The 223236-nt window shown below is 43.6% G+C and overlaps 4 protein-coding genes across 10 annotated transcripts; 2 read left to right on the forward strand and 2 right to left on the reverse strand.

Moving 5' to 3' along the window:
• Positions 1–12653: 12653 nt before the first annotated feature.
• LOC142579383 (uncharacterized) lies at positions 12654–74140 on the reverse strand. 2 transcript variants are annotated; one of them, XM_075689505.1, is made up of 23 exons: positions 73793–74140; positions 65986–66236; positions 64515–64728; positions 62294–62436; positions 61647–61983; positions 59768–59898; positions 58634–59023; positions 57623–57758; positions 56693–56895; positions 49774–49875; positions 48130–48309; positions 47414–47596; positions 44163–44414; positions 42297–42515; positions 38070–38251; positions 35818–36028; positions 34164–34343; positions 32914–33093; positions 27679–27898; positions 27308–27462; positions 26666–26911; positions 24015–24297; positions 12654–13146 (listed from the first exon to the last, which is right to left on the reverse strand). In XM_075689505.1, the coding sequence occupies exons 1-23, from the start codon at positions 73866–73868 to the stop codon at positions 13037–13039; spliced, it is 4584 nt and encodes a 1527-aa protein (XP_075545620.1). In that variant the 5' UTR covers positions 73869–74140; the 3' UTR covers positions 12654–13036. The 2 variants fall into 2 exon arrangements, with proteins under 2 accessions (XP_075545620.1, XP_075545619.1); XM_075689504.1 differs by having other exon boundaries at positions 59768–59949.
• A 2125-nt stretch (positions 74141–76265) lies between these two features.
• Pask (PAS domain containing serine/threonine kinase) lies at positions 76266–166731 on the forward strand. Of its 3 annotated transcripts, XM_075689506.1 has the most exons (19): positions 76266–76405; positions 100154–100373; positions 112606–112754; positions 114391–114634; positions 115069–115233; positions 115713–115856; positions 116960–117094; positions 118296–118601; positions 121744–121898; positions 125046–125373; positions 128298–128499; positions 134538–134810; positions 141971–142161; positions 142918–143079; positions 148675–148938; positions 151031–151213; positions 155262–155412; positions 159444–159581; positions 163279–166731. In XM_075689506.1, exons 1-19 carry the CDS (start codon positions 76380–76382, stop codon positions 163596–163598), a joined length of 3756 nt encoding a protein of 1251 aa, XP_075545621.1. In that variant the 5' UTR covers positions 76266–76379; the 3' UTR covers positions 163599–166731. The 3 variants fall into 3 exon arrangements, with proteins under 3 accessions (XP_075545621.1, XP_075545622.1, XP_075545623.1); XM_075689507.1 differs by lacking the exons at positions 76266–76405; positions 100154–100373 and adding an exon at positions 104683–105084 and having other exon boundaries at positions 112603–112754; XM_075689508.1 differs by lacking the exons at positions 76266–76405; positions 100154–100373 and adding an exon at positions 104683–105084.
• Positions 166732–171894: 5163 nt separating this feature from the next.
• Positions 171895–183098, reverse strand: trus (programmed cell death 2 like trus). Of its 3 annotated transcripts, XM_075689510.1 has the most exons (7): positions 182798–183098; positions 181934–182106; positions 180351–180694; positions 180173–180272; positions 178959–179075; positions 177362–177519; positions 171895–172058 (listed from the first exon to the last, which is right to left on the reverse strand). In XM_075689510.1, the coding sequence occupies exons 1-7, from the start codon at positions 182897–182899 to the stop codon at positions 171922–171924; spliced, it is 1131 nt and encodes a 376-aa protein (XP_075545625.1). In that variant the 5' UTR covers positions 182900–183098; the 3' UTR covers positions 171895–171921. The 3 variants fall into 3 exon arrangements, with proteins under 3 accessions (XP_075545625.1, XP_075545626.1, XP_075545624.1); XM_075689511.1 differs by having other exon boundaries at positions 177369–177519; positions 180173–180694; positions 182798–183097; XM_075689509.1 differs by having other exon boundaries at positions 180173–180694; positions 182798–183097.
• Positions 183099–183284: 186 nt separating this feature from the next.
• LOC142579386 (uncharacterized) lies at positions 183285–218185 on the forward strand. Of its 2 annotated transcripts, none has more exons than XM_075689514.1 (12): positions 183285–183503; positions 183679–183768; positions 184292–184397; positions 184564–184717; positions 186078–186125; positions 188921–189013; positions 192572–192701; positions 199773–200011; positions 202269–202314; positions 204467–204562; positions 213633–213722; positions 217019–218185. In XM_075689514.1, the coding sequence occupies exons 2-12, from the start codon at positions 183681–183683 to the stop codon at positions 217096–217098; spliced, it is 1170 nt and encodes a 389-aa protein (XP_075545629.1). In that variant the 5' UTR covers positions 183285–183503; positions 183679–183680; the 3' UTR covers positions 217099–218185. The 2 variants fall into 2 exon arrangements, with proteins under 2 accessions (XP_075545629.1, XP_075545627.1); XM_075689512.1 differs by having other exon boundaries at positions 183286–183498.
• The last annotated feature ends 5051 nt before the right edge of the window (positions 218186–223236 follow it).

The following is a 223236-nucleotide window of genomic DNA, read 5'->3' on the forward strand; positions in this document are numbered from 1 at the left end:
CTATTTAGTTTCTTCAAAATGCAAAAGAATATTATAAAGCACTTTAGAGGGGTAAAAATCCAGGCACATTAAAAACCTTCACAAAAGCAAATTAAACTGCAAAAAGAGGGCATTTCAACTAATTTTTCTAAATTTCCTGAAATATTACCTTGTACTTTGGCAACTACTGCTTGGAAATATTCCAATTTCAAGCAGGTATCAGCACTGCACGTATCTTCAAGAATATATATGCCAAATTTTGTTAGTATGATACAATTATAAATGTACAAGGTTATTTTCATGTGATTGTGGAAAAAAATTAGTTGAAGTGCCCCAATTTTTTTTCATAGTTGCAGTAATTGTAGATACTGTTTGAATAGATGTCTGCACTTGGTGGTCTACAAAGAGCTAAATGCGCTACAGCACAAAGCTTTTTATGAAAATTTATTACACTATAAGGTGCCCACAAAATCACTCTATTTTGCCATTGTGTAGGACATAACTCGGGTACTGTAGTGGCTACACAAACTTATGACATTTGAAATCTGCTTGTAATGCTCCACAAGTGGGTGGATTTTCAAATCTCCAGCACAAATATTTCAGAACTGCTGAGCATGGGATGAAGGCTCCAGTTGCCACAGCCACATTCTGATGGAAGCAAACGATAAAAATGCTTGTTTACCATGTTTTGGATGCGTACTACAGTACTCCAGGGGGCTCACAATCAATCCTTAGCCCCTCCTACAGCCCCTCATAGACCGCGAGTTGCTTTGGGATATTAAACCCTGTACTAATTCCTGTGACATCTTAATGTTTGTCCCTCAATGTTCACAAGAGATGGCATGTTCAGAACACTGGTGGAGCCTTTGTTGTCCATTTACAGTCGAACATTTTGTTATTGTGAGGTTGCATAAAACATGAAAAGGCCTTCGTTATATCTGGTATTCATTATAAGCATATATTGTTAGTGCCGATATCAGTGAAAAACAATTTAGATTTACTTTTGTCATATCTGGTAATTTGTTATAACCTTCCGAGACCTCGTATATAATGTACATTGGCTTCATTTCTTTTCAAAGTTAATTTTGAAATGATTACATAAAATATTTATACCATATACGAAGCCAGATGTCTGCAGAAGTGTATGAAAGTAATTTAGTTATATTTTTGCCACCAGCTTTTGAGAAAATATACAATTTGACATAAGCCGTTTCCATTATCACAAAAGACAAAAAGCAACCATGATCCACATTTTGAATGCCTCAGAATGACGAAGATCCAGGATGCAGTGCAGACATGGCAACCTACCACAAGATTTTGCATATCCATCTTTCTGTTAATGCAAATGTTTTTATCATGTCAAACATGAGATCGTCACTTTGTCCACATATACAGTACATGAAAGTCCTGCTTCTGGCATTAACAGGAATACAGTAAAACCTCATTAATACATGCATGCATACATATACATATGTACATACATAATGTCGTCCACTATGACAACGTGGAAGTGGGTGATAGCCCTTCAGTCTCCGATTGATGCGGTGAGTGCGTTAACAGTCTGGGTGTTCGCGAAGACTGAGATGGAGAAACTGGCTCGTGGCCTTGCCGAGTTAGAAGATGCCGTCATCGCTGCAAGTGAAAAGCAGATTTTTTTTTGCTGCTTGCTTGCAAGTCAGATTTGTTGTGTGTGTTTTAGTGAGGATTATGACATAGTTCTTTTCTGGCTGGTAAATCTATAGCCTCTCATCTACCATTGTCAGTTAATTAGTACATCCCTTAGTGCATACCTGATCCAGATTCCCCGCCAAGTAGTGTTAACAAGGTTTTGCTGCACTTAAAACGTTTTTTTCATGTTTGTAACGCACCTGTCAGGAATAAGAAACAATTTGCAAAGCAGTCATACCATTGCCTTCGGGTATCAAGGTTTCACTGTATTAAGCTTTTGGCATAGTAATGTTGCAAGCCATGCAGTTGCAACTCTAATACCATAGTTCCTTCCTTTTCAATGATAATGGTAAGCTTCCAGTCAGGAGCTGACAATGTCTGCCATATGCGATCCAACCCATTTTTATTCTTTGAATTTCCTTCTCATGATCAGGGTTTCCTGTGATTAATTGGCCTGTGTAAACGTACTCCTTCACAGACTCTAGAGGCTGACTGGCAATCCTGAACTCGTGTTCCTTTGCCAGGCTATTCATCATTATCTTTGTCTTCTGCATATCAATCTTCAACCCCACTATTACACTCTCTCTGGTGAGGTACTTAATCGTTTGTTGTAACTCGTCTGCATTGTCGCTGAATAGAACAATGTCATCGGCAAACCGAAGGTTGCCGAGATATTGGCCGTCAATCCTTACTTCCAAGCGTTCCCAGTTTAATAGCTTGAATACTTATCCCAAGCACACAGTGAATAGCATTGGAGAGATTGTGTCCTCCTTGTCTGACTCCTTTCTTTATAGGAATCTTCCTGCTTTTCTTGTGTAGAATTAACGTAGCTGTAGAACCTCTGTAGATATTTTCCAAGGTATTTATGCAAGCGTTCTGTACTCCTTGATTACATAATGCCTCTATGACTGCTGGTATCTCTACTGAATCAGATGCCTTTTCATAATCTATGAAAGCCATATAGAGAGGCTTATTGTACTATGCGAATTTCTCGATAACCTGATTAATGACATGGATGTGATTTATTGTAGAGTATCCCTTCCTGAAGCCAGCCTGTTCCCTTGGTTGACTAAAGTACAGTGTTGCCTTTATTCTATTGGAGATTATTTTGGTAAATATTTTATATAGTACTGGGAGTAAGCTAATGGGCCTATAATGTTCCAATTATTTAACGTCTCTCTTTTTGTGGATTAGTATGATGTTTCCATTCTTCCAGTTTTCTGGGACCCTTGCAATCGATAGACACTTCATATAAAGAGCCGCCAGTTTTCCAAGCATTATGTCTCCTCCATCTTTGATCAAATCAACTTGTATTCCATCTTCTCCTGCCACTCTTCCTCGTTTCATGTCTTGCTAGGCCCTTCTGACCTCATCGCTAGTTATAGGAGGAGTTTCTGTATCCTGTTCATTACTGTTTCTAATGGAAGTATCCTGACTCCTCTAGGTATTGTACAGGTCAGTATAGAATTCTTCCGCTTCTTTTACTATATCCTCGAGATTGCTGATGATATTACCCTGCTTATCTTTCAGTGCAAAAAACTTGGTTTCTCTTATGCCAAGTTTCTTTCTCACTGATTTCAGGCTGCATCCATTTTTTACGGCTTCTTCAGTCTTTCTCACGTTATAGTTTCGAATATCTCTTATTTTCGCCTTGTTGATCAGTTTTGACAGTTCTGCTAATTTTATCTTATCTCTTCAGATGGACACTTTCATTCTTTGTCATTTCTTTATTAGGTCCTTTGTTACTTGCGAGAGCTTGCCTACTGGTTGCCTTGGTGCCTTGCCTCCCACTTCAATTGCTGCCTCTGAAGCGAGCCTAGTTACGGTTTCCTTCATTAGCTCTATGTCATCATCAACTCTGTTCCAAGGCTGCATATTTGTTAGCAAGTACCAGCCTGAATTTGTTTGCTCTTACCCTTACTGCCTTTAGGTTGACCTGTTTCTTCTTGACCAATTTTTCTCTCATCCAATTTGAGGTGAATTCTAGCCCTCACTAGCCTATGATCACTGCACTTTACCCCACCTATCACTTCTACATCCTGCACTATGCTGGGATCAGCAGAAAGTATGAAGTCACTTTCATTTCTTGTTTTCACCATTGCAGCTTTTCCAGGTCCACTTTCTGTTGCGACGCTTCCTGAAAAAGGTGTTCATTATTCAAAGCTTATTCCTTCCTGCGAATTCAATCAGTATGTCTCCTCTAGCGTTCCTAGAATTGATGCCGTATTTGCCAATTGCTTGTTCACCAGCCAGCTTTTTCCCCACTTATGCATTGAAATCGCCCATTACTACTGTATACTGAGTTTACACTTTTCTCATCGCTAATTCAACATCTTCATAAAACCGATCTACTTCCTCATCATCGTGACTGGATGTTGGGGCATACACTTGTACTACCTTTTATCTATACCTCTTATTAAGTTTGATTACGACTACTGCTACCCTCTCATATCTGCTGTAGAATTCGTCAATGTTGCCCGCTTTGTCCTTATGGATTAGGAATCCCACCCCGTATTGCTTCTTATCTGGGAGACCTCTATAGCAGAGGACATGGCCGTTAGTCAGCACTGCATAAGCCTCACCAGTTCTAATCTCGCGAAGGCCAATGATATCCCAAACAATATCTGATAGTTCCTCAAAGAGTCCTGCTAAGCTAGCCTCACTCGACAGAGTTCGGCTGTTAAAGGTTGCCAGGGTCAGTTTCTATTGACGGCCTGTCCGGGTCCAGAGTTTCTTAGCACCTTCTGCTGCATTGCAGGTCTGACCACCACCTTGGTCAGATGCTGGGGACTGAGGGCCATGGGTTAATTGTAGGAATCGTAAGGGAGGGGGTGGACGAATACTGAACCAGGAAGGTCAATTCCTGTTCTAGTGAGGGAGTGTCTATGTTGAAGCTTAGTGGGCCTTCCTAATTTGGTTGTACCTGGATTAGTATAGCCCCACTCACTCTCGGCATCTTTCGCCAGTGTCGGGCATCACTCCAAGCCTGCAGATGTAGTGCACTGGAGGAGGTGAATTTCAAGCTCACCATCGTCAAATTAAAAAAAAAAGAAACTTATAGAAGGATTCGCACTTCAGACTTATGGCAACCCAGCATTCCACATAGCTCAGTCAGATAATCCCATAGGCGGCGAGGCTACCTTATCACCGACAAGCACGGCCCAGAGGGCCCTACGTGCCTAAAAACTTAGTGATGTATCCGCGATAGATGTGTTTTCCTGATCGCAATGGGTAACTCAACATAGAAAGATTTCTAAACAGCTCTGGTCTCATTGTTCCGGAATCGCACGTGCACAGACGGCTGTGAACTCGGCTAGCCAAAACCTACAGGCATACTGACGACCATTCCCAGTTGCAAATACATGCTCGGGATCTATCTTTAGCGCTGAAATTCTTTTTTTTTTTTGGGGGGGGGGGGGTTCTTATTAGAAAGTCGGCGTGAGGCATGTTGGTAGAGTCAGATTAAGTCCATTTAGTATATCTCAAATGCATGAAAACATGCCTGAATGGTTTTGATGATCATGGCGGGTGGCACGGCATGGTTCTAACATTGTTCTAACTCAATGGTTCTAACATTGTGGTTTCGGAGTCTGCCATACACAAGCAGCCATGAACGTGGCTAGATACACTATATATATTCGGTGGAATTGAACAGCACTAAAAAGTATTGTGGAAAAAAAAAGAAAATTGGAAAATGAAAAAGCTTTCAGCGCTTACCGCGAATTCACTAGTCGCGTATGGAGGGAGGTACACCAAACAGTTCACGATCTCGGCTGCCTGTCTCATGCATCGAAGAAGCCTTTCTGAACGAGACGTAACTGGTACTGATGCACCGCGCAAGGCTGAGGCGTCGGATGTGAGGAGAGTGCATTGACAGAGATTTTCGCTCAAAAGCAAATTGTCAGTGGCGAGACGGGCCGCCAAACAATAGTTCTGAGCCAAGCATAAAATAGGCGACCTTGGAAGCGGCCTTGCTTCAGGGTTGGAAAGCACTTATACAACGCCTCCTTTAAGTTACAGTGTAAGCTTCTGCCTGCGATCAGTTAGACTTTGTTTGTACACTTCGTGCGGGAAACCTATTGACGTTCCGTTTATCGCTGAATTTGCAATGCGTGCAGTTTAGCAGTTGCAGATACATGCTCGTAATCTACAGGAGTGCAAACGGAAACCCGCAAAAACGAATATGACATCCCGTTTGCCGCTGAACTTGTAATACATGCAATTTAGCAGTTGCGGATACATGCTCGTGATCTACAGGAGTACAAATGGAAACCTGCAAAAACGTATATATACGCGGAAACTTTTGCTCCCGAACGAATCGGAAGACTTCACCACAGGGTTCTCTGCGACACAGAGCTTAAGAATAGTAATGCAGAATAAAATGGATCAGAAGGACAGGGCAGGCAACAATTCATTTTATTGCAAGAAACCTACACCAAAGTAAACTTCTTTTCTGTAGGGGGGGGGGGGGTGAAAGCACTTATGTCAGTGTCCGAACTTTACTTAATTCAGTGTAGGTTTCTAGCAATAAAATCAATTTGTGCCTGCCCTGTCCTTGTCTATCTGATTTTGTACTATATATAATATATAAGAAAAAACTGTTATGTGTTGCAAACAAGGTTAAGCAAGTCCTAAATTTTGATTATCAATTAACTAAGTTCCAGTGTGCTAGCTACCATTAACAAATGTAAGTGCTTAGGAGTAACAATATCTGAAGACCTCAACTGGACTCGACATATCACTAATATTTGCTCTACCGCTGAAAGAAGTTATGGTTCTTACGTCGCAAGTTAAAACTCGCTCTAGCTGCCATAAAGTTAACAGCGCATTTAACAATAGTAAGGCCTACATTGGAATATGTAAGCATCATATGGGAACCTTACCAAAAAGGATTAATTCAAAACATTTAGTGGGTGCAAAGAAGGGTGGCTAGATTTATTCTTTCAAGGTACTCTCGTACTGATTCTGTAACAGAGATAGTCAGACCTACATTGGAATATGTAAGCATCATATGGGACCCTTACCAAAAAGGATTAATTCAAAACATTTAGTGGGTGCAAAGAAGGGTGGCTAGATTTATTCTTTCAAGGTAGTCTTGTACTGATTCTGTAACAGAGATGCTACAAGAACTAAATTTACCCCCTCTCTCGGAATGCCGTCGCATAGCCAGACTAAAATTCTTGTTTTTGCTTTCTCAAAATTTATTTAACTTTGATGCAGCGCAGTACCTAATTTCGCGAGAATTCCAGAGCCTGCGAAGTGACCACTGCAAAAACTTTCTAGTCTCTCAATCCCGTGTGAACTAATACGCATACTCTTTTTTCCCTGGAACCATAAAAGACTGGAATGATTTACCGGATGCTATATATGATTTTCAAACTGTAGAACATTTTGAAACCAAGGTTACAAAATATTTTCTAAGTGAATCCTCATGATCTAACATATCTCGAGTAAGTTGTAGAATGTAGTATTGTTCTTTTTAACCGCTATCGACGCCTCGATTCCCCGACAGAATTGCTACGCAGCGCAGGTTTGCCCTCACTCCAAAGTCGTGCTAAAATCCACCGCCTGAAGTTCTTATATATGCTACTGCACAACTATTTTAAGATAGACCACACAACATACGTTGAAACTAAACAAACAAGGCAACTATGTCACACACATGATCTCACACTACAAGAATATGCGTGCAACAACAATACATTCTATTACTCCTTTCTCCCCAGATCCATTCGGGAATGGAATACTATTGACCGACTTATAGTCGAACAGCAAAGAATTGATGATTTCCTTGAGATGTTACATAACTCGCTTAATACGTACTCATCAACCTGATGTCATTTATTTGTACTCTCTATAAGATTAGTTTTTTTTTTTTTCTATTAGCATGCTTGTCAATACTCGCATTCATACCTACTGTTGTATGTTTATTTTTTTTCATTCTTATTTGTGCTTGTTTAGCATACCTACCCTGACAATTACTATTATTACTGTTCTTTCTGTACCCCACTCCTGTAATAACCCTGTCAAAGGGTTGACAGTATGTTGAAATAAAATGTATAATATTATGATGTATGTGACGTAACGTGTATCATGTAAGTTGTAGAATGTAGTATCGCGATTCATTTTTCGGATATACGTTGCTGCTTTATGTTTAACATGACGGTTATGTCAGATTTTGTATTATAGTTATGTATAATAGCACACCGTGATTTGTAATCCTATGTATTAGCTATACATTGTTGCTTTATGTAAGCAATGATGGATTTTGTGCCATATTTGTACCCCATCCCTCTAACGGCCCAATCGGCCAACAGTACCCGCAAATAAATAAATAAATAAACTCTACTACTATACCTGTAGTATATATCCATAGTGATATACCATAGCGCGTGTGTGTGTGTGTGTGTGTGTGCACGCGCGCGTGCGTGCGTGCTACTCGCTAGCAAGAAGAAAATGATAACTAAAGCTTGTAGGATTCGTCGCTGGCTGCTGGGAGAATTGCTACCCATGTTGCAGGATGGCCTTAGCTCCAGCGCGCACGCTTAGAATTCCCAGTTGTCTGAGCTGGCCTGGCCAGGAGAACCTTAATCCTTGGCTATTTGTCATCTAGGTTCCTTTCTTTAGGGCCACCACAATGTCCGAGAACCCACATCCCCGAAAGCTAGAAGAGAAAATAACCATTCCAACTAAAGAAAGCTAGCAAAACGTTTTCATAAATAACCATTGTGTCACATGGAAGGAGGAATAGATAGCATAAGGGAAAATGAGACGGGTGAATGTCTCATTTTCCCTTTAATTACTTTCCTCCACCTTGTCAGTTTCCGCAGAAGTATTACATCAAATAGATAACATGTAACAACATATGTTTACAATGTATGAAGAAATTTGACAAGTGGGAGCAATAGCATGTTACATCAATTCAGAATTTCAAGCCCAAGAAACAATTTACGCTGCATGTTGCAGCATATAAAGCTTGTGCGGTGCTTTAATTGAAGTGTAGAAGATTTTATGCTTCTTTTTTCTTCGTGCTCATATTTTACTGCAGAAGCACAGGGTTAAAATATTAATTTTGAATACTGCCTGGCCATTTTCATTATGCGATTGCATTATACATTTTGCAAGTGCAATAGTCCAGCTGTAGGCATTGCGGCTTCAACACTGCCTCTGGGATAGATCTGGAGGAAAAATGCATAAAGACACATTTAATTTGGTACAAATTGTATTTACAAAAGCTTTGGCAGATTTGTTATGTACAGTTGCTCAAGCTCAAAGCCCATTGCAACCTCTAGAAATTGAATGTAGTCTGTGCTATACACTGTAAATATGTATTTAAACATGAGATGAACACATGCACTCCTATGAAGAATTGGCAGCTTGCTATTTGTAATAGCTGAAATCGTTCCCTAAGACACAACTGCATTTCATTCAATAAACAATGCACGCCAATGTTTTCCATCAAATGTAAGTTAAACATCTGTTTTGCAAAGTACATGGAGCACCCATTAACTTGAAGATGCATATATACAGATATACAAACAGCTCACATGTATGGAAATAGTACACTTCTGTAGAAAATCGTGTGCTGTCATATGATCACACTGTCACAAGGATTTCATCTTGGGGACAAGTCCAACAGTGCACTTTAGACGTTTGCATGGTCGCACAAAAGCAGGTTAAATCACATGTGAAATGTTGCACATTGATCACAAACAATAGTGCACAACACATATTTGTACACTTGATACGAGGAATGATGGTAATGAAAACAGGTCTTAAGCTGGCAGCGTGCTTATGAATTCATTAAGCTGATCACGAGCCGAGACTTTGGCTGTGGCTATAAAGAAGCACCCAGCTCACGTCGAGGTCAATGAACACTGCTCTATAAAGTGAAAGCTACAATACACTGTTAACATGCACATTGACATGGTTTCGGGAAGATGTAGATATTCGAGGACGAACGCAGGTTTTTTGTAAATATGCACAGTAGAAAATAGCAAAAACATGGAAAAGTACTGCATGCGATGAGCAGGAAGCTGCACCAGTTTGGGATGCATGGTAAAGTATTCTCTGTGCTCTAGAAGTTGCAAAAGCAAAGTCATCAAAGTCATTACATCAGACTTCCAGAGTGCTTACTTGTTTCCCCACTACACTGGCCTTTACTTAGCCAGCCTGTCCTGCTGTCTGTGATAGTAAAGGCTTTGTGTATTCACAGTAGCTAAAAGGAAACACACCATAATTACCAAATGCTGCTTTCCATCTGTAACAGTGAATGAACTGACACAAGCTCTCTGTCAGTTTCACAGTGTGTGCATTAATTCACACCTTTATGCTATAAATACCATACCATATATTCATGCCACAAATTCACCTGCTTTTCTAAAGTTAGCCATCATGCGATTGAAAGACTTTTTAGCAAGATTAGTGCACAAACTTGGCTGCATCACAGACTGTCTGTCATGAGAACTAGTGTCTCTGCTTTACTAAATATCAGAATTACCATTATTGTGTTACCATATGCATTTGATCATATACAGTAAAACCTCATTATAACAAAAGCACTTTATACAAGGTTTTTCATAGTCTTCCTTTGCTATTACTCTCCTTTAACTCATCCGCCTTTAAAAAAGTTAGTTTCCTGTACCAATGACTTCATTACAACAAAGGTTTACTGTACATGCATTTTGTTTGATAGGCAAACATATAGTGTCGCCATTTGGTTGAAGGAATAGCATGGGCCTTTAATTTTGAAAATAAACACTAGCACGTGCCTTTGCCGCAAAGTGCCTGCGTCATCAGCTTCGCTTTGTCACATCTTCTGTACTGCTTGCGTAATGTTGAACTCAAACCTAATAAGCCAAATCTCTATAATGGTAGGCCAAGTAGTTAAATTCTACATTTGTTTGTCATTGAAAACTGTAGCCGCATCTGCCTTTACAAAGAGAGACCTCTTCAGAGTTAATGCTAGGGAAGGCAACATCCTGGCAACTGTGATGCGAGATTATGGCATTTTTAATTAATGTTCATATGCAAATGTAGATCGGTGTAGAACATGGCAGCGCAAGCCAACATTATCCTTGCATCTAAACGGAGATTTTTCATTAACCATGGATTTTTCGGATACTTTTCATCTCCCAACTCATTGCAGGAATTTTTCATTATGCAGACTTATGGCAAACCAGGCCATCCAATAATACTGACCACAAAAACTCTTGGGTACTTTAGAATCACAACTGGCAAGAAGGCTCGTGGTACCTTATCCCGTTTGGTGCTCAACAGCAGATGGTAAATCCTATGGCTGAGATTGTGTCTCACTTTTATATATATATTCTACTGTGCAATTCTGAATTACCTGAGCAAAGCTTTTGTTTCTGTAAACCAGAACTCCTACCTAGCTTTTGTGACTTGGCGTTCATTGACATGACTGAATTGGAAGTGAGTAGATAAGGCTAAAATGCAGATGCAAGTTCGAGGTGAATCGGCTACAAGTTCTTTCACAATGAAATCACTGTACATGTGCGATGCAAGAGGCAGGTGCTTAATGTGCCCTGTATATACAATAATGGACGGCAAATGGACTGTACCTGTATGCTGCAGTGGTTATAAACCAGTTGCAAATCTCTCTAATAATCTGGAGAGGCTTGAATGTAGACAGCAGCATCTTTTTTCTCTAGCCTTAAGCTAATGGGAGCTTCAGTCCTTGCAGGTTTATACATGAGCGCTGTAAGCAAATGCCAAGCACACCCCTGAATTGTCTACAGGTGGCACTACTATAGATGCAAAACAAGCTGACGATATGATCGCACACACTTCATTCCTCACTCTTTGGGAAGGGAGATCCACACCATAAACACCATTCTGTTGTTTTCCTATTGCGTGGTGTTTTAAGAGGGCGACGGGAAACCGAAACGAAATCTAGTTGGTGGGCGACGCCGGATGCTGCCGAAGCAAAACACAATGCCCACACCGCACCGCCTGTAGCAGGGAACGGCAGCGCATTTGGATTATCGCCTACTAAAAGCGCGCAGTACAGATCGGCAACGTTTTCTTACTAGCACGTTCAAAAAGTTTTTCAGGGCCCCTTTAACACGTTGTTTCATAAAAATGGTTCACGACAGTCTTCAGGACAATGTTAAGAGGCACCAATTTCTGTTATGCACTGGCATTAGTGATGTATCACGAAGAAATAGATTCATTCTTACTGCACTCTCCTTGGAAATCTTTGACAGCCATTATGGAAATGCCCTGTCATAATATATACAAAGGGTGGTTTCCTTTAGCTGTACTAAACTTTTAAAATTAAGGGAATATAAATTAGTGGCCTCACACTTACCATTTTAGTGTCAATATTTGTTGTTTCTGGTTATATATTTGCACAGTTATGTATGTAATGAACAGTTAGTTTTTAGTCTTACATGGCTTATGCATTTGAGCCATTGAAAGGCTCACCCTCGACATTGTTTTGCCAGATGATGCAATCTAAAATTGAAGAGTTTTGTGCAAGCTGTGTGAACAATTATTTCACCTTTGCAGGCTCGGTGACACACAAATTTTGTGACTGAGAATAAAGTATGCATCACATTAAATCTTGTCACCCGGGGGAGCTGCCTATTGTCATGCCGCCACAGTCACCATTGGCACGATCCTGTGAGCCAATGCCTTGCAGTCTGCTTTTGTCACTTTTCTACTTTCTGTGGCAACATAACATCTCAATGTTGGTGAGGTGCCAAATCTACCTCATTGTTTCGTTGTGCACCGCTTTTGTGCCCGAGCACATTTTTCGGCTGTCAGCATTCACTACCACTGGAAAACAATGGACTGCTTGCGGCCAGAAAAAGTGAGAAATGCCTGCTACAACGCACCAGCTTCCTACAGTGGCATGTCACAGGTGATGGCTGCAGAGTGACATAAGGTCTAGGTAGCGAGACCAATGTCATACAAACTCTTTTTCCCCATCAGTTTCAATTTCAGCGAACCCGTAAAGGTGCAACAATGGTTCCCATAGCTCCTGCAAGAACTCCTTTATTCAAAATTTGACACAGCTAAAGAAGAAACACCCTGTATATAATACTATGCCATTCGACCTTATCACAAACAACGTAGCCAATTAAAAGTAATTGATCCAGGCACTAAGCAACATTTGTGCCAGTGGCACCTGTCAATCGGCGTCACATTGTTTACCCACTAATGACTGTACACATGCCTTAGAAAGTGTGAAATATCCACTTGTGGCTAATCACAGGTTGGAAAGCAGCATGCAATCATGTCTGTGTGGCCACACAAGTCTGCCATGACTTGCATCACAACATTGCACTTTACGCACAGGCCTCAGTTCAATGGCATTGTTACACAACTTTGCGCCTACGCTGGTCACTGATCTCATCTTGGATCAGTCATCCTGGGTGTCACTGGTAGTGAGAACGTAAAGCAGAAGGTCAGTAGAACCACCTTGCTGTTCCTCTTGTTGCAATATGGTACCATCATCGAGAACAATGGTGCCTGTAAGAAAAATAAAAGAAGACTCTACTAGTACATATGATGCTTTAAGCCAGTTAGCTGCATTGTAGATACAATGACAGATTCGCTTTTGTTTTACTCATGCTCCTGCATGCATCCTATATGCAATTGACATGAACAATGCATTTATTAGATGAATGTTTCATTAACGAAGATGTACTCTCTGGTCTTACTGCAGGAATATAGAATTTGGAAAATAACACTTTATTTTAGAGTAGTACTCTGAATTTTCAAGGCGGACCTTAAACATGAAGCCATGGTGCCATTATTACATTGCATAGCAATTGCCATATAACTGTAAGTCATACATGACAGAAAAATCATGGCAGTGGCACAAAGTTTCTTGTAACTAGAGGGAAAAAATGGTGCTGCGGTGCTACTTCATGTATGGGAATGCTAGAAAGCAGTGGCTTCAGATCTACATCTTTTCTCGGATAGCCAGGAAATCTTGACAACATGCTTCGCAATGAAATGTTTCGCTTGTCATGGTAGCTTAATTCTGACTGAAACAGTGTGTATGATGCTTCTTTTCAGTGTCGAAATAAGAAGTCGTGCTGGGACATGCAGTTACATCAAACGTCCACAGTAACACTTCCAAATCAAACAAGTAAAACGAAAGAGAAAGACATGCTCACTGCATTTCAGTTTCAATCGCATGTTTCAATTCTTGTTTACTAGTTATAAATGGGCAAGCATAAATGTAAGAAGTATAACAGGAAAGCAAAGGTATCTTATGAAAGCTTAATTCCATGCTTCATTTGCAGAGCCATGGCCATGTTTTAAGTCCAGCCACATTCAAAACAAACTCAGTCTTCTGTGTACCGGCACTTTCATGGTGTCACAGCACCCTTTAAAAAGCTTGCATAGATTGTGGTGCCAGATTTTCCTCTAGGTAATGCGACAAGAAACTTTCATGAAATACAACATTCATTTAAAGTCATATAGTCAAACCACAAGCACTATCAAATACACACATTACATTCCGGGCATTCATGTACCAAAATCACAATCTGATCATGAGGCACGCTGTAGTGGGGCACTCCTAATTAGACCACCTGGGGTTACTTAGCACGCACCCCATGCACGGCACACAGGCATATTTGTATTTCACCCCCGTTAAAATGCGGCAGCCACGGCTGGGATTTGATCCCGCAGGAGTCCCACTCCTGCGGGTATTGTGCTATTTTGATACAAATGCAAACTCCTGCACCAATACACGGAAAATTGACCAAAACTGCACCACACTGCGGCAGAACGGCTTTACCGTGTGTGCTCTGGCAGTGGCCGCGAACAGCGAGCGGATTTGTTTTCTGGAAAAAAAGTGCAGCCATTCACATTCCACACACCGCACGATGACGCCTCCTGCACATATTTCTCGTAATTTTCGCGCTTACAACACTGGACTTTTCAGTGCTTCTGGCAAGTGGCTGGGGCGTGCACAGCCACACCCAACTGTTGTCACTGCTGTCAGAACAGCCAGGGCGGCTGTATTTAGAGTCTACTATAAACTGGCTGAGTGGGCCAAGCGACGTGGCGCTCCCTAGCCAACGTGCAAAACAATGAAAACTATATTCTAGGTCACAAGTGACTTGCAGCACTTCCAAAGGTGTACACAGGCAATATCTTTGTGCAGCAGACTATAGTACTGCGCTTCCCTGTCTGATTACTGGCGGGATTAGACAATGTTATTTTCTCCTTGACACATGATATGTTGCAGCGATATGTAAGATGGCAGGGCCTTATCAGGACTACTGTGGCAGTTACCACCGGTAACATTAATAGACACCCTAAACATGATCACACGGCAACATGGCAGTGCCCCAAGCAGCCCAGACTGCCTGCTTCAGTCCCAATTCACGCTTGCTACTCATTCTCTGGCCTGGCAGCAACAAATAAATGGTAAAATCCATCATCGCTTACGCTCATCTCAAGCTGAGGACAAAGCATTAGGTATGTTTTGTCGTTATTATTGAGGTCAGCTGTTTTTTTTTTGACACTGCTAGCACTACAGAGGCAGCACTGAGCAGTAATAGTTGAAGAAATAAAACGAAGGACACCGACCAACATCGAAGTGCTAAAAAATGAAAAAAAAAATCTAAAAGACGTTTCGGCTTCGCTACGGAAGCCTTGTTCACAATGGTATGACGGAAGGTTCATGGAAGCTTATGTATGCTTTAGAACGTGACGTAAGCAGCGCGTGTATGACGGGGGGAGGGTTCCCTCATTTCGATTAAGCGTGTGACGTGTTTTTTGTATCTCCAGTGATTCCAGATACAGACGCGATTTTTGGTTTCTTTCTTGGCCGATAATTCTCGAGCGATCCCAGTCGATATTGTGGCCCGTTGCATCCGTGTGCTCGGCAAGGGCATTCGACACTGTACGCTTCTTTTCGACATCTTTCTGATGCTGCCTCAGTCTCTGTTTGAAGTTGCCCGATTCACCGATGTATGCGTAGTCGCAATCTGCGCAGGGTATCTTATAGACCACGCCGGGAAACGATTCTCTCGGAAGCCTGTCCTTACCGCCGACGAGCGCTTGCCTCAGCTTACATACGGGCACGTGCGCCACCTCAACGTCATAACTGCGTAGAACGTGAGACAAGGTTTCGCTTATCCCTGGAACGTAAGGTATGGCAGCACGCTTTCTTGGTCGGGGATTGGTCGGACGAGCAGGATTGGACAGACGGCGCTCCACAGCAGTCAAAAAGGATGTGGGGTAGCCGCTTGCCGAGAGATCACCTCACACGTGGTCCAAGTCAGTGGAATGGCTTTCTGCTGTGGTGCAAATGCGGTTCGTACGGTTGAGCAGTGAGGCAGCAACCGACCTTTTGTGAGCGTCTGGATGAACGGATTGAAAGTTCAGGTAGCGGCCAGTGTGTGTGTCCTTACGGTACACGCTGAACGAGAGCCTTCCATCGCGTCTGGTGACAAGTACATCTAAAAAAAGGAGTCTGCTGTCGACCTCTGTCTCAACTGTGAATTCGATGGCCTTTTCTTGACTGTTTAGGTGCGCAGTGAACGAATCCAAAGCGCTGCACCGAATCAGACAGAAACAGTCGTCCACATAGCGCAGAAAAACTTTTGGCCTAGGGCTGAAGGACGCGAGAGCACGCCTTTCCAAACATTCCATCGTAAGATTGGCAGCGGTAACAGAGACGGATGCACCCATTGCCGTACCGTGGACTTTCCTGTAGAAGATGTTGTCGAAACAGAAGTACGTGTTTCCAAGGCAAAAACAGAGGAGCCTCTTGAGGTCGGGAACGTCAATGGGCGACCTGTCTGGCAAGGTCCTGTCAGATTCCATAGCAGAGGTGCATGCTTCCACAGCCAAGTCAGTCGGAATTGAGGTAAACAGCGATACCACGTCGAACGAAACCATCACCTCGTCGTCGTCTAGAGACACGTCACGAACTTTTTCAGTAAAGTCACAGGAGTTGCTCACGTGCGTGGAGCTCTTCCCGACGAGTGGAGCCAGAAGCTGGTGCAGGTATGCGGACAATTTGTAGAGAGGGGAGCGAGTGTCGTCGACGATTGGACGTAGGGGGACGTTAGGCTTATGAACCTTTGGTAGGCCATAAAGTGCAGGTGCAGCACCGTTATGACAGAGAAGCTTGAAATACAAAGACTTGCGCTCGGGAGCTACGAAGCGGAACACGTCAGCCAGGAGAGTCTGGAAGTCCCTCTGAACCTTCAAGGTCGGGTCCCGAGTGAGCCGGACGTAAGTGTCCTGGTCATTAAGCAGAGCCAACATCTTGTTTTTGTAGACAGCCGTGTCAATTAGCACTGTTGCATTCCTCTTGTCGGCGGGAAGGATCACGATTGCAGTGTTCGCCTGAAGACGCTTGACAGCTTTTCGTCTTTTCGTTCCTCAGCGGAAAGAGGGGAAACAAACTTCCTCCGGTGCAGACCAGAAAGGACACCAATGGCGCGGGTGCGAGCCTCGTCACGGCGGGACGGGTCAACTCGGTTAACCGCGCACTCAGTGTGCGGTGGAGTGCGCGGTTAAAACTTCCTCCGGTGCAGACCAGAAAGGACACCAATGGCGCGGGTGCGAGCCTCGTCACGGCGGGACGGGTCAACTTGGTTAACCGCGCACTCCACCGCACACTGAGTGCGCGGTTAACCGAGTTGACCTGTCCCGCCGTGACGAGGCTCGCACCCGCGCCATTGGTGTCCTTTCTGGTCTGCACCGGAGGAAGTTTGTTTCCCCTCTTTCCGCTGAGGAACGAAAAGCTGTCAAGCGTCTTCAGGCGAACACTGCAATCGTGATCCTTCCCGCCGACAAGGGGAATGCAACAGTGCTAATTGACACGGCTGTCTACAAAAACAAGATGTTGGCTCTGCTTAATGACCAGGACACTTACGTCCGGCTCACTCGGGACCCGACCTTGAAGGTTCAGAGGGACTTCCAGACTCTCCTGGCTGACGTGTTCCGCTTCGTAGCTCCCGAGCGCAAGTCTTTGTATTTCAAGCTTCTCTGTCATAACGGTGCTGCACCTGCACTTTATGGCCTACCAAAGGTTCATAAGCCTAACGTCCCCCTACGTCCAATCGTCGACTACACTCACTCCCCTCTCTACAAATTGTCCGCATACCTGCACCAGCTTCTGGCTCCACTCGTCGGGAAGAGCTCCACGCACGTGAGCAACTCCTGTGACTTTATTGAAAAAGTTCGTGACGTGTCTCTAGACGACGACGAGGTGATGGTTTCGTTCGACGTGGTATCGCTGTTTACCTCAATTCCGACTGACTTGGCTGTGGAAGCATGCACCTCTGCTCTGGAATCTGACAGGACCTTGCCAGACAGGTCGCCCAGTGACGTTCCCGACCTCAAGAGGCTCCTCTGTTTTTGCCTTGGAAACACGTACTTCTGTTTCGACAACATCTTCTACAGGCAAGTCCACGGTACGGCAATGGGTGCATCCGTCTCTGTTACCGCTGCCAATCTTACGATGGAATGTTTGGAAAGGCGTGCTCTCGCGTCCTTCAGCCCTAGGCCAAAAGTTTTTCTGCGCTATGTGGACGACTGTTTCTGTCTGATTCGGCGCAGCGCTTTGGATTCGTTCACTGCGCACCTAAACAGTCAAGAAAAGGCCATCCAATTCACAGTTGAGACAGAGGTCGACAGCAGACTCCCTTTTTTAGATGTACTTGTCACCAGACGCGATGGACGGCTCTCGTTCAGCGTGTACCGTAAGGACACACACACTGGCCGCTACCTGAACTTTCAATCCGTTCATCCAGACGCTCACAAAAGGTCGGTTGCTGCCTCACTGCTCAACCGTACGAACCGCATTTGCACCACAGCAGAAAGCCGTTCCACTGACTTGGACCACGTGCGAGGTGATCTCTCGGCAAGCGGCTACCCCACATCCTTTTTGACTGCTGTGGAGCGCCGTCTGTCCAATCCTGCTCGTCCGACCAATCCCCGACCAAGAAAGCGTGCTGCCATACCTTACGTTCCAGGGATAAGCGAAACCTTGTCTCGCGTTCTACGCAGTTATGACGTTGAGGTGGCGCACGTGCCCGTATGTAAGCTGAGGCAAGCGCACGTCGGCGGTAAGGACAGGCTTCCGAGAGAATCGTTTCCCGGCGTGGTCTATAAGATACCCTGCGCAGATTGCGACTACGCATACATCGGTGAATCGGGCAACTTCAAACAGAGACTGAGGCAGCATCAGAAAGATGTCGAAAAGAAGCGTACAGTGTCGAATGCCCTTGCCGAGCACACGGATGCAACGGGCCACAATATCGACTGGGATCGCTCGAGAATTATCGGCCAAGAAAGAAACCAAAAATCGCGTCTGTATCTGGAATCACTGAAGATACAAAAAACACGTCACACGCTTAATCGAAATGAGGGAACCCTCCCCCCGTCATACACGCGCTGCTTACGTCACGTTCTAAAGCATACATAAGCTTCCATGAACCTTCCGTCATCCCATTGTGAACAAGGCTTCCGTAGCAAAGCCGAAATGTCTTTTAGATGTTTTTTTTTTTTTTTCATTTTTTAGCACTTCTATGTTGGTCGGTGTCCTTCGTTTTATTTCTTCAATGCTTCATCCCGACCAGACGGGCTTCCGTCGAACCCTCGATTTCAGCAGTAATAGTGGTTTGACTTCCATTTAGCAGATGGTCGCACAGCATTAGCACTGGTGATGCACTTACGATGCGAAACGCTATGAATGCCTAATTGCTCACTGCATAATTAATTTACTACTCCGCTTTAGTCATAGAGTTTCCTACAATAATTACTAGAGGGAACTCTGGCGGTGCAATCATTCAGCCACCAAGGGAATGATAGGGAGCACATGAATATCTCCGATCTTTGTACTTATGCATTCAGGTGTTCTTGTGGCTTTGTTTACTATGCTTTATATGCTTGCATTGTCGTAAATTTCAGAGCAATCTATACTTTTCCAAGTGCAGAAGATGCTGCAAACATGCACAATTGCTGCTAATTGCAACGATTCAGCTTGTCAAGATGGCCAAATTGAAATTCGCCAAGTGTCTCAACGCAATGGCTTGCCCGCGACAAATTCATAAGGACGTTTTATGTTGCTTGTAGATGCATGCATCCGTGGCATAATGGTTTCAATACCAGGCTTCTGTGCTAGCGGCCCTGTGATCGAAACCTGCTATCAGGCAATTATAATAATGCTTATTTAATTATTTATTACACAGTACTTTGTTGAAAATGATGAGTTCATAAATTCACGAAGTTGTCTGAAGCCAGAACAAAGTTTGGGCAAGCCAAATGTACTTCCCATAATTCCCATGCTGGCTGAATCGCTCCCATTGCAGCTCCTTTAGACACTAGCACTACAGTTCCCTCTAGTAATTATTGCATGAAACATTATGGCTTTAGTATGATACATGATGATGGTGGCAAGCAAATGTAAATAGACACCGAGCAGAGGGTGCAGCGCGTGTGTACATTTATCAGGGCATTTGCTCTTACTAAAACTGGCTAAAGAGGCTTCATTAAACTGCTCAGAAAGCATATCGCAGAAGCGAAGCCCCGCTGTGGCATTAATGGAAACGCAGTCTATAGTTACAGCACAAAACATTTGTTGCATCACTTCCCCAATAGTGGAGGATGTTGCGAAAGGATGGCAAATAGACGCTGAGCAGACAACGTGGAGCTGATGAACACATCTTGAGAGGCATTCAGCTTTTCTATTGGCTAAGGAGCCCTGCAGCTTCCCCAGTGCTGTAAGGAACTAGCGAGATGGAGTATAAGCTGAGGGTGCTGCGAGCGAACTCAATATTAGGGAAGCATATGCTTCAGCGGGCTCAGCGGGCGGGGGTCTCTGTTACCAGGACCAGTATAACGAAGAACTATTCTTATCTGTTTTCATGCCCATGCTGGCCAGGCCTGAGTCATTTTGATCAATCACGCAGGGCTAATGGCAGATTTCGAATAAAATGTCGCAGTTTCACCCAAAAAGTCATCTTGGGTGTCACTGGTAGTGAGAACATAAAGCAGAAGGTCAGTAGAACCACCCTGCTGTTCCTCTTGTTGCAGTATGGTACCATCATCTCATTTCTTATTTACTCATTTCTAGGGGGAACTCTGGTGCTGCGATCGCTCAGCCACCATGGGAAGGATGGGAAGTACATGGATTTGTCTGAAGTTCATGCTTGTGGATTGATACGTTCTCGTGTTTGCTGCTTTATCAACTGCGATAGAAAATTAGCAGACAGCTATATGAAGTAAGAATAGTAGTCTTATCGGCCGTATAAGCTTACAAACATTCGCTTACTAAATAAATTTAACAAGCATGGTGTCATCTGCACAAGCAAATGTGAGCACATCTTACTCGATGAGCGTGGAAACTCACTGTCAGAACGCTGGAGTGAGGGAGTGCGGCAGCAGCAGCAAGTGAATTGGCCTTCGTGCTGCCTCTCGCTACAATGCAAACAAAGTGGCAAAAACACAACACACATGAAGTGTGGGGATGCGCAACTCACGCGCGTCCCCAGATATCTTGTTTTCCCCCATCTCCTGCAATCCCGCTTCGCCGCGTGGCCTGCGTGACGCCCGTGGCGGTCGATGTGGTTGAAGCGCAGCCCGAGAGATGGCGCGAGTGTTGCGCTGCTACCGGCGGGGTTACTTGGGTGTGGGAGCGGAAGGCGCTCTCTCTTGGGTTCGAGATCAGCAAGCGGTACGGACGTGCCGTGCCGCGCGTGTGCCGACCCATGCTTCTGCGAGACCGTCTCGCGTGGCCGTCTTGGATTGCGCCGCCGTTCGCATGACAGGACGCGCGAACGACCAGGCGTTGGGATCCAGCATGGGGCAAACATATTCGCTCGCTATGCGGTCGCGGTGAGTCGGACTTCTAGATTTGTCGCGCGCCCATCGGCATGTTTTGTGGATAGCAACTCGGCTAGCAGGCATTGATCTATGAAAGGTGCAATAAATGCCCTTGTGATTGTTTGCACTACTGTGTTGTCGTTCCTTTGTCCCAAGAGCACGGAGGAGAACTCCACAGAAGCTATCAGTTCTCGCGCTCTGTCACCATCACAGAACGCTTTCAAGATAGGGCCCGCACGGCTGTGCCATGCACAGCAGCCGCCGGACTAAACCCCCCTTGCACCCCCCCTTCTCCTTGGGCCTTGTGCATTACAAAAGACGGTGCGCTTCCTCCCCACTTTTTTCCCTTGCATGGGCGAGATTGAGCCGCCATGGTCGGTGGCAGAAATGCACCTGGAGTGTCCATACAACTGCTATCGCAATAAAAACAGATTGCAATAGTTTTACAATATACCAGCCCACGATTGATTACGGCTCTCTCGGTCTGCGGACCGCGTGTTGGACTCCCACTAAAAGTCGGGGTTTCGAGTGCCTTAAAGGGACACTAAAGGCAAATATTAAGTCAAGCCAAAGTGGTAGATTAGTGCTCGAGAATCTCTAAGGCGTCAGTATTGTCGTGAACAGGGCCTTAATAACCGAGAAATTGAAATAAATGCAAAACACAATTAGAGACTCCCCTGGGACCTAGGACATTCAAGTACTTGCCCTATGACAAAAGCACTCCTCAGTTAAATTCTGTGACTAGTAGTCAACGACTCATTAAAAAAAGAACATCCTTGTATTGTATTATAAGACGAAATAAAATGCTACTTGTCCAGTTCTACTTCATTAAAAAAAAGACATTGAAATTACCCTTGACAACGGCTGGGCAAGCAAAAGGTTTCGTTTTCGCTCAACTCTGCCCATGCTTTCGCGTTTCAGTAGTTTCGTTATTGTGTATTGCTGCGCTGGTTTTGCTGGCTCACGAAACACCCACAAACTGCAAGTAGCAGAGAATTCTGATCCATGTGATGTCGTGAGATGCCCGAACGGTCCATATCACTTGAGCAAAAAGCAGCTGCCGTGGCGAACCCTGTCTTGGCTCGGTACTGCCGTCTGTCGGGCGCTGTTTTACTCACTGATGGAAGCAAAGGGTGGTGATGGTGTATGAATGGTCACCACTCTCCCGGTTCGGTGGTGGGAGATTTGAATTTCGAAAAAGTTATTCGGAGCCTTCAGATGAAATTTTCTCGTAAACTAAGTCGTTACTTGGCATGAAACAAGTGTTGTGAGGTTTCTGGAATGGTACTGAAACAGTCTACATCGAATCGACTTAGTATGTGCCTTTAGTGTCCCTTTAGCTATGTCTTAGAAACTGGGCCTAATTAACACCAATGAACGCGGCTTCGACTCCCACCGATGGTCGTGGGTTCGGGTGCCTTAACTCTATTTTAATTGACTGTGCCTTAATTAACTTTGCCTAATTCACTCTGCCTTAATCCACTCTGCCTTAACTGGTGTCGTCAACTGCCTTGGTTGGCTCACTTCGGCTCCCTTTACTTTTTGGACCATCGTGTGGTCGCACTAATGCTGCCTCATGAGTCATAAAATGAGTTCATAATAATTAATTAGTACTAATCAGTAAGAGCTGATTACAGATACTAATCAACTATTTACAGCTACTCATCAGCAACAGCTGATTAGTAGAGCACAGTGGACGGGCGGGGCTGCTGCGACCCTGGACTGAGGACTGCACAGCACACTCCAGGGGAGCGCAGCAGCATTTTCACAGCTATGTAATGTTTTCAAGTCAATCTGCTAAACGCGAGACTATAAAAACAAAAAAATGCATTGGTGAAAACATTTGCTGCATTCGTAAGTTGAGAAGTCGGAGGACCCAAGCACCTTCGCCAATGCAGAGCTGCACCCCTGTAGAACTACATGTGGTGCTTCCGCCCTGTGGCGGCAAATTAAGACACGGGGTCGCCCGCAATATACGACGCCTATGGAGAGTTAAACAACTGAACCTAGTGTAGTAACATTGGCTTCACCCTTCCAAGTGCCCTCTGCGTTTGCGCTTGGAGGCCGTTCCGATCTCTGAGGCTTGTTGTTCTGCCGGTCCACCGCCGTAATTTTGCGATGAAAAGTGCAAACACTACATGTTAACCGATATGTACACAGTAGGCTGTTACGGTTTATGCGGATACAAAACAGATTATATTCAATGGCCGCTGAGTCGGGGATTTGACTTTACTACTTTTAAAACGAAACTACTGTTAAGCAGGTACGGTTTAATGAGGTTTTACTGTATTGCACTTTTGCAAGTGTTCTTTGCATTCAAGCAACTCCTTCGTGTGACCTTCACAGTCCTCTATGTCTGCTTCTATAATGATTATTGATCGCAATGAATTTTAACAATACATGCATTTAAACAAGTTGCTCAAAAAACAATGTTCACTTTGGCCTCTTCTTGCTTTAAAATTACTATTTGCTCATTGATGTAAGCTCATTTAAAGAGTATGGTAAAAAAACTATGGTATCCATTCCCTCCCTACCTTGGGGTATGGCTGCTTGTTCTTGGAGCTGGCCAGTTTCGTAGACAACATGATCACCATCAGCAACTTCTTGCTCAGTGACCACAAACTGAGGCTCCTCATAGGAGAGGTCAGCTGGCAGATCAGAAGATGCAGTCACTCCAGGTGTTGCTACTGCCACTCCACCATCTGCAGCCTCGAGTGCCACTGTCTGCTGATCATCTGGTGCTGCTGCTTCTGTCTCATATGTAGGCAGGGTTACATAGCGCGGCTCTGAACTTGTGTCAGCTGCTTCCTGCACCACCTTTAAAAGATTAAAACAGATGCAACACTTTTATTAGAAAAAATTGATTGATTGATTGATTGATTGATTGATTGATTGATTGATTGATTGATTGATTGATTGATTGATTGATTGATTGATTGATTGATTGATTGATTGATTGATTGATTGATCAATCGATCGATCAATCAATCCCTTTCACAACAGAAGGATGAAACTCAATTCTTAGTTGGATAGAGGGACTAGGAAACAGGAACCACACACACACTTACATACATTTCACATACAGCACTTCATTCCATTTGAACATACGAAAGATCCCACAAGCAAAGGATCTGACATTCACTCAGACTTTAATCTACAAAGGAGACTCACACAGCAGCCCATGTGGCTTTGTGTTTCCTTTGTACCTTCAGGCTAGTTTTTGTTCGTTTCAGACTCTCCCTTCCATGGTTGAATCTGTCTGTGCAGCAACAGTCAGTTTGTTAATACATATTAGCTATCGGTTTTGCTAATGTGTGGTAACATTATTAGCAAAACTAAACATTAAACTAAACTTCATATTCTTAAAGAAAAGAAAAGGGAAGTTAGAGTTAAAGATGAAACAACATCTATTCTGGTGGGATCCGAACACACATATGTACTCCACATGACATGTGATGCCCTACGAATTAAGCTACGGCTATGTTTATTCTGTTGTTCACTTTCTTAGGTATTAGCATGCATGTATTCATAACCTAGCCTGGCCGACCAATAGCAAGTTGCCTTTTCTTATACTTTCATTTTCCTTTTCCATAACTAGGAATATAAAATGTATTGCAAATTAAATTCTCGTCCATAATTTAATTCTACACTTCACAAAGAAAAAAATTGTCTTAGTTTACTGCATGCTTTCCTTGGCTTCGCCGTCTGTTGGCTTCATGTGATTGTTTCTTCGTATTGTGGATTTCCACGAAACTAACTCATTTACTAAGATAAACATGTGAAAGTGCATAATGGTATTTACTTATAGTGTTTTCTGCAGGTCAATCTAAAGTGGCTGCAAAAATCCTTGAGCGAGCGCTTGGATTTAAGCAATCTGAACCTGGCAGCAGAGAGCAAAAATGCCTATGTGATGGATCATACCGAAACTTGTTGTGCCTGCATCGCACAAACCGGTTCCAAAAACAGTGCCTAATTTTCACTCTGTACATTTTCATGGCAATCCAAAGTTGCCATCCCTCAGTGGGCCAAATGTAGGATGAAAGTGAGATAAGTTATTTGTACCTTAATATGCAGTGGTAAGGCAAGTGAGAGTGACCCGGTGCAGAGGGATCTTTCATGACCAGTGGAAAGAATGAACCCGCTCCAGATCGATCACTGAAAACCAGATTCACCACCACAGAGCAAAAAATCCTGCTTTGGATCGACCAGTCGAAAGCAGCATTATACATTGTGCTCATTGAACAGCGATGGCTGACATAATTCACTGTTGCTACAAACATGCTATCCATGACAAGCAATTAGATTATAAGAATACACAAACTCCTTCAGTACAAATTCCAATGTTTCTTTCCTCCTGTTATACAAAGTAGCATACATTAAGCATTTTTATACAATTAAGCAGAACAAATATGACTTCCACAGTCTTTAATAAACAGACATAGACAGGTGAACTGATTGACTGATTGATGAAAGCGGCAGAATTGGAAAAACTGCAGCCAGATGAAACCAATGATCGTCAAGTACACAAAGCAGCATTTAGTAGGTTTCTCTGTTCAACGGAAGTAGCCCATTCAATTTCTCGGCATAAATGCCATCATAATCAACTGCACTCATTCCACACTACATCTTAGGGAGTTACTCCAACCCCACAGGGTTGATTAAACAAGAAAAAAATGATTACATACTCAGATGCTGTGTAAAGCAGAGCCTTTAACAAGAGTAAAACTTCTATTCCAGTCCAAATGTAGATAATAATTATAGTACACCCACTAGATCTGCAGTGGCCACCGCTAGCTGGTGACCGAGGAAGAAAAATAAGTGAGTTAGCGTAGAACACAGAAGGGGAAAAGTGTCCCAGGAAGATGTATAACACAGTTTTCGTCGTTATTATTCTCTATTATTAATTTCTCATTGGAAATTCTAAATGTAAAAGATTTCACATTGAATGCATTATATTTTGAATACATAAAACCTCAAGAGAACCTATTTAAGAATTTCAAAGAGAAGCTAGAAACTGCCTCTCTGAAGGCAGTTTCCAAAGGTGTTTCGCCTGCTTGCCTCAGCAGAAAATTATACACTAGTTTCAGCCAACAGCTTTCATTACGCTTCCATGGCTGGCTGAGGTTACCAACCTGCGCATACAACATCTTTTCATGCCAGGGAACAGCACAAAAGGTAAAGCTACCATGTTTTGCATTTGTGAAGATGAATCATCCTGCAGAGATTGGATGGCAGCATGGTCCTCTGCCACGGTTCCAGTAGCAACCACTGTTTCAGTCAGTTCAGACACACCAGTGGAGACAACATACTGGCTGGACGCTGCTTGATTCAGCACAGACTCTTCCTCAAGTACATTCTCCATGATTACAGATGTCTCATCCTTGACCACCACTTGGTCCGTAGGGTCCACCAGGTTAGCCATGTATGTCACCTACACAATGTGTAAAACAAAACATTATGAAATCAGGGACAAGAAGAAACTTAAAATTGACATTTCATATGCAAAGCATGGGTTGAAATCTGAGCTGGTTCTTGTCAGTGAACTTTCAGAACTATCACAATTATCAGAAGCCCCTTCAATTCGTGCATGTATGCTCTGACCAAATGAATGAATGATTAAAAAAACCTACATCATCGCTTGCAACTGTCTCAAGTCCCTGTAGCTGCGAAACATGTTCAAAATCTTTGTGACCTGGTACGTGAGAATATTTATGCTGATGAAGAGCATCCAGTAAGTCTCTTTCCGCAAATAAGCAGGTGCTTTGCAACTATTCACAAACTTGAGAAACACGGCCACAGACCGCCCCTCGGAGAACCTATAACCTACCTGCCCGCCAGCTTCATCTGTCACATCAAAAGGCATAGAGATCTCAATAGTGTCTGGCGTGGGCCCCTGCTTTATCTGGGCCCGACCACTGGCAATTGCCTCACGAAGTTCCTCGCTGCTAAGGCCTTCAACTGCCAAGAGAACCTCTGAGCTGCCTGAAAAACAAAAAAAAAAGGATAGTGCAATTAAGCCCTATATGTACACATTGCAAAGGCAAGGCTACAGCTAACGTTCATGACATCATGCTCTGTAGCCTGTTCATAGCATATTCTATAAATCAAATCCACAGACATCTCACACAGAGCTGAAACAAAAGCTTTCTCAGTAGTGAAAGCAGAAAGAAATGACTTGAGCACACTAATGTCACCCACCATGTTCACCCATTACATTGGCCACAAGGGATTCCGTAGTGTCCTGCACAATGTTGGTGCCAACACCAGACATGGCAGCAGTAATGTTTGTGCCTTCGAAAGCCACTTCAAAGCTGGTCACTGTTGGATTGGTAGCTGTCTCTGCAGCATGCTGAAGACTCTCGACAGTGGCGTCCGCGTCCAGGCCCATGTCTGATTCGAGCCCTGTGTTCCCGAGAGCCTGAAGATGAAGGAGGAAGAGGGATTGTTGCAAGCTGCACAGAAACTAGCCTTGGAAATAAAGAAACAAGAAATAATCCAGATTTTATGCACTGTAGGAATTTGTCTAGGCAAAGCTTTTGTGAGCCAGCAAGACAAAATGATGTAACATGATAAGGACACAGCGCACTCTGTCGTCACACCTTGTGCAATGAATTTCAGTGAGAAATGTATCCCTCGTCCTTGGTTTTGGTGGCAGACTTCCCAGATGCTTGCAGAAAAACTAGACTTAATGCCACCACTCGCCAAGACATCTAAACTTTCGAATGCCACAAAGAAAGCTCAACACAGCCTACCAACCACAGGTCATTTTATCTTACTGAAGCTACAGGATGGTGGTTCAGCAAATGTGGTTCAACCCTTTCGTTCACTTTCATTGTAAAACAGGCATTTCTGCTCCTCGTGTGGGAGCGGAAACGTCTTGTTTTGTTTTCTTTTTACATTTTTGGTCAGCATCCATTTTACCTTTGACTTTCAGCAAATTGTGGTTCTTTCAGGTACAAAACTTGTATACTTCATTGCCAGCTAGCACAGTGCTGACTAGCTAGTGGAGTGCTGCTTATAGTGGTGATTCGTGTTTGAAGGGTAGTGCAAGAACCTACACAGGATGTAAGAAAGATACAGAATGACCAGACAAGGTGTTGTGTTGTTCTTTTCATGATAGAGTGCATAAGCGCGACTGAATGAGGACATAGAAACAGATACACAGAGACAGCACTGTCTCTGTGTATCTGTTTCTTTCCACGTCCTCATTCAGTAGCGCTTATACATTCTATCATGGATTCTAACCACCTAGCCTGCCAGCTTGTTTTAACAAAGTGTTTTTTTTTTGTTCTACGTAGGTTTTCACACACCCCTTAAGACATGAATCGGAACCAACTAGCCTAATCTACAATTATCCTCAATACAGTGACAAAAAAAGTCCATCAAGTGAGAAATCGAGCACCTGGAAGCAGCCACGCCAAACCTTAGGGAGGTGGGTAAACAAAGCTTCATTTTAAAAACGTGCCTCAATAGATCATCATGCCAAAAAGCTTAAGTACAGTACACCCTACAGAGGACAGAAGAACGACACAGACACATATACTGCATTGCTCTTGTGTCCCATTTTGGGTGTACGCAACGTACTAGGTTCCACATGACATACCAATAAGCTCAATGTGCAGCTGTAGTCAACAGAACGATCTCACAGCAAGTTACATGCACTACACCACCACTGCCACATATGATTCAAGTAACAAAAGACCTTAGTAGACTGAATGCCCACTACAGCTGAAAGTGCACGGTTTTACAGCATTTATTTTTCTCTTTTTCTTCCAGTGAGAGGGCAAGGAGGTTAGTATAACGTAGCAGCAGGGCTAAGGAGACATAGTTGCACTAAAGTACCTCCTGCCGAAAAAAGAAGACGCAAATGCTAATACACCCACGATTTGAAATCCAGATTTTCATAAGCCTAAGTGCAATCGAGAATCAGCAGAAACTACCGGCACCATGACATTGGTCAGACAGGTGAGCAGGAACATAGCCTGGCAAAATCAATTTCTTGTGCCGCCCGAGTGCTGCTTTTCAAATGTGTCAGATGCTGAAAGGCCGACAAATATGTAAAGGGTACGTATGTCATAGCTACATCATTACCTAAGCTTTTATGCGGGACAGATGGATAGGTAAGAACAACAGAAAGGATGGGATTGTATATAACATGGTAGCTTAAAGCTTTAATTTGTGTTCCCTTCGTGAGATTAATGTAAACACAACCACTTGCTGCAGGCCACAACAGAATAGTATACTGAAGCGCAATTGCAAACCTATTAATGAGATTTTTTATACATAGTATTGGTTCCTGGCTTGTGCAATCCTAGAGTAATCCAAAACACTGTGGCATCTTATGATAGAAGCAGAAATTCCATGTGTGTTTAAGTACTATTATCGTATTCTTATTTGTGTAATATGTCAACTGCTGGTACTTCTAAGTGTAAGAATTTTTCTTGCTAAGTATATATACACTTTTTTCCTGTTTAATAGTATTGTGATTCTTTGTAACATATTATAAGAGGTCTCCCTACAGTGTTTCACTATAGGTCCCCTTTCTGCATGATAGATGTACCCTCTTATGTACATGCACTAAAATTTAATAAGTACTATTCAACTTCCAAGCCCTGCTTCTGTAGATAAGTAAATCTCAGTTGCGGAATCGTTGGGCAACACAGTGATCCCTAAAAACTACATGCATTCACGTAAGTAAAAAGCTTTACTCTCAGGGCTTCACTCTCTTCTGCTCACCTGCTTAACAAAGCATACTGATATGACATTCTTGGCTTATCATTCTTTTTTCTGTTAAATGAAGGGCCAAGCCTTATATACACTAGAAAAGATATCGGCAAGCATCAGAGCACCACAAATAATTTAATGTAATAGATGTTTCTACTAAAATGTTTCAGTTTCGCTACCGAAGAGGTGTAAACGTCGTGATGTCACGATGCATTGGCTTGCTCTATTTTTGCTATCGCTGCGACAGTCACATATGAGCACAGCCATAAAAAATGCATGTAGCAACATAATCGCAGTAAGCCCTATAGCTAAAGGACGTAAGCAAAGTCTACTTAGTCATGTTGTCAAGACGATGCAAACAGCAGCAGCTCCGCATCTAGAGATCAGCTTTAGTACCATATTAAAATACATTATAAATGCTTGTCAATCTTCGTGCTTGCTAAATTTCAGCCTTTAACGCGCGAGAAGTGTGTGGTGTGGTAGAGTTTCCACAACCTCAAAAATATGTGACAGTCCTCCTTTAACCCTTACAGTGCCATGGCTGAGCCTCACTCATCCAGGCATTTTTCCATATATATACAGTAGAGCCTCATTGATATAATCCCCCCCATTTTGTGCAATTTCCCGGAGCCAACATTTGCGATCGTAAATGCAAAAAAAAATGACGCAATACAGTCACGCTTCTTTTTTACTGGTTAATATGTTTCCGGAAAACATGATATTTTGGCATCAGCATTCAGTATATCACCATATTGCAATCATGTGATACGTTTTCTAGCCCTAGATCCTATGTACACAAGAAAAGGCATGAGGCATGTACAACTGAGAGCAGTAGGCGCCTGCAATGACAGCTTCCATGCAGTACTCATCCACCAGTATGGCAGCATGAAAATGCTGCCACACGCTTGGTATCCTATACCGGTACCAGTAAATCTTGTGGGTTGTCACACGTCGCCATTCACAGCTGTCGCCGCCACCCCGTTGCAGTAAGCACCTTCCCCTATCTGTTCCACAGCACACATGGCATAGTGCAGTTGGAAGCTTACTGCATGCTTTTAATAGGCGATAGCCCAACGTGCTGCTATCCCCTGGTGCAGGTGGTGTGAAGTGACCATCATGTTTCGATCTGGCGGCATTGTGGCATCATATTCCAACATTTCCTACCAGCCTGGTTTTGTTTCGGTTTCGTACAGCAGTCTTAAATCAACAGCGCACGTCTCGTGCCACGATTTTCGCAAGGTGGGCACATCAAAGCTTTCCGCCAGAATTCTCCTCCTGGAAAAGCTGCTAATCTAGGTTGAATTTGAGGAGCGCGAACATACGCTCGCCAAGGCCGCATAAACAACAATGTACGTCTCGGGCTGCTTGGGTGCCACCAGATCGGCACACATCGATGTGTCATGCTGCAATGATTCACGCAATGCTTCGCCTTACATAGATGTCAACTACAGTTGAGTCTGCTGAAATTTTTAGTGACTTCGGATGGTACATTTGCCTGATTAGTATGTTTTGTCTAGTGTTTCTTTTTTCGACAAAACACATAAGCAAGCTTCTACTGTATATGCCAATGACGAGTATTACTCATCCAGGGATTTACTCTTGACCACTAGATACGACGGGCATGGGGCAGTCATTTTATCATTTTGGTGTGAATGCTACACTACTAGATGGCACAAGCTTCTCAGAAAACTGATTTATTGTGGCCATGGCTTAGGGCGAGGGGGGGAGGGGCGGCAAAATGCAATGGAAGTCTGGCTCCCATGGGTTTTAAAGATAGCGATGTTAACTTAAAGGCCAATTGGAACAAAGTTTCACTTTTTCTAAATAGTTATAATTTGGTAGCACATGAAGCAAACTTCGCAAAGCTGCAGGGCTGATAATTAGTACCTAATTTTCTTAGTAACATCCCCTAAATAGCATCTAAGCAGACAATATGCACACCTGGAAGTTGGCGGATGTGACTAAGTCCCAGCAGATCACCTCCGAGATTTCTCAGTGCACCACATGTAGCCGTGGGCTGCGTCTAATCTTGAAGCCGTGCCGAGAAGCCGGGCATTATAAGTCATGCATCACTGGTTGGCTTTTTATGTGGCCCAAAATTTTGCTGCAGTGATGGCTGCTGTGAGGGCGACCGCACTTTTCAATGCCAGAAATGTGGTGCTTTGTGACTTAAGTAAGGAAGCAGACATGAAAAAATTTCACGTTCACATTTTTTGGCACCAAAAAAATATATTGAGTCATGTGTGGAGCTTCAACTTAGTGCTGATGATTGCGAGGAAGAGTCTGACCCTCTGGCAGCCTCTCTTATGTGCATGTGGCTGAACGGAAACACTTTATCACCTGCACCTCTATGATTTGCTTTCCTCGCAGTGCTAGGAACGGAGTGACGCATGAAGGACAACAAAGGCACGCCAGACTTCTGTTCCAAAATATGTTCTATACATTCCTCATATAGACTTCTGTTATTTATGCCTGTATGCAAATACAAAAACATGAAGAAACTGACAGTGACGGACAAGAGAAAATAACTAATGAACTGGTGATATGGAAATAAGGAAAGCTGTTCACAGTGAATCAGCCATAAGATAACTTGTAAAACTTTGATGGTTCTCTAAATAAAAATTGGCATGAAAAGGGTTAAATATACATGCCACTCATGAATTCCTAAGAGTGTGCAATCACTCCAAAATGGACTACAATCTGTTTTACCTTAGAGACGAGCATGGCACTAAGCGCATCGGGGTTGGACCACTGGGTCTCCTCCTCGGGGTGCTTCTTGCGCAGGTGCCGCTTCAGAGAGTGGCGCAGCTTGAGGCTGAGGCCACAGTAGCAACATGTGTACACCTGGTTTGAGTGGAACATGCGGTGGTGGCTACGCAGCTGGTGCTCCTAGAAGGCAAACACAATAGGCATGAGATGATAAAAAAATTTTAAATACAACTCTGCCATCATGTTTAGAAGCGTTGAGAACTTAGCAAGGAAGTTATTAATTTCAGCAAGTTTTTAGTTATCTTAACACCAACATTGCCTTTTTGTGTCGAAGTGTCTTTAAGAAAGTTTGCTGGTGGGCTAGTTGGTATGTGATGCTAAGAGCAAGAACAGCGTAAGAAACGGCACAGGGAAGAAACTTCCTTAGTTTCTTTATCGTGATGTAAATTGCCAGCATGTTGCCCTGGTAAAAACCATCAGAGCAATGGGCACTGATCACAGCAGCAATTCTTACTGCACCGAAGTTCCATGCAATTCTTGCAGAACCTGATAAACAAACAAAAATATGCCGTGTAGGATTTTCAGGCATGTTCACACATAGGGAATGTTCAGCCACATTCTTGCATTCTGTGATAACTTCTGCAAATATATGTGCAATACCCTAGACTCAGTTATAAAAGTGGCCTGCACACTGCACTTTGGCACAAGGTGTTATTTTGTGACTAAATGCTAGTTTTCCTTTTTAAATGATGTGTTTGGAGCATGCTTTGAAAGAGTGGGCAGCAGTGAGGTCATACATGCTACAGGAGTAAATGTGGAAGACATGACTTGATAAAATCAAACGCTCGTACTTGCTGCCAGGGCTCTGAATGGGCTCCAGCATCTAGATTTTGAGATTATGGCTCAAGAGCTTTCGCATAGTTTGCATGATGTTCCAAGTTCGCTATCATATGATTGCTTTTGATTTGTAATATCATGTCTGGATTAGAGCTCAAGTAAAAAGGAGAGAAAGGTAGGAAGGAAACACCAGAAAGAAGGAAAGGAATTTATAAATATAGATCAAAAAGAAGGAAGAAAATGTAAGACAAGAAGGAAATAAAGAAAAAGAGACAAAAGTCAATGATAATGACCTGCAATATGGTTGTCTCATCTTGGAGATGTTGAACATATGCCACTCATTCTCGCTTATAAACTGATCTCTGATATATACAGAAAGTACAAGACAAGTAGACTCAATGTACAGCCAATACCTTAACAAAGGCTCGCCCGCAGACACCACAGGTGAAGATCTTGCCTCGGGAGTGTTCCAGCATGTGGCGAGCCAGTGACTCTCGCGTAGTAAACACCTTCTGGCAAACAGTGCAGCGGTGCCGCCTCTCACTCAGGTGCGTATCCTCGTGCTTCTGGAGGTTGCCCTTTTGGAAGAACTCCTGCTCCCCATTAACAACACACACATTCATGAACGCCAATTCTACAGTGCTTATAGTGAGGGTTGGAGAGAGTTGACTTCTTTTTACTCTAAGTACTGCATACATTGAGCGCTACATACTAGTGAGAAAAAAATAAAATAAGAAAGTGCTTGCAAGAGCACCAGTAACTTGTCACTGGGCTCTGGAACATCGGCCTGCCTTCGGCATGACCTGCCCCTTCTGCCCTCGCCCAACTGCCCTCGCAGATTTACCACACCTCTTGTGAAGTGATTCAGAACTGCACTCATAAAGACACCACTACCTGTCAAAAGTGGGGCTACACCCACGCTGCCCACTAGACTACCATCTGCAGATCTATGGTCTACACCATAGAAACCTGTTGGACCTCATCAAACATAACAAAATACACACGTACATATAATGTGCATGCTTCACATGTTTTACGCCGCAAGACAAACAATAAAATTGAAAAAGTGCACGTACAGTCGAAACTCAATAATGATCACAGATATAACAAATTATCAAATGTAGCAAATTAACTCCGAATTTTATGACCAATATTGGCATGCAATGAATATATGCTTTTATGGAATACTGGATATAACAAAGGTACTTTTGTACCATATGCATATTCGTTATAATGAGTTTCAACAGTTAGTAAGCCTCATTCTTTATGATGTTGCACAAATTAAAAATTACAAGTGCACCTATATTAGCTTTCCTTCTTTTTGCTATGAAATTCAATAGTTGCAGGTCTGCAATTACACAGTGCAGCTCTTTAAAGGCAAAAGTAAGTTGATTACCATAAAATGTTTTTGCTGAGAATGGGGCATGTAACCAAAGTGAACATGTCCTAATTATAAGATCATGTGCAAAGATAATGTACCTTACGTTGTTTACCATGATCTTACACATGCTTTATTTTCCTCAATGAGGTTATCTTAAAACCAATTGGTATGCCTAAAAAAATATTCATGAAAGTTAATGAATTCATTAACTGGCCTGAGTTGCCATTGCAGGACACCCAGTTTTTCTTTTGTGAAACTTCCTTCATCTTGCATATTTCCACACAGCTCATTTGCTTATAACACCAAAAATTTGTTATGATGGCAAATAAGTTCAAAAGGGCAATGAAAAGCGCTAGCTGGTGCCTGTTCATACTTTCTTCTTGCGCTATCTACAAACTTAAATGATGAAAGGACAGGTACAGGAACCCTGGACAAACGAATGATGATGCACAAACTTATGTGACATTCGGGATGTGATACTAATAAACCAGCTGTAAGTGTACACACTATTCGTTTTTCCATGTTTTCTGCACTCGTCCTTTTGTCTTTTGGTTTGTACATAGCACAAGAAGAAAGCATGGGCAAATAAGTGTTGGGTCATCCAAAAATCTACATAAATGACATCAGCCTGATTACCATTTCAGTCATATTTGTTACGAGGTACTAGAGCACCAAATTATACTTGCCTTGCCACAGACACCACACTTGAACCTCTTGACACCACTGTGGATCATCATGTGCACATCCAGGGACTTCTTAGTCTTGAAAAGCTTTTGGCACGTTGGACATGGGTACGTAGGATCACCATGAACTGCATGGTGCTCCAACAAGAGATCTTTACGATGGAAGCGTTTGCCACAAACATCGCACTGGAACCGCTTCTCTCCATGAAGGGTCCTGAATGGAGAGAGAACTACCATTTCTGGGGCACTCATACAGAAGCGGATACAAAATTTTAACTTGAAGCATGCAAATTTCAAAACAATCTTATTACTGTATCAGTGCCCATCTTGTCTATATTGCACTTTGAGTCGATGTCATTCGTACTGTTAGTAAATATGTCACAGTGCAATCCTCTCACAATGATACTACATAAAATGAGGCATCGCTTACAACAATCGGCAACCATTAGCATTAACTTTCACATCGGCTTAACTTAAAAACAAACTGCATTCAATTGTGTGATTATCTCTGTGATAGTGGATACAACAATGCATGCCCAGCATTTGAAGACATAATTTGCTGCAGAAGAACACAGTAAAATTCTGCCCAGGGTAACAATCCTAATGTTGAATGAAGTTTCAAAGGAATGCTCCAGTTCATCCTTACATGTGGTCCAGAATTTGAAGCACTGCATGAGATCTACCTTCAGCATGCACTAATTCAATGCAATAGAGAAAGTGCAATCACCAAGCGCCACTTTCAGCAGAGCCGAGCACAAGCAAATTCTAAAGTAACAATTTTAATTTTCACAGCCCTAATTTATACAACACAGTTTCTTCAACAATGCAAGTACAGTTAAACCTCAATATAATGAACTCCAATATAACAGGATTCTCCAAATAATGAAGCATTTAACTTTTTATAACTTTTTGTCCACAGAACACCGTGTGTTTTGAACCTCAATATAATGAAGTGTGTTTATACACAATTGTTTGTGCTTTGGAAATCTTTCAGTAGATGGCAGCACAAGTTTAATTCAAGATCAGGAAGGCTATGGGCCTTGTTCTGGGTGCATAATCTTATTCGCCAGTTTTCGTGCAACAGCCTAAAAAAATATAAGAACCACTATATGCCAAATTTTGCATGCTGTTCAATAGGGGGTTATACCTTAATACAACAACGTCAGTAAAATCAGCAATTTGCTTCGTTATACCGAAATTTCTTTGTACGGAAATTTGACATTCTACGCAGATAAGTACAGTTGCTGATAGATTTTTCTTAAAAGGAAGGGGGCCGCAAAATTTTCTTAATTATCGGGAAAGCGAAAAAACACAAATATGAAAGGAAAAGAAATTCATTTTGTTCAGTTTAAGAGGCGGCGATGAAAGATCATGCCGTGTCGACGATAGTTTCATATCGGCGGAACAAACTAAGCGAACCCAGCCACGCTTTTGCGTCTACTCCACCCTCGCAGTTGATAGCGTAGCCCGCGGTGAGGTGACACTATCATGAAGTGCACCAACAACGGGGAGCGAATGCTTCGTTTGCCTCCCGCTTCAACGGGTCTCCGAAACTCAAGCTTATGCAACCCCTTGTACTAAACACGCAAGAAGACAGTGTACATGACGCCATGCCATCTCGGCGCACCCACTCTTTGCACACGCAGCGGATTACATCTAAAACAGGGCGTGCAGGCAGCATATTCGCTCTGCTGCGCTGACAGCCATGCAAAGCCACGGCCGTGCTATAAAAAAAGATGTGCTGGAACCTGCACACTCCCTTCATGCGCACTTCATCGCGTTACTGTGAGCTCGCTCTCCTCCCCCCTTTCCCTTTGCTCAAGCAGGAAGACGGCGCTCATCAAGCCACCATCCTTCTCAGCTCACACTCACATGCTTTCACTGGCACCCAAAGCATACTGTATGTGGGGCACGATGGGATCTTACTGCACTTGGACTTTATTATAGAGAATGTGACACTGCTCCGCTTCAGCAATGAGAAGTCCACATCTGCTGGATTATCTGTGAACTCACACTCCATTTGCATAAAGTAGCCTAGTTTAGGTTGCAAAATCGAACAAAATTACGTTATGAGATTTAATGCCCCACAGCAACACATGCTAAGTCTATAGTATTGCACAACACGCAGCCAGCATAATCCTCCTGCCAGTATAATTATCTCTATTGCCATAAAAGGCAATTCAATGCCATAAAAGGCAGTTGGTACACAGGGTACATAGTCATGGAAGCACTACCACTGTGATTAAAAGCCTCACTTGTGAACGTTGAGGCTGCTCGTTGAAGAGAAGGTTGACCCACAGATCTCGCACACCAGTGGGGTTAGGTTAGTGTCCCGCTTGCGTGATCCTGACTCAGTACTAGTGGCATCGAGTATGTTGACACATGGGTGCTCGGACAGTGTCTCCTGCTTGAAGAAGCCCTTGCCACAAGTCTCACACTGGGTTGGAGAACAACAAAGAAACAAAACAAAACATTGGTCAAGTTTTACAAGATTCACTCACTGAAAATTTTTCAGTGCATAACACCCAGTTCCAGATGCCATACCCCACACAAGTGTCAATCAACACTTTATATACTGAAAAAAAACAAAGAGTGGAATTGTACAAAATCGCACTGGCCATTTTCATGTGCTGCTCTTAACAATGCCAGAAAAATGCAACAGAAAGCCAACATTAAAAGTTATGGCAGCTGTCACCACATTATAAAGCATATGTAAATAACCGAACTAAAAACAATGTGACACATCTGGCTTTAAGGTACATCACCATCTTTGAAAATGCATTTTTTTAAGAAAAAAAAAGTAGTTTTTCCATTTTTCATATTTCTGAAAATATCTTGACAGTAAGTAAAAAGCATGCTGACCACATAAAAAAATGAAAGAAAGACATTTCAGCTCCTCTGACGGGAGCCTTGTTCAGAAAGCCTGTGAACAATATTTTGTGAACAAGGCTTCCATTAGATGAGCCGAAGTGTCTTTCTTTCATTTTCCTGGGTGGTCAGTATCCTTTTTACTTATTGTCATGATCTTTCTGACCAGACGGGCTGCTGTCAAAACCTTGATTTCTTTAATAATATCTGCCTTTAAAAATTATTTAACAAGAACAATTATGTTCCCACCTTAACGCATTCAAAAGTTACAGCCATTTTCCAACCCTTCTGTATGCATTCAAAACTGAAACCAAAAGCATTGCATCCCAGAAAGTGCACCATTTCATCCAAAATACAACTAACCACAAATATTGTTTATTGAATAGGGTTTAGACGGTACAGTTGACTTCTGTTAATTAGATTTCGGTTAATTAGACTTTTTGGTTCATTCAATCCTGACCAAAAGTCCCAGCCAGTGCCCATGCATTTCTATGAGCCCAAACTTTGATTAATTTGATCCTAAAACTGACCTTTACCAGATAATTCGAATTTGACAAGCCACCATGCACCCACCTGACCCTTATGATGACCATAATATTGGCCCCTTTAGGGGTAGTGTCCATCTCGGCGGAGCTTAGGGGACAGTGTATGCATGGAACAAACGTCATCTCTGGTCAAAAACGCCCATTTTTGGCCCGCCCAGGAAGATTTTCAACATTATTTCTGGTCAAAAATGCCTATTTTTGGACTTCCCAGGAAGATTTTAAAGCAATCACCATAGCTCATATCTGGTTACGGTATTAACCCGATTATAATGCACTTTTTTTTCATAAACATTGGGTCAACAATTACCTGTGCGATGCAATCAAATACAAAGCCCAAACTACATTTGCGATGTTTGTATGCTTTACCGCATGACACACATGTTCTGTGGCGAAGTTGACTTTAAGAAACCCAGCCACCATTGCATTATTAGCATCAAATGAAATGCGAACAGCGGAGCGTGTGGCCCAATCACAAGTGAAGGTATAGTGCGCACCATCTAGTCATCACCATTTACAGGCGCGCACATCTGGTTTGGCCTCACTGCGCAAGTTTGCCGACCGAAAGAATGAATTTGGCAGACAAGCGGCAAACTGCATGAGCGAATCAATCTCTAACTATGATGGTGCAAACTGCACCACGCTCACCGCTGATCGCGTTTCATTTGACGGCGATAGCACTTACAGTTTCGGTGAATTGTGTGACAATACTTGCCATAAACTGCAATATTTTCTCTTCTGTTTTCTTTTATTTTCTCTCTTCCAAACATAAGAACCAGAACAGTAGCGAAAATATCTCACTATAGGGGGATCACGCAGTGCAACCAAACAGGATGTGCGTGGTTGTCAATGCTGATGACTGAACGGCGCGCACTATACCTTCAGTTATGCTTGGGTCACTTGCTCCGCTGTTCAAGTTTCATTTGACGTTTATAGTATAACACATATAAGACACTAGCACATTTTTCTTGCTAAATATTCGGATGTGCGTTAGATCTGTACTTTGTCTGGGAGTTTTTATGTCATTTATACATCGAGTTTTCTACTTTGGACACATGAATGAATCATTAGATCAAATCAAATCAAATTTGAGTGCACAATGAATCAGCGGTGTGCTATAGAATTTTTTCTGCATCTTGTATAATTTGACCCACCGGATAATTAGATCAATTTCGTTCATCACATCAGACGCAAATTAATGGAGCTCGATTGCATAAGATGCTTATATGGCATCATTTGTATTTTTTGAATTAGTTATAATTTTCCTCAAGCACTGCATAACACCTGCTTTTCTTGTCCACAGAAGGGCATGTATTTTGAACCTCAATATAATGAAGTGAGTTTATAAACAATTTCAATATAACGAAATTTCTCTGCTGCCACAAAGAAATACCGAGACAATAAGTGGAGGCTTCCTCGAATGCAGATGGTCAAATGGTTGAATTACATGCGGCTGCTTGCTAACGAACATCTTAATTAAATTGCGAAGTTGAGAGCCACTACTGAAGAGGAGTAGCATCATGTTCCATATAAAGTCCAAGTGTAGTGAGATCTCATCCCCCCCTACCCGCTGTCTGCTTCAGGTGTGAGTGAAAGAGTGGGAACATGAGCCAAGAAGGATGAGCACAGTCTTCCTGCGAAAGCAAGGGGAAAGGGGAGGAGGTGAGAGCTCACTGTAAGGTAGGAGAGAAGGAGTGTGTGTGGCGGGGGGGGGGGGGGGAGGGGCAGGTTGGCATGCATCTTCTTTTATCGTGCAGTCATGGCTTTGCATGGCTATTAGCATAGCTGAGCGCATATGCAGCCTTTGCACCTTGATTTAGATCTAGCATGCTGCATGTGCAAAAACTGGTCGAGCTGAGTTGGTGCAGCACTGTTCTCCCATGCGTTTAGTCCTGGCAGTTGTGTAATCTCGAGTTTTGGAGATTCGTTGAAGCAAGAGGCAGACAAAGCATTTGATCCCCAATGCTGCCACTTTTCATGATAGCGTCTTTCCACTGCGGGTGACACCATCAGCCAAGGGGGACGAGTTAATGCGAAAGGAAGGCTGGTTTTACTTCATGCTGCCCATGTGAAGATATCGTCGACAAGGCATGAAATCGTATCTTTCATTGCTGACTTTCAAATTCAACCAAATGATTTTTTTTTTCCTCACTCAAATTTGCTTTTTTCAAGTGCCTAATAATTTAGAAATTTTTGCAGCCCCTTCTGTGTAAGAAAAATTGTTCGGTGACTGTACGTATTTGCACAAAAGGTTGAATTTCAATGTAACGAAATTTCAATGTAACAAAGCAAACTGATAATTGTACCGACTTCATTATACAGTTAAACCTAGATATAAGTAAGGCATGTTGTAAAAAAATTTTGCTGAACTCGATATAATGAAGACGATAAAAATGGCGAGTGTGTACTCACCCCCCGCTCCCCTTCCCAATTTAAGGCTAATCACACTGGAGGACTGCGCTCATCAAGCCACCATCCATCTCGGCTCAAGCTCACAAGCTTTGACTCGCACCCACAGTATACAGCACGCGGGGTGCGATAGGATCTTATAGCACTTGGACTTTTTACGGAACATGACACTGCTCCGCTTCAGGGGTTGATCTTGGCCACACAGCATGTGTTTTGAGAGGTGTGTTTGCAAGCAGCCACTTGTAATTCAACTATTTGAATATCTGCATTTGCAGAAGTTTCCATTTATTGTCTCATTATTTCTTCGCGGCGCTAGTGAAATTTTGTTATATTAAACTCATGTACTAACACAATTCGTTATATTGAAGTTCTAAATACATGGTTATCTATGGACAAGAAGTTATGAAAAGTTAAATACTTCGTTATATTGAGAATTTTGTTATCGAAGTTCAAAGTTTGTATCGAAATTCATTGTAATGAGGTTTAAGTGTATCAAGGTTTAACTATTTCGTGTTTGCTCGCCACAACTGCTAAAAGCTTCTGTGTTCATGCTCAGAATGTTTTCCACACACACACACACGCACACACACACACACACACACACACACACACACACACACACACACACACACACACACACAAACAAACAAACAAGACCGACACCTTGAACTGTGGCTCTCCATGCGTAGCAGCCTGATGCTGGTCACGGGCGGCAACAGATTGAAAGACTTCACCGCAGGCCTCGCACTCCACTGGCTTCCCTTGGCACACATGTGCTGCAAGCAGTGTGGGGTTGCGGAAGCGGCCCCCACACACTTCGCACTGGTGTACATGTGTGTGCTCATACTGGTGTCGTCGAAATTCAGCTGCATTGGTGAACACCTGCATAGAGGGACAAGCCACACAACCGCAGAGCTGTGCTGTTCACTCAAGCTTCATAAATGGGCATGTATCTTCAGGCAGCACAGAAAATGAAAGCGACACAATGTTGTAATTCAACTGAATTCCTGTGTAAGTAAGTGGAAACTAGGAGGCGAAGTTTCATATACACTGCCATGCATGCAGTTACACGTGAGCATTTGGCCATTCTCAAGTTTTGCAATTTGTGTGTAAATGTAACTGGAGTGGAACACTATGTTCTGTTTGCTTTCTGTGGTGCCTGTGCTACCACGGGGAAAATGAAACACATACAGGAATGTACTGTTAAGATCAACGGCGCATTCTCAACTTGTCATCTATAGACTATCTATGTAACTGCTGCTAATTGGCACCACCGCAGTCTCCTCACAGTACTTGAAAACTGTAAAAGTGCATGAAGACGAGAACAAAGAGAGAAGGTAGAACGAGGCGCTTCATCCTGTCTTCTCTCTTAGTTCTTGTCTTTGTGTACTTTTACAGTTTCAAGATGCAAGTAAACCAACTAGCCCAGCTGTCTGTTCTGTTACCTCGCAATACAAAGCAAAATACCTCTTGCAAGCAATAACTCCAAAATACGATAGCATAAGTCCCTAAGGATGGTGTAGGCTGACAGCACAAGAAGTGGTGAAAGCAGAAATGAGAGATGCTGACTTTAATGACAAGCTGGAGATTTTGCCTAGCTAATGGCCTGGCATGTTACAAAGCAGAAATGAAACAATACATTCTAGTGAGCCCTAACCTGATCATATTTTGTTTTTCCATAACAGTTAAGTACACGCAACAGTATGCACATGTGCACACGTGTGTGAGCATGCATGTATACGGGTAAGTCTATGTTTATGCATGTGCAGTCATTCTAGAAAGTATGCTGGCTACTTGAGGGTTGTTTGCATGCTGTCAAGTGGCGCTAGCATCTGAACGCTTGGTCCATCTCATGTCGTAACTGTGTTACTGTGGCACCAGCTCCCGCCATAGAGGGTGTGCCATACAAGTGAGCTGAATTCCAGGAAATGACAGTCGTGCAGGGAAGATGAACATCAGGGGACGCTTGACTCTCATGTTTATGAATGCATGAGCACCATGTGTGGCTGTCTGTGCATGTCTAAGTATGTAGATTCTTTGTAAGTAGCCTACAAGCCCCAATCTGATTGTGGTCTGTGTTTTGAGAATGTTTGAAGCAGTGGAGAGCCTCGTACCATGTTCACAGCATTATACAACTTCAGATGGTGAAGGGGCAGTCTTCAATAGCTTTTGAGTGCTGAGGGTGCCATAGAAGCATCATCATACAACTCAACAAGAGCTTTGGTCATGCATGCAGAAAGGTAGAGGAACGTCACGGGACATGAGAGAGTCAAGTGTCCTCTGATGTTCATCTTCCCTGCATGACTCTCATTTGCTGGCATTCATCTCACTCGTACAACAGAAGTGCAATGGCAGGAGTCGGTTACACAGTTACACAGCTATGACATGAGATGAACCAAGCGTTCCGATGCTAGCAACACTTGTTAGCATGCAGTCGAACCGTAAATGGCCAGCAAACTTTCTAGAATGACCGCACATGTATTTGTACTGATGATACACCGAGTTGTAATAGTTAGGTGCACATGGTACCTTCTGGCAGTGTGAGCAGGCTGCCTGCCCGTGCAGCTGTATTTCTTGTACTTGGGTGCAGAGGCGCATGTGGTTGGCGAGCGAGTCAAGCGAGCGCAACCACTTGCCACACACGGGGCACGCGTGTTGTCCCGTGTGTACAGGCAGGTGCTTCAGCAGGTAGCCATGCCGTGTGAATGCCTTGCCACACACACCACAGCTAAACCTCTCCACTTTAGGCCGCTGCGGGCATGCGTGGTTTGCCAGGATCTCCTGCACACAACAGGTGTCACAGTTTAACAATGTGAGCTGGTGACTTGCACTTATGTAGAGACTAACGAAGCACACTCAATAAATGAAGAGGTAAGTGTGCTAGGAGAAAATGAGACGTCTTCCGCACAGTGAGAAAAAGATGCATGCATGAGCACCTTGTCAATGGCCCTGATCAATCAAGATTTTGAGGCAACGCACATATACTACTAAAAATATTAGGCTTTCAAGTGGACCAGGCCGAGCATGGACATGTGCACTGCATAATGCTCAATCTCATGTTTTCTCACCATGAAGTCAGTTGGTAGTTTGCACTGACAATGTACAGTTCCTACTACTTGTTGTGTTAATCTTTACTTAGGTACAAGTCACCGAAAGGATACCATAGTCCTAGTTAGCAAAGCGGCCAGCCTGTTAACACATACTTTTTGCCTTAGCAAAATTGCAGTGAGGTCGTGCGGGCATCAATGTCAATGTGTTCCTTAATACATTAACCTCAGCTCTGTGAACATTATTGCAAAGATTATCAGGCCATCCATGTATCACATTAAACATGAGAATAGAGACTTTTATCGTGTCTGCTATTCCGGCAAACGGGGGCGGTTTGGGTGGATTGCTGGATGTGCGGGGGCGCAAATGTGAGCGGCCGGAGCGGGGCAGCCACTTGGTGGCATAGAGTTAAACTAGACAAACACAGAGCTAAAATTGCAGTAACCCACTATATACTGCTTCACTGCTGGTGCAAATTTTCGGCAGCGGCACAACTGTAAACATGATTATGCCATTGTCAAAAATTTACACCAGCAGCTAAGCAGAACATAGTAATTGGCTTTGTGTTTGTGTGGTGCTTTACACCACCAGCTGGCACCACCAATCTGGCCGCTCACGTTTACGCCCCCACTCAACCGGCAAACTGCCCACACTTGCCGGAACACCGGACGCACTAAAATTCTCTAATGACACATGGATGTGTGATTCAGCTTTTCACGTCCCAAGTGTTATAGCCATGGAAAAAAAGAGAAAACCAATAACTTCGAAGAGCCTGCCACCAAAATGAAGACTTTTAGTCATATGAGATTGAGCTAATGGAAGTGCAATTGTAATTTGAAAAAGAATAAGCCGACACATGTTCAGTAGAACCTGGTTGATACAATCTCGATTGGTACAATTTCCCAGCACCAACGTTCATGATCGAAAGCACAAGAAACGACTCAATACAGCTATGTTTTCTTATTAATCAATACGTTCCCAGAAAACATTATTTTTCAGCACTAGCATTCAGCACACCACCAACTCTAATCTATTGATACGTTTTCCGGCTGCTAGATCCCATGTAAACAAGAAAAGGCTTGAGGTGTGCATGATCGAGAGCAGTAGCTGACCGTCGCAGCAGCTTCCCCACAGTACTCACCCACCCGTTGCATGCCAAAACAGCGGCACTCGTTCAGTTTTCTATTACGAAACCAGCAAATCTCCTTGCGGGTCAACGCACACCGAATTCACAGTTATCACTGCCAACCATATTGCGATAAGCATCTTCACTTATCTGCATCACAGGAAGCATAATAGAAGTGTACTGCATGCTTTTAATGGGCAGTAACCCAAAGATGCCACCATTCCCTACTACATAGGGTGTGAAGTGAATGTCGTGTTTCACTCTGGCATTGCTCACCAGTTTGATTTCATCTCGGTTTCCCATCGCTGTCTTAAAACACTGCGCAATGTAAATATGACAAAGCACGTCTCAGCTCACTCGGGTGCTACCGGTTAAACACACATTGGCATCTCGTGTCACAATGATTCATGCAGAGAGAGCACATCAAAGCTTCCAACCAAAGTGCCCCGTCCGATGAAGCTGCTGACCCAGGCCGAATACGAGGAGACACGTAAGCTCGGCTAAGTAAAAGAAATGAGTGTGCATCTCTGGTCACTTGGGCCCTACCAGTTCAGCACAGGTTGGCATGTTATCTCACAACGATCACAATGCTTTGCCTTACGTAGATGTCAACTACAGTTGAGTGTTTCAAATGTTTTAGTGACTTCGGATTGCGTGTTTTCCCAGTTAGTGTGTTTCTTTTTAGCATGTTTTTCCAGAATATGTGAACAAGGTTCTACTGTATCTCAAGTCATCTACGGTAGTCACTAAATGACAAGTAAACATCTCATTTATATGCAACTACACAATTTCTGGATGCTCTATTGTAAATCTATTTCTAGATGCTCTGTTGCAAGTCTCCCCAGTGCTTGCTTGACACATTCAGCCATTGATTCCTTACTATGTCGCTTCTTGGTGATTCTTGCATCCGCTCATTCTACAACAATAGCCCTTACGCGGACATTCCTTCTGTGCTCATGGTGTCACCATAGCTTTGCTGTAGGTACCCAAAAATTATCATCGCACCGTTACTGAAGTCAAAGAATTCGGGCAGAGGTAGCAGCACGAAGTGAAACACACCATCAGGAAGAAAGATTGCATTCTATGAAGTAGCACAGAATATAGCTATTATTATTATTATTATTATTATTATTATTATTATTATTATTATTATTATTATTATTATTATTATTATTTCGTTTGAAAGCTAGTGCCATACTACACATAATAATGCTCTGGATAAGAAAATTAGAAAATTACTAGCCCTGCAGCTTCAGCAAGATTGTTATATATATTACTGCAGTTGGTGGCAAGACAAGGAAAGAGTACAGATGTGCAAAACTATGTATTGTTGTCAGTGCCTCACACTTTGGGCAAAACTGCAGTTCTTGTTCTTTTGTGATGTTCTTGCTCTCGTCATCACAAGTTCACAGACACCACAGTGGCAATGAACATTGTGCAAGTGGTTTTTTAGCATCATACCAGGCCGCCACCAGTGTTGAGGTGATAAATACCATTAATTGGCTAATCCAGTGAAATGTAATCGCACTTATTCTACTGTATCCACATCAGATGACTGGATTAGAAGAACACATCCTCCCCCATGATCTCGCTGCTCTACACGCACCCTGGTAGTGTAGCTCTTGCCACAGTCAGGGCACATGTGCTGCCCTGTGTGCTTTGCCATGTGCCGGCGCAGCAGTCGGTCTGTGCCAAAAGTCTTGCCACACACAGTACATGGCAATTCTGACCGGTCCATCGATCGCCCGGAACAGGCATGGTTCTGCAGGTTCTCTTTGCGTGCAAACACCTAGAAAAGGAGAAGGAAATACAATGTTTGACATTCAGTTGTGGTTCGTGTAGTCTCTTTAAGCATAAACATATGCCTTTCTTAATGTAGTGAAACAACATGAAATTTGATGTTTTTCACAGTGACTTATGTTCCTTCAGCAATAGCAAATACCACTTAAGACAAACCTTTAGCCTGGGGCCAACTGCAATTTCCTTATTTAAATAAATGTAAAATGCAGAGATGCTCTCATTCAGCAACTGTCTTAACTGGTCTGCATAAATTTCCTGCATTTAGAGGAAAAGGTCAAATTCGAGAGACACTTGGGATTCCATTTTTCCTTTCTTTATCATCTTACAAAAATTACAGGAAATTATAGATGCTGTAAATTAGTGTAGAGTTTCAGAGGTTACAACCTTGTAACCCCATGCCAGAAAGCAGAGTCTGGGGAAGGATGCGTGGCCTCTGTAGGCCGTTTTGTTTACTTGTAAACTGAACAATAAATATTGCAATTATTATCATTAAAAACAAACACACGCACACACGTGACCTACTCTATTGCACCGGTGGCAGGTGAACTCGCCAGTGTGCTTGCGGATGTGGCGAAACAGGTACAGCGTCTGGTTGAAGCCCTTGCCGCACAGGTCGCACGAGAAACGGCCCGGCCTCTTGGGCCGGTCAAGTCGCACCTGCTCCACACTTCTGTAGAACTTTTCCACCACCTGGCCCCCTTCCTGCATGCAGTGCACATAACGGTTCTTCTCACTTACCCATACATGTTGTCTGTGCATGCACTGTTTCACATCAACTGCTTCACTTCAAGGTCCTCTTGCCTTCTTCTAATGTTAGTAAATTCCACCCGTTAAAAATTAAGTTTCAACACATTTCTTGCATTTTCACCATCATTAGGACCAAACAGCAGCAATGAGCACCTTAAAATTGAAAATTTTCCGGGAGTTTCTGCATCCATGTACACATTAAACAAAAACTCATAAATATCAGGTACAGGGTCAAAACTGATTATTTCACATGCACTATGTCTGACATATGCAGCCATCTGATAAATTTGCCTGTTATAAATCACTGCTGTCAGAAACAACAAAGAAGAACAGCGCTGAACACATGGCAACATCCTTGTGCCTCCAGGATGTTGCCATGTGTTCAGCTTCTGGCACTTTTCTAAAACACTTCATATATATTTGCCAATTTTTTTCAGCACAGGTCTAATTAGAAATACCTTGTAACATACATCTTATGAATACATCTTAAACATCATTGCTCTTGTTAGTGCTCGTGACCTCAAAGCATAATCTAGGCATGTACAGTCAGCACCAAAACTTTATGGACTGTGGATCTGAGAAAAATCTGAATATTTCTGCAGCCTGGGCACGCAGCCAAGTATTCGAATTTCCTGACTGTAAGAGAGCATGTGAACAACATAGTGTTGAACATGTGTTTCTTACTGGCTGCGGTCACAGGCTGCTTGGAAATTCAATGTCTTCTCTAATTGCACGGTCTGTAAACTTTTGACATCAACCGCACAACTGTAGACACAATGGCCAATGGGGTTATTCTGTCAACTTGTAGATCTTCATCTCTTTGGGATTGTCATTTAGTTACTGGTGACAGCCAGTTACGCCTGGCACGCACTGTAAAAGTGTGAAGCCCTGTATCAGTATGGACACTAGTTTAGATTCGGATTTCTTACGCCATCAGTCTCACTGCACCTGGAAGCAGTCCACTAACTCCATTAGCATGCCTTCCAATTTAAAAGCAGGAAAAACGAAAGGCTGTATGACAGTAGCAAAAAAACTGCACATGTAGCCTCAGCAGCGCCCACCATCCATTATAGAAATAAAAATAACACAAGGGGCCTAGGCATAAAAATAAGAATGGATAATAATGAATGAAATGCCAGCACATCAGAAAACAGAGTAATTAAGCAGCACATTAAATTATACAAATATTAAAGTGCATAATTTTTATATTTACTATGTTACGCTGCAGGATGCCATCATAACTTCAATGTCATGCTGGTAGGCAAAGCAGCAGGCGATATTTTCCATGCAATCAGCTTCTGCAGGCTTTAAACAAAAAGTGAACAACAAACAATGCTAATTTCATCTCTTCACTCCAACCTCTTGTTTGCTTACCCTAACACTGAGATAGCACAGAGGCGTGACAAACAGCTTACTTACCTCTTGAACCTCCATGCTTTCAGTTGCATATGCATCGACAGGCTCTGTGGCCATTGCCTCAGAGGCTGTGCCAAGGCTTTCAGCAACTGCAGCTGACAGCTCCTGCATTAAAGATAGCAGCAATTAATAACAAAATAGTATGTTTGACTATCAACAACCCATGATGTTTTTTTTGTATTAACCATTATATCAACAATGCTTTTATACTTTTATTACTTTTATCTTGTATTTTATTACTTTTATACTTTTATATTTTACTATTTTATACTATACATACTTTTTATTTTTGCAAACATGTTAGTTACCATTCATCATCTAGGTTTACTGGCAGTAAAACCAACGTAACTAACATACGGTAGTTGATGGAAAGATGTTGTATAAGCATGGCCCTTCAGGCAAGGTGGTGGCAACTACCACCAAGCTCTTTCTTTTTACCTTTCTGCTATGTCTTGCATTAATGTCCGTGGTTCTTAGGAACAAGTCACAGAACAAGTCACAGAGTAACGTGTCATGGAACACCTTCATACACACTGAGCAAAATATAAAATATTTTCCCTTTCTTTGTGCCAACAATCTTTCGGTGGCTCTTACTAGACTTAACCATGCCCCCATTCACTTGGTCAAAAGTTTCAGTGGCTCAGTTTAAGCTTTATGTGAAATCAGAACATTCTGAAGAATATTTTGAACTAGGACAATGATACAGTCAGAGGTATACATAGGTCGGCAGTGTGGGAGAATACTCACTCACACTCAGTGACCATAATTTTTGCAGGCTTCACACTCACTCACGTTCACGATCACCTCCACTAACACTCACAAGCACTCACTCACATTTGCACTCACCTCCACTCACACTCACTGGCATTCACTCACACTCACCTCCACTCACCCTCATTGGTACTCACTCGCACTCACCTCCACTCACACTCTCTGGCACTCACTCACCTCCACTCACCCTCACTGGTACGCATATCCACTCACACTCACTGGCACTCACTCACCTCCACTCACTCTCACTGGCACTCACTCACACTCACCTCCACACACCCTCACTGGTACTCACTCGAACTCACCTCCACTCACACTCACTGGCACTCACTCACCTTCACTCACCCTCACTGGTACGCATATCTACTCACACTCACTGGCACTCACTCACCTCCACTCACTCTCACTGGCACTCACTCACACTCACCTCCACACACCCTCACTGGTACTCACTCAAACTCACCTCCACTCACTCTCACTGGCACTCACTCACACTCACCTCCACTCACCCTCACTGGTACTCACTCGCACTCACTTCCACTCACCCTCACTGGTACTCACTCACAATCACCTCCACTCGCACTCACTGGCACTCACTCACACTCACCTCCACTCACCCTCACTGGTACTCACTCGAACTCACCTCCACTCACACTCACTGGCACTCACTCGCACTCACTCGCACTCATCTCCACTCACTCATACTTGCACTCACGCCTTTGAAATGAGTGCGAGTGAGTGAGTGAGTGAGTGAGTGAGTGAGTGAGTGAGTGAGTGAGTGAGTGAGTGAGTGAGTGAGTGAGTGAGTGAGTGAGTGAGTGAGTGAGTGAGTGAGTGCACTTATGAGTGAGTGTGCCGACCTATGGAAGTATATATTGTGGAAAGGCAGCATGCAGGCTGACTAGAATAAATATGGCTTTTGGTGGAAATTGCATGAGGAGGAAGGGGGGCGGGCGAGTTGAAGGCAAGAAGAAGGAGAAAGCTTTGAATCACTAAGTTTATAAGATCTTAAACTGCATTTCACCTGTTTTGCTTGTTTCTTTATTTCTTTCTTTGCTTGTCATTTCAAATAATAAATAATGCAACTACATGTACTTAAAACTCTTGCATTCCTGACCAGAAATGATATGACTGTCTTTCTCACAGTCCTAACGTTTGAAATTACCCTAAACTGAGGCACAAGTTGGCTGCCTTTTGTAATGCTTCTGATTTCCAACATATTAATTTAAAAGAAAGTAGAGGAGAAGAAAGAAAATGCTTCACTGGCTGTGGTGCTTGCCATATTTATTCACACGCAATCTATTATTAACACGAATCTATCTACATAGTCAGAAAAGTTTAGAAAAAGAAACTGACGCCATTAAAGGGACACTAAAGCGAAACAATAAATCAGTTTAGACTAATGAAGCATTGTTTGAGAACCTTGCAGGCGGTCATTTAAAAAAAAAGTAGTTTGATTATTAGATGAAAAAATGAAGGTCCAAGTATCAGTATTTGAATTTCGCGCTGGAACCCCAGCGCCGGTACGTCAGCGTGACGTCAGGAATTCCAAAGTATGTTTTCGCATTTGGGCCGTGTTGGCTGAATAAAGGTTCCCGAAACTTGCCATGTTTAATATTTGGTTCCTTTAGAACAAAATGTAGTCAATCTGTACTGCTATATATAATAAGTAGGCCCTAGAAGATGCCATCAAAATCCAAGACGCCACAGCCCCCAGGTGCGGGAACTTAAGTAAGCGTCGCCACCTGTATTTCATTCTTACGCTTTTTCTGGCTTACCAAACGTCTTATCGTTGTAAGAGTGGTGTTTTTGGTGTTGTAAAACAGTAATTTACTGATGCAGAAGAAATCATTTTTCACTTTAGTGTCCCTTTAAGTGCAGTATGCACTGTTTGTTTTGAGTGTAAAAATCTTGTCTGCTTGTGCAAGTCATGCATGAGCATGGCAGGTTTTTCATACAAATAGCACAAGCTGCCATCGCCTTGCCAAAGCTTTTTCAAATTGGCCCATGTATTTTCATTGTCACTTTAGAGCACAGTCATGAAAAAAGAAGGGAAATACCACTCGACCCAAATGCATCAGAATTAACTGTTGTCAGAATTAACTGTTGTCAGAACTAACTAGCTTGCCATAATTAACTGTAGCACAGCAATATACCTCCAAATCACAAGAGTTTGATGACAGGATAATTAGCTTTTCTGGTTACCTGCTTTTATGATTAGCTTTACTGTAAGGCACCTGCCATGACTGAGTTATCTTGATGATATCCCACTATAACAGGCCTCTAGTGGCAAGCCATGCAGCATGTAATCAAATACTTTGTGACTGATTGGATAATAATCAGTTTTTGGGTTCATGCCAAATGAAAAGTATTTTTATAGATAAGGCACTCTTCCTTTATTTTTGCCAGCATGTCACTATCGGTGGGTAGCAGTAGCCACAGCACGGCCAGATACCTCAGTTTTTCCCAGGGTAACAAGCCGCAACTGTAAGTAGCATCACCATTAACATAGTTTTCAATGTGTCACGTTGAGAGGCAGGCATGTTAGCAATATGCTTGTGAGCATTTGAAATTGGTGACCATCAAATAGTTCTCCAATGGCGGGAGACCTATATATAACTGCTGAAATAAAGAGGTTCTTCCTAAATAGGCAGTCACTTTTGACCACACTCTTATGTAAACTAAAGTAGGTGTGACAGAAATGATGTATTGCTTCTGACGATTTGCTTATGAGATGTGCTTGCACAATGCCAGTTTTCTGTTTGTTGTGTGTTTTTTTTTTTTTTTTTGTAACTGCTTACAGCCTAAAGGACTGCATGCATACCTTTTCTTGAGTTTTCCGGTGCAAATGATGAGCACAATCGAGCTTTGTTCAATATACAGTAGAACCTCATTGATACAATCCTGTTACGTGCTATTTCCCAGTGCCAACGCTCACAACTGAGAACACAAAAAATGGCTCAATACAGTTATGTTTTTTTTTTACTAGTTCATCTGTTGCCAGAAAATGTGATGTTTCAGCACCAACATTCAGTACATCGCCAAACTGCAATTGCTCACTATGTTTTCTGGCTGCTAGATCCCATGTAAACAAAAAAAGGCGCAAGGTGCATGCGATTATGAACAGTAGCCGCCCACCACGGCAGCCTCCCTGCGATACTCGCCCACCCATCTCACATGAAAATGCCAGTGCGCACTGTTTCCTATTCAAGCACCATACAATCTCCTCCCAGGTCACCGCATGCCAAACTGACAGATATCGCCACCAACCCTATCGCAATAAACATCTTCACCTATCTGTTTTACAGCGTGTGAGGCATAGTGCTGCTGGAAGCCTACTGCACGCTTTTAATAGGCAATAACCCAAACTCTCTGCCATTCTCTGCTGCACACAGCGTGAAGTGAGAGCCATGTTTCGCTCTGGTAGGGTCATAGGCATCATATCCTGGTGTCACCGACCAGCTGGATTTCGTTTCGGTTTTCAGTCGCCATCTTAAAACACTGTGCAATAAAAAATTTTAAAATGAGCCTCTCGGGTCGCTGAGGCCTCATCAACTGGACATGCATCGGCGACTCGTGTTGCAATGATTTGTGCTATGTGGGCATGCCAAAACTTCCCCACCAAAATTCTTCGCTTGAAGAAGCTTCTGACAAAGGCCAAATTCGAGGAGTGCAAACAAAAGCTTGCTGAAGCCACAAAAACGACAATGCTTGTCTCTGGCTGCTCAGGCCCAGCACGCATCAACATCTCGTGCTGCAACAATTTGCACAATGCTTCGCATTATGTAAATGTCAACTACAGTCAAGTCTCTCAAATTTTTTTAGCGACTTTGGAGCAGAGGTATTCGCAGTTTGTATGTTTTCTTCTATAATTTTTTTTAATAATCTATGAACGAGGTTCTATTGTAAACTTATGCTATTTTGTTGTTAATCATTCTTAGATTATGCAAACAAACATATAAAACGGTTCAAACCGGTTTGAACCATTAGATTTTTTTCCTCCGAAATTGAATCGGAATAATACCCGAGTCAGACGTGTATATTTGAGAGGCCCTTGAGTCAAAAAGTTGTGTTGTTGCCACACGGCAGTTTTAAACAATCATTGAGAGCTTCACTTGTTTCGCATTACAAACAAGTGGCACGATGGTTGCAATACTAAAGCCACAAAAAAAAAAACAAGCTAATTGATAATTCGTAGCCACCATCAACTGGCACATGTATAAATAACTTTAGCTCGATGCTGATAGTTTTTGACAATAGTTTTAAGAATGTTTCCTTTTTCATGTTGCTTCATTTCTCATGTTTTAGTGGCATGCTACTGCCACTAGAAGGCCTTCGAGATTTAGTATGAGTTTCATGAAACTCTGTCAACTCTAGTGACTTTTTACTTGACGGCTGTCGAATCTTCCCGAGTAGCAGCACCCTGTTCGCTATTGAGCCGAAAGACTTGATTCAAAAGGCCTCCAAAGTGCCGAAGTGACACCGGTATAAACTATTTTTGGTGAGTCAGATCAAAAGCTGGAAAAAGAAAAAGTTTCGGTTTGACACTCTGTTTTTTTTTTTTTCACTTAATATTCACACTGATGAATGCTTGAGTTGTGAGAGGTGACTGCACAATGTCCACAATGTATGCTGTGCATCTTCGTGTGCGCAAGCATAGGAAGAAAATGCTCCATGCAAAGGCCTCATGACAGGCTAAAAAGTTGAATTGTGGGGTTTAATGTCTTGAAGCTGCACAGTGAGCTATCATGGACATCGTGGTAGAAAGTTCCAGATCAATTCTGACTAGCTAGGGTTTTCTAAAATGCACCCAAAGCACAGTACATGATTGCTTTTGTAATCTGCCCCCATCAGAATATGGCCACCACGGTTTAAAATTGAACCTGTAATCTCATATCCAGTGGCAAAATGCTACTGCCACTGAGCAGCAGCAGTGCATGCTTCAGTAGGTATGGCAAGTGCAGCCTTGCTTTTGTACTTGATCGTAATGTGTGCATCAATTTTGGACCATCTTTTTTTCCCCACAAAATAGCCCTCATTCATGCAGTGTAAATGCAGTACAGGCCTACAAACTCAGCATGTCAAATGCAAGTGCTCTCAGTGTGTCATGGTACACTGCATGTCACGCGTTCATGACAATAATCATAAACGAGATGCTGATGAAAATGCTATATTTTCCTTTCAGGGCACAATCTTCTCCATTTCTCCCCAGACGCCATGCCTTTCCTTGGAAGTCCTGAATAAAGTGGAAACAGACTAACCGACCTCGCCGCCTCATGGAGTAGAACTCGTGTTGGTTTTACAAAACTACTTCCATGTGTGCATCAATCTGGGCATGTCCCTGAGATTGTTTTCCGAACATTTGGTGATATCAACAGCAACTGCCAGCATTTCAAATAAAAGAGCCCCATAACAGCTACAGTAAGTCAATAGTGTATTCCCCTTCAAGTAGTTCTGCCAGTAGAGTACAATCATTGTAATGTACTTTTCATAGAACCAGAGGAACAGAACATGCCAGCAGGAAAAATGCATTACACAAACATGTTGTTCGCATGACAGGATCTGAACTTTATCAACATTATAACATGGAAAGAGTTCTACACTTTCCTATGCAGTCTTCAATGTCAACAGCTGCTGGCTTCTTTCAAGGAGGTTGTTCGCATGACTCAATTAAAAACAAAGCATTTGGAAAACGCAGACACAGAAAAAAATGAGGATGCACATATGTGTGTGTTCCAAGTGCACTGATTTTCATGAACACCCAATTAGCCAATCAGTACCTGTTAAACTTGTTAACCTGTTTATGTCTGAGCAAGAAGCACAATCCATCAATCCATATTTGTCAAAGTATATGAATGATAAGTAGACCGTATCAAAAATTTTGTTTTGTTTATAGAGACCAGAAGATGTTTATTGTTAGTCTGTGGCTTTAGGTCTGCTGAAATGCTCACTATAAAAGGCACCTGGCACAAACAGCCTTTTCGTTTTCTTTTCTTTTCTTGCTGCTTGACCTGCTGATAAATTTCTGTAATAGCATCTTCCATAAAGAATACATATTCAGGAGCTTTTATAAGTTTCGCAGATTTTCTGCCAGTAATGAAAGGATTAAATCACAGAAGAAGCAGAACTGAAACAGTCCCTTAGTCCTTGCCTGTTGTTTCTGCTGTGTGTCCTCCGAAGACTGGACTGGTCCACTGGAGCCATCACTTATGTCCGTTGGTTGGTCATTAGACTGGCAAGGCAACGAGGTCAACATCTCCACAGCTACATGCAGCTCCTTGGGAACGTCACTGGCCAGAGCTTGACTGTTTGGGGCTGTGGGCTCCCCTTCAGCTGTTGTTGCGATGCGAGGACCTGCAAACAAATACAAACAAACAAGCTTTTTACGCTTCAGAATTACATCAGAAACTTCCACAGCTTTCTTTTTTCATCTATTTCAGGCTCTTGCAGCAGTTGTAGCCACTACATAAGGCTACACATTCATTCAGCCAGGGCCCAGCATTTGGGCATAGCTTGGCTGCTAGCCATCTTGTGCTGGTGTCCTTGTCCGTCTCCACCAACCATCAGAAACCTTCACAGTGGAAAAGCTCTTCTTGCAAGCTCAAGCAGCCAATTACCACTGCAGCAGCCAGTTAGTACTGAAGCAGTCAATAGCGCCTAATGTACAGGAAAGCGTGTAATCAAAAGCACTGGCTGCCTGCACATAGTGCAGTGGTCTGGTCCTAAAAGCAGTGAGGGTTCGTTACAGATGCAACAACACAGCACTGAGGTGTACAAACCTCTCTAACTAGGTAAAAAAAAATTAAATTATGGGGTTCTACGTGCCAAAACCACTTTCTGATTATGAGGCACGCCGTAGTGGAGGACTCCGGAAATTTCGACCACCTGGGGTTTTTTAACGTGCACCTAAATCTAAGTACACGGGTGTTTTCGCATTTCGCCCCCATCGAAATGTGGTCGCCGTGGCCGGGATTCGGTCCCGCGACCTCGTGCTCAGCAGCCCAACACCACAGCCACTGAGCAACCACGGCGGGTTTTCTAACTAGGTAAAAACACCAGTAAAGACCATCTTGACACTTGCCTATGAGTTCATTTCCTGCAACTTGGCCACTGGGCAGCTGGGAGTCTGATTCAAAATCAGAAGCATACTTGCCATCATAGCCACTTTCGTAGTCTGAGTAGTCATCCCCTTCATAATCAGAGTCCTCGTCATTACCCTGCAATGCATAATGTTGATGTATACTTGCACAATTTTTTTTGTCATCACGTGTTTTTTAGAGGATGAATGGTTTCAAACATCACATGACACATGGTGGTTTTGCTTTCCCAGGCGATCTTCCGTTTTAAGTCTGACAAGTAGCCACTTCCTTCTAATGTACAGCATACAATAGTATACATTTTTTTTCAGCAAAGGGCCTTTTACCGCCTTTTGACACTCTTTCACTGCCCATTCGAAAAAAAGCGGCAAAGAATTTCCAAGGTCAGGGAGACGGGAAGAGCTGAACAAAAAAGGGCTACAAGAACATAATGATGAAGACAGGCCGTAAGATGTGAATATACACACATTCATGTCTGGAGGACCCATTTAAAGCCTTCAACATATGCCTGTGTAGCGAAAAATTTCTAGTAGAGCTTTGATGGCCTACTTTACTGAATAATGTCTAGCCAAGGGGCTCAGTAACACTTCTCAACTCCCAAAGCGGAACCTTACAAGAAGGGCATATTTGAAGGCAACATCTGAAACTGAACAACACAACCATCACATTGGCCACAAAAGAGAAAATGTAAGTGCAGAAGACGGTTTCCACAAATCTACAACACCATTCAGTTGCTAGTCAGCAACCAAATGGCGTGCTGTCATTTCTGTCTTCCCCGTCTTAGTCATTTGTTCTGTATGAATAATGAATGAATATTAACTCGTCCATTTTACCATTCTCCAAAACCATTTGGTGTAGAAAGGAAGAAGTAAGCAAAGAACAAGCCGACACAATTTACAGCACTAATAAGGATGCTTGATAAACACAGTACAGTACTGCCATTCCATTTGTTACCCTACACTCCTTTCTCAGTTTTATTTTCAGGGGAACCTCACCTCATCGACGACAAGGGCCTTGCGCGTTGTTCTCAGATTGTACTTGCCAGCCGACTGCCGTTCTACTTCTTCAAACCTTCGTGTTGCCATGGTGCCCGATTCGCGAGTGGTTGCCCCACTTGCCTTTGGCTTTCGCCCACGTCTGACAACAAGAGCCGGCTGCTGTTGCCGCTGCCGCTGCTGCTGTATGGCAGGCTCGCCATTTGGCACAGCCACCACTGCCTCCTGTGGGAACTGACGCAACGACAGCTGATCGAGAGTTGTCAAAGTCATGGTGGTTGCTGGAGCTGCTGCACAGGAGCTGTCTTCAACTAGTTGAATACCTTCACCTGGCTGCTGCCCCTCAACGATGGCTGCGGTGGCTGGCAGGTTGAGATTCCCATCATAGGCCTGCAAAACAAGACATCAGACATTGAAGTCCCTCTAGCATGAAAGTTCAATGCACAAATGGTAATGGATGCCATCTAGATTTACAAATTAAATTAAATTGTAGGCTTTCATGAGCCAAAACCATAACCTGATTATGAGGCACGCAGTAGTGGGGGACTCTGGATTAATTTCGACCACCTTGAGCTCTTTAAAGTAACGTAGCATATGAAGCTGATGGCCATGCACTAGTCTTAAAAGTACTGCTAATAAAGGGTACCGCCGCCGTGTGTACTGGCTTTCCACGCACAAAGTACTGTGTTGATCTCCTGTAAGTGGCTGGAATTAATTCAGACATTTACTCGGAGAGCTGGCATGTGCGTTATACTCTCTCCACTCCATCAAGAGCTTTTGTGACACTTGCCATTACAAAAAGCTGTTTTTTGCATCATCAAAGAATCAAACTCGTTCACTGATGTTGCCAGAACTGCAACTGTGCTCAGATAATGGTTAGTTTCTTTCTCATGCTAGATTCCTACATTTCTTTACGTTATATTTTAATCAGGCAGTACTGTTTGAGCCACCATTTATGATTAACATGTGACCCTGAAAATATGAGCCATGCTTGTGTTGGACATTAAAAACGAGGCACAGCTGCCGTGAGTGAGCTGTGCTTATCCAGCACCTCTTAGTGGGAGTGTGTTTGCCAGCTGAGCTTGTCCAAAACATGGAGTGCTGAAAAACAAAACTTTCTTTAAGGATTCTTACCAGTATCTCATGAATGGAGCCATCCTGTAGCTGGATGAGAAGCTGTGTGCGGTTTCCTTCTTCCAATGTGTCCTTCTCCTGGGACTCCTTGTCATCAATCACAGCTCCATTCTGGTTTGTCGTCTGGCCCACTGCATCACCTTGAATTAGGAGGGCTCCACTGGCCTCCTCAGTAATTGCTTCTAAATGTCGAAGGTAAATTGTAAAAGACAAAAAGTTAATAACATGCTGCTGTGACAGCTTAGATGTGCAAGCTTCATGAAAAAACGCTCTGCAATGCCTCAAAAATAAAATCTGCACATAGTTATTCACGTAAGCCTCAGAGCACCGTAAATAAATAAATACACTCGAATTCCATTAATTAGACCCTGAGAGGATCGACAAAATTTTTCAAATTATCCGGTGAGTCGAATTAAGCAAGATGAAAAAAAAAAAGTGTGACAACGCACTGCTGATTCCTTTGGCAGGCGGTATTTGCTTGACTCTAACATGTTCCCGAATCAAACGAAAGTAGAAAACTAACTTAGAAATGACATTAAAGCTTCTAAACAAAGTATAAATCTAACGTGCACCCGACGTGCACCCGACGTGCACCCGACGTGCACCCTAGTGACGACATACTGTGTCATGACATCATGCCACAGTAGAAATGAAACCAAAACTGACTGTAGAAAAGCTATTATATTAAATTATTGAGATCACTATGAGGCTTAACAGTACTTTTTCTGAGTTTAGAGGCACCAGACCTTCATTTAAAGAAAAAGAAAGGAAGACTGGAAAATAATGTGTCAGTGCCTCTATAAAAGAATTCATAAGAGTGGGTCGTTAGGTGAGTTGGTAACAACTCAACAAGGAGTTGTTAGTCCAGCACCCTTTTGTTCCCTTCTCTGTGTCTTGCCTCATGATTTTTTCTAGTTATGCTTTCCATTTGCTGGCATACCCATACAATGTACCCCTTTAAGACAAAGATTTATTTTGTCAGCTTAAAGTTTTACTTTACCACATTTCTAGCCACTTCAGCATCATTAAAAAATGAACTTCAGTATAACAAAGTCAATTTCTCGACAAGTTTCATTCTGCCCACAAATATGGACTCCACTCCCAAACTATTTCAGGTATACCCAAACTATTTCAGGTACAAGAACAAATTGAGCTCATGTGCAGTGAAAATGTAGTACACTTGGTCACTTCAGAAGTTTGCCTGATATAAACCATTCCTGTCGAAAACAACAAATATAGAGACAACCAGTTACATCGCTTCATACTGCTGCCGTCATCAACCAAACATCCATCTTCCAGAGCTTATTTACAAACAAGATTTGCATGTAATGACCAGTTCAGGCCTAATCAGAAGCGTTTTAACATATAAACAATATGCTTTAGGTGCCCTTATCATAGTTAGTGTATGTGGTCCCATGGGATTAACTTGGCGTGTACTACTGCAGACAGAGAGCTGCAATAGGATAGAAGCACTGTGCATTGCTGTGATGTCTCAACTTTCTTCATCAGAAGGCAGCAATGAAACCTGTAATAGCTAAACATACAAAACATATTTCATGACGCTTTGCTCTTCTAAAAAGCTTGCCGAGTTTCTTTTAAAGATTTGATTACTGTTGCACTGCTCTTGCTAGTACATAATATACATGCAAATTTTCCTTTTCCTGCAGCTATAATAGATAATTCAGGTTAACATGAAGCAACAAGCTATTGCAAAAAGATAGAGCAGACTCCGCTTAAACGGAACTTGAAGCAACATAAAAATGTGTTCCATTTATTCAAAGTTTAATTTAAGTGAAGGACACAAAAATCATCAAGAACTGTTTTATAGGAAAAGCACCCGAGTGTTTTGATAATACGGTGGCGATAATATCGTTCTCACCCAACGGCACTGCATTTGAAGTGTCTCCAGAACTTGTCATAACCACAACCTGGCCGGTCTGCAGCGCCAACGGCTGCGACCTTGGTCTTCCACGCCCACGGATGGCATGGGGTCGGCCTCCCTCGCGCTGCCTACCCATGAGTTCCCGCAGATAGGCTGGCCGGTAATGGTCTTGCAGATGACGGGCAAACTGCACACTGTCTCTGTACAGGCGGCCACACTGCGAGCAAGTCCACTGCTGACGATCGTGTGAGGAGACGACACTTGAGGCCGCTTCCAGGCTGACCGTGCCATCTGCTGGCGAGTCACCAGTCAAAACAGCTTGTCCAGGATCAACCTGGGCAGTGGTTTGCAGGAAAGATGTGAAACATGAGGGAAGTAGTCGGTTCAATAGTGAATAATGACAAAATTTACCACGTGTCCTAGTGTTTGCAATGCATTTTGTTCTCCCCAAATCCTGAAAGAAGTTCTAAAGGGGGCGGTGGGATATGCTCAGTGTTCGGCATTAAAGTCTTTAATGCCTGGTTTGTTTGCACCGAGAGGGCGAGAGAGGACCGAAAGGACGAGGCACTCCTTGCCATGTAAGGGACAGTTAGCTGTTCTTGTGATGAGAGAGAAAGACATGCTATTTCTCCCTGCCTGTTTACCTGTGGTATGATGGTGACTTTTGTGGGGCGTGCCATTGAGACACTTCTGGGCGGCCGTCCCCTCTTTCTTTTAGCTGGTGGGCCCCCTGGCTGTGCAGGCACTGATGCTGTGTACTGTGATGGAAGTTCTTCAGTAGGACCAGCTGCATATTTTTAAAGGCACAGTTAATTTGAGTGCACTTAACAGATGCATTGCAATGATAAATACTTTATACCTAAATCATAATATTTAAAACAAGAATTCCAGACGGATGAGAAAAGGTAGGGTACAAAGCCTGTGCCAATAAAAGTATAACAGGCTGGACCAAGTTTGAGATAAATAAACAAGAACATTCAGCAAAACTGCAAGATTCTAAATAAGTCACAAAATCAGAGAAGTGAGTAACTGGCAGGATGCTACTGCTCAAGCTGATTATCATATCTCCAAATTAAGGAGTCGTTAAGGTGTTTGTAAAGACCAAAACAATGTTAAAGATCATACTGGACGATTTCATAAAAGAAGAGCAGGTGAGATAAAATGTGGCAATCTTGAAAATGATTAATATTGGTTATCTAATGTTGATGATACATATTTGTTTTGTAAGACTTAGGGCTGATACACTGTTTTTCACTAGAATTTACTTCGTGTGAGCGGTGCACATCATACAAAAAGACTATAGGTAGCATCCTCTGTGCTCAAAAAAAAAAAAAGAAAAGTTACTAATATGTAAGCATCAACATACTCCAAGTACATTATTCTCTTTTCACCTATTTTACTATGCAAGAACACAGCTTTAACTCACCATAGGCAAGCATGGCTTTGCTACAGGTGAAAAAAGGATGGCTTTTGATTTGCTGTGAATTGATGTTGAGGCAAATCGTACATGACACAGATTATTTATTTTATTTATTTATTATTATTTACAGAATACCTGCATCACCTCAGACGGATTACTTAAAAAATAGCTCACACAGGAAGTCACTTTAGTAACAATACTTAATTTCAGAAAGAAAGGCTAGTATCAAGTCAATACAAGATTACATGCAAACGAACATGTTAAATTGCAAATTTGAGCCGTTTGTACTCTGTCGAGTTACTTTGTACTTTAATTACCCCTCTTACTCAATGCCCTGTCAAGGGGCCTGTAAGGTATTTTCAATAAATAAATAAATAAATAAATAAATAAATAAATAAATAAAGGCATGCTGGTAGGCAACTGTGATCATATAACATCAAAATATCGAAAGAACTACCAGGCTCATGACTATATATGCACAAAGTACAACTAAATGAAATATGATGATGATGATGATGGTGATGATGATGATTATTATGATACAACACTACTACTACTACTACTACTACTACTACTACTACTACTACTACTACTACTACTACTACTACTACTACTACATGTGTTATTGGGTTTTATTTTTAGTAATTACATGGCTATCCTGCTACTGTTCATTGCAGTCATTGGCAATGTTCAGCAGAACGCACATGCATGGCTTATTTGCTCCTTAAGAGACGTTAGATGGTCTTAACCCATCCAGACAACCCACGTCTTGATGATGAAATGAGCTGGGTCTCAATCTCACTATCAAGAAGGCCCACATTAAATCCAACATAATGTACGTTTGCTTATACAGGGTGTCCTAGCTAATGTGCAGCACGTAAAAAGAAAAAGGCTATTTGGGTGAAACCAAACACGTGTTGTTAGCAAGCCACCTACAGAAGTATTCACTATTTCTTTAACTTCTTAATTAAATAATTTGTATTAATTGACTTACTTCTAAATTATTAATTTTATAGCCATAATGTTCGGCCAAGGCTTGTGGAGCATTCTTGAAAACATAACTTTTTAGTTGTTACTGACGAGCTACCTTTCGCTTAGCTCTTATTTTTTCCTGCATTACATTTTACAATTTCTGATGTTATATTTTACATCCCTTTAGGGAGGACATCATGTATAATGACGCTTACTTTTGCTGAGGCAGAAATGCAAGTTACAAACCTGCATAAACACTTAGAATGCTCAGTTCAAAGGAAGTCCATGAAGTGGCCGTCTCTTCACAAGAACCCTTATTGTGGGAAAACCCATCTTCGCAAGTGTTTCCAAGGGAGTGACACATCCATGCATAGACACGCGGGCACCTTTTAAGATGTATCTCAACTCCCACATAGACACAGTCCTCCGCAATGCATGAAATGACCACATTGATGAATAAAATGGGCACCTACCCATCTTGCGACCATACGGTGGTGCATAGCCCACGTACAGTGCATCACCCGACTTAATTGGCTTCTGTACGCTGAAGTAGATGTCTTGACCCAGTTGGTAAGCAATGAGATTTTGCACCGATGGCTCTGATGCAGGCTCCACAAAGCACATCCAGTTGCACTGATACTCGTCTGACGTGTCGAGACAGGTGGCACGACCCTTGGTTGGAAACACCTGTGGACAGAAACGGGCACACAAAAGTCCTCATTTTGCATCCTAATCGACTCTTTAGCTTGCCTGCCAGATTCATTCAAATGAATGCTAAATGTGTGTAAGAATCAAGCAATAGCATTTACTTGACAGTTGCACACAATGACGTCACGGAACAACTTCTTGATCTTCCGCACCACTACACCTGTAAAGTATGCAGGTATCCAGACCTAACCAAGTTGTTGTTGTGTTGGCACGTCGATTTGTGTGGAATCTGACTTTGCAACAGCAAAAAAAAAAGTTAAGTAAGAAACCTGCAATGTCGCAACAAGCGGTACAGCTAGACACAGAAAAAGCTCCTTCTAAAGCCCTTATGCTCCCTTCATTAATAGTGTTTTTTTGCAATTTTTAACGACACTGTTTTTGACAATCTCGAACTTGGTGTGTTTAGTCTGTCTGAGCTTACCATATGGTGGCATACGTGTCATTTACACCTTGGTTTTGCTGCCTTACATGCTTCAGGTTCACCAGTAAAATGCTCACCATGATGCCTGCACCCTACCAGTCTCACAGCTTTGTTTCTGATGCTGTAATCCAAATGTTCACCTTTTGTTTGGTACATTTGGCACTTCTTTTCTATTGTCAATATTTGACTTTGATGGTTGTATTATACATTTTAATTACTACATACGCTCTATTAAAGCTTTGTATGTACTACATGAATTTATTCAGAGGTCTTGTTTGTCGCTGTTTTACATTGTAAATATGGCCTGTGAAGCACAAACTGGTATGGCCAAAGGAAACAGTAAAACAGTTCAACAGACACGTTTAGCATTGCATGAGTGCATCAGCTCATTACTTTATTAAAGTAATGAAACTGAAAACAATAAACACAAAATAAGGACAAATATAAAGTATTCTGTGGTTGTGTAGACTCTGTAGAGCTGTTAATGGAGGAAGGAAATATGTTGCAACCCTATAAAGCACAAGCAACCCTATGTCACATGTACAGTCAACATCTTGTGCAACAGTGAGAAAACCAGTGAGAAAACGTCCAAAGTTGTAAGTTGTGCAGTGCATTCAAAATGACACCTATGCACTGAAGTTAAAATGGTCTCCAAGTGATTCAATTTTGGAGAGCTGGCAATACCTTCTGCTTTAAAAAAATATCAACAACCTAGACAAGAACAGAGAGACCAATGCGTGTATCTCCTGCCTTCATCCTTGTCCAGTTCATATGAAATTTTGAAGTAGCACAGTCTAAGTAGAGGACTGGTGTACCTTGAGCCTGAAGCGTGGCCTGCCTTTGAAAGCACGGTAACGGGGGGCTTCAACAGGCCCAAACTGAGTTCCCACCGGAATGTCCTCACGGGCTGTAACACGAGGGCCACACTCTGCATTTTCAGCCAGAGCCAATGTTGGTGGCAGTGAGAGACGTGCCCGCGACGGCACTGACTTGTCATCCACTTTCTGGGCCAGGCCCAAAAGTGGGCATGCTGCAGTCACATGGCCTTCCCCACACACACTGCATTCTGTGGGGAAGAAGAACAGGTGACATAAGTTTACACAGAGCAGTGGTCTTCAGCCACGAATGAATGCTATTGAAAAAACTACAGTGTATCACAAAAAGAAATAGATGACCTAAGGTACAGAAAAAAATGCCAAAGACATTAGATAACAAGGTGATAGGTCCTACAATTGATAAGGAACATGAACGTAACCTTCGAAGGCTATGCAGTGCTTCATCTCTTTCTATTCTAACAGTACATGCAACAGTCAAAGTTCACAGGTGAATAATTAAGAACTTCCCAGAAAGGCAGGATTTGATTACAGTATGAAAGGGTACCGGCTGATGAGTCATACACTTCATCGGGCCCCAGCATCCAGCATTTAAAGGAGGGAGGAGGCTTTACTAGCAGTGATAACTTCACCAACACACCAAGGGGTTTACGGATCTCCGTTTAAGAAATGACTGGTAAAAAGCAATAGGCAGTATGCAATTTGTGCAAAAAGAAATAATAATAAAAAATGGAGAGGGAAGGCTTCTATCACCACCGCCAACGACCTCAGTGCTAAACAATAAGAAGAGTTTGCTAGCACAAGCACAGCTTATAAGCAACGCTTTCTTCGCTTATCTCCCCAGAGTTTGTAATGTTGTCTGGCTGTCTCGTCAAGTAAGCTGGGCTGATCTCAGAGGCAGTGTAACAGTAAGCTGGATCGATGCCAGAGATGATGAAACCAAGACTGAGCCAATCACGGAGACTGCGTAATCAAAAGGTGGTAACTTGGTGGGCCGATCCTGACACTAGTGCAGGATACATGCTGTCACAAGTGCTTGAATGAGGTTCATAATGCAGGTTAATCCTGAAGAAAGTGCAATCAAACGTATGGGCAGGCCAATCCTGGTAATGCTACAGCATGACAGCTAATCAGGTGTGGCATGTGGACCTAACATCTTTGCATCTTTCTCCGAGTTTAACATCAGTGTCTCACCGAGTGGACAGAGCGGGGGAATTCTTTCACACAGCCGAGACACAGAGAGAGACGGCACAAAGAAACAAAGAACAGCTATGACATTAGGCATGGAAGAGTTTGGGGAAGAAGACATTGCATAGTAGCACTGGCTTATATATGAAAAATGGTGTCCATATAGTTCAGTGAGACTCTAAAGTATATATACAAACATCTTCATCAGGAGGTGAAATAGATCATGTCTTTTGCAAGGGATGTAGATGTGTTAAACATGAATTATTACATTCACATACACTGTACAGGCATCTGTGCTTTAATTTCTACATGCACCGCGAGACCAACATCGTCTCGGTATTGTCAGTGTAATGGAAGCTGTCAAGAAGCTTTGAGTTCACCAATTCCAAAAGTGCATAAGATTAGCATAACTTTTTATGCTTGAATTTCTCATGAAAGAAGTTGTTCTTAACAGTGTTGCATAAAAGGGCACTGAAACCAATACTAAAATCAAACTATGTGCTGTCCTTCTACAAACCTTTCAGTGTATGTTATGTAATAGATCAATTGTATCCATACAAGTAGCAAACATATAGTGTGTTGCATACATAATGTACGGGACGGCATTCCTTAACCTCTCCAAGTCGGAAATTGAAAAGTTGGAGACACTGATCCGGAAGGCCTACAAGACGGCACTGGGGCTACCAAACTCCACGCCAACGGCAAAGCTCATGGCTCTAGGAGTACATAATACCCTCAAAGAGATGTGGGAAGCACAATGCCTCTCACAACTCAATAGGCTCGCACTCACAAAACCAGGTAGAGATCTGCTCGAAAAGATCCATATTAATCTGCCCTATATGATAGACCAAAAGGAAGAGGTACCACGTGATGTGAGGAGACGCGTCAATGTGTACCCCATTCCGTGGAACATGCATCCCGCATATAACATCGAAAGGAGAAAAGCAAGAGGGGAAGCCCTGCAGAAGAAATGGGACGAGCAACCTAACACCCTCCATGTGGACGCCGCAGGGCCAAAGAATGGAGTGATGACTATTGTGGTCTCAACGCCTTCAGGACCGATGGTGAATTGCGCCTCGATGAAAACCTCCAACCTCACTCACGCAGAGGAAGCAGCTATTGCATTAGCTATAGCATCTAACCCCAACGCCGATGTGCTCACTGACTCCCAGAACGCCTGTCGCAACTTCAATAATGGATTAATTCACAGGTCAGAGTTGTCATTGCTGACTAAGCATCCACCCAGCCAAGCCTCAGTGATCTGGTTTCCCGGTCACCTGGAACTACCAGGAGGAAACGAAGCCGCTCACAGGCATGCCCGAGCTCTTCTATACCGGGCGTCTCCCCCTGATGACCGTGAAGGGTGCTGCGACCTAACTGCTTTAGCAGCATATGCTGATAATCTCGCACCATACAGAACAGCCAGGAAGGAGTACCCAACACCACATAAATCCCTCAATAAGCTGGAAGAGAACACTCTTAGGAGACTACAAACTAATATATACCCAATACCAGCTAAGTTACACCAATGGTACCCTACACTATACTCCCCGCAATGCCCACACTGTGTAGAGGTAGCTAACCTCTACCACACGGTGTGGGCTTGCCAATTTAATCCCATAGTTGACCCCATTCCAAATCCCTCAAAAGAGCAGTGGGAGGCTATTTTGCTCAGCGATGATCCTGACCATCAGCACTGGCTGGTGGGGAGGGCCAGCACAGCAGCAGTAACCAGTGGGCTACCGGACTAGACGGCCCACCCACAAGTTCTACGAATATCCTGCAAATAAAGATGTTTTCAATCAATCAATCAATTACATACAAGGACAATTGAAAAGGTGACAAGACACACTTGGCACCAAGTGTGTTCTGTCAATTCTACAGTGTCACTTAGATGTCGCCGTGATAAACACAAGTCCTCTTCTCGAAACTTCACCTCCTGCCTCAGACATCCCTTGTTAGGCCACTGCTATTTATCAGTTTGTCCTCCGCTGCAGCACATTACATTTACTGCTCATATTAGTCATCAAGGAGCCCAAATAGCTACGTTAGTGACTTAGTTTGCAAGAATATTACAATTGAAGAGATCGCATCTCCCACAACCTAAACCCGCTGTAATGAAGACTATAATATACTTCAACACAATCAATTCCTCTCATTAAAGCTCTACAGTGAAGGTGAAAGGGAAATTTGTTATCCACCTGAAGTAGCCAGGAAGCTATGAAAAAAAAAAAAGCTGTATAGGTTCCCCAGGAAGAAACATTCACAGTTTAAGAAAATTTTATCCTGGTCTGGCAGTTGAACATGGCACCACTGCCTTTTTGGGGCAGCCACTAAACCAACTTGGGTAGCTACAACAGATTAGCAGATAGCAGAGCAAGAGCAAATTATATGAACATTTTAGGTGCAGGAACACTGATTAACCAAATCAGCTATCCGTACAATAAAGGTAGATTCATAACAAAGCAAATGATGCGATTCAACCACATGTTGGAATTTGAGTGAAGCGAAGTTTTCACGAAGCAGTTAATTAAATGCTATAAAACTAAATGCAGTGCATATAATTATCTTTATTGTCATCTATACAACATGCGATCTTGTGCAATATTTATGTTTATGAGCCACACCACTCACAACCTCAATGTCATGCCATGTTTATGTGCTATACCATTCACAAGCTTTCTCTGCCTTCTCCCCTTTCCTTGAAGAGTAGCATGTAGGTGAATACTCCTATGCTGGCAAACCACTCTGCTTTTCAATAGAGAGCTCTCTCTGTAAGCCAAACACAAAGAGCAACTCATGCGAATGCACATGGTGAAACGTAGATGCAGTGATATCACAAGGACAAAGGCAATGTTTGAGAAACTGAAATAGAGCCGACTGTGCGCATACGCCAGGAAATAGTAATCTCTTAAGGCTTGCAACAATGCCCTTCATTGCAGTCCCCACAGTGCAGGAATTGCAGTTGGCAACATCTCAGAGGTCATGATCTGTCATGCACTATTACCTGCTTTTTTTTAGAGAGGCATATGGACAGGGTACAACATTTCTGCAAATAGTGCAGATAAAGTGCGGAAAGGCAGCACCAACAAGTTAGCACCAATAAACATCAAGCAAACTCAATTTTCTTTCATGTTGAAATGCAATATAATCATCAATTGCTGAGTAGACCATAAATATGATCGCTATGGCACAAACAAGGAAGGACGGAAGGGAACAAGGGGTGTGCTTCCCTTGTTCCCTTCCGTTCTTCCTTGTTTGCGCCATAGCGATCATATTTATGGTCTACTCAGCAATATGAAACGACTAGCCCAGCAACATGTACTTCTGGATAATCATCAATGGTTGAGAATAATTTAACATTCATTAAACAGGACATCATGTACCAATGGCAGCTGACAAAGTATCTCCATAGTGATGCTGCCAATACCTGTCCTACATTTACGGAATTTTCTCACTCACAAGAGCTTCCTATAGCAGTGCTTCAGACATTTTGAATCAGCGATTTATCCCTTAGGCTTAGCTTACTGTTCGCCTTTAATGCAGGTTTAAATATAAGCATAGCCGACTCAGGGGACCAACTGCAATGCATGCTCAGTGACCTGGAGAGGCAAAGCCGAAGGGTGGGTCTAAAAATTAATCTGCAGAAAACTAATGTTTAACAGTCTCGGAAGAGAACAGCAGTTTAAGATAGGTAGTGAGGCACTGGAAGTGGTAAAGGAATACATCTGCTTAGGATAGGTAGTGACTGCAGATCCGGATCATGAGACTGAAATAATCAGAAGAATAAGAATGGGCTGGGGTGCGTTTGGCAGGCATTCTCAGATCATGAACAGCAGGTTGCCATTATCCCTCAAGAGAAAAGTTTATAACAGCTGTGTCTTACCAGTATTCACGTACGGGGCAGAAACCTGGAGGCTTACGAAAAGGGTTCTACTTAAATTGAGGACGACGCAACAAGCTATGGAAAGAAGAATGGTAGGTGTAACGTTAAGGGATAAGAAAAGAGCAGATTGGGTGAGGGAACAAACGCGAGTTAATGATATCTTAGTTGAAATCAAGAAAAAGAAATGGGCATGGGCAGGACACGTAATGAGGAGGGAAGATAACCAATGGTCATTAAGAGTTACGGAGTGGATTCCAAGGGAAGCGTAGCAGAGGGTGGCAGAAAGTTAGGTGGGCGGAGGAGATTAAGAAGTTTGCAGGGACAACATGGCCACAATTAGTACATGACCGGGGTAGTTGGAGAAGTACGGGAGAGGCCTTTGCCCTGCAGTGGGCGTAACCAGGCTGATGATGATGATGATGATGATGATGATAGCCGACTGTGCCGGTCGCTTAAACCTTCACAGTAGATGGTTGTACAATGTCGCGCCACAACCTGTTCAAGGAATAACGGAGTATCGCCGGCAAGGCATCCAATGACTCAAGCTACCAAGGTCCATATGAAAACTAGACAAATGTTGTATTCACAGATAGGTTACAAGGAAGGAAAACTGTGAACACATTATTACTCTTTATTTTGGACAAAAAGAGGCACAAAAGAAGAAGGAACATGCTGGCAACTTCCCAAGGCACAAAATCTGCCTTTTAGGAAGAAAGGGATAGAAAAATTAAAAGAGAGGAGTGTTATTACGGCAGTGTACATTGGTCACAATACAGTGCCCAGCATATTGCATGACACACTGCATTAATTTAAAAAATATATATAGGGTTCAGGTTTGACATCCAGTCCATGGAAATGTGCTGCATATATACCAGTTTATGTCTCCTCAGATATCTCATATACAATGTCAGTAGTGCTTACAACAATCACGTGATGTTAAAATATGGTTGGACCGAATGATAAAAGTAGAATGATCACTGCATCAGCATTCCGCGAATGCTCAAAGTATCAAAGTCATGCTGCAGAGTTCGAGGTTGTGAGTGGAAGCAGCATTTTCCAGAAATGCAGAAATGCACGTGTACTTCACATAAAGAATTATTCTAGTGCCTTATAATGATATAGTGCTTTTGGAACTTAAACCCCCAACAATTTTTTTAAGGTATACTAGTATGATCATTATTTGTTAATTCAATTTGTAAACTATAGTGATTCCAAAAGCACTTGCCTGATTTAGGTGTTATGCAGTTATTTCTAATGATAGCATATTTTTTCACAACTAGAACTACAACACACTCTTCGCGTGCCTGTTACTTTGGGCACTGAAGTGGTGAAATGAATCGGCTATCCCACACAGATTATAAACCATTTTTTGGCTTCAGAATATTGCTGACGTAGTAACCTTGGGAAAACCTTGAACTGTATGCCAACATTTGATAACCACTGTATTTGTGACACAAAAAGAGAAAGAAAAATACGACAGATGGTGCAAGTACATTCTTGGTGAGAACACTGAGAGCAGTGAACAAAATTTAGCGATTTACAAGAGTGTGTTAACTCTGTTCGGAAAAGAATATGCTGTATTCTCTTCCACTGTGTTGGAAAGTTCCTGCAGTTTCACCAATATATATTCCTGCACGTTTCGCGTGACAATCCGCACATTTTGCAGTTTTTTTGCATTTGCTTGCTTAAAGATGTAACTGTGGTGAAAAGCCCTTTGGCACACGTTGGAATTGTACTTCACAGCCTGCCAGTTGTGCAGGTGCTACTGGCTCTCCCTTAGTGCCAAACACACCAACGATGATACAAGTAGCGTCACTAGCTGCTTATCGACTAAATCTAACATTATGCCGTTTCTAAGGGCTTCAAGGAAGCTTTTAACAAAGGACTTCGATAACGTTTCTGTGCTACTACAGCAATCGGACGGTTAATGTGGACAAACGAAGTCATCTTATGAGCTGACCCTAATTTTTTTTCAAAGAAACGATATTCAAACGCTATTGTGAGCGGGGACATTCAGCATCACCTCCACGCCCAAACGCAACGCTCCAAGCGCTTTATTGCACGATCAACTGTTGAACGCACCGACGATCCGATTGGAATGTTTTGCTTCTACGATGCTAGATATATCAACTTCTTTACTGCAATGTAGGAGGTGTCCTGCCTAAGTTAGAGCAAGCGCGGTAGGCAACACATTCCACAGTGCATTATGTCGCTGCAAAGGTCCAGTCAGAAACTCTTGGGCGAAACACTTGCACGACACGGTGACATCCCGATTATAACAAGAAATTCTTATTTTATGTTAGACAAGAACCTTCAAATAAACCACCCCAACTGCCTCTGGAACAGGTGCTACTGATAAAACGTGCGTACAGCGCGTTAAAACACGAAAAGCAGCATCGGCGCACAATAAAATGTGAAAACCTACGGCGCACGACGGACTGTCCGATTCACCACAAAATATTTTGTTGCTCGTAAAATCTTTGTTACGCGTCACTGTACATTTGCCACGATTAGGGAGATAAAATTTTTATTTGATAGCTTTGACAGTAAGTACCAGGACCGTAGATAAATCCAACAATGAAATAACCTGCGGTAACGCAACCACATTTTTACTCGGGGCAGGCACCAGAAAGCAACATGGCGTCCCATCGGTGCGTTTGGCTAGCCGGGCCGTGAGGGGCGATTGCGTTGGCGCGAAGATCGGTCGGGACGTACCTTCTTTCTGGCTCTGTGCAGGCGTGGAAGGTTCTGCAGCATAGTCTGTGACGTTAGCGTAAATGTTTACATACATATTATAAGCCCATCGAGTGTACTGTATTGCACTTCACCGTCACCCGGATGTCGGGCAGCGCTGAGCCTTCCTAGAGTTTGCTGCGAATTAAAACTGTAGCAACTATATCATCAGCATGTTTTCTTAAAAATTGCCATGGAATACGCAGCACACTCACTATAAAGTAGAAATTAGTACGCGGCCTTCAATGCTAGTAAGTCCAAGTTGTACGCAATATTCTCGGAATGGCAGCCATTGTGGTTCGACAATTTGTGTAGGCACCTCTGGCGGCACGAAATAGTTTCGTTTTCGGTGTCGTGGAGGAATTACTGGCATAAGTACGCTGTTGTGTGCACGACTGTATAATTTTCTGAGCAAAGGAGCTGTCGGCGAGCTGCTAGTAAATAAATTTAGAAACCTGTCGCCAATGCGTGCTTCGATCATATGCACACTGATTGAGCCCTGTAAATGAATGGTTATACATTAATGTGTTCTCTGATTGGTCCAGTTCAAGTTCAGACATAAACGCGTGCTCGCGTTAGCTGTCTCTGGCGCAAACAAGCAAGTGATAGTATTAAGAAAAAGGAATACGCAGATCCGACATATACGTTGGAACTCAAGGCCCCTCGTGAATCGGTTATGTAAATGACAAATTAAATGCGCAATTATCCTTACTGTTATCCTTGTAAGGTGTATGTGATACATTGTTCAATTAGGTATATGCACTGTGACGCAACGTGATGCCAATCTTCATGCGCTACACCGTTCATAAGCGAAGCCGGAATTGCAAACAGAATTCATATAGGAATGCGTTATATCCTGCGAGACGTCGACGAATCCATGGCCTAGTGCAAACTGGCCCTGCACAGGTGCTCTATGGCGAACGGGTTTCACGGGCACATGCTGCGCAAGACAGCAGCATGCCTACGGGCAAGGAAGCACGAACGGCTTTATTAATAAAGCCGGTCGTGCAAGGAAGTATGGGATGTTTCGCTGAGAAAATTTCACTTTAAAAAGGACCTCGGTCCCGTTAAAGGAATAGTAGCAAAGTCTAAACGTGTAATTCCAAGCTTACTACATAATACAATTTCTGCCGACGTCTGGCAGCTCGTGCCTGTTCCGACGGCCTGCTCATCACCGGCGTCCGCGGCTTCAGCGAACGCTCGCCACCACGACACGTGTGCGAGAACCGTTATGGGAACACTAATTATTAAAGGAAAATTCGCTGTAAAAGTACTCAGTGTGAAAACTAGGACATATATGTATAGGTGTTCTGTGGACATATCAGTTTACTATGGGCTGACAACGAAGGAGCTTGCACTGTTGTACGGCTCGGTGAGAGCGAGATGCTCTAACGCTGGTACTGGGAACACAAATGCACGTGCTGACCGGTTATTGTTACTATTTATTATTTACACATACTGCGTGAGTGATTAATGCGTGCGAAGCCAGAAAAGAAAATTGGAGAAGCAAATACATATATTATTAGTAACCATGGAGAATCATTCTGGTATAACGAACGTATATAGACCACATTTCTTTCTCTCTCTCTCTATATATATATATATATATATATATATATATATATATATATATATATATATATATATATAGTCAAAAGAATTATTCTTAATGTGAATAATTCTCAACAAATGTAGGTGTTACCTACATGTATCCCTAGATCGTGGCACTCCTGCAGCAGATATCTATTCGGAACAGTCTGCGTTCAAAAGTAAAAAAAAAAATATATGTTCCTTGGTTTTCACCTCACCAGACCTAATCAACTGCCCGGCAATCATGATGTTCTAAACTAGGAGCTTCAATATATGTAAAGGTGATTCGTTAGTCATAAAGAAAGCCAACGATGAATGAATAATCAGCATGAGCGAAACTGGGACATAGTGAACAAGGCAGCAAATGCATCGTAATAAACACCTTACATGCAGATACAAAACGACTTAAGTAGAATATTGCTTTCAGTCAGCGCTTTTGTTAAACGTCTGACGCTTCCCGCAAGTTGGCGCTACAGACGTTAGTGATACACGCGCAAAAAAAAAAAAAATTTAAACGCTCTAGAAGACAGGTCAAAAGCCCAAAATGTTATGCTCTTTACACTCGCAATATTTTTATAACATTTCTACAGAGCTTATCGACAGATAGCGGGAGCGCGGATTAGCCGAGCAGTCCCAACCAAACGCAAGTGCGAGCTGCAGCACCCACAGTGTTTCATAAAATAATTATAATTTAAAACTCTATGGCAGTGAACGAGGCGTCCGTGTTTTTCACTCTTCAAAAAACAAGCGGCAGGAGAGATGCTCGAGCCCTCTTTTGTAGTGAATAATCGCTAATGGTGCAAGCACTTCTGGCGGCGAAAGTAGTAGATTTCTTGAAATGGATTACTGTATTTTCAATGTACACGAAGGGGCTTGTACGGGACCGTTGTTTCGAATTTGACGCGGCAAGTCTTCACGGGTCGTCGGCCGACGTGGAGAGAATTTGTGGAGGCGTTTGGCACATCGCCGATGCTGTGTTATGAAGACAGACGGAATTAACAACCCGTAAGTCGTGTCACCTATTTACGTCACTGTTCAGAAGCGCAAAACGTTACCAGAAACAGTTTTCGGCTGTGGCACGTCCACACCCACTGCACCACTGTTGTGGTCGTAACCGTCTCCTTGTCCCATTCGTCTTGATAAATCTGCACCTTGGCGCGTTAGCTTTCGCTTCAGGTTTTAAGTATAGTCGAAGACTTTGCAGGGTACAGGTCCTGTCGTGGTCAGTTTCGCCGCTGCGTTAATACCACTTAGTTGTCACTGTATGACTCTCACTGGCTGTATGACTGTTTGTACTGCGCATTATGCTTTAACTAAGATCTTAAGCATTTGATTGAGAATATACCCGTATTGCGCATATCTTGTGAGCAGCGAAAGTTTAGCGCTTTAGTGCCCCCTGCCAAATAGAGGAGCGTTAAATATGAGATAACGTCTGCGTTGATAACAGATGCATTTCGGGCAAAAAGTCTTGACGTAGAGTTTTACTGAGTACGAGAGCGGAAGGTCATTAGTCAGAGATATTTGAAAGACATGGACAGCGTGGGCGTAGAACAGGGAAATTCGATTTATTTGATTTGATTTATTGATAGATTTTAGTTAGCCACTTCCAAAGGATAGCAGGCGTTACAAACGCCTGACGTACGCCTTGGCGATTGATTATACTTTACAATACACAGCAGCAGTAGGTGACTAAACAAAGCAGAAGTACAACATAGTGCACACAATGTAAGAAACAATAATGCAGCATCCATCATTTACTGAATAGTTTACTGAACAAAGACCGTACTTTGTACGCAATTTAAAAACGCACAACTTTGAAATTGTGCTTTGATGTGGTTAGTGAATTTCAATTGTGCGCTTGTTTTCAATGATCAGCTGCCTTATGTAGATAGCAAGTTTCTTATTGAAGACTTCAGTGATCCGAAGTTATGTCTAGAGAAAGAAGGTTCAGTTGATTTGCTGAATGAAAGATTATCGATGGCTCTCGCAGCTCTTCTGCAACTTAAGTATTTTTGTGAGGTTTGTTGACGTTGAACCCCAGGCTAGCACGCAGTAATGTATATGTAAGAATACTACTGAAAAATGCAGCTGCAGTTTGCACTGTAGTGGTATAAGCATATGAAATTTATTCATCGTCCAGGTTCGTTTTTCACATACGGAGTGCATGCAGCATGGTACAGTAAAAATAGAGTGGATAGTGGGGAGACTGACACAAGAATGCATACTGAATTGAAGCCAAATGGCCAAATGGCTACAAAAAGTAATTTTCAACAATGTTGGTAATCTTACATTGCTGCCTTTCACAGCTGCCTTAGAGATGAGATGCTCGTCACATACACTGAGAATGCGTTTTTCAGCCGTTTGCATATGATACGTTGAAGGAAAAGCGCCTATTATATCGTGCTGAGTTTTGGTTTTCCTTAGTTGCCAATGGGTGATGTCAGATAAAGTATATCACTACCATGAGACTTTCCAGACTTGTCTGGTACAGAACTTCTATAAATCTTTTGAGTGTGAACAAAACCAGCAATTTTTGTAGGTGGGTTGAAATCCATGTGTTTACATGTCTGCACGGAATGGGTTGAAAATTGTGACGAATGCTTTTCTTCACATGCATGGTGAGCCACGAGAGTTGTAACTTATCCATCATAGGAGTGCACAGTAAATGACACATAAAGAATGAGTTGGGATGAGCACTGTCTGACAACTTGTTCCCCCCGCTTCTCCCATCTTCTTCTTTGTTTCGTTGTTTACTGTGCTTTATTATCGTGGCTAATTTTCTTGCTTAATCTATTGGTTCACCACCGGGCCGCAATGAGCACTGAATTAAACCTTGTCTGTTGTAAAAGTATATGCATCATGGTTGTCAAGATAATACAGGGACTGTCACAAGCAGGTTTTCAGACAATCTGAAATGCTGTCATTAAAGGGACATTAAAGAACAACATTTAATCAGTTGGAACCGGTATGGCAGTCCTTCAAAACTTTTGTTTGTTCATTCTGTGCAAAAAGGTTGGTTATTGCCGGAGAAAGGGAAGGACAATTTACCCTTTCTTGAACATTGTGCCAAAACCTCAGTGCCAGTACATTGGCGGAACATGATAGATTTCAAAGTATTTTGTCATATGGAACCCATTTTGCCACAGGAAATGTTCAAATTTGCTAGGATGAGCCTTTGGTTTATTTGAAGTGCAACAGAGCTTTGCTCTACTGTTAAATAACTCAGTACAAGCTCCACCCACAAAACTGTACCGCACCTGCTCTCTCTGCCTCCGCGCTCCTAAGCAAAGTTTCTGACAGATGCCGATACTGAAAGAAGTTTGCTTCTGCTGTTGTGTCACTGAAATGAGCGAGCATAATTGGATGGTGTAGCTATATGAACTCCATAGTGCTTTGGCTTTGATAAAACGTAAATGTAAGACACAGGAAGCAGATAAACACGACGAGGACAAACGTGCAGCAGTGGTTCTTGTCAGATCTATCTGTTTCCTGTGTCTTTCTTTTGTGTTGTACTAAAGTACCATGGAAAGTCTCCAACTAGCTCAATTCGTTGCACTTCTACAATAACTTTTTGAATCAGAGTGGGGTGTAATTGCCACTGCATTCTTAGGTTGTCACTTACAGTACACCCATGTAGCTGATGTAAAAATGCATGATGCCACCGCAAGCTGGTGCGGGAATTTCAGGGCAACATGCCAGCCACCTTTCCTTTCTGTGTCTTTCTGGCTTATTGATTCAAAAGCATCAAATGGCCCATTCCGCATAAAAGCTGGTGTCTGTAGCAGCGAAACAGCATGTAAATTTCCATTGGCTGCGATGCCACGTCATATGTCCACCTCGATCGAGCAGAGCGGGCGAAATGGAACAGCTGCTGCTGTGGTAGCGCACCAGGAGTTGTGTGAGGGGAGAAGGAAGAGGGCATTGCTGTGATGGCATGTCACTAGCCTGCCTCGGCGGAGGAGATATGGCTACGCAATGCCATGGTTTGTCTTTGGCAAGGCAGTCGCATGACGTGCAGAAGCCGGCGTGCAGTCCGTATTTCTCTCAGCCCCACTGAGCTTAGCTGCTGCATGTGCCTGCCAGCCTTGGTTGCCGCTGCTACTTCCTAGGCCTCTTGTCGTGCAGGACGTCAGTGGCATGCGGCAGCCTTGATTTCTCAGCAGTATCGTCCAAATGATTCCGTTCTACAGCCAACATGCCAATGTAGAAACTGTACAAAAAGATAACTCGCACCAATTTAATCGCAAAGCTTTAAAACATTACTGACAGTGCAAAACTTGAATGACTGCTCAGCTGTGTTCAGCTGGACATTAACGGTTTGACATTCCCAACTCATAAAAAGTGCTTAAGTGTCCTCAGATATTTTTAGCCTCCTCTCAAGGTAAGTGTGACCATTTGCCATGGCAAAAGTGGAATTTACTAGTACAGCTTAACTTCATATTCCTGTTCAGCGACCCTTTAAGATTGCAGGGCTTGTGCTCCTAGTGTAAATGGGGCAAGGGGCATGCAAACATTTGTGGCTCTTGCACCTAATGCTTCATTTCACCAAATATATGCACTGCTGTGAACAACTATGGGCTGTGCCATGCAGTCTGAAAGAAAAGATTGGCCATTGTGGACTGGTAATCCTTTAACAGTCCCTCTATTCAGCCATCTTTATGCACAATAGAGTTAGCGACAAACAATGGATGAGCCCTCCTGGCTCTCATATCTGTGTGGCTGATGTGGATTGTGTTTACTCAGTACTGGTTGAAAAAATTCAGTATTGTAAAATGCTTCAACATACATAGGAACGGTGCCTTACAAGATTATTCTAAGTTGACATAGTTGCAATGGGCTTTTTGTTTGCATTCATTCAAGCTCACAATACAACTTCTGTTCCAAGTCAGTGCCTTCAAAATTTTATGACTGTTAGTGCTAATATTAACTGGTGTCTGTAGTCTAAGTGTGAGCTTCGATAAGTGTAGAATTGAAGTATGTGACTGATAGACTGAGCGTGAGTCATAACAAAAGTGACAGGCGATAGTTGCCTTCAGGCAATGTACTCAGCACACAGCTCTTTCTTTGACCAAAAATCTCTTCTGAGCGTACACAGATCGGAATTGGCAACTGACTTTCATTTCTGTATGCCAAGAAAGATATATCAGCTCACAAATCTTTAGTGCAAAGCATTCTTTGCCTCATACCAGGCACTTTGCAATAGGTGGGTAGGTTCCTGTCTCGCCTTGTGTCTTAGATCTGCAATAAAAAAAAAAAAAACATGCATTTGATGGTGGGCTTTGATCCTGGGTGCTCCAGTGCAAAGGCGCAATGCTCTGCCAATTAGGCCACAAGACATGCATATTTCTCTTGTACCAATGCCAAATAGCATTTTAAACAATTGGTACAAGTATCATGTTGCATATTAACAATCTGTTCAGAAAAGCGAGAGCACATAGATGTGCTCCAGTTTCCATTAGGTCCCAATGGAATGAAACACAAATAATTGTCAACCTTATCTTAGCACTGTCCTTTGGCTGCGTCATGTCGCATAGCAACAAGTTGCTTATAATACAGGAATGCAACAGTTTCCCCATTCTTCGCTGATCGTGGCATCTAGTGCTTAGAGACACTGTGTGACATTGCATTGCCTTTGGGATTGGCCCAGAGCTTAATGGGACATGTTGCAATGTTTCTTTGCCTGGATACAATAAATCAGCTGTCGTGTCATTGCTATATATACTATCATTGTCGTCACCTTGCTGCTCTCATTGCACACAATTCCAACTTAGAGACATGTTGGTCCATTTGGTAATGCTTTGCAGGATCTGAAACTATGCGGGATAGCCAGCTACCTGCAAAATGCATTGCATAACATTTATTCTCTCAGGCACCTGATCCGCATAAATATTTATTATAGCATGTGCGAATACAGGTTTCTCATGCATCCTTTGCCAGAGCTTGTCTCATGGAAACATGTTTTTAATTAACTTGTTGGCACAGAATCAAAATAACATCTAGGGCCTGAACTGTACACAACAGGAGACTATATTGTTACGCAAACAAAGGATTAATACTGGGCACTATTTACAAAGTATATTTACAAGAGGTAACTGCAGTGCTGGCCAGTTCAGCCATTAGCTCGAGAGCCAAAGAGCGTTCGCCATCTTTGTCGGGGCGCCCACGTGCATTGGGCACAAGAAACACACAATATGCATGTATCATTACCCCTGGCGGCAGAAGCGAAGTCCCGGAGAGTCTAAATGTCATCACTGGGAGGGTGATACTGCTTCAGTAGTGTAACGTGCACAATATCACTGGGCTGGGAAGCAGATGGGGCGTCAGGGGCAATCTCGTAGGTAACGGGAGTCGCGGCATGAAGCACTCGGTATGGGCCTGTGTAACGAGACAGCAGTTTTTCTGACAGGCCGACCTGGCGCGACGGAGACCATGCGGGAAGTGCCAGGCGGGAAGTGCACGTCTAAGTGTCGCTGGTCGTACAAACGCCTTTGACTCTCTTGGGATTGCAGAAGGCAGTCGCGGGCAATTTCCCTTGCGTGGGCATAGCAGGCGATGGCATCAAGTGCATATTCACTGGTCTGTGCCGCGGGAACAGGGATGATTGTGTCGAGGGGCAGTGCTGATTCTTGGCCGAACAGAAGGAAAAATGGGGAATAACTGGCTGTGTCGTGTCGAAATTATAAGCAAATGTGACAAACGGTATAGAGCGAGTTCCCTGTCAGTGTGGTCTGAAGAGACATATTTCGCGAGCATGTCTGTGAGAGTGCGATTGAGATGCTCCGTGAGGCCATTTCTTTGCGGATGGTATGACGTGGATAGCTTGTGCCTCGTGGCACACGACTGCAGGATGTCCGCGATAACTTCTGATAGGAATGTCCGGCCACGGTCTGTGAGAAGTTGTCGCGAAGCTCCATGTAATAAAATCACGTCGCGTAAAAGAAAATCGGCGACATCTGTGGTGCAGCTTGTAGGAAGCGCTCGGGTGACGGCGTAGCGCGTGGCGTAATCCGTGGCCACAGTGATCTACCTGTTTCCAGAGGTAGAAAGAGGAAAAGTGCCAAGTAAGTCCAAACCAACCTAAAATAATGGTTCCGCGGGAATGTCGAGTAGTTGAAGGTACCCAGCAGGGAGCGTCGATGGTGTCTTGCGTCGCTGGCTTTTCTCACACGCATCTACGTAACTTCGAACGGAGCGAGCAAGCCCTGGCCAAAAGAAGCTTCGGCGGATCCGGTGTAGGTATGTGACACACCCAGATGACCGGCAGTGGGGAGGTCGTGAAGTTTGTGGAGAACAGCCAAGCGAAGGTGTTTAGGGATCACAAGGAGTAATGCAGGGCCGTCGGGATGAACATTGTGGAGGTAGAGTACGCCATCTTGCAGTGTGAATAAGCGAAGGGAACTGTCGGCAAGTGACGATTCCAGGCGGTCAATGATGGTACGCAAGGACGGGTCACGGCGCTTCTCGTCGGCGACATGGAGCAGTGGAAAAACAGAAAGAACGCAGGCGTTGGTGTCAGTATCAGACGTAGAGGTCGCGTCTTCGACTGGGTAGCGAGAGAGGCAATCTGCATCCTGGTGTTGGCGTCCCGACTTGTAAGTCACTGTGTAGGGATATTCTTGTAGACGGAGGGCCCAACTACCGAGCCGGCCAGTAGGATCCTTGAGCGATGAAAGCCAACAGAGCACATGATGGTCTGTGATTGCTGAGAAGGGCTTGAAATATAAATATGGGTGGAACTTCGAAACAGCCCAGATGAGAGCAAGACATTCGCGCTCGGTAATTGAATAGTTATGCTCTGCAGTTGTCAGGAGCCGGCTAGCGTAGGCAATAACGCGGTCGTGTCCGTGTTGGCGTTGCGATAAGACAGCGCCGATCCGATAACCACTGGCATCGGTTCGGACGTCTGTAGGTGCAGACGGGTCAAAGTGGGCCAAGACAGGTGATCAAAAATAACGTACAGCGCGAAAGACAAGGACTGCGAAGACAACATACACAACGCTGACTTCCAACAAGATATAATTGCGTTGCCACATCGTGTGTATATATACAAGAAAGGGCATGCGCAGAGAATGAAAGGCAGTCACATGGGGTGTTCTAACAGCAAGTCACTGAACTAAGAGCATGGTCACCAGAAAAATAAAAAATAAAAAACATTACGATTTCTATCTGTTTAGATACGCGACTTCACCAGGGGTCAGCGCGATAGAGGGGGCACTAACGCAAATACTACCAAGTTTTCTGATGAAATCAGCTTCCACAGTTTCCCGGGTGAGCTGTGAGCTGTGTCTCGCTAAAACTTTAGTATCTTCAAAGAGGGGCACGCAGCCGCAGTCCCGGCAATGTATGCCCAAGTGGCCTTGTACAGTGCTGTGGACGTTGTTACATCCATCCGCCTTGCTTAGTAACTCAGGGGACCAATTGCAATGCATGCTCACTGACCTGTAGAGGCAAAGCAGAAGAGTGGGTCTAAAAATTAATCTGCAGAAAACTAAAGTAATGTTTAACAGTCTAGAGCAGCAATTTACAATAGGCAGCGAGGCACTGGAAGTCGTAAGGGAATGCATCTACTTAGGGCAGGTAGTGACGGCGGATCCGGATCATGAGACGGAAATAATCAGAATAATAAGAATGGGCTGGGGTGCGTTTGGCAGGCATTCTCAGATCATGAACAGCAGGTTGCCATTATTCCTCAAGAGAAAAGTATATAGTAGCTGTGTCTTACCAGTACTCACCTATGGGGCAGAAACCTGGAGGCTTACGAAACGGGTTCTACTCAAATTGAGGACGACGCAACGAGCTATGGAAAGAAGAATGATAGGTGTAACGTTAAGGGATAAGAAAAGAGCAGATTAGGTGAGGGAACAAACGCGAGTTAATGACATCTTAGTTGAAATCAAGAAAAATAAATGGGCATGGGCAGGACATGTAATGAGGAGGGAAGATAACCGATGGTCATTAAGGGTTACGGACTGGATCCCAAGTGAAGGGAAGCGTAGCAGGGGGCGGCAGAAAGTTAGGTGGGCGGATGAGATTGAGAAGTTTGCAGGAACGGCATGGCCACAATTAGTACATGACCGGGGTTGTTGAAGTATGGGAGAGGCCTTTGCCCTGCAGTGGGCGTAACCAGGCTGATGATGATGATTATGATGACAGAAAGTACGGTATACGGTACAGTAAGTGCGTAATACCGTACTGGTCGAGGACTGCGCATGCGCGAACTTTACCGTACGGAATGACTTTCCGTACGGCATACTAGACGGTAAGGAGTCGGTAAGGCTCGGCTGGCACCGTGTGTCGCTAGCCGAGCTGCACCAAGCCAAAACAGTGAGAAGCTGATGTCGGCCACAGAGTCCACGCCGTGCATGTTCAAGTCTCGCTTGCGTTTTTCGCGATGATATGACCAAGGCACGAGTTAACATTAATTTACCTGCTGCGACACGACGAAGTAGCAGCAAGACAGCCCTTCTAACCTGGAGGAAACTTCGGCTGAACTGAACTTGTAGCCGTACCCTTCTGACAAGCGTTTAGTATACTCTGGCCGAATGAGAAAAAAAAGGAATATTAAGAAAACCGAAAATCATCTAAAAAAACTGAAAGTAAGAAGTGGCATAAAAAGCACTTTCAGGTTGGTGGCGCCGTCTAGTGACGCAGAGTTTACTTAGAGGGGACGCCGAGTTTTTATAGCAGTAACTAACTATATTCTACTTGTTTACGGGTGTAAAGTGCCGGCAGCGGTGCAACTGACCACAAACACCCCTATTTTTATATGTTGCTTAGGCAAAAACACCTATGTAACAGAAATGTTTCACGTGTTGCAGGACAAAGTGTCACAAGAGGTCGCTACCGGCCTTGTGACTGGCGTGTACGCTTGCCACAACCCGGCACTTCTGTAAAGAATAATGTGTGTGGACAAGCTAAACCTTTCTAGTATTTGCCAAAATGAATATTTCGCGCTCAGCACATAGTTATTGTATTCTACAAGGCCCCAATGTAACACTATCATAATTATCACATTACCGCGCGCATCGAGCGGCACACGCAGCTAAAACGTTTTCGGTCAGGTTGGTACGGAACGGTAATACCGTACCGTATACCGCACTTACCGTACCGTAATACGGCACTGCTAAACCTTTCAATTATCGTGGCTCATCATACCAGAGTTCGCTTGTGTTAAGAACGGCCCAGTTGAGGTGCAAGTGTTGCCAGCCAGTTGCGACGACGGCGGCGTCAACTTTCAAGGAACGCCACCGTTACGCTCTAGCCTCGTCGCCGTTGTGACTGAATGAGTTCGACGAAGCAGACTTTGTGCCGCAACACGACACCGTCAACCGGATCGGCCGCGAGCGGGAGAGTTGCCTCGGGAACGTCGTCGGGGACCCCTTCCCACGCGCCGACCAAGACGCAGGACAATGGCTACCCGGCCGCGCTGCGAGGGTCAGCTCCGATTTCTACGAAGTTCGTGTGACGTCGGTTCCGGACCGGACCGTGAACCTGTGTGTGTGTGTGTGTGTGTGTGTGTGTGTGTGTGTGTGTGTAAGCCGTCCCTGAGAGAGGCGGCGTGTTTACAATGACTAGACGAACGTTTCCGTCCCCTTGGAATCAAGGGGGGACCGAGTGTTTATAAACCGCTGTTGTGCGGATTCTCGACACACTTCCTTAAGCAGTCATGTTAGACTGAGACACTCTCTCAAGCAATCGTGTTAGACTGACGTACTTTCTCTCGAAGTCGTGCTAGACTGACGAACTGCATGTAAATACTGTAAATAAACCCTTATTCCTCGTTCTCGATGAGAAGCAGTCCTTTCCTTCATCAACGTCCTCTGCGTGGATAAGTTGGACGACGGCATGGGCCAGCTACCTTCTAACTCATGCCGGACTCCAATCTTGACAACGGATCACGAGCGATGGGATTGAGCCCCCAATCCTGACACTTGGGCCTCAAGGCAACACTCATCAGCTGTGGCCGTAGTTACCCTGGTCCATAATATCACAGATATCACTTGGACGGCACAACATAAAATCTAAATTCATCATGATCCAAGAAGCCATTTGACATTTCGTGGGCCCCCACAACAATGAAAATATTCATCTGCTGAGTTGCTAGCTACTTTAAAGCTCTAGCTACTTTAAAGTGTGACAAGAAATGACTCCTAGGTCTTCTGCGAGGGCGAATCAGAAAGTCTTTGCCCCTATATTTTTTTAACCAAGTAACGGTTGTAAATGCGAAGTGAACATATCTATTTCCAGCTGTGGACCTTTCCTGGACTGGCCCAGCCTTATTTGCCATAGCTCCGCGGCACGGCGCTGTTGCCAGTTGTTGAAGATCGCGGTTGTGCTTCACACCATCTGCTTCACACGTCCACACTCTAAATCAATATTACACCATTTTGCCACGCAACGATAATCGTCATCTGTCTTGTCCGCATTTCCTCTCTTTAACGCGGCGAGCCCGGTACTTCCAAGTCACGAACGGCATGCGCGTTATCAGCATGACAGAGCATTCTGGACAGGAAAGTAGCGAGCGCAGCGTTTTCAAGGAAGGAAACGCAAGCAAGGCTGATCAGGGTGTCTACCAACCGGGAAAACCGGGAATTCTCAGGGATTTTGAGTAGTCTGGAAAAAGTCAGGGAAAACTCAGGGAATTTGGGCCTTTATCAGGGAAAATTAGCGGCAATTTTATTGGAAGGGTCGAAAGTCGCGGTAATGCTGGCTCGAGCAACAGACAGGAATCTCAATGAATCGTCTTTGACGCCCTGTCGTCGGCTGGATGAGTTGCCAGTGTGCAGTCAACGACCGACTTTCCGGATTCCCGATAATTTGGACGGCTTCGCGGCACCGCCACGTACCCCATAGAGTCAACGTATCAGAACGTGTGAAATTTCGGACGCAAGAACCCTTCGCCGTCCGATTTTCCGGACGTTTTGCCGTGACCTCAGGTCCGAAACGGCAATAATCAAAGGCACCACCACTGCCGTTTTGATTACTTCGCCACCTCGAACCGGCTCTCTCGCATGCAGATCCGCTGGCAGCCGTTGCCACCACTGCGGCAACGCTAGGCCTAGCTGCTTCGACGTTCGCTATGAAGCTTCTTGCCGTTGGGTGCCGAGTTTTTTATTGAAAGAATTAGCTGCTGTCAGCAATGGCACGGACTCCGCCTTTGTGGTCCTCGCGATTGGCTTAGAAACTTAGAAAACACGGTGCGTTGCATAATGCCGGTTCCCGAAAGTCAGCTTCGCCTCTGTACAAAAATGTTACATAGTGAAGCATACGCAAAAGTATTGCAGTGAAGCATAACAAGCGTGGGAAGGGGCTATTGCCACGGAAAACAGTATGTATTCCTTAATTATACACACGTGAACCCGGTATTTCCTGTCACAGTACGAGCACCGATATGCCTAATATGTGTACCGACAGGCCTTCAGAGCGTTTTCTAACGTGCCTGTGGCGGTTTGAGCCCCTATAGGCAGTAAATGACACGCATTTATATTTTTCCAACTGGCCGATTTTTCGAACGTTTTCGCGACCCCTAGGGAGTTCTAAAAATCGGCCGTGGACTGTGCAACTGACCAAGATGCTTCAAATGGTCCTTGGGGCGAACGAGTAGCAGAAGGAGGACAAGACCAGAAATGATGTACGCATTGAGGAATAAACGGGAAAGGAAGCTTGCTGCCGCCGTTTTGAAGGAGCTTGAGCTCAAAAAACAAAGTTTTGGCTGATGCCGAGATGCAGGTGTCCCGAATCCAAACCAAAATAAACTCTTTAAAGCAGTGAAACACAACACTCAGGCTTCGTGCGTGGGCTGAGAGTATGTCAGGACAGTGGAGGTTGACTTACGAGCGTTTGAGAGAGAATCTCAATTGTGACAGAGTTCGGGCCTCATACCACTGAGCTTGCTATCAGTTGATAGAAGTCGCTCATATTCGAATATATTTGCTTCTATATGCATCTCCTCTTTATTCGTATTTGTGAATGTCCGACTTATTTGCAATTTTTTTTCGAAGACACTTTATTTGCTGTGCATTTTACTAACCCTTGCCTTCTATTCTCTTTTTGAATAACATAAACACTACGCCTTCGTATTCAAATTGGATTAAGTCGCTTTTTAATTTTTTCATGTGCTTACTCGAGAGTGACAGCATCAGGCGATATGGTTTCAGCCCGTCTCGACATAAAACATAGTTCTGCATCACTCAGGGAAATGGGCAAAGGCACTCAGGGAAAACCTGGAAAAGTCAGGGAATTTGGAAATGTCAACTTGGTAGACACCCTGCTGATGACGATTATCGTCGTGTGGCAGAGATACACCCCAAAGTGTGTAACTTTGCCTAAGAGTGTACGAGCAACAAAGTGGGATTCGTTTTCTATGGAACAAGGGACGAACGCCCATCGAAATCCACAGGGAAATGCAGCCCGCGTATGGGGAAAGGTGTCTCGCTTTGAGAAATGTGAGGTAGTGGTGTTGTGAGTTCACAAAAGACCGTGAAAACCGTTCGGGGAGGCTGCGTGCGTTGCTGGCTGACGACAACACGGCACAAGTGCATCTCAATGTTAGTTATGCGATGGGAAAAATGTCTGAACCGGTGTGGGGACAATGTGGAAAAATAGTGTAAGGTATGTCGAGTAGTATTTATATTGTTAATTATCTTTATGTACCTTATTTTGGCTAATAAAAGAAAGGGACAAGGACTTTCCGTTTCACCCTCGCATTTTCTTGTTAGTATTATATGCAGCTGCATACACTTGAGAAAGCGTCAATTATATTTGACATTGGGTCCTTCAAAAACTGCAGACACCATGTGATATTGCCTATAGATATAGTAATGGTACAATATTGCCTTTCTCCAAACCTCTCCTTTAGCCTCATACTATGCTTAATGCAACATCAAAGAACTTGTTACAAAATGCAATTTTGATAGCAGCAGCTGTCGATCGTATGCTTGCTCATAGTATAACCTCTTGTATGCCCTGATGCATTCAGTACAGTCATGCACGTCTTGTACGTAGATCACAGTTAGGTGTGACCTTTACAAAACGGTACATGTATTTTACTCAGCATAGACCCGCCTGGCCACAAGGTGTACAAGGTCCTCTAACCAGTGCACTAATTTCTTTGTGTTTGCTTCTAATACATGTATGCGAGCTGCAAGTGTTGGCTGCTTCCTTGGTAACGCTTGGCAATTGTCCAGAGACTTAACGTCCCACTGAGACCTTGACTGCGCTCTCAGTCAAGCTGTAAAGCTATTTATACATTACGTGAATTCCTGAGCAGCACATCGTGTGTGTTATTATGTACTCACTTTCTCAGTGAGAGGGATTTACGCTGCTCTCTTTGATGCTTCTTCCGCCTCATCTGCCTACTTCATTTCTGTAATTTTTGTTCGCCTAATCATCGTTTATTTATTTTTTGTCAATGGCCTATCATAGTCATCGCTTAGAACTGCGATTTTGCGGCTCTCCCCTCCGTGCCTCCTGTAAGGTTACAGCGCCGAACTCTCATGTCGTCGCTTGTGTGGTCTTCGTCCTTATATCTATTCGTTCCTTGCTTACGTACACCGTGGCAACCGTCCGTTTGCGCCCTGCCAGAGCGGATGCCTGCTTCTCTCTCTCTCTTTCATTTCTTACCACCATTTCGTCCATTGAGGCTAGACATGCCAACCGTCCGCGGCGCAAGAAAACGCTTTGCTAAAAACAGCCGAAAAACAAGAAAGAACGGAATAGAAAGCCGCTCTCGACTGCGCGTTTCGCTTTCGTCGCACATTTCTTTGTTCTGCGCGCCACTTACCACCTCCTCGCCGCCTCGCTTGTAGCTCCCACGTGCACGCGCTTGCTTCTGAGTTCGGCGTGTGACAGCGTATTGGTCTGCCGTGGTAGCCCGGGAGCCTGCCGTTGTGCAAGCAACCACCGTACGCAAAACCATTAGTTGCGCTGGGCAATGCGCCATTGTGTGTCCGCTGTGTAAAAGAGCTGTGAAGCGAGGCGGTGTGCAGCTGGACGAACTGTCGGTTGCGGAATAGCGGCGCGGCGGCTATGCACTGCCCCTTTGAGAGCAGGGCGAAATTTCTGTATGGACTGTACCCATCCGGAGTGTCATCGAAAGCGCTCCTTGTTTGGGCAGTTCTATATGTGCTTCGTATAGCAGCAGCATCCAGTATTTTGCGGAGTCCCTGCTCACGATATCCCGCATGTACGTTGACGGCCGCGTACTTTAAACGGTCTTGACAGTCGCTACCGGACGCTACTGCTCTTTCGGTCGTTCCACTGTATATATGCCCACATAGACAAGCTAGATAAGTAAGTAAGGCTGCTGCACTGCACGATGGTTCTAGCGCAGGAGAAACATTCGCAGTTTTGGCCAAATTTCGAAGCAGTGTGAGCGATAGCTCTTCTGTTCGTCTTCATCTAGTGCCAGGCGTGCGATGCGCACAATACAGTGGCATAGCCCACCACAGAACACAGCAGACGAAGACAAGCGGATGAAGTTCCTTCGGACAAAGATCCACGGGTGGCCTCTAGTGAACATAGAATGAAACACGCGCAGCGGTACATGTTGTAAGGAAGACGTTAGCGAAAGCATCCAAAATCACTAGCGAAAGCGGTCATCCAATGGCAAAGCACTTACGGACGAAAAGCTTTGTGAATTCAGTCCCAAAAGCCTACTGTGGGACAAAGGCGATATATAACTGCTCGTGTCTTCCCTTAGTATATTCACTCTAAAAATGCTTACTCCTTTAAATGTGTTGGCTTGACCATGAGTAACATCCCTACTGTTAGGACCTTAAGAAGTTTTATAGAGCAAGACAACGAGCTCTAACAAGACGTGCGTGCGATGAGAAAAGCTGTGGTCGAAAACTGTGTAATAATTCTGACAGCCTTGGTGCTCAGAACTACCTGACAGGAGAATTTGACAGCGGTAGCTTTAAAAGTTTACTTAATGCACTTTTCGTCACTTCTGTTGCAGGTATCAACATTTTTACTTGCCAGGAAAAGTCGGCAAATAAGACACCTTCATTGTCCCCACAATATGATTTGATCTTATACTCTTAAAAAAGTTTACACCCTTTGGGTTGTATTCTGTCCCACAACGATAATCGTCATCTGTCTTGCCCGCATTTCCTTTCTGTAACGCTGCGAGCCAGGTACTTCCTAGTCACGAACGGCTTGCGGGTTATCAGCTTGACACAGCATTCTCGACAGGAAAGTAGCGAGCGCCGAGTTTTCAAGAAAGGAAACGCAAGCAAGGCAGATGAGGATTATCGTAGTGGGACAAGATAAGCCCCACAAGGTGTACACTCTGAAACAAAATTACACCCTTTCGATTGTATCTTGCCACACAACAATAAACGTCACCTCTCTTATGAATACATTGTTGCGCCAAAAAAAAAAAGAAGGAAAATAAAGACTTGGGAGGCAGAGTACGAAACTCAGCGCTCAATCTGTCGTTTCGTACTATTCCTCCCCAGTCTTTATTTTCCTTTTTTTTGGCGCAACAATGTATTCATTAGATCCCAACCAACTAGCCCAGCAACAAGTTCTAGTCACCTCTCTTGTCGGCATTTCCTTTAACGCTGCGAGCCCGGTACTTCCCAGTAACGAACGGCATGCGGGTTATCAGCGTGACATAGCATTCTCGACAGGAAAGTAGCGGTCGCAGCGTTTTCAAGAAAGGAAATGCAAGCAAGGTAGATGATGATTATCGTTGTGTGGCAGATATACACCCCAAAGGGTGTACCTTTTGTCTAAGAGTGTAAACATTTTGAGCGCATACTAAAAATGTTTACACCCTTTGGGGTGTAAATGGCCACACAACAATAATCATTTGCCTTGCTTGCGTTTCCTTTCTGAAAAACGCCGCGCCCGCTACTTTCCTGTCGAGAATGCTGCGTCACACTGATAACGCGCATGCCGATCGTGACTGGGAAGCACCGGGTTCGCAGCGTTAAAGAAAGGAAACGCGGGCAAGACAGATGCCGATTATTGTTGTGGGACGAGACGAGATACGCCCCAAAGGGGGTTAACTTTATGAGAGTGTAGAGTGTGCACTCTTAGAAAAATGTACACCCTTTGGGGTTTATCTTGTCCCACAACGATAATCGTCATCCGTCTTGCCCGCGTTTCCTTTCTCTAACGCGGCGAGCCCGGCACTTCCCAGACACGAACGGCGCCGCGTTATCAGTGTGACGCAGCATTCTCGACAGGAAAGTAGCGAGCGCAGAGTTTTCAGGAAAGGAAACGCAAGCAAGGCAGATGACGATTATTGTTGCGGGACAAATTTACACCCGAAAGGGAGCAACCGTTTTAAGAATGTACTGCTAAACAAAAATATAACCCTTTGGGGTGTATATTTACCACACAATACTCTTAAAATTACACCCTTTTGGGTTTATCTTGTCCCACAACGATAATCGTCATCTGTCTTGCCCGCGTTTCCTTTATTTAACGCTGTGAGCACGGTACTTCCCAGTCACGAACGGCTTGAGCGTTATCAGTGTGACACAGAATTCCCGACAGGAAAGTAGCGAGGGCCGAGTTTTCAAGAAAGGAAACGCAAGTAAGGCGTTTACCGTTACCGTTACCAATTTACCGTTCTTCTGCACATATTATTGAAGATATTGGCATATTCTTCCTGTACTACTTTACTATGCAATGCCTCGATAATGGCTGGTAATTCTAGCATTGAAGTATGGAACAGATATTAGAGAGATAATAGATCACTATATATGACATATACCCAAAGCGGTATGGTCAGAAAGAAAGAGTACGTTTTGCTGTGTTCGATCGGTGCAGATGCACTGGTCACCGACGTCGAAAATGTCGTCACCATCATTTGTGCACCAAATCGTTTACGCGTGTGCTATCGTGTTCATGCAGTATGAGTTAATCACGAGTTACGAAAAATTGGCTCAATAAATAGCAATGATGGGATTTGGAACAGCGTTTGGTATTTCAGTTTTTCGCTTGTCGGCGCCGCAGTGCAGTCCAATTGGGGCCACTTCAACCACGGGCACCGTGGTGCAGCAGATAGTGAGCGCGACTGTAGGGTTTATAGTGAGTTGTTGCCTCGTTCACGCCACGCACGCTCGCATGCACACGGGAAGAAGCGATAACACGCACGTACGCTGGAATGCTCGGTTACAAGAAGAAAAAAGAAAAGCAAACCTCTTCGCAACCGAGACGTGTGAAGGCTAAACCAATCATCGCGTCGTCAATCCACGCCGGGTCATGGTCGCCAGCCAGCAGTGCAGGGATTCAGCGTTTCACTCGCGCTTTCTCGCGGGCCTTTTTTGTTCGAGACCACGCGACTTACACGGAGCTGTTTTATTGCAGGCGTATAGGCGTAAAGGTTGACCGAAACCAGAGCGACAGAAACAGAATATCCTGTTCTCCGTGTCCGAAACACGTTTTCGCTCGTTTTCGTTCTCGCATTAGGCTCGAGGTCGCGCTCGCTGTTCTAGCTAGCGTTTACGAGCTAACAAAAAAAAAAAAAAAAAAAAAAAAGAGGGCGAAAGTGGCAGGAACGGGCTGATGGAGGGCTTGCGTAACCGACCGGCGCGACTGACCGTGGCAGCTGAAAAGATCTGGTCTACTGCCTTCTGCGGCGAAAGCTCACCGCTTTTTGTGGCTGAGCCCTACGAGATGCTTGGGGAGGCCACACGCGAGCCTATTGTTCCAGTGGAGCGTACCCGTTGGATAACGAAAAGAAATGCGCAAACTATTTGCCGTAGCACCTGCATCACACCGAGCTGCGCATATTTGACATCCCTTTTTGCTCATTTCTATTTTGTACATATGCCTTGCGACAAGCAGGGTTTCGAAACGAAATGTTTTTCGTTATGGTTTTAGTTTCGTTCCACAGAACTAAGGCAGCAAGTTATCGTTCCGGTTCTGCTCCGGAACGAAAAAAAAAAAAAAAAGTCGATCCGTAATGGTTCATCACGATTTTGCATGGTTCGCATGCGAAAAATTTCGAAGCAAAGTAACGATACAAATGTAGTGTTTTGTTTCCTCGGTAAATGAATTATGAATTCTGAGATCACACTCAGCGCTTTGAGTCAAAGTACTGAGCACGATGTCAGAAGCAGCTTGTCAGCGAGTGTATTCGTCGAAGTGCCAGACCGCATGTTCCGATAAAACGAACTTAGACGAAAGCTGTTCCGATAAAACGAACTTAAACGAACGTTTAAACTTCGGCAACAAAACCTTGTACCTGCAGAAAACGAAACCGTAAGCTCTTCAGCGCGCAAGCCCTTGATTTTTCTACGATTCCGATGTGCTATGTGCACCGAGCGGCAGGCTTACATTAGTGGAACGCTCGACCGGATATCCCTCGCACTATCCCTGCCTGAAATACGCGCTAACGCTGACGTTGCCAGACGTCGCTTCTTTCGGATTGCCGACTTTCCCCTTGAACAGAAAACCGATAAAAGATATTTCGGTTTCACTTCCTAACAAAAGTAATAAATTACGTTTCGGGCAGTTTTTCGTTCCAGCCAAAAATGTCATTTCCTTTTTCGTCTTTTTTTAAATTTTTGTTCCGTTCCGACGCCCTGGCGACAAGTCCTCTGAATAAAGAAAACGAATGACTAGCCTGGTCGGCTTTGAATATTAGCCTTGTGCAGTGCGAAAATAAATTAGGCAGAGGCACTTAGGACTTCTTACGTATCTAATAAAGAGAAAATTGATCTCATTTTTCCTCTATTAATTACTTCTCTCCACCTTGCGGGTTTCCGCAGAACTGTTACGTCAGACTTCTGATTACGTGCGGGAATTCGAAAGCATTACACCGTTCGTAGACCTTGGAACGCCATGAACGCACTCATGCATGTTAAACACTCGTGACATGGCGCTACCTCCACCTAGAGTTACTGTATACCCTACCAAAGGTAACTCTACCTCCACCCTACTGGTGCAACTGGTATTAATGTTATATATATATTAAAGTGGGTTTTTTTTTTCTTTTAATACGTAGGGACTGCTCCTTTGCACGAGCGCGTCGCGGATCGATCGCGCCGTGGTCTGTCATGTGCGCGACAACGCTTCATTCGATGCGCCTCCTCCGTTCGCCCTTGAAGTGGCATCATGCACGGGGGGCGAGAGGTTCGCTTGACGTTCCTGCGTCCTTCTCGGATATGGCGTGCCATAAAATGCGACAGCGACGATCGGGACAACAACACTGTGTCGGTTGGTTGTACTATTTCCGAACCGACTGCAGTTTCTTTCAGAGTTCGTTCCGCTTGTCTCCATCAGCCTATAGGCTAGGGTGGCTTCCTCTGGTGGCTGGTGTTGAGCTCTGCCTCGGTATTGCGTTGGTCTTATCGTCGGATGAGAATCGCCCCGCTTGGAGATACCTTGCGAGAAGTCGTGTGATGAGGTGATGTGTGCGTCATCGTCACTCCCACGACACTGAGTTTGCACGTGATCACATTTAGCGTAAAGGAGGGGGAGAGGGATGCGAAATTCTTGACCATAAAGCAAGCGCGGCGTGGTTACATCTAGCGTAACTCACGTCTTCTCTGGTTTGATCTCTGACAAGGTTAGCATTAAAGAAAAAGAAACAGCTCGGCGCTCTTCCACTCTGTGAAGAAGAATGACCAGCGAAGCTGTGTATGTGGGCCCTTTAATGTTGAACCGCACGTCCGCCACTGATCGGCCCAGTATTATTGAACCGTTTCAACGCCTGCCTCACCTCCGCCGACATATGACTATCTTCGGGATCGGCCCACGTATGGGGAGTTTTGTGTCTACTTACGGACACGATCCTGGGGGGCACTAGCCCTTAACAGCTTCGCTGTAATTCGCTGTAAAATTGATTACGTCTTTGCGTTTCTTAATTAATTAATGACGATAACGAACGCGGGAATTATGGCACGAGCGCGTGCGCGCGGTAGCGCGAGAAGTGCCAACGAGCGAGCTTTGGAAGAAGACGGTGACGCTGGAGCCAATCGTGATGGTGGTAGTTTTGTGTTAACACATGGACACGATCCTGGGGGAACTAGCCTTTAAGAGCTTCGCTGTATATATATATATATATATATATAAAAAGTGGCGCAGCTATAAGTTCAGTGCCGTACATATCGCTTATTCGTCTATGTCCATACCGCATGTGCCACGAAACTTTTCAAATATGTAAAACCTTGAGCACGGTATCTAAAGGCGTGTTGTTCGAGCACGCGAAGCACACTTTTCTTTGTGTGTGTGGTTTTGATATACATGTGGTATTTGGATCCTCGTTTTGGATAGATGCGTCAAAAATGCGTTTCATGTGGTTGCCGCCTTACGGACTCTTCGCGCTTATCGTCGGCGTTGTATTTCCATATAACGAAACTTACCACACGTTGGAAGGATGGAGAGGAAAAAAAAAAAAATCAGGTGTCTCTTAGAATTTGAGTCTGGGTCTGCAGAGCGAGAGCCGAGTGCATTAACGCTTAAGTCGCGCTATCATTTTTTAAAGCCCTTATCACATATTATTCTAATCAATCTACCACCCCCCTCTACTACGTGACCGGCTTCCCACACATGCTTTTTTACTTTGACGCTACTAATCCTAACGCATTAAAGAAAAGAGTCTTGGTCGTATATACCCTGGTGGCACGCGCGGATGACCGTCGCCTAATTTCACTGCGTCGTGCCGATGACGAAACTTCGGTTATAGTGTATGCTGCCTGCAGAGTCATTATATTGGTTTATATGGCATTCAACTGTGAAGATTCCCTTAAACAGAGTACCTCGAGAGGTTTGGTTTGAGTAGAACTTGTTGCTGGGCGAGTTGGCGACGACGTTTCATACTCTCCCTCCCAAGTCTTTATTCTCCTTTTTTTTTTGGCGCAACAACGAATTCATTAGGTTTGGTTTCTACGGGCAGACAATCCCGCCGCGTGATTACGCCCGCGAAGTGTACGTGCGCGACTGAACAATTAAACAAGAGGCTCCAGCGTGTTTCTCGAAGGAGCCACTGCATGGGGCAGCAAGTGAGGGACGTCACTTGCAGGCAGTCTGTCGTTACCGAACCTGTTGCTTCGCTGTCAGATTTACCGCCTTTGACGGTCTGCCACCATTCGTCATTGCGTATCGAACTTGCCATGCCTCCGACTTATGGCTCGTCTCGCGCTGATCATCGACGCAAGGTTAGATGCACTTTCTGCAGCACAGTTTTTTTTCTCTCTTATTCCTTCATACCACACACGTCTAACGATTGGTACCACCTTCCCGTCAGCAGTGCATCTATTCCTGATCACTCTTATTTCTTTTGTCCTTCTTTATCTACGCACCTTCACTGTGATAACTCTGCGTGATCATTTGATGTACCCCCTCCCCCCTTTCTTTTTACGTGTTGCAATGGCTGCAGTTCGCGCGATATTTATTTTGTATTTTATGATTTGCTGTTAATGTTGCATAACATACCGTGTTCCTTATTTTATTTTGTTTCACATTCATATATGTGACCCACTCCCCTCTACAATGCATCGGCGCTTGAGGGTATGTGAAATGAATGAATGAATGAACTTGCGCTAACAGCCAAATCTAGGTGACCTTGGAACAACTCGCGGATTTCCGCGAAACGCAGAACCGTCTCTGGAAAAGCGCTGCCTAGCATGAAAAGGGAGCATCGTGTCCCGTCTTTTCGTGCCGTCCCCAAGTATTCTCTTAGGTGTATACCAATACCAACAAGCTCAGTTTTCAACCCTTATGATAAACTTTCGTGGCAAGAGAGAGAGGGAAGGTAGGAGAGAAATGTCTCCCCTCTAGGCAAACGGGGAGAGAGTGCTAGGAGTGCTGCTAACATTTTCCGTGAAGTCTGTACAGTTCGGTCACGCCAAAGCCATTACGCCGCCATGATGTCGTATACTTGCCGAACAACTGCAGCATGCCGACGCAGTGGCAGTGTTTGATGACGCATCTTGCAGTATTTCCGTTCTCGGGTGTTTCGGGATTCGCTTGCCTTTGCTTTAGTTATTTGTCACTTCTGTCTGCCTTTTTTTCCTTCTTTTTCTTCTTTCTTTGTGCTAGCTCCCTTGGTCTTTTGTGCTGCAAACAGAAGGCGTACTGGTCAAGGGCAAACAAGGGAAGCCCCTACGAAGTCGGTTTCCTTGACGAAACGTTGGCACCTGTCCATGCTGTGGCTTCCCTAAGGCTCCTTCTTCCTGGGATTTCTTTGTCTAGACATCACACGTGTAATTCCCTGTACTCAAGGGCCGGCATAACGTAAGGATTCCTTTAGTGCGATTCTGTGCCTTTCTTAACAACCACCGCTCACGCGGCCGGCCGATCTCGATGATGAAAGTGGACACAGCGCCACTCGGGCAGCTGACGAATCGCGAAAAGGAATAGCATTGAAATAGAATCGTCACACTGTCCCGGCAAAGTTTTGTCGATGGTTCCGCCGTATGCTGTCCTTGTAGTTTCTGATATCGTCTGCTTCCGCCTCCACTTTCGTTTCATTTTTCTTTCCAATTCACACTCAATCTCGCCTTCCTGGGCTACAATTATAGCTTCCACTCGTGCTCTGCAAAGCATATGGTAATTTAAAGCGACACTAAAGGAAAAAATGATTTGAGCTGTTTTGTTAAATTACCATTCCACGATACAAAAAAAAAAAAAAAAATATCACTCTTAGCGCGAGGAGACGTTTCACACGTCAGAAAAGACGCAAGAAACAAAAGATGGGTGACGCCACCGCTTTGAAATTCATGCACCAGTCCACCCTGACGTCCCGGATTTTGATGCCGTCTTTTGCTCAGGCCCAGTTAAGCCTTCATCAGTGAAAATTAAGAGGAAGCTATAGGGGGCTCGGGCCCAACTCCGACGCGGCCTATTCAAATACAAGTAAAACGCAAAAACGTTTTTCTGAGATAACCTCTAGACCGATTTTAATGAAATTTGTTTCATTTGAGAGAGAAAGTTAAATTCTAGTGACTGTTGGAAGTATTATGTCGATTTAGAGCACACATTTTGTGAGAAAGATTTTCAGAAATTTCAGAAAAGATTTCAGAAAAAAATACAACGAAGTTTACAAATTAATAGCTCTGCATCGAGAACAGATATCGCGGTTCTGTAAACGACATCCGCTAGGTCATTGAACGCGTACAAATTTGGTATGTTATTTGATATCTTACGTGAATTTTTTTACGTTGTGTACAAGAGTTCTGCAAAAGCTGTATTTACATATTACTATATTTTTAAGATTCGTGTGTAACGTGTGAATTTTGTCCGCTTTAGATGTACTGTTAAGATGCAATTCACATAATTGTGATTTCATTTTCCTTAGCTGAGTTATATTTGTAAACGTGATAGTTTCGTTTTCTGAAAATTTTTGATGTTTGCCACTTTTTCATAAAAAATGGCGACCTAAATCGAAAATTCGAAACCAACAGCCACTATATTTTAAGTTTTTCTTTTAAATGCAACAACCCTGGTCAAATTTGGTGCAGTGGTTGCCGAGAAAAACGAATTATCCTTTTACATGTTTATTATTTACATGTATTATGTTGCAACATCTTTTACTGAATCACAACGGCCAAAATGAAAAAGAAATTACTTTGCAATTTGTGACGTCACGCTGACGTATCGGCCCCGTGGTTTCGACGCAAAATTAAAAAAAAAATGAAACTTTGAAATATTCGAGCTACCAAGGCGAAATCATCGAAAGTGAAGTTCTTCAAGAATAGTTTATTAGTCTAAATTGATTCAGTTTGTCACCTTAGTGTGCCTCTAAATCAGTAAAATATGGAGTCACGTGGGCCGCGTTCGTTTTCCCAGGTCGTGCACAGCCGGCGCCGGCAGCGCGGATCAAGTATGCAGCCCGCAGCCGCAGAGCTGCCCGTCGCGCTCGTCGCGGGGCTACGGGCCGTCGATGACGTCATCGCCTCTCGGGCTCGTCGGCAGCGTCGCCCCGACGCTGCGCTTCCGGTCGGCCTCATGCGGCGGCGCTGGTGGCGGCGCACAGGCCGGCCCGGGCACGATCGGCCGGAAGCAGCAGGTATACTAATGATACAGTGTACTAGTACACTGTACTAATGAGCGCGATGGCGTTAATCGCATTCCCATGCCGCGTGAACTCGTGCAAGAAGTGCCCTTGTCTAAACTTGGCTCTGGCCCCCTCATTCACAGAGCGGGCCTGCCAGCTCGAAGCTGTATCGAATGACGGGCAACGCCATTATTAACGCTCCTCTACGAATCCTGCGATGAGGGGTTGCCTGAGAAACAGCCCGCGCCGCTCTGGTGTCCGCGAGCAAATGCCGGGTGTACTTGATCGCTTACAGCCCGTTGGCTCAACTCGCCGACCCCTTTAGTGGAGGGGTGCCGCAATGTCCACGCACTGAGCAAAAATTTTATTTCTGGATATGGTATACCTACATCACGTCCCCGTACGTATAGACATGCGATAGTTCTTGAGTCGAGGTTGATTGGACTGTTTGTAGAGTGTAGGACACTTGTAGTACACCGTTTCTGTAGCTTGTCTGCGGACCGCAGGGACGAGCGCCCGCACACTGCTAGTAGGGCTGGAGGGGGCTGGTCAGCTGCTGCCTTCTGTCAGCGTTTATATGCTGTGTAGCAAGCAGATGGCTACTGCGAAAGAAGAGTCGTTTTGAACAGTGCCATCTGCTTCGCGGAATTTATGTGAGCGCGACTTGTGCAAGCGTTGCTTTTCTTTATGTTTGATCAAACAATCCAGAGTGGCTGCTTGGGGGTTTGGCGGCTTCACGATATAGCTGGTATGAAATGAACGTCAGAACTGCTCTAGCGCAGGAATTCCGTTACCTACAATAAGCCTTGAACGTTTAGTCATTACCTTTCGTGTTTAGGAACCACGGATTATTGCGATTTCAGCAAGCGTCACCTGAAAATAGCTTCTCGTGCGCCTGAACCTCACCACAAGAGGATATATATTTGAGTGTTTATTCTCGAGCAGGCTAATGATACTTAACTCGAAGCGTAAGCTGATTCGTGTTATCATTGGTGTCGTTAACGAAGACATCCCGTTCCCTGAGAGGATGCATGGACGTCTCGTTTGGTGGTCGCATCGCAGCTCCTTTTTTCGCGACGTTAGCACCGTTCACTCGTGGCACTACCTCACGCGCGTCAATATTCGTGTTCAGTGCTTCGCGGAGCCTCGCCCTTTCGTTCATCCTCGGTAACCACGGCGGGCTAAGGTAATTCGATGCGCTCCCCCTAGGGGAGAGGGAATGCATCGAGACACCCTACGGCGGGCTCCCCCGACGCGCCTCCTTCCTGTCGACAAGCAAACGCAGCGTCGGAGCGTCGGTTCTCGTTAACTCGATCGTCTCGACTAAACATTTGGGACTTCCCTCGTGACGGCCCGCGTGTGTTCATTCGAGGAGGTCGTCGGTGTCGATGTCGTCCGTGGGCGTCGATGTCCTCCGTGGGCTGCACGAAGGGAATCAAAGAGGTGAACTAGAGGACAGGAACCGGGAGCTGGACGGAACACAGGATTGTGAGGAAGAAATTACTGGTCGAATTTGCGTTATCGCGTCCAGAGACCCTATCCTTCAAGCGCTTACTCTTGACGTTCTTTATTATTTTTTTCTATCGTTCGGTGCGTCTATTCGCCCTGTTCATTCGGTGAATATAGCGACGTTTCTGACACGCAGTTAGCCCACTACCGTAATTCATTACGCGTAACCTTTTTTTTTTTAATTTAGTTCTGTTTCATGCCTGTATCGCGATGATTTGCCTGTATTTGTTAGGTATGAACGCTAACCTTGCTGTACTTAGTCTTTTGTTTTAAATCGTCTTTAACTTGTGCCTTTGTAGTAAACACGCCCTCGCCATATGAAATGTTATCTAGTGTCCCTATGGCATCCACATTAAATAATGAACAAATAAAGTAAACAATGGTGGTTTGACTGCTGTCACCGTCATAAATTACACTAAATACAAGGGGCATATGGACACACACCCGGTGTTTAACATTTCCGAACACTACGGATCAGACTAAACGTTTGTAGCTTCGCAACACGAAAACAAAAAGAAATTGTTTAGAGTTCCCTGAACGCTAAAGAAAAAGGAGGGAAACAAAAAAGAGTCGGTGCTTGACTGCACGCCTTGTTAAACACGGACGCGGCGCGTGAGGATCACGTAACGTTGTAGCTTCAGGTGTCAGCTAATTAGTGTTAGAAAAGAAAAAAAAATAGCGCACGTTTTGGTGATTATCTTACCGGACTTCTTTTTTAGTAGGTAACAATTGTGCTAGGCAGGCCAGAATGAAGCGCGAACAGGTGAGGGCAACTGGAGCACGCGTCATTCCACTTTGCAGATTCGCCCGCGTGTGCAACGCACTGGCGTGGTTCATTCACAGACGCTGGGTTTTGGGGTTACGGCATGTTTAGGGCCGGCCGGTTTTTACTCCGCGAGAGGTGTAGTTTCGAGCAATTACGTGTTCCATTTTGTTTCTTATGTCGCTCCCGTTTTCATTCCGCCCCTCTTGCGTACGCCACTGACGTTTAACTCCTGCCTAGTTTCGCCATCTTCCGCAATCCTATAGATTGACATCCTGAATCTTTAATTTCCGTTCCGGCGTTAAAACAATTTCGCTGCCTCTGTAGCTTTCATTCCTTTTTCCAACATTTGTTTCGGAATGTACCGGTATTTTTATGTTTAGCCCATTATAAATGTCAATGACGTAGATATGAAATGGGCTGAACAGATAGCGGTAGTTTTCTCGCCTTCTGGTGTTCTGCCTTGCCTTTTTCATTTATTATTATTATTATTATTATTATTATTATTATTATTATTATTATTATTATTATTATTATTATTATTTTCTTTGCGACTGCCGCTGCAAGAATGTTGGCCTGGCCGCTCGATGCCCTGCATGGCGCGCACAACTGATCCTTGCCCTCTCCCATAATGTGCTTGTCCTTAACTTTGTCGACTCATTTAGGCATACTGCTGCAATGCTGGATTCTTTTTCTAGGCTAACACTCCCATTGCATTTGGTGGAGATGCGGGGGTTCTATTCACCATCCACGAACTCCATAGCTGGGTACTCTTTGGCAAGATATGAGCACTTTGGGGCAGTGTGAAAAAAGAAAAGTAAGACTAGACAACATGAGTGTAGATTAAAAGGTCTTTATTTGTATAGACACATGATTGCGGCTACTGTCATCAGCCTGTGCTGATGACAGTAGCCGTTTCCTTGTCATCGTTTATTTGTGTACAGGCACGCTGAAATTTACCGGGGGCAAACATTAGCCCGAAGGCTTAGTTCACTTTTGTGTTCTAGCATCAGCAACGAGACTCATGTCTAACGCTTGTTTTTCATCATGTGAAACTGCTTTGCTGCACATAATGGCGATGCGAATGACCAGACGGGTCGCCATTATACATTTAGGGGCGTTAAATTCTTCACACTGTGCGCTGGCGTGTCGCGGCAGACAGCTAGCCTAGCTTCCCAGTCCCATTTTTTTTTCGCTCTTTTTTTTTTTCCACAAGATTAGTCGGCCTTAAAGATGGCTGGTAGTATCATTGATAGCTGAAACAACGAATCTCTGGTTGGTCAACACTAGCGACCACCGCTACTAGATACTAGTAACGTTGCTAGCGACCTAGTGTTGACCAGTCCCGTTTTGTATATATATATATATATATATATATATATATATATATATATATATATATATATATATATATATATATATAAATAAAATGTGACGAGGTTAATTGGACTCGTCGAGTGACAGCCAGAAACACAGCGGCAGCAACGATAGCTCAGCTGGATCGGCCAAACTGACGCAATTTTTTCACTTAGACACCCCTAATGCCAACGCATTAAAAAGGGGCTTTTTAGTCGCCGATTCGCCCGTCGCATCTGGAGCGCACTTGTCTCATTGAAATGGGACCACGCCAACGATGGCACTGTCACCTGTCCAGCCCTTCACCCCGGCATCGGTCGCCTGCCTCGAATGCTGCGTTGATTATGCAGTGACGTGCTCGTTGTGATGCGGGCACCACACGCAGCGGTGCTGTTCTGTGTGTGTTTGGATCGGTCGCGCTTGGAAGCGCTCGGCTAGTTCAGCCGGGCACAGCCCTCAAACGCAAAGGAAGGAGCAAGCCGACTCGGGCGCATGCGTGCCGACTTGGTTCCGGGCGCCCGGCGAACAACGCTTCCGCGTGGATTTTGTTTCCCCTTTATATTCCTTCTTATTGCGCGTTCCTTGTTTTCCTTCGCCGCCTCCCCGTCGTACGCCGAGCCACGATGTCGACGACGACGTCGGTCTCACCCTAGCGGCGGCGCGCGCTCGCGCGCGCGTAGCAGCGAAGCAGACGACAGCTCTCTTGCGCCGCTCGCTTGACCGCGCGTGCTCGCAGCGCGCCGGCCCTTCTCTCGTCTATCGATTCGCGCTTGTCGACTTGGTGGTGGTGGTCCGGGGCGCTGCAACGGCGAGCGCATGCGGTAAGGGCAAGGCCTCGCCGTACGCCGCCTCAGCGCAGCTAATTCGTGCGCGAACCGGCCTCTCGTCAACTGTGCTGCTTGCTTGCTTCGTCGCTGCCGCCGCCGCCGCCGACGTCGCGTCGCGACCGGACTCTCGGGTGGCCAGCCCCGTCGTGCTTCGGAAGAGGAGGTCAAGCGTTTTTTGAAAGCCTCGTCGTGAGCAGACGACGCGCTACTACGCCGCTCTCCCTCCGTGTGCGGACAGCGATCTTGGTGCGGATGGCGAAAATGACAGGTGAGAGAAACGTCCAGGCAGAGATTTTATTATGGATAATGGCTGAGGGGGCCCCTTTGATTAGATTATTTCTTTCATGGGGTGGGACTTGAGCCTCGAATCCCAAGGGCGGCGAAGTGGGAACACCGTGGCATTTGCCTGGATGCGACAACACGTCGTCGCGCCGACGTTTGTATGGAGGGAGAAACGGCTGTTTGCTAAACTGCGCCGCGTGCAGTCGCCGCTACGTTGTGCTGCTGGACTTCATATTATTCGTACGCGTAATAGGGCGAACTTGTCTGCACGTTCGGGCGCTTCGCGGTTCTTTCTCGAGATCTGCGGGCGGTAGTTACTTGGCAGCAGCCGCGTGTGATGTTTCGTACACAGTGTCTGCGGCCTCGGGTCCTTCGCACCAAGGGTGTCTCGCACCACAACCGATGGTCCCTTAATTTGGTGCTCGAAAGGGCTCGAAACCTAACCGCCACCCGTGTTCTTAGTTCCTGCCACTTTGTCTCCTCCCTCCTCCAATTTTTTTCTTCTTAATTTCGTTCGCAGCCCTCCTTTGGGGTTCGTACCGCTGCACCTGGACGTCTTCGCACGCGCCGGTGGTCGCTCGACGTCAATACTGCGTCGCCTACCCTGCGCGCCGGTTCATTCATTATGCGTCAGCGGGATCGTTGCCCGGTCTGGTCCCCCCCCCCCCCCCATTCAGCCAAATAATTTCTGTATAATATTACGCGACCTCTTCCGGCTGTCCCTCTCATCCGGAGCGCGAATTTCGCTCTTTCTAGCGTCTCTCGACTGACATTCACGAACCGTCGTGTGTTGCAATCGCTCGCTATGGAATTGTCGCACCCACCCACTCGGCCACCGCCGCTCGCTCTTCTGCTGGTGGGCGACGGGCCGCGCCTTCCGATACGCGGTGTATGGATCTCTCGGTGCGACCTTGATTGACACACGTGATGTGCGTGAACGAGTGGGACGGTTTAGCTAGCCGTCCACTTGCATGTGGTTCCTCAATCTCGCGAGTTGTAGGCTGTTGCCTTCCTGTCATCGAGCTTGTTTCCACTTTAGACCGTTCGGCTGACTGCTTAGCGGAGGTGTCATACATCTTCCAAGCAATAACATATTTATGAACACCGTAGTTTCGCTTGTGGTGTAACCGTGTTAAAATGTTAAAATTTAGCAATTGAACACCAATACAGGCAAAAATCATTAAATATTTTTGTACATTCCTAAGTAAACATTACTCAACTGCACAGCATCATGCAAGTTACAAAACACGCTCCAGAGATTGAAATACAAATGCATTTCCGGGAACTCCAATACAAACACTCCTGCACGGAGTTCTACACCGACGCATCAAAGTCACGCGTGGGGGTGTCCTATGCAGCCGTCGGCCCATCCTTCTCGGAATCCGATGTACTGCATCCGGAAACAAGCACCTTTACGGCTGAGGCCTACGCACTGTTGTCGGCTGTAAAGTATATAAAGAAATCAAAACTCGAGAAATCAATTATATATACGGACTCCCTAAGTGTTGTGAAGGCCTTGCTGTCATTCTGTAACCACAAAAATCCGGTAATTAATAAACTTTATTCCGTCCTATGTAAAACGTATATATGTAACCAGCATGTCATCATATGCTGGGTGCCGGGTCATAGGGGCATCGAAGGCAATGTTCTGGCGGACCAGATGGCCGCATCAATTGCATCGTATTCTGTAAATCCTACCGCAGCAGTCGCTGTCACAGATCTGAGGCCCTACTTGCGCAAAAAACTGCGAAACTACTGGCAACGCTCGTGGGACATGGAAACAAATAATAAATTGCACATAATAAAGCCACAATTAGGGTTCTGGCCTTCTGCAACAAAATCACGCCGAACAGATGTCCTATTGTGCCGTCTAAGAATAGGACACACATTTGGCACCCACAATTTTTTACTCACTGGAAATGAGCCCCCAACCTGTGAAAGATGCGGGGAGAGGCTGACCGTCCTCCATGTCCTCCTGGAGTGTCGGAAAGCCGAATCTGACAGAAAGAAACATTTTCCGTTAGCATACCGGCAGCACATTCCCCTTCATCCTGTAATGTTACTCGGCCCAGAACCGCTCTTTGACACTAACTCAGTTCTAGACTTCCTGAAAGATGTTGTGTTACATGTAATTAGCCCTATACGTTCATAGCGTCCCCTCTCTCTAGAGGATGCCGCTGTGAAAGCTATTTCGCATAGCACATGCCTCTCGGCCCTTGCGTTTCAAGGGCTCTGGCGAGGCTGTAGTGCTCTTAGACAAATTTTAGCATCTCGCATATTTTATATAATGCAGCATTCTTTTTAATGCATTTCAGTGATCATAGTACATGTCATTAATCATTGCCATAATTTTATTACCTGTAATTTTTATGCAATTTACACTCTTTTAGGCCCCTTTACAGCCAGGTCACATTAAATTCACAGAGCCCATCACACCACGACATATTCATTACCACTAGCATGGCGCTCTTTGGCCATACCTGGCCCTTGCGCCATTAAACCTCAAACATCATCATCATCATCAACTGCACAGCATGTGAGAGGTAAGGTAAGCAAGAGGTAAGGTGTTACCACAGGGTACAACCACAGGAATGAAAACAATGGTGCCGAGTAACTGCACATGACCCAGCACTTCTGCAAGTGATATGGTTGTTAGCCGTGCTCGTTGGTATGACAATGCAATGTGCTAAACAGCCCAAGAACAGCACTAAGACAGGAGCAGTGCCTGTGTCCTCCATTTCTCCCTTCATATAGTCGCATTTTTGTGCAGGTTATCCTATTGTGTCATCTGTAAGGTTAATTGAGAAAGCTGTCTGTTACCAGCATAAGAAAAAGATGAACACAACTTCACACTGCTACACAGTTGTCTTGGTGAGGCAGACATGTCAAGCTCCACCAAGGGAGCTCGAGCCAACTTTAGCCTATTCCCCACAAACACTTCTTCAGTATAGAAAATATGCAGACACTCTAAAACAGAAGCATCTTTATTAAGTGAGTGCAAGTTACTCTCCTTTGCACTGAAAATATTGCTTACTGTAGAAAATTTGGAACAAATGCAAGTATAGCTGAGTATTTTTTGGTTGAGTTGACTTTGACAGCAAACAGCAGACTCTTGTCAGCTGCCGCTTAAGCACTACTTGTCATTTGCATGAGTGTTTCCCACGTGCAGGTTCCAATAGCAATTCTGCAGCTGACATTTGGCCAAATCAGATATTACAAAGTACTACCAGATATAAAATTCTTGATTCATTTACAGATCTAATGGCAATCACTGTTTGAGTCGTATTTGAAATAACAAATATTCACATACCTCTACTTTTCAAGATTATTGAAATAGCGGACTGTATAGATCTGGCAACCTGTGAAGCCCGGAGTGAAATTGTCATCTCGCTTATTAAATTTATGAAGGTAATGGTATCGTCATCACTGTTCGTGTGTTTCCCATGTGAAGAACTGCTGTGTTGTGGGGCAGGGAAGGGTATTTGCTATGCTCTCAGAATGTTGTAGCACTGCTTGGATTTGAAACTTACATTTGGGTTATAGAGTATGGCATGTTTGTACTGGAAAAGCTATGTGCCAAGAGTGATGAATGGCTTTTACAGTAGCCATGACAATACAGAAATCGGTTCCCTAGTAGTTAAAGCAACATGGTAAAAGGCTCTACTTGATTGGCAGGACAGGGCATTTGCACTGGGCTGCCAAAATCATTGGAAAAACTGCCTATTTGTCATCAGCTTCACATTTTAAAACGCCACTGCATCACTGAATTTACTGTTTCACTCAAGAATATATATTAAAAGTTTTGTATTTTATGCATATGACTTTAATCAGACTATGAATGTGCAGGCAATTTCATATCATTGAGCATGTGCCAGTTTTAGGCTAAAAAGTAGGAGTGTGTAAATATAATAAATTTTGGACATGAATCGAATAGCCTTCACTATTTTATTCATATTCAATTCCAGAATTAACTATTTTGAAGTTATCTAGTATTTGTTTCTGCTCATATACAAGAGGCCAACATTTATTGAAGTCTTGAGTGCAAGATTCAATATTCAAACGTCGTTTTTCTTGAATATTAAATGAAAAAATTTCACTGTTTGATCACTGCTGCTGCAAAATAGTATTCTGCCGGGAGGCAAAATTGGGCTGCCCTTGTTAGCTTGTATCCAGATCCTCCCAGTGACTTGCTCATGATCATTTTCAACATTTATAAAAGTGTTTAAGAGGATCCCTCTAGCAGAAACTGTGCAGCTGTTTTTCTTTTGCCTGCTGCATAGAGTCGGGACTGTTGATGCTTTCGGCATTTGTCACAGTGCTAATATTGAAGTGCTCATTATGTTAATCTGTCCAACAAATCAAGATACTGGTGCTGGTGGCGATACCGCACAGTAATGACCTTCACCATCACTGTAAAGGAAGTAAAGCTATCTGTGGCATCTCCAAATAGTTGCTAAACCTAGAGCATACCAGTTAACATTTCTTATTAGTTCCTTTATGTTGAATGATGTTAGACATTTCCTTTCTTTAAGCTTCTAGAATCCTAGCCATGTACGTGAGAAAATAAAAAAAATGTTGGAAAGAGGCTGGCAGCCCTAGCTAGCACTTCTGGTGCTTTTCCTACAGGTTTGTGAAGTCCATGTATCTTGCCGAGAACATGAGGCCTGCAGAAGTGACCGACTCAGTAGTGCTTTTGAACACTTTCTAAGCATTGATACTGGCTGTCTTTGGCAGCATTCAGCATTATATGATGCTTGTTAAAGATGTATCTGATGGGCGCTGTCGCTCACGTTTAGAACTTTGTCTTGGCTTTTTCCACATTGTTGTGGTAATTGATATAGCGGAACCGTATCATTATAATGAAGCGCAAAAATACCTTCATTATAATATTTGTTATGATTATATGCAGTAGTGAACAAAAACGATATATTTTGCATTTGGGTCCTGTGAGATAATGTGCCCAGAATGCTGGTATATAGTGCATTGTGCCAGATTGCTAGCCTGGGGTAATAGTCTGATGAACACGCACTGCCATTGTGTTTTATTTGCACTGCGCAGCCCATCCACTGTGCTCATAATTTACATATTCCAATGATATGTTACAAAGAAATTGCAATATCAACCAGTAGTTAAAAGTATGTACATGCTGGTGAGAGAAATTTTAGTGATAGGTGGGGAGGTTACCCGAGCAAAAGGCTTCGCATGCTACTTAGGTTTAAAGGTACCCTGAACAAATTTTTATCGAAGTTGAGAAATGTATTTGAAGTTAAATTTGGCCATTTCAGATATAGTTTGCTGCAAAATGTTCTTCAATATGTTCAGCAGAATTGGAGTTACTGGCAACCAAACATAAAATTTGCGGTGCTTCCACTCCTTCAATGATTTGCACTGAGAAGGCTACGGTGGAGTGGGGTGTGCCCGCAATGCTCTGTCTACTAAACGCTACCGTTGCACACAGTTCAAATTTGATTTTGGATGTTCACCGTAGACGTCACTATTTCTGATTTTGGCACCTACGACGTACCAAACACTGTTGTCCTCAGCAACCTGCAGTGCGCTCGGCCAGTGGACTTCGTCACGGCACCCTGTGGCGGCCCCAGTATCTATGCTATTTAGCAGACTGCAGCTACATGCAACTGCAGTGTTCGCTTTGTGCACGACAGGACTAGAGTCTGCACTCTCGCTCATTTGCCCCCGTCTGGCTGTGCTACGTGGTGTGGACCGGCATTAGTCCTGCACCAGCTTGACTCGTAGTAGCCACATCCAACTTGCGCATCTTGAAGCACTATCAATGGCTCGTTACGAAGCGAAATCTGCTAAGGCATTTAATCAGGCGTGGTCAGGAGTGAGCACACACTGGCAAGCGTGCGTGTGGTCTGACCTTAAGTTCGCGTGGTTCGAGGCTAGTTGAGTGTTCAAAACCTAGTCGAAATCAGCGAGACCCGACGGCTACGACACCAATAAGCAGGGTGGCTATAGTTTAATGCATATGCAGGCAACCGCGGCCGAGCGTGAGCAGACAATAGTCGGCTTCTTCCGGAACTATGTAATTATTATCGAAATTCGAAAGCATATTTTTGCTTACTTCAGCCTGTTTATTAAACTGCGTTAATAAATACGCACAGTAACAGTAATAAGAAGCACACTGATCCAAACACTCTTCTTGATTGATGTCAGCTATTCGCCAATAGCAGTTGCATGTGGGAATCTTCTATATTACGAAATAAATATCCAGAAAATAGTAAGGAGCGGGCTTCTGTTGAAAAGAGAGCGCTTTAGAGAAAGGTAACTTCACGCTCCACTTGCAAGCTCCATGCGCCATGCACGACTACATAATTTGGCTGAGATGTTCACAGCAGCATATGCTATCCGCAGACTGCGTTTTTTCACCAAGCCCGAGGGGTGGTTCAGGGCCCTTTTAATATATAACAGTAGACCAAAGGACAAGTGAAAAGAAAATAATGTGCATGCATCTACTCACACAAACAAACTTGGAAATGGGCAGCATTGAGCACCATGAAATGAACACAGTGGAAAGTGGAGGTTTATGACGCCTTCAATAACCAACATGTTATCCATATCTATGGTGCTGCCAAAAGGACAGAAATGGATAACATTCTGTTCATTGACGGCTCCATAAAGTTCCACTTTCTGCCTTGTTCATGTTATGGTGCTCATTGCTGTCAGTTTTTGTTTGAGTGGATGACTGTGTGCTATTTTTTCTCCGGTCCTTTGACTTTTTGTTTGTGGGTGGGAATACAGCTTTCAAACATTAATTTTATTTCTCAGCAAAATGGTTGTAAACTAAGCATAAATTAATACTGTACTTGAGGTGATGGCTGTAGTGCTAGTGAAAGTTGAAGCAGACGATCGGAGGAGCTTGCTCATGTGCTTGTCCTTAACTTTATCGACTCATTTAGGCATACTGCTGCAATGCTGGATTCTTTTTCTAGGCTAACACTCCCATTGCATTTGGTGGAGGTGCGGGGGTTCTATTCACCATCCAAGAACTCCATAACTGGGTACTCTTTGGCAAGATGTGAGCACTTTGGGGCAGTGTGAAAAAAGAAAAGTAAGACTAGACAACATGAGTGTAGATTAAAAAGTCTTTATTTGAATAGACACATGTGCACACACATGAATATGCACAAACACTGGAAAATTATTTGTCGCACCGAAAGCAACATTGCAAGATAAGAAAAAAGGTAGAGCACTAAATGGAGCCAGAGCACCTAAAGCATGTAGCATTTTGGTGTCGCACGGAATGTTGCGAATCTTTACATTCTTTTTGTATGTGTGTGTGTGTAATGTATGTTAAAAACATGCTTGTTAGTCCCAGCTCATCTTGTCTGGTCTTGTCCTTCTTTATCTTTTTTCCACGCTTTCGCCCAGCATTCACATAAATATTTCTTTGCTTTCCAGTTTGTCCAAAGGGGCACAGTTGGTTTCGTCTTTCTTCCAATGGTCTGATGTTTATTTAGTATATTTCTGGTCTTTTATCCAGCAGTCACCGCTCAAGCCTCTTGTTCGTAGCCGTGGCTGGCCTGCACTAGGGAACAGCCCCCTGACACCACTTGACCGAGTGGTGCGTGCGTGTCGCTCAGACCGGCACTCCGATGGGGCCATGGCAGGCGGAGCAGTACAGCAGCAACGCAGGTGAGTTTTTGCTTGCGAGAGAATTACCATTGAGATGCTGCATGTTTATCTGGGGCATGTTGGCACAGGCACCCAGATAGTGAGATCTGCCCATGAAAAATAAATTTGTTGGAGTGCTTTCAACAGGCAGTTCCACATCATAAACAGCTGCTTGCCAGTGTCCTTGGAAAGAGGAGTACAGTAGAACCTTGTAGATGTGATCTCATTACTTACGATTTCCTGGTGCCAATGTTCACAATCAGGAACACGAAAAATTACCCAAGACATTTACGCTTATTTTTCAGCGGTTCATACGTTCCCGGAAAACACAATATTTCACCACCAACGATCAGTACGTTGCGAAAATGCGATCATACGATATGTTTTCCCGCCACTAGATTTCATGTAAACGAGAATAGGGATGAGGTGCATCTGATTGAGAATAGTAGCCTCCTGCCGCAGCAGTTTCCCTGCAGTATGTGCCAATCCACCTCACATGAAAATGCCAGTGTGCACTCAATCTCTTATTCGGTACCATCAAATCTCACAGGTCATCACAAATTCGCATTCACAGCTATTGCCGTAGACCCTATTGCAATAAGTGTCTTTACCTATCTGTTTCACAGCGTGCGGGGCGTAGTGCTCTTGGACGCGCACTGCATGCTATAATGGGCGATAACCTAAACATGCCACAATTTCCATCTGCAGGCAGCACAAAGTGAGCTTCATGTTTCACTTGGGCTGCATTGTAGTCACCATATTCAACGCCCACCAGCTTAATTTCATTTTGGTTTATTGTTGCTGTGCAATAAGAAAATGACAACAGGCATCTCAGGTAGCTTAAGCCCCCATCAGCTGGACGTGTGTTGATGTCTCATGCAGCAATGCTTTGCATGCGCATGTAAAAACTTCCCGCCTAAATGCTCCGCTCAAAGAAGCTGCTGACCCAGGCCGAACTTGAGGAGCGCAAATGTAAGTGTGCTGAAGCCGTAAGAACGACATGTGCTTCAGGCTGCTCGTGCCATGCCAGGTCGGGGTGCATCAGAATCTCGTGCTGTAACGATTTGCATTACGTAGATGTCAACTACAGTTTAGCCTGAAAAAATTTTATTGACTTTGGGTTGTATGCTTTCCTGGTTAGTGCATTTTTTCTTGCATTGTTGTTCAAACATATAAGTGAGGTTCTACTGTACATGATGAACTTTAACTGTCAGTACTTGGGTTCGGACTAGCAGTACAATGAGTAAAGCAATATTAAATGTTGAATTCATCACTTGAGTAAACTTGGCCATTAATTTAAATTTGAAATTAGAGGTGAGCCACCGAAGTTTGTCAAGAACCACCCTGCGCACAGCCGATAGAAGAGGGCCATTCAGAACAAACATTCTCAGCAAATTCAGCAGCATTGTCATTTTGTGCAGACCTTCCCCTTCTTAAGCATAGGCTTAGTAGCTGTGTTACCAACAAGGGCGGTACGGTCCAAGAAAAGCAATATTTTTAGCAATAAATCAAATTTCAGTATTTTTTTTTCCAGATTTCAGTTCTCTTCCTCGCTTTTCCTCGGTATCCATCATTTCAAGATTGGAAAGCTTATGCCCGCATTGCAAATTCGAAGCCTTCAAATGCAGGGACATTGTGTGTGTTATGCCGTACACAGGTGTTCGCTGAGCAAGCTGCGGGGCACTGCACTGTGTGCCTACAGCTTTGGCAGCTGGGGCAGTGGCTGTGGTGCAGGTGGAGGGTTGGGGCCCCCCGAGCTGCAGCCATCACACGGGGGCAGCACCAACCTACTTAGTGGAAGCTGGGTCTTCTACAGTGGAGGAGGGGCTCCCTCCTCACCGGTGGCATCTCTGCTGCAGCCGGGAAAGGCAATCGTCACCATTGATGCCTCCACCACACAGGTAGTAACAACAGCTTTGAAAGTTGTCAGTTTCCCTGAAAACTTCACAGTCTAACATAACGTGGACTGCAAAAGTCAGTTTCAAGTAGCTGAACATGCCTTTCAGGTATCTCGGAATTTAATCGTCAACCTGTGGGGATCGTCAAACATAAGGGAGCTTTAGCTTTTTCTTGGTCTCTTTCAACACCTGCGAAACGCAGAGATCCTTTCATTTGGCTATGGCTGAATCAATTTGGATAAAATTGTTATCGAATTGCAGTAAGTCGAGAGCAGTTATTTATATGAAAATGTACAAGTATAATATGTGGAAAGGAAAATTCAACGAGCAGAAAGTTTGCAACTTGGTTCTATACATGCTGTTACTAGCACATTGAACTTCCACCAAACTGACGTGATTCAGCCTTGTCAGCTGTCATTCTGTCCTAATGTTTCCAGATCCTGACGGCCAACAAGGCAGCCTGTGCCCTGTTGGGCGTTTTGAGCACCCAGGTGAGCAGCCAGCGCCTCTCCGAATTCCTAGCCATGAAGAAGGGCCAGTATGCCCTCACTGAGGCCGATGTTGATGCTGCCGGAGAGGTGGTCGTCATTGCTGGCAAAGTGGTAAGTCTACTTCAGTGGTTGTGCTCTACTGCAGTCACTGGAAAGCTGGTCTTGTGCCCTTACTGTTGATAAACCAGTGACTGGCACTAATGATGAAGCCACTAAAGTCACACTCTGTTATAGTCTGCAGTGTTGTGACTCCCTTATTATTTTTACGTTGCTGGCGGTCGATCATCCCAATATTCTTCTCGTGGATTTTGTTTGTGAAGCAGTGAGTGAGACATTGTTTCTCTAGATTCAGCTTCACTTGGCTGCGGCCTAGTCAATTACTGCCGAGTAGTGGGCTTCATGTGGCACCACTGAACAGAATATTGTAATTTTTTTTTAGCTATAGTGCACGTGATAACTATTGTTATTATATGAGTTTTCATATTTTTACATGCTGCAAATTGATCTCATTGTTGTGCCGCACACCCTTTCTGTGGACTCTGTTATGTGTCTTGCATGTTCACCTTGGATTCTGTCTTCTATCTGTCTAGATGGACCTCATAGACAGTGATGGGAAAGTGGTTCCAGTGTCGGTGTGGGTCCGCAAGCTGGAATCTGACTCTGAGCCACGTTGCCTAGTTGTCATGGAACCTGTGCAGCGGACGACGGCTGTGGTCACCTTTGATTCTACCAGGGTAAGGCTGTTGCTGCCTGTGTCTTGTCCTGTCATGCAACTCTTAAATGGCGGCTGCTCCTTGAAAACCAAATATTTGCCTGCATATCAGGAAACTATTTTTCTTATCTGAATCTTTATGACTCAAATTACAAGCTTACCCATTTCTTCAATCAGCTAATTTGCTGTAACCATGTTTATGCCGCAGTTTGATGACACTACGCCACATTATGCTTGGTTTGGGGAAGGAATTAGTTGTTTCATAGGTTGCTCATCAATATCACAGGCTCAATGCTGCCTTTAGCAAGTTCATTGCATCTGGAGTCATAAAGCCACATTGGTTATTTCTATTGTGGACCAGTGAATGTGCTATATTAGTGAGGCTGCATCTTTACAAGTCAACCATTGTAAAAAAAGAATCTGCTGTATTTAGTTGCTATTGTGGTAACTTGTGTGAAGCCTTAGGTATTCAGAAATGTCATGACTGAGTGGCAAGTCACGAATGTAGGAATCGGGACTTTAAAGAAATGAAAGGTGGCAATAAAAAATACACAGAAAAAAGTGGGTAGGCGTAGAAATGTAGAGTTCCCACATTTAATCCTTTAAGAGATTCTAAGCTATTTGGACATTGCAAATGCAGACTGCATGGAGTGTTCGGTGTCGAAAAATAATTTTTCTTTGCTTTACTGCAAACACACCCACAGAAATATGCGTTCTCCCTTTAATTAGTGCTGCTGTCAAAGCATGTGACTTGTGTCATGAGTCCTTTGCCATCAGCATTAGGCCTCAGGGAAAAAAACCAACAACTTGTCACATTATTTATAAAAACTACAATGTTTGTGTACAAGTGTTCAGCATCAGACACATGCAGCCAGCCAATGGTAGCTACATGAGGTTCCATACACAAAAATGAAAACTTAAATGGCACATAGAGAGGGCATGATCGACAAGTACTGTTGTAGTCTTCCCTCCAGTGCTCGTGGATGGCATACCAGCAACACGATGATAAATGCATACCCAGGTTTCTGGGTACACATTTCAACTATAATAGATGTACTCTTGTGCACCATGCAGTACTTGGGAATGGTGTGGCAAACGTTCTTTGCCACCACTTTTTTTTCCCAGGGCCAGATATTAAATGCAGACAAGAGCTTGGCTGCATTATGCGGATATTCAGATGGTGCCGAACTTGAAGGAACACTCATTACGGACATCATTCCTTCTCTTGTGCTGCCTACCTGTGAGGATGGCGTGGTCAAGGTGAGTTCCCGCTTAACTGTTTGGCGCGTGCTGGTTAGTAGCTTTCCTTTCTTGCTGTTGGTGTTTCAACCTTAGTGTCCTACTTTTGGGCAGGGGTATCAGTAGATTGCCGACCAGCTTCGTCGTACACTCCGAGAAGTCGCGACGCCGTTTTCTGCCATTTTGCTACGTACGGGCACCCTTCTACAATCAGACTCCAAAGTGGTGTGCAGGTCATTTAAATCCAACATTCATATTTGAGGCCTGCCACAAGTGGGCTACCAGCAGCAGTTTAGTATGGTGGCAAGCAATTGATGAGTGCATCAGCTACTGCCAGGCTAATAAATAATCACTTTTGACTTTTGGGGCAGTGTTCGCATCCTCAAGGTAGTGTTCGCAGTGAGATTTGTAGCTTTCCATGTTTCTAGTGAGCACAATTAGCATTTGCATAGCAGCTTGCGCCAGCAGAGCTACCAAGCACTCTCTTCCTTCCTCTCACTCATCTCACTCATCGCTCCACCATCACTCTTCCATCACTCTCACCGTCATCTTTCTGTTCCTTCTCCTCCTTCCCCACACTGCTGACTGATGTTTAGGTGTCAGCTGTATGCTAGACAGTTACAGTGCCGTAGTACCAGTAGCTTCGTATGTGACATGCTTTCTGTGCTTTGTTTGCATTGAAGCGAGAGCTGTACGAAGATCGATTTGCTCGCTGCTACTGCTGCAATTCCTCACTCCAGCGTTTACCAGCGAGTTTTCACGGTCATTGAGATAGATGTGTTTATGTTTACCTGTGCGTGCGTGATATCTTACTTGTAAAAATTCGCTTACTAACTAAATTAACAAGATTATATGGCCGATAAAACTACTATCCTTACTTCGTATAGCTATCTACTAATTTGCTATTGCAAGCAATGCTTCGCTTTTCGGGTGAAACTGCAACATTATTTTTTATCCGCGCCAGTCGACATGAGGAACGCACGAATGGAGCAAGAGTCATCTCGACGTCGAGCACGTCGGACTGCGTTGGCTATCGATGGTTCACTGAGAATTTAATATCCATTTTCACTACATTGAGGTTCAACTGTACATGCTTTATTTTCATCTTTCTTTTACAAGAGGTGCAGTGTGACTTACATACTGTGAAAATACAGTATATTCTTCATGTAGGCCAGATTTAGTAATGACTGTGGCATTGTCATCTATTCCTCATTGTGTCCAGATGGTGCGCAAGCAGCAGGCAACAGGGCGCACACGAGATGGCAGCACTTTCCCCCTGAGCATTCTGCTTGAGCCGGTCTCTTCCAACAGTGGGGGCGACTCGAGTGAGTGCAACAACCAGGGTGGCAGCACCACAGCCGAGGCCAGCTCGGTGCCACCCGTTGCAAGTGTGTACCGTGGAGTGGTCTGGGTGTTTGCCAACATCAGCGGCATGATCACGGTGTTGCCAGATGGCTCTATCCACTCCTGCAACACAAACTTCTCCCTCATGCTCTTCGGCTACACACAGAACCAGCTTCAGGGAAAGGTGCTTTTTTTTTTTCTTTTATTGCTGCCTCAATCAGTGCCCTTTCCTTAGAGTATCATGTGAGAAGTAGATTGTTTCTCAAAGAATTCAGCCGATAACTTGAAAGCACACAGAACAGAAGAGCGTATTGATGCATTGTTAAGTTATCTACAGATTATGATGTATGGCAGTATCTGTGTAACTTCTATGTAAAGGAAGAATGCTGATTTATGCATCTATAGCCCCTATTTAGCAGTCCTACTGCAGAAATAACTAAATAGTGTGTATTGTGTCCCAACGCGGCAACTAGGCAAGTCAAAACCTCCTGCCAAAATGCTCTACTTGTAGAAGCCGCTGACTTAGGCCGAACTTGAGCAGCACAAGTGCAAGCTTGCGGGAGCCACAAGAATGAAAATGCGTGTCTCAGGCCACTCCGGCCCCACCAGCTTCGCATTACGTGTGCAAGCCAACAAACAAAGGCATCAAGGACAACATAGGGGAAATTACTTGTGCTTACTCATTCGCACACGTAATGCGAAGACGAGGGATCATTCCCCACCTGCGGCAAGTTGTTTTTTCATCCACTTTCATTGTCTGTAATTTATCATTTCTTTTAATTCAATTAGCAAGTACAAGTAACTTCCCCTATGTTGTCCTTGGCGCCTTTGTTTGTTGGCCTCTCATGATATCATTAATGAAAATAGGGCCCCTCGGTTAACCCCCTTTCTTCACGTTCTTTAGCAAACTCATGTTATTTACATTCCACTTGAATAATCTTCTCTTGATTAACAAGTTTGTTAATGTCCTTTAATATCAAGTGGTGCTTTACTGTGCACGCATGTGCCTCCATCCGTGAAAAGCTTTTTCGGTTTGAAATCTTAGTAAAAAGGCAATTTTGTATTAGTCAATGCATTCATACTAAAGTTGAAAAGTTCAGTAGCCACTCCTCTTCTGTCACCGCATTTCTTACTTGTATTCCTGGCTCAGTAGAGAAATAGCAACAAACTGTTCACAACTTCATTGCTCCGGAAACTTTTGCAGTTGTCTGTACATGATGAGAGCCCGGTATGCTAGTGTGCTGTGAATTGTAATCTTGCTGGACCTTGCAGCATCATTTTTTTACACTAGAGAGAGCACTGCACTTGCGCTTTGTCATATTGATAGAGTGCAGCTAGCTAAGCTTCGACCTTGTAAAACTTCAATTTTGACAAAACATCATTAGTACTTAACTGCAATACAGTTGCCAACCAATAATTCGGGCATGCTTGATTATTCGGACAGCTCTGTGACATTGCTACTGGCCCTGTAGACTAAATGTATAAGGACGATCAAAATTTCGGATGCCTAACAGCATGTCGTGTGCTATCTTTGCTACTGAGTCGAGCAGAAGTGGCAATATTTTAGTGTTGATACGTCCAGGCATGGTCGTCGGCCATGTTGCCGGCACGTCCTTGAAACTGAAACTAGCAAAGCCTAGTCGACCTAGCAGTTGCCAACTGCTCTGAAACCGCAGGGCAAGCCAGAAAAGGCTGCATTTTTTTTTTATTTGCTTGTGTTGCCACCCAGCATAAATTCAGAATGAAATTAAATACTAAAAGTATTGCAGTTTTTTATGCGAGTTCTGTTTCGCTCTTATCATCCACCGTTCATGGCCAGCTGATCCTGTTGATAATGTGTGCAGGGCATTGCTATGATCTCTGACGAAGCACGAAAAGCGTGAAAAGAAATAGCATGTAAGGCATCACTAGAAAATTGCATCCACAGACTATCAGGCCAAAGGCAAGAGTATGTGCGAGTAGCAACACGTACACAAACTTGGGCCATACCTTGGACGATCACTTTTGAAGGAACTTTCACGGTACTTCACGTGACTAGCACTGGATGAGTCACTGGGTGGCGGCAGCATTTCGGCACTATGATAAGACAGCGTATTTGGCTCAGTGCCAAGAATGCCATTGCTTGTAGACGCTGGCGCGTCTTGTGCTAGCCATGCAAATTTGAAAGGTATTCCCGAAAGTGACACACCTTTTTTGGCCACTTGTGGAATAAAGTCACTTATTTTTTGGCGAATTCAGTATTTCAGACTCCCGATTATTTGGAATTTTGGCAATCCGCACTGAAGTCCGAATATTGATGGTCGGCAACTGTAGTACTACTAACATAAGTGACATATTATTAATGATAGCTGTAATGTTATACAGTAAAAGCTTGTTAATTTGGAGTTCACAGGACCGGAAAAAAAGATGTCCAACTGACTGTCTAATTATTGAGAGTATCAAAAAATCAACAGATGCTTACTACGTCAGCACTACGTCAACTTGTTTTTATTTACTGAATGAATCAGCAGATACTGCTTCTATTTCGCGCAACATTAGTCCGGAATCTGCAATTCTCATCATCTCATGACTCATGAGGGCTCGCAGCGGTGAAGGCTTTGCAACTTCCTTCGCAGTGTGGCCGAGGTGCGCATTTTCATGTGAGACACTCTTTTCGCTACCGTGCACAGATCCCGCTTATTCTTTTGCCAGTAAGCTGGTCACCAATAGATTGTCTGTTCATCACAATGTAGCCGGTACTATTTATCATGGTCAGTTTTGCACTGAGTCAAAGCGAAACTACCGTTTGCCGCAGCTGCTGTGGACAAAACCACAGCCACTATTCGACATGATTATGGATGGTGACCTTGCAGTTCTGAAGGCAAGCGGCCGACGCATGCACCAAGTTCAAATGAAATTACCGTTCACTACAACTGCTGATGAAACCACAGTCACTGCCGATGCGATCATGGATGGCGACTACTCAGTTCTGATGGCACGCTTTGATGGACTATGCAGTTTTTATGCACCTGCCAGGGGATGCATGTGTCTGCCGGGACCAGAGGATGAGTCCGAATTATCAGATTTCCCTAATTAACAAGGGTCAAATTAATGATATTTTACTGATTAGCCATATGATAATTAATGGCTTTGATTGAAGTTGTTCAAGACTGAATAAGCTTTCTTGAGTCTTGTTCGATAAAATGCTACCAGGCAGCTGCACAAGATGACTAACACCAGACATCCCAATAAGTCTAACTAAATTTAGGCTGCGCATTGTCAGAAGCATTGGTGTCATGCTTTCACAGTCCCGAACCTTAGTTACGCTTATGTTCCTCTCTGTGCAGCACATCACTGTGGTGATCCCCACATTCTATGATGACTTCGAGTACCTGGACACAGATTCAGTCCCACTGCCACCATTGGACGATGACGAAGAAGACTCAAGGGCTTGCGCTTTTCTTGATGAACGGCCGGATTCAGACAGCACAGAGCTGTGCCGGTGTGTATTTCGCTGGTCTTGTGAGGGAGAATGAGGGGATTCGAGGGCTCAATTAGCTGTAAATTAATTCAGGATGGAAATGGGACGTGTCACAGTGGATCTCTGTCTTTATAATTTGCCATTATCACCTGCTATGGTAGCGCAGTGGATATGGTGTTGTGCTGCTGAGCTCAAAGTTGAGGGGTTTGATTCTAGCTGTGTTAGCTGCATTACAGTGGAGGTGAAATGCAGTAACGCTTGTATACTTAGATTTAAGTGTATGTTATAAAACCCCAAGTGTTCATAATTAACGCGGAGTCCCCCAATATGGCCTGCCTCATAATCAGTCCTGCTTATGACACATAAAACCTCATACTTTAATTTTAAATAATTAATTTGCCATTTGGAAATAGCAAATCCCCTTTTCTTCCTTACGTTGCGTTTATAAGTATAAACTACATCATATTACCACATTTACACAGCTGTTCCAGCGTTTAAAAGAAAAACTTAAAATCTAGTGACTGTTCATTTCGAATTTTTGACTTGGGTCGTCACTGTTTTATTAAAAGTTTACAAAGATAGCAAATTTTCAGAAAACAAGTTTACAACTCTGTAACTCAGCAATGAGAAGTGATATTACAATTATGTGAATTGCATGTAATAGTACATATAAAGGGAACAAAATTGGTATGTTACACATGAATCTGAAGACAATTTGGTAATGTGGAAATACAGCTTTTGCAGAACCCTTGTACGCAACATAGCAAATTCACATAAGGTATAAATTAACATATTGAATTTGTCCGCTTTGAATGATCTAATGGATGCCATTTACAGAACAGCGATATTTGTTCTTGATGCAGAGCTATTAATTTGTAAATTTTGTGCTTCTGTTCTTTTTTTGAACTTCAGAATTTCTGAAAATTCATTTAACAAAATTCAGACCCTATATCGAAATTCCGTTTCAAACAGTCACTAGCATCTAACTTTCTCTCAAATGTAACAAATTTCATTAAAATCGGTCCAGGAGTTATCTCAGAAAAGCATTTCTGCAGTTTACATGTATTTGAATAGGCCGCATCGGAGTTGGGCCCGAGCTAAAGCTTCCTCTTAAGCTGTAAATGTAGCAGGTGAAAACTTCATGCCTTTGAGCTTGTGGTTTTTCACCCTGTGGCAATTTTTATGAAGGACTGTACCTATGTGCACTGCTTCTCAAAGTCAGTATTTGATTTCACTGCCACTTACAGCTCTCTGCCTTACTAATGGGAAAGTTGTCCTTCAAATATTGCAGTTCATAGTAATCGTGTTTTAGAGGCAGTGCAATGTTTGTGTTATTGTATGCATAATGTTGTCACTGTTGTTGAGCATGAGCATTGCCAGCTCTTTATTCTCATTTGAATTAATGTGAAAGCTTTCCAAAAGAACAGAAAAAAGAAGCTCTAGAGTCACTCTTGCTTTCTGCTTGAGAAATTGAAAAATTTCACTGAACTACTGGAAGGGCCAAATCAACAGTTTGCTTTTCTACCTTTCTCGTTCGAGGAGTATTACACAAAACGGTTTGTAGACAGAGTTATTGTTGATAGCTTCTTGCAGCCATTATCCTATTGAAACCACTGTCGTACAACTCGCAAAGCTAAGCTAATTTGCTATAAATGGCTTTCTGTTCAGTGAAGTGAAGATCACAGCATGTCTCATTCTCCCATGTTTATTGCTGTGACAAATTCCAGTGTCTTTCGTCACCCCCTTTCACTCGTGTTAGTAAAGGTGCTGCTTGACAAAAAGCAGACCCCCCTGCTAAGGAAGTGCACGGGACTTGAAGGTTGCACTCAGCCTGCAGATTCTGCCCCACAAGCCGCCAATTTGATCTCGTGATTGCAAGCACATGTAAAGTACAAGCCCACCATGGTTGGCTGTGCATTTAGGAACAATGCAGGCTGCATGAGGTGCTCACACAGAAGGACACTTCTTGCCCTTTGTGCACAGATTGCAAGCCAGCCAATATACTAGGAGTACCTCCAGGAGGCTATGTGAAGCATCCGGAACAGGTTTGACTCCCTGCCTGGGGACTACTCACCCCTGCTGGGCCACGAGGCCCAAATGAGATGCTCAAGTTAAATCGAGAGATTTCAGTTGTTTGCTTGTTCATGGCTACTATCGTATTTTCCAGTCTACAAGTTGCACTTTTGTGTAAGTCGCAACCCCCTTTAAAATGACAGTTTTTCAGAAAAAGAACGTACATAAGTCGCACCAGTGTATAAGACACACCTGTTCATTCGGTAAGCGATCTAAAAAAAAGAATACAGTGATGTTTCACTTCATGAACGCAGGTCGCCCGCAAGCCTATCTGCCATTTCTATAGAATTGCTATAGCAGTGATATGGACGCTCCAGGCACTGCTGTCCTGGTTGGCACTATGTTCTGTATAAAGTCCAAGGGCGATAACAGCATCCCTGTGCGGCGTATGCTGTATGTGCAAGTGAAAGCGTGCGACGGTGAGCCGAATTGTACCCAAGGGAGGGAAACGGGAAGGCAGCACGTTGAGGGAGGGGGGTTGGCTTGCACTCTGGTAGCAACTGCATAGTTAGCACAGTGGTGCGTGCGGCATCTTGAAAACAATCTTCAGATGCGAAGACTTCGTAGTCGGTCGACTCACAGTTGGCCTATCGCCACTTGTGTTGCTGCTCCATCCTTCTCTCATGGCACTCGGCAATGCGATCACGAGAAGAATCCGGTAACTCCATAGTGCGCACACCACCTGTAGCAACTGCCTGAGGAGGTGAACCCAGTGCACATTGCATGGCCATAGCATCCAATACAATTTTGACAAGTTTTTTCTGGGTGGGGAAAGAAAAAGCTTCTAAAAAGCATTCTATAAGGTGCACCACCGAAAAATTCAGAAAAAGAATGCGACTTATACACCAGCAAATATGGTAATGCTGACAGGTGCATTGGCAACATAGTGCTTGTGCCTTTGCTGGCTGTACTAATTATGGTTAATGTGATCACACTGTATAGCTTGAATGTCCTGCCACGGAGATTAACATGGACATTCTCAGAATTAATGTAAGGGAAAATGAATATAGGGGACTAGGGATAGTCAAATGTCTTGGCGAGTGTCAGTTTTGAATACTATTATGCAGAATGCATTATTTTTGTTTTCCTCGTCAGACCACTCAACCCGCTTGGGAAACCCTTTTCTCCGAGGGGAGGCGGTCAAAGGCGAGGCCACGGTGGCAGCCGGAGCAGCTCTGTTACTGGCGACGACCTACCTTTGCGCTTGCAAGATCTGAGCATGACTGGCTCTGTTATTGGCTCTGGTTCTAGCCGATCATTGGGTGTCTTCCAGAGGTCAACATCGGCAGCTGAGCCTCTTGCTCCAGTTCTGGGTCCCTCTGGGGAAGGCCAAGCTTCGAGTGCATCTGGTGATGTCAATGGCAATAATGTTGCGTCATCCTCTGTGGACAGCCCCCGAAGGGTTCCTGGCTCTAGACTGAAGGTGAGCAACCACTGGTAAAATTGTCAGCATAAAGAATGACAATTTTGAAAGTTGTCTTGAAAAGTTCACTTGAAAGGTCGTCAGCTTGGCATGCATTCTTAGCACACTTGTAGCAACTTGTGTGGCCTAGATAGTTATACAATTGACTTCCGTTATTTCAATCCTGATGGGACCAATGAAATTGGTTGAATTATCTGATGGGTCAAATTAGAGGGGGACATAGGTTATCAGTATAAATTTATTTCTTTATCAGATTTGATTAAACTACACAGTCTCATATGGTTTCTTCTGCTGATTTTAAATATCCAATTATATCTTAAATATGTCAATCAGTTCCCAAGATTAATAATAATTACCCTCTATTGTTTGCTCAGTTAATAATATATGTATTTGTGTGAAAGTTGTCATAAACATATGGATGAATACTGAATTCACAAGGAGGAAATCACAGCAGACAGATTTAAAGTCGGACAATTTTGACTCGTATTACAGCGCAATGAAGTTGTGTTTACATAGGGAATCGGGAGCAGCAAAAATAAATCAAAATTAAAAACTTTGGAGCTGAAAATGAGAAAGCTTCTCGCAGCACTGCCGCCATCTCCACACATTTAGCTTCGTTCTGGAAAAAAAAAATATATATCGCTCTAGCTGCCCTAGGTCCAAATATACAGCTCAGACCACTTATAATGTGACCACTTGTAGTGCAGGATTAGGTATAGTATGGTCTTTCTCGACCCCCGTTGACCTTGCCATAGAACTCAATGCATACACATACAGCTTATAGTGCAGCCGTGCGAGATGGAATGCCGGTTGTAATACACTTGCTGGAAACTCCTGCAGACAAGCAAGGCAGTGAGCGCTCTTCTCAACGAAGTGGCGAAGGGGAGAGCAACGAGGGCAATGTGGAAGAGGTGATGGAGAGAGAGAGAAAATAAACATTTTTATTAGGTAAATGCTGCTTTAGAGAGGTGTCCTCATTCCAGAATGCCTTGAGCTCAGGCCGCGTCCTGGGCGCTCGCAATAAGCCATTGCTGATCCTCGAGGTCGGAGCTGGCCAAGGCTCTCTCCCAAAGCTCATTGGTGTGGTAAAGGTTTGGAGGATTTAATGGTGCCTCTCTGCAACCCCTACTATGTGCCTGAGGGGCCCGGGCTCTGTGCAGAAACGGCATTGCGGAGAGAATTGTGTAGGGTCTATGAGGTGATTTCTGGTTGGGTGGGGGAATGTATTAACTTGTAGAGCTTGGAGGAATCGCTCCTGCTCTCTAGGTTAGTGACTTGTGTGGGGGTGCATATGTTCTGCGGATTAGCTTGTAGTGTTGTGTGATGTCTTGGTACAAGACTAGAGGGTGCATGTGCTCAGGTTCAGATTCCTCGGCATCTGCTCGGTGGGTCAAATCTCGAGCCACGTGGTTGGCGACATCGTTGCCAGGAATGCTGTGATGAGCTGGCACCCAGATGATCATGACTGATCTCGTTGGTGGCTTTTGATTGATGATCTTGAGCGTAGTGGTATGAATTCTGCCGCTAGCAAAGTTGCGGCATGCCTGTTGGGAGTCGGTCACTATGACTTCAACGTATGCTTGGGAGAGCACGACAATCCCCTCCAAACCGAGGAAACGGCCATAGCCCTCGCGCTTTCCCAAACAGAGGTGATGGATATGCGGAGTGGGCAAACGAAGGAAGAACAGAAGAGAAAGAAATTTGGTAGTTTTGCTCAAAGGGGTGGCGAAGCACTGACTGCTATAGCAAGGTTTAGCGTTGTACTTGAATTTCTCGTATGGTATTCTAACTATATGTGGGTCTGACTAATGCGGATGAGACATTCACGGGTGCACCAAAATTTTTTTATCCCTTAGAAGCATTAATATGCCGTGTAGGGCCTGTAATGACATTGCACAGGTATCACTACACTGCCAGTAACAAGTTTCATCAGTAAAATCACACCACTTTCAGGTTTGAGCACTGATATTGTTTTGTACTTTTAATATTTAGTAGTCTGTGCAGATTGAAGATAAAAAGCTTGCACTGTGAATGTTATGCTTCATGTCATTTGTTTATGGGCTGCCATTCTCATAATTTTGAGGAATAATTTAGTCAAGAATGTAAAACCTGGTATGAGCAACTTTAGTGAATGAATAGTATAGCAATATAACCTGCATATGTGACATGGATAAGCATACAGGGTATAGCATACATATACCTAAGTATATGCGTGGAACTCCACGGTGACGGCGGGAATTCACTTGGATCAAGTGTCCACATGCCGTCGCAAAAAAAGATAAATGTGGTTTCAGTTGGCTGTCTCAGCAGGCGTGTAGGGGTTGCCTAGGCGACTGAAAAGTATTTTGCTCTGACCGCTTATCAGTAGCGTGTGGTCCGCATCGAATGCATGCACATTGTCACTCTTTGGCTGTTCAATTTGTGTGCAGAAATTAAATACCGTTGCCGACTTGATATTTTTGGACATGGACAGGGTCGAAAGATGTTTGCATCATAGGGCAGGATGGAAGAACAAATTTCGGTACTAAAATAAATTTGTTGTTCTTTACAATGCCAGCACTCCGGAAAAATTGGTTGAGGTTGCCATGTCATTTTTACATTATTTTTCTAATTTGAATCCATAAGGAGAAGTTGTGCATTCGGTTCGGAAGTGTTACAATTGAGTCGAATAATGCCAACCGAATCTGCAATGCTTTTTTGCATCTCGTTCAATTCGACCTGCCATATAATGCAACCAGTGTCATTGGTTCCCTCAGGGTCGAATTAATGAAATTCGACTGTATAAATGGCTCATTATATTTTAAGTAGTGTGTTATTGTGAACAATATTGTAAGCTGGTAATGCTAAGGGGCTGATTGTATTAGGCAATGTATTGTTTTGAGTGGAACTATTGCAAGTGAACTTGTACTGTGTATATTGCCCAGAGCTCGCTGAGTGCTGATGTCCTTGGCAGCCCGCTACTTCGTGGCGAGGGTGATGTCTCTGCTATCGGTTCAGCTGCTAAAAACCAGCAACAGCAGCAGCGCTGTGGTGCCGCTGCGGAAGAAGGCTCATTGACTGCAACACGCTCCCTGAGGGATCTCGCGGAAGAGGAGGAGGAGGCAGAGAATGACCTGCTACCACTGGGTAAGTTTGAAGCGCAAGAGATTGGACTTCCCATTGTCAGCACTACAGTTGTCACATACCAATCCAGATGTTTTGGACCTTGCTTGTTTAACCTAGAGTAGGAAGTTTGAATAATAATTAGAGACAAAAGGAGATTAAATACAGTTGACTTTTGTTAATTCCACCTTGACAGGACCAACGTAATTTGTCAAATTATTGAGATGGAAAATTTAATTAATGTAAGCATATTGTATACTGAAGGCCTCAAACACATAGATGCACTGTATGCAGCCTGTATTGCTTCTGTAACTTCTCCCTGTTTATAAGTTACCCAAGACATATTACTAGGGGTGTGCGAAGACATCCGAAAAATCGGGCAGTCCGAAAAAACGAATCCAAGCCTTTTACAGCCCCCAAGGGCTAAAATCGCCACACGCACGTGCGAAATACCTCTGAAGGTTTCCCAGTACACTTATTAGGCGTATCGGTGCTCGTTCTGTGACAGGAGATGGCGGGTGCACACGTGTATACTTAAGGAACACATACTGTGTCCCGTGACGATTGCCCCTTCCCACTCTTGATATGCTTCACCGCAACAATACTGCGCTTATTCTTCACCGCGTGACACTGCTGTATTGCGGCGAAGCAGACTTTACAGAACCGGCATTATGCAATGTGTCGTGCTTCTCGAGCTTCCAAGACATTGGCGAGGATTACAAAGGTGGAGTCGACGCCATTGCTAACAGCGGCGAATCGTTTCAATGGAAAACATGGCACGAAACAGAAAGAAGCTTCGTAGCAAACGTCGAAGTAGCTGCTAGGCCTAGCATTGCTACGGTGGTGGCTACAACTCTAAACTCGCCTCCTCTAAACGGCGAGAGCGCCGTTTAGAGGAGGCGAGGTAATCAAAATAGCGCAGATGGTAGACACAACTGCTGCCGTTTCGGATAAGCAGTCATGGCAAGAAGTCCGGAAAATCGGACTTTTTTTTTTGCCTCTGAAATTTTAGGTGTTCTTATATATTGACTATATGAGGTATGTGGCGGTGCTTCAAAGGCGTCCAAATTATTGGGCATGTCCGAAAAATCGGGCAACCGGAAAATCGGTTGTTGACTGTGGTACATATTGAATTGAATATTGAATCAAGAAAACAAAGCGAAATATTGAATTGATTATTGAATACCAGAAAATTAACAAAATTTAATGCTTACAAATTTTGGGCAAGACAACATGGTGCTACACATGCTCAGGAGTGTCCTAGCATTGCATAACAAGAATGTAGCAAGCTATCAGTAACTTAGGCACAAAGAAATCAGATATACAGTATGGTCCACTCTTATTAAAAGGAACTCCAAATTAGTATGCCAGCACTGATTACAGTCCAGTTCTCGTACAGTCGCCGACTGATAATTCAGACTCAATCGTGACCGCCAAAATGTCCGAATAATTGGGAGTCCAAAATACCGGATCTGCCCAAAAATAAGTGAGTTTATTTTACGAGAGGCCAAGAAAGGCACACTGTCACTTGTCACTTTCTGATGTTGAAGTTGTCTCCACCTTCAGTTTCACGTGACTAGAGCACTAGACACATCAGCATTTGGGAGCAGCATCATTTTTGGCACAGTGCCAAGCACGCTATCTTATCACTGTGTGGCAACGGTGCTGCCCCTCAATACGTCCAGTGCTAGTCAAACAAAATATTCCGAAAATTTAAGTATCTTTTGAAAGTGATTGTTCATGAATACAGACGAAGTTTGTCAATGCATGTTGCTGTGCACACATAAGCTTGCCCTTTGTCTAGACATTCCATGGCTGTGATTTTCTAGCAATGCCTTTTATGCTATTTCTTTTCAGCTTTTTGTGTTTCTTCAGTGGTCAGAGCTACACTCTGCAATCGTTATCACTGGGATCAGCTGGCCATGAATAGTGGATGATGAGAGTAGCATAGAATCGAGCGGAAGGCGTCGCTACAAAATCGTGAGCTCTATCTCGGCCATTGTCATGCTGTCACCACAGATAGATGAAAGTGCAGGCAATGCATACATGGAATTCTCATCAACCACTGCTAGATGGACTAGGCTTTGCCAGTTTCAGTGTCACAGCGTTCTGGTGACCTTGCACACGACGTCTCAAAATGAAAATGCAGTAGAACCTCATTCATAAGCTTTGGGGGAAAATTGGCAGTTTCGGGCGAAGCACTGACTGCGAGCAAGGTTTAGCATTGTGCTTGAACTTCTCGGATGGTGCTGTAACCATATGCGGGTCCAACTAACACGGACTCGACATACGCGGGTACGGCAAAATCTTTTTATCCCTTGAAAGCTTTAGCACGCTGTGTAGGGCCTGTAATGACATTGTACAGGTGCCACTGTGCTTCCATGGCGCATACACACTAGCAGAAAAACAGGTGCCGCGAAAGCTGGCTCACGGCAGCTTTTTCGTGCCACGGAAGGGATCGGTCCTGGACCAATTTTTTTTGGCTTTCTGTGGCAGCAAGCGAGCAGGGAATGCTGGAGACCGATAGAGAGTGACCCCTTCAGTGACGTGCGCAGTGGAAACTGGTTTCAGGCGGACTTGCCTGACCGCTCAATTTGTACTTGTGTATGGCATCAGCCGGACTGCTCGTTTTGTACTGTCATCTGCTTGCATCAGCTCTCGCTCATGCTTGTTTTGCTTTGCTTGGTTTGCTTTGCTTGGTTTGCTCTTGTTGGCAATGTGTTGACACATTTTCAGGGTTGGCGATTGTGTTTTACAATGGTGAGTCTAAACTGAGGCATGGAAAGGTTTTTGGAGACAGTGCACCATATTTGATTCTGTACAAGACAAACTCTGAATACAAGGACACGGAGGTGACATCCACTACAGTGCAGTCCAGTTATAGCGATATCAAAAAGAACAAAAAATCCAATCGCTATAACCGATCATCACTATATCTGGACTGCCGTAAAAAAAAAGCTGCCAAAGTATGTATGTCTCCTCACTTGTAGCTCGATGTAGAATTAGGTGGGCGAGGCGGCTGGCGCCATCTTATGGCGTGCGAGCGGGACGCGGTTAACGGCGGCAGATACGAACACATGTAGGCAAATGTATTGCCCCGTCTTGGCATCGTTCAAGGGGAACTTATGAATGCAAATTTAACGATTATTCTGCACGGAAAACGCCGTTCAGAAGTCAAAATTATGCTCGTTATGTCCAATATGTGTTTTTTTTTTTCTTATAGCCTAATGTATAAGTTGGCACTCTCGAGCCAGCTCATCGCTATAACCGATGTATCGTTATATGTGGTATAACTTATATATAAGTGCAGTCCACTTATATGTTGTAACTGCACTGCACTGTACCTCATTATCCTTGTCTTTTGAATGCGGTGACGCCGCAACAAAAGGGAGCACACCAAGATGATTATGATCAGTAGCAACGACGTTATCTTCATAATAACTCACATTTAGAACAAAGGACGAAGAATGTAAATACAGCACCCATCTGTCAGCAGACGAAGGAGAAAGCATGCGACATCTTGCACCTACATGCAGAGTAAAAAAGAGGAAGCGAGATTTTCATGTTGTCACGTGACTGCCGCAGCGCCTCGCTGCCAGTGGGTGTGGCTGCTTTGCTGCAGCTGCATTTTGCCGGTGGCAGCGTACCGCAGGCATTTTTCTGCTAGTGTGTATATGCCTTAATGAGCCACACTAGTAAAATAACATCACTTTCAAGTTTGAGTGCTGATATTGTTTTGTACTTCAAATATTTAATAGTCTGAGCAGACTTGAGAACTTGAGATAAAAGGCATGCACTGTGAATTTTATGTTTCATTATGTCTATTTGCGGGCTGCCATTCTCAGAATTCTAAGGAATAGTTTAGTCTAGAATGTGAAACATAGTATGGGCAGCTTTAGGGATTGAATAGTGTGGCAATATAACCTGCATATACATCATGGATAAGCATATGGCATACATATACGTAAATATATGTGTGGAGCCCCACGGCATTGGCAGCAATGGTGGAGAAGATTCGATTGGAGTGCTCACATAATTGCTGTAGTTATAGAAAGCAGGGTGTCTACCAACCGGGAAAACCATGAATTCTCAGGGATCTTGAGTAGACTGGAAAAACTCAGGGAAAACTCAGGGAACTTGTGCCTCTATCAGGGAAAACTAGCTGTAATTTTATTGAAAGGGTCGAAAGTCGCGGTAATGCTGGTGTGAGTAACAGACAGGAATCGTAATGAATCGTCTTCGACGCCCTGTCGTCGTCTGGACGAGGTGACAGTGTGCTGTCAACGACTGACTTTCCGGATTTCCAATAATTTGGATGGCTACGCGGCACCACCACGTACCCCTTAGAGTCAATGTATCAGAACGTCTGAAATTTCAGACGCAAGAACTCTTTGCCGTCCAATTTTCTGGATGTTTTGCCGTGACTGCAGGCGTGAAACGGCACTAATCAAAGCCACCACCACTGCCATTTTGATTACCTCGCCGCCTCGAACCGGGGCTCATACGCAGATCCGCTGGCATGTTAGAATAGTTGAGGTTGACTTACGAGCTGTTGAGAGAGAATCCCAATTGTGACAAAGTTCAGGACTCGTACCATTGAGCTTGCTATCAGTTGATAGAAATAGCTCATATTTGAAAATATTTGCTTTTATATGTATCCCCTTTTAATTTGTATTTGAGAATGTCCGACTCGATTTGCATTTTTTTGAAGACATTTTATTTGCTGTGCATTTTACTAACCCCTTCCTTTATTCTCTTTTTTTAATAGCATAAACACTACTACTTAGTATTCAAATTGGATTAAGTCGTTCTTTTAAAAAAAATTTTCATATGATTACTAGAGAGTGACAGCATCGGGCAATAGTGGTTTCAGCCCGTCTTAACATAAAACATAGTTCTGCATCACTCAGGGAATATTGCGAAGGCACTCATGGAAAACCTGGAAAACTCAGGGAATTTAAAAATGTCAACTTGGTAGGCGCCCTGAGAAAGGGTAGGAAACACATATTAGCTGGGCAAACGTACAGTCCAAAGTCCCTAAAAAGTTCGGCAGACTTGAGTGTAGTTGACATCTGCCTAAGGCAAAGCATTACATGAATCGTTGCAGCACTAGATGCCGACACGCACTGATCTGGTGAGGTCCGAGGGGTCCAAGATGCACATGGTCATTTTTGCAGCTTCAGCGAGCTTGCGTTCACTCTCCTTGAATTCAGCTTGGGTCAGCAGCTGTTTTGGGCGGATCTTGTTTTGGGACCAAAACAAGATCGAGCTGGTGAATGTCGGAATACAATGCCATGATGCCACCAGGGCAAAACATGACACTTGCTTTGCTGCCTGTAGCAGGAAATAGCGGCATATTTGTGTTTTCACCTATTAAACACATGCATATGCTACCAATGACACTATGCCACGCGCGCTGTGAAACCGATAGGTGAAGATGCTTATTGCAGTGGGTTGTCGGCGATAGCTGTGAATGGTGACATGCGATGACCTGCAAGCAGATTTTTTGGTACCTATATAGGGAACTGTGTGTAGAAGAACGAAGTGAGGCACTTGCTTATGCAGCATCAAGCACAAAGGGCTCCACGGTGCATGTGGCAATATGTGAGTCTCTACACAAAATATACTGAATATTTGAGAAATCGAATAATAGGTATTCGATTCACAAATTGAATTATTCAAACACTTGCTATTCAATTCAGTTTGGTGATATTCAAATATTATTTGCATACCCCTACTTATTACCCTTCCTCTCCGCTAACACAGCATAGCACAGCCCATAGCATGGTTCAGCATCACTCTAGTGAAACTTTTCTTATGTGGGTGAGATGCATTTTTGTGTTAGCTGCTAGGCAAGCCAGGATAATTTTATGCACGGCATTACCACTTGTTCGCCATTTTGTTTCCTAGCAGCTCATGTGCCATTTTAATTCTTAAATTCAGTGTGTACAGCCAGGCTTCTCCAAGACAGTTGCGTCAAGTAATTAATGACCAATTCACATAGGTGTATGCCTTTGCAAATATACAAGTTCATGAATGTCACGTCACTGGTAACTATGCAGGAGAGGCAAAGCTGCCAACGTCAGACAGTTTCCACTCTACATCAACGATGACGTCGAGCACAATGCACAGTTCTGAGGAGAATACCCAGGAAGCATCCCTTCGGCGCCATGGCTCTCATCCGTCCACAGCATCTGGTGCCGATGCAGATGAGGCTACCAATGAACGTAACCTCCAGGCAGAGCTGAAGACATTCCGCAGCTGTGATTCACTCCTCAGCATTGCCGAGGGATCCTACACAGGCCTTGGCAGGCATCGAGATGGCTCGCATATTGGTATGTTTGTTTACACTTCACCACTGATGCAAAGCTTATTCTAGGAGTACTATGCAAAACTGACTGACTGAATATCTGTCCGTTCTACAGCTCATCCTCTGTGAGAAATACCTCATACAGTAGACTTCCGTTAATTCGACTCCGGTTAATTAGATTTTTCGGTTAATTCGATGCCGATTGAAGGCCTTGGCTGGAACCCATACATTTCTATGGGACCGAACTTTCATCATTGCGATCCTAAAATTGGCTTTCCCCAGATAATTAAAACTTAACCAGTCAACATGCATGTGCCTATCGACTATGGTTACCCCAATAGCAACCCCTCTAGCAGCAGCATCTTTCTTGGCAGAGCTTAGGGGAGAGTGAATGTGTTGAACACATGTTGCATCCTGCCAGAAATGCCTGTTCTCGTTCTACCCTAGGAAGATATTCAAGTAATAACGATAGCTCACTATGTCTAATTACGATATGCACCCAATTCTAATGCACAGCTTTTGTTTTTTTCCTGGACAATTGAGCTGAAAATTTAACTCGTGCCGTTCGTATTCTCTGCGGCATAGTGTGGCTCTACTGACTGCAGCAAAGCTGACTTTAGGAGACGAGCTGTCATTGCGCAACACATATTAGTCCTTTTCCCATTTTTCTTGCCAAAAATATAGAGTGTGGTTTAGATCTCTACTTTGCCTTGAGACTTTAATGTCATTTCAGCATTAGTTTTCTGTTTTGGACACATAGAAAGGTGTGCATTTGATTCGTAGAAATGTTAGAATATGGCAAATACTGCCACTGAATCAACGGTGTGTTTCGACGTTTTTTCTGCCTCTTGTTTAATGTGATCAGCCAGATAATGTGGTCAGTTTTGTCGGTCCCATTGGGGTTGAAATAATGGTAGTCAGCTGTATTAGTTTCAGCGTAGCATTTACCGTCCTTTTTGACAAGTGCACACTAAGTGCAGTGTGCTTTGGTTGTAATAGTCAACGAAAGCACACATAAGCACTAGCAGTGAACTATTGTGCTGGAACGTGTTGATTATGAAAGATGGTGGCACACAGACAGCATGCTGCCATGCTGCATAGACACCTGTACTGTTTAGTGCTGTGCAGTGCAAGGCACCTTTGGCTGAAGAAGGTGGTGCGGATTATGTATCAATGCATTCTTGAGTTTGTGCAATTTGTTTTTGTGTTCAGGAAAATATTTAATAAACACAAACACAAGGACCTGCAATAAGTCTTTTCATGCAGGCCCTCACACGTTTTTATGCTGATGCTGGCTTGTAGTTTATTGGGAAAAAAAAAAAAAGAACACAGGGGCACCCTTCTACAATCAGACTCCAAAGTGGTATGCAGGTCATTTGAATCCACCATTCATATTTGAGGCCTGCCACAAGTGGGCTACCAGCAGCAGTTTAGTATGGCGGCAAGCAATTGATGAGTGCACCAGCTACTGCCAGGCTAATAAATAATCACTTGTGACTTTTGGGGCAGTGTTCGCATCCTCAAGGTAGTGGTCGCAGCGAGATTTGTAGCTTTCCATGTTTCTAGCGAGCACAATTAGCATTTGCATAGCAGCTTGCACCAGCAGAGCTATCAGCTCCAAGCACTCTCTTCCTTCCTCTCACTCATCTCGCTCATCGCTCCACCATCACCCTTCCATTACTCTCACTGTCATCTCTTTCTGTTCCTTCTCCTCCTTCCCCACACTGCTGACTGATGTTTAGGTGCCAGCTGTATGCTAGACAGTTACAGTGCAATTGGCAGGCTTTTCTCTTTCTCTCGGCTAATCTTTCCCTTTTTGTGCTAGTAACTATTATTGAGAGGCTATTTTGCTTTCATTTATGTGCCTTGGCAGTGAATTGCAGTCGCCTCAACAGCACGTATGGTTCAGTGACCCCCAAATGAATCGTTCCACGCCTAAATTCTATGCGCACTGGGGTTTCACATAGCATGTTGCAGCAGCAGACTGTGTACTGCAAATGCGACATATTTTTAATGCAGAAAATGCTTCATTGAGGCAGGCTTCTAATACTAATACAGTCGATACTGAATATACCGGGCTAGAAGGGGATAGCAAAATAGTTAGATATATTGATAATCAAAAATATAAAAGATGCCTATGTGGCACTTAGCTGAGATCTCCACAAATCTTGGGCGGGTTCCCAAGATCATGAAAAGTGGGAAGTTACTGATTTGCTTCTCCAAGGCTGTATCAAACGCACAAAAGCTGACTTATTTCTTGCTCAAGAACATTGCAAGTCGCTTGTGCTGTGAAATAGTCTTTGATATACTGATCGCAACGGTAACCCTAAAAGCTTGTGTCACCTGGATGTGAAACTGCAATACTCCTCACGGCGCACGTTTTTATTCAAGAAAAGGTAGAAATGGACACACCATGGAAGCAAACTAGTCTGTATAGATACTTGCCGAGCGACCATCAGGGCACTTGTAGTGTGAATCGTGCATGAACGTGCCCGGTCGTGTGTCCGTTACAATACCAACAATACACTGTTTAAATTGCTGATCATTGCACGTGGGCAATGAGCCAGGTGGACTATGATCACCCTGCATGTTTTTGCATGCATCTGACATCATACCTGGGATGAATATGTTACGTAATCGCTTTTTATACAATTTTGAGAAGGATTAAAAGCAGTGTGCAATATATAATGTACAAGTAACCTTGGGAGAATACTTCAAAGAAGGCCATGATAGAGGCAGGATAAAGTTCTTCACAGGAGGCATCTTCCGCCTCATATAGCTGAGGGATACCGACTCAGACTCAACTGAGATGTGTTTATAATATTCAGATAGGTGTAAACAATAATGTAAATTGTTCCCTTTCCTGCATGATTAACCACCTCTATGAATTTCAAACATTCTCGTTGCTTTGTAAATACGTGACAAATATTGTGATGTGCTTTAATATTTTTCTCATTTCTATGTGGTTAACAAAGGTTCAGGAATGCATTAACATGTTTCTTTGAGTCCCATAAAAAAACAATGGGAAAGCATGTCCTGCATAATGAATTACTTGCAGAACAAACCAGCCCACGAAACAAATAACTTCACTCTGCGAGGTACCACTGTATGTCCTGATGAAGAAGATTAGAAATATAACATGTTCCTGGTTTATACATTTGTGGCTGAAATTTAAATTTAATAACACATTGCTATAAACATATCACACATACACACAATGCTATGTACAATATGCTGTAGCTCACCTATTTTTTAAACATGGAGGGGTCAGAAAAGCTTCCAGACAAAGTGTGTGAAAAAAAAAATAAATACTCCCAAGAGAAAAATAAATTTTGTTCTTTCTTCAATGCTAACAGTACAGAAAGTTTGTGAATATAGTAAAACCTCGTAAGTTCGGAAAATTGGATAATTTGGATTCGTCTATTGCCCCTGGCAGGCATAGGCATTAATTAATGGAATCAAACTCTCCTTATTTCAGATCTATTTGGCCGCACACCGGTTAATTCGGACAACTCTTATAGCTCGGCAAATGTGGAGCACCGCAAAAGTGCGATGCAAACAGGCAAGAGTGGCACTAGCATTTAACCGAAACAAAGTGGCAGAGTCCACATCGTCATAATCTTTAGCAAAAATTGTGCAGGAACGACAAAAACACTTCGATTTATGCCTATTTATACCTTAATATTGCTTGTTTGTGCATTTTTTGTCATGGGCATCACACTGCGTTCTCCACTTGCCTTCATAACTGTGTAGTCTCCATCCATGATTGTGTCGCTAGTGCCCACAATTATATCCGTAGTGATTGTGGCAAACAGTAGTTTCAATTTGACTCAGTAAAATAGCTGCACGTGTAGTGTTACAAGCACAGCAGCTGCTGTTGACAACATTACTAGACTAGGTTCAGTTGAATTCTCCGTAGGTGCCGTTTATCGCAGGCGACCCCATGATGTGGTTTGCCGCCAGAGGGTGGGAGCGCCGTGGGTGCAGCTCTGCATTGGTGAAGGTGCTCAGGTCCTCAGAGTTCGTAACTTACAAACGCAACAAGTGTTTTCACTGATGCGTTTTTTAATGTTTGGATAGGCTCTTGCTTAGCAGATTGATTGAAAAACTTTACTGAGCTTTGAAAATGCTGCTGCACTTCCCCCGAGTGCGCTGTTGGAATCCTTAGACCAGGGCCCCAGCAGCCCTGGCCATCCGCTGCACTCTACTAATCAGCTCTTGCTGATGAGGAGCTGTAAGTAGCTAATTAGTATCTGTAATCAGTGGTTGCTGTTTAGTACTAATTGATTATTAATGCGAACACATTATATGGCTCACGAGGCAGAAAATCTGGCGTAGGTGGCGTTAGCATGACCATACAATGGTCTAAAACATCAAGAGAGCCCCAGATGAACCAATCAAGACAGTTTATGATGTCAGTTAAAGCAAGGTAACCAAGAAAAAGTTAATTAAGGTGGAGTGGACTAAGGCAGAGTGAATTAAGGCACAGTTAATTAAGTTATAGTTAATTGAGGCACTCGAAACCACTCCCTTTGGTGGGAGTCGAAACCACAGCCTTTCATGTTAATTAAGGCAAGGTTGATTAATCTAGAGTGAATTAAGGCACAGGTTTAATTATGATAGTTCATTACAAAACTCGAACCCACGACCATTGGTAGGAGTCGAACCCACTACCATTGGTGTTAATTAAGGCAAAGTCAATTATTACAGAGTTAAGGCACTCAAACCCATCATCTTTGGTGAGAGTCGAACCCTCAATCTTCAGTAGTGGCAGTGCTTTTGCATTCATCCACGTAGGGATAACTAAGTGCCCCTCGAATTTTAATCATCTGAATAAACAATTAGTTAATCAATACTAATAGTTACTGCTAACCAGCAGTTGTAGCTGTCAGCAGGCCAATTGGCTAATTAATTATTTAATTAGTACTAATAAGTGCTACTCATCAGCAGTTGTAGAGGTCAGTAAGCCAATTGGTGCACTTTAAGTATAGTAAGAATAAATTCAAGGCACCTTTTCTCGATATATATACACTCTCAGCACTTCATCTTCCAATGAAAGAAAATGAAGCTAGCACTATTTTCTTTCATCAAAGCACCACATTCACAAGTGCAACGTTAAGACCTATGTCAGCTTGGCTCGCTTGTGAGCAGACTTGCACATTCAAGGCAGGTTCTCGCTGCAGGAACCGTGCACGCATAAAAAATACATTCGTGTCACCAAATAAAATTTGATGATACGGGCTGTAAACTCCTCAAAGTGCATGTGGCCTTCAACATGCACGAGAATGTCGCAAAAAACACCAAGCCTGCAGCAAAACACGCACGTATACACACCGCCAAAACATGTGGCGGTGGACATTGCTTCACTGCCCCATCTGCGCCGCGCTGACCGTTTAAAGTGCAACAACAGCGCCATGAGATGCAAGGATTGGTGGCGAGTCCACGCAGTCACAGAAGTTTGAAAACTGAACCTAGTTTAGTAACGTTGGCTGTCGAAGATGAAGAGTGCCGGCTACATCGCGTTTCACGGATCATTTATTGGCATGATGTATTGGCGACCATCTCACTGGCAAAAAAAATAATTGAGATTTGCGCGTGGTAGTGGAAAGCGTGTCTCAAGTGAAAATGCACGCAGTGGTCACACTGCAAAGGAAATCGTGAGGCCTGTCACATTGTCGTAAGGCATGTCACACATGGTCATAATAAAGCAAAGTGTGCGAATGTTGCATGCGACCTCAACAGCATGGCATGGGCAATTAAATTTCACTTTGGGTAAATTTGTTATAAATGAGTAGTATGTACTAGTATTAAAGCAATCTTGGAAAAGCTGCAGGACTGGTAATTGACTAATTTTCTTATCAGAATGTTTTAAATTGCACCTTTTAAATTGATGACATGTGCACCTGGTGGTGAGCACATAGGACGTAAGCCAGCTGCAAGCACTGCATAATATGAAAAGTCATGCTGGGGAGCTACCACCTATTCTAAGTCATGCATTTCTTCCGGCAATCATTAATTATGTCATTTCTTCCAGTTCACAAACTGCCCTTTTTGGAAGCTTTTCATGATGCATTTACTATGTTGCATGGAAGCTTGTCTTTATCTACACTATCCAAAGTAAGGCTTTTTACAGGGTCAATAATTTTGTTGCAGTTGGCCTTCAAGACTGTTTTGAGAAACTTCACTTGATAGCTCTTTGCCTACACATGATCCTGTTCTGTTCAGTAAATGCAGACGAACTTGGTAGGCATTCTCACAGTAGTTGCCATTTGGTTATTTGCAGAGCTTAATTCTGCTTCTATGGCTGTCTTTCTAGCTCGTGCACATGATGTCCCACTATTCATTAACCATTTATACGAACTTATTAGTGGCAAGCTGCACACCACCTAGACAATTAAGCCTATCCAATGCTGCTTTGTTAGGTGTCAGCAACCTCTGTTACAGTTTGGGGCTGAGTTGATGCAGATTTATTCGCTGTGGTCAAATGGGACTTGGAAAGCCAAGAAACTGCCTTGCCAACAAAAGTGAAAGTACAGAAGCCAAGCTGAATGGTGTCAACATTCTTTGCAGCCACCATTTTTGTGACATTGCACGGGACTCACATGTGAAGAACTAGGTGACACACCGTACAACATACAAGCTCTCAGTAACTTTTGTACGTTGGCTTTGTGGAGATTATGCTGGTATCAAGAGAATGTCCAAATAATTAAGGAGGTCCAGAAAATTGGGCATTCATAACATTCCAGCAGAACCCATCCCATGATGAATCTCGACGTTAAAGTGATTAGCACTGAAGCAATGTAGTCGTATTGCCAACACTGAAAGGCATATGCAGCCAGACTCCTCTCTTGCGCTTCCCACTGTGCCCGCTATACCATGTAGCGGAGCCGCCGCAATGTCTGCATGTGGCGCAAGTACGATTCCGCAGATCACCGAAGAAATTTTAAAGCATTTTAAAGTCAGCAACTGTACATAATTCTTGTGGCGGACACCTGCAGGTTCTGTGAAGGGAAAGCATTTTCGTATACGTCCTCCATACGTATGCAGCCATTGTTTCTGACTAGACCATGTAATTTGCACTGGATGTGCTTTCATTATTTGGGGGGGGGGGTCGTACTGACTAAATACTATCGCTATTCTGTGTCCCTTAGCTCTGTGTCTTTTCGTCTTTCTTTCTCTGTGCAGCCATTGTATACCAAATCCGGAGGGTGGACCTGGAGGAAGGCTCATCCATCTACTGCCTCTGGGTGTCACGTGACCTTGAGGTGGATAGTTGTCCACCACAATACCCAACTCCGTCCTCTCCACTGCGCTCTTTGACGCTCGGCTCGGTCGGCTCCGACGCAGAGGTGTCGTTAGAGGACACCAGCGATTGTGTGAGGCATTTCTTTCCATCTCTTGCTGTGGGGGGCTTTGTCTGCACTCGCATAACGATCTTACTTTTAGGAGGCACTTGAATGAGGTCGCACAGAAGTAATGCCTGAGTTTATGGGCATAGGAAATATTTTGCTGGAAGGGCAGAAGCTGTGCAGAATTTTCATTGTTTTGGAACAGGGACATTGCGAAACCTCTTGATCCTTTTGCTGCAAACCAGAGTTGTTGAACTGTGCTGCATCTGCAACCCTTGTAACAGGCACCTTGAAAGTGCTGAAACTAAACACCATGAAAGGCCGGGAAAGTTTACAGGACACTGGATTTGGGAAATTGTCACCACTAGCTAAATTTCTGCAAAGGCTTGTCACATAGCCTCAAATTAAAAGCTTTACTGTGAAGCGGTCCTGATGTGCTTGCTAATTTGAGGTGTAATTTTAGTGTCTGTGATTTTATATGGGTAGTTAAGGGTGATCGGGAATGGCTACCTTACATGAAGATTGATTCAGTCACAAGTACATTCTCTGAAGCATCTCAACGTGACATTTACAAGAAAAAAGACAAGTACTTTGAGGCTAACGTTAGTGTATTTCCTTGTTTTTCTGTCATCTAGCTTATGGAGAAGATAAATTGGCATTATCACCATCTGGCTAATGAGCTTGCAAATGATTTCAGAACTTAAAAGCAGTGACTTTGTAGAGTACATTGCTTGTAGATGACAAATAGAGTTAACCTGGCCTTTTCTGTCTTCTCACGTGCAGCACACGGATGATAAAGGCCCTGCTGTACATGAAGAGTCTGTTGAGAATGAGGCTGAGTACACGAGTGGGCTCTACGCTGAGCATTACACGACCTTGCAGCAGATTGGCAAAGGTGCTTACGGATGTGTCAAGATGGCGTACCGCAACTCAGACCGTCTCCTTGTAAGTTAATGAAGTGCTCAGCTTAGAATGGTGAGATCTGTTTGTACAAGCCTAAATGATTAGACTTCGTTGTGTAGCTCTATTTGGGCATTTGCAGTCGACTACTGGGCCTCCTGGTGCCCATCATTTAACTAGGCATTTTATTTGCTTATTTTATGCTCGTAACATGAAGGGTTGAACTAGTTAGTTATGGTTTATTGTGAGTGCTGAAGTGCTTATTGAGGCATGGACAAACAAAAGGGGCAAAAGAACAGATAGAGGATAAGTACTCAACTTTAGCTTAGGTCTCATTACAATTTATATACAGAGGACTCTTATTAAACAGAACCTCAAAGGACCAGAGAGATAAGTTCCACTGTTTTTCACTTGCCAAGAGATTGAACTTAAGGGCACACAAGGGGCTCTTTTGAAATGGGCATATACTTTATTGCGAACCACAATAGGTTGGGCAGATCTCATTAGAAAGCCTCTTCTTACAAAGTTTATACTTGCTAGCAGCCACCACCCAGAAGAGCTTGTCGCACAAAACATAATTCTAAAAATAGTAATTTAGTAAAAGAACATTGCCGTTTTGGTGAAGCAGCCACACTCGAAGTCGTCAGTAACTTTGATCTTCGTCTACAGCGTGAGCGCATTGTGCTGACATTTCTGTGCCGCCATTGGACGTTTGGCAAACTCTCTGCTCACTGACATTACCAGTATAAAGAAACCACAGCAAACAGTTTTGATCCAACTCTACCATTTGCTCAATTTCTTTCGCTACAATTCGACTTCTTTAAAGCCCTATAATAATAGGTAGTGGCTGCCTTTGAAGGCGTCCAACTTGGTAGGCTACTGCTCGGTGCCGCAGTCCTGGATGTACACAGCGGAGTCCGGTATCAGTGTTCACACGTACCTGCATGAGAAGAAGCTTCATGAAGCTTGGATTGCGAAAATTAGAACCGGCAAGGAGCCATCGACTACAACTCGAGTGTGCAGCAAGCACTTCCACGAGGAAGATTTCTGATATGGCGTCGGGGCTGCAATATTCACTGAGTAGCAGAAAGCGCGCCCTGAGACGCTAGCCTGCGTGTGCTGCCCAGCTAATGTCATCAAGCTTTGGTCTGTGAACTTGTTGATGCTAGGTACTGGCAAGCTTATTGGAATGGAAAGGGAACTGTAAAAAGCACAAAAACAAAGCATGGCATATGGCATGTTTGTGTAGCGCCAAACAATGAAATTTACTGGATTAAGAAAAAGAAGCAGCGGGTAATTGCTTGCTGAGAAGTCTGATCATGCAGTGTGATGCAACTTGAGAAATAATGATATTAAAACTTTCAATACTTTAGAAAAAAAAAAAGATTGAATTGTCACGATGGCACATCACAGATTGCCGTCGTACGCATCGAATTCCCTAGTTATAACAAAATTATTTTTAAACAGCTGCGATAGTGTCCATGCAACAATGGTTGCTTGTGTACCATCAAATGCCCATATGCTGCAGCCTTCAGCAAACTTCGTGGTTTGCCAAAGGAGCATGTCACATTCTAAGATTAAAGTTAAGCTTTTTCAATGCTTATAGATCATCTCAGGGCTTTGCAAAAGGGCTGTTGCGATCAGAATCACACATGGTACATAGTTAAAAATGGTATTAGCAAATGAGGTCGAATGTGGTACACAGCGAGAGCCATCACTTCGATGGCTGATGGCATGTTTGTTGATGCAAAAGTTTTGCGTCGAGCTTGGGTTGCTGCGCTAGTTCTGTGAAATAATCACTGGCGCAAACGCAAAACCCTGTTTAAATCTCACACATGTGCAATGGCATTGACACTATTTGATTTTTTTTCTTACGGCTGCAAAACCTTTGCCCTATTCGAAAACTTTCTAATGTGCATGGCGTGACATAAGTATATTTTGTGATGTTATGTTCATTGCAGGCATGCATACTGATCAGTCTTGTGGTGAGCCTTTGCGCACAAGCCGTGACTGTCACACTGTGTTGCATCCTTGGTTAATAAACACGCATTTGTTGATTATCTATCTGTGGTACCTCCTCTGCGCCGTATTGATGAACCCGGCCATAGTGCCCTTTGCGCGTTATGGTGTGGAGGAGTGTCGCGTCCTTTCCTAACCGTACTTGCAGGGTGAGCCTCACGCAAACCCATCTCTACAACATATCGACCATATCAGTTCAAATTTCCATGGTATATGGTAAGCGCACTTGCATTGGACCCTGCGCTAAAGGTGCTTGCTGCTGCACCAGATCGGCTTTTTGCTTGTGCCAGGACCTGCACCGAAAGGTGAAATGGCTGTTCCACCACTGAAAGGGCCGTCTGTGTCATCAACTCTAGTTGAAACAATTCCTATACCCACTGCCGACAAAGGGAACGGCAACGAAAGAAGCGCCTATCTGCGAACATATAATACTGGTTACTCACTGGAAGGCACGCATGTTCATGCACACAAATGCACATGCAGTTCGGAACTTTCCGTCAATCTGTAAACTTCTATGTGTGATTGTAGTAGTTGCCGGCTTCGATGGTTGTCGAAAACATGTATGTATGATCTCAGAAGATATCGCCAGTTAGCCACTCGTATGAACATATTACCAGCAAGCTTTCCACAATGGCTTGTGGAAAGCTTTCCGGTCATATCGGCCAACATCCAATTTTCGCCATGGCACACTGCCTTGGCCCTTGGGCCTAAGCGGTAGTGCTTCAAAAGGTCGTCAGGTATCGGTGACAAAAGTTACGGTTTTATGCCAAATCAAATGGTATCTATTTGCAGAGAACACACGACACACAGGAACCCGATAAACCACCTCCCAACAAAAGCCAATGTATGGGATGATACAAACATTATTCTCCACCACCATCACCTTTGTGACACATCGTACGGAGGCACCTCGCCTTGGTGCCATTCATAGTCTCTTGTCGAGCTTCTAGCATTGTTATTGAGCGTAATCGACATTTTGTCTAGTGTGGTAAAGCATATCAAAGCACATTGGTCATTTGTAATGTACATAAGACGTTTGCCATCACTGTTTGTCTTGTGCCTGATGGCGCAAATTGTTCTAGCACATTCATAATTTTATGTTGCAGTTGGCTTTATGCCTTGCTTTTCTGCTGAGCAGCACTTACTGATTGCACGATAATAACAACCTTCGCCCAATGGCTACACATCACTGCTGTTCTACTCCAAGTGTTGCCAAAAAGACCAGTTTTTTTCTGCTAATTAATATTTTAATTACTCAGATGAATTGCTACATCGCTGCCAACAGCATCATCACTGAGTAGTGCTTACGAGAAGCATTTGTGCCGGAATCAATGTTGCCACTCATTTGTCTGACTGGTTATAAGCAAAGTTGCAAATAACCACTGCAGTGCAGTAAAAACTCATAAAAAAGAAGCACTCTAATCACAAAGTACAGTAGGGGCCCCGCTGGCTGCTCTTTCCATATGGCCTCTGAGCATTGCTCTATTATAGCGCAACTGTGCTTTGGCAGCCTCGCTGCCTTGTTACCTCGTTGTGCATGTACGGTACACTCGTGGAGCACTGTTCAAGTCGTGCAAGTTTCATACCTTGGTGCATTGTTGTTGCTGCACCCATTTTGTTGATTGCGTTGCTGTGCTGAACTACCTGCGTAGGCTATGAAAGAAGAAAGAGACATTGCACAATCCCAGGATTCTCGATCGGTAGTGGCAACCATGCCTCTAAATCGTTGTCAGGGAAGCTCATTACCTGCAGTGGCATTTCCTTCAGTGGTGTAAACAAGTCAGCGTGGTATGTCTTCATGTAATTTGTTACCATGGTAACAGAATCATCAGCACCCCGGAGTCCGTGAACATTGAACAGTCAACTACGGAATGCAAACTTCCTCTGTGTAGGCTTTAAGTTTTTACCATTTGTAATGAGAGGTTACGTCAGTGGATAAAATAAATGGAATCAGGAGATTCACAAAATTCGAATTGGGGACATGTATTTTTTATGTGTTAGCATTCTTAGAGTCCTTCATGCATTTTCGGGAGGTTATGTATCTATGTTTGTATGTTTATATCTATGCATGTTTGTTGCCATTTAACCATTTTCCTGTCTACTTGGATCACTGGATAGATAATGGTCGAATGGGTAGCACATTGGGCTGCTATGCTGTGGGAACAGGGTTCGAAACCAACTGTTCAGCACAACTTGTGTCACTGATTACGTATGTGGAAATGCGTGCACATGTGCACGCCGCTGTTCAACGAACTTCTTTCACAAGAATCGCTGCAGATGCGGTACTGCGTAGGTACCGCTTTTCAAAGAAACTCTTTGAAGCCGGCTTGGAGCACTGGGTATGTGCCAATCGATCTGTGCTAGCCTTCAATGAACCTCTTTGATGCCAACTTGGGTCACAGGGTGCGTGCGATTAGGTGTGCGCCACTCTTCAATGAATGTCTTTGACACAAACTTGGCTAACAGTAATGCTCTACAATGACCGCTCTGCAACAACAAAAAATATTTCTTAAATTTACTTAAATTTCTCAGATGCTGAGCGGAATCAAACTCTCATCACGAGTTTGTCAAGGACAGCAACTTAATATAAACAAATTAAACTGTATTAGAAAGCAACCAAACCACACAAAAGTCAATTAACATTCTTCAGTTGAATATACCATATAACCCAGTCTCTGTCTCGCTAATTTCACCATCACAAGAATCCGTTGTGTATAATCACCAATTAAAAAAATTGCCAATGCTTTAGCAGGCTGTGCCATAAATGCACTAGATGCATGCCACTTTTCATTGAACATCTTTCATACCAACGCTTTATCAAGCTGTGTCATGAATGCACTGGGTATCTGCTGCTCTTTAATGAACCTCTTGCCAACTTGAGTCACTGAATATGTGGTATTATGTGTGCAGCAAGCGAGGGAACAATTTTCAGCGTTTGCAGGCACCGGCACGTCACACCTGTTGTCTCGGAAGTCACACGCAAGCTTTTTGGCAGCACCACTAGATGGCACAGTGTGTCCGGAAGGAATAATGAGAGAGGATCCCGGTTGTCGCATGATGCGTTTTTCAGTGTTCGCCACACACAAGCCACGCGCAGGTTTTGCGGCACCAGCACTAGATAGCGGCGAGTGTTCTTAGGAAAGCATGAAAGAGGAATCCCACTGCAGTACACACCTTGTACTTAAGTCGGTTCAATGGTGGCAATACATTTTTGCTATATTGATATACAATGCTAATGCATTATCATCGACAGTCGTCATGAGATGGGTCCTCCCACAATTTTTTTCTTTTACATTTCTAGGCCAGGTAACTTTAAAATATGTACCCCATTTGTTGCTGCTTTTGTTGCATTTATCTCTCCATCTGTCATTCTACGCAAACCATGACTTAAAACAGTGCCTTAAAGAAGTGTAAACCAGGTAAATGTGCTCTGAGCGCTTGATTTCAACCAACCAAATGTAACGCGCTCGTCAGATCACTCCAGAGCACTCAAATTGCCGGCCGAGTGCATCGTAAGTCTCATGCACATTCTAAGCCTAGTTAAATCTGGCTGGATGTGCTGGTTCATGTCTCTAAAGCTCTCTAGTTCACAGCTTTTTCACTCATGTTTCTGTGTGCCAGGTGATAACAAAGTTCATCCGCAAGTGCAAGGTGTACGAGGAGAGCTGGGTACACGACCAGATGATGGGGAGGGTTGTGCCCTTAGAAGTGAGCCTGCTGACCACGCTCAGCCACCCCAACATTGTGCGGGTATTGGATGTCTTCGAGAACAGCTCCCACTTCCAGATGGTCATGGAACGTCATGGGGCTGGCATGGATCTCTTTGAGTTCATTGACAGGGCACCGTGCCTTGATGAGCCCCTTTCCTCGTACATCTTCAGGCAGGTATGTGAAATTCTTGACAACTTGGCAGTTATCTGCAGCACTATATCTCATGATAACATGGTCTCGTGACCTTCTTGTCCCGTCAAATCACTTACACTCGATGCGATAGCTTGATAGCACAATCTGTTCTATTAAATACTATCACCAGGTTTGTAATAAGTAGGAACTTCATTTTACCCAAAATACATACTAATTATGGCAAGCAGAGCATCCCATTTTTCATCTATCGCATTCTGGAACGCACTACCAATAGATGTAAAAACACTTAAAATTCACGAATTCAAGAAACGACTAAAAGAATATATTGTTGAATACTGATGCCTAGTTCATACTCTCAACCATTCTTTTAGGGTGCCTTCGTTTCATTTTCATTGTCATACCATTCGGTTTTTGTTTGATGTCTTTGCCATGCATATATATTCGAATTCGCAAATTATGCTGTATACGTCATGTCGTTTACGCTGTTAATTTATTAGTGTTCGAAGAGATTATGCTACTGTGCTTTTTATATGACTCTTATTTATGCACATTTAATTCTTCAATTATGCTATTTATACTAATACCTCTAATTCTTCCTTGTTAACAATTTGTTGAAACTGCTATAATTTATATTTTATTACGTTTAGTTTGTAAAGGAGGTCCCATTGCAGTCATTGACTTCGGGACCTCCTTCTGTATATTGACACGTGTACTTATCTTTATCGGGCGACCACGTTTCGCCGCCTAACAAATATCGCACAGCGCGGGACGCGCCTACATGTATCCGAAGTTTCTGGAAAGTTATCGATGCTTCTATCCACTGTCTGTTGTCGCCGAACCTTGTGTAATCTGATTTCATCGCCTGACGCGAATGGTGTAGAACTTTGTGGAAGGCACGCGGGTCCCAACGATTAGTCTGGAACATTCGACGACTGCTGTATAAAAACCGACGCGCTTGACCCACTCATCAGATTTTCGACGATCGCCGACTGTGTTCGCCGCTCTCGTTGTGCTTTAAGTGTAGCCTGTTTTGTGGGCACAGGTTCGCCCAATAAAACCTAGTTTTGCCTTTCACAGTATTGCTACTGTGTTCTTTGACGTGACGACCACGTGACAGTATTAACATCTTGTAATCTCTCTAATCATCACAATAAAACTGATTATGATTCTGAATATTGTTCACCTGGTAACAACCATATTATTATGATTGTAGTTATAACAATTACTGCTAGCAATCACAGTAATTGTTATGGAGTAGTACTACTTCCCTTGCTAGCTGCAGCAAGTTAATGATGAGCAGAACTAGTCACAATTATCCAGATCAAACATTATATTATTTCTTGAACTCTTGGTCCAGGAAAATAAACACGAAAATGTGCCCTCTCTTTGCTAGTAATGTTGACTTGTTTGCTGCATGACAGCTTTGGAGTCTGCCTTGTAACATTTACTGGAAAAGTTCTTCACCGTTCATTACAAGTTCAGCAGAATCTGGTGACATTGGCAGAAATTAAGCCTGTGTCATTGCCTTATCTAGGCTTGTCACCTAAAGATAAGGAGAGCACCTCCACAATGTAAGGCTCAAATGGACTCAAGAGCTGGGTTGAGCTTCATATATCCTCAAGACCTGGAACTTAGTGTGTGGATGTACGAGGATGTTCACATTATTAAAAGGGTCTGTGTGAAAGTACAAAACAAACTTTTGTTTTGTTTGTATATTCTTCTAATGCCTATACTTCTGCCATCACTGCTGCTTTTAAAAAAATTATTGTAGAAGAGCATTCCCTAATTCTCTCAGAATATTAGTTCCGTGTATCTAACTTCATTCATTTAACCTATTTAATTTTTTGTCAACACTTTTAATAAAAAAGAAAGAAGATAAAGCATCAGAAGTGCAGATGAAATAAATATTGAAACTACAGCTTCCAGCGTTTGCATTGAAGTACAATGGTGCTGGCTATTGAAATTTCTTCATTTGTAATTTTAATGTATTGTACTTGTGGCTAGATGTGTCACATTATCACTTACCGTTTTATGGTTAGCTCTTCCTTTTTGTGTTAAGACTTTGCATTGCATTGTGCAACCTTGTTTTTATTTAAACCTCTGATTCTGTCAGGTGGCAAGTGCCCTGTCATACCTGCATGGCCTGCACATTCTCCATCGTGATGTCAAGGATGAGAACATCATTATCGATGAGCATTTCAAAGTGAAGCTTATTGACTTTGGCTCTGCTGCATTTATGGCTCCTGACCGCCACTTCACCACCTTCTGCGGCACCGTCGAGTACTGCAGCCCTGAGGTACTGTGTTGTATGAAGCATGCTTGCAAGGTAGCCTTCCTAAAGGTTTTTCTGCTGGCAACAACAGGGCTTCCTGTTGTGCCTGTCTCATTCGACAAACAACTGCCAGTTAACTTTAGTCGAATGTTTACCTTCAAATACTGTATTGCAACACACCTTGATTCGAGCAAAAGGCAAAACAAAAAATCTACCTGCAGCTTTTGGTTCTGATAAACCAGTTAGGTCAAATTTTCTAGTACAAAAGTTTCAGGGCGCTTTGACAGTTGACAAGATTGAGGACTTGCATGTCGTGTACATCTTCAAACTCTCTTTAATATGCAAGGTGCAGGCTTGGGCGAGTTGATTGGACATGATTAAACAAACAGGGCAAAGGTAGAATGTGGACAATAGAAAGAGAAGGATGAAAACACAGCTCTGACTTACAACTGGTTTTCTTTTTAGGGGTGTGCGAATGCTCTAATCATTCACTGAATCGAATAGTGAACGTTCAATTAATTCAATTTGCGAATGGAAGATCTACTATTTTTTGTTTATATATATTCAGTGTAGAGACTTGTGTAGTTCTGCATGTCATGTTTTCCACGGAGAACGTCATGCTTGATGCCACGCAAGTGAACGCCTCACTTTCTTGTTTTCATCGCTAAAGTAGTGTCAGGTGTTCCATGGATAGGTAGCCCTGGCTGCTGCAGTCATAGACTTTGTTTCTGTGACTGCTTCAGCGCTACTGCATGCTCTCCTCGACATTGGCCTGATGCAGGGATCGCGCACACAGCGCCTGAATGCTGCCATTCGCCTCTTGTTGGTACAAAGTTCGTCCAGGTTGACAAGACTGATCGAAACAACAATGCAACATGGACGAAAGGAACGTCAACAAAAAGCACGTAGTTAAAAAATGTGAAATGTATGAAGATCGGGCTGATTAGCTGCAGGAGGGCATGCAGATTGTGTTGGATACACAGAGATGAACTGAAAGGGTCCCTGAAATGGTTTGCGCAGATTTTGTAGACGCATAGGGTACAGCTGCAGTAAAACATTCGCACCACAATTAAGGAGAAGCATCTCATTTTAAGAGAGCTACAGACAATTACAAGTTACCTCCCTCCCTAGCCATGCTTTTTCTCAACTTTCTGTCCCAGCGCCGAGCATGTCCGTATTCTGGTAACCACAGGCGAGCTGGGTGTTTTGGTGGATGTAAACCAAAACCCCTCCATACTACTACCACTGTGATGAAGGGGCTGTAGCGTCTACATGAGCAACCTGCACGGTGTAGCCACCTTTTTGTGCAGAGGTTACCCAGCCAAAACACAGAGCTAATATAGCTGTAACCAAATGTAAAACATTTTAGACATTTTAAAAGGACAGCATGTTCATGATTATGCTCATGCCAAAAATTTACACCAGCAGCAAACACCAGCGGCAAAGGTAGAAGGCACTTAGTTACTGTTATATTAGCTGTGTTTGGTTGCGTTCTATGCTACTAGGTGTCTGCACCGTGTGGGGCATTGAAGTTAATGCCTCTGCTCATTTAGTAAGACGCCCAGTCTCTTTGCACTTGCTCGAATACTGGACATGCTAAAGCTTTATATTGTGGCTGTAATCTTCCGGCATAACATGATGATCGCAAATACGTAGATGCTGGCGCCGATCGGATACCGACAGCTCAATGCACTGCAGCCACTCTGCTTGCATGTTGCCTTGCACACAGTGTCGCAGCTCGGCATCTCACCGATCACTAGATTTGCAGCCCACAACGTAACAAGGAAGATCCACGGTGCTCGCAAAAAGCACGCTTCAGACCAACAGTGACCACGCAGCTTGTGTGGACACGGAGAACATTGTAACACAAACAGACGACACTTACTGTCTGTCGGAAGTGCTTGAGTGTAGTGATAAATTGTCGCGTATTCTCTTTTTGTTGCCTTCTTTTTTTATGAAAACAATTTAACCAACATTTAAACTATTACAAACAACATTTGCTCACCATAAAGTTGGAAAAATTATTGATGATGCAACCTAGGTAGCCAATCGGATAGTTTGCCCAACTTGCATTACATGCACCAACTATGTAGATTGTAACAGGGCAGCTGAAAACTCAGGGGAAAGGTTCCACTGCGATCGGTAGCGATGCACATTTTTTAAATTTTATAATCACTTACAAGCTCTACATGGAGAACTTCATTGCATCACTTAATGATCAGAAGGACCTACCCTAAAGACTCAGTATGTTTGACACAATTGTCAGAATCATTTGAGGGTCCTTTTGATGCTGCTTCAACAGTTGTCAATCCATCAATCTAGCCCATACGTGTGATCTCAGAACTAGTCACTGATGAACCACCTGTGCAAACATTACGTGATGGCTTGTGGCCTATTAGCGCATTGGCCAGTGGCAAATTTTCATCTAGGCCATGCTGCTGGGCCATTAGTCCTAATCGGCGCTGCATCAGGCATCGGCAACTAAAGTTATGGTTTGGTGCCGAATTGACACGTATCTGTTCTCAGTAGTTGCGCGATACTTAAAAAGCCAACAGACAGTCTCAAACTAAAGTGAGGGCACAGGATGGGAACAGAGTTAGCTCACAGCTGCCATCTTTGCGACACACTGTACGGTGGCCTCTCATTCTCCGGTCTTTTTTAATGTTTTAGCATTCTTTGAGTACTCCACATACTTTTTGGAGGCTATCTATGTACATTTGTTTTTATCTAACCGTTTTCCCACCTACCTGGGTCACTGGGTAGTTCGTGGTCAAACAGGTAGCGCATTGGGCTGCTGTGCTGAGGTAACAGGGCTCGAAAGCAACCATAAGACCATCCTGGGTCACTGAGTATGTGGCAATGAGAACATATGTGCTGCTCTTCAACAAACCTCTCTCACACCGACATCGGTCACTATCGACGCGGAACTGGGTGGGTGCTGCTGTTCGAAGAAACTCTTTGACGCCAGCTTGGAGTGCTGCATTTGTGCCACTCAGTCTGTGTGGCACTCTTCAATGAACCTCTAGCCCACTTCGGTCAATGATACGCTTGTCGTTTCAAATGCCACGTGTGGACTTCACGGCAGTGCAACTAGATGGTGCAGCTCTAGATGTCACTGAGTGTTCTTAGGGTAGCACGAATAAGGAGTGCCACTGCAGTAAATGCCTCATACATACCGTACTTATTCGAATCTAGGCCGATAGTTTTATTCAAGTACAGTAAAACCTCGTTATAATGAAGGTGAAGGGAGGGTCGTAATTACTTAGTTATGAGCATTGGTTTGTTATACCCACTATCCGTTTCTATCCACAATTAGCAAGCAAAAGAGAATGTACTCGCCACCAAATCTCACAGCAGCCCGCCACGCGAAAAAGAAAACGGCCGTCGCAGGGAAAAGGACAAGCGAAAAAAAAAAGACAGCAAGGAATTACTACTTTATTCATGCCAAACGGCTCATCACTGATCGATCAACAGCACACCAGCTGGCAGCTCACTTCACAGAAACAAAGTCCTTTATAGATTTTTGCCATGTCTTCTTCAGGCGAATGATGGCTTTCTCAGCTGCAGCTGCTATTTTTTATTCGTAAGCATTGTAAGCAAAATTTGTAGGCATTACATATTATGAAACCTTTGTCTTATATTCAGTATTCTATTCGATATTCGACTTTCTTTTATTTGATTTTATGTTGATATTAATATATTACCCCTATTCTTCTTTTGATTAGACTATGACTATAGAATAAAATATGACTCACGTACAACAAGAAAGGAATATGCGAATCGCATAAAAGCTTCTGTTCCAAAAAGAATGAACCACTTGGAAGTCATTATCCTAGAAGTCAGTACCTTTGAAGTCAGCGCTGTGTTTTCACCCCTTTCTTTCTTTCATCCAAGTTATACTTTTGCAGTGTTAGTTTGACCGTTATAATAGTTTATACTTCGGTGCTATGAGCTGCATGGTCTAGGATATATTTTTCGGTCATTAACTTCAACAGATCAAAGACCTGCAGATTAGACTAAATTAATAAACGCTTCCTCCCACTGCCTTTATTTTTTTCTTCTTCCTTTATAGGTCTTGCAAGGCAACCCATATGCTGGGCCTGAACTGGAGATGTGGGCGCTGGGCGTGACCCTGTACACGCTCATATTTGGGGAGAACCCATTTTTTGACGTAGAAGAAACAATCGCAGCAATGCTCAAGCCACCCTATGCAACTTCTAGAGGTGAGGAGAGGCTTTGCAACCTGCATGCGATCTTCTCAAACATTGTTGGAGTGCCCCAACCTTGCAGCCTATAGTGCACCTTACTGAAGTACCCACAGCGCACTGCGCCATTCTACAGCTTTTGATGAAGTGTTGATGGTGCCAAGCATTTAGAAAAAAAAAAAAAAAACTTCGTGGTTTCACTCGAAGGGCAAAGCATTGACAACAATATCATAGTATTAGAATATTGCGTGATGTAAGGCTCTTAGTTTTATGGTCTGTATGGTTCAACTTTGAGGCTTTTCTTTCGAGGAACCCTTATGGGTTTCCTTTGTAGCACTTGCTACGAACGGGTGGATGTCTGATTTTTCCCTGTATTAATTACTTCTCTCCACCTTGCGGGTTTCCGCAGAACTACTACGTCATGGTCTGTACAAGTTGCAGTAAATGCTCACTTGTTAACTAAGCACAAGCACTTGATTACTAAGCACATGTTAACTAAGCACATGCGCAAAGACGTGTGAAGAGAGTTCACTTGATGAATGTGAGCCCTCGCAGTTGCACAACTTTGGTGTGACGAAAAGTGCCAGCCAGCTGTTGGGAGTGCGCATGCTTGTCCTAAGGTGAATGTTCTGTGCTGCCACTCCATTTAAGTGGTATTCACTCGGGGGAGCCCTCAGTGTGGAGGGGAAGATGACATCTTGAACCATTACGCTGCTTTGTTCGCTGCCATGCTCATACAGACTGTGTGGGTATGGTGCAGGAATTGAGGGATGTCAATGTTGGCAGACATTTCTGTAGACCTTTTCATTGGGCAAGAAGGAAAGGGCACATGGCAAGCCTTTTCTCCTCTCTGGCTTGTGCGAACTGGCGCCGCGCTACTTGAATGTGTTGCCATCGTGTGCCGCGGAATGATTTTGAGAGGTTTTAGCTTGTTCCCTGCATAACAGTGGTACAAATGCACCTTGAGTGTCCATATAATCACTGGTTACATGCTTGTTAGAGAGGCAAAGTTGCAGCTCATAGCATGGTGATGTGTTACAGGTCACGAGGCATTTGTGCAAGCTTCCTATTTTCTTGGTGTGATTGTTAAGGCAATGCATGCTCCTACGCTGTGTTGGATGGACGCTATCACACTATCTGTCCTGCACATTGCAGCATTGTGCGCTTGCTTGCAGCACTGCAGGGCTTGTCTGAATTGATTGAAATCAAACGTTAATGAGCGAGTAGTCGAGCCCTATACACCTTTCCTGTGAGTGCGTATTAGTGGCATAATAAAGAACATTACGTGGTCGCACCACCCTGATTGGTTTATAAAACGAAAGTTAAATGTGCAGAATATGAAACCTACGAAGTGGTCCTTCCTGTCCATGCTGTTCTCCTATACTACAAGGACAGATGTCCTGGCTAACCCTTCCAGTGTAGCTTTTTTCTTTTTCCAGAGGTGATGCAGCTCCAGTGACAGTATTTTTGTTCTAAGATATTATAAAACGAACACGGTTATTTATTGTTAGTTATGCAGAAGGGAAGCAGTAACATGGATAATGGTAAATGCACTCTTAGTATGATCCTCACATTCCTATCTTCATTTTATATCTCCTATACATAGTTGTGTTCTGACGCGTACAATTCTGCGATAGTGCCGCTGTGTTAGTTTTAAAAAAGAAGAAAAATCTGTCGTATGAAAATACGACAGACGGCAGAAACATGCAGGAGTGGTGACCTTGCGCTAAAGCGTGGATATTTGAACTGAGAATCATCACGGTAGCAGTGCACGAAGTCCAGGAACCACCCCTCTTTATTTGAGGATGCGTGCTCCGCATGGCGCAACCATGGCCACAAAAGGGCCCGTTCTGCCACGTGCTAACGAAAACCCAGACTGAGCAAACCCAGAGAGGTGAGAAAATATGCTACTAGAAATACTATACAAGACACAGTGGAACTAAATTTTAACGTGCCAACTATCTGTTGTTGCACACGTCTGACTGGAGAGAGCGAAGAACGTATGGGTACGTCAGTGACATGGTGGAACAGAAACTTGAAAACAAAATGTATCGGTATGTTCCTGATACTGAAAGGGGTAATGGCTCTGTTCTCTATAGAATTCTGCTATGAAACGGTCGTGCTAGTTAAATATCCTCACTGCAGCAAATACACGCCGTCGGGCATGGATGGAGAATTTTCATTTTTCCGAGGGGGGTGGGGGGATTGTGCCCAACCAGCTTACCATATATATATATATATATATATGTTTATTTATCAGTCGGAAAAAAAATTTGTACACAATTAGTACGTCATTGAAAATGCCGCAGTTAGATGTCCCTTGTCTGTGCCTTCAAATGCCTCACTCACGCTTTGATAATTAGGATAGTACACCCCCGAGTTAGATAATTACAATTGTCAAATTAAATTTCAGTAAAGAAAAAATTACTGGCAGCTACACCACTGTACTGTACACAATATGCACTAGGTTTTCTTCGAGTAACGCATTGCGCTTATTAAAAACCTTAGTGCATGTTAGTTGATTGGGACACTCTTCGTATATTTATGACCTTTGCATGCAACTGACGATGTTCCAATCCCCATTGAATGTTGTAAATTATTAGGGTTTTTTTCCAGAGTCGTTAGCACTGCTTACTAAAAAGAAAAGCAATACTGAGACAACATTCACGTGCATTCCACACGCCATTGATAAAAGTCTCTGCCGAAGGGTTCACTGAAGTCTATAGGTTTTTTTTCATGGTCCAGAAGGCATGCAAAGCAATTTGAAGTGTGAACGTACAGCAACATATTTATTCTCTAGGCATAGCCTATCCACACCTTTTGAAATAATTTTTAATTGGCTACCTCCATCTCTTTCAAAAATATAATAAACTTTGTCCAGTGTGTATATTTAAATATATTGTGTATGTGCATCATACTTACAGCAGACATTTAAAACAATATTGAATTGAGAAAATATGGATGAGGCAGCCACCGCTAGTGCTTCTAATGTGCGGGTCCTCCTATTGTCAGGATTTGCAAAAATAAACTGAAAGAATGAATTAAAAGCCGTGCACGTCTGCGCCAACAGTGGTGCAGTAAGCTATTCGCCACAATAAAATTTTAAGTGAAAAGGCCAAGGCAAGTCAAAAGAATTTACTGCAGCTGTGAATAAATAAAGCCTCAAATGATGTGGGTGACAAAGCTCTTGTAATGACATTTTAGGAGAGTTTGGGGGGGGGGGGGGCTCTAGAGGGGGGGAGGGCCCCGGAGACCCCCTCCCCCCCCCCCCCCCCCCCGTAGTCGGCGCCTATGCCGTCAGGCACGCCATTCCTTAAAAAGCAAATAGCTTTCTTGAAGCATTCGGCTATTCGCTTACGTTGACAATCATCATCGATTTCTGCACAGATTTCTTTTTTGTACACTTATTGCAACCAAACCACTGCTACCCAACAATAGGTTCCTCTGTTGCTGTCATCTTTCAGCAGCCAGTGCCTGCTTGTGCTTGTTTATTCCCGAGTTCCCCATGAACACAACTGGAACATGCCTGACACGAGCACTGAGGTAGTGCTTGAACAGGACATGGCTTAGTGGAACTCTTTTGATGCCTCCTTCATGTGGGTTATTTTCCCTCAATGTGGTAATGTGCTTGTGCACTGTTTGTTTTGCAAAGTGGCTGTGCAAAATCATTTCGCCAAATGTAACGGAAGATTGGACAGACTTATTGGCTAGTTGGTATTGTATTAGTACATGGTGTGTAGCGCTAATGGGTCACGCAAGACAAGATGTAGATAATACAGCTCCATGTTGTCTTCATCTTCTCTGTCGTCTTGCATGCCCCATTCTTACTAATACACACTTAATGAGAGAAAGAGTTTGTGGCCGTCTATAGATGCATTCTAGGGGATTAAAAAAAAATTGTTGGGCGGACGTCAGGTAAATGGAGGTTTTAGCTGTGGCTTACATACTTCAACTTGTTTGTATCTCAGTTAACAAGGATACTGAGTGTTTCCAGGCTATAAGACAGGCATTGCAATGGGTGTATGTGTTCGTGCTTTGTCCTGGTGCAGACCTCTGGGAGCTGATTTCATGGCTCCTTCATCCTGACCCACGGCAGCGCTGCACTCTGGCTGAGGCCGAGCACCACTCGTGGACCACCCAGCCTGTTTGCCCCGAGAGCTACCGCTTCGAGGACGTTGTCCATGCCAGTGAGAGACTTCTTTTTAACTTGGTGCTGCTACTGCTTTTTAACTTGCTGCAACAGCACAGCAGCAATAATACACCACCATTGCTCAGCTACATCCTCTCTATTTGCATGGAAACATTCGTAGATATTACAGGCATAGGCAACTACAATATAGAGATAAAGAATTTAATGAAGAGAGAAAAGATTGAGGAGATATAATGCTATGCTGCAATGGATGTTGTAAAACCTGGTTACCTCAAGCAGGCTAGGTGACTAGTTGTTTCCCTGTTTCAAAGGGGATGCCAGTAGATATCAAACTCATCATCATCATATGCACGCTGTTTAGATGTTGCCTCTTTGACAGCTTTAAAGGTGGGAACAACATGGTGGTTGCCTTTCTTTGTAATCGTAAAGGGTCCCACAAGTCTTCAAAAAGGGTTGAAGGATGCCCACTTACCTGTTGCATTTCTGGGCACACATTTTTTTTTTTTTTTTTTCGGACGCTCACAATAAAAAAAACGTGGACCAGGTTTTCCGCCAGTGGAAAAAAGAAAACCCAAACAAGAACTATGTCTTCGCATGTAACTAAACACTGCAGTTCAGGTTTAGTATTGCGAACATTAAGAATGCATTAATCAGTTTCAGGTATGTCAGTTTGAGTTGAGTTACCAGGTAACTTGTTTTTTTTTTTTTTTAGCAGAACCCTTCCTCAGCATACTTTACACCACAGTTGCACCTTACTGTTCTCAGAAGTAGTGTTCAATCAACAGCCAATTTGAGCCTTGGTCTGTAAGGGAACGCTTATAGAAATGTGTAGATCTTATCAATAGAGAAAGCGGTTGATGCATTATCATTTAGATGCGTCATGGTGCATTAAACAACAGTGCAACAAATTTTTGAAAAATAAGAAAATAAAATAAAAAGAATAAATGTAAATAAAGAAAGTCAGCACTTTCTAACACTCTTTGATTCATTTAGAACAGTCTTTGATTCATTTGGAAAAAAAATTTGCTTATCTTAACTGATGAAAAATAACTAGGCACAAGAAGATGTCATCAAAATAAGACATCGCAGCAAGCTGACATGGGAACTTGAAGGGGGCATCGCCATCTGTCTTTCGTTTTGGCATCTTTTCTGGGTCGTCTGTCAGAGTAGGAGGGACTTTATTGGTATTAGAAAAGCGTAATTTACTAATACAGCTCAACCTTTCTTCTCGTTAGCGTCCCTTTAATATTCAGAGGGAATTTGTTTCTCGACATTGTTTCTTTTGCATGTAACACGATGCAGTCCTCTGGCATGTATTTGGTCTGTGTAATTTCTCACTGTGTTCCTTTCTTTAGTAGCAAAGCTTGGACAGCCTGTGCTACAGCAGGTACCCCAGCTTTGCACGCTTCATGGCTTCTGATGATGCTGTGGCCATAACATACCACCTGTACAACATAACTTGTGCCAAAATTTTAAAATTGGCAAGTGCTACATAGCTGGACAGAACCTAGGCAATGTTGCTTGCCGTTGCTTGGAGCAAGTCAGACTATTTTGTATTTGGCTAATTACATTATCAGTTATTATTCATTAACCAACTCTATTAAGTACAGTCAAACCTTGATATAACAAACCTCGATTTACCGAAATTTGCGATGTAACGAACTATTTTCATTTCCCAATCTTAGTTGCATTGAAAACCACATATTTATGTTTCATAATTTAACTCGTAGCATAAGCAACCTTGTGACACCATTTTGATTTAACGAAGTTTTCGGCCATTTCAATCATGTATGGCTAGTAAATCTAGCAAAAAAAAACTATGTCTGCCGAGGCAAAGGGCATTTCAAGCATCCTTCTGCATGAAAAGTTTGAATGGCAAAGCCGCTGTCATGGCGCAGAAAACACTGCTTTGCCATTTGTTGTGTTGGTAAATAACTTGGAGGAACACACGGGCTGATGATTCCTTCTGTGCAAAAGGGATGGGGAAGGTGCGAATGCATGGTAATGTGATCAAGCACACGTTGGGAGGGAGGGGGAGCAGCAACATGCGCTTATCTGCCTTCTCCTCCTCATGTGCGTCCGTGCGCGGGATCTTGTATGTAATCTCTCCATGGCAAGGCGAAATGTCTGTGGAAATGACACTAGACGACGTGTCTAGTGTTGGCAGTTGCATAATCTCAAGTTTCCAAGACACAGCACGGAGTGCTCGCTCGCACTGTGACTGCGAGTTCGTGGTCATCGAGTGGGATCTGTTAATGTTTGTTGCGTGAGAGAGCGTGACACCGTTAAAGCTACAAACCTCCTTTCTGGCAAAACTGGCTTTTTTTTTCCTTCTCTCTCTCTTTCCGTCTCTCTTTTCTCAGGACCAGCATTCGTATCTTTTTACTCTTGTTTTTCATTTGTGGGTGCCGCTGCGGGCACTAAGTGCGGTCAGCTATGGTGTCCAAGACCTACGGCACCGCGCGACACAAGTTCTTACTAACAAGATATTATCCACCCGTAATGCTCTGAAAATTTGTGAAGTTGTTTTTAATGCTTAAACTTTAAAACCTATAAGTAACAAATTGGTGATTTAACAAAGTTTTTTGCTGCAAGTACAACTTTGTTTTATTGAGGTTCGACTGTATGATATTCACAGCAAAGGTGTCAATGAGAATATTGTTGACTATCCTGAAAAATTCGCGATTCAGCTTTCTGTTTCTCAATACGTGGTACACGAAGGTTTTCTTCAAAAACTGAAAAAATGCCCATGAAAGCCCGAAAAAATTGCTGCATGACAAGTTGCTTGGCACTTTTACATAATTAATAAAAACTAATTACTGTATTTACCCGAATCTAACATGCACCTCTTTACAGAGAAAATGGGTCCGAAAATTGACCGCACGTTGCAATCGGGTACGAAATCAAAATCATATTTGCACCGTTGGCAACAGCCTACTATCAGAGCTGTCAGGTGCAGCATCATCATCACAAAACGGTGACAGAACATGAATTTGTGAAGGTTGCTGTCGCTACATTTTGTGCTCGACTACAATCTTGAGCAGCATTTTCAGCCAATAAGTTTAGCAGATGCTATCACTTTCATGAGATTTCGTGCAACTCTGGACCGTATGTCTGCTTGATTGACCCCAGTGTTTCTGGCGCTGTGCCAAGCTCTCTTTCTGCGCACAATGCCAGGAACGTTATGAGACGCATACTTCAAGTTCCATTGCGGAGTCTTGCGAAAGCGATAGCAGCATCCCTAGAAGTGATCGCTAAAGAATACTGCCCGTGTGCTGAGCATTTGTGGCCAGTGAAGCGCAAATGGTGACGACGTGTCGCTTTCATTTCATCACAAGGAAAAAATATCCTGTCTGTGAAGGTAAATTTTACCCTTGTTCTTTCTGATCGCGAGTGTGGGGGGCATGCTATATTTCTCTTTTATGAATTGGCGACATGTTACATTTAGGCACACTTTTATTTTCATACTTTCAGCCCGCGCAAATTGGGTGTTGGTAGGTTCAGGGGAACGTTAGATTTGGGTGAATACGCTGTGTAATTACGTGAAACACAAGAAATAATCTGACTTGCTTCAAGTGAAGCCAAATAATGTTACCTTGGTTCTGTTCAGCTATGTGGAATTTGCCCGTTTCGATGTTCTTGGTACAAGTTACGTGGACACATGGTATAACACTGGTCAAAGCTGCAACAAGATGTTGAGCTTGAAGCATAGCCCTCTTTGTGTTTCTGTGCAGCCCCCGAGGAGATAAGCCCGTCCAAGTACTTCCAACAGGACAGCTCGATCTACTTCAGCTGCAGCCTGTATGACCTCAACAAGAGCGATGGTCCATCTTCACGGCACCGGAGCCTCAGCTGCGCCAGCTCGGTGACCAGCCACGCACACTCCCGTTGCTCATCAACACACGAACTCGCAACTGCGGCTGCTGCTGCTGCCCCGCCACCTAGCATAGTCTCACTTGCAGGTCCGTGCGACAAGCCTGGCACTGTCATTGCTTCGGAAGCAGCAGCTTACAGTACCGAAGACATTTCAAGGGAACTGGAAGCCTGTTCCTAGGTCACCCACACCGGATGCTGAAAATACATGGCATACAAGGCAGCTTGTTTGCTTTTCATTTAAATTTCACTTTTAATTTACTTTTGAGAATCGGGGCAGTATTGCACAATGAGGTCAGTTCGGTCATTGCTGTAAGGGCCCCTCCTTATGACTTGGAGGATTTGGAAGCATGCTCCTGGACTACCTTTGAGGCATTATGAAGAATGCTCATCAAATAGGTGCTTGCCTGTTTGTATTCTTCTCGTTGAAAATTTTTTTTTTTTCCTTTTCATCTGACATTCACCAGGCTATATTTTGAGCAGATATTTTAATTTCGTCTATTGATGTTGACACGGCTGCATAGCTGACTTACTTTCTCCCTTTCTTTTTATTAGTTGCATATTAAGTCATCGCAACTGCAGGGGCAGTCAATGCACGGCTTTGAAAATCCTTTCTTCCTTGCAGTGTACTGTGTATACTGCCAAGACGTTTGAAACAATCTCCAGGAAACTGGATGGCTGCTCCGACCAGCGTTGGCTGTAAAATATTCTCTTTACATGCTCATATAAATTGGCGTGCTTTTATTGGTTTATGGTTTTTAACTCTTTCAGCATGCTCACAATCTTGTTTTTATGGGGGCGGTTAAATATAAAACAGCAGTGTTTTATCATAATTCGCAGAAATCTCCAGTGCAACAGTGTACTTTGCTCACAAAATGAAAACGTGGCAGGGAAACTATGAAGTAAACACTTTGCATGTGCAATTACTCCACAGTGCCATGTCATGTCACTACGAGCCTGGTCACTAAAGGTGATGCATATTCTGATCAAAGTGTATGAGCCGAAATTATGCTGAAGTCACAAGAACTGCAGATGTTGGAAACGAAAGTATGCACATTAGTTAGGCCTAAATTTACGTGGTTCATTCCATGAGCGCTGTACATAGAATCAAATAATTCGACCAAACTGGGTTTCTAAATTCATTGTGTTCCTCCTTTCAGATCGAGTTGTGTTAAATGTTCCTTTTGCTCTGAACAAATGCTTGGTCATGTAGCAGTGGCATTGCTTAGTCAGGTCTTCCTGCAGAGCTTTTATAACTCTGACAAGACAGGGAAGTTTTTTGCAAGTGTCATGAAGTGTTGGAAGCATTTTCAAGGAGGTACAAATTTCGAGAGTGTAGATATTGGTGTACTTGATAGAAGTGAATTGGCATCTTGCCTGCCGAGCAGCTATGATCATTTGTTCCATGCATTTTTTACCAAGACAAGTTTGGCACACGAATTTGTGCACATTTCTGACTTTGTGTCCTGCTCTTGAGCACACATAAAAAGGTACAACCAAATCTCTGGTGCTTTTGTTCAAATTCTAATTGCAAATTGAAAAAAAAAAAATTTTTAGTTAATACAAGATTGTTCCCGGTGTCATTGCTGCTGTGTTTTGTAAATTGAATGCGCATTGTCCCAAGTTGTACTACACATTGGGCACAAGAGTGATGATGTCACAAATTTCAATATAAATTTCATAGCAGCGTTATTGAATTGCCAGCTGACCCACCGCTGGTCAGCTGCCATTTTTGTTTTGATTACGTACAGTTTGAAAAACTGGAAACCCAAGCCAGAAATTCCTCAACATGTCTCTCAGAGTAGGCTTTCTTTCTGCAGAGTAAAACAAGTAAGAGTTAAAATGCGGACCAATCTAGACAGTTCATCACTGTAATGGGTGCAGCAGTTGTTTTGAAAGCCCAGAAAGCTGGCTTAGTTGTGTCTTGCATGTTTTCTATGTAAGTGAGCATAGGTGCTAGCCACGGGTGACACGTGGCTAACACCATCATAGGGGTGACACGTGTCCATTCCAGACTGAAGTCAACAGCATCCAACAAGTCTTGGTATTGTTGTAAGTCAAGGCGAACTTTTGAAATTACATGCTTCTATTTTTTAAAAGGTTCACAAAGAGAGAGAGAGTGACGAAATATTTGTCATGACAAAATATAACCTAGCTAGTCGTTGATGAGGTGCAAGAAGATTTATCTTGTGATAAGCATGGGCAATTTAAATTGAAGTGTGTACATATCAGACAGCAGCTTCTTTGACTGCAATGATTATTTTTGCTAGATGCATAGCTGAAAACTAGCATTCCCTGTCATTCCATTTTTGCTTCATGGCCACTTCATGTGCAGCATTCAGTTAACACTCCAGCATTGTGCTACATCATAAGGTGAAATTGTTTGCGTCTCAAGTACTCGTCCCCGTTTTCTTATAACATGTGCGCTGAAGTTTTTTTGTAAATCTATTATTAATATACATTCCCACATTTTGATTTTGTGTGTGATAATAGTAACCTTGCAAATCTATTTTAAAACCAAATTTTAGCATAACAGGTGAGCATGTGAAAATAGCTTAGTTTTGGAAAACAAACTGTTTGCACCATTTTGATGTTGAACATGTTGGCTGGTTAGGTAAGTCTTTATTATCTAGGTGCAGTTAGTCGCATAAGCATATAAGAAGAGCTTGCCTTTGCCTCCTCTTTGTAGCAGTGCTAGGTTGCTTGAAATGGGTACATCTGAATGCTTGGAAAGCTGAAGTCCATTGATAATACATCCTGATTCATGTGTGATGTTTTTAGTGAAAAATTGATGTAACATTGATAATTGACCTTTGGTAATAGTCAACTTTTTAAAGGCAGCCATTTTTGTCGGCTTTTGCAACAAAAGCAGGATACGACAGTTACATGCAATTTCAGTCTGAATTTTGAAGATCTTTGTGAAAAATTTTTTCTGTTCAAGTCTTATTTTGGTGAAATGTACCATGCTTACTCAGTGGCTGCATGGCTGATGTGCTCCACCCCTATTTCTTCAGTTTTCTGGTTTTTACGCTGTTTGAGACACACATTGGAGCTGCTGTGGATACTGAAGTACAAGATTGTAATTGCAGTGGGTAATGGCACTTGGAAGCATTGCTTGCTTTGATGCTTGCAACTAGAGTTCTGTGTTTTTTGCCCACTTGTTATGGTCTGCATGGGAAAAGTAGAGGAGACTGTTTTACTGTAAGGATTACCTACCATTGAGTTTGGGAGAGTCCCGTTGGAGACTTGTGTACATATGTACGTACCACATGTATTTATTACTACAAATAAACACTATATTGTCAGAGCCAAGACAGATGTCTCGTGTCTGCTTTGCCATTGTGTTAGCCTTGTCATCTTTTTACTATGCATTATCAGTTTCGGCAAATTCGGCTTCTATAACTAACAATGAAGTTAGAAGCGCCTTGCAAGATGTATCCTAGGGAAAGCAGCAGAAGATAGAATAACAGTTGATTTGATTAAAGCTAGAGGAGCTATTGTGCTTGAAAAGGTTGTGGCCCTTTATACACCATGCCTCACGACTTCAAGTTTACCAAAGAGCTGGAAGAATGCCAACATTATACTAATCCATCAGAAGGGAGACATTGCAGAATTGAAGAATTATAGGAGCTTTAGCTTGCTTTCAGTATTGTATAAAATATTCAAGGTAGTTTCCAATAGAATCAGGGCAACACTTGACTTCAATCGACCAAGAGGACAGGCTGGCTTCAGGAAGGAATTTTACAATCGCATCCATGTCATCAAGCAGATAATTGAGAAACCTCCAGAGTACAACCAATCTCTTGTATGGCTTTCATAGGTTATGAAGAGTCATTTGATTCAGTAGAGATACCAGCAGTTGTGGAGGCATTGCGTAATCAAGGATTGGAGGAGGCATATGTGAATACGTACATTGGGAAATATCTACAAAGATTTCACAGCTACCTTGCTTTGCCACAAGTAGAAAATTGTCTATCAAGAAAGGTGTCGGAGAAGGAAACACAATCTCTCCAATGCTATTCACTGCATGCTTAGAAGTATTCTAGTTATTAGACTGGGAAGGATTAGGAGTGAGAATCAACGGCAAATAACTTTTGGTTTGCAGATGACATTGTCCTGTCCAGCAACACCGGGGATGAATTGTGAATGGTTGAGGACCTTAACCAAGAAAGCATACGAGTAGGGTTGACGATTAATAGTTGGCAGACATGTGTGATGTTTAATTTCTTGGCAAGGGAACCAGAATTCATGATCGCCAGTCAGCTTCTAGAGTCTATACAGAAGTAAATTTATCCAGGTCAATTACTAGCCAATAGCTAGTCGAATAGCTGATATTCTAGTTGACATTAAGGGAAGGAAATGGAGCTGGGCAGGCCATGTATTGCGTAAGGCAGATAACTGGTGTAGCACTAGAGGCGACCACTAGACCACTAATGGGTGCCAAGAGAAGGGAAGCACAGTTTAGGACGGAAAATAACTAGGTGGGGTGATGAAATTAGGAAATTTGCAGGTGCAAGCTGGAATTGGCTAGCGCAAAACGGGTAATCGAAGATTGCTGGGAGAGGCATTCGTCCTACAATGGACATAAAATTGGCTGATGATGATGATGACCAGTTTCGGCAATTTACGTTGTGCTCAGCTGCAAGTGGTAGCAATTTCCTGAAAAGCGCTCCATTTTTGGGGTGAATTGCACATGTTATTGTGACACTTTGTGCTGAGAGCAGTATTAATACACATCACAGGCAATGTGTGAATGTTTCACATTGTTTGTGCTTGATGCTGAGAATGCTGCTTTAAAGTAATGTGAGATGGACAAAATGCAAGTTTCACACTTTGTGCACAGAACATTATGGCTGTAACATCAACATTGCCGTTTTCATTGCACCTGCACTGAGTTATACACTAAGTGCTCATTAACTTTGCCTTTTTAATTGCACTCTGGGAATTGTTGGAAGTGATGCTTGAGTGCAGGGTTCGCATGTTGGAAACATTTCAGTGCAACTTCCTGTTGTACATTAGCGCGAGCTCTTGGGCCAGTTGGTGCATGATGAACTTGAAAAAGGGGGTACCACTGCACACAAGGAAAAGGCGTTGGACACGGACGGACGTTGAAAGTCCAGTGTCCGTCCATGTCTTTTCCTTTGTGTTTCGCTGGTACCCCCTTTTTCAAGTTCCTGTTGTACTGCCCCTCTCATGTGCTACTTGCGAGTGCGGTGTAGGTAGCATGCACTCAACTTAGAGCCATAGTGTTACTACAGTGTTTCAGCTAGTGTAACGCAAAAAACAGATGCACATCATCATCCAAACCACCTGCTATGGTAGCTTAGCGACTATGATGTTGCAGTGCTAAGCTCGAGATCTCTGTTTTCATCCCGGTGACGGTGGCTGTATTTCGCTGCGGACGAAATGCAGAAATGCTTGTGTACTTTAGTTGCACAGTCAAGAACCCCAGGTTGTCAAAATTAATCCAGAGTTCTCAATTGGCATTCCTCATAATCATGTCGTGGTTTTGGCACGTAAAACCCCAGATTCAAATTTTTGATGCAAGACCCACAGCAGACTTTGGCCATGAATGCACACCACTACTGCTGTAAGGTGGCAGGGAAATGTGACAGTGCCACGGCCAACCACATAATCTAAACCTTTCAATGCCACAAAGCTCTCTTGCAAGAGCATGTCTAATAGAAACTAGCATGCACACGGAGCTTTTGTGCACCTTTACTGTTACATACACATGCTAAGAGACATTGTGCGTGTGCAAATTGTCTTAAAGAGCCAGTTGGCATAGGCATGAGAGAAGCATGCATGCGGTTGTGGCTTAATGATTAGAACACCATGCTGTTGTACTAGAACTCCAAGGTTCAATCTCACCATTGGACACATAATTATTATATTTTCTGTGTGTGACCTGTTGGGCAACACAACAGCAGCAACCATAGTCAGCAAAGCCTGGAAGAGTTCACTCACTGAAGAAGCTTCGCATAAAAAAATATTTGATGTGATGGGTTAGGTGGACCTTTGGCTCCCATGCAGCAAAAACATGCACATGCATAAGTGACCTATCACCTGACCTTCTACTAGAGTACGCAGTACCTGGTTTTTTCATTAGTATTGAAGTGTAGTACACTTTTTTTCTATAATAAGCTTTTTATAATTTACAATGTTCAGATAAGGCTTCGTGTGTAGTGAGTATAAAAGTGGTACTGCCTTCGTTTTTGATGAGTTGGCTTAGCTTGTCTATCGACAGAACAACAATGCCGGGGGCCAGTCAGCCAGCCAAAACGTAGGCGTCTACTTGGGGGGGAACTGCGGTACAAATATAACGAAGATCTGTACAACAATGCAATCTTATTTTACTAGCTTTGTATATTCAAAAGTGGTTGAAAACGTCAGGAATATAGGTGGCTAACCAGAGCTGCACTCACTCCTGTGAAAGCAGAACGATGGCTGGCTTTCACAATTTGCGAGGCGAGCCATTGGCATCGCTCTCGCTTCTCAGCGTTGCTGGAGGAGGGACTCTTCCTTTTTTTAGAGGCTGCTTTGATAAAAAAGTTCTGCTTACAAAATATCCACATATTTTTGGAAGTAACCACTGCAGGTGTAAACATGACACAAAGTGAGGTTTTCACTGCACCATCACAAAAAAAAGACTGGGTCCTTAAAAATTGTTTCCAGTCTCTTTAACCACAGTCAAGGCTGTCTGTGTGACAGGGGCAGACTTGTATGCAGCAAATTACTTGTAATTAATTACTTGTATATGTAATCAGTTATTTCTTTTTGTGCTAGTTGTAGCTGGTCGATTACTTTTTTTTTCACTAACCAATTACATGTAACCAGTTACTTTATTGACAAGACATGCTGTAACAGGCGACACACCTTTGAGCACTTGAATTTGGCTGGAAGTTCAGTACAATTCTTGTAGTTGTGCCATGCAGCAGCCTCGTGGATGTGCATGTTCAGAGAAGCAAACTTGGCACTCATTATTTGTTTCCTCATCTTAATGGCAGGTCATGCAGCCTGTACTGTCGGCTCTGCATTCGGCATCTCACGATGGTTTCACGTTTTTATATGACACAAGCACCACCACCTCAGCACACTCATGTTAAATGAATTTAGACATCACATTTTTCATTGAATATTTCACAACCTCTGTTCCCTGTTGGGTACTTGTAACAATGCCACCATTCCCTCCAGCGCACGCATAGAGAATTTTCAGTGTTGTTGATGTCCTCACAAGAAAACGAGGGAAGATTACTGGCAAAAATTTTGAAAAACAGTTGTTAGGAAGACAAACAACTTCTGAAGGGCTACAGAAGACTGCCTGAAAGATCCAGGCTGGCTTGTTCTATTTACTTTATTTGTGCAGTGTTAATAAAAGTTGGAAGGAAAGTAATGTAAAAGTAATCAATTATGTTTTAGCAACTGCTCAATTACTTACTTTTACAGGACAGTAATTGGTCACTGTAAACAATCACATTTTTAAATTAAGTAATTGCAATCAGTTACCTCTTTAGAGACAAGGTATTGACTATTTTTACATGGGATTGGCATATCTGGAGCCTCCCTATCTCGTAACCACCTCCGAAAAAACAAACTGTCAGTTATGTTGCTTGTAGGTGTCACATGAACATGAAAATGTTATTAAGTGAAACCTCTCCGTGCCGAGAACATGTAGCAATATTCAGCAACTAAGGATATTGTCAAAAATGAGTATAATTAGCCGTAAGGATGCAAATGCCTGTGTAGCTGTCGCCCTCTGCCGAACTGCCACCAAGTGCCATCTAACTTAGCTAACTGCTATGCTCTCCGAGTTCAGGACAGAGTAGAGCTGGGTCAGAGAAGCCAGGAAAACGGAGAGCCGCCAGCCACGCAAGTCTCATAGTGTCTGAGGAGTTGGGTTCGTAATGATAACATGCCACAGCGTCACAAGACAATAGTCAATGCTAATGACAGGAAAAGCTAGTGTGCTGAGGCTGCACATGATGGCGGGTCAGTGAGAGTGATGACACCCGTGAAGCTCATCTTGCCAAAGCATGTGTCAGCCACGCCAAGAAGGTGGCCGAAGCTCACGAGGCCCATCTCATCCAAAGCATGAATCACGTCGTGCCCGCCAGGAGCAGCAGGATGTCGAGCAGCGTTTGGAGGCTCTGGAGCAGAAGAGAGTCGCCGAACACAGATACATGGCTGCCGAGACTTTGAAAGAATATGAGTGTCTCCTACATTGCAGGAGACCTGATGGGCTTCGATGAGTGAAGAACAGGAAGTGAACTCTTGACCTTGTGTTCCTTAGTGTCAGCACTTGGTTGACCCCTTCTTTTTCATTTCTTTGTAATGCACATAAGTGTGGACAGGGGTGTACTGCAGATCAGTACATTTGTCCATAGTTGGGCAGCAGAAAAAATAATGTCGCATTCTTGAACGAAATAGTTCGACTAGAAATAGAAGTAGTATTCTGTCCTGCTAGAGGCGAACATACGTAAGATTGAGAAATGCTATATATTTTGCTATAAGTCAGCCTCCCAAAATACAGCATCTGGATCTCTCTGAACAAGTGCCACTTCAGGTTGCCATTTGTCTCCCTCCTTCCAGCAGCTTGCACTGCACGAATAGACGAGCACCGTCCCAAACTCTACAGGTGCACCTGGAACACACAAGAGCAATTGGTGCAATGCTGTAAACATGTGCAGCGTAGTAAAGTGGTCAACGTTGGTACCCTATGTCATTTTCACATGGTTAAAACGCTCTGCAAGACCTTTATTAACCAGTTCCATATAGAACACAGGCTGAGCTCGTCATGCACGTACTTGTAAAAAAGATTGACAACGAACCCAACTCACCTGGCGTCGCTTTATTTTACCTGCAGCCCTCGTGACAATTTAAGGGGGGGACACAGCGCAAATAATTAGGATTTACAGCCAAGAAAATTCGTTTCCAGTTCATGGCAGTTTCAGGTTCTTTTACCATCTGAGAATGTGCCAAAAAAATTTTATCCTCATGAGCGCAGCAGAAATGCTCAAAATAGCATTTTTTTCACAAGTCGGTGACTCCATACAAACAAGAATGTCCCAATGTCCAGCAGCTTCACCACATTCGCAGAGTCGTCACGGTTCACTCATCTGCAGATGCAGGGAGCGACAAAGGATACTGCGTGGTGACTGATGCTTGCAGTGATAAGAATCACGCTCAATGTGAAAGAAAGGGAACCATGTTTCTTTCTGGTTTTTTTTTTAATAACTACCACAACATTTTCAAGCCGTTTCTCCCAGGACCCATTTTGTGTCATTTCTCTTAGCACTCGTTTCACCCGAACCAAAGCTCTGAATTTGGGGATCTTGTTCGGCTTTCCTATGCGCTGGTTATGTGATCACTCTGCAATTTTTTTTCCAGACAGTGCTTATCATGGGCAAAAGCCAAAGCACTTCACAGCTAAAAAGTGGTCCGGAATAAAAAAGAGCTTGCAGCTATTGCCACAGAACAAAGCCAAATTGAAGGAGAAGGCCCAACATAAACTGCAGGAGAATTTTAGTTATGATAGATGCAATTGGTTCCTGTATGAGAGAGAATGTAGACTTATTGGTAGGGTGCTTATACTGGGGTAGCATTTTATGCAGAATGCAATTTTGGACTAAAATTTTCAGATTCTACAATTTTTTTATTTGAAAATTGAAATTTTTGTTGCAAGGTTGAACTTCGATTCCCGGTAAAGCCAATTCTGCAATTTTTTCCCCAATAAGTACTGTGGAAATTAAACAAATCAGGTTTTTCAATTGAACCAGTTTTGGCCTTTCTAATAATATATTATGCACAAGAATGCCAAAATTGTTTGTCATTTTAGAACAATAGTTTTTGTGCCCAACTATAGATACTACAACATTTCAAGATTAGCAACACTTTCAAAAATTCTTCCACAATAATAAAATTTGGCACCTGGCCTTATAATACTGTTCTGAATAAACGCTCAAACTTTTATCAAAATCAAGTTAGCGGTACAAAAGTTCACTTTCGTGGGCCATGTCCCGCCTTAAGCCCGTCCATTGCTCTGGTACTTGTGGACAACTGAAGAGTGAAGTTGTGAACACACAGGAGAACAGACTGGTGGGCTAGTTGGTACTGCATAACTTGAGGCAAAGTGCAAAAAAAAAAAAAACAATTAAAAAAATGACGCACTAGTCTGAAAGGATCAGAGGTTACAGAAGTGTTTAGGAATGTTGATGATTATCTAATATTTTTACAATGAAACAATGAATGCTTGGCTTCTGCCAGGTCTGCTGTTTGTGCAGTTTTCTGCGAGTGCCTCCAACCTCTTCATCATGTGAACAGCCTGCTAATAGGTCCATTAGGTTTTTAGATCTTGCGCTTGTTTTTTCAAACAGTCATGTGTGTTGGTGCTATGGGCCCCGTGGGAGGAAAGCCATTCTACCATTTTCATCAGCGCATTCCAAACTAGTTAAGCAGGGCATCATTAATCTTTGTTTTAAAATGCTCTTCTAAAATCCTGTCGTCACCTGGTACAAAGAAGCTTCGAAAACCAAATTACGCGCCTAAGCGCAGCTGGCTACCCCTTGCAAATGCTGACAGCAGTGGCTGGTAACATGTTAAGAAAACGTGATCACCCGGATTCCATTGCTCAACAGAAAAGGCAGAAGCAGAAAAGTGGTTGTCGTGCCGTACTTGCAGCAAGCTAGCCATAATATGAAGAAAATTGGGAATCGTGTTGGCGTTGACGTCGTCATTTCGGCCCCTTTTGAGATTGTCTGCTTTGTGCGCGAAAGTTAACAATACTACAAAGAGGCACTGTGACTGCAATAAAAAACACCGAGAAGCGTTTGTTTCATGCATGGAAGGAGTGGTGTACCGCACTTCTTTAGACTGCAGGAAGGAATACATGGGTCAGACAGGAAGGTGCCTTACGGGAACATTCGAACAATGTTTATAATCTGGTAAAGACTAGTCATCTAGCCACGCACTGCTCGTGTTGTGGCTGTAAACCCTTGTTTGAAAAATCAAAAGTGATATCTAGGAACCCAGATCAAGTCACTAGGGAGAGTATCGAGGCATTTGAAATGATTAGAAATGATAGTTCTGTAAGTTGACCATCTGTGTCGCTGTCAAAAAAAGAAATCATGTTCCTATCGCAGTAGCGGCCTGCGGTGAATGATTGTGCCCAAAAGAAATCTATGTTGCGATATTGGCCTGTTGTACGATGGTATACAATCGACTCCCGTTAATACGAAGTTCACGGGGACCGCAAAAAACTTCGAATTAAACGAACTTCTAATTAAGCACAAAACACAAAAAACAGCACTTTATTTGTGGCGAAATCGAGTATTTTCTCTAAGAAAAATAGTCGGTCATCTTGCTTTGCTTCTTCTTGCCGAATCGCGCTGCTAAAAGCAAGTTCTGCAGGCTGTAGATGTGGCGGAATGCTTCTTCCGCGTTACCTTCAGCGGCAAAGAAGCGCTCCGCAAGAGCAAGGCCCGCAGCTACATTGGCAGCCTTAGGTTGCGGCTCGCCTTCAACGTCATCGTCGCTTTCCTGGGTCGCTTCCTGGGGCCGAATAATCTCTACAATTTCGCTATCCGTCAGCGCACCGCACGTTTCGACCGCCTTGTCTACGGCGACGTAATCTTCAAAATTGACGTCCCCGAGAGCGTCACCAAAATCAGTGCCGTCAAGCTCGCTTGTTGACGCTTCCTCCACTGAAATTTCAGAGGCATCCTCCGAAGAAGCTGCCACAAAACCGCAAGCCCTGAAGCAGTTTGCGATTGTTTCTTGCTTCACACGATCCCATGCTCGCGCCAACATGTGGATGGCACTAAGCAGGCTCACCTCGTACATTGTGGAGCTATCCATACACAAAATCATGCGCTCGAGGAGGTGCCGCCTGTACAGGACTTTAACATTCTTGATGATGCCTTCGTCCATTGGCTGCAAAACAGCCGTTGTGTTTGCAGGCAAAAATGCGAGGCGTATTGCACTCAAGGCTGGCACATTCACGTGAGCACTGCAGTGATCGACAAGGAACAACACCTTGCGGTTCGAAGCAGCAAACTTGCGGTCCAATTTGCTTATCCAGCTCTTGAAGATTTCGGCCGTCATCCACGCTTTTTTGTTCGCCTCATAGTCCACAGGCAGTGTCTTCACGCCTTTAAAACATCTCGGCTTCGCGGCTTTCCCGATCACAAGTAACCGACATCGTTCCGTGCCAGTCATGTTTGCCGCGATCAGCACCGACACCCTCTCCTTGCTGCGTTTGCCCCCAGCACAGTCGTCGTCCTTGAATGTCAGGGTCTTCTCTGGTAGAAGCCGATAGAAGAGTGCAGTCTCATCTGCATTGAAGACGTCTTCCAGTCTGTATTCGGCGAGATATTCACGCAGCTTTCCGTCCATCCACGTGGCGCATGTTTCCTGGTTAACGGACGCATTTTCACCACACACGCTCTTGAAAAGCAGGTCATGGCGATCTTTAAAGCGCGTCAGCCATCCATCTGACGAAACGAAGTCATCGATCCCCAACATTGCTGCAAGCGTTCGGGCTTTCATCGCAACTATGTCTCCGCTGAGAGGAAGTTTGTTGCTCCTGGCCTCCCTAATCCAAACCAGCAGAGCCTTCTCCAACTCTGGGTAAGCGCCGGTGCGCATTCGCTTCCGAGAAGTCTTGAACTTGTCGTTCTCAAATGCATCCATTATTGTGCGCTTGTTCTTGATGTAGTTAGAGAGCGTTTCAGCTTGATCCCGTACTTCCGCGCTATGTCTTGTTTGGCGGCACCTCCCTTCTCAACTTTCTTAAAAACCTCGACTTTCGTTTCCAGGTCGAGCGTGCGATAAGAGCCACGGTTTGCCATGGCTATAAACTGCGCGACTAGGTACAGTCAATTCCGAATCACTCGTGGAACAACCTAGCCTACGAGCTTCCCGCACAAAGGCGCTCGACCAAAACACACGCCTCGACATACGCTGCGCACGCTGCAAGACTAATCTCGCACAATCTTGCCACTGCCAGTATGCAGCACTGCGTGCACCTATGGCACCCGCGTGGCCTCCGGTGGGAGCCGCTTCGCCTCCGGCCGGAGTTGATCGCGGAGGCCACGGCAGCCGTAGCAATGAATAATTGCGCCGCTCCAAGAAGGATGGCGTTGCGGGCGGCTGCGGTGGCGATGACACCAACGCGGAGCACGGAACTGTTGCAACACTTGAAAAATTGCACATTCTACCAAAGAATGACGGTCACCTCGACGATCCCGGCTGAAAATTAACTTCCTATTAAACAATATTACTGGATGAGGACTTCGAATTATCGAGCGATTTCTTCTATAGGATTACATGCAAAACTGACGGGACCAGCACTTCACTTCTAATTAACCGAAAATTCCAATTAAGCGGCTTCGAATTATCGGGAGTCGACTGTATATGTGGTAACCATGTGTAATCAAAAATTCAGTTGTTAGTAGTGCTGTGCCTTTGTATCCTTCTCTTGTTCTTGTGTTTCTTTTTCACTTTGCCTCAAGTTGTGAACATAGTTTTCTCTTATTTATTATTGCGCAGGGAGCTGTCCATTTCAAGATAGCATCCTCCTTGGGAGGAGTGAACTAATCATGCCGAAAAAAAGGAAAGCATGGTGATTCAGAGCTCGCAGCATTAAATGAGAGCGAGATTGCAATACAGTGCATTGTGTTGAAATGTGTGAATAAGCAATGTCAAAGTCCAGGTCGGCTGATAACCTTAGGCTTGAATGACCTAAATCTAATTTGCAATTACCTGGACAATGCCAAAGTTTGCAATGACTTGGAAAGAAGTTGCCAATGTCTGCACTTAATGTGGATCAAGTAGAAAGCAGTTACTTTGTTCATTAGCGATTTTCGAGGCAGGGTGGCACAGATAATTAATGCTCAATTCAGCATGTCCAAACTGATAACCATGCTAATGGATGAAGCGCCAACTCACCTCGCACCTTATCGCAACCTTCAATTTTCAAGCTCGGAATGAGGGCTGGCATGGCTTGGAGTTCAAAGCAGCGCCGAGCACCACATGTTTCGCATTTGTTGGGCTCCCACGATGGTGGTGGTGGACAAATAAATAGTGGTTCTCCTTCCCAGCAGAACCTTCACAAGTTTCACCATAAAAAAAGTAAAGGAAAATGAAGTCTGAAGAGAATTCTGGGCCGCAATTTTGTAGCGATGCCTTTTCCCGATGCTAATGCCTTTTGGCGCTTTTCGTGTTTGTGAGTAGCTGCATTCAACGCTCCACCTGGGGCATAGTGTCTCTTGACCACTCATGAATGCGAAAAGCGCGAAAGGCATTAGCATCGGGAAAAGGCATCGCTACAAAATCGCGGCCCTGTTTTTTTCACATGTGCATGCAGCGGAGTTCAAACTGTTAATCTTAAACCCATGTTGGGCCTATGGTCTGGCCCTACAACTGGAAGCTTGACAATGAGAGCCATATTAGGCATTCTGCATGGCACCAGGATAGATTTACAGCTTAGGAATCCCTGTATGGTGTAGTGCGTATGCATTACTTGTTTTCATCATTGGCCTTTGTTAGTAATAACAACACTGTTTTGAAACTATGCTTGCTGACCTGTGGTATACATTGTGGTGACGTTGCTACCTGTTTCAGCTAGCCTTAGTTTGTAATAACAACACTGTTTTGAAACTATGCTTGCTGACCTGTGGTGTACATTGTGGTGACGTTGCTACCTGTTTCAGCTAGCCTTAGTTTGGAAACAAATACCAGTTCACATATGGAAGCTGTAAGAGATAGAGCTGGAATTGTTCCTCCTTTTGCCCAGAGAAAAAAATAAATTAAATGAAGTTGTGCAATTGTGATTGCTCTCTAATGCAAAAAAAAAAAAAAATTACACTGAGAATGCAAACACTCACTGATATCTCAGTCTGTGGGTGTTTCTGCATTCAACCTCCACTGTAAAAGCAAGGGCTCAGTTGCGGAATGCCATAACCACTGGACAGCTACAACAGGTCATGTTTTACCCAATGCAATATCCTATCGGGTAAGAAAGAATTTAAGCACAGATTCCACGTGGACAGAATTCCTTCTTGGTTCATCTCAGGCTAAAACGCATCTCAAGCATTTGAATTGAGATCGTATGGCTGATCTGCCACCTTGTGTGATTATGGCTACTTTTCCAACTTAATTTAAGCAGTCAAACAATTCAATTTCCTGCAAATGATCTTATAATTCTTATCTGGCACAGAACAGAGGCATCTTTACAAGCAATGGTGAAAAGTTGTCAAGTTCTTACACTAATAACTGTTCCTGTTGTGCACTCTTCCCCTTACTTTACTCCCACTGATTATGTTCATGGTGTTCATCACGTACATTGCCAAGTGCCCAAACAACACCCACCCTGTGCACCAACCTAGGTGATGTACAGGTAGGAATCCTGTGCATATACACCATCGGAGTGCAAATTGAAACGTTGAAACATGTTGATTCAAATTACTTTTCCCGTCCTTCCTAAATTAGAAATTCTTTTACTGTTTCCTGCACCTTAGATGTTATTACTCAGTGAAAAGCTTACCTCATTAATTGCTGGGGACAGCGTCGCAAGCGTTTGTGGAACCTGTGGAATATGACGTCGCTGTGGTATGCCTTCTCGTACAACTCCTGTGCGTATGTCATGCATCCTTGCCCTTTGCTGAAACAATATGCAGCGGTTACAACACTAGTTGATCTCGTTTGCACCTAGCTCACGACGCAGACAAGGTACAAATGTGAGACATCCAAGTGTGCAAAGGATGTAAATATTATACTTAGCATAGCATTTTGGGCCAACTACAGGTAGGGTTGCCACCTAGTCGATTTTCCACCGGCACAGTTGGATTTTCCCTCACAGTGCCGGCTGGACCCCGTACAGGCACTCAAGTTGTCGGTGTTCCGGTACTCCCTTAAATCAGCACATATGTGCGTGCCTTTCAGTGGACAGCATCACAGCCTAGAACCGAGGTCAGTCTCTAAACTCCGCTTTGGAATGATGCAGAAAAGTGGCTGTTGCTGGATTGTTTGCAGATATGCCTTACAAATAAATCCCTTGCAACTACTGCACAAAAGTTTTAAGCGCACCATAGTTTATATAAATAAATGAATTTTATTCAATAAAGTCTCATCATGCAAAAGTCATACTCGGCATATCGCCACTTTTTGTTTTCATTGTTTGTATTTTTTTCATGCAGTAGTATCTCCCCCCCTCCTCCTCACAAATAGGTACCGTTATTATTATTTTTCGGGGGGTAAAGGTGGCAACTCTTAACTATAGGTAATGCTGCAGTTGGCTCTTTCTATACTTCCTTTCCTCATGCCACAGTGCAATGCAAAACGACACTACAGACCTTTCAAGGCTACATTTTGCTAATACAATGCCACTCAGACCCACACATTGCAACTTCCTTTCCAAACTTTCTAATTTCACAGCGATCATGAAATAAAGCCAAGTGCTCTCTCTTTCTTGCGCACACACACACACACACACACACACACACACACACACACACACACACACACACACACACACACACACACACACACACACACACACACACGCACGCACGCACGCACGCACGCACGCACGCACGCAGGCACACGCGCACATGCACACACACACACACACATGCGCAAACACAAAAGGTGCAATGTAAACCCTCAATAACTGCATTGTTGCTGGTATGATTGTGATGCGATAAAGCAAGGCACTCATGCCACATTTGCAGCATCTTAGTTTTGAAGTGAATGACGTACCTGGGCATCCGGAAGGCATTTCCCTCTCCTGCTTCATACTCTTGCAACAACTTCCTGGCGTGCACATCAGCCGCAGTCTCACCCGGTGATGCGCTCTCTTCTACAACAGAAATGTAAAAACTCTTGAATGCACTCGGCCGCTGCAAACCCCTCAACATTTCTTTGTGATCTTGCTCACTGCTTCTCAGGACCTTCATGGTTTCCAGTGCTTGACTGTCTTGCAGGGGCTCAGGCTCAACCGAAGCTACTTCTTCCATTTCATAATCATTAGAGTCTTCTTTGTTTGAAGGTGGGGAACCTGGTGCACCCCTTGGTGACACAGACAGCGAGCCCAGACTCGTTTCCAGATCTTGAGTGTTACCACTGCACATTTTTTGAGGTGACGGCCCAGCAACAAACAAGTCATCACCCCAGTCATCCTGGCCCTCCAACCAGTCGCACGACATGGAAGGCTTTGATCTGCTAGGGGAAGTGGTCTCCTCTGCTTGTGATGAACGCTCCTGGCTTCTAATAACCTTCCAGCTGAAAGACAACGTTCCGAGAGAGATGTCTATGGATAGTGTAACTAGACTATGTGCACATTTTAACCCACTGGCAGCTGTTTACCATACCAAACTGGACATGTACTGCAAGAAACTTTATACTTTGATGTTTAAAGCGAAATCGTGTTAATGCAAACCAAACAGATTGCAATCCGGAACTTTTGCTCAAGAAAGGTGTGGCTTTGGGTGAGTTAGTTCTGTATTTTTATAACCAGCACATAATGTGAGATAAAACACACAAGGTCCTTGTTTCAATGTGCATTTACGTGGTGATTGTAATAACTTTGCAGTTTGACTTTTCTCTTTGGAGCAAATATCAGCACTCTGGCCCTTTGAGAAGCGGTAAATTTTTCACTACTCAACATAAAAACACAATCGGCCTTCAGTTACTTTTTTGCCTACACAATATTTATCATTCATAATGTAGGGCTGTATGTACAAATTAGATTATGGTAAAATGGCACTTCAGCTTGGCCTTGGCTTAATGTACTTAAAACTTATTCATCATTAACAACTTTTATTTTTCCAAAATTCGGAACATTTTTTTTCCCGACTTTTATCGCTACCCCCCTCCCCCAAAAATTTTGTTGAAGAATATCATTTTCTCTGTAAACATTCAGTTTTCATTCTAGAGGCATGTGAAATGGGTGCAAACAAAAAAAGTAACAATTGCATGGGTGGCAGGCTGATGCATGAGTGATATGACCATGGTCCTTGTATCAAAGCGCATGTAAGATTACAGCTGCGCGCCAATTTCTGTCTTGTAAATTGGCTTTTACTGGGCCTTTTCAGTTAAAACTTAATTTTATAAAAACAATTTCCTGAACTGTTTTCTTGTTTCCTTTGTTTTAAATCAATAACACTGAACCCTACTGATAAAAATTCTTCAATAATATCTCCACCAAAGGTAGCTTGAAGGTATTGCTCCAACATAAGACAGCACATGAAATTGTACATCTAGCTTTCTACATTGATAAGAAGGGATTGGATTGTGTAATTGAGATGATAGCATGCATATGCGACAATAGCTTCACTTTCATGAATGTTGTTTGCGTGTTGTCAATGCATGTACAAAAACAGATGCAAGAACTTCAGTATAAGTTAGTGGGAAGGGAGCATTTGTTCAATTATTTCGGCTCTTGTCTTTAAATTGGTGCTCATTAATCTCAATCATAACAGTGTGAACCAACCAGCCTGACAATGAGTAAACTCAAGGTACCTCTCCTGCTTGTTCCAGCAGCTTGGATTAATACAGCAGAATATGTATATGGTTCGGTGGTACCATTCACTCTTCTCCAAAGGGCTGTAAATCTGAATTGCTAGCAACATATTCCTGGTGCACCGAGGGCACTCCAGGCCTGGTAATGACTTCATGGCACTCGTAGTCCAGTCCTGCAACAGGAAAGGCAGCAAATTAAACACTACTCGTGATGATAGAATTTCACTTTTTCTTTTAAGTGGAACAAATTTAATTCGGGTTGGCTTAGGTGTGGAACTAATAATAGAACTTCTGCGTTTCAGACGCAACTGAACAATGAGGGCACATGGTTGCTTCCACTTAGGGGAAAGTTCACTACAACGAACTTTTCGTATAGCGAAAATTTCCTGCACCACCAGAAGCCCGTTTTGAAGGTTTGCTCGAATATGTAGTAGCAACTGTAATAACGGCTAGTCTCACAGGCGACACGCCCAACCCACTAGCTCTTCGCCACAGGCGTTGATCCACGCTTGTACATGCGCGATTATGCGTTCATCCGTGGCTGCAGGTATGTAACCTCGATCCCTGGGGCAATTATTAGGGCGCTGAATCAAATCTGACTGCGTAACGCAGGGCCGAGCGCCGCAAGACGGAGTCGTCGCCGCACCAAGTTTGCATTTTCCTTTTCACCTTGTTCCAGCTTTCGTGTTTGCACATACATTTCCTGCACTAATAGGTACATATGAACATGTTTTGATTCCAGAAGAGACAAACGCAAGAGTGACTGACAATTGTTTTGGTGTTCTACACCGCGATCAATAAACACTCGCAAAAGCCCATTTTCAGAAAAAAATAAAACAGTTAAAGCCAACACTGGACACTCACGGGTAGACCTCCAACTTTGTTCGTTTGCCACGACGTGCTGTCGTTCCCGACTGGTTCATCTACCATGCCGAGGTAGTAGTAGTGCTGGCTTGTCGCAGCCATGTCGTCAACGAGCACGTGTCTAAAGATGAGCTAAGTCCACACCTATAAGTGATTTGTAATGGTACGCAAAAACAATAGAACATTACATCTTAGACAAAGTAATCGTTACGAGGTGTGAGCTGACTTGGAGGGAGCATTCGCTTGACAAGAAGCAAAAGCAATGCTGCGACGCGCAGCAGACGACAGAAGTAATGGATTGACTTGACTTAATGAGCCTATTCATTCTTTTAAAGATTTAATTTTTACTGTAAAAGTTCCGTTCACATTTAAAAGTGTTTACTACAGTCACTAAATAATCCAATTATATATTACTTTATGAGCATTTATTCGTTGTTAAACAGAAAAGCATGTCACGTCAAGTCCGAGAACGCGTCCAAACGGAGCCGGCTAAAAGCACGTGCGCTTAGCCCATGCTTAGCCGTTGCCGGCCGTTGCGAATGAGCGGTTGTTTCAGTTGTGTTGAATGTCTTGGCAGCCGCCAAAGTATAAGTCTGCGTAAACCACTGCTGTTCTGTGCGTTTCTGCCTGTTTATGCTGTCGTTATTAACTGATTTACATTACACGGAACGTTTCGGAGAACTTGTCTTCGTGCCGCTTTGGTGAGGTGAACCCTACCACGACTCCTTTGTTGTGATGTTTGTAATCACTTGTAAACGAAATAACACAGCCTGTCCGTGGTTGGTGAAGTTAATTGCGATGCAATTTTTTCTAGCGAAGTCTTTGGTCCTCGCTCAGAGGGTTGTCGCTGAGAAACATTTCTCCATTAATGTGATTTGCAGAGATGGCCACAGACCGGGTTGAGGTGGAAACAATCTTGAGCTCCATCCTCGCAAGTGAGAAGGACGGTCTCACCTTGCGACGCCTTGATGGTGAGTACGAGGCCATATGACGAGGTGTTCAGCTAAGAGATGCAGTTCAGACTCTGTTGGTTTCACTTTTTAACATTGGGTTTTCTCGGCGTAATGCAAGATAGCTAGCCAGAACCTCTGCGCTTGTCTTGTTTCCTTCTCTGCGTATGTTTCAATAGTGCGTGCTGTTGTAATCCAAGATCAGATTATTCTGACTGGCTTGGTTTTCCATCGTATAGAGTAACATTCGTCATTCGTTCGATTGCTATGATCAGTCAATCTTGTAAAAGAGTTTGTGCTGTTAGTTAGCCGGGAATGCGTCAGCTGAATCCGAATTTGCCGAGAGCCGCGATGGTTGGTGCTTAAGGAAAAGCTTTTATAATTGACAAAAAAACTTCTTGCTTGAATTACGCATGCAGCCGAACCTATTGGCACTTATCCGCGGAAATTTGATAACGGGTGAGGTGAGGCGTCAGCTGTCGCTAATGGTAAACTGGATTGGCTTTGTTGACGTACCCGCTGCGTTTGTTCTCTGCCTCAACAGATGAGTACCGGGCAACTGTGGGAACGTGCGTACCATTTGAGGAGTTTGGGCATGATACCTTGGCTGAGTTTTTGGAAAGTATGCCCGAAGTGGTGTCCCTGCAGAGGTACGAATAATCACAGAGCATTTGGGCACTTCGGTTTCCTTTTTATTTTGAGTGCCGTCTCATTTTAGTGTGCTAGCGAGTAAACAGTTTACATTCTTCGAAGGCTTTTAAAAGAGACAGCAGTTAATTGTTTTCACTATTTTTGTCTTCTTTGCTTGTTAACTAGGGGCTTCAACAAAGACATTGTTGCACATGCGGCCTACAATGCTGTGACGGCTCATGTGACGAAAATGGTTGCAGAGCAGAAGTCAGGACCAGTGAGAGTACGCAAGCAGCATGTACAAAGACCCTGTCACTGGAATGTTCACCCTTACCGCAAGGTGGGTCCACAGCGATTTTGTCAAATTATTGCAAAAAAAAAAAAAAAACCTGCAAAGACTTTCACAAGCACTTAGGAGCAGAACTTTCCTATTTGTGCCAGCATAAGGAGGTGACGAGGTAATGTAGTATCAACTAAAGCAATGATGGAGAATTAATAGGCACTATTGGCTTTGTAAAATGTAAGCTTTGCTTACCATGGCAACCAATGTGTATGGAATTGCTATTGGGCAGCTTTCTTCCTAGTCTCCAGATGATGCAAGTATGTGCAACGGGTTACAGTTTGCATGCAGCAGTTTTCATGTCGTCTAGCTATATATATATGTGTATATATATATATATATATATAAAAGGAGCATTTATCTTTATGGCAACTGGGCTGAACATTCTTCTCTCATGTGGACTGGCCATGTGTGAGCTCTGCGCTTCACTGGCGGCGCACAACTTCCTTTTAAGCGAAGCATATTACTAGAGCTCAACCCAGCTCCTCAGGCGCGGCGGTGTCGCCTTCAAGGCTGACCACGTGACGTCGCGACAGAGAAACGGGGCTCCAACTCGCGCCGTCGCTCGCGGCGTCGCGGCGGTATATAAGCAGCTGCGCTTGTTTCTAGGTGGCTTTGGCTCAACTTTTGCAAGATGGGCTGGGTGGGAATCGAACCAGGGTACCATATATTACATTAGCATCAAATGTTGCAGTCAGACTGAAGCCCAGACCACACGTATGCTTGTTGACATGGGCAAGCTCGCGTCTGCGTGCCCACGCATGCGCAGACGGTAAGGCACCGCTCACGTGCGTCGAAGCGTATTGTGAGCATGGGTATCTGTTCCAAAGAAATATTGGCACTCAGACTGCCTTGCATTCCCATGCACCTGACTACACACCTAAGACAGGGTAAAATCAACTATCAGTGAGGCAGTTTTTTTTTCATGTGAGAAAGTGCTTTTTCTTTCATTTTTGCACTGATTCAATGGCTCTAAACGGAGAACAATTAAATTTATATATATTGCAGCCTTTTGAAGCAGTATCAACATGACTGTCAATAACAAACTACGAAACAGCATCTGCCATGGGATCTATGAGCGAGCAAACCGAATGCGCGCTGGCCCTTGTCTCTTGTAGGTACAAACCACAATTCTTCGTGAAGAGCGGCATGTAGATGCAAGCTTGCATGCGTCGGCGAGCGTACATGTGGTCGGCCCTTTAGTATTGCTTCCAAGAACTAGCATTAGTATCGCTCACTGAAATAAAATATAGCTTTCTCTTTTTATGTAAGTGCATGTCTGTAGACAATGTTTAATAGAAACATAGAGTGCACTATCATCAGTATGTTACTTATGTGTAAATTGTTTCAAAATCTGCAGCGGCCATGGTCCTCTAAAACCTCCACTGCCAGGGATACCTACAAATTTGTGAGTTTACTATATTATACATAATTGCTTTACCATGACTTGAAAAAACTTTTTGCAAACCTGGACATTGCACTTTACACATCTTTGTGTACTTTCAATGTTGTAGTTGACTACATGCATGTATTTAGTAGCACAATGTGGCTGATGCATGGAAGCATTTATTCCTCACACATTTTACAGATGTGAGTTGATTAAGTACGAAAGTAATTTTAATGCAGACAAATTGTTTCTTGCATTAAGATACTGTAGGCTGTATTGCAATTCCTGCATCACGATGCAAGCCTCTGTCTTGGAGAATGTTTTTAGCCCAAAAATTGCTAATGGGGCTAAGTAATGGAGATTTGAGTTCAGAAATGGTGCAGACATAAATAATTTCTTGTGCATTGAAGCACACAAGTGACATATGTGCATGGCATCCAAAAGTCATAAATAACTGCATAAAACATGGAAGTTTAGCCCACTAGACCACATCAACTGCACAAAATAATGTCGCAGGGCCCTTTTAGTCTGCAGTAGAGCAGTGGCACTTGTCTCCAGAGAAGTGGCTTAGAATACCAACCAGTGTGTGTGATGATCTGAAAAAAAAAAAAAAAAAGCTTGGTAAAATACTGCCAAGTAGTTATCATTAAATAGTTGTCAAGTCATATGCTTTAATGTCTTCATGCAGTTTTAGCAAAATGAAAGGGGTGCATCTTTAGTTTATTTGTTGTAAAACATGCCCGCAGACCCTTAGAGTCCTCAAAAGAGATCAGGTCTGTGGCAACCACTCTATGGACATGCACTGTTGGCAGTCATTACGTATTCAAAGTGAGAGATATGCATTGCAAGTCATTTTCAGTGACCAACAATATGTGGAGTTGCATTTTTATGTTAGTTATTCAAATAAAACAAAAAGAAAGGCTAATGTTGAGTGAAGTGTGAGACATCGCGGGTGTTTCTTATTGAATTGGGGGGGGGGGACCCTTTTTCTGAAAGTCTAGCATTATGTTTCCATATATTGTAGAGCATGGGTTACATGTAGGTACCCTATAAACAGTTGCGCTTGCAACTACAGTTGCAAGTGACACACAAACAGTTGTAAACGTGACACATTATTGAAGATTTCATCTTCCTCTTGTGCGATGAAAAAAAAAGGAATCATGAGCTTCAGCTCACTGAACAAATGAAGTGAATGACCATAGACATTTTCATACTGTTCAGTTAGTTATACTATGTACACATATAAATACATTTAACATAGCAGTGTTTTCTTTTCCATAACTACACTTATTTTACAAGTGCAGCGACTGCAATAATTTTTTTATTACACTTTTTCATTTGTGAAGGCCTTAGTCTGTCTTTTTTTTGTGCACTTGGCATAAGAGGGAAAAAATTGGTTTACAGGATTGCCGTGGGCATGTGACTGTGCCACGATGTCTGTAACAGGAGGAAACTTGATGAACATTAGTTTTTACAGTACAGCTCTTATGGCCCGTTCACACTGAACATTCGGCGTCTGGAGCGGCGCCCAGTTCGGCGGAACCCAGTTCGGCGGCGGCGAGATCCGCTGGAATAGCCCCTTCCGCGCCGATCGCTCCCGTACCGATTTTTGCGGCAGCTGCCGCCGGATTGCCTCGCCGCCGCGCGGCGCTGACCAATCGGGGAGCGCGAAACAGAACTTCCAAAGATGGCGGCCGAGTCTCACGTCATGTCGCAGTCGTCGCAGTCATCAAAGTTCGCCACGACATCCACATCCGAAATGCTCATCGAACTGGTGCGCAACCACCCAGTCCTCTACGATAAGCGCCACTTGAAGCGCAAAGACAACGTGCTGAAGGACGACTTGTGGCACAAGATCGGTCGCGAGCTTCGGCGAATGCTTCTGCGCGTCATGCATCGCCAGAAAGGTGCTTGCCAACAGGCTGAGCAGTACTGCCTCTTCTTGCTCGGGTTTCATCATTGTCTTTCCAGGAATTGGTGGAGACGCGCAACAAAAACACACGAACTCGACGCGAGCGGAGACAACTGCGCAATTTCGAGCCGCGCGAACATCCGGGATATCCCGCGCTTGATTGGAGGTTAGCACTTTGTGGGGCAGATGGCGCTGTATGTCTTTCCGGCGGCGTGGTCCACAAGCAGTGTGAACTACGCGATTTTTGGCGGCAGGAGAATTTCATTCGCTGTAGACGCCGGATTCCTCAGTGTGAACGTACCATTAGGCTCCCGTTCTTGTGGCGAGCATCTGCATTGTCCCTTGCCGTTCTCGTAACCGAGAGAATGAGCACAGCGAAGGATAAAAGACGACAGTAGCGAAGAGAGCACTATGAGGAAAGTGGAGAAGAGTGTAGCGGAACCATAAGGTCGAAAGCGAGAAGGAGGGTATAGAGAAAGCGTGAGAGGAAAAGGGTAGTGCCACACAAGGTGGGCTTTGCAACGACAGTGGCTACAAGGTGACGCCAGAGTAGCGTGCATCGTCTATTCACCAGTGATGCTACCGATACCACATATGGAAGCAAAAGCGCTATATGAGCGGAGGTCTGTCTGTTGCGGCTTCTGTGAATTGCGCCCACACGCTGCTTCTTGCATCTCCCGATTAGCGAGGCAGTTGCGCCACACTTCGTTCACTCCGTTTACAACGTGCCACACAGGAGAGATTGTCTGCACTAGCCAATATATAGCGAAATGAAAATGCATATACAGCTGTGCTCAAATTTTGCATTTGGGAGTATCGAAATCGTTGGTGTATTTTTATGTACATTTTAAAGTGCATTTATGTTGATACATTCACACTTGTGTGCTGTCTCTTGAACATAAAGGCAAGCCGCAGCAGTGGCCTGACTTCAGGACCGGCGTATCCAGAGACTGCGGGCCAATTTCAGACACAAGTAGAGTTCTCCATTCCCACAAGGGCGAGTTGACTATATTATTATTTCTTCTGCTTTTAATTTCATCAAAAGTCAGTGAACCTGGCTCCCATTGCTTTGCTTGGGCTTTGCTATATGGCAAGCATTTAATGCATCCACATGTCTGTATTTTACGGTCCCATTCCTTTTTCGCTGCGTCTGTTGCCATTGTTTTCTTGTTTGCCATTTGCTCTAACTGTATGACGCCTGGCATACACACCAGGAAGGCTCATCGTCAATTTATGTCCACTTCAGAACTAAAGCCCCTCCCAGTAATGTTCAGTTAGTATCGGCTTGCGTGAATATCAATTTTTGGGTTCAAAACCAAAGCTGAAGTCAAAGCTAATAGGAGCAATTTCAATATGAATAGTTAGAATAATTGTGTTATTTGCATAAAGCATTGACAGAATAAACAGCCAGAAATTGATAAATCTGTACAATAGAATGGGCATACTTTTTTTTTTTCATCAATATAGGAGCTATTTCATCCCTAAAATCAGTTTTTTTTTTTTTTAACCTATGAAGTGGGACAACCTTTGTGGCACCAACTGCCTTTCACGGCCACCATTTATCCAACATCATGTGCATGGATCATGTCTGAAATATTGACCAAGACATTCTATGGCATTCTGTTGCTGCTATGTACTGGTTCAACTGAGAATGTTGAAGTGTCACAGGAATGTTTGAATAATCAAGCATGTCCGAAAGAACGGGCTGCGACTGCAAACACATTATTCATCTTTGGCACCTTATTGAAGGCAGTGCGGCTTGCTTGACGAAAGCAAAGCTGTCGATTGTACATGTTTTCAAATTTATGTTCGTTCATTTCAAGTACTTCAAGATATCTGAATACTGAAATTCAAAACATAAAAAGTCTCGAATAGCAAGATATTCTTTCGAATGTTCACACAAGCCTATCAATTATCCTTGTCTTGCATTAACTGACTCCAACCAACGCTTTCAAATTTTCCTATTTCATCTTACCCCCTAATCCTCTTCTGTCCTCGACTGCACTTCCCTTGGCACCCATTCTATTACTTTCACAGCCTTTCGGTTACCTGCCACTACACATTTCATGGTCTGCCCAACATACATCTTTAATACAACGACATCTTTAATATATAGGCCATTTTTGTTTGCTCTCTAATTTGCACCACTCTATTGTCTGTTAACATTACACCTATATAATTTTATTGTGATAGCAATTATACGGACATTTCAGGCAAATTTTTGACATTGGTGTTGCCGTGAGGTTCCACATATCTTTAGGCACATGTATGCGATATGTTCATGCATGCCGTATGTGCAAGGTTGATGCATACTACTCAACCGCCAATGTTGCTCAGGCTAGGTAATGCATTCTTGACTGCAGTATTCCTCAGAATTTATGAGAATTCCCGGTAACAAATGTCAAGAAAGACAACATTGAGACAACATAGCTTTTACCTTAAATTTTCTTTAACTTAAGAGATGCTGCAATGTTGTAGACTTGTGTGTACACACCTCCTTCTCCCATCATCATCATCCATCAATACTTTTCCTCCTTGTCCCTTTTCCCCTGAGTAGGTTAGCAGGCCAGGACAAGCTGCGCAGGCCGACCACTGTGCCTTTCTGTAAATAAATTTTTGTCTGTCTCTCTTCTGAAGCTACTAAATATCAAAAGCTCAAAACAATATCAGTGCTTAAACCTCAAATTGATGTAATTTTACTGGCACAGCACTTTAGGGGCACCATAGTAATCCCTGTGCAATGCCATTACAGGCCCTACACGACGTGTTTAAAAGCGCCATGACACCAAATTTTTTAGCCTAAATTATGCATTGAATGTTAAATCTTACATGTCCCACAGCAAACGGGCAAAATTTGAGTGCATTCAATGCAGCAGAATATTTATGTTTGAATTTTGTAATGTTGCAGTTGAACAGTAAAGCATTCTGGTGACACTGAGTGGTAACGAAATGAATAGGCACCCCCGGAAACAACTCCCTCGGGTAACAGAAGCCAATCTCGAAGTCATGCATTTGTGTACTGCAAACAGCAGAAGTGATTGCAGGAACTGAAAATATGTCATGAATGCTATGCATTGCTTTGTTTTTGCATGTGTCTTGGCGCATCTCTTTGCATTGCTTGAGTGAAGCAATTACGGGCACTCAGTGGCAACATTGTTGCTACATCATTGGGTGCTAGGGCATGTGGAAAAGACGTCCAATGTGGTCTCAAACTGTTTTAAAGCAGACGACGCTGAGTTAGTCCCTCAGTTTCTTATGTCACACAGCCTTGCCAAATGGTGGTTGCTGTTGATGGGAGGAGTTGAGAGGCAGGGGTTTCACATTGAAATTTCGGGTTAAAATGTGTGCCGAGAGCTCAGTTTCTTTGTGTGTACATGTATAACCATATTACCTGTAACCCTGTACCATATTACCGTAACCCTGTACTCTCACCTACAAATATAACCTGAGGGCTGTTGGATGACCGTGTCCTGGCTCCTTTAAGCACGACACGGTCATGCTCAAAGGGGCCATGGCATCCAAAAATTTCGGTGCACCTGCATATGTTGCATCTGCATTAGTCAGGCCAGCATATATTTAGAACCCCGTCTGAGGAGAGTAAGCACAATGCTAAACCTTGCTATTGCTCTCAGTGCTTCTCCCTGCAGACGAAACTATAGTTTTTTTTTTTGGCTCACTTGTTGCGTGGTCATTAGCCCCTTTGTAAGATTTTTTTGATACTCTCCAAGTATATATATACCAGGCAGGGTACAGACTAAAAAAAAATTGAAGCAGTCATGATGACTCGGTCGTCATATATTAAAGCAGCACTCAAGGTTCAATTCCTATCTATAGCATTTTGATGGCAGGAATGGCCAAAATTAATTTGTAGTTATCTACTGCAGGATCCTTTGAGACTTGAACACCCACATAAATTATAGTTGCTGTTTTTGAATGAATTGGGTGTTGCCTTTACTGTAGTGTTAAGAGGCATTTTTTCCTTTCTTTTCTTATCTGTTGAGGCTTGTGAAGTGTGGATAAGTGTTATAAAGAAAAGCTTTAAGACAACTTGCGCTGTGTCAAATTCTTTGCTTTTACCTCAGCAGTTTGCAGACTTTTGTTTAGTTTCCTGTTGATTCAGTGAACTTCTTGACAAAAACGTGGGGAAAGGAACAATTTTTTGAGGCCCTCTATTTTGCGTACCTCCGTTTGTTTTGAAAAGCTCTCACTGGAAAATGTAAGGTGCTGCAATTTATAGCACATTCAATTGGTCACTTTCGAGCACTCTGGTAGCACGCTTTATATTTGGCTGATCAAAATCAATTGCTCATTACACATTTGTATTTGCCTGGTTCATTCAGAGTGCCAGGAGGCACTGTTACATTTGAGCTGGGTGTGCAAGCAAGATTCAACAGATTTCCGGTCACATGGCTCTTGCCGGTTCTCTCTTGCTCCAATCCCAAGAGGGGTATGCATTTCCGCAAACTGAGTTGGAGCATGGTAGGAACGATTAGAATATGCCATTAGTTTGCTGAGCTCATTATTAACTCTATGCTTTGTTGTTATTGTGTTGCAGAAGCCACTGGTGGAGCTTCCCTGCAATGTTGAGCAACTTGGCAGCTCACATTATTCAAACAGACGGGGAGCCAGTCAGAAACGCCGTGACGTGAAGTTCCCCACGACTGAAAGCTTCATGTACGGCAATGGTAAGCCGGAGACAGTTCTTGTTGTTCGAAGTCACTCTGCAGAAACACTAAAATGATTCAGCTGCACTTGGCAGCTTTGTTGTCCTGAATGATGTCAACATGCTGCAGAGCAGGATGTGGAAATATGGCCGCTTTGAAGTGTTTTTGCTATGCGTGTGGAAGGCACAGGTTTTGTTGCTTGTTACTGTGGGAAAGGAAGTGGCTTTCTTTGTGCGCACTGATGTTTTGTGACTTGTGAGCCAACTCGAATTACAGTAATTTCAGTCGTGAAGATCTTTATTTTTGGTTTAGCAATTTATTCCGTATCACAGGGCTCTTTGGAGTACCATAATTGGAATTAACATACTAACAAAGGAAAGAAAAATGCAAACTAAAAAAATTTTAGTAGAAGCATTATAAAAGTACCCATTGACCAGGGTTCGGAAATTTTTCAGGAGTGGAGATTTTGTGACCACGGGTTGAGGGTACAGTTGCGATTAAGCCTCTTCGTTATTTTTCTAATACGACCAATCTGCCATTTTGAGTTGCAGATTCACCAATTTTGCATTTTGGACGCACTAATGAAGCTAGCGCGAGCCAGTGATACATTGTACCACCATTGCCAGTCTTTGCCCGGACGAAGGAATGCACAGCTCATGCTCATCAAAATGCGTGCGATGCGTGTACTAGCAATTCGTCTGTGTCAGCCAATACAGTAGTAGTGCTTTCTGTGTCCATGTGGCAGCAGTAACGAATTGCGATGCTAGTGTTTCTTATTTTCTTTTTCATTCGCTTCTTTTGCTTTATTTACGGTGCTATAGTTATTTGAAGGTCAGATCTCGCCTGTTTGTGATGGTGTTAAGACGGCGGCGTTGTGTCAATTGAAAATGACACTCCACGGTACGAAGGCACCTTCCAACACCTGATTTTCTAGGCGATATTTGTCGACAGCGCACTAGTAAAGTGTGATTTTTTCGACTTCTACGTCATTTTCTAATATTTTCCCTCAGGATAAAGGAACACCCAAGATTTGCAAAAAAATAACCCTGCCTTTGACTTATTTGCTGCCATCCAAACAAGACTGCTATGCTTGTTTGTGTATTACTTTAACTTTGCATCGAGTACAGTAAAACCTTGTTAATTAAGACTTGACAGGACTGAAAGCATGTCCGGATTAACCAAGTGTTGAATTATCGAGGATATCAAGAAAACAATAAACCAATGCTTATTGATAGCATTCAAAGGCCCCTGGCCACTTTTCATGCTTCCCGGCAACTGCAGCTTATGTAACCTTAATGTTTACTGGGAAACGCTGGCGGCGAACACTACGCACGAAGGCAAGCTTTCTGGTAGAGAGGCGGCCTCTTGCATGGGTCGATGTCCTGTTATTGTTTCGCGCTTTTAACATTTTAGTCTGAGAAGAGCTAACATAAAGGATATGCGCTGTTGGTGTTTTTCTTTCATTACATTTGTTTGTGGGCTGCCATTCCCAAAATTCCGAGGAATAACCTTGTAAAGAATGAAAGACAAGGTATGAGCAACTTTGGTGGTAGATGAGTGGTTGGGTATGCCTGGTTCGGAACTTGGTTCGACATTATTTTTGCCGAAGTAACGTCTGACGCTGAATGCTGGACGAGGATGTCGGATATTGCGGAACACGGGGCCCTAAACGCTATCGTGTTAAAAGGTGTATCTCACAGGTATGCCTGTGAGATGTGAGAACCACATCAAATAAGCTCGTGCAGAAAAGAAGCGCAGGTAGAACACTGCCAAGAACAAGTAAACAAGCGAATGTGTAAAATAAAGATTTCTAGTAGTGTTTTTTTAATTAGATCTGGAAGAAGAAATATGTGTTTGCGGACCAATCACAGTTCTTTTTGATCCCTCACTTACTGCTTTACCAAGTTAAGTGCCAAAACCAACTCGTATTGTTGCTTGGCAAGTTGCGTAACGATGCGTGGCTGCCAGTCCCGTAAAACCACGTAGAGAGCAGGACGCTGTGGTTCTAGGCATACTGCGCCCACTGCGAAAGTTTACAAAAACACCTACATAAGCACAGCAGAGAAGTGGCTACGTCAGGTGGATTGACTGATAACTGTAGAAGCGTCATTCAAAGCAAACGGAATTGTTCTCAACTTCTGGCGGCGTTTTCTCTACTTCCTTTTTAAATAAAAATATGTTGGTCCATAGATATTTTCACAAACTTAAATTTTCAAATTTTTCCTTTTCCTTTCTGTTTGGCTGTTGCCTCAGCTCTCTCCCTTAGTAGATTGCTCAATTTCTCAACTTCTTGCGACTCTTGTTTCCAGTTGCCAATTTTGCACGAAAAGTGCTGTACAATTAGGGAAAAGCCAGACGAGGTAACAGGTGACAGTCATATTGCTCATGGGTTTAACGGTTATTGCAGTCTTTGATGATGGAGGTGTTTCGCATTATTTTATTTTCCACCTTATCTAACCCATATCACGGGTATATGACTCTGAGGACCTGGCAGTGCCATGGTGAGCCGTCACTCGAGGAAGTAATAAAACAAAAGGAAAAGTTAAGCTCAACTGGCGTTTTCGCCAGCCACAGCTTGTTCCACGAGCATACAGACCAGCTATGAACCAAATCTCTTCCCTGGTCCCTGGATCAGTCTAAACAAAGTAGGTTGAACTAATGAAGCAACAGCAATGTGCATGACCGTTGAATACATGGCAACAACTTAATGCATCTCGAGTTAATCGTGCGGGCACCGAATAGATGAGAAAACTGGCCTTCACGCCCCAGAAGATGCCAATAAAGTGGTGAAAAGGGCAGCTAAATGTTGACTACCGAATAGCTGTCGAGTCTGAAGATTGATTTGGCGGCGCTTTAGGAAAATGTGTGAGGACCGGTGGCGAGGAGGGGGGGGGAAGTATGCCAATTAATTTCGAGGATGGGGGTGCACATCTAGAACAGAGTGGACAAACCCAAACTGGGCTTCTTAAATAAAGGGTATTCTCTCTTACTTGTAAAGCGAAGAATGGCTTTCAAGTAAAAAAAAAAAAGAAGTGATAATAAAGTTAAAATTCAGGCTCTACCAAACCTCATCTATTGAATGTCGTCTATAATAAAACCCCATTAATGCAAAGCTGTAAAATGTGGAAAAAATTTTGAGATAGGCTAAATCACAAAAATAGAAGCACTCTGGCTGAGCATAGACCACTTGATGCCTTTCAAACTACTGCCAGCAATATTCTCACTCACTTTGGTCTTTATCAGCACTGGACACATCATTGTCTACGGGCATGGCATTATTGACACTGCCAAGACTTGGCACCGAGTCAAGACTATTGATCATAATGCAACATTTGAAACCAGTCATTTGAGCATAACCTGTTCCAGACATCCAAAAAGCTAGTGTTGCTATTTTCTGAATTGTAATGAATTCCGAACAATTCCACTCCAAAAACCGAAACTTGAACTGTGGAAGAGAGCAGTGGTCACACCTTTAGCAGATGTCCAAGAGTAACCAGGTTGTCTACCAACCTGAAAAACGAAAGTCGCCCTACTGCTGGCACAAGTAAAAGAGAGGAAGGAAGGAAGGAAAACTTTATTTGGTCCTGCAAGTAGTGATAATTAATCACTAAGCGGGCCGCTCCCACGTCGAGACCGGAAGGCCAAGCCTCACGGCCACGTCGTGAGCCTGCTGGACAGCCCAGAATTGTTCATCCAGGTCCGGGCTGCGAAGTGCAGCCTCCCACCTGGACGCATCCTTGATCGCCGAGTCTTCAATTCTTTCGCAAGACCAGAGCATGTGTTCGAGCATGGCTAAAGCACCACAATCTTGGCAATAAGGCTCTGTATACGTCTCTGGATAAAACATGTTCAGTCTCCGTGGGCAAGGATAAGTACCAGTCTGTAGTAAGCGTAATGTAAGTGCCTGAGCCCTGTTTAGTTTAGGATGCGGCACACTGTAAACCTTGCGATTAAGAAGGTAATACTTCATGATTTCATTGTATCTGGAAGGGGAGTCTCTGTTCTCGGGTAGTACCGCCACGCCGTTGGGCGGGGCAGAGCGGAGGGTAAGATCTCGCGCTGCCTCATGAGCGGACTCATTGAGATTCGGAGGGGCTCCCTCGATCATCCCAAGGTGAGCAGGGAATCATAATGAATTGACCTTGACGCCATGTCGTTGAATGGAGGAGTTGCCAGTATGCAGTCAGCGACCGATATTGCGGACGGCAGATTTTTGAGGAATGCCCGATAATTCAGGCAGCTTTGCAGCAACACCACATACCCCATAGAGTCAATGTATAAGGACGTCTGAAATTTCTGACGCAAGAATCCTTTGCCGTCAAATTTTCTGGACCTTTTGGCGTAACCGCAGGTCCGAAACGGTATTAAACAAAGACCACTGCCACCATTTTGATTACATCGCCACCTCGAACCGGTACTCTCGCACGCAGATTCGCTGGCAGACGCAGGCAAGACCGCTGCAATGCTAGGCCTATAGGCCTAGCTGTTTCAACGTTCGCTATTAAGCTTCTTGCCATTAGTGCCGTATTTTTCATTGAAGGAATTCACTGCTGTCAGCAATGGCACCGACTTTACCTTTGTGGTCCTTGCGATTGGCTTTGAAGTTCGGAAAGCATGGTGCGTTCCCGAAAGTCAGCTTCGCCTCAATACAGAATTGTTACGCGGTGAATCATAAGCGTGGGGCAATTGTCATGGGACACAGTATGTATACCTTAATTATACACGACTGCACCCGCCATCTCCTGTCACAGTACAAGCACTGACATGCCTAATAAGTGTACTGGCAGGCCTTCAGAGCTTTTTCGGATGTGCCTGTGGCAATTTGAGCCCTTAAGGGCAGTAAAAAACATGCATTCATTTTTTTTTAACTTCCCGATTTTTCGGACGTCTTCGCGGCCCCTAGGGAGTCCGAAAAATTGGACGTTGACTGTAAAACTTACCAAGAGGATGCTTCAAATCTCAGCTTAGTAGACACCCTGAGTAACATGGCATTTACACCTCACCATTGCATGAGCGTGATGCTAGCGTCCTTATCAAGCCGCTATCTCTTTAAAACGCTGTGGGCTGGCATGCTGGCTTCTTTTGGCCACAGCGCATAGGCTGATTGCACCTGCCCAAGAGCTCCAATCTTCTTGCTCAAGGTCACAATTAATACACTGTGACCATATTGATGCATCTATGGCAGTGTCCCAAATGAGAGGAAAAAGAAGACGGACTTTCAGCTCACTGCTGCTATGCGAGGCCATAATGAAGGGGCAGCAAACAGCCAAGCAAGTGCGCGTGAGGGGCAATAAGGAGAAAGAAGAAGAGTGCGACTCTACATCTGGCTTGGCTAGTGGGCTCGGCGCCATCGCAATCGGTCGCTGCCTTTGAGTGAAAAGCGTGTGCAAGTGACGCTGCCACATTGCCGCTTTCCTGGCTTTTCTTAAATAGAAATTTCGAGATGTCCAGAGTGCGGGCGCAAATACTTTTTGACTTAAAAGATTTTTTTTTAACACATGGATTGACACCATAGCAACAAACATTTTTTGACTTGACTGATATTTCGAGATATAAGAGGTTGAATTAATGAGGGTTAAGTGTTTTAATGAAATTTGAATGTGAGTGATCAAGCAGTTTAGTCGATAAAGCCAGACTTTCTGAGTGACAGAGCCCACTGTGCAACTATTTGTGTTTTGATATTTGCTACGGCTAGATTGAAAGTTGTTGCATTTTTCTTGTGTTTCAGCTTCGTGTTAGATTCTGTGGTCTTCATTATGTGATGTATTCAAAAGCTATCCAGAGTTTCGTATTTTAAATAGCGACTACTATTTGATTTATTTGAAAATATTGAATACTCATATACCAATACTACATTGTGTTGTTTATTTTCCTGAAATCAGTTTAGTTGTAAGTCAGTGATGTGTCTCTTCCTTGGTATTAGAATAACAAGATAAATTTAGTATTAAAAAATATTTGTGCTTATGCATGATGATGTGAAAACTGCAGCTTAAAATTCACTTTACCATGTTTTTTTTTTTTTTTTTTTTTTTTGCTTGTAGCGCAGCTCAGAATGAGCAACAAAGGAAGGTGGAAGGGGTGATGAATAGGAACGAAGAACAGGGAACAGGGCTATTCATTACCCCTTCCACCTTCCTTTTTTGCTCGTTCTGAGCTGCGCTACAAGCAAAAAAAAAAAAGAAGTCATGACATACCATCGTGCCCAAACTGCCACGCTTTTTACCATGTAAACTCATCTAATGGTTCCCTATATCTTTTTTGCAAAATGTTGTGTAGAAAGCAAGGCTGTAGCTACTAATCACATTAAAAAGCTTTCCTTTTTTTTCTCTTTATATAAACATCTGTTCATTTGCTTATAGAGAAACTGCTGTGCTGACCAGTTCTAAGGCCAAACTTAAACACATAGACATACAAACATGTCTGTACAGGTTCCTTATTAAATATAATTTTTCCGAGAATGCAGGTGTCAGTATTACATGCATCCACAACTTTATATGAGTGCTTGTCCATGTGATCATCAGCAGCAGCCCCTGCAGCCTAAAGGACACAAATTCGTTATATTGAGGTTTAACTGTACTATTCCCTGCCATCCTTTATCAGATTAACTGCTATTCTATACCTTTTTCTACTACTTTTCTCCTGTAAAACGACCTTACAAATCGTTTTAACTTCATTCATAGTTACACATTTCTTTTTTGCAACGTCTAATTGTGGTTTTGTATCTGTTCTCTGTACTTTACAGTTCAGTATAAAATTTCTCTGCTGCCCATATTGTATGATTGAAATTGCCAAACATGTTGTCCTGGTTTATCCAACTCCCCACTCCTTGCTCATGCCAATGCCCAGTTTCCTTTTTACCAATTTTAGGAGGATGACTGGAATTATCAGAGAGAATCTCCCTCATGTGCTTGTATATAACACATTTATTTTCTCTGAACCTTTCTTCCTCGTTGCTTGAAAGTATGAAAGAATAGAAGCTTTTCCTACAGCACTTGCCAATTCACAAACTGAAGAGGTTAAGTTGCCTCTTCCCTACCCCCAACCCCCTCTTTTCCTCCTTGTCTTGTATTGAAATGTTTTGTCTTTCTACAGGTTGGTACACGGCCAACGCGATGGCATGGACGTCCTTCCTGAAAGCGGCTGGCATAGTCCGGCAGAGGGCAGCCATGTATGCCAGGCTGTTGATGTTGCATGGTGTGAATCCAAGCAGCATGTGGCTCCTCACAGGACAGGACATATTCCAGATGGGCATTGGTGATTTCCGTGACATCCACCTGATTCAAGAACACGCTCATCAGCTCCATGCCATGCACCGCTCTTCAGTGATAGCTGTAAGTTGTGATCATGCTAGCATGCCCCCCTTACATTGATCTGGTGACAGCCAGCTGATATGTCGAGCTTATAGGGTTAATGCAAAGGCTGCAGCATGTGAAGGATGCTGTGGAAAGGTTTGCCAGCTTGCTGGCGTAGCACAAAGATGAGCTTTTGGGAGCCCAGAGTTTCATAGAAATGGGGTGGTTAATGCAAATATAGTCATTTGCAAATGTTTGAGATCTGGAATATAGTCAAACCCACTTATAACAATTCCAGCTTTAGCAATATGTCGGATACTGTGCAGTCCGCCACCACGGTGTAAGAAATATACTCTTTAGGTTAGGACATTCGCAAAGCGCGATCGATCACATAAAGTTCCAACGGTGTGCACCTGTCAATCTTCTGATGCCATCAACTATTTATCTGTGAGGCGACGCAACTTCAAGACCGAACAAGCTTTATCTCTCCTTGCTATAGCAACTGCCGCTTCATGGGAAAATCTAAGTGATTAAGCAAAGTGGCGAAAGCAGGTCATTGACAGAAGAAAAAGCTGGCCAGCATGAGCACTGACCTTTCATTGACTTCGGATTACCTGCAAAGCGCCGCTTGCCATAGCAGTGCGGGATAAGCGTTTTCCTTCTTGAAATTGCTGATGGATAGTCATTGTCACCAGAGGACCAACAGGTGCGCACCATTGGTACATTATCTGATTGATCGTACCACGCAAGCAGGCCATGCAGTGCCTGCAAATAAAGGGGTGTACAGTAGCGCGATTAAAAGACTGGACAAAAGACGACACACACTAGCGCAGTGTGTGTCCCTGTGTGTCTTCTTCTGTCCGTTCTTTTAATCGCGCTACCATACACTCCTTGAAGATGCATTACCAACAAGCCCAAATTGCAACCCTCGTTCAACTAAAGGGTATACAGTCGAACCCACTTATAACAATACCGGTTTTAACAATATGAAGAAGCAACAATGAGAAGCTACTGCACTGTCAACTTTTTCATGTTTTCCATAGTGAAGTAACCCGCTTACTACAATGCCCCGATGCCGCATTATCAGTTATAACAAAGTCTGTCTGCTGGGTGTCCGAGCCAAAAGATAGTGAAATGCGAAATACTCGGAAGGAAAAAAAAGAGATAGAAATGAAATGCTAGCCGCTGCACGATGGGCCGCTGCTACAACAGCCGCCGCGCACTCATTTCTCAGCCATCTCCGCGTGGCTCTCTCCCATTGCCCTTCCACCCATACGAACACGAATGGGCGGCGCCCATAGCTCTACGCCGCCCCACCCTCCGAAATACGAATGGACTGCACCAACTGCGCCGCTCACAAATTGCTTGTATGTTGCTCTGTTGATCGCTGGTCAGCACGGTTCTGCAAACAGCTTAATTGCTCGGCTTCGTCTTTGAGCGATTTTGTGCGCAACAGTGATGAGCGACGACTTCGGGCGATGAAACAGGCCATCGCGTGAACAGATCACTCGGTCTTGTCACTCGGTCGCTTGGTCTTGTCGCTCGATTGCGCGGTATTGTCGCTCGATCGCTGTCTTTTCGCTCGATCGCTGTCTTGTCGCTTGATCGCTCGGTTCTGGAAATCTAGAATTCGTCACTCGTCGCCCAGAAGTGCTATGAGTAATTAGCCAATAGTGTGAATTCGTAACTGGATGTACGTTGCTCAAATACTACCAATTGTCGCACGGAACGAGCAAACAATTGAATTTTTATACGTGCAAGGATTAGAACCTACTGCAAGACTTTCAGAAATATGTTATGCAGCTTTTTACAGTAAAATACATTAACTTAAATTTATAAAGCTCGCATCACACCAGTTACGACTTGTATTTGCTGCCCTCATACCGGCAACACCGGGGAGACGGTTGCTCGAAGTTGTCGCTTGCATGGGGTACAATTTGTAGGTGACAAGCGAATGCGAAAGCCACCTCCATCGTGTTGCTTCTTGCTGTTGCGCCCGAGATCACTTGCATGAGGTTTATACTTGGTTGCGTTGAAATTTGATTTTTTTTAAACATTTTTTTGGTCTTAGAGGCCTGGCATCCTTTTACCTAGGCCTCTGTGGGATCTGCCGAATTGGTTTGAATTTTAATAAAGTCTGGCATTTATTTCACAAAGATTTCTAGTTTTGAGCTTGCATTGAATGATGTTTTTATCTACTGAAAATGTCCTGCTACGGTGGTCTCTGTCTGTTCTTGCAAGCATGCACTGTACAAACAATCTTGCTAGACAGTGTGTCTTATTTTTTCCTTGTCAGGACAATTGGCTAGGAGGAGAAGGATACCCTGGCGCATTTAGCGAAGGTGAGTATGTCCTAAGCTTTTTGTGCCTTAGTGTAAGTGAACGAGCAAGTGCCTGCATTATGGCGTCATTTACCAAAGCTATGGCAGTGGCCAGGTCGTTATGTCAGGGAATTTGTGAATGCTGATGTTCTGTGGTATGAATTGGGTACGGCTGCTTGAAAAAAAAATGTCTATGCAAACAATTGTTTCGCTTTTAGTATGCACTGCTATGACCTAGTTGCGGCCACTGAAAGGAGCCAGTCATGTATGTAAAAACAACTACTATATGAGCCTGGATGAGTCGTTGCTTTTTGCTGAGTGATGGTATTTGCAAATAGTCTCGTCTGTGTCTTTCCGTGTAATATGCTACGCTGAGTACGAAGTTGGATCTTCTACAAAAAATACAACTTCGCGGCTGTAGCAGCAATCTTATTTTATGTATAGCTAGTCGCCCATTTTGTAAATAACTTGTAAATATACTCTCTTTCATAAAACATCTCACTGTTTCCATTTTGTCACTAAATGTAAGCACTAAACTGAACGAGATTACTCCCTATAGCATGTAAGCACTCCAGTAACAAAGTAAACACATTATGGAACAGAAATTTATTGTAGTACATGCTATGTTGGTTGAGCAGCTTTGGTCTGCTACGTACTCTGTACAAGGCCATGAGTGTGATTCATAACTGTGTCGGCCACATTTACATGAAGGCAGAACACAAAGATATGCCTGTACCAACACAAAAGTAAATTAGGAGCTTTCCACAATTGATATGTCATAGAAGCAATTTTCCTGTTGTGTGCTTGAGGATCTGTAAAGAAATATTGGTTTTCTTGTTATGGTACTTAGAGGTTTGATGTCCCGTACTATTTGTGCTTGCTGTTAATTAGACAGAATAGACAAGCAATAAATGTAGCTGCACTAATTCTTAATGAAGCTTTTCTTTTTGAGAGTGAACCTATTGAATATGGAAACCTTATTAGTGCTTTTGTTGGCCTATGCGTTATATAATTTATATTGCTTTATTAGCATCTTGTTCATGTTTTCCTAGTTCTCTTGTCGAGTTATTGCTTGAAAGTTACGTTTCTTGTACTTGTGCTTCTTATCCTTTTTTTTTTAGAAGTTTTCATTGTCTTGTGCTTTGGTAAGTATCATATTACATATTTAGTTTGTGTTCAAGTTTCCCAACCTAGAGTCTGTGCCTTTTTCTCATAAATATAAATTATTGACACACATTCTTTTTCATTACACAACAAATTGAAAACACATTCGCTAACCAATCCCTTTACTAGTTCGACTTTACTGGTCATGTATTCATATACTGCATAACACTACTGCTGGTACGAGTATAGTAGCAGCCTGGTGAATTTACTGTTTCAGCATGTTGCAAGTGAAACATTCGGGGGCTTTATGGAACAAGCCGCAGGACACAAATTGACGCTTGGGTGGTAGAACATATAACCTGTCCCATGCGGATATTGTTCTAGTCCTTTTATTCCTCAGAACGCCCATTCGGCCGGCAGCTATAGCCCCTACTCCTAATGCCAGTAGATTACAATATGTGAGGTGTTGACACTACAGTTAAACCTGCTTTTAGCGATTCCAGATAGACAATTCATCATTTATAGGAAGCACATTTTGTTGCATTTACAATTTTTTTACGCTTGCTACTGAAACTGCATCCAGGTACAGTGAAACGCTGTTGATACGTTCCTTGCTGTTGCATTTTCCCGGCTGCTACGTTGCATATTTGACATCTTCACCTAGGTGGTTCGAAGCGAAGCCAGCTACATGTTCGCGTTCACTCTGCCCCTGCTGCCGGTAGTGATGCCATCAGTGGGACGACACAATCATGAAAAGCGCTTGCAGCAGGGAGTGAATACTTTGTATGCCCCTCCCTTCAACATGTCTGCAAAACGAGATTACACAACCTCCAGCACTAATGCGCAGGAGGATATTGCATGATGCCACACCATATATTGAGAAATTAGGTACCAGATAGACATCAATTTTTACATCAACATCAGTTCCCCACTACGGCACACCTCAAACTCAGATCCTGGTTTGGCACAAAAAACTGCAGAATTTAATTTAGTTCCTTGGCCACTGCCCTGCAGCTCCTAGTGTGGTGAAAGGAAATTACAACAAAGGTACTTTCCACCTGTTGCACAGGCTCTGCAGAACAAGATGGCGTTCGCACACTGGTGCACGTCCCAGTTCGCCACAACAGGCGATGGGCCCGTGCCAAGGGTCACCATGATCGTTCAGGTACATTGCCACTTGTCTTATTTTTGTCAAGCAAGTGCGTTTTGCCAGGTTGAGCAGTTGTGTGCATTACGAGCTGATTCGGGGCTTACCCTACTTGTTGGTTCACTTGTCAGATTTGAAGTACCTTGTTTCTGTTCTTTGGGGCCTCCTGGTACAGCTCAAGCCACTTATAATACAACAGGTGATAGTGCAGGACCGGATATATTGCGGTCTTTCTCGGTTAATTTTTATCTTCCCATAGACCACAACGTATGCACATACTGCATATCAGCAAAATACTGGTTATAATACGGTTTAGTACGTCACCCATCAGCAATTATATGATACATTTTCCAACTGCAACACACAGGCAATTTTCGGCCCAATTTCCCTGGAAAGGGGGGGGGGGGAGGTAAGCTATGTGTTAAAATAATTGGTGAAATACTGAAATCGGACATTGTGAGCTAATGTTAGTGCTTGAAAATTTACCTAGGGCAGGCTAGAAATAGGCCTTTTGAATGTGCGATGACATGTGTTCACTGTCTCCTAAATTTACTCAGACATGCTGCTGCTAAAGGGGTCACTATGTGTGTCACCATAGAAGGTGTATTCGGGCCCTAGTGGACACCAATATATTCTTAGCCCTTGGGTGCCACATGTATTTCTGAATTGCAATAAATTCAATTTCGTCTAAGTAATACATTATCAGGCTTTAAATTCAAATATTATTTATTAGTGCTATGTTTCTGAACATTTTACAAATTTTTTAATCTGAAAATTGAAACTAAAATAGACTTATGCTTAGTAATGATTGCCAATATTAATTAGGATAATTGGTTCACCTCAGGCAACATGGTCTCTTCATCACTGTCATTGTCCCTTGAAGACACCTTGTAATAAACATCAGAGCTCATAAGAAGTTCCTGAATTTCTGCATCATTAAAAAAAATGTGCAGGCTTTTTGCGCTAGTCCACCAAGTTGAAAAATGAGACAGGACCAACATCAACAATCTATATATTCCGGGCTGAACAACTATGAAATTTAACTTTGGCTAAATTGGTTGCATATGAGTTGTATATACTATTAAAACAGTTTTGGCAACGCTGCACAGCTTACAGTGGTCTAATTTTCTTACCTGCATCCTTTACATAGCACCTCACAAATAGTATGTGCGTTGATGGTTGGCGGTTATGACATTAAGTCAGAGCAGTTTTGCCTTAGAGATTTTTTCAGTGCGCCACAGGAAGCTGAGGGCAACAGCTAATCTCAGAGTTCATGACGAGGAGCTGCATGTTCTTTGTCATGCGTCACTTCTAGCAAGCAGTCATGGCGGCATTTAAACAAAATTTTTTTTCTAGTTTCAATATCAGAGTCGTCTACTTTTGAGAGCCTTCCGTGACACATCCACTGATATTTCAAATGTAAAGTTTAGCATGGATGCTGCTTTATAGCAATACATACTATCTAAAACTTGGCTTCTCTGCGTGGCCCAAAATGTCATTTCAGTTGTGTAATGAAATTATGGGCTGCGTAAAAACCTAGTTTAGAAAAATGTAGATATAAAAGAGCCTTCCTGCGTAAATTAAGATTTGAAATAGGAGCGGAAGCATCACAAAAAGCTCTAAAAAATTGCTGCTTTTGATACTGAAACTGAAAAGAAAAAGACACCGCCATTACCACTTGCTAGATGAGATGCACGCCTTAGCACGCGGCTCCTTGGCATGACCTCTGCAATCTTGGAGGCCATATTGCTGTGCAGCGTGAACAATACGGCCACCGCAGGGTGTTCACATAGAGTGTTTCCCATAAAGAGCCCTCTCTCCATGTGAGATGCTCAGACTACCATGTTCTTTGATTGGTCTTTGTGGTCTCTGTGACCTCTAAGCGAACTAGCCTGAATGCGAGCTGAAGTCAGTATTGCCGCAATACATCCATGTTATGCGGAAAAGCATAAGAACGCTGCGAAGGAGGGTTTGGTATTGTGTCAGATTGCACCGAGCTGGCAAATTTCTGCCCAACTTTCGTGAAAAAAAAATAGTGTGTGTTAGAATAAGTTAAATATTGCAATCAGACATTGTGAGCTATGGTTATTGCTTGAAAATGTCCTAGGGCAGGCTGGAAATAGGCGTTTTTTGACAGGAGATTATGTACGTTCAATGTTTTCACTGTGCCCTAAGCTCCGTTGAGACAGACGCTGCCACTAAAGGGGCCGCTATTGGGGTCACCAGAGGGGTCAAGCACATGCGTGCTGACTGGTCAAGTTCAAATTATTTGGCAAAGGCCATGTTTAGGATAGAAATAACGAAAGTTTGGGCCCCCTATGGAAATGCGTGGGTGCTAACCTGGACATGCGACCAAGATCAAATGAACTGAAGTCGAATTAATGGAAGTCTGTATGTGCCTCGCTAATTTTTCTTGTCATTTGATCCACTGGTCAGAACAAAGCGAATTTGCGCTCAAACTTTGCTGCCCATCCGCAGTCTCAACAATGTGTCACTAAGTGGGAGGAACATACTGGCCCTTTCATTGCTTAAGATGCTCCTTCAATCGCACATTTAGGCACCAGTTAAAATCCGCCATGCACGTGACTACACTTGAAGGGAATGGAGTACACAACCTCCGAAACTCATGGGACAGACTTGGTGGCATATTTTGCCAAGCATGCATCCTTTGCCCACCCCCCTTCTTTAGGGATGGAAGCGGTGCGCCAATCGCGCCATATTGTGCCAAACCATCGAGCTGTGCCAACCTCCCCCCCAAACCAAAACGCTAATTTCAACTGAAGTTGCTAAATATAGAAGGATGTGCTTGTTCAGTGGAAACCACACAGCCATAATTGTGCATTAGCTAGGGTTTAGCTTTGGAATTCAAGCCTTAGCAATCAGTTTCAGCACAGGAAAATGAAAGTTGTTTTGTGCTATGCAGTGCATTATGAATGTTTTATGTAAGTCTTGTGTGTTTGTGACTACGTGGACCAGCTAAATATGAATTCAACTGGCTCTTTTTTATGTGGCGATACGGAAGGAAATAGCTCTCTCAGTTGAATGAATAAGTCATACAATTTGCTCAGAATATAGCTCGTCAGTTTCAGCATACATTATAGCACGATAGCATTAAGGGTCCCATGTCGCAGAAAATCCACTGTTGGTGTTGGCGTCAGCGAAGTTGTCCCTGAGCGAAAATTTCCATATATGTTTAGGTATATGTATATGCCACGCCTTGCTATATGACATGCAGTATATGTGCATTATATTGCGGCACCATTCTATCATTACGTTTGCTCATACCTTGTCTTACATTCTTGACAAAGTTATTCTTCGGAATTTTGAGAATGACAATAACAGCCCACAAACTTTTGAGCTATATATAAAAAGTGTGAAACAATAGCAGAAACCTGAAAATGATTTTTTCTTTTTTTGCCTGGCTGTGGCACTACCTCCAGGATCGGCCCGCGCAAGTGGCCACATTTCTACTATAAATCTCGCCTTAATGCATAGCATTCGCCACCAGCATTTCCCGGTAAACATTACGGCCACATAAGCTGCAGTTGCTAGGGGGGGCATGTGAAGCAGTTGGGAATCTTTGAATGCTATCGCATTCCACTCTTAAAGGTGAAGCTTAAGCGTCCTCCAAGTTTTTAGCACTTGCTTGTGCGCCTAATAGCAAATCTGCGCTGGTTAATGGGGGTACGCCTTGTGAGTAACATTTCAAATCTATTTCACACATGCTCCGCATCCAGTTACAGGGATAATAGAGTGCAGTCCACTTATAGCAATATCAAGAAGAATGAAAAATCCAGTCGTTATAACCGATCATCGCTATATCTGGACTGCCGGAAAAAAAAAAAAAAAGAAGCTGCTGAACATACCCTCATAGCTCCGAAACCAAATTTGCCACTTACGATAAAAAAATGCCGTTCTGGAAAATTGGGTGTGAAAAATGAAATGTTTATTTATACCTCTAAACAGCGGGCCAAGCATTGGGCGCTCTGAAATAGTCAGATATCTGCGATCGAATTCGTGGAAGTTTCAGGCTCACAACTGCGGTGTGCAGCACGTCCAGTGGCTATGTGAACAGTGGCGGCTATAATTTAGCGTGCGTGAAACCAGAGTGCGACTGATTTCATGCGACAACAGTGCACTTTGCGTGAATATAGGGGTCGGTGTCAAAGACGGGCCGCTGTCAATCTCATCGTCACTGCCGCTGCTGTTGTCGCCTCCGTCGCACACCGCCTCCGTCTGTCGCGACACCAATTGCCCCGTTTGGAGATTCTTGGCAGAATGAGGCAGCGCTATCTACACTCAGCAAGTCCTCCATCAAAACACCACCTATTTTATTGCTAGCAGCGACGTGCTCCCAGAGTTCAGTAATGTCAGCGGCTGCTACTGTGTTGGTTTCACACGTGGGGGGTTTCGCCCTGGCCTAAAAAGCCCGCTGTTTCTGTTGATTGGCATGGTCACTGGTTCTAGCCTTCATGATTGTGGCGCTCGTGCTTTCAGTCTTTCAAAACTTGCAGCTTCGTCTCAAGCGACACAGCTTTGCGCCTTGTTGGCGTACCAACCGCTGCTTCTGCGGCGCATTTCCACGCTCACCGAGGAAGAGAGGAAGATTGTAGAAAGGAAGCACAGGCGCGGTTCGCTTCTCGCTTTGTTTTTGTTTTGTTTTTCTGTCTCTGGGCGCTTGCCGGAGAAGTGGACACAAAGCAGTTGGCACTATCTTGTGGCACACTGCACCAACTTGCGATGCTCTCCGCAGCTTTAGCCATTGGCGCTCTGGCGGGACACGCTCCATGGTAGTGGCGGCAGATACGAACTCGCATACGCAAACTTTTCGCCTTGTCTAGGTTAAGGGGAACTTAGCAATGCAAATTTCACAATTATTCTGCATGGAAAACACCAGCCAAAAAGCAGAATTTCGATCATTATATGCGACATACAGTGAATAACATATTATTATATATGGGTTTTTTTCTCATAGCCCTAATGCATAAATTGATACTCTGAAGTCAACTCATCATTGTAACCGATATATTGTTACATGTGGTATGTCTGCAGTGTGGTGCGGCACGCCGATGAATGGCCTGCTTGCTTTTGTTAAACTTCTTGACCACAAATATCCCTTGGCAAATGTAATTGTGACCCATATTTGGACTCTGGTTACTCTGTTTTCTGTATGACCACACCACGCAAAATACGACTTATGCCACAGTAGCATGCAAGCCATTGATGTAAAGTTTTGGTTCTAGTCGACCGCAGTGGCCAAAGAGCGGTCGTAAAAGGTTGTTGAAAATGCAAACAGAAATTGTGTTCATACGAATGGTGTTCACGAAGTGACTTGCACAGATAAAGTGGGAAAATTTGGATGAACCATAATTCGTCACTCAAAATATTGATTGCTGTTTTACATTGGCTTTATGGAGCCTGTGGCAAAGCTGCTAACAAGCCCAAATAATTGAGCTTGTGCAAAATATTGGTCAGTGATGCAGATCAGCAAGCTGTAAACATTTTTTCACTTGATTCTTTTAAACATACTGGTTTTCTTCTCGGCAAGCAATGTGGAATACTGGCAAACATGCGATGACAAAGGAGTAACTTCACATTTATTTTGTGGTATTCTGCTATGCCAACTGAATGTGTGAGGAATTAAAAATTAAGAGAGTGTTTTACACAAACGGCAGTCATTGTATGTTAATGGGTTTTGTTCACAGTTGTCACTGAGTATTTCATGTTCATTGTGTAGGAATACTACATTTAATTGGTGAACTTTATAAAAAGTGCTGGAGGACACTAAAAAATGACCGATGACAGCATTTCAGACAACCTAGGATTCATGCAAATTATTTTTCTAAAGAAAAAAGAAAAGATGCCAGTGAAGTTTTGCAGACTTTGTCTTTGTTTCTTGTCAGAAAAAAGGACCACACAACACATACGTTGCTTTAAGCGCTGTTATCAGTAATTTCTCAAGGCCTTCCACAACCTTTTCATTTGCGCGGTATCCAAAGTAGATAAACGTTCGATAATTAAAATTAAATATCAATTGCTTGTGCACAAGGAAAAAAGAAAGGAACTCTTCACTAGCACTAGCGGAAGCCTATCAGCATACAGTAGGTGCTGTTCATGTAAAGGCCTTGGTCATTTTTTTTCTTGACCACATTTAGATAGCACATTCAATATGAAACTCTAAGGGCCCTTGAAACGGTTCAGACAAATTTTAGTAGACACGTAGGGTAGAGCTAAAGTTAATAATTTGCACCACAATTTGTGTGAACTGTCTCATATTAAGAGTACTACAGACGGTTACAAGTTACCCTCCTCCATAGTCATGCATTTTCTCCTCAAATCGTTCGTCGAGTGATCAGGGCTAAGCTCCGCCTTCACTGGCTCTGCGTCATGATGGCATGTCGTGTTGTCAACTTCCGGTTCTCTAGGAGCGCGTGCGCGAAGCCTTTCCAAACTCTCCGCCACCTGCTTGACAGTCGACCCCAAGCGAGAGCCATTGAAGCAGTGTGCATTGCAAGCATTCTGTCGTAGCGCCGAATGTGTCTGGTATTCCGGTAACCACACGCTAACTGGGCGTTTCAACGGATGGCTGGAGGCATAAACTCAAGCTGATGAAGGAACTTTAGCGTAGACGGAGGTGTGCGTCTTGATCGGTCTGCACGGTCCAGCCACCCGTTGGCGCAGAGTTTAACCAGCCAAACAAAGCACTAATCTTGCTCTAACCAAGTGTAAAACATTTTAAACATTTACAAAAATAATGTGTTAACGATTACACTCCTGCGAAAAGTTTACACCAGCATCAAAGAAGAATACATTTCGTTACGGCTACTGTGTATGGTTGAGCTCTATGCCACCAGTTGGTTGCACCATGCATACCATTCACATTTGCGCTTCTGCTCATCCCGGGAAGCGACACGGTCGAAGGGCCAGGCCCTGTCCCCTTGTGCTTGTGTTTGCCCTAATACTGGACTCTCGAAACTCTATTGCGTTCGTGATCTTCCAGTGTAAAGTGACGGCCTCAAACGTGCAAATCCTGGTGCTAATCGGATAGCGGCAGTCCAATGCGCTGTAGCCAGTTCGCTCGTCTGCTGCCTTGCAGAGGGACACAATGGGGCAGCTTCACATATTGCCAGTCGCTACGTTTGCAGTCCACAACACAGCAAGGTCGAATCAAAGTGCTCGCGAAAAGACTGAGACTAACTCTGACCGCAGAGCTCTCGTCAAAATCGAGCACGTTGTAACACAACCAGATGATGCTTGCTGTGTGCTAGAAGGGCTTAAGCGTAATGAGAAATAGTTCTTGTGCATTATCTTTCTGTTACTTTCTTCCTATAGAAACAAATTAACTAAGTTTCCAACTATTACGAACATCATTTGTTCACCATAAAGGTGGAAAAATTATCGATGATACGCCCTGGGTAGCCAATCGGATAGCTCGCCCTACTGACATCAATTGATTGATTAACGTCATACGGGTAGGGGCAGCTGAAAATTCCGCCAAGCAGTGTGCTGTGATTGGCAGCGATGTACATTTTTAAAACATTATAATAAATTTCACGCTTTATGCGGAGCGCTTAGATGTGTCAATTAATGATCAGAAGGACCTACTCTAACGACTCAGTACGTTTGTACAAAATCGTCAAAATCACTTCAGAGTCCCTTTAATAGTTGTTTCTGAGAAACCTAAACGTGTTTTCTTTGTAGCTTATTGCTACGGTCGGGTAGATGACAATTTTACTCTTTCATTAACTTTCTTCCTTCTAGTGCGCTTCTGCAGAAGTGATTTGCCGTAACTTAATAGTGTTCTACAAAGTCAAATTAAGAACACCTTTTCTTTATCTGCATTTATTTTGCTCATGTTGAGCTTTACCAAGCTTCTCCAAAATGTGTGTCTTCTGCTTCAAAATGGATAATTCTTGCTCCAAACCTGCTCCAAAGTGCCAAATTTGCTGCTCCCAGAGCTGCTTGAAAACTTCCCTGGCCACTTCCATCCCTGCTTCGTCAATGCACTTCCGAACTGCTGCACACACCCTACCAATGTCCTTCTTGGCAGAAAATGAAATATTAACGTCATTTCACAAGGCACCAGTGTGATAAGTTGTGGTGCACGTATGGGTTGACTGCTAATTTCTTTCTCAATTTTTTCTCAGTGCCTGCATGGTTGCTCCTGCTCACTTTAATTATCGGATCAGTTTTTTTCAACACCAGAAATAACACAATATCTGGGCACCTGACATTAAAAGTCTGCCAATCTGTTGCAAGACTTTCATTCATCATATGCGCACAAGCCATGACTGATTGCAAGTTTGATGAGCCTTATTACGCCATCTGTAGTATAAAAACAAAACCTGCCATTGAAGTTTAGTTTTACCAACTTCTGAGTAGATGTCACAAGCAGTTTGCAGATGTTGCACATTTTGTGAATTATCTTGGGCCATGGCCAAGGGTGCGAATCAGTAACTAAATGAGCATACCCGGGCACAGGTTAGGGTCAGTTTCTTTGCAGTGCATGTGACATCGTCCACGTCCACTACAGTACTGCCTGTTGTGGGTACCGAAATGTATTCAGACACCACAACTCCGACACGCCGTGGTTGCTTAGTGGCTATGGTGTTGGGCTGCTAAGCACAAAGTCATGGGATTGAATCTCAGCTACAACGGCCGCATTTCCTTGGGGCAAAATGCAAAAACACCCATGTACTTAGATTTAGGTACACATTACAGAACCCCAGGTGGTCCAAGTTTCCAGAGTCCCTGCCACGGCATGCCTCATAATCAGATCGGGGTTTCGGCACAAAAAACCCCATAATTTAATTTACACACCACCACTCCCATAATCTGCATGTGGCATAAAGCCCCACAGAAATTGACCAAGTGCAAATCAGTGCAGTGAGTGCTAAATTTGTTGTGCATAAGGCCAGCACGTGTTAGCGTTTCACGCTAGCCTGCTGGAGCAATTGCCTACACTTGCAAATTAAAGCAAAAGTAACCACGCACTCAGGGAAGTCCACCTTGTAGACTTTTGCAGCGCTCGCTTGCATAGATGTGCTGACGTCACTTTTTTGTTGCATGTCCCGGGTTCTCACACCAGCGACCTTGGAGAATGAATGCTGGTTAGAAGACGACCGACTGCACTTGACTCCACCGCTCAGGCGCACCCGGATGCTTAAACTGAAGCATGGTATGCAGGCATGACTGCAGTGCACGTTCAGAAGATTTCATATGTGTTCAATTATTGTTAATCCTGTGATGTCTATTGTACCATATGTGCTACACTGAGTCTGATTCCTCAAAATGCCGATATAAGTGCAGGAAATTTAATGGAAAGTTAATAATTGAGTTTTTGATATGCTGGAGTTATGTCTCAGATGCGGATAGTTGAAAAAGCCAATTACTATATAATTACTTTACTAACTTACGCAACTTGTGCTTTTCATAACCATAAATAAAGGTGGACAAGGCTGGGACACTGTACCATATTTACTCCAACCTAATGTGCAATCAGTAGGCAACAGCCTACCATCAGAGCCGTCGGATAAAATTTCATCACCATCGCAAGATGGTGACAGAGCACATTTTCGTGAAAGTTGCTGTCGGTTCATTATGAGCTTGACTTTGATCACTTTCGGAGACACTTTAGTGAGATTTCGTGCGTCTTGGCACCAGATGTGTCGGCATATATGGCTGCCAATGTTTCTGGCGTGGCGCCAAGCTTGCTATCTGTGCACAATGCCAGGAATGCTGTGGACTGCATGCTTTGACAAGTCTGATGCACTGACGTAAAATCTCACGAAAGTGATAATAGTATCTCTAAAAGTGATTGCTCATAAATGCCGGCCCTGTGGGCTTGGTGCTTGCAGCCAGTGAAGTGCAAGTGATGACAACGGAGCGCTGCTTTCATTATCAATCACGAATGTGCTGGGCATGCTATATATTTCTTTTATAAATGGGGGTACATGTTACATTAATGTGCGTTTTATTGTTTTACTTTAAACCCGTACAAATTGGGAGTGCGTTAGATTTGGGGGCACATTAGGATTGAGTAAATGTGGTAATGATTCTGCTTCAATGTTGTGCTTCATGAGTGGTCAGAGTGGCGTGCTGCCTGCATTTTAATCAGCAGACTGTGAACAGTGGATAATAAGAGACATTGAATTGAACAGAATGAATTGTTACATTATACCAGCCCTAGTGGTTCCAATTTTCCTTAATGCAGAACTGTACTTGGGCATTACAAGATTAAATTCAACCTATATTTAGATGTTTCCATATGAATTCTAGTAAATACATGTAGTACATTCTTTCTGTAGAAGTCACATACTAGAGATTGGTGTCCGTTTTGTATCAGTTCTGCACCACTCCTCTATCAATGTTAAAAGATGTGGGGTTGTCGGAATGCAAGTGACATTTTTTTTATAAGCACATCTCAAGCACTATGTTTTTCAAAGAGTAGTGGCCAAGATTGACATCTTACCTATTCATAAAGTGTATGGATAATCTGTTATTGCTAATAATTCCTGCAAAAATAATAATTGTGTTGACACATAAGGGAATTACGCACAACTCAGGGTGCCTAAATATAGGAAATTTAAAAATCTTACATGCATGAAGGATGGTCACAAATTGTTCAAAAACTGTCGGGTGTATGTCACGTCTTATACAGCGTCCTCATGGTACATAGTAGATAGCTCTGTTACACATAAAATAATAGAAAAAAGGCCTAATCTCAGCTTCCAGCTACATTTGGACTGTCTGAAATTAAATTTCTGTGGGCAGTTGCAAAATGTAACCATTGCTCTACATTGCTGCAGTACTTTGTGCCTGTACCATGTGCCTGCAGTATGTTGAGCGACTGCAACACCATTTCCCCTTACACTTTCTGTTTTCTGGAACAAACTCTGGGTGTGTCAATTGGTAATCGTATTGCACGCATGATGTGCAGATGTGTGAGGGTTTTTTTTTTTTTTTTCTTTTTTCAGTTTACATGTCTGGATCTGGGACAGGATCCAAATTGCTGTTCGAGTTATTCATTAGTTTGAACTATGAGAGCTGCAACTATAGGAACTTCGCTGTAGCTGATAAACACTAAGAAGCAGAACGTGGCGGTCTTTTGCGCACTCTGAAGTTGGATCTATCATGCCAGGTGTTTGTGCAAAAGGGAAGGACGAGTCTAAAAATTGGGATAACTTATTTCATTGAGCTTCTCCAGATTTTGAGTGGCCTCTTTGGAAAAAGTTGCTTGGAATTTACAATTTGGGGGGGTGATCCAAAAGTGCACTTTTATCCCTGTTAACATGCTCAAAATCTGAAATATTTTGCTCCGAAAATTGCTCCAGAAGCTTTTACAACTGTTCTATCTATGGTTTAGCCACTGTGGACTTCACAGGGTGATGAGAGCATACATACTTCTCGCGGCTTTGCCATGAGAACTTATTTGTTTGTTTTGCTTAGTGATAGCTATAGGTCAACAGTACTCTTTCCCTTCACTTTAATTAAGCAGTGATGATGTCTTTGAATGACATGTTGACCACTAAAAGGCTAACGCAAAGGGAGGTAATAAATATGACAACTAGGTAGTGCAGCAAATTCCAGTTGTTTTAATCAGGAGAGAAACTCGCAAATAAAATATGAACATAAAATATAAACAAAATTAGTGTGGGCGGAAGATCACTATGAATTGACTTTCAGAAATCGCAACCATCAATTCCTAATGAGACGTACCCACTGCGGCGACTGTGGGTATGGCATTGCTCTGCTGTACACGAGATAGAAGATCTTATTACTGGCCGGGGCAGCTGCATTCCAATGGTGGCAGAATACAAAAGAGTTTGTTTACCATGCATTAGGCGGATGTTTTAGTCCACAAAAACCCCTTGTGGTCTAAATTGATCCCGAGGCTCGCATAACCCATTTTACAGTTTTGGGACATCAAACCCTTCAGTTTAACAATAAAAATATAATAATAATGGGGACAACTCATTGAAGAAAGTGCAGCTCGAAATGGTCAGTAATGGGAAGCTGGCATAAGCAGTCTTTTGACTAGTCAAAAAAAGTTTTAAAATTTTTTGTAGATATGTGTAACTTACGCATGCATGGATGCACACATACTGTGGTGGCTCAGTGGCTAGGCCATTGGGCTACTGAGCACGAAGTTGCTGGTTCTATTCTTGGTTGCAGCAGCCACATTTTGAGGAGGTGAAATGCAAAAATACTTGTGCACTTTGATTTTGGGGCACGTTAAAGAACCCCAGGTGGTCAAAATTAATCGAGAGCACCCCATAATAACATCTCTCACTTCCATTGTTGCTTTTGGACGTTAAACCCCATGGATAATTCAATCAGCCATTCAACAAATGCACAGATAACAGGAAAACAGCAGATATCCACATGCATCTGTAGATTTTGCAGCACTGCTGTTGACTCTTGATGTTAGCTAAGGTGCGCTATCTTTTTTTTTTTTTCTCTCTCTCTATGCAGGCTTTGTTCCCACTCCTCTGAACTTGAGGTCTGTTGTCGGCGAGTCTTCTATCAAGTGGAGGCTTGGCTGGCGTACTTGAGGATAGCTCTCTCATCATATGCCACTTGTGTAGTAGTGATGCTCCAACTTGTACTCCATGTTGTGCTGCTGAAACACACTGTACAGCATTTTAACTGCACAACTTGCATGAGCTGTACAGTGCCAGGCTTGGCTGCGAGCGCAAAGCGGGCACATGCTTTGCTTTGAAGTCTTTGGAGACCGTGACTTCCTGTACCTGATTAAAGCTGGACAACCACAGCTCGTGCTCATGTTCTATCTTCAGCAGTTGCTTGTAACTGTGCTTTTCATTCTGTAGTCAAACGTTAAACCTCTGCAGATTACATGTTGGATGTCTTATGTCTTTTCTGTGTTTGATTCCTCTCTGATTTTTTATTATTGTTGCACTGTTTACAGTACTAATGTTGATGTAAGTGCCAGCAACTTTAGTGCTGACCAAAGTACAATCACAAAAGTTCAATTGGAGTGAGGACATGCTGAACTGTGAAAAAACTGTTTGTGTGCCATCCCCAATTATTGTAAATATATCCTCTCTGGTAAAGCTGAAGTGTCTGGTTTTATCTTCTTTTTGTTTTTCAAACCCAGGAGCAATAGTTGTTTCACGTTATCTGAAGACTGACATTGCTGGGAGCTGTTTCATTAACGTCACTCTAAGAAAAAGTAGCAATCACCCTTTAACAGGTCTGGGAGAGTGATGTTTACTCTTTTCAGCATTGTAATGTTATGCATGTACATAACTCATCCAAATTTTGCCTGGCTACAGCAAGTTGCTGCTTATGCCTGGTGTGCACTGTGATGGCTCCCATTTGCCATGCTATGCAACTAGTCATCAAATTATTTCCTTTGTCTTACAGTGTTGATTATTGTGTTAATATTTCTTATTGCTTTATGGATTGGTGTGAGGTTACCGATTGAAAAGGTCTGCCCAGACTTAATGGCAATTTCAATAGTATTATGGTAATCCACAAGCGCATTTTGTCCATCCCATCTCTTGGTGCAATTTGTGGCTCACAAGCACACTGGCAATTGACAGTTTGGGAAATTGTTGCTCCTGCCAAATTTACAAGCTGGTTTGCCTGTTTGTCTGTAGTAAATTTATTGCATTCTTGTGTGTTTTGGCTGCATAGTTACTGCTATTGTAATATTTTGCAGTGCTTTATTTTACTGTTCACCCTAGCTGCTGACTAGATTTTTTTATACTTCTCTGATTTTTCATTCATTGTTGCTTTGTTTTCAACATCCAGGGGTGGGACTCATGTGCCAATTGTGCCATTTTCATACAAGTGCAAATTCCCGCACCAAATTGCGCCAAGCACAGAGAATTGGCCGAAATTGCGGCTTCAGTATGTATTCTCCGCCACTGGCCTCAAACAGTGAGCGGATTTGTTCTCCGGAAAAGAGCGCAGCTGTTCACATCCTGCACACCGCACGACGGTGCCTCCCGCACAGTTTGTCGTAACATTCGCCCTCATAACACTGGACTAGCTGAAAGTGGCCGGTGCGGCATGGCCATTGCCGGCTGTCATTGCTGCTGTTGGAACAGCCAGGGCAGCTGTATTTAGAGTGTACTAGAATACGATTGAGCGGCTGGAATGGTGCGGTGCTCCCTAGCTCAAACGCAAAACAACGCAAAGTTGGCTGATTGCACTGCGAGCAAACTAGATATTAGGGAGGCGTGCGCTGCTGTGGGTTCAGTGCGCAGGCATCACTGTCCCAAGGCAGGTATAGCGTAAAGCTATTCCAATCTGTTTTTATGGCTAAGTATGGACAGCTGGGCTAGTTGATTACATGCTGGCGCTCGTGTTGTCTTTCTCTTCTCGTCCTTGTTCAATTGTGCGCTGGAACGATGCTGTTTTTATGCCCAAATGGGCAAGACCTGAGCAATCTTGAGCTATCACGAAGGGCTAATGGTGGAATGGAAAACATATTGTAATAGTTTTACGTTATACCAAAAGGTTAAGTATTAGGTGCTTTGGAATTGCCCTGGCCTGTTATACAGAAATGGCTTCCAAAAAAAAAGTTGCAAAGAAGTCACAGTTTGGCCCAAAAGACGATAGCAAATTAGTATCGTGATAGTGACTAGGTCACTATAGTAAAGTAGTAGACAGCTATACGAAGTAAACATAGTAGTTTTATCGGCCATACAAACTTGTAAAGATTTCTTACTAAATTAGCAAGCATGGTGTGCATGCACAAGGAAGCGTGAACATATTTCACTCGATCACCACGCACACTCACTGTCAAAATGCAGGAGTGAGCAAGTGCGGCAGCAACAGTGAGTGAAATGACCTTCCTGCTGCCTCTTGCTTCAACGTGAACTAAGCGCCGAAAACACAGTGCACACGAAGCCATCAGCATTCGGCGTATGCACTCTGGCCCCATCACAGATTGCTTACAAGATAGGGCCCACGCAACCGCATCAAACGCAGCAGCCGCCGGAGTAGAACACCCCCCTTCCTCCCTGCAACCCTCCCCCCCCCCTTGATGCCTTGCCCGTGCAGCACTAAGCCGCCACATTCGGATCACCCTCGCATAATTTCACTCGCGCATATGGCATATGGCGCGTGGCAACAATGTTATCACCCTTGGGCTTTATACAGAACACCATGGCAACGGCAGAAATGCGCCTGGGTTGCGCATAAAATTGCTATCGCAATAATAAACCACCGTAGTTCATAACTCTCACTTCTCCATGTGGTCTGTTGGTGAAGCGCAGTTCCAGGCACTTCACCCACACTGTCGAGACATGAAAGAAAGATGTATTTATCAAAAATGTCTTGGGCTGCTTTTCGAAATTTCGGACACTCTATTGCAGAATGCATGTTTTTTGTGATTGCTACCGCAAGTTGGAAATCTACAGGCACTATTACTAAAATTTGCACTAACTAGACGGTTTCAGTATCAGAGTAATCTTCTTCATATTCATCTTAAGATGTTGCTTAAGCAGTACAGCGCTGGTGTTGGTTTATTCTGTTTCATCCTGGTTTCGAAGTGCTCTGCCGTGTTCCTTATTCCATTTCTCTACCAAAATTCAGAATGGCCTGCTCCAAGATGCTCCAAAATGCAATTTTACTTGCTCCACAAATTGCTCCAAAATCACTTTGGGCTGTCCCACCACTGGTTTATGTAAGCACTAGCAAATTCAGTACTGACCAAAGTACAATCACTAAAGTGCAAATGGAGGGAGGACATGCTGAACTGTAAAGAAATTAGCAGACGTACCGTTGTCTGTAAATTAATCTTTCATCCAGAAAGAATTTGTAATTAAGTAGCATGTGTTTATAAGCATTTTCATACCTAAAAGGGGCTGTGCAACACTTCTGCTTTAAAAAAGATTGAGAACATTGAGGAATGAGTGTGATACCTTTCAGTGAATGTATTCCTGCAGAAATTTGTTGAAGAGGACCTATTAATGATGGAAATATAAAGAGCACACCATTTACTTTCTTTGTGTGTTCTCCACATGTTTCCTCTCAGCTGGGATAGTGCTAGTAGCAATGCCACGCCTATTGCTCCTTGCTCACTTTTACTTATTTCTGAGGCGCTGTTATGGCAATAGTTCAAGGTAAATGTCAGACAATAGTTCCAGACAGCGACAAAGGAGTAATGACAGGACAAGTGGGACGTGATGACAATTTATTTCTTCCCCTTTTTCTTGATGATTGGAGGATACTGCATTCGTGTGCAAGCTTTCGATCGGTAGAAACGTGTACTTTTTTTTAGTAGCTGTCCTGTAGTCGTGTTGTGCAACAACTGCTTGTGCAAGTAGTATCACTTTGAGCATTTGTTACTTTGCTAAACCACCGCTTCCACTAATTTAACCAAGCATGGGATTAATGAAATTTGTGGGTTGGCACCCACCCGATTCCCTGCAGGGGCGCCTGCATCAGCAGGCATTTGATGTGTTGCGACACCACATACCCGAGCACACGATGGTTGGACCCTCCCTCGGCCGCAGGTCTAACCGTGCACTGCTTAGCCGTGTCTGGGGAAAAGCAGATCCTGGGGGTTGAGCCGATGCTGAGTGTTAGGACCTTTAAAGCCCCTCGGCAGTTAAAGCCAAGCCGTTGAAAAGTTCATTCCTCAAAGTGGCACCCCATTCAAAAGACTGGTTCCCTGGTGGAATGACAATTGTAGAGAGGCATGGAGGAGACAAAATAAAGTTTGGGACAAGTTGCATGAATGTCCTATGGCAGAAAATATAATAGAATTTAAACAGGTTAAATCCCAGGAAAGAAGGACGTGACGACAGGAAAAGAGGGCAAGCTGGCAGGGGTTTCTCTCGGGCATAAATTCGTATACTTGAGAAGCTATAGTATGGGACGGGCTGAAAAGGCTAAAGGGACAAGAAAATCATCCGTTGCCCTAGCAAACAATGAAGCAAGCAGCTTGGAAGACCAAGCTGACGTTCTTGGCGAACACTTTCAGCGCAGTTCTAACCATTATTCCGGGGCATTCCTAAAGGACAAACAAGTGGCAGAACGCAAGGCCATTGACCGCAGATGCAGACAGAATGAACCCTACGACCTGCCTTTTAACATTGCAGTGTTGAGAGCATCCTTAACTGCATGTCGGAGCTCTGCACCTGGACCTGACACGATCATGTATGGCATGATTAAACACCTCTCCAGTGATCCTCAAATAACGCTACTCGCACTTTTCGATGCTATATGGGCTGCGGGGTACCTCCCTGCTGCATGGAAAAAAGCCCTTGTTGTTCTAATTCTGAAACAAGGCAAAGGCCCCACATTAGTAACAAGTTACTGCCCAATCACCCTCACAAGTCTGTTCAATGAACACTTTATGTCCCACCTATGCATGTGCCTTGTCACCACGTCATGAAAGTATGGTTAAAGACCCATCCTTAAAGAGACGGTCTACTAGAGCGCTGCACTGGCCAGTTTTTCGGGCTCAGCCTAAGCCTAAAAGCACCTTGTATTGGCCCACCCGAGCCTGGCCTAGTGATTTTAAACCTGGCCCATATCCAGCCCGAAAGATTCCGGCCCAGCCCGGCCTGGTTCTTTTCGACTCATTAGCCTTTGAGCCTATACGAAGCTAGGTCGGGTTCTCAGATGTTGTGAATATATTATCACGTGATCAATGGGCACAGGGCGGTTTTCGCTGCATCAAGGCAGCTTTTTGCCCTCTTGCTGGTTACATTAAGTGTGAGAAATAAACACCTCCTTTCATTTCATTGGTAGCGGAACATGCACAGATTATTATTAGAATACTTGACATGAAAACAAACTTATATGTACATTGTTAGGAAAATGGGGAGAGATCAGGTTGGCAACAGCCACTGGGAGTGGCACAACGCCTGTTTACATTTAGGGAGGCAGATATATAAAAATACATCCGTTGATCACCATGCTCGCACTTTAAAGATGAACGGCCGTACTACACATTCTAAATAGTTTGCGGCAATATAGAAACAGCACGCGCATGCGATCGCATAGATGAGATGAATACATATATATAGAAAAGCATCAGTCATAGCTCTCGAAGTATAATATAATATAATATAGAATAGCTCTCGAAGATAGCTATTCCGGCGGCTAGCTTCCCACGCTATGCGTGCCGTCCTCGCACCTGTTAAAACTTTTCCTAGACGCTAGAACTATACTATTCCTACGCAACCTTGAGCGATCGGAAAGCGCGTTTTCCACGCCTGGCCGGCGGAGAGGGGGGGCTTCGTTCCGGCCGCGAAGCTCTCCACATCCCCGTAAGGAGCCTGGTGGTGGTCTCGTGCGGACGATGCCCTCTCGGTGAGCGCATATTTCCCCCCTCATCTTTTAAGAGATTCAATACATACAAGCATTTGTCTCACAAACCAGATTTATTTCAAGGGAATTTTCCACGTCTCAATTATTTCTCTCGTCGTATTCGAGTGCTCATTGCCGTGTTATAGTTTGTTAACGAAGCTTCCCCTCAAGTCTAAATATTGTAAGGCAGTTTGTCGTGTGCGTATCATGGCCACGCATGCTTATATCGCCTTTCCGTTTCTCTACCACGGTTGCGCCTTAAAACCACGGCGCTGCAAGTTTGCTTTCTTTTCCTTCCCTCTTCTCCGCCCTTAAACTGGCTCTCTTAACTACTACACGCAGAGGCAAGAAACAGCGCGCGCTTTAGATACTATACATGAGATGAATATTTACAATTA

Source organism: Dermacentor variabilis, chromosome 4, assembly GCF_050947875.1.
Source record: "Dermacentor variabilis isolate Ectoservices chromosome 4, ASM5094787v1, whole genome shotgun sequence".
Classification (NCBI taxonomy): Eukaryota; Metazoa; Arthropoda; class Arachnida; order Ixodida; family Ixodidae; genus Dermacentor; species Dermacentor variabilis.

Coding starts and splice junctions, on each gene's coding strand:
- LOC142579383 (XM_075689504.1), bottom strand. CDS start 73,868: ATGTATGTAAACATTTACGCTAACGTCACAGACTATGCTGCAGAACCT. Junction 64,729..65,985: donor GGCCACGCTTCAGGCTCAAG/GTACACCAGTCC, acceptor TTCTGTCCACAG/GTGTTTCCAACCAAGGGTCG. Junction 59,024..59,767: donor GCTCCATTCATGAGATACTG/GTAAGAATCCTT, acceptor CTTGTTTTGCAG/GCCTATGATGGGAATCTCAA.
- Pask (XM_075689506.1), top strand. CDS start 76,380: ATGAAGACAGACGGAATTAACAACCC. Junction 143,080..148,674: donor GCAACTCAGACCGTCTCCTT/GTAAGTTAATGA, acceptor TCTGTGTGCCAG/GTGATAACAAAGTTCATCCG. Junction 151,214..155,261: donor TCGAGTACTGCAGCCCTGAG/GTACTGTGTTGT, acceptor CTTCCTTTATAG/GTCTTGCAAGGCAACCCATA.
- trus (XM_075689509.1), bottom strand. CDS start 182,899: ATGGCTGCGACAAGCCAGCACTACTACTACCTCGGCATGGTAGATGAA. Junction 179,076..180,172: donor AATGCCTTCCGGATGCCCAG/GTACGTCATTCA, acceptor ATATTGTTTCAG/CAAAGGGCAAGGATGCATGA. Junction 177,520..178,958: donor TGTCCCCAGCAATTAATGAG/GTAAGCTTTTCA, acceptor AAACTTGTGAAG/GTTCTGCTGGGAAGGAGAAC.
- LOC142579386 (XM_075689514.1), top strand. CDS start 183,681: ATGGCCACAGACCGGGTTGAGGTGGAAACAATCTTGAGCTCCATCCTC. Junction 183,769..184,291: donor CACCTTGCGACGCCTTGATG/GTGAGTACGAGG, acceptor CTGCCTCAACAG/ATGAGTACCGGGCAACTGTG. Junction 213,723..217,018: donor GATGCTTAAACTGAAGCATG/GTATGCAGGCAT, acceptor CTCTCTATGCAG/GCTTTGTTCCCACTCCTCTG.